We start from the raw sequence: 255,463 nt of genomic DNA, 5'->3' as shown, positions 1-255,463 counted from the left end.
ATATAAAAGCACCCCATCCTCAAACTCTTCCCTCTAGGAAAATTCTTTAACAAAACTCAACAGACCCCATCCACGAGGCATACAGAACCACGCAAGAACCTCACAGCTAGAACAAGAACGCAGGTCAATATGTCCTACTCAGGCTCCCGCTACCGCCCCTCCAGGCGCCAGGTAGCTGCGCCCAATGATTCCCGGTCAAGACGTAAGCCTTCCCACCCTATCTACCCTCATCTTCCAGACCTCTGCGAGTAACCCGCTGACCCAGCCAACTATCAAGATTCAGCGTCGTCACGCTACGATACCCCCAGCAGAACCCCCCAGCCCGCCGGCGGCGGCGGCCCCAGTCACGGTGGCGATAGTAGGGCCCGCTCCTTCCCCGCAGATGAGTACCTCGCCTACAGTTCCGACGACGACGACGACGACTACGACGGCGACTTCTACCGCCGCTCATCCGGCAGAGCCCCTGGTAGAGCCCCTGGCGGTGGCAGTAGCCGTGGCTACGACTACGATAGCTACGACGATGGCTACGACGGTGACTCCGACCGCGGTTACAGCCAAGGCGGTGGTAGATCTCACTCATCCCGTGCTTCCGTTGCTCCCCGAGATGATCGCCACCACGGTCACGGCGGCTCTCCTCCTTCTTCTTCTTCTTCCCACCGGGACGAACAACGCTACTACGCTCCCGGCGGCTTAAGCAGCTCTGACCGACACCGCCCCCATGACCGTGACTATGGCCACGATTCAGGACCAAGTCCTTCTTCGCGCCACCGTGACGACGACATGCTCAGAGGAGACCCGAGAGCGCCGATGGAGCGTGGCATGTCAGGTCACGAGAGTCGGCGCGAGATACCCTTTCGCTATGTGAGCCCTTTTGATCTGGGTTTCGCCGGCGGATCGAGAGAGCGTGGTGGTGGTGGTGTTGGCAGGAGTCACCAAGACTCTTTTGGGGAAAATTGGAACATTCCGTCGCATTCCCGTCATGGGCGTTCGAGCGCGAGGGATGATGCATGGTTTTCTGATGGAGAGTCCGATTGGAGTGATGGGTTCTGGTGAGGAGACGGGGCAGATGGGCACAATGTGTGGCATGGCTAGGATACCTGCCTCTAGGTAAGGAAGAAAGGGAAATTTCGGGAGAAGAACAGAAAAAGGAATCATAGTGGGAAGGGGGACACATTTTAGACAATAAATGGAATGAGATTGATGCTTTGAGTGATCCAGTTCTTTGAGGGGAACGATTATCGCTTCTTATATTATCCAGGGACACTACTGATTACTATTGAATGCCCATACCATCGACTATTTGATGGTGATATGCTGGACCGCGGTAAGCCACTTTTGCTCGTCCGTCCTGTAAAAGCAAGTTGTAAGTATCGTCAGGACCGGGTATCGACACAAGACAGGAAAGGTAACTTACTTGTCAAAATTCAACAACTTGCCCAATACTGGCACCAGCTGTGCCCGTAACCTGTTATCCTTCTGCTCCAGAAACTGCAGCAAGATGGTCTTCAGGTACATGGCATCGGGCGTGGCGTTCGCAGACACGATCGAGTTTGACCTCGCCGAGTCCACGGAGCCCCTGCTTCCACTACCTGCCAAACTGGTCATGCTTGCCAGCTTGGTCTGTACCGTCTTGAGTTCCTTCTGCACCTTGTCGTATCTGAGCCGGTAATCATCCACGGATCTTCTGAGCTCAGCGTTTTTCTTCTCCGTTTCCCGGACAAGGAGTTCGCTAGCGTCGAGGGTACTCCTAAGGTTCGACACCGTTTGCCGCATCTCCTCGACTTCAGCATTGGATCTCTCTTCGACGCTCTCCAGCTCATCCCTGCGCTTCTTCCACTCCTTCTCCCTATGTTCGAGTTCGTCCTTCTCGCTTGCTAAGCTCTTGACCTCTCTCTCAAGATCACGTACCTTTTGCTTGAGCTCCTCCGTCTCTCGAGACTTGCGGCGAGCCAGCGCGCTGGTCTCCTCCTCAATACGATCTCTCTCTTCCACCGCTGCCTCCATCTTGGCGCGCATGTCACGGACCTTGCTGTCCGCACGCTCATCCACGTCCTGAAGAAGACGACGCATCGTTTCGGCCTCGCGAGTGCGCTCGCTGAGCATCTTCCTCGTCTCGGCCAGTTCCTCATCTAAGCTCTCGCATTGATCCTGTGCCTCCTTCAACTGGATGCTCAGCTCGGCTGTCTGGTCGCGCATGCTGCCGAGCAGGTTCTGGGCGCTAGTGTATTGGCTGCTCTTGAGTTGAACTTCCTCCCGCATCATGTCACCTTCCTTCCTAAGACGATTGACCTCTTCCTCCAGCTCGCGGATGCGCGGGCGAAGCTTGTTAGCTTCCTCTTGCACGCGCTGCAGTTCTCGGGCGGTCTTCTCTTCACGTGCGGCAATCTCAATCTTCTCTGCCTCAGATCTGCGAAGGTCCCGACCAAGAACCCGCTTCTCATCCTCGAGCTTGAGACGCGCGTTTGTCTCCTGGCCAACCTTGTCGTGGAGAGCCTTGATCTCACCATCACGGTCAGCGGCGAGACGCTGGGCACAGACAAGATCAGCCTTCAAGTCTTTCTCGCGCTTCTCGAGATTACGAAGGTCCGCGTTCCGCGCCGCAAGTTCCTCGCGCACCGTCTTGAGCGCGGCAGCCTCCTGCCGAAGCGACTTCAGCTCAGGTTGAGCCTTTTGCAGAACCTCGCGCAGGTCAGTGAGATCCTTGTACCTGCTTTGGGCGAGCTGCTGGGCGGCGGCAAGGTCAGACTGGAGAGTCTGCGACTTCTGCTTGAGGTCGTCAAATTCTTGACGGAGCGATTCGTGCTCTGACTGAAGCTTGATATTGGTTTGAGCGGTTGAAGCGGCTGCCTCCACTTCCTTTTCAAGTTCATCAATCCGGGCCTTCAGCTCCTTCTTCTCCTGCTCCAGCTCCTTCAGACGTTGCTTGGTTTCGACATGCTCGAAACCGATCTCCTTGAGACTGTCTTGCAAGTTCTCAATCTCCTCACGGAGGTCCTCTTCAGTCTTGCGTTGCTTGGCAAGACGCTCGATACGCTGATCCTTGTCAGCGAGCTCTTCTTGCAAGCGGGCAAGCTCTTCCTTCAAGCGGGCCTGCTCGGCCTGGAGCTCTGCCGTGAGCTCTGCCGTCGCAGGACCTTCAGCGGGTGACATGGGTGGCTGATCCTCGGTGGCGGTAGGCTCTGGAGCAGTGGCTGCTGGCGTCACCGAAGCCCCACCCTTCTTCTTCTTTTTGTTGTTCTTCTTCTTGTTTAAGGATGCGGGTTGCGTAGGGGTAGACGGCGTGGGTGGTGCTGTAGTAACGGCGGCAGCAGGGGCAGTAGTGAGCGTAGGGGTGGACTTGATCTTCTTCTCCAACTCATCAATCTTGGCCTCGTCTTCAGCCTTGGCCTTCTTGAGAGTCTCAATCTCCGAAGTCAAGCCTTCGATCTTGGCGTCTAAAGTGGACTTGGCTTCGGTAACCTGTGTAAGTTCAGACTGAAGCTCCTCGGCCTTAGACTCTGAAACAGCAAGCTTGGCAGCCGTTTCCTTCAGTCCCGCAGAGCCTTCTTCCTTCTCCTTCTGCAGTTGGGTCTCAACCTCCTTGAGTTGCGACTGCGTCTTTGTCAGACGCTCCGTCAAGGATTCAATCTCGGCCTTCCGGGCTTCAAGCTGCGTCTCAATCGAAGCCTTGACTGCCGCAGCATCTCTAGCTTCACTGAGTTCGCTACTAGCCCTTTCAAGGCTCTCGGCGAGACCGGCGCTATGGTCTTTGGCCGTCACCAGCTCTTCCTTCAGTGTCTTGACCTCATTCTGCAACTTTTCGACCTCGGCAGTTTTGGTCTTTAGCGCAGTCTGTAGCTCCTGGATTTCCTTATTCTCGTCGCTCTTGACTTCGGGTGCCTCCTGCTTGTCGTCGGTCTTCTCATCCGGAGTCTTCTCGGCACTAGCCTCTGCATCCTTGGCGTCCTTCGCTGCGGCAGCTTCGGCTTGTGCAGCCTTGAGAGCAGCGATCTCCTCTCTCAACGCAGCAGCCTCCTTATCGGCTTCCTCTGCCTTCTTCTTAAAGCTGTCTTTCTCGCCGGATACGCGCTTGAGCTCATCCATAACCATGTCGCCCTTCAGGTTTAGCTGATTTAGGTACTCGATCAATGCTTCGGGATCCTTAATCGAAGTCAAGGGGGTGTTTTCTCTCAGTGCCTTTTCGAATGGTTCGATGGAAGTCGCACGGCCGTGGGCAATCCGGTAAGATCGCAGAAGCTCTGCCATACTGGTTAGCGCATGCGTTCTGCACTGCTGCAGTATCAAAGGAGCACGGACCTGGGTATGTCTTTTCTAGCTTGTCCAACTTCCTCAACCTTACCCGGATCTCTGGCGAGAGCTCAGCGGTGGTAGAAGGCGTGGTTGTCCCCGATCTTGCTGTCTGCCCTGCGGGAGACTTGTTGACGCTTGACCTATCTCCATTCTGTAGCGGGTCCGTCCCTTCTTTGACGGGTTCGGTATTGATGGCCGGCTTTTCAGTATCCTTGCCCTTTCCTTCCTTGTCGGTCGAGACAGGTGTGCCGATGCGGGTTGGGGTGTTGCTCTCGTCTGTATCATCGATCACGAAGGCGGCCTCGAAGACGGCAGGGTCGGAAGTGGTGACGGTTCCATCGGCGGACATGTCTTGGCTTAGATTGTTTGAAGGCCGAGGTCTCCTGGACGCTTGTGTTCCGGCAGCACTCGAGGTCCGCGATAACGAGCTCGAGTTTCGTACGTGAGAACTGCCAGGAGCACCGCCTTCGAGGGCTGCTCTCGCCCTAGCCTGCTCTTCCGCAATGGTGCGGTCGATGGCACCCTTGATTCTCTGTGAAAACCACGGCATGCTTAGAACCTGTCGAGGCCATACCAATGGTGTAGCTAGTCAAGAAGGGAGGTGATACGCGTACCTGCAACATGGTGCCTCTGTTCTATCCCAAATCGCAAAGCCACGAGGCTAGGCGCAGCTGCCGTAGGAATCGATCCGTGTCAAGCTCAAATTGGATTACTAGGTAAGGAGGCGCGGAGGCGCACTGACACGATACTGGCAATCAATCTTCGCGGATGTCTGCTTCGTGGCAGGTCAAAGCGTGAGGAGGGGATATGGAAGACTTCAGGAGCTGCCAATGTGCACTTGCAAACAAGTGACGGCAGTTTAAATGGACAGTAAAGACACAAGTACCTGAGGGCAGACTGTTTGGGTGTCAGAATGCGCCCGAGAGCATTGGGCTACAGCTCTGTGTGTAACGGTAATAAAGAAGATGATAAGGGGTTAGGTATGATGGTGGTCAGAGTTTGGGTCAGGTCGGCATGTTAGTACCTGGACTGTACCATGATGTTCCGGAACAAAGTCGTTTGGGTTCAAGGACAAGAAGTCGAAATGGACTGGGTGTGTGGCCTGTGATGCCACTGTAGCGAGAAGTGTACTTTAGTGTAGCAACCCCCGGTTTAAGGCGATCGCCAAGCCGTCCCTCCCCTCCTGTCAGGGGAAGCTCAAGGCAGCGGCAGGCAAGCCGCGGGCAGTCCGTCATCGAGAGCTCGGGCCGTGGGCATTCAGGTGCAGGTCTTGGCAGCTGGGTCCGCTTCATTCTAAATGGCTTGGCAGCCCAGATGCTTTGACTGGGCCCCCCCTGTAGCGGACGGTGCCTGTTAAAGACGGAAGATCGGAACAACGGGGGTTTTGCTTTTTTGGAATCCCCAAAATAGCTGGGGGGATCAACCGGAGATCAGGCCAAGTTGCAATGACTTGCATTTATCGAGCATCACATTGGATATGATGAGATGGTGTTGTTATTTGACGATAACACTGGCTGTTGAATTGGCTACCGTTGGCTATCGTTGTCCACAGATGGCCATCCTTTATTCCTCAAGGAAGAGTCGAAAGGCTGTTGGAGGCTGCCTGTTTGTAAACAAAGAAGAAGAAATCGCACGTGCCACGTCTCCAACGGTCCATCATCTTGGGGATGGGGGTCAGGCACTGGGTGAGTGAATTTGATGACCGATCAGCATCCCACAATGATAAACCAAAGACAGCAACGTCTGCTTAAATTCTTCGCCCAAAGGCCCAACACGAACCACATGGCTTGAGTTTCATGATGAGTTGTGCCCAAAGTCGAGCAGGGCTGCCGAGTACCGAACGTTTCAAGAGGTCGCATTGTGCACTCCACTAACACAATACGACAGCCCAAGCAGTGATCGCTACGTATCTAGGTAGCCAGCACTAACGTTGTAAGCGTGTCCGCAGCAGACGTCACCGTGCACGCGACCCTTCCTCCACCCTGCCTAGGCCCTACGTAGCTCTGGCCATCTCCAGCTGTCCATGGCGGGCAGAGTGTCGACGTCTCCGTTGTCCACGATCCACGATTTGTCCACAACATCCATCTTGATGACGGTGGCTCTGGGACGCTGCTACGAACAGGCCACCGAGGCCATATCCAAACCTTGATATCTTCCATTCTCAACCTTCTTTTTCTCCTATTGACTTTCACCATCTTTTGCCCTTCGCCATCCCTGGCCAATCTTCATTCGGGGAGCTACCCGTAATTAACTGCAGCGAGCTCTTCCTCCATCAAACAACCCTACTGGGTAGCGATCCTCTCTGCGACAGATCCGAGCCCTTCTTTATCTTGACCACCCCTCGTCCCCCTTCTTGGAAAATCACGATATCGCCGCGACAACAGACGGCGACCTGATTAGTCCGCCAAAGCATCATACCTCAGCAAGCCATCAACATGGTTTCCCTATGGCCATGGAAGGTATGCCGCCCGACTCACCCAGCCTGCAAGAGGGGTAAAGGTTCATGCCCAGGCCCAGCTGACACCAAGGTCAACAGAAGGAGGACTCCTCTCCAGCTTCGTTCGAAAAGGCACTTTCGGCCCTCTCAGGAAGGATCACAGTCACGCAGACCAGACTCGATAATGTCCGATCGACCGCGCGACGAGTAAAGGGCCTTGCGACCCTTTATCTCGGTTTCGCCTACCTCGTCTACGCCATCGTTGCACTTCTTGTCATCGGATGGAAAAACATGGGTCCCCAGGAATGGACAGGAATGGCCGGCGGCCCCGTGATCATCTACCTCGTTCGCACTCTATCGACCATGTTCTTCGACTACCGGATCAACGGCCTCAATGCGAAACTTGAGTACCTCCAGACCGAGCGAGCCAAGACCATTCAGAAACTCAAGGACGCGACACGGTACGACTCCACCCTCGAACTGCTCGAGAAGTACGGCGGACCGGAGAACAAGATCAGGAGGCGTGCCAGTAAGAAGGGTGGCGACGATGACAACGACGAGGATGGCGCCCAAAGGTCCAAGAAGTCTCAGGGCAGACACGCAAACCGCATCCACATCGCGCCGCCTCCTACTGCCAACATCCAGCGCCCCGGCGCCGTCGGTCCCAACATGCCGCAACCCGGTGCTCCTCCCCGTGGCCAACAATTAGCTCCCTCGCCTATGCCTCCTCACGGCCCGGAGCCGTCCGCCGAGTTCGCCCCGAACGCTTTTGAAACCAACCCTCGCGCGTCCCCCGCTCCACCGCACGCCCAATACCCACTCGCCGCGGCCGCCATGGCGGCGCCCACGGAATCACACTGGTACGACCGCATTCTCGACACGCTCATCGGCGAGGACGAGACCGCGGCCAAGAACAGGATTGTCCTCATCTGCAAGAAGTGCCGGCTGGTCAACGGACAGGCCCCTCCCGGGACGAAGAGCCTGTCTGAGATTGGCAAGTGGAAGTGTATGTCCTGCGGGGCTGTCAACGGCGAGATGGACGAGGGAAAGAGGATCGTGAGGGAAGTGATTGGTGGAGGTAGAAGTGAAGAATCTCTTGTCCACTCTCAGTCCGGTGACGATGCGACTAGCTTGGGCAGTTTCGGAGAGGAGTTTGCTGATGAGGAGTTGGTGGATCGTAGCGAGGCTGCGGAGAGCGACAAGGTGCAGGAGCGTCCGGAAAAGAGGCTCAAGACGGAGGGCAGCAAGTGAAAGGTTACATATCGTGTAGGAGGACTGCCGCGCTGCACACTTTTCTTTTGTGTCATTTTGGTTTCCGTTCATCCATCGCTGGGCGGTATGATTGGGTTGTAAGCTGTGTTTTTAGCAGGTGTTGCGTTGGTACCGCGCCATCTGGTATTCGTTCCGTAAAAGCATCTGGGGCTGGAGTCTAACAGGGAATCGAAACTGCTTTACAATTGGCATGGGTTTGGGGCTTGCCTTCCTTCCCTTTCTCGTTCATAAACTCTATTCTTGGGACCAAAAGAAAATGGATGCCTTTGGATGTCCGAAGTCCAAGTGACGCCGTTGCCTTTGTCTGCACAAAATCTACAAGTTCAACACCGCGAATAGAATGGAAGTTACTCGCTACCTATTGGTAGTTTGTGAATAGTTCTGACGCGAGACTTGTCACATATGAATCGGTGTGACCAGAGATTTTTTTTGGTTATAATGAGCTTCTTTGATATGCAGCCACATCCAGCCTGTGCTTTACACACTTGTTGTCACTGGAGAATTTCGCGAGGATTCTGGTCCTTAACTCGTCTATCCCAGCCCATTCCTTAGATTAGAATGTTTCCATATGTATGGAGTCAAAAGATACTCGCCTGTCACTTGAGACATAGAAAACACGAGGAGGGTTGGTTTTCACAAAGCCTAATTACTTACCTATTTAAAAGTCCACACTCTCGCAACCCACTTGTTGATGATCCAGCACATTCATCTTTTTAATTTACACAAGTCTCATCGGCAAAGTGAGGCCACTGACCTAACCTCTTTTCGACCTCTCTTCAACCTCTCTTCAACTTCATACCAAGTCTCTCACCCACCATCTCATCTCCATGCAAAAAGCCCACGTCAACAACCCACACCGCAACCATGACACCCTTCCCCCAAGACATCACAAATCCTTCCTCACTCTCTACCTTCACCTTCCCCTTACGTCCCCGTCCCAATGGGGGTAGTTCCAGTAGTGGTGGCTGTAGTGGTGGTGGGCATTATCACACTATCATCCAACAATTCTCCGGCCTCACAATCGGCGAGTACCAAACTCCACACGGAGACCGCCATGTGGAAACCCGCCATCAAGAGCAGCAAGTTGTCCAAACTACCACAACGACCACAACGACCACATCGAGAACGACAGCCACGGGGCCCAGACACGAGAACATGGACAGGGACAGGGACAGGGACATACTTCTTAACCCTGTTTCTTCTTCTTCTGCCGTCATGGGCCCGCAATCCCCTATTCACAACTGCAGTTCCAGTTCCAGTTCCTGTTCGGACTTTTCCACTGTGGCGTCCAAGACAGCGACGAGGGCGAGGACGAGCCGTCATTCGCAACCTGCGTCATCGATCAGTATATCGGAGGTATCCTCTGAGTCGGGGGCGACTGGAGGAGGACCTTCTCCGAATCTGAAGAAATATTTGAGAACAAGAAGGGGCGCGATTTCGGGGCCTAGTTGCCCTGGTCCCGCTCCCGGTCCTAGTCCTTTGAGTTTGGCTCTGAGTCCTCCAAGTCCGGCTTTGAGTTCAAGATCATCGTGGCGTTCGAGTAGTTCTAGACCTAGTCGTTCCAGAGCGTATGGTGGGGAGCGGCTGTTGCTGCCTGCGCCTTCAATGAGTTCTGGTTCTTTTACTTCCAGTGGTCTCGGTTCTGAGATGAGTAGTGGTACTACCGGTAGCAGAGCTGGTGGCAGAACTGGTAACACTACTGGAGTTACTACTACCCGGTTGAGCGAAGCTCGACTTTTCCCTTTCTCTCTCAGGGGCTGGCCAGACCACAACCGTAACGGCTCCCAAATCATCACTGATCCCACTGCATTTTCCGACTCATCATCAGCTGTCTCCAATGAAAGCAGTAGCAGTGTAAACACCGTCCATCTGTTGGACTTGCACACATCGCCGCCGCCGCCGCCGCCGTCGGCATCCTTACGAACCAGTGCTAGTAGGCTATCGCAAAACCCTCGTATCAGGACCGGAGAGATCACGCCGGAGGATTCTATCTCCCAGATTGGATCATCTGCCTCTGCCTCCGCCTTACCCTCAACAATACGGAGAAATAGAGGACAACGATCGTCGCTAAGCCTTCCGATCCGGAACTTACCTCTACGGGGTGTCCGGTGCGTTTCTGCTACTGAGGTTGAATTATTGCCGCATATTCGTCTAGAAGAAGAGGACCGCTGGATTTTACCATCGAGTACACCTGGGAGGTTTGGGCCTCCGCCGCTTTCTGCATTTGGATCTGGGTCGTCGAGGGATTCCTCTCTGAGGGGTTATCGCCAAGTCGTTATAGGAAGTAGCAGGTGTCCGTCTACCTAGGGTAGTGGGTGCATGGCCCCTGGCGGGAAGTAATATAAGTTGTGCATAGTCGGGGAAAGGGTTGAAGGTATTTTGGGGATCAACGATCACATAGCTTGTAGCTGTCAACTGGGTCGGGTTCGAGACTTTTGCAGCTGTGCCGTAATGTTTCTCGGCCATGGTAGGACGACAATAATTGAAGATAGTACTTGGTAATCATACAAAATTCGTGAGTATGGAGCTCTCCGCGGATATGGTCAGGTGAATAAGCGGACGACAGGCATTCTTTCGTGAGCTGAGGCTTATCGTCACATCCATGGTTGATGGTGAGAGGAGAAAACGTTGGCTGACGTCGGCAAATGTTGCGCTGGGTACTATCAAGTACTAACATAGATAGCGGGTTGTGCCACACTATTTGAGTTAAGATCCGATATACCCTGTTTGGAAAGATGCAGCTGCATGAAGCCCCCCCACACTAAACTCTTTTTCAAACATGATGCGACTGTGCGAGACGCCGAGAGGTTATCATCACGTTGGTTGATGAGCCTCCTATCTTGGACGGAACGAGTTAGCCAAGGTGGTAAGAGGGGTTCCTGAAAGCGGGGAGTGATGATGCCGCATGACCTTTGGGTCATTCCCTTTGAATTCTTCACTGTCAACAAGTCTCGAGAATCGCGGCAATTGCCCCCCTCGCTCAATTTGTCGGATGATGACCTCAATCCAACAACCGATTTGACAATATTCAGGGCCGCGAAGGAATCGCTGCTTTGCTCTGGACGCTCGATCAACAACGTCGACCCTGGATCAGCACATGCACTGTACCGCGACTCCGCATGCCGTGTTGTTTCCTTTGCAGCTCTGCTTTTTTGATTCAGACTGGCCCTATCTTTTCAAAGGTTATCTTTGGGCCTCAGAGAAAACGAAGAAGAAAAGGACCCGATCCGATCCACGTAGAAACAGGTCCCACGCATGGCACCTCCGAACAGGTACTTGCAGTTGAGAAGGAGGGAGGGGGCTTTGTTTACATTGGACATCGGTTGGAGGAGGGGGCACAGAGGGGTCGATCTGGCTCGCTTCATTGCATGTTGGAGCTGGAAAGCGGGAGTAGCTGACCTGTCGCAAGCTGCCGCTCTGTCATTACCTGAAACCAGAAACTTTGACCACTTTGTGAGGGCGTCACTGGGCCTGTGTCGTTTCACCACGTCAGCCAGGGCAGTTCCACGGTTCTGCAAAACTTCCCATCCCGATTCCTTCCCAACTGCGACTTGAACGGTACCGCGGTACTTCCCTTGTTACCTAAGCTTGCATGCCGAAGGAAAACGCGAATCAGAAGCGTCCCCTCCATTCCTTCCAACCAACATGGAGCAGGTCCCCGTCCTGAATGGCACCTGCCATCTGCATTCCCAATTCGATATCATCACAAGGAAGGAGCAGCAGTGGACAATACCCAAAGCTGGAAGCTACCCCTGCCTCCCGTCTCCTTGCCTTCCAGGTTTTGCCTCAAGCTCCCCGAGCTTCCTCCCTCTTTCTTCTTCAAGTGCCTTCATCCAAATTGTCCTCCTTAGTTCTCGTCACCGTCGGCACTCACTCATGCAACACAACCTCGCTACTTCTTGCCTGGGGCTCCTTCTCTTCCTCCAACACTCTCTTCAAGTTGTAAGACTTCCTTGCTAGTAGTCTACCTCCAGTCTCCAGTGGTGTTGCTGTTTCCATTGTCGTACAACTCCCTTGTTTCTGCTCCTCCCATTCTTCGCTAGACTATCTTCACTTTGAGCCGCCAGCTACTTAGCGCCATGATATCCACAGCTGTCTGACTGATTGCCATTCAGGCGTCGACAGCACTCACGACTTAACATCCTCTCGAAATCTTCTTCGTTACCTCGGGTATGTCGAACACAGCTCTGGCTTATATATATATCCCGAACATTCAGCTCACTCGTCATTAGTAGCCTTAACCACACAGGAAGGTCAACATGGACAGATACGCAGAGACCACTGTCACTACCGAGTACGATTCTGTGGATAGCGATGTCAGCTATCCCACCAATGACCTTGAGTACCATGCGCATGATCGTCATGGTAGCCATAGGAGGCGTCCCGAGGTAGCGAGAAGTGGAAGAAAGGCTTTCAAGGAGCCAAGTCCCCACAGAAGGAGGTCACCAAGGAGTAAGCTTCGTGGCAGAATGCATTGTGGCTGCGGTGCTGAAGCCGTGGTGGAACTGTCTGTCGACGACACTCTGGATTCTGAGACCGATTACGGCATGGGATTTAACCACGGGGACAGACACTCACGCTCTTATGCATGTCATCACACGCCACAGGCCTCCACAACCACGGAAAGGCCAAGAAGATCAAGATCAAGAGAGGCGGAACCCCAAGTCAACAAAAAGGGTAGAGCCCCCAAGCGGACGGTGGATCCATACATCGAAGAGTACCCGGATGAGCCAAACCAACCAGTGACACCTGTACGGGATTACAAGGCCCGCGATCGACGGTTTTCGACAACTGACTCCAAGAGGTCTTCTCGGGACATGGAAAAGCCATCATCAACAATTTCCGCTCGTTCACGGGCTAGAACCATCACCGACTCAACGAGGTTGTCACGAGAGATGGAAGAACATGTGGTACCTGTTTCAACTAGTCATCATCGTGGCCCTTCAATCTCCGAAATAAGAAGACTTACCCGAGATATGGAAGGACGCCCGCGTTCCCATTCGAGGCATCCTCAGCGCGGGACCTCAAGATCGGACACACTGAGAATATCACGGGAACTGGAGGACCGTGGCGGCTCAACCGTGTCTAGTCGCTCCCGAGGCGGCTCTCTAATGTCTGATACAACAAGGTTCTCTCGAGATTTCGAAGATCGTGTGTCATCTGTCTCGAGTCGTTACCAAACAGGTACCCCCGTTACCGAGAAGCGCCGACCAGAAGGCGGTTCATCCGTGTCGTCCAGACGTTCGAGACAAAGTGCGATGTCAACTGCCATGCCTCAGGATCATCCGAGAAGGTATTCTGAACTTGCTGAGCCACGCCACTTCGTCGGTAAGCCGGAATAGTTGCATAAGTCGGTGTCTTTTATTTGGCCGGGCTAACCGACGCATCAATGTAGATCATCTTTCGGATTCTGAGCAGGAAAGCACAATGTCGAGGCGTACTGAATCCACCATAGGCCGCTCGCGATACGAATCGTCAGCGAGAGATGTACCCAAAAGTATGGCTCGAAGGGGCTCAACGAGAGCTGGGCAGCGACCTTCACTCCAGTACTCGTCAACCTGGCCCATGCGGGCACCAGCACTTCAACCAGATGGCGACCAGTCCTCTCGTGGACGTAACTACGACAGCACGGAAGATAGCGACTATGACTTCATCAACGACCCACGATTTGATCCCGTCACCCACCGGATCATTCGACCAAGCCCTCCACGTGCGCCTTCACCACCTCGCGCCCCTACCCCTCCTAATCTAAGCTCTGACGCTGAGCCCGAGGTTGATGAGTACCCAAGATCACGGAAGTCTCGGGAGCCTAAGGAGTCCAGAGGCCCAAGGGTGAAGACAGTCCTCAGCAAGGCCAGCCTCAACGCCTTGAACAATGAAGCTCGAACGTCCACTGCTACTGATCTCTGTGAAGTATGGAGAGCTCGTCCGGAGGACTGGGAGTCCCCTTATTCTTCCCTCCACCTTGGAAGTGCGGGTGATGTCAAACCAGAATCTAACAACGAGCCGATGATGTTGGAACTCGAAAATGTCGAGGGTGAAAAGCCTGGTATGGCACTTGAACTTGCTTCGAAATTTCCTCTAGCGAAAGAGGCTGAAACTGCCGGACGCGAGCCCGACTATTCGCGTGGCTCATCTCCCGTGTACGGCAGCCAAGAACCGCGGCCCATGGCAGATACGATCAACGCAGATCTGATGGCTTTGAATTTATCTCCTACTACGCCTACGCATTCTGGTCCACCTTCCAGACCGCCATCGAGGTGGAGCACCACAGGAGCTTACGAGTTCCCGTTGACTCCACCTTCGAGAAGCATGTCGCCATTGTTCCACACTTGGAGGAACAGGGATCGGTTGCCTTCCAAGCTCGACGAGAACGTGACATCTGATTATGAGGGTTGGGGCAGCAGTAGGGAGCCGAGGAGTATGTTGACTGCAGATTATCAAAGCAGTGTAGTCAGTGGGTGGTAGAAGGTTTTGACGCATATATCGGCGCGTCGCCAAGACTACGATCTTCATGAATGAGCTTTCCCTAGGAGTTTCATCTGCATTTGGATATCTATTGCTGGTCCAATCTGAAATGTCAAACAGTCGTTGATGGACGTTCGGTTGCAGAGGCACCGTACGTTACCTGCTCTGCATTTCTATTTGAAGTCGGTTACTCATCGATGAGACTGAATGTTCTTGGTTTATCATCTCTCAGTATGCTGTTAAGTTTTCGATTGATGCGTGTTTACAGAGGAAGTACTTGCGAGATTATATTATATAACGACGTTCCTTCTTTCTGTTGTCCTTTTTCTCTTTTATTTTTTATTCCCCCCTAGTCACCCCCTCTCTTTTCCTTTGGTCTTCCGAGTTCTTTGACTTGCTCTTTTCAAATTGCCGTGGCCTCTGTGACAAGTATCTTGTTCAGGGACTGGGTGTCTGCAAAGTTCCACGAGGAAAGGTCGGATTGGCAGTGAATCATCGCTCCATCGTCGTTCAGTTGCTCTGACACAACTCCCATGCGACGTCTTGCTTCACAATGTCGATCCCATAATCAGACAGCGCTGTTAGTGGGCGAAAATAGGAAAGCTCCTGTTCGTCAAAACTTACTCCCGAATAGCGCGATTACGAGACCAGGACAACCGCTCAACCAGCACCTTCTCTGAATCCGAACTTCGGCCGCAATTCGACGTCGAAAGTCCCAGGATGCACCAAATACTGTTCTCCCAGAAGCTACAGTATCTCATCAACCCCTTCCTTTCGCCCTTTTATCCTCAAAATATCTCACATCTTCCTATTTCAAGCCCTTCCACGGCAGCTCTTCTTCCTCGCCAACCCGGTGTCGAGCAGGTTTTCTGCCGCTTAACTGATCCCCTCCCAAATGTGCTCTCAAGTTGGAATTTGCTAACGTTGTAGTAAGCATAATTATAATCAGAAAACCGAGGATATCGACGGGCCAGTACCAATCATTGTGGGTTGTGCCGTCGGGTCTGGTACGTATTATGGACATGTAGCGGATTATTGAGCAAGAGAGGGCGCATGATGGGAGGAGTGACAGGGTGAGGAGGAAGGTGAGAGGGGCGAGGGGCGAGTGTAGACGCATGCTGCGGTTCTTGTGGTGAGTGTGGTTCCGTGGTTTTGATGGGTTTGGTGACTTGCCTGGTGTCGCTGTTTTGTTATGTTTTGTAGCAAAAGTTGGTTTAAACTTCACATCGACTACAGCACGAAAGATCTTGGTCGAGGCTACTATGGTAAGGATAGTAGTGTAGGCAACAGAATTTACAGGGTAAACAGATGTCATGATAATCTAATTGATTTGGATTTCATTCCGCAGCAACACCAATGACAAGGCGACGCAGATGGAAATAATACGCCTTGAAGCAATGAAACGCCAGCAGTGCTGAGGATGATAGTCACCTACCTATCTGATGAATGAATAGTAAGGGGTTTCAGGGGTTTGTTTATGTTTCCGTCTGACCAGGACTTGAGACGTCATCGCTTGCATCCCAAGCAACGCCAACGAGGTTGGAGGGATCCACATCCATCTTTGAGTGGGTACAAGAGGAAGATGGACGTTGTAATCACCAGCGGCAGGCAACGGTAAGACCTAATAGCGCAAGGAACGGCACGGGCGCACGCCACGCACACGCCGCACACAACTTGAGCCTCGGGACTCGCCCGTCCGATATCCCCTTGTTCCTTCTTAGGTTGCTTATCATGGAAAACCGGCAATGAGTTGGGATGAATTTTGACTTTCCGAGATCCGAGGGCTGTCAAATACATATGTCAATGGGTTTGTGATGTCATTTTGGGTTTGATCAGCCGGGCAAGAAGTGTCTTTTGGTATTTCCACCAAGCAACAACGATTTAGAACGCATTTGAAGCCGAACTACTAGAGAGGGTCGCCAAGTTCTAAACGGATTTGACCATATCACCAGCTTGCCAAGTTCAGCTTGTGTCGTCGCATTGTCTGTTCGTTTTATTCTGTTGACTTTGCGCCCTTTTCCATTTTTTCCCCCCATTTCGAAGGATTCTAGATCCTGTTGAGTCTGGTTGACCATTCTCAGACGGGTTGTTAGCTTTTGCTGCGCACTGCGGTTACGCGGTAGGGTTTTACAGGCTTTTCACAAAGCCGTCTGTTTTTTTTTTTTTTTTTTTTTTTTTTTTTTTTTTTTTTTTCATTCCCATGCGGCCTTTTCCCTCTTTTCCTAGACCGACCGACCACTTTTCCGCCTCCGCTCTTATCTACACGTGTACTATGTAGGCCAGCAGGACCTCCCAGCACTCGGAAGCCAATGCCGGGGCCCTGTCGTCACTCACTCGCCGCCAGCCCCAAAAGAAAACTCAATTAAACTCGACGGCCTCCATCCACTCCTGTAAAACCTAGTGGGCGTACAAAACAGAGGTAGTCCCGTGATTTTCATTTGGCTGCCTAGCGCCACCGACTTCTTCCTTCCAGCACAACATTTCAGAAAAGCCCGGGCTCCGAAGTGCCCACTGTAGAACCGCAACGGTCGTAACCTGAAGGCGCCGAAAGAAAAACGAAACCCAGCCGTAAAGATGCCCATCGGGTGCTGTATTTAAGGAATTGGGATCTGAAGAAGAAAAAAGACCGGGCTAGGCTTCAAACCTTTGGCACAAGCTACAAGCATGTTCCTGGATACTCTATCCATGTCACTGTTCGTGTTCAAAAAGTCCAGTGAACTCCAGACTCCGGCCGACGGTAGGCGGAAAGCGGAGATCGCACTCTGACCAGATACTGACTCAGTGACTCTTCAGTTTTGGTTAGTGGTATGAACTTTACCGCTATAAAGGTAATTCGCAGTGGAGAGGAGGAGAGGGTGTTCATCCCCACAACGGGCATAATATTGTGTCTGAAGATTTTAGACAACATGCAGACGAGCTAGAGCATGGATAAGTAGGGTACAGGTACACAAGCGACACAGAAGTTTGGGACAGGAGCAAGGAAGAGAAAGGGCTGAACGATTCCCTTTGCGAAACGCACTGCACCGCACCGCATCTCAGTACCTACGTACATGTACCTACCTTGCTGTACGTGTTATGCAGCAGTGCTGTGGGATATCACCGTCGCACTCCAGTTTCCAGTGTTTGAAGAACCTCGCTCGCTGATGGATGGAAATGTCATTCAGCTCGGCACTCTCCCCCTCTCTTCCTCAGCGAGGTTTGATATGATACAAGATAGTATCGGAACAGGCCGTAGACCGCCAGCAAAACCTCAGTATCGGGAATCTCCTCTGGCCGGCTGGCGAATATGAGATATGAGATATAAAATAAACCTCCCGCTGCCAGTGAACCGTGTTTTGAGATATGAAAATGGTTCCTGATAGGCTGACTTGGTGCTGCAGGCTACGTCAATTAGAGATCGACCTCTCGTCGTCGCCTGGGGCCGTGCTGAAGAAGGCCGGCATTCGCCTCATTGCGACACGCTGTGGCCGCTGTCTCCAACCAACTCTATCAGTTTAATCATGGAGTGCTTCTTTCGCTTATCGATCCCGTCTTGGTGTTTTGGTGGGTTCGTCCCGTTGATTTCTCCTTCAGTAAACCGGCAAGGGCCGCCGTTGAAAGCCATTTTCAGAAGCTGATGCTCAGTTTTACTGTATGTAACCCCCACGGGCCAAACACGCACTAGCAATCCTGCCGCGAGTGTGGTATCTTTGGACGCTTTGGTCTGATAGTGGCCACCCAGCTGTGTGACGGGAGACTGTACCGTATTCAACCCCCCTCTGAATTCAATTCTGCACCAGATATTCGTGAGGGCCTTATTGTTCCCCGCAGAGGGAGTCGTTTAACGTGCTAATTGGGAAAAGCTGTCGTTGCCAGATCCAGACCACAGAACCGTGCGCGACATGTCGTCGAATTCCATCCCACATGGCGTCTGCATGCAGGCTTGCATAGTTGCATCACCACTTCAGCCATGTCAGCCTTGGCAAAAGATAGGCGGCCCCTCCTCTCTTCTTCGAACCCTGAAAGGGCCGGACGGACGACGAGCGGTGTTTCATAACCCACGGAGTGACGATCTCAAGTCAGGAAAACGTGCAATGGACCGAACTGTTATGATCGTCCAAGGCTAAAATAGGCTAAGCCTCACCATGTAGCGCTGCTTGTGCTTGTTGGAGTGCAAGCTTTCGGGAGCTTTCACCAATGCAGGCTGTTCTTCCTATCTCGAGCGAAATCTCATATCGGGGTCGGTCGCTGCGAGGACCTAATCCCTGCTAGTCGCCGGTTACATGACCTATCGTGGGGATTCCAGGGTCCCCTAGTGCGCTCTTACATGATATCAAAAGTCAGCTCAATACAATTAGCGCATAAAACAGATTTGGCGTGTACTAGTACATAGCAGATCGAGGCATATCAAAACCGCAATTTCCAACCTGTGAAGGTTGAAGTTGTTGGAGATGAGCAGCCAAACCCTACGTTCAGTCAAGGCTCCCCTCATACGAGCCGAGCTCTTGGCTTCCCGTCCTACCTCGAGATGGCAGTGTACCTAGTACAGAGTGAATGCTTTTGAAGAAGGCGTGGCGTGAGAGATCTGTGACGCAAAAGACCGGAAAAACCAATGTAACACTCAGCCGAGGGTCAAAAAGATTAGCGTGATACTTTTCGCTTGCATAGTAGTGTACCATAGTAGATACACACAGTACAGAAAACCAGGGTTTCTCGCCCGACTAAGTGCGATTTCTTTTGTAGACCTTTGACTCTCGCCACCGAGCTGACGAACGCCTTCACAAGATTCTTGTTTTCCAATCCCACTGTAGCAGAGGGTAAACAAGATGTGCCTTCCTCGAGTATGTTCCAAATAGAAACCGGCCGCTACACCGACCCGCTGGCGGCGAGCCAGGGACTTGAAGAGAGGGCACTGGACGGGTTTAAGAGGCGACTTTTGTGGCCCGTCTTGTCCCCGTCGAGCCGTCTTGCCCTCGCTGCGTGACATTATGGCAGCCAGAACGACAAGGTCATTCCTGTCATCTTGTCTTATGAGCCTGCAAGGTCCGACAGATTCGGGCCAATGCCGTCCATGCAATTCCACTTCTTGAACATCGCCGGTTCCCACATCGCCAAGGATCGCAACCCACCATCTCCACGCGAAGCTGGGCCCCGGGTGGCCAGCCATCCCATCTCTTCCCTTCTTGGGACGACTTGTCCGCCGCCGGTCGGGAGATAAGAAATTTTTTATCGGTTTTTTTAGCCGTTCCTTTGGGATTTTCGGCTTCCCACACGCGCGGACTGGTCCCCGGTCGGGCTAGCATGCGCCTAGGGTTCCCCATCTGGTAACGTACACTAGATATGTACCTCACAATCTTTTGCTCTTCTGATTTATAAAGATGGGCCGCCTACCTCTAGGCCTCGGTCGACTCTTAAGGATTTCTCCTTCCTTCACCAATGCTCTTGCGTCCCTCGCTAGGGTTTGGTGAAAGCTTCGGCAACCGCTCAATGCAAACGTGCTTTGCGCGCCGTCAATAACAACATCGAACAAACCTTTCACGTCGACCGTCCTCCACTCAACACAACGATCTTCAGTCAGTCAAGGGATCCGACCAAGATAATCCCCTCTCCGCCAACTCGGTCACTCATTGGTCCAAGCTACAAACACTCACGAATCGTCCGTGCTCTCTCTCGGTTGATCGTCTCCCATCGTCCCGTCGACCTTCAGCATCACCCGATTTTCGAGATTCCGCGGCTCGCTGCACCGCATTGCAAAAATGGGGAAAGTGGGTGATTGGGTTGACACTGTCAACCGCAAGGTTGCCGCCAGCAAGGTTGGATATTGGTTCAAGCTGGATGGCTCTGGACATGTGAGCGCCGTTTTTGGGAAATGAGTGGCCGCCTGCCTCTTTGCTAAAACGTCGCCAACAGCCCAAAGAAAGGAAGGGGTCCTACTTCTTTACCGAGATGCGTGCTGGTCTCGCGACCTTCTTCGCCATGTCGTATGTTTGAACTACCACCTCACACACATTATATATATATACATATATATGTATCTGTATATGTATATATATTCCGGTCGATCTGGGTGCGGTTGTTAACGCTTGTGGCAGGTACATCATTGCCGTCAATTCAAGCGTCGTTTCTGACACTGGAGGAACCTGCGTATGCACGGCAGATCCTAACGTGGATAGGTGGTGTATCGATGACCCGACCTATGCTATCTGCAAGGCCGAGGTCAAGAGAGATCTCATCACCGCCACCGCTGCCATTGCTGCTTTCGCTACTTTCTTCATGGGTCTTCTTGCCAACTTGTAAGTTCATGATTCTTTTGATCAGTTTCCGTCTTGGCTTGCTGACAATGAAACAGGCCTATCGGCCTTGCGCCTGGCATGGGTTTGAACGCCTACTTTGCCTACACCGTCGTCGGCTTTCACGGCCAGGGTCTTGTGCCCTACCAGGTTGCCGTTACTGCCATCTTCGTCGAAGGCTGGGTCTTCTTCGGTCTTGCGCTGCTTGGTATGCGTCAGTGGCTAGCTCGGGTTATTCCCCGGTCCATCAAGCTGGCGACCAGCGTCGGTATCGGTTTCTTCCTGACCCTTATTGGTATGACCTACTCTGAGGGTATTGGTCTTGTGGTTGGCGATACCTCGGTGCCCCTCGACCTTGCTGGTTGCCATCCCTCCTCTCGCGACAGTGTCACAGGTGCCTGCCCTGACAGCGACAAGATGCGCAACCCTACCATGTGGATCGGCATCTTCTGCGGCGGTGTTCTCACAACCGTGCTCATGATGTACCGCGTCAAGGGTGCCATTATCGCCGGTATCATTCTCATTTCCATTATCTCGTGGCCCCGCACCACCGAGGTCACCTATTTCCCCTACACCGCTGTTGGCGACGATGCTTTCGATTTCTTCAAAAAGGTTGTCGACTTCCATCAGATCAAGCACGTCCTCAACGTTCAGCAGTGGGACATTTCGGGACACGGCGGACAGTTCGGTTTGGCACTCATCACCTTCCTCTACGTCGACATTCTCGATACCACCGGTACCATGTATGCCATGGCTCGCTATGCCAGCCTTGTTGATGAGGAGACTGGTGACTTTGAGGGTTCCACCATTGCGTATGTTCTAACTGTCTTTTTTGTATCTTGTTCGTCGATTGCTAACACTGTTTGTGTCTGTAGTTACATGGTCGACTCCGTTAGTATTGCCATTGGTGCTATTCTGGGTACTCCCCCCGTCACTGCCTTCGTCGAGTCCGGTGCCGGTATCGGTGAGGGTGGCAAGACGGGCCTCACAGCCATGGCGACTGGCGTGTGCTTCTTCATCGCCATCTTCTTCGCCCCCATCTTCGCTTCGATTCCCCCGTGGGCCACCGGCTGCGTCCTTATCTTGGTCGGCTCCATGATGGTCCGTGCTGTGACGGATATCAACTGGAAGTACATGGGCGACGCCATTCCAGCCTTTGTTTGCATTGCCCTGATGGCCTTCACCTACTCCATCGCCAACGGCCTGATTGGCGGTATCTGCTTGTACATGCTCTTGAACGTCCTCGTCTGGATCATTGAGAAGGTGTCTGGTGGTCGCATTGTGCCCCAGAACAAGGAGTTCAAGGACCCATGGGTGCCCGACTTTGGCAGCATTATCCCCATGTGGATGGTCAACGTTGCCAAGGGCAGGGCTCCCTGGAAGATGGATGAGCCGGTCAGATCGATCGAAGGAACCACTGGGCCGGAGCCGGTGCTGGTTGGAGAGAAGGGCGAGAAGGGTGACAGCTCTGCCGGATCGAGGCCAGATTCCGCGACTGAGGTCCCAGCTGAGCTCGTCAACGAAAAGGGCGCCCATCATTGATGATGAATAACATGAAAACATGAATGATTTGGATTGTTTTTTAAAAAAATTATGGGATACATTCAGGATATGAAGGGTCGTGATGAGGGCGGGCGTTTGTAATAGTTCATAGATAAGGAGTTGTAAGATAATGGCTGGCGGAAAATGATGCACCATGACTGTATGGTTGAAGATACCAAAGATACCTAATAAACAATTCAATAAACACCTGGGTCTTGAGTTCCTTACAGTGCTTTAATGGGATTGATCTCATCCGCCAGAACCCCTTTCATTAGATCAAAACACCAGTTTCGCCAGATAGTTCACTGCCGTCTGCGATTAGGAATCCTGCCGCCTGGCATCTGGCTCCAAAGTTCAGTGCTGGGCTTTTGCGCTGACTTGTGATGTTCATTCGATTTCGTTGTTGAAGGTAGTCCAGACACCAATACCTTCCCTTGTGGTTTCCTCAACATGTACGAATCCTCCCCTTGAATCTGAAGAGATGTTTGTCCCACTTGCGGAGCCACAGTGTTTTATCACGCTGAGAAGGCGAAGAATGTGATTGATGTCAGTTTGTTGATCTATTTGGTGATGAATTGAGATAGGGAGCCATGGTGGATCATTGGTTGAAGTGGGGGTCGAGGAGAGTGTCATATGCTGAAGGGGTGAAAGGGGGGGCGGGATGGCCGATTGGGCGGAGAGGTAACGAGAGGAGGTTTGACCCCTACCTATCCAACATATGAAGCTCGGCTTCCTCCTCCTTCTCTTTCAACTTTAATATCTTGTGACGTTCGTCAAATCTTTGGTGCGCCAGCCCTCTGTGTAGATAAGCTGTGACAGGAGGAAGGTGAGTTGATGGAAACATGGTTGGCCAGGAATTGCAGTACATGATTTGATTAGACACTACTTACTATGCTATGTGCTTTGCAAACGTCCGTCAGCGCGTAGTCCCGTTTCCCTTACAGCTCGTTTCCCTCCTGAATACCTTTTCTAGTTTACAAGTTCATACAGATAATCCCTCGATGACCCATGCTTCGGCGAACCTCCCTCAATTCTGATGGTGGCAGTAAACACCCCCTTGTATTCGCTTTCAAACCAAACACTCATCGCTCACGGTCCGGATAACCCAGCTTCGCAGTAAGTAAACAACAAACAAAATCACACCGGCTTACAATAATTCGCCGGAAAATTGCCCCGCTTCCCATTCAACTCCCCAACCCACCAATCCTGATCAGTATTCGTCTTCTTGATAATCTTGATCTTGTCGCCCTCGTTAAACGCAAGATCTCCTGCGCCCTGCCCCGCAAACGTATACTGCGCAACCACGTACTCAACCAGTTGCTGCTGGCTTGTGATCCGTTTCGGCGGCGGTGGTGGAGGGGGTCGCTTCTTAGCTACCGCAAGAGCAAAGTAATCGTTTCCATTTCCGTTTCCGTTCCCATTTGCACTGCCAGCATTCCGAGTAGCCTGGGGGCTATGGACCCTGTTGATCGACGGAGCGGTCGTGGAAGGAGACCTCGGAAAGGGCCTGTTATTCTCAATCGTGCCGCGGTCTACCGAGCCTCGGTCGCCCAGGGCAGTAGCCGCGGTGAAGTCGGTAGGCGCTAGGTAATCGGGTCTCCTTTGTTGGTTCTGGCTGCCAGAGTAACCAGAGTAAGAGGAGGCCGGTGGGCTGGAGGCGTAAGAAGATCGATCGGATGCCGCGGGTGACGGGGCGCGGGAGGGGTAACCACCTGCAGAAGGGATACGCAGATTGTTGCGTCCGGGTTGACTTGCCCCGCTGCTGTAGGTTGACGCCGCACCGGACGTAGACGGCATTGGTGAAGTAACGCGACGCATGTCGTTTCTCCCGGGTATTATGGCGGAAATCCGGCGGCCTGGGCCCTCAGGGGCCTGTAGAGCCATGGGTGAATGGGCAGCTTTGCCGCGGGCTACGATGCTGACGGACTCGAAATCATCCCGCGCGGGAACGAAAGCAGCTTCCCATGCCGCCACCACATCGGACATGGGAGGCGGAGGCGAGGGGAACCCAGACTCCATGCAGTAGCCGTGAATGGTCGTATAGTATAGCCCCAGGAGGCGATTCTGGATGAGAACCAAGGCTGCAACCAGAGAAGGTACCAGGCTGAAGGAAGCGTTTATGATGGGGGGCAGGGTCGACTGGAGGTGTTCGTCTGCGATGGCGAACTCCTATGTGCATAGTTAGTATGGCTGATAATCAATCAAGTGGACTGCCTGTGGCTAGAGTAGACTTACATCACCTGCCTGGGCCATCTCCACCTCGGCCTTGGCCAACGAAGCTTCCTCCTTTGGAGTCCTTGTGTGCTTTTTGTGAAGCTTGCTGACTTTGTCCTGGGCCCTTTCGTAATCCAGCCTCTTGTTCTCTCGTTTCTTGATCGTCTTGCGAATTGGGGCGATACAATCCCGTGCTTCCACAGCCGGTCGAATCACCCGGTCTTCAATTGTGCCAATTTCCTCTGCCAGCTCCGACTTGAGTTCGCCAAAGGCCTGTTTCAACCTGTATGTCCGCTCGAGTTGTAGCCGGGGTGTAGGAACTGATTCGCGTCCATGGCCGTCGGAGGCGCCAACAATCGGGTCGTAGAGGCCTTCGAGCTCAACGACAAACTGCAGCTGGTGGTGAACGATTGAGGCCCAGGCATCCTTCCAAGCTCTCGAGTTTTCGAGGAGCTGCACCACGAATCCAAGTCAGCACCAGTACAAAGGGTGGCCGGTTGAGCGGGGATGAACAGCAATGCTGAGCTTACCCTTGCGAGGAGCTGGTCCGCGTCCTCGTACTCCTTCAGTAGAACAGAGACCGCAGCATTGTTACCGGGGCCTTTGCTTCGAAGCTTTGTGAATTGGCGCTGCACAGACTGCATCGTGTCCTGTTGGGCAGTGCGAAAGTAGGTGGGCGACTGGGACACCTTTTGTTGTGTACCTCGATTGCCTGCTGTCTAAGTCGGGATCGATTGGAGGCTAGATAGCCAGAGACAAGACACCCCTGAAAAGATACAAGGCGAAGCCAATGCTGATCCGCCGATCAATGGGTGATAGATCGAAGCTCTTTGGAGAAGCGGTTTTCGATGCAGATGTCCTTGTCGGAGGATGAAGTGGATTTGCGATGATGACGGGCATAAGAAAGAGGTCCTGTCGTGAAAAATGTTGTTCGCGACAACCCCAGGGTGTCGCAGAAAGGCAGGACTAGGGAGCTTGAATTAAGCAATGACACCACCGTAACGCTTGGCCAGAAAAGTCGGTTGATGACTGTATGTCTCAAGGTAGTATCGTAGAGCTAAAGAAGGTAAAATCAAGTGCTGAATTGGGTCGAAAAGCTGACCCTTCGCCCAAAGGATAGCTCGGAGCAGGTAAATTAATAACGAAATTGGACATAGGTAGGATAAAGAGGAAGTGGAAATTAGAGGTGACCACCTGTGAGCAGTCAGTTGTTTATGGAGACTCTACCTAGACTCCTAGGTAGCATGGAGTAACGGCTATAGACGAGGGGATAGTCATGGATGGGTACCTAGGTACCTATATACGAGCATCTATGAATGCGTCGTCATCCTGTCCTTTTGACATTTGATGACTGGTATGGCCCAACACGAGCTGGCTGAGGAGGAAAGAGGAATCTGAAAGTCATAATGATGCCGGCCGACGGACCGTGGAAATGAGGGGGCGCCGCCATGCAGTTGCATCGATGCGCTGCAGAAACAGAGGTGGATGTGTTGAACTTCAACTTTCCGAGGCCTTGAAGACATCTGCCTTGATGCAGTGCTACCGACGATTGCATATACACAGCCTACTAAGTATGTAGGTCTGCTCCTCGGTAACACTCACAAGAATAACTTGAACGACAGAAGATCTGGTGAACTTTTTGACAGCGCCACCCAAACTGGGCCTCCAGAAGTGGAATGGGAGGAACACAAATGACAAAGGGCTGCTGCTAGTAGCTGCTAGCGTAGCGTCACTGCCATGGCGCGAAACAGGGGGATGCCAGACTTGTTCTTGGCAACGCGGGCGGGTGATTGCAGCACTGCCCTGCCTACTTCACCAAACACATTGTGGTCACCTGACTGCGCGCTTGAACGCGCCTTCCTTTGCTGAAGCTACCTATCCGTCGTCGCGTCCACCTGGCTGCGTTGCCCGCCCTTGTGGAAATTTAGAATACCTCTGCCAGAGGATAGTGTAGACGACGTCTGCCTCCAGGGTCCCGAACAGGACCTGATTATCCTGCGCTTCGTCCGACGAATGCATTTTTGCAAGTCAACAACTTCGAGCTTGACAGTCGGGCTATCCGCCACCACATTGACGACTGCCAAACACGGGCAGTCGATAGCGGGACAATAAGACGGCCGTTCCCTTGCGACATGCCCACCGTCAGCCACCATGGCATCGGTCGTGTCCTCCGGGCGCTCGGATGCTGGGGCTAACGAGACAAGCAGCACTGCCGAGGTGCTTGAGTTCCTCTGCCTTTTCACTCACGACTTGAAAAGGAAGCAAAAGAGGTGGCAGGACGGCCGCCTCAAGTACCACACCTTCAACAGGCGCGTCATGGTCTACGATGACCGCGGAAATTATGTTGGTGATATGCACTGGCGCCGTGACTGGGACTTCGACGAGGGGGAAGAAATTGAGCTGGAACGGGGCGGCGTCATCGTCCAAGTTGCCGAATGTGTGGCACGTCAGCAACAAGATCTCTCGGAATTGATAGACAAACGGGCGAAAGAGAAGGAGCAACGCCAGGCGCTGATAGCATCGCGGCCAGCCCGTCCTACTCCCGCACATACACCCCTCCGAGTCACACCGAGGAACAATGCTCAACAGGATCACTTCCAACTTCGACACCGGCCTCTAAACCAGCTTCTTGGCACCCCGACAGGCCACCACGGTCGCGCCCTCGTACCAGACGAATCACCTTTCGAACAACGACACGACGTCGGTGCATCCAATGATGGGGCTGACAGCTCTAGGCCGTCAAAGAGGAGACGCTATGAAGACACACCTCCCAGCAAGATGGGCTATGCACAGAGTCTGTTCGGCGCGTCCCTGACATTGTCCGGGGCACCTGCGAGCTCGGCACCATTGCGGCGCCCTGTGGTAGCCAAAGTACAGACTAGACGGGAACCTTCTCCACCAGGGGAGGCTGGCCCTCGGCAGCAAGATGAGAGTCACGCGCCCACTCGAACGACTCAGACCATGCGTCCTAACCGCATGACGGCTCTCAGGTTTGATAACATGTCACGACCGAGGCCAGCACCAGCGGCACCACCTGAAGAGGGTTTGTTCGTGTCACAAGAGGACCACAGTGATCCTGTCTGTGAGACGTCGTCAAATCGGGACGACCAGAGACATCACACAGAGGACAGCAATACCCGCCCTTATGGACGTTCGAGTTTCGTTACTGGACCCATTACGAGTGAAGCAGCATACAGTTCCAAGTCCCTGCAAATTACCAAAGGAAAGGGTACATTGACATCGAGCATCGGAAAGGGCTCTGAATTGCTAAACAACAACAAGAATGCAATTTCTGTTCGCCCTCGTTTGACATATTCGAAAAAGGACAAACAGACCATCATCCTGGACGGCGACGACGACGGCGGCGGCGGCGGCGATGAAAATGAAGATGGCCGTAAGCAGCGCAGTGATGCCTCTCCACCTCCCAGATCAGTTATTGGGGGTAGCTCGAAACGTGCCGCTCCTGTTGCAGAGGAGATACATGACAACAAACGCAAAAAGACTACGTCCGTGAAGAAGTCCGTTACCGGCAAGGGCGCTCGACAAAAACCACAGAATGAACCAGACCCGGTGATCACTCAAGATGAACCAATGGCGGAGCTAAAGATCAAATCACGACAGAAGCGTGGTTTATTAGTACTGTCAGAGAAACCGAAGAGAGCCCGACGTCCAGCTAAAAGCCCCAGTAACCAGGTTGCAGTCGAGCCCATGGAGACGCGTACAACAAACGACAAATCTGCGGTTTATCAACAGAGTGTCCCCGACGACTCAGACGATGACCCCTTCGCTTGCCCGATGCCTGTCATCGACACCACTTTGCCACGAAAAAACAAATCGCGAGATAGTGGACGACCTGGAATCCTCTCGGAGTCTCACAGGGACCGACCCGTCGCAAACCAAGATCAAGGCGAGTCAGTCGCTGTCGCCGCTACGAATTCACAGGCAAGCCCAGCAAAGAATAGGATTCAGCAAGAAGGCCAAAGTTTAGTGAGCGACTCCGACTACACTTTGAGATCCCACCACTCTCGCGCTGCCCAGAGCAAAGAGAATGCTCAGCCAGAGGAAGTCAAAGCCAAAAGGAGCTTTGAACCTCCTGAACCCAAGGGGAAAGCACACATCGAAGTGGACAGCGGAAAAGAAGACGAAGAGATATCAAGATACCCACGAAGGCGTAGAACCACACGAATACCAACCGAGCCCGTGTCTAGTGACGAGAGCAAAACCGACGAGCCTGAATCGGCTGCAGAAAGTGCTGACGAGGAGCTACCCCAAGTTCCTGTTGGCCCACGCTTAGCCAAGCTCGCCAGGAAAAGCATCAAGAGCAGAGAGGTGATTGGGTTCGTTCCTTCTAGCTCTCCAGTCATCAACATACACAAACAAGCCGAACCAGTCCCTGGTCATATCCCAGGAGAGTCTCGTTTAGTGGCTGAGGAAAGCTCAACTTTGCATAGCAGCAACACGAAAGATGATATTACGCCCCAGAGCCCAAAGGTAACAGTGGCAGAAGATCACACAGGACGCACTGAGAAGCCCGAATTGATGTTACCACTCTCTGATTTAAAAGAAGTGGTTGATCCTGCTTCCCTTCAACAACCCAACGGGGTTTCTGAGAAGACCTCTCTTGTAGTTACGAGTAGTGACAGCAACGATGTCACTCCTGGAGACGGCCTCTCGGCACTATTCACGGATAAACAAGCGCCTGGCAATATACTAACCGGCCACACCTCAAAGGTTGCCAACAAAACAAGTGGCAACGTTCCGGCCGATAATGCGGCATCGGCCACAGTCCGCAAACACAAACTACAGTTGGCGCAACAGATCAAGGAACCTCCATTGCCTATGCCAAATCAGGCAGGCTGTGATGATGGATCAGAAACTAAGGAATTCCGAGCAAAGGGCGAAACCGCAATGTCACCTTCACACGATAGTCGTGTGAAGGACAAACGCCAAACTGACATTGCCGTCAATGTTCCGGTTCCACTAGATGGTTCTGTAAAGATAATGTCGCCCGTTGACAATTCATCCACCTCTGTTGCTACAGCGCGGATCGTAAATCCAGCTACAAGAGGTCGCAAGGCAGCACTAAAGTCTCATGCAGCAGGCCAGGTACCGCAATCCATTCTTCCTGCTGAGCCCGCTCCAGAGCGTGTAGTTCCACGAAACCGTGAACTATCACGGCATGGGACCACAGGATCCGGTGCTGAAGAACGGCCAAAACGGAAGATGACCTTTCCCGGCTTCACTTCTGCTCGAGCAGGCGGCCCGTGGAGCCGAGAGGCACATGACCTATTGGAAACGGGGCGACCGGTTTGAAAAGACAATTGCCGCCATTACCTCTGGCGTGAAGCTAGCATCAAGCAAAGCTCCATTGTACCAAGCCGCACCACCATAATTTAAGCTCTCTACATGCTTCCACCCTTCAAGACGCAGAAAGCCCAGTTGGTCGACGTCAACTGTGCCTAGGAATGGATCATTATTGCCGATTGGCACAGCAGTATCATTTCAACAGTGAGGAAGAAGGACCTGCCCGCTGCAATATTGATTTTTCTTGTCCCTTGTTATTGATGTGGCTTCCCTCGAAAATCGTGCAAAGTCACAAGACACAAGATATGCATCCCAGTTGACCTTTTCATTATGCGTCAAAAGGTGCTCGAGATTGTAGTTAGGGCCTCTATAGTTGGTCGCCGGTACCTGAACTGGCACTCCTATAATAACTAAGCAATGCACCCGACGACGCATGTCCTACCCCAGAAAAAGGGCACCTATGCGAGCAATACGAGGACCAGTCAACTATCTAGACTATGTAGCGAAGATGGACACAACTTCACCGACGTGAAAAGCATCATTGTGTAGGTTGTGCCCAAGCTTGCCAATGACGCGTTTCCATCTCCAGGTACCCGGAAGGATCCGGTAGTCAGGAACAGGGCTCACGACATCACCAAGACGTCCAGGTGACACCCTATTGTAACCTCTTGGCAGAGGGTAATTGAGAGTCGATTGGAACGTGGGGCGAGCTTACTTCTCTCGACCTTCTCCTGCCTCACGCTCTGGTATCCGCATATTCAACGCACAAAGGCGGCGATGGTGTTCATCTGACAATACTAAAGACCAACGGCAAACATACCCGTACCTACTCCTCGAGCCCGGGTACGACGACAGCTTGACCATCGAAAAGGAGCCGGACGACCCCCACAGCTGAGCTTGGAGTCAAAGTATTTCCTTGCTACCTTGCCGACTCCCGCCGCATACACCTCGTGGCGATTTGCACGTCAAGCCGACTTATTCCATGAACGATCGGAAATATCTCACTGAAAGGCCTGGTTTACCCGACGGATATTTGCTTGACATGAGGGACCAAGGGACGTCTATCTTGTAGGGCTCAGCCGGTCAACGCTATAAGGCATACAACGGGGGCAATTATTTTATGAGGGGTAAATACGAACAGCCACGAAACTGTTACATGCTCAGCTTGCCCGGCATTTGAGCCTAAGTGCAATCCAGGTATGGACTTGTCAAATTCTGTCGTTGTACCAGACAAAATTGCCCAGAGTTGGAAATTGTCCTTTGGTCTCACTTGCGGGATGTTCACTGACCTCTGCATGACAAACTCGATGAGATCTTGGGGCCACAGCCTTCGCGGCGGCTTATTTCCACGACCATTCGGCCAAGGCCTCAACAATCTTGTCAGGCACGAGCTGGCCTCATTTGGTGCGCGCTTTACTGACCATCGAAGACAAATATGGATAGTAAAGCCTCTTGCCAAGTGGAAAGAGGCGCAGGAGACCATTATGCGCCAATTGGAAGGGCGGCCCATATCCCAAAGGGGCAGAATGAGGCTCGAAGCTGCACACGAATCGAGGTATCGACGAACGACTATAATATGAATGGACGCTGTCCCATGACGAGAATTCAAAGCAAGCGTCTCTTCCACACTTCCTATTCCCCAACCTTCCATTGCTAGGAATCATCTTTGATCAATTCACTTGTGTTTGTCGCAGTCGCGCGCACTTTCGACAGACAAGAGGCTGCTAATGTCTGCCTGAGGGTGTGCCTAGCCCCCTGGTTGTTTTCGTGTACCGTACGCATCTCACCGGAAAGGGTTCCCCCAAAAAATTGAAGAGGCACATACTTATCCTTCTGTTGATATATTCTTCCTCAACCTTTCTTTTTGTCTACTTTTTTCACTGAAAAAGACCCTCCCTATTTTTCTTTATCGTTGGATCGGTCTTGAAACCCTATTCTCTTTTCCCCGTGGCTTGTTGCCTTCAAGTCTGTTCCCCTCTACTCTGTACACGAACAGCACCAGGCGTAGGACACTTGCGTGTCGCAGCCTTGTACACTCACATCTCCTTCATCTCCCCACCTATCTATATCAAGTCTTCGCCCCTCCGCTCAGCAAACCGATTTTATTGTCAGACCCTGTTCTCACCATTTCTATCTCAACCTGTCTCAGCAGCTGTTAAGAAATTACCTCTAAGCTATAACCCATCAGCGTCATGTTCAGGGGCGGATTAACCAAGCCTGATCAGGGCGCTGAGGGATCACGAAAACCACGCCAGAGCCCACAAGCGCAAAGGGCCTACAACCAGATGCGGGATGTCGAGGAAGAATTCAAACGTCCAGGGCACTTCAGAGAGGCCCTGCAGCAGCGCGAACGGGGTAGGCAGAACGGCATCAGTTACAGTCCCTACCTCGAGATCCCATCATCCCATATTAGACGACATAGATCTCGTACTGGTTCAATCGGCAGTACTGGCCCAGCGTCAACACAAGGCTCGGATGGAGGAGTCGAGGACAGTGGGCGCAAGAGGCGTGGCCATCGTACCAAACCTTTGGAAGAACCCCAAAGACTTAGAACGGCATTTATTCGGACGTACGTTGGTGCTTGCAGAGAATGTCGCACACGTAAAGTCAAAGTATGTTGTCCACTCCACTAAACAAGCCCGTAGGTGATAGCATAGAATGGCTGACTCTTGTTTGTGAAACCGTCAGTGTACACATTTTGATGACACCGAGCTCGAGGCGAACTACCAGGCATCCAAACAGTCAAGACATCCATTAGCCCCAATGTCACCAAGTCGCCAGGTTCTCATCAGTTCGCCGGAACCATATTCCCCAATTCAATGTCCAAACGAACTTTTCGGAGTTGGCAGCCACACCTCTGGTTGTCCTAACCAGCCGATCGTTAATCACCACGACCATCTACCCGACGACATCGTGCTCGAAAGCCCATCAACGCTGGTCAACACTTCCAGGGAGCGTTTATTCCTTTCACGCGAAGACACCCAGATCAGCGACAATCCAGCCTATAGCCCAACCTATAGCCCAACATACTCTGTCCCTCTTGGCTTTGATGATTTATACACACCATTCCTCAATTCTCATCCCGTTTCTCCGATGCTGTCCTCCTCAGCTTCTTCGGTTGGAGATGTTGACAAACCTCTTGGCTTACTCATCAGCAACTCAGTCACCAACGACCTCATCTGGGAATGCAAACGAGGAGCCGTCGATCCATGGGCAGTGGCGCCCACCGATAGCGAATCGTTTCCATGCCACGCACGCTTTCCAAACCACAATTCGTTTCTGGAACATTACAGGACTCAGCACGAGCCCTTCGTCAACGAGAAGATAGTACGTAGGTGTACATGCTGCGGCTATTTCGAAGGGCCTTTCGTTCCGAGATGCACAAAATGCCAAAAGGAAATTTGCTTCTATTGCGATGCCTCTGGCCTGTTGGACACATGGTATTACGGTACCATGATGTCCCCTGCTCCCAGTTTGACGGCTGGCACATTGACGGTAACCACAGGGCAAGGCTTCGGAAACGGACTGCTGGGCCCTCCATCGTTTGTCGGATCCAACTCTTCCGGACCTAACTCTCATGTATCCAACTCTTACGGATCCAACTCTTACGGTTTCTACGGCAACAGCTATGCCGGCTCTATGAATAATCGGACTTCTGGAACGGCACCAATACCACGGTCTGAACACGCCTCTGCTCACCAAGCCCACCATGCAACCCCAAAACTCGATCTCGCTCGTGCCCACCACAATAAGAACTCGATCTCTCCCACAAAGGAGGACCACCCAACTATACCTCTCATCGACGACCACCACCACCACCACCACTACTTTCCCAAAAAGCCATTCTCATTCGCGAAATGCCGCGCCTTCCCAACGGCCGTTTTCCTAATCTCTAGATCAGCAGAAATTTCGTTGGGTCTCACCAATCCAAAGCTCAACTTCTGCCTTGCATTGGTGCACTTTCTCATCCTGCTGCTTCTACTTCCTTTGGGCTTTTCAGACATGAATACCACCACCACAACCTCCTCTTCATCGTCTACCATCAAGCGAATTGCGGAAGGGACCTTGCGATATGTTGGGTTAATGGGGCGGCATGGGCACATACCGTTCGTGCCGGTTGTGTGTATTGCCGTTGGGGTGTTGGGGATGTGGATTGTAAAATCTGGATCCCAATTTGTCCAAGAGGTTGTTGCGGGGGAGAGAGTGACAAGTTTGCTACCGATGTATTTGATTGCGTTATGAGTGGTCAAAGGCGGAGCCTCTTCTCTTCTCCCGACTCAAGACCCTGATCCTTTTCTTCCCCCCCCCTTTTTGCCTCTTCGATGCGGTTCACCGTTTGGTTCTATCGCGGTTGTGTTTCCAATTGTCGATGTCTCGCTGCATCATTAATCATTCCGATTTTGCCACTGGTCTTTCAACTTCTTAGTTTACATAACGAGCCATTTGTTTGGGCAACCGAGCTTACGCTGAGTCTGATAACATGATGAGGATGGTTTCGAAGGGAACATAGAATTTTATATACTGTCCAGGCAGGACATGAAGGAATTAGATAATCCAGCTAGCCTATACTATTCTACATCCTAGCTAGAGACCATTGGCTAGCCCCGCGTGTTCGCTCTTCGTTTCCAAGTTTCAACTATGAATGGGACTAACAGCCTCACGGGCGATGTTGTCCCGATAGGGCAGTAAGTGCCACTATTCCCACACACATCTACATGGGAGGTGGACGATACTGGACACCAAGCGAACAAGGCTGTTAGTTGTAAGGTGATGGTCGGTAGTTAGCAGTAGTTGCTAGTTCGCTGTTATCAATTGATGGTTACGAGCCCCCTCCCCCCCCTCGAGGTTTTCTCGTTCCTTGCTGCGTTGGGGTGTTGAAGAGTCACACACAGCCACCACCAGCAATCGCGAATGGGGGTCAGACACAGCCCACTTCCCGATTCCAATATCCCACGGGGCCGCATTGATGCGATTTGCAGACAGCGGCAATGGGCGGGAATGATGCAGAGTCATCGATTCAAGCTTTCTGTTTCGTCTAACTAACCGTACCCGAGCGAATGGACGAGCAATTGTTGTCACCGTTGATGTTTGAAGAAGCGAAAGAGGAAGGATGCTCACGGCCTCACGCTGCAGTGCTCTGGGAGACCCTTGCCCGAAAAGAACCCAGCATGTGCAAGCTTGGGTAAATGGCCAATCAACGAAGCGCAATGAAAGAAGACTTGGAGCAAAGCCTGGCTTGGCGCCCGCTCCCCACCTTACCCATTTTCGGACCAGCCGACCGATGAATTGGCTTCCCTGTGCGGGTTTCGGGCTGTCAAAAGTGTGATGGAAACGAAGGCTTGTCAACAGGCACGACATTTTGGGAAGAAAAAGGCAGCCAGGACATCACTTCTCTGTGTTGCGTCCGCTACATACCTAGTACCTGCCACTTGGAATCAAGGGTTCAATTGACTCATACGCATATGCCTATCTCGTTGCACCCATATGATCTAGGCACACATACATACCTCGAGGCCGACAGGCTGCCGTGTGCTACAACACACGCACTGACGAATGCGACGAACAAGAAACGCCAATGCCGGAAGTCTGCAAGGCGCCGAGTTCCTTGCCAGCCCTCTCCAACTTTTGAAGGGTTGCTTCGAGTGGAGCAAGCAAGCGGTCGCACCCACCTAGAATCGCTCGCCGTGTCCGACCATGCAGGCTGGGTCGCTGAAACACTGGCTGCTGGAATATTTTGTAGGCATGCCCCTGGTGTGGCCGGACTCAATTGATTGACATTGAGGTTCAACATACAACCAGCAGTCCATCACCAAGTACCAGATCCAAGTGGCACATACTCGGAGACATGCTCTAGATAGTGAGCCTTTTCTCGAACTTCAAGAGCCCTCGCTCCAAAACTTTTCAACGGGCGAGAACCGTTCTCTCACACAGGTGTTCTCTAATGCCTCTCTCCGTTTGCTTCAAGACCATCAAGATTGGAAGATAGGTAGTAGGCCTTTAGAACTAGCTACTAACAAGGTTGGGTCGTATGTTGAACGCAGCTGCGATGCGGGTCAGACTCACAAAAAAAGAAGACCAAGAAGTAGCTGGCCAAACTGTACTAAGACCAAAGAGGCACGCCGGATGGCCTTGCAGTGATTGGCTAGTTTTGTTATGCAAGCTCCCACTGTCTTCGCTGCGCCCGCTCGCATGTCTAATGAACCACTGGTCAAAGATCCCGTCCGCTGCTTTGCGCATTGTTGAAATATCGGGGATGACTCCCATCGGCCGACTCTTTTTTGCTCTTCTCTTTTCCTCCTTTTTCCATCGAATTGAGATCACACAGTCACTCCGGCTTCCCAATCACAGGTGCCCCTGACGGACATTCCCCCTTCGTCCTTCGACACTCAACAAGTGTCCAAGCAAGCCGTGTCAACCACCTTGGTGGACCAACCACGAGGCAGTCGTCGCAGCAGTCGAGGAGCATCCCCCGTCGTCGTCAAGCAACACGGAGATCATCCTACTGCCCTGCCGGTACCCCACCAATCTCAAGTTACCACACCCACGACAAGCAAGCAAACCTATCGGTATCGCTTAGCCAACAACAACCTTGTTTCAGCCGCAGCATTCGAACTTCCCAGAAGCTCCGGCACATATTCTCACTATAGAACCATCACCAAGAGATAGCCAATTGATCTGGCCCACCCAGGCGCAGTCACGAGACTTTGCTTATCTCAACTTCGACACTTTGTCTCCAACAATTTATCCCCGAGACCCCTGAGATTCTGGCTCAAATGGCTGGCATATCTCCAACCAATTCGGCCAACGCCTTCATGGAGGGCTTCTCGGTCTGCCAGGCCAACCTCGGCGAGGCCCTCACCTGGCTCCCTGCCATGGGCACTCCTGAGCTCGATGACATGATCAACGCCTTCATCCCGGGTCCTGCATCCATCAAGGACAAGCGTGCCCACATCTCCATGGACTTCCTCAGCTACTCGCAGCGCACCGGGTTCAACTTCAAGTTCTACCCCGTCCCCTCGACCTCCTTTACCCCCGCCAGCATCGCTTCTTCAGCCAGCTCTTCGCAGTTTGTTGATTCTGGCTACGCATCTAGCTTCAACGTCTCCCCGGTCATTTCCGACTCGAGCGCATGGACCCAGTCTCCGGCCTCTTTCACTTCCCCAGCCGCCTTCGACGACGCTACCAGGATAGCAAAGGCCCGCTCTTCGACCTCCACTACCAAGAAGTCGACTTCTCCTAGTAGTCGACATCAGGTCGTCGACTTTGCCAACCATCCCGGCATGCGGATCATGACCAAGGATGGCCGGGATGTTACCAACTCTGCCTCCCGGGGATGCAAGACCAAGGAGCAGAGGGACCATGCTCACCTCATGCGCATCATCAAGGCCTGTGATGCATGCCGGAAGAGGAAGGTCCGTTGTGATCCCAGCCACAAGAAGCGGGCTGCCTCGCACACATCTCCCGCTGCGACCGAGTCGAAGCCCACCAAGAAGCAAAGGAAAGAGACAGCAGAAGCACCGCCGCCTGCTCCAGTTGTTGTTGAGACCACCCCCGAGTTGCTCGACGTCAACCACTTGGAGAACTTCGATGCTGCCACATTCGTCATGCCCTCTGTTGAAGGAATCGAGACGGTCGATGATAACTTTTGGAACCGGTACTTCAACTTCGACCAGGATGTCTTTCCCGACTTTACTCCTGGCACCTTCGATCAGTTCACTCCTTCCCAGGAGCTCTTCTACCAGAGCACCAGCTCCTCATCCGCCGCCTCTCCGTCGCAGGTATTCACTCCAGAGACCCCGGTACACAGTCGCCCTTCACCGGCAATTGCCAACGAACCAGTGGTTGCGACGGCCGCTCCGGCTCTGCCCTACCTAAACCCGGGCGTTCCGCATGGCACCGAGTTTGTTGACTTCAATCTCTACTCACCACCTGCCGACTTCTCTCTCGACGAGGAGCTCCTCGGCCTTGGCCAGCAACAGTCCCATGCACCTTTCGACTTTGGATACGCCGATCAGCAATACTTTGGCGATGCCAGCGTCGTTGCCCACAGGGCTGAGTCACGATCCAGTCCATCTTCACCATCCGTATCCGGAGTGATACCAAGTCACCAACGACTGCCACTTGAGGTATACGGCGGACTCCCCGGAAGCGAAGACCTACCGACCTTGAGCAACGTATCGCCAGCTGTACAAGCCCCCGGTCAACTGGCCGTGCAGCAACAACAAGAACAACAGCGCTATCGCCAACTTGCATCAGGTAATGAGAGCAGGGTAATCCCACAAAGTTCTGTGCAGCAATCTGTAACAATTGGCTCAGGAATGCTGCATAGTCCAGCTTCTCCTGCCTCCAACGTTGCAAGCAGCTCGTTGACGGCGCTGAATGTTCGACATGCACCTCATAACATCGACAGATCTGTGATGAACGTCGGCCGAACGGATCTACACCGGCGTTCACCGATTGCCTTGCAGTTTGTGAATGCTGGTGAATCGGTGAACGCCGGTGCTGCCACCCAACACGCATCGTCTGTTGAACAACAATCTCGCGCCGCGACGGTGGAGACGTCTGCAAGGTTGAAGTCACCAGTTAAATACAACAGCTCTGTCCATCAAGGACAGAAGCAAGGATTTGCTGGTCTGCCGGTAAACCTCTCGACAACATCCCGAGATGTCAGCAGTGGCATTTGCCACAGTTCTGCCTCCAACTCGACCCGCCTGGGGACAACAACGACGGCCACAACAACGACAGCCTCGTCACAGTCTTCCACCACCACCACCATCTTGCCAGGCCGACGAGAAAGCGGCGACGGAGAAGGATTCGCAAAGATTGGAGCAAAGCTTTCGAGCTACACTACCTCCGCATCATCTTCCTCTCAATCCTCCTCCTTCCCGCTAGTCGTGCTTGGTCTCGTCTCTTGTCTCGTGGTAGCTGCTTTGCGGACATGCTGCAGCCACATCAACGACAACTGGGGCGGTCATTTCGACCCCCTTAACACTCTGTTCATTGCGAGCTTGTCCTTATTCTCACTTTGGCTACAATCATCATTCCGATGGTCAGTCGATCCCGACACCCACACCACAAGTCATGCCTCCGTCCAAGGACTCTTCGGCTCCTCAGTTTCCCGACAAGCCAAAGCGCTTGTTGCGAGCAATTCGCCCTTTGTCCGGATGGTGTCTAGATCACGATCAATCATGATCTAAATCACCCCGGCTAAGGCTGGAGTTGGAGAAAAAGACTGGTGTGATCCCATCTGATTTGATTGTTGACAATTGTCGAGTTCCTTTCATGGCATGCAAAGCATATGATTCAGTTTGTTTTTCAGTTGTTTAGCGGTGTGCAGCGTTTGCGAATTTACCACGATACCCCAGAAAGTCCTTTTTTTTTTCTGAGCTTGAGACATGTTGTCGTTCTCTTTTCTTTCTTTCGTTGACAGAGAGAGAGAACGATGATGCTTTTTCATGACGGCTTGCGAAGCGAGTTGACTTGGATTGATGATGTTGGACTGGTGATGAGACAGCAACCGAGAGAGGGCGGGATGAGAGGGGAAAAGGACTTGCTAGGTAGAGATAGTTCGGGCTCTATTTTCATGGGTTTATGTCGCAGAGGTATTGGGCAGTGGCAGTGTTGGCTCTTACTCTCCTCGATCTGGGGTGACTTGCTCAGTCATCGGTCGATTCATCAATACACAAGTCGGTCTCCTTTGGAGGCCGTCGTAAATTATACTATGCTGTTCCCTTCGTATGGTGAAGTGTGGAATATGGTTTTGATTAACTTCACATGGTTGTAGGTGTTTGGATCTGTTGTCTTGTTTGTGACATCGAACTTGCTGTGGCTTGTCCACAACAAAATAACTGCGACAGTGCCGTAAACACCAAGATGGATTCACGTATTCGCCTTTCTTTTTCTTCCTTTCGACTGTCCTTATAGTCATCCAATGTCCTCAAAAGGTGTTCACACACCTACTAACTCGTGGGTGTCTTGTTTTTTGGCCGTTGACATCGTGCTCTGGAGTCTACGTTTATGTGTTTGTCCCGACTTTGTTTGGCCAGCTGGTAGTCGACGATAAGCTGATAAGGATTGGGTTTCAATGAAATTGTTAGTGCAAAGCGCCGCACAGACATGCAATTATGCAAAACATTACACCAGACGAAAGTGGAGCCAGTTCGCCCTTCCATTCAAGGTCTAGCCCAACAAAAGTCTGCAGCACATGCAAAGTCGCAAAGAAGGTACAACATGGATAACGGCAACACAAGTTTGATGTTGGCCCCGTCGTGGCCACTTTCCGCTTGAACTTGTGTCTGTTTTGGTTTCAAAACGTTCTTTTTATACTTTTCTCTGCCGCTATCAATATCCATCTATTGTTATTTGACAGCGTTTTTGTGGCGTATAAGCGCGGCAACGTCTACCGATATTTACGAGCTGTACCAGATCGACCCTTTCTGAGCGAGGTCGAGACGGAAATTGAAGTCAATGTATGTCCCCATTTGTTCGCTTTTGTTGTGCTCCTTCTCTTCGCTTTCCGTCCTCAAGTTTAAATTCAGCAGTAGACGTGTTCCTACAGTGAGCATTGAAGATAGTTTTCTTTGGATGGAGTAAGAGTGAGCAGAGATAGAGGTTAGATACACCCACATCCGGTCAGAGTGGGCCTTTTTTTCTTTCTCGAAACTCGAAAAGCTCTCACTCACCAATCCTTGTCCGCTCCGTTCCCTGTCACTCTATTTTTGTTCATTTTTTTTTCTCTTCATGAATGAGCGCACAACAAAACTAACAACACTAAACGCTTGCGGAGTGTTATTGGCGACACCTCACAACTGCTGAACGGAGCTGTCCTGTTCTGTTCTGTTCTGTTGGTGGCCGCAGTTCGCCGTTTACATACATACTAGAAAGACATACACTTCCGCAACGGGACGGAAAGAGAAAGTCAGTCGTCCAAAGTTCCCATCGTTGGCCTCACACACAAACCCAAGACGGGCCACAGACACACAGCAGCGTAACAGAGTGCGGACCCGGAACCGCGATATTGGATTGGGGTTGACCGACAGGAATTGGAGAGTTTGAAAGGGTTTTGCTCCCGAGAATCCTCAAGGTGTTCATTCGTTCATCCAGGATTCGAGGTCGCTCCTTCCGACCGCTGCGCCAGCATTATCACCAACAACCAGTAACGCGCCCAAGCAACACCGATTAAGCAAGTTGCTCCATTTCCAACAAGAGCATCCATTCACTGATCCTCAAGCACAACCGTCAGAGCAGGCTGGTAGCTTGTCATTTGTGCAAAGAGGCAGTTCGATTTGTGCTGCTGTTGAGGCAAACTTGTCGTTCTTTGTGCATCAAGTTTGTCTGAGTGTCACCAGCTCGTTGGCGTCACTTGGTATTCAACAAATTTGCGTGCCCCTTTATCCTTAACGCTTAACCATCAATATCACGGAGGGGAAAGAATAGAAGGTGTGGTGGAAATTATATCGAGAGGAAAGTCTGAAAGGCGTGCAAGAAACTGCAGTGTCAGCAAGTGGCGGACTTTGGAAAAGACAAAAAGGAAGGAAGGAAAGCAGGAAGGAAAGACTGAAGGAAACTGCGCGTGTCAATACTGTTGGAAGGGTTCAGGTTGAAAAGAAAGAAGCAAGCAGCTTGCACCTTGGTTTTTTCTGGTCAAGCCATCGTCGTCGAGAAAGTGGTTTGCTACAGAAACCTCACTGCAAGGCATAGAAACGGAAAGAAAGGTTGATTGCGACTGCAGCTGCTGTTCTGTCTAGCGATTGCTGCTTCCACCTTTCAGGATGGCATATACTTTCCTGGACGCGGTCGCGGCCACTGGCCAGCGCATTTCCGCTTTCTTTCAGACCGTCACCATTTTTCTTCTCGACCATACCCTCCGACCGGCCTTTAGTTTGTTCTCAAGCAACTTTAACATCCCTCTGCTTGAGGGGCCCCCACCTCAGCAAACTGCCGCCGGTGAAGAGCAACAAGAACACCCGCGTCCCGAGCTTAGGCAATTTCAACAACAACAGCAACAACCTTCACATCAGCTTGACATCCAAGATCAGGATTCTGTCACTGCCACTCCCGCAACCACATCTCAATCGCAATTCAAGAATCAATCTGAAGACGCCTCTGCTACCAATCTTAACGCTCTTCCGCAAGTGTCCTTCTTGTCGCTTACGCCCGAACAAGCAAACAGCTCACAGCTGCCCGACACGGAACCCGACATGGCCCGCACTTCATCGGCCACGGCCACGCTGGCACCAGAACAGCAGCCGCTTAAAAAGATCCCCGTTCCCAACATCCTTCCCGCCTTGCCCCTAGTTGCCCCTGCAAAGGAGAATGCGGCCCCTGTCAAGGCCGGCTCTACCGTCGCCGCCTCTGTCGATTCTGAGAACAACCTCACCGGAGATTTGGGACGTCTAAGCATTGCGACTGACGCCGCTGCTGTCGCTGCAACCGGTGTCGTCGGTTCCGGCGATCGGGTTTTGGCAACTCAGCAGCCCTTGGATAACACCACACCTGCCGCAGCCGCCGATGGTGCCAATGATGCCGAACCTCGGCAACACCTCACGACCAACGTCTTTCATGGCCATGGCCCTAGCACTAGTGTCGGTTGGAATATTGTCGACTCGCTTCCCAGGGCCCCGGTTGTCCGCTCCCCCGCTGTCCCTATCAACCATGAGCTCTCGCAGACTAGTCAGCTGAAGGAGGGCTTTACTGATAGCGCAGCCCAACTCGAGGCCGAACTTGAGACGCCTGAGGAGGCTGCTGAAAGAGCGATGCACGCTGGCTTCATGAGGGAGGCTTTGGATATGGTATGTCTCCATGCTGCTTGACTGCTCTCATGCTTGTGTCATCGGTTGCTAACTGGTTTCGATTGTAGGCCCGACTTGCCCTCAAGACCAACGAGACGCCTGTCGGCTGCGTACTTGTGTACAAGGACCGAGTAATCGCCAGGGGCATGAACGCAACCAACGTCAGCCGCAACGGCACTCGACATGCCGAGCTCATGGCTATTTGTGCTCTGCTGTCCTACTCTGGTGACGCTGATCTTGAGCCTAAGAATGTGCAACCCCAGTGCAACCACGATGAGCCTAGCGTTTGGGGCGACGTTGACCCCCGCGACGGCCACCTCTTCCCCTACGGCCAAAAACTTCACCCTGCTCCTCGCGTCGACCGATCGGTTATCTCTGAGTGCACCCTTTACGTTACGGTCGAGCCTTGCGTCATGTGCGCCTCGCTTCTTCGCCAGCTCCGTATCAAGAAGGTTTACTTCGGTGCTGTCAACGACAAGTTTGGCGGAACTGGAGGTGTTTTCCGCATTCATAAGAACTCCCCTTTCTCAATGGCTTCAGCCCCTCCGTCGCCTGCGCCCCAGAACGGCAAGGGTATCGCGAGACCCGCTTTGGAGCGTCGCCCCGTTTCGGCTCTGAACATCGGTACTGGTGGAGTTGAAGGTCAGGAGCCTGAACCTGCCGGTGATGACACCGACGAGTCTAAGCAGAATGAGACTGTGGGCGAGCAACCTGGCCGAAACACCACATCTCTCTTCGAGCCTGAACTGCATGGCGATGGTGGCAATGTGGAGCCAGGCTATGAGGTAGAGGGTGGCTGGGGACGCGATGAGGCCGTCACCTTGCTCAGGCAGTTCTATGTCCAAGAGAACGGACGGGCTCCCGTTCCCAGGAAGAAGGAAGGTAGAGCGGCCCGCTTGGCGGCTATGATGGAGCGCGATGGCCATGCTGGTGGGCCGATGGCCGATGCCCCTGCAGTTGCCAAGCCAGAGGAGAATGGCACTTCCGTTGATGGGGATGCTGCGGCGCAGGAAGATGAGGAGGATACGGAAAAGACGGAGGATGAGAACTCCGGTAACAGCTCGGATGCGTGAATCGAATGATTGCATGAAGCTACTGTCTTGGTTTCTAGCAGTCTGGCATGCAGAACCTGTGCTCTGGAGAAGAAGTATTCAGGTTATTGATATGTGGAGGTATGTTTCCCTTCACCTTCTTTTTCCTTCTACATGCCATATACCGTATACTAACTGTTGATCCGTAGGTTATATCTTCGAGCATCAAGGAGTGACGGAGACCATAGCGTCCTCAAAAACCACTGCATGCATAAGAGCACAAGGCATGGAATGGAGTAGCACGAGTTATGGCGGGGAGGCTTTTGTGTTTTTGCATCGATTTTCTTGATGGGTAGTGTTTGAGCATTGGTTTGCATGTAGATGATCAGTATCACGAGACTGTGGGCTTCAGGTTATGGAAAAGCTATGGGTATGTGTGGAGACAAGGAAGTGGAAAAGAGAAGAGAAGAAATTATGCCTCACGGCTTTACGAAGTCTAAGAAGTTTACACATGTCGACCAGGAAGGTATATCGCGGGCTTGACGTAAATGCTAGCTGGAGGCCTTTCTAATCCAAGTGGATGAGGGCTTGTCACGGTTTGTGATCATGATGGGTGTCAATCAGAGGTTGCGGGTTGAATAACTTCCACACGCTCTGTTGGGCTTTTCTGATGCCCATATGTCTGATATGTATGTACTAAACGTATAAATTCGATGTCTATTGATCATCTGAGATCGAGTCTCGAGCAACGATCCCATCTTCTCACACTTGGACTTCTCCAGAGGCCTCCGCCCTACAGCGAAAGCCATTCCTCTTCTCCAGCACAGTCCTCATATAGAGCTCCTTTACTTCCACTACCTCCCCCTGCTCTTCATCTACGGTAGACCTCCTCAACAACCTCCGCATTCCGCTTCCAATCAACCAACCCCTGCTCCTCCCCCTCCTCCACATCAACAATCATAACCTCCCTAATCCTCTCCACTTCCTCCTTGGTAACTCCCAACCTCTCAATCACATACTTCTCCGCCCCTCCATACTCCTCATCGATGTACTGCAACGTAGCCAACATCGACTCCTTCCGGCTGGAGACCATTCGTTCGGCCGCTGCCCGGTCCCCGTCAAAGGCTGGGTCCAGCATCACGTGGTCGACAATGGCGGGCTTGCGGTGCGCCAGGCCGAGGTCGGTCAAGGAGTATTCATGGGCGATGACGGTGGGGGGTAGGTGCAGGAGGGAGAGGAGGAGGGCGACAAAGAGGCCGGTGCGATCTTTGCCGGCGCTGCAGTGGACTAGGAGGGGACTGGGGGATGTGGAAGAGGAAGAGGAAGAGGAAGAGGCGAGTTGCTGGAAGATGGTCCGGTAAGGGGCGTAGGTGTTGTGGGGGTCTGCGGCGCCGGCAAGGATAGTTGAGTAGGCGCGGACGAAACCCTGCGTTTTTTAATAAAAGAATGTTAGAGGTGGTACTTTGAGGAGCAACGGGGGGAGGGGGAAGGGAAGAAAGGAAGAACAGGAAGAGTAAAAGGAAAGAAAGAGAGCAGAAAGATAATCAACAAGACAGAAGAAACAAAAACAAGATAAAAGACGAAAAAAGAGAGGGAGGGAAGAAGAAAAGGGGAGCTGTATCGGCCTCGTAGGGCGTTTGTGCAAAAACGACTGTGCATCATCCAAGATGACATGCGAGAAGAAACTAAAGGTTCATCGAAGAATATGCCGTATATCCATCAAAGTTCTTGAAGCAAAGTCGTACATTGTGTCTTGCTTGCTGTTGCATAGCCGTATTTGCAAACAGAGCGAACATGAAAAAGTGATATGATGCAACTTGAAGGGGAGGGCGTGATGGTCAGGCGACGAAGGATGAGACGCAACACGCGCCAGCACAGCGGTTGATCCGTGATATGTGCTTCACAGAAGCTTTCATCATGGCTTCATGACAGGTTCGTGTCATCTACGAGTTCCCTGTGCCCTCTTGCCTTGGGTCTAGAAACCGCGTTTCCACACGCTTTGGTACAAGCCTCAACGGGGACGAGTAGTGCAAGCACCGTTTCAAGTGACCCCGACTCCCGCCTAGAAATAATAGATAACCCAAGATGGCATCATCTACCCCCTTTCTGTACTCTCTCAACACACTCCTCTCCCCCGAGATCCCTTCGCGTCCAGAGACGAAGGAAGAAGGAAAAGGACAAAAAAAAAAAAAAAGGGGGGGGAGATACAGAAGGAAAAAAGGGAGTGACACAGAAAGAGACTCACCGCCGGCCCATCGGTATAATCTCTAAACCTAGAATTCCTCAATTGGAAGCGAACCGCCAACGCCTCCGGAGACATATCCACGTCGGGAAACACGGGCACATGGCACCTCTGCGCGCCCGCCCACTCTTTGGGTTCCGTCTCGGGTGTCTTGCCAAACTCCAGCTTGGACCGGAAGTCGTACACGTGCGTGATTCCCAGCTTTTGCATCACGGCTACGCCTTCGTCTGTGAGCTGGGTGGGGTCAGCGGAGCGGAAGACTACACCCTTCCGAACCATCTTTTTGCGGTGGCCAGAGGTGGTGGATGGGATCTCGTAGCCACCAATGTCGCGGAGGTTGATGAGCCCAGGTGCGGAGATGAAGGGTGGAGAGGGGAGGAGGAAACTGCGGACGGCCGAGGAGGATGGGGTTGGGCCGGGAAGCTGGCTTGGGTGAGGAGACCTGGAATCGGGGCCGGAGCCGGAGCCGGGCCCGGCGGTGGCGGCGGCGGCGACGGCGGCGGCGGGGGCTTGGACACTCATCTTGTCGGCTGTGATGATATTAAGATCCTTGGAATTTGAGTTTCGGAGGAGCGGTAGCCGTGTGTAGCGTATGACTTATGTATGACTTGTAGAATCGAGAGATATGGCGTATGAGTGGGTGTGTGGAAAGTGAGGCCTCTTCTTTTGTGTGTGCCAAGCCGTGATGTTGAAGCTGCACTGGATGCTCTTTCCGTAACTATCTTTCTCTGCGATCTTGGTGATCCTGTACAATATAGGGTCAGTTCTTGGACTATCGAAGCCCCAGTGCCTTTTTCGAAATCTGAGATCCTCGATTCTGCTCGTCAACACGACGGTTGTTTGGTGGTGCGTCGTTGTACCTAGTAACGTCTGCACGGGGCTGCCCGGATGAATGGACCCGCCGCGCCTTTACGCCGCTGAGTTACCTATCGGAATTCCATATTGCCAGCTGCTATTCCAGCGCATGACAGGGGCAGCTCCACCGAACCCGCGCTCGATCACACCCTACCTGCCGAGTGGCACTTTCCAGTTTCCAGTCGACCAGACACACTAACAACCTTGCTAACATGTTGCTGCCAGCGCAGATAGTGCAAAGAAGTTGAGGAGGCTCAGCAATCAGATGGCCCCCAACTGCCATCTCTGGAACCGTCACTTTGATCTTACCGGCACCATCATCAATACCATTGGAAGCCTTGTCGGGTCCAATTACCGTCTCCAATTCTCAAGCAGAACAGCGGTGAGTGGAAAATTGCGAATTGCTGGCCATGATGGTTGAGGTGGTTAATTCTTTGTCGTCAATGGGGGAAGATGGTCCGCGGACTACCTACCCATCCTTCTTTTCTGGCCCTGCTTCTGCTGTTATGTGGATTATTCTCACTTCCAGGATAATTGATACCCTAAAGACTAGGCCTTAGGTGTTCTTTAGCGGACTTTTCAACTAGATTGGCCTATGCCCTGGTCTCCCTTCTTCGGCACTTCAGTGCACTGCCCTCGGTACGTACCACCTTGAGGCTCCAAACGGAATTTTGCTGGTGGCATGTACACCCACCTCGTCTTCTCTTTTCCGTCCATTTTTTTTTATTTCTTCCATTTTTTGTTGTTTCCCTGTTCATCTCAGCCTCTCCAGTCGTTCCTATTTTCAGTCAAACATGAAGCACTTCGAGCACCAAAAGCCATCATGCATACATACTGGGCGATTTTTTTTTGATTCTGTCAGCCTGTCCCTCCATCTTTACCCTAAATTTTCCGGCCCTTTTGTCTCGACTTCACTCGGAATGGTGTAGCTTCTTCCACTCCAAGGTATGACAAACCTCAGAAATCGGTGAATACAGGGGGGCGTCATATGTTTGCCTTTGGGTGCCTTGGGCCTCTTGGGGGCGATTACGTCTACTTGCTGGCTCCAAGCCGCTCCGATGCCCCCTCCGAAAATTGTTGCTTGGCTGAGTGCGTTAAGTCCTTGCTGTGTAAAGTTAAGTGGAATGACGTCCGACCCACGCACTCTTAAAGCTGCAGTCATGTCTTTGAATTCTGCCCTTGCGATTTGTTTGTTCCTGTTTATCCCATCGATCAGCCCGTTAAGCCCAGAGACTTGCCTCGAGATCGCCTTCTAAGAGTCAACCAATGGGTAATGTGAAAGCGTGGTTGCCTTATCTGTTCTGACCGGTAAACCCCTTGTCACTTGTGGTTGTGTATGACCATTCGCAGCTCTTCCCGATGAGTTGGTCCTCCCCCTTTTGAGGCTGATCATATCCTACTACTGTGCCTAATAGTTAACCTTGGGTATCAAGTCCAGTGTGGGGAAAAGGACATGCTTAGAGGGCGGGGGTTGAGGGATGGGAGGATGGCCAGCCCATGTAATACAAATAATGATTGTCGACTCCCTGCCCGCCATAGACCGGGCCTCCTCCCTAGAGGACTTGGTGTATGACTATTTTTCATTCAAAGGCCCCTGACATGGTGAATTGAATAAGTGTTGCCATTTTCTAAGCTCTTTGGCACCGGAATTAGCGAGTGTCGCAAAAGCTAGTGGTTTTTGGACCATTTAGGTTGGTGAAATTTGGTATCTCCAACCCCCGCGGCGCCTGAATGTGGCTTGCCATCGCAGAGTATGTCGCATTTGGCTAACAGTTATCTTGGTGAACACTCAGATATGTTTCAAGTGCTGTGTGACTGGTGGCTCAAGGAATTCTTCTGTCGAGAATAGTCTGAATAACAATGGGTCAGGCTTTAAATATTTTGGCCCCGAACTTAACCACAACCAGAATCTGAACAAATATGAACCGTAAGTTCAGTTAGAAAGCGCAGCATTAAGAAAGATGCAAAGACCAGAAACGGAGAGAGAACAGATGACGAAGAGAAGCAAGAACTAAACTTTGGGACTCGAATTCGGGAGATCAGGTGCGACATTGAGACAGATGAGTTTCTTACTCTTGGAAAAAAAAAAAGCAAATCAACAGATACGAGAAAGGCAGTGGAAGACGGGAACAAATACTAGGTTTGGATTGCTGAGCAACCTCACCGCCGTAGTCTCAAACTTGTGATCCGACAAACTAAAACAAAAAGAACGCAAACCCGAGCAGCAAGATGTCGCCAAAATAAAAATCAGGTATATTAAACTCCTAGCTTATCAGTCTGCTTTTCCCCCTTGCCAGAACACCGATTTCGGAGAACTCCAGACCTGAATGTGAGCGCCGTCGTAATATCGATGGTTGACGTGAGTCGAAAAAAGATCTAAGGATAGGAGACCTCCATGGCTCGGAATGTGTAAAGATGACTGATGTGATGGGAGCTCCAGAGGGTGCTGAGTGAAGTATTGAAAGCGTTATGTGAGATTAGAGCCGAATCTCTTTAAAGAGCCATGATGTTGAGGTGCCGCATGAGTTACTCGTAAATCGAAAAAGGCATCTCCATTCTTCTAGGCTTAGCGCCTTGTTGAGGAAGATGAGCAGGAAGGGGATGTCGTATCGCGGACAATCTGGTTGTCCTTCTTGCAACTCGTGCACTGGACGTGCTGGCAGCTGGGCTCGTAGCATTTCGAAACCCAGGACGAGTTGAGAGCACCACACGAGCAGCAAAACCAATGCTTGTACTCCCCATAATTGGATGACCCCTAAAGCTGTTTAGTGTTTGGTATATCAGTGTGTTCGGGAAGGCCAAATCCTACCTTGCTGCTGTTGCTGCTAACGTTAGGCATCTTAAGGATAAGGAATTTATGTATGAGGTGAATGGTGATGAACGGTAGAACGGAGAACAATAGACAGACAAGGTCGAGTGGTCTTCATTCCCATCAGCATCCTGCTTTTTGCTCATTTATGCAAAAGCTCAAGTCGCCCAAGGGGAAGCCTATACGATGGCTTCCTGTTCACGCGACAAGCCAGGCTCCCTCTCTGTCCTCCTTCAAGCTCAAGGCGAGCCGCATGGCCACGGTGAACGCCTTGATGGCTCATGGAATTTTGTCTGAATCTCCTGGAATAGGCGTGGAAAAAGCTTCAAGCCGAGTGGATCATGGCGAAGGGCGTACTGGATAGCGCAGTTTGTGGGAAAAGGCCAGCGTATGGACCCCAGAGTAAAATGAGCTGTTCGGTGAAGCTCAGATGTCCCCTTGACTAAACGTTGTGTTGCAAAAATCGTCAACTTGTTCGTGGACGACGGCATCAAAGCCAGCCAAGCCTCCCTTTACCGACCGAGAATAGGACACTGGTGAGCTGATTGAGACTAATCGACCGGTTCTTGAATGTGAGTGACGCATCGATACTTTTCTCTCCTTTCGATCGCACTGTAGATGTGAGGGCATGACCGTACGCTAATGATGACCTCTCGCCTTGAATCCAAGCCCCCTTTTCTGTACCACGTCTGTCTCTATCGCCATGATCCATGGCTAGACTGCGGATGTTAGGCACGTTGGATCGAAGCCAAGATGCGCATAGTTGAAGCGCATGGTAACAAGCTCTGGCTGAACTTGTATTTCCATGGAGTTTTTCTACCATCCAATGAGAGTTAGTCAGTACAAGTGGCTCTAAAGCAAAAGCGCACCAAACATGGAACACAACAGAAGCAAACTTACCATATATGGGAGTCCTACTACCATTTCGGACAGACGACTATTGAGATTCTGTGGATTGTAAACTCATTTTTGTGGTTAGGTATTGAAGTAGGGTGCCGTTAATTGAAACTAATCATAGACCACAATGTCCACACAACCAACGCAGGACCAACTAAGCCAGAGTGTATGCAACTACTCAGATGGAAGGACTTCTTTGATCGCGGTGAGGATCGTGTTGCGCCATTCTCTTCAGACCTCTCTCAATCACAACATGAACAATGCTGGTCAATCGATCTCATTGGGCTGCTTTGAGAGTAATCATTCGCCATCTGTGTACATGTGTATCGACAGGCGTTTGTATGTTGAATCAGGTAGCATAAGTCGTCCAAGGAAAACTGTTCGTAACGGCTATTGAAAATCGTTCGGCGTATGTTGTCCATTCTCGATTTCTCGGACCATGACATTGAATCTGCGGTCTGGTTAGAACAGTAATGCGACATCTGGAGGAGAACAGTTTTTCCATACATCCCGGAAGTGCTCATGGAACCTTCTTCGATACCCTAGCAACACTACTCCTCAGACACCCTTTAACGTGAACAAAGTCCTTCGTTGACACCATCATAGGGCGTTAAGCTCTGTCGGCTGGAGCATCACAGTTGAGGACCAAAACTTGACCGCTAGGTCTATACTATACTGCATGGCAAGACCAAAATCCTTCAGCGAGGTGATCTCCCATTATATAAGACGCCAGGTCGCCAGTTTGAACCAGCCGTCATGTTAGCAGCCCGCAGAGCCTCACCCCACCATCGGAGGGTTTGGGGAGTCTAGTCTGCAACTGCAATTTCGGATGCAGTCAATATCGTCCCGCGGGACTTTGCCCGGAAAGGCAGTTTGTCTGCCAAACACAGCAGTAGGTCAACCAGGCCGTTGATACTGGGGAAAGAGCCTAACCGGCATATTCAGCGATACCCCCCGAGTGTCCCACATGAGACAGCTAGCAGTCCTTGCGATTGCGCGTGCAAGTCTGCTCACCTTGAAAGTGTGACTTCCATGTTCTCATGTTGTTGCTATCGCCAAGAAGGAAACGCGGCGAGCCGAGGCTCCAAATGCAACACTTGATTCGAGGCGGATTCTTGAGGTCTAAAGTCAGTAGTGAACTAGAATAGTAGACAGCACGAGTTCAGAAAACCGCGCGCATCCAAATTGATCTCGTGTCCCGATAGGGAACACGAAAGTTAAGAAGCTATTGACGGATGGCTTGCAGTTGGAATAAGGTTGCCCTGGTCACGGCCAACCCCAACCCAGGAAGAATGGTCATCGAAACGTCAAAACGTCAATGATGGGATTGGATGATGAGACCATGCTGAAAGACTACGCGAGATGCATACAGATGATCACAGATGAAGAGTTTCGGAATCTCGCGTTGTAGGTAGAGACATCATCCCACAAGTCCGACGCAAGCACTGAAACAACATGTTGCAGAAGAGCGCCTGCATTCCAGACGAGGATCTTTTTGTTAGTGGGCATTTGCGTTGTGTGAACAAGAGCAGGGCAGGCACAGTCAGGGTGCACTTTGCCGTGCGCAGGGTAGGTAGCGCTTGCCAGTCCGCTAAAATGCAGCAAAATCCGGTAAATGCCCTCTACGTCATCGCTGGTAAAGGGAGGAAAAGAAAGAGACAAAAGCTCTTTCCGCGCCCTACCAGACCTGATGATTGTGGTCTTGCATCGATGTTAGTACTCCCAGCATCATCATCTCTCAACTAACACGCACACCAATCGCCCTAAAAAGTTGACCATCACCAACTAGAACAATCCACAATCAACCGCCGACTCACCAGATTCTCGCATCACCAGCACTGCGAGCTGCTCGACTGTGTCATACCATCTTGGCCTTGCGCTCTTACCTACATAAAGCGTTCTCGATCACTGTCCAACTGAAGGCTCACCTGGACAAAAACACTTTGCATCGACCTCCAACGAAAACACAACAACAAACAAACACTGGGTTCACAGGCGATTAGCAGCGCCGTGTCACTGATATCTCCACCCAAAATGGCGTTCGGAGCCGGCTTAACGTCGAGCAAAAGCTACCTCTTTTTCTCGACCCTGCACTTTCTAGCCTTTGCTTTGGCTTTGACTGTTTGTGGTCTCTATGGCGTCGAGTTGGATCGTGCAAGGAAGGCGGAAAAGTACGCAGATTCGAAATGGGTATGTCAATCTCAAGGGTACCCCCCCAACAAGTTCGACTCCCATGCTAACAGGAGACATTGCAGGTATTTGCGGTCGTTGTTGGCGGCCTGTCAGCTTTGACCTCCATTCTGTTCTGCGTCCCGTTCATCCTCCGGTTTGCCTTCAAATGGGTGTGGGATTTTGTCCTCTTTATTCTTTGGGTCGCCGTCTTCGGCGTCTTCGCGGACGTATGTTTACCCTCTAAAATTTTACCATGCAAACGTAGCCTAGAGGCTAATCGATACCTCAGATGTACATCCATGAGAAGCCTGAGGGCAACAACGATATTCGTCGGATGAAGCATGCCGTCTGGGTGGACCTCGTCAACATGCTTCTCTGGCTCGTCATCGCCGTTTCTGCATTGGCCTACTGGTTCAAGCACCGGGAGACTCGAAGTCTGTTTACTTCTCGCGCCATTGTCTAGAAAGATAGCTTGACGGTGGGTTTGAAGGACGGGAATTAAAGTTGGGACAGCAGGTATTGGAAGGATACTTAATCAGGTTGATACCCAAGGGATAAGCCACATGGCGTTATGGCACCACATGATTTTGCTACGGGACTTGTATTCATGAAACTGGGTTCGCGCAGTGTGTGGTCTCTGTCGCTCGCATGTAGACATTTATTTCCACCCCCCAGTTCATTTGATCTCAAGGTTCTTCCTGGGGTTCGTCACATGCATCATTTTCCAAGTCGGTAGAGATAGCAATCAGCTTTAACAGCAGCCATTACACCTCCCTCCTATCACCGCCCAAAGCTCAACAAACTTCCACTTTTCCCCATCCAGGGGTTCGTCTCAAAACAAATCCATCTTTGTGGATCGCATAAGCAGGACGCAGATCTGCTCATGAGCACAAGTACAATTGTACATTATACAGCGAATCTCAAAGGCCTAATACATAGAAGGTATTTATTTCATCGCGGTTTTCGCAGAACGAAGCCATGCTAATGACGTCATGCCCTATCGGTAATTGAGACGTTCCCCGCTCCTCAAACGCATTCGGGAATGCTGCCCGTAGGCGCCACGGGCAAGGGCGACTTCTGGGTGAGGGACCACTAGGGTCAAACCCAGGAGCACCCGGACCCTGCAGCGTTCAAGGGAAAATAAAAAGAACCAAATCCAAATCCCAGCAGCCAGGCTCCAGGGGGGAGAAAAACGAAAGTCTCACAAAGATGTGCGTTTGCTATGCAACCAATCGTTCAGAAGGATGGATCTCCATCCAGCTCCCGTCTACCGCTTCAAGTCGTCGCTCTTTCAAAAGCCGGAAGGAAAGTGGAAATCAGGCTTCAACTAACCATGAGGTGCAATTCCCGCTTTGCTCTCATTTGCTGTATTGCTGAGGATCGTCTGTGGTCCACGGAAATAGAACGAATCTAGAGGTACCCAACGATGGCCTCCATATTGAGTCGAGCGAGTTCAATGTCTGAGATTAGCGGTCCTACAGTTATCTCAGATGCGAGATACGCGCTTCCGAGAAAAAAGATCGACCAGGACTTGGGCCCCACCTCCCCGATCGCCTATCTCCTTTGTCGATATCAGCTTCTCGTTGTTATTCCCATAGGGGTCTGGAGGGTTTTTCCATTCTTTATTCTTCCCTTTTTTTGTTGCTGTTTTTCCAACGCGGTAATGGGCTGGCACACTACTGCAGTGCGCTCGACACAAAGCAGCCACAGTTACCACGCCCCGCAGTAGGCACGCACGCACGCACGCACGCACGTTCGGCATGGTCTAATGCCAAGCTGGAACAGAAAGAAAGAAAGAGGATCAGCGGAAGATCGGCAACCCAACTCCTGCCGGCCTCTCGCCGTTCCATCCGGGGAGGGGCACCAACAAGTTAGGGGTTGTGTCCTTGGAAAAACACGCCTGACGGCCTCCGATCCCAGTGAGGCGATTCGCTGGTTGCAATGGTTGGCGTCGGCGATGCAAGCTTGGCAGGGATGGAAACCTGGGGTTGGAGGCTTGGAGCTAAATGCCCTGAAGTGACACAACGCTACGCTGTGGTGTAGGGCGGCCTGGCATCACAACGACAATGACTTCGCAGTTCATGCTAGACATACATACTCGATTTCGGCACAATCGGCGTGAACCCGGAACAATAATGGTATCATATTCACTGCCGTGCTTGAGCAATGCAAACGTTGGAAACTGGACAATCACCGCTAAACATGATGTTTTGACATTGCGAAATACATGGGCGCTACTCGCAACAAATTTGTACAGACTATGAACAAAACTAGTAATCGCTACCCAGCGGATGCTGCCGCTGTGGACCACAGCGACAGAAGAACATCAAGACACTGTACACATTGTGGACACTGCAGTGACTGGCTGACTGTCCTACCTACTACACAACGAGACAACCTTCACGCGGCGAGCTCATTGACGGCGGCTGCCTTTCTAAGGTTGGGAATGAGAGACAATGAGCACGAGACGACATCAGCAGCATTCCTTTCTTCTCTCGTATTCATGACCCGTGAGTACGTGCCCAGACTACCCACTGTCAAGGAGGGATAGAAGCGACGACGAACAGATATGATAACTTCAGGAAGTACGGCAAGGAATTTTTATATAGCGTACATATTACTGCGAGCCTCATTCAGACGGCGTCCCCTGCAGTAAATCATGAGAATGCCGCTGTCCCTGTGAGCCGTGCAACTACAACCTTCTCAGGCCTCACACTACCTAGATCCGGCTGTTTCTGGCTGTTCTTCTCCCCCGCTCCAGAGTTTTGCTGAAGCCGGGTACCCGTTGTCATGGTTTTGAATATACTTGTCATGTACGCGATCATACAGTCCATGCAGACAACACAAACGGCCTGGTAGAGCATAAATGATGAGATAAATCAATAGGTGTCAAAATGGACACACACTTTACGACTCACGACTGCTCGATGCTGTTGCGGCTTCTTTCTGCAAACTTGTCACAAATCGGAAGTAGTGGTGGTGGTTCCCCACAGCCAGTCGTACGAGACTTGCAGCGATCAGCATGGTTGGGAGCAGGCAGAAGGGGGAGGAGGGGGAGAGAGCGGGAGGAACTGATTGTGTTCCATTTCCACTTGGCAGAGCGTCATGGTGAGTGGTGTACAAGAATTGGATAACTCTCAAATGGGACCCCGGAAGTCTGAGAAGTCCTTTCTCATCCTTCAAGTTCCAAGTGGTGGTGGTGGCAGAACTAACTATCACCATCGGATTAGTAGCCGTTTTCCATGATTCACCTTGAACCAAATTCCCTTGCAGTTAACAGACAGCACCTGCGAACTCTTTGGTCAACAAAACGTTAGCTTACGCGTTCAACAAATCTGAGCCAAGTTTGCAGATGAAGACGTGTTTTTGAAGACTCGGTGTCTCGGAGATCGGTTCCCGAACGTCAGCGGGCTCTTTGTTTCTCGACTCGTTTCCACGCGGGCAGGCGGGCAGGCGAGCAGGTTGAATGACTTGTGAGGAGGACCAACGGGAGTTCATAAGCATCACTGAGGTCTTGGTCAGGCACTCAAAAGTGCTTATGGTCAACAATCCCAGTCATCAGATCAGACCCCTTTTTCTCGCCCATCTGAGATAAGAAGCAGACCCTGGCCAGAGAAGGTTTGCAGACAAGGGACTGTGTGATAATCCAGAGAAGTTGGAAATCCAGGGTTCAGAATGAAGGGAAACTTCGAGTAGCGGTTGTTACAGGTGTATCATCTTGGATTCGAGCGGATCGTTCCCGCTTAATGAGGGACATCGATATTGCCATTCTCGGTTCAGTTCGTGAGATTCGCACTCTTTTTGTCCACTCAGAACGCCAAGTCGTCCAGTTCAGTGGAGATGCCCCCTTCTCTCCTTCCTTGCGGTGACTCTCAAAGAAGATCGAACCTCAAAGTAACAGGATGAAAAAACGGGCAATCAGTCCGCAAGGATTAGGGAGGTTCCAATTCCACATGATTGACATTGACCAGTGGACGTATATCGGTTGGTGGGCTGTCCTCACTCAGGTGGAAGTTATCAGGGTGATCCTCCCAAAAGTTCAGTGTTTGTCATCCCGCCTCCACCGATTTGGATCTTTTACAAGAACAACACAAAAACCTCCACCGTCTCGTCTGGCTGCCCAAAGGCATTCGCCTTCTTTCTCCTCTTCGCTTTGACCTGCGACAGACAATAAATCGTTCAAACAACACGATCGCATCACTTTTGTTGTCGCCTCCGCAAACCAAATCATCGATCGGCCTGTTCTCGTCTTCTCACAGGGCATGCAGCAACCTTCATCTGCGCTATCTGAAAGGCCCTGGTGGTGGCTGTCAGGCCTGTGGTGGCAGCTTCGTACAGTTGACGAGCTCTGATTCCAGCGAAGGCTACGCAGTTCACGATACCCTCTAGCACGCCGAGGGACATTTCCAGCGACCTGTTCTCACTGGCTTCACAATACCTGTCAGCGCTCAAGACACCCCCCTGAAACCCAAGTTCGCCATTCCGTCTTTGCCGGACCTTCTTTTGCAGCTGCCGCGCAGGTTACAAAGGAAGCATCAACTGGTAACCGCCCCGACAGAGAGAAGGAAAACAACCCTCAAAACAATAGTACACCAAGCACTGCAACCCGTGCAGATTTTAAGCGCTGGGATTTCGCCATTACGCCTAACTTCTGTCGATCAACAGTTACAGGACAGTTGACGCAAGAAAAAAAGAGATCAGCTGGCAAACGGAAAGCTTACACCTGACTGCCTTATCTCGACCTTCTTCGCCATAGCGCCGAGACTTGCAAACACCACATTGCGCAACAGCTGGTCCAAGCTTGCAGTACCTCGCGACCTTACTCCGTTGTGGCATACAAGATACTGGCGGCCGTTATCTTGCCATCCTCCTACAAAGCCTTTCGCAGGCCTTGCTGGCTTATTCAGCTGTCATTGTATGCGCTGTTTGATGACTGGTACGTTTGCATAACCCTAACATTGGCTTCAGCGATATTTCGTCATCTAGAGGAACCGAGGTGGTATCCAAGAGAGATAAGTTGCTATCTTGATGCTATCATCCATAGGTGCAGCTTTTATGATGTTCAACACGTATGCCCGATCAGGCCAAAAGAGCCCTAGCATTATCTGCCAGCTGGATCACTGGCCCTACCATATATCTTTCAACATTTCTGACCAGTCTACTGACATACTAGAATAAGATAAGGTATCTAGTCCATCTTATACAAAAACACGACAAGTAAACAACAAGGTCCACGAATATTTCCAGCACGACATCTCAAGATTCCCATACAATTGATTCCTGGACACCTTCGTCGTGCCGAGCGAAATATCTTTGCAACATCCAATCGGCATAACGCACACGAGCTGCCACAAGCCAACTCCCAACCTCGAATACATTTCTTACACCCAAACAGCGCCATAATCGCTGTTTTACCGCAATGTCAACTCTTGGGAGCTCGTTGAAACGTTCATTCACCCCGTCACAAATAATGCGGCCCAACATGCCTCGGAGAACGTTGTCTGGTTCCTCCCACGGTTCCTGCCCGTCTCCTAGCCCCTTGTCAGACGAGCAGTTCGCCTTCTCAGCGGGTAACACGCCCGTGCGGGAAATCCCGCCCTCGTATGTGGCGTCTGCTGGTTACAATTCGATGACAGGGACACCCAGAGATGCCCTTCTTTTCGGTACCAGAGGTAAGTTCGTTTTGTTCTGGAATTTTTCCATCATTCCCTCCGATCCCTCCATGCATTTTCCCGAGGTTAGCGACGAAAAATCCAATGATGTTGCGAGAGTTCCACTCCATGCCTTGTTTTCCACTGGTCAGGTGGGCTGTTTTAGGGTCCTGAATCATGTCGTCACGGTGCGTTTAGGCTTCATGTTCAGCGCTGGCTCGACGTCCCTAGTGGGATCGACATGGGGGTGTCAGCTGGGAATCTGAAATCTTCCATGTTCCTCAAGTTCACGATGCCCGCGACACTGCAAGGCCATTGGGCGCGAACGTTAGCAGCTCTTCTGCCCTGGAAGTCCCTGCATGACCCTCGCTTTAGCAAGTGCCCTGGCATCAGCGCACGACTCACAAATGTTTGGTTATTTCCCAATGCGGAAACATGGTGCGATGGAATAAGTGCGATTGTGCTCGACACATGCACTGTTAAGCCATGTAATTTTTGCGTCATAGCGGAGGTCGTGAGAATGCGTGCCGAGATGGTCCATGTCATTAGGGTTCATTGAGCTAACATAATCTCTTCCCTAGAAGTCAACAGTAAATCTCAAACCACCACCTTTGTGTCAGAATCCAAGAATGCATCCAAGGTCATAACTCGAAGCAAACCTATCGCAATTGAACTACCATCCACCAGGAGACTTAGTACCGCTCCTGTTGAAACACCGCCGTCACCCCTCTCTGCTCGAGGGGACATCCAAGGGTATGTCTGTCTTGTCAAGACGCCTCAGTTTTCTTTCCGCTGCACTTCGCACATCGCAAATACGTGCTGACACCACTGTAGGGGGTACTTCCCTCACCACGAGGACCCAGCTACCCGAGTTCATCGACCTCACCCATTCTTCACTCTTGATCCAAGCAAGGCACGCCATCAAGCCTTACACAAGGCGGCCGAAACTACACACTTTTCTGTTCCCCTCACTGATTCTCGAGTACGGACGATGGCAAACGATCTGTCTCACTCTCACTTGGGCTCCTCAGTTGGTACCACTGGGTCAGCTGGCCTGCATACGCCGGTGTCTTCCTATATGCCGTCTGGTGTACACGACAACATTGCGCTCCCGATGGGAAAGTACTACCCGACGAACTACGAAAACCGGATGGCCAGCAACTCGAACCAGTACAAGAGGCCCTCAGCAAGAGCGGATGCCGCAGGAGTTGCTCACTCTGAACCCCAGCTGAAATACCGCCGAGAGAACAGCCGCCTACGCACAGGTTCCGATGCTAAGCGCCTAGTTGAACAGTATCAGAGAGATATGGTGGCCCAGGCATCAATGGCGCTTTTCTCCAACGCCTCCAGTATGTCACCGTCGACTAGGATATCTGACAACGCGGCGTTGAAGAACATCCAACTAGGGGCTACAATGCTCAAGACGCACAAGCCCCTGTCTCCCAGACTTGTGCCGCTAGGAAGCCCTGGACCTGTTACGCCGATGGAGTTGGACGGCAACGGAGACGGCTACTTAAGCAGGGGACGAGCCGCTGTGGGGTTGGATGCCGGATCACAGAACGCGGACATCGCCAGGGTCATCAGAGTGGAGGAGAGACAACGAATAGAGGTCCAGTCGCCTGGCAGGGACATGAAGTCATCATTTTGAGGTGGACTGTGGCTGATGATGGGCTTAGCTGGGTCATCAGTTGGTGGATCGTCAGGTTGGATGCACTCGTGGGCAGTGAAGCGGTTATGTTCAGGAAATTGGTTTTCTTTTGTTTCCATCACCCACGTTATCCAAATGGTGCATGAACATGGCATGGAAAGGAAGGCTCAGGCTACAGGCTATAGGCTGCATCATCCCTCCCTTTGTCGGTTAGAGGACATGTGTTATTGATACCCCGTTCAATTTTTTTCGAATTAAAAGCGTATGCACACACTTGGTAAACTGGGGAATCTTATAGAGGAGGAATTTGAGGCCCACAGCACAAAAGGGAGTGGTTCGTTTGAAAAAGGGTAAGGTTTCAACCCAGCGTCGAGTGTATATTTCTTTTCCTTTTTCTTTGTCCTGAGTTTTTGGATTCGAATTGCAACTTGTAACAGGTTTTGAACGGGGTACGGGAGGACTTGTATACAGCAATCGAAATTGTTCTTGAATTTCCTTATCAGTTGGTACATCATTGATCAAGTGTTTACACCAAAAAAAAAAAAGCACCCGGGGTTGGAATGTGCGGCGGATATTGTGCGCGATATAAGAGACGCAGGAGCGGCATATACTTACATCCCACATAAGCGAATTGAACGTTGCTCTCGTCTGGTCTGGCTGGGCTGGGAGCCTGGGACCAGCAGTTACTCAATAGAGATGGAGGAGTATGTCGGATAAACACAACGCACATATATAGACAAATGGCTATGGTTGGGCATACAGCGGCAACTGGTTGTTAGGTCTATGACTTGGGATGGCAGAAGGAGATTATTTGTTCAAGGGATGTGATCCAGTTTAAATTGGGAGCATGGCATTACTTACTTATACTGATAATGAGGCTGGCCACACAGCGCGAAAGTGGGATTCGACTATGGTGCTTGTTTTGCTTTGCCGAGTATTTTTTTTCTTTTTTTTTTTTTCGGACGCTTTACTTTGTGTCACATCCATGTCTCTGATAAAAAAGGAAACCCCTCGAGGTTTCTTCGATCGGGCAAGCCCATGTGCTGGATTTCTCGTTCGCTAGGTAGGTATGTAATCGAGATATGTTCTCCGAGACCCCCCCTCCTGCCCCTTTGGTTAGTATGTAGTGAACGTTGATTTTGTGAAAGTTCGAATAAGTAGAGGTAGGAATGTAAAGAGACACCGACCGGCTTCCAAGGAGGTTTGTATACAGAGAGGTTTAGTTCTCGGACAAGAATATCTCTCAAACCATTTATTTCCCTTCGCTAACACGTTACAGTAGGTAGGTAGCTATCCTTCATGATGTAGTAGTTGGTGTTCATTGTATCAACGGCGTTTTGAACTCTCGCGGCCAACCCTTCCTTGGTTTTTCAGACTCTCAGTCTGGCGGACAACCTATATATATCATTGATCTCGGATCAAGGCGAGAGAAGCAGAAGACCAGCAACCACTCGAGACAGCACGGCAAGATGGGTTCTAGTTTTTTGTTTTTGGGATCATATTTCTCGCCGCCTAGTTCGTTTCCCACATGACTAATTATTTTTGAAGGAAAATGAAAAAGCATAAAGCATAAAGCAACTGGCTGGCTTGGTATAATGATACAATAAATAGGTCCACACTGCTAAAGACGTCGGTGGCCTTGTGACAGCAATAAGTTTACATGGGAACGAAACATAGCACAGACATGACGACCAGTGGACGCTGTGTTTCTCCACCTCAAAATGTCTCTGTCTTTTGTGTGTGCGTGCATGTCGATCAACCCTCATCGACTTCCCATCATTCATTCGGTTTCTCAACGCCCGCGCACCAAGCCTCCCCGTGTCATCACACATCAAACCATACTCGGTGAAGAGTTCCAATGTTGAGCCATCAAAGGCCTGTCGTGAATGAACGGGTAACGGAAAACCCCTCATCACCATCACTCATTCGTCCCACTACTCGAGCCAACATCCACAAAAACCAAGAGATCTTACTCCACCTTGGTAGGGATCTTGATTTGGGACCGCTTGCGGTCGGGGAAGGGAACACCGTACCTCCAACCAACAGCGTTACGGTCCCTGCCGTCGTGGCCGACATTCTCTGCGTTGAACTCCTGGAAGCGGAACTCGAACCTATCCGTCTTGACACGCGTGATTGCATCCTCGACCGCCTGGCGACGCTTAGCTTCGCGCTCGGCGATCTTGGCCTCGCTCGCCGCCGTCGCGTTGAGGAACTTGCGGTTCGCCTCTTGCAGGGGCACCTCCTTCAGCAAGTCCTTCTGGAACTCGATGAGCTCGGGAACGCGCAGCTTCTTGTCCACGGGCAGGATGTGGTCGCCAAAGGCCTTGGCGGCGTCCTCGCGCGTGAACTCGCGCGATTCCGAAACGGGCACGAACAGCTGCTGAGTTGTGTAGCTGTGCACGTGCACGTCGTTGATAGACTCGTGGGGCTTCTGGTCCGGGCCGCCAAGGACGGTTTGGGGTAGCATCTTCATCACGGCGCGGGCATACGGGCGAGCCAGGGGCTTATACTATTTGAGTGAAAAACACGGACCGGATTAGCCAAACATGTTTTGTGACCAAACGATGAATTTATTGATGTTGAGGTAAGAGGGGTTGCTTCGCTCAGTTGAAAAAAGGCTTTGTAACCATGAGGTATGTCTTCAAGACTAATCGAATTTTCTTGTAGTTCATCATATGAAGCAAGGTCGTCGCCGCCGCCGGCCGGTTGGCCAATCGAGAGGGGACGGAGACCGGACGCGGTGTAATATCGTAGCAGTAAGAGGGAAATGATGATGAGCTTACCTCCTTGATCCAGCGCTTCTCGATCTCCTTCAACCTGATCACCGCCGCGACCCTGCGCACGTCGACGTTGTACTTAGCCGACACGGCCTTGATAGGCAGACCTTTCTCCATGACATCCTGGTAGATGATCTCGCGTGAGCCCTCGGAAAGGACGGGCTGACTCTTGAAGTAAGGGTTGTTCGGAAAGGGCACGGCAAGACCATCTTTGCCTTGGCCGCCAAGGAGGTTTGGTCCCTGCCTGGTGTGCTCCTTGTATGCGCTTCCCTTCTTATCCAACCAAGAGAACATCTTCTGGCGACGGACGGACTGGACGTGCGCCGGCGCGGTCGTGGAGAACGACGAGCATTGCTGCTGATGTGTTGTTGGTTGGGAGGACTGAGGGGAGCTAGATGAGCACGAGGAGGCCCATGTCGGCAACCTGGAAGCTGTACACCTGCTGCTGCTACCGCTGCAGGCGCTGCTCTGGAGGAGGAGAGAGGAGGGAGCGTTGGGTATCCGCGGTGGCATATTGGAGAATGTGTGGGAGGTGAGGAGGGTTGGGTGGGAGGAAACAAGAGGTTTGTTGTCCCCAGTGAGGGAAAGCGGGAAATTTTTCGGCAAAGGTGGATTCAATTGCGCTGGACTCATCCCATTCGGTCGATGGCAAGCTCCGGCAGAGCCTGGCCCACCCCATCCCCTCTCTGAGCTTGACCAGCCAATGGGTCGGCGCAATTCCTGGTTCCATCCGATGCTTTGCGGGTCTTGCGCGATTCACGCTTACTGCTCTCACCCTGAGCTTGCCTAGGGTTAGGGTCACTGCCTCGGATGTCCCTTCGTCAGTTGTCTTGAGAATCAACGTCAGATGCGGCTTCATCAATACTCGTCACGACAACATACTATCATGTAAACGTTGAAGACTGCGCCTCCTTGTAGAAGGACTGGAGGCAATATTAGATCTGGTATCGGCGATTTGCTCACACAGAGTACTTTTGGTTGCAACTCAAGTTTATGTCTTTACTCTCAACTGTTCTCTTCCATTTTCGACCATGTTGTTTCTGCTCCAATCCTGAGCTACGCAGAAAAAACGTCCGCTCACTTAATAGGCAGCTGACATATGTAGCTTTTGAGTCTGTGTACATTACTTCTTCTTTTGTTCATATCGCCAACAAAAAGAACTAGTGGTGTTTGGTGACCAACAGGATGGTCCCGGTGTAGAAGAGGGGAAAAGAAATATTGCAAAAAAAAAGCCAACACTAGGTAACTTCGCGAACCTGATCCGCTGTGACGCCTCGTATGCATGCCTCGTGTACTTCACGCTAACCCCCTAATTTTGAAAACAAAAGTAAACAGGACAGGTAAAGATCAGGAGATGTGGACCACGGTACGGTCCTAAATCTGTGCGATTGCTGAACTGGGACTTCCATCTCCTCACTGGTTCTTTACTTGATCCCTTCTTGCATCTCAACCAAGAACCGATGGTCCGAATGATCTGGCCACCAGTCCCTTGTTCAAAATGACCGATCAAGAACGAGTATTATCGTCATGTTGCATCGTTGTGTACCAGCCATTAATAAAGCCCGGGCGCTCATCATCGTCCATTTTGAGATCGAAGTCGTTTCCCTCCAAAAATTCCATCTTGTAGAACGGAACAATAATACAGAAGAGAAGATAAGAGACCGCCAGGTGCAGGGTATATGATACGACCAACCAAAGCTAAAATGCAGAGTGATGAACGCCAGTCAGAGTCAGCGCCGAACACCTCACTTATCGTCGCTCGAAGTCTGACTCGTCTGGGTGGTATGTGACACCTCTGAAGGCGGCGCCGCTTGTGCTGGGTGATGTGGGCTTGTGACCTCCTTTTGCATAGTCGGTTTCCTCTTGGGTCTGGTGACGGCTTTCTTGGAGGCCATCCCGCTGCTGTCCTTGACCGCAGACGCATTGTCCTTCTTGTCCTCGCCATTGCTCGACCCAAAATCTTTCCATTTCCGCCAACCGTCAAAGTCGATAAGGGCTTGCATGCAGCCCCATTCCATGACTTTGCGTTCCAGCCAAATGTAGGTAATGGGCTGTATCACGCCATCCATCAGCAACTGTTTGACACTCTCTGTGGCAAAATAGATAAATGGCCAACGTGTTCAAGGGAAGACTTACCTTGGTCAAGAAATCATTGCAACCCGCTGCCAGGGCCTCGTGCCTGTCACTCTGCAGCGAACTGGCCGTGAGAGCTACGATGATGACGGGACTCTTGAACAGCTCTATATTTTCAAGTTTGTCTTCCTCGGGCATCACGTCAGGATCGCCGCCAGATTCGCCGCCATTGGTCCCTCCATTGCTGTTGCTGTTGGAAAACACACCAATCGAGTTCATGCGTTCGAGCCTTCGAATCTCCCTAGTCGCTTCCAGGCCACTCATGATGGGCAGCTGAATATCCATCAACACCAAGTGAAAGCCTCCCTTGCGCCATTTGTTGACAGCTTCTCGGCCGTTCATAGCGGTCTGCCACCGGACCTTTAGTCGCTTGACGAAAGCCTCAAGGAGTTTGAGATTAATGATATTGTCTTCCACAATCAAGACATTGATTGGTGGAACGGCACTACTGAGCATTACCGCTGGCAGAGGTGTGTGGTCTGGCGTGGCTTTCTTTTTCTTGGTTCTTGTTGCCATTGCTGTTGGAGGCCGAGGGGAGGCCACTCTTGCTGGGGGAGTAGTGACCGGATGCTGTGTTGGGATAGCCGGGACAGGCTCTTGCGCAGCAGGTGGCGGAGTAGGCAAGGGCGGTGCCGAAGGGACATGAGGGGCATGCGGAGCTGACGCCGGGGGACCGGGAACGGCACCGGTCGTGGATTGTTCTGACGAGGCAATGGAATGAGTCCTTGATCGTTGAACCTTGGAAACGGAGGATTGCTGCATACCATGATTTGCGGAAGACACTGCGATCGTAGCGGCGTGACCTCCGGCTCCAACTACGTTGAGAATCGTGGGCGATGATGTATGTTGCCTACCCAGGCGAGGACGATCCGGCCGTTCGCGGTACTGACGGGGCCGTGTTCCTCCCGGGGAGGGTAGCTGGGGGATGTGTCCTGGTCCCAAATTGGACATGGTATGAGGATGTGACTGCGGGGGGCCATTAACAGGGGCAGTCATGACAGGGCCACCACCGATGCCGGGGGCTAGATGAGCGAGAGCGCCAGGGCCAAAATAATCGGTACCTCCTTCCGACGGTCTATGTGTCTCTTCGTAATACGTCGGCAAGCCGTGAGGAACATGCGGGGGGCCGGTCCTGGGTGATTCCTTTGGTGTGCGACGGGGCGGGATGTCGATGACAAGGGCTTCATCCACTGTCTGGCCTCCGGGGAAATATGCATCCAAGGTCCGGGCCATTGGCTCCTCTGGGCCCAAGACCCGCTCCTGTCTTTGCGACTCCCTGGGGGCTATCCGCAGGATCAAATCGGGGGAGTCAAATTGACGACCTAGGGAGTTGGCGTATTTTCTGAGGATCAAATCCCGCACATCATCGACCAAGTCCTCTTCATTGATCGTGACCAGGGTCGCGGAGCCACCCGGCCGCTTGACCCAGATCTTGCGTATCACCATGGTGGCGCTTATAGGAAGGAGGTGGTCGTTGGTGTTAGCGCCGGTGTCGAGTTCATCGGTCTGGTTCGCGTCGAGGAGCGTTCGAATGAGAGTCGTCTGGCGACTGGGCAAAAGACTCTGACGTCTCGGTGGAACCGAGGGTCGCGTGAGAGCGGTCGACGTGGAGAGCGCGGTGGTGGTAGGACTACCCGGGGTGGCAGTGGGATCTGTAGACGGCGGATTGAGATTAAGATTGGCAGGAGTCGAGGTCGAAAAGGGCAAGGGCGCGATTGATGGAGTTTCTGCACTTGGGCTAAGGGGTACGGTACCAGTCGGCGAAAGAGGCGCGACGGAATTGAACGAGACAATGGACGGCGATGCAGCGGCAGATGTAGCGAGTGGTGCAGGCGTCGGAGGCTGAGAGGACGACGAATTTACAGCCGAATCAATCAGACGAACCCTGCGCACGATATCGGGAGCGGCGGTGGTAGGGGTGGCAGATTGAGCAGCGGCGTCAGCGAGCTGTCGATGATGGGAATTTTCAAAGGGATTTGGATTGGGGTTGGTTGGGGTGGTGGCATCAAGGGTGGCAGCAGCATCAATTGTTGTGGCAAGTGTGGATGTTGTTGGAGGCGGTAGAGGTTCGTCACCGGCAGCGGTATGCGCAAGGTCATCATCCTCGTGGATGCTGGCAAGGCTGGAAACTCTTGCGCTGCTAATTGAGACCCGCCGCAGATCGCTAGCGGGTGTCCAGTCGGAGCCAGCACCAGGGGCAGCGCGATTCGTTACGGAGCTTGCGGGTGGCTGGCCGCTGGCAGATTTAGCGCTGGTTGCATTGGTTGCAGCACCTCCTGCCGCGGCAGGCGCAGCATTGACGCCATGCTGCTGGGCACTTTTCGAGTTGGGGCTTCCCGTGTCGCACTTGCTGGTGTAATTGTCAGTGCCAGCACGAGCGCTGCTGCTGTTGCCAACGTGCCCAGACCCAGCACCAGCACCGGCAGGATCCGCAACCGCAGGGGGAACGAGTTGGAGATCCGCATTTTCGTCTTTGTCGCCGCTGCCGCCTGTGCTAAGACAGTCACCATTAATGTCGTCGGTGTTCGACCCGTACTGTTTCAGTCTGCCGTCCTCTCCCGGCTGGCCGGTTATAGCACCTGGGGTCTCGCTTGTTTGCCGGGCGTCGTCAACGCTCCGAATGCTTTGCGCAGCGTGTTTCGGAAAGGTGGCTTGTCGCGATCCTGTCCTTGCGCTGTGGCTCGCCCCGATCAAGAGAGCAAGAAACCCCGATGCCTTTTCCTTGTGTTCTCCGGGTGCAGCATTTGCGGCTCCAGCTCCCGCTCCCGTTCCCGCACCGCCAGCTGCTTCTTCTCCGCCTCCTACCCGCTTTTGCTCCCGGCCTCCTCTTCCGCCTGCGTCGGTGATGGCATCAGCGGATACTGACGACGTTGGTCGCACGCTCTCCAAGTCAAGGTTTTTGTCGCTCCTGGCGTCGTCGTTAGGGCTGTGGATGCTGCCATGGTTGCCGGTGCCGCTGTAGCTCTTGCTGGACGTGAGCAAGGATATGCCGGAATTCCTCCTGGAAAGCCTGGCTCGTAGCTTGGATTTGAGATCGACCATTCCGCCGTGCAGACGCGTGTGTGAAAGCGCAAGGACCCAACGCACAGCTGCAGTCCGTCGAGGCCGCCGAGCTGCAGCAACGCAGTGGGTTTGTGGTGAGGCCGTGGTTTTGAGGAGGGCTGTTCCAACTGGACAGCACAGCACAGCTCCGCACGCAAAAGTCGGTAAGACTGGAGCGAGGGAACGACAGAGAGAAAGGGGGAGGAGAGAGGCGAAAACGGGAGGAATGAACAGACGGCTGTGTATAATATGCTTCTGTCTAAACCTGGCGGATGAGGTGCCCTTGTGCCCAACTTCCGTCGTCTGATTCAACAAGCTGCTAAGCAAGACTAAGCTGCAAGGTGTGAAGCATGTGCGGAGAGGATGCGAGTATGTAGCTAGAGGTAGGCGCGGCTGTAGGGACGTAGTAGTTACCAGCCAAGTAGCTACGGGGCGCGAATAGATAGGATAGAAACTTGGAATTCAATTCTATACGGATCGCTCGCAAGCTCGCAAGGTCGCAATCGGCATCCCTAGGGGAGGGGGGGGGGGGTTGCTGTTGGTTCCCGACGTCCCGCTCCCTCTTGTGCAAATCGATAAGGAGTGGAAATGCTTGGCAACAGTTCGATCGTCGTGGAATCCCCAGATCCAGAACAGTCTGCAACTGCTGTCCAGCCCGTCTGGGCTGCGTGCATTTTTTTTCACGGCGGGGGGTTTCTAAATCAATGGCACTAATAGTCGGGACCCATGCTGCCCGGCCAGGATTGACATGTTTGCAATCCGCACAGGGTGGAAGTTGCGGTTCGTTAGGTAGCTTACGACTTGCAACAGACAAGGTCAGTGAAATTGGTGTGTGTTCCGTTGTTAGTACGACTGGTGAGCAGTGTGTAAGCCGTTTCCATAGGCCGGTAGTGGCTGGTAGCATATCTCATCATATCTTGTCCTCAGTCAGTTGTCTGACGCGCCAACGAAATGCCATGAAATGACGGCGGAAATGGAGGATGCATTGGGAAATGCACGTACTAGCGCGGTCCGGGCTAGCTACAGGCAAGATGTGCATCCCCGCAGCATATGGCAGCATCCCAATTGCCATGCCATCCGTTGCCCGCCGTCCGCCTTTCATTCGCTGGAAGCCTGAAACCCATGGTCGTGATCTGGCAAAAAACCTGAACAGCAGCGGATGATCGGAGTGGAGCATGAAATATAGTACTAGTAACTCCGCCTATGATCATGTCCCGAACGACCCCCTCAGCTACTCAGATAGGTAGTCACGGCAGACTCGACCTGGGGTACTACAAAGCCCCAGCCTTGCCGTCACGACGTCGTTGTCTGTCATACCGCTGATAGGTAATGAGAATGCGAAGAATGTACCGCGCGTTGATTTCCGTGGCTATTGGCTTTCTTTCGCCCATTCTTCGATGGTCCTCCTCAGAGATGCGGCCAGCCGGAGGTCTCCTGTCGGGTTGTTTGTTGCCCGATTTCACCACAAATGACTGATGGCTCAAATGTCTCATTTCCCCCCCACCGGGCCTCTCATGTGCGTCCGGCCTAGGGCCAAGACGGCCTCAACCGGTGACGACACTTTGGCACGGAGCGGCCGGGGACTAGCGTTGCAGATTTCGATAGACTGCCTGTATAGTGTAGTGAGCAAAATTAGCCTCGGGCCCTTGGGTCACACCGCAGGTTTGGGCAGACAGGTAATTGATAGTACGGATACCGACGAGATCCCAGCCCAGGGATTTGCTTTTTGTGATGTTCGTTCTTTCAGAAAAACAGCGTCTCGTTTGCTGTGTTTTTTTTTTTTTTTTTTTTTTTTTTTTCCTTCGAAAAAAGCCGGTAGTCCTGAGACGGTGATCAGCATGAAAGAGAAAAAGGGGCAACAAGAAACTTGCATGTCCGGCATGGAGATCTGTGAGCAACGACCCGTACCCGCTCGCTCGCCCGATTCAGCCCTGTTTGCAGTGTGCAAGGAACCAGACGACAACGTCCCGCTACATGGGATGGATGGTTTGTACAACACAGAAAACGGTGCCAAAACTGGACCACAGCAGCATGCTGAGCTGAAATGTATTCTGTTCCATTATTTTTTTCTGAATGCCTTCACAGAGCGATATGCGGTTTGGTTAATCTGCACCGTTCAATGACATTACATACCTACTTTAGGAAGGTGTACTCATTGCTGCCTGGGACACCCAACGTTGGGTCTGCAAATTCTGCCGCGCTTCACCATCCCACAATTGCTCCCACTTGCCCCACAGCGTCCTCGCAGGCAACACCAAAATCCAATTCTGTTTGTTGATGTGGGTTCCCTTCTTCTCTGGCTGCGTACATTTTAACCGTCCTTCTCATGCGCTGTTCGTTCAAGTCGTCTTTCACTCACCCGCGGCCTCACTTTTGTCAATTTAGGCGTCTTTTGAAATCTTCACGGCTATAAGAACCGGGATCGCGGTCGTCGATCATCAAGATGGTTTTCAAACCGCCTCCAGCTCAGGCGCAACCCTCCAGGTTGACATCTCCGCCAGGCACAGGCTCCATTCCTTACGCCCCCTCTGCTCATCAGGAAGTTTCGTTTAGTGGCCAACCTGTGAACTCGTTCGTATCTTTCCAGCACATTTCCGTTTCACCACCTTACCAGAAGTACTCTGCAGACGAACTCAGACTGGCAGATTATCAAGCAAATAGAAGATACACTGGGTCTCTGAGTGGTACGAAAGTTTTCAATCCATCTACTTTGGGATCAAGCACAATTGGGGCCGTCAACGGTACGGCAGCTGTCTCAACGCCGAAGGAGACCACTGGAAGCCTATTCGGAACCAGCAGCACTGGTGGTGGAAGTTTATTTGGAGCCAGAGCTCCCGCCAGTCTCTTCGGCAACAACAGTGGCGTCAACCCTAACGCAACTAGGAGTGTCCAGATAAGCGATAGACCTAGCATCACCTTTGAGAGCAATAGCACTGGTGGTGGAAGTTTGTTTGGAGCTCCCGTCAGTCTCTTCGGCAACAACAGTGGCGTCAACCCTAACGCAACTAGGAGTGTCCAGATAAGCGATAGACCTAGCATCACCTTTGAGAGCAATAGCACTGGTGGTGGAAGTTTGTTTGGAGCTCCCGTCAGTCTCTTCGGCAACAACAGTGGCGTCAACTCTAAAGCAACTAGGAGTGTGCAGATAAGCGATACACCTAGCCTCACCTCTGGGGGTAATAGCACTGGTGGTGGAATTTTGTTTGGGACTCCAGATCCCATCAGTCTCTTCGGCAACAACAGTGTCGTTCACAGTGGTGCAACTAGCATCTTCAAAGCTAACAACACTACTGGTGGCGCCTTTGGAGGTAATACTGCTCAGGTCAGGTTGTCTTCGCAGCCCTCCACGCCTACGCCTTCTGCAAATACTTCTACTTCTACCACAAATCAGTCTTCATTTGGCATATTCAGTCTGCCCATGGCGACTACATCTACCCAACAGAGCGCTTCTCATACGTTGTTGAGCCCCGGTACCGCCTCGACCAAGCAACAACCTACTTCCCATCCTGTCTCAGCCATGCTCTCTAGCACCATGACACCTAACAGAGACCGCCGTTCAACATCGGCGACCGGATCGGAATCCAAGAGTGCTAGTACGGACCAGGAAAGTAGTAGTAAGGAGGAAAGCGATGCCACCAGCGATTACGAATCGACAAGTGAGTACGGAAACCTTATCCCAAAGGCACATTTGCGTCTCCTTGAGCATCGCTTGGACTTGGATGAACTCAATGAGATTTCGACCACCCCGCTTTTCACAGAGCCAGTCCGCAAGTACGCCAACGCAATCGCCAAATCTGCCGGTGGTCAGAAACCGTTTACTCAACACGGCTTGCTTGGTGGAGATATTGGCTCCCTTGAATCGGAAGAGCCAGCCAACCGGGATCCGCGCGTGTTCTGGAATATCGCAGCGCCTTCCAGCTTCTTCATTTGTGGCAGTCAAGGCTCCGGCAAGAGCCACACGCTCTCCTGTCTGCTAGAGAATGCGATGACGCCATGCGAGGCAAACGTTCTTCCGCATCCACTGACTGGAATTGTGTTTCATTATGACACTTTCATATCCGACACCGGTGGATCCCCCTGCGAAGTGGCCTGGTTGTCTTCTAATCCAAAGATCCAGGTGCGCGTGCTATGCCCACCGACAAATATCCGGACAATGCGCAAGCTATATGGCAGATTCCCCAACATCATGATCGAGGAGCTTCGCCTCAACCAGTCGGATCTGGACACCAGGCGTATGCTTGACCTGATGGCAGTCAGCTCCGGTACCTCCATGCCGCTGTACCTCCATGTGCTCAACCGTGTGCTACGTGACTTGCGCATTGAGCAGCAAGAAAGGGACGGCGCCTTCGACTATACCGCCTTTAAGCACAACATGTTTCGTCAAGAGCTTACGGATCAACAGCTCGCTCCGCTAAAACAGCGGCTTGACACTCTGGAAAGCTTTATGGTTGAGCAACATGCCAAGGCATATGAACATGGCCGTGAACCAAAATCCAACAGATCGACCAAGGCAAGCAGAGGCAACGACTGGACCCCTCGTCCTGGTATGCTTACTATTGTCGATCTTTCCTGTCCCTGCGTAACCGCAGAGATGGCCTGTTCATTGTTCAACATTTGCTTGTCTCTCTTTCTGGAACAGGACTGCAACAGCATCGGGCGTGTTATTGCGCTTGATGAGGCTCACAAATACATGAGCTCGGACACTGGTTCGGCTGAGTGTCGTACCTTAACAGACCGTCTGCTTGAGACCATCCGCCTCCAGCGTCATCTTGGAGCTCGAGTCATCATCTCTACCCAGGAGCCCACCATCTCACCAAAACTCCTCGATCTATGCAGCGTCACAATCGTGCATCGGTTTACCAGTCCCGACTGGTTGAGGGCCCTGTCTAAACACTTGGCGGGTGTGAGCAAGGGCGGGAAGATGTTGGAAAAGGCTTTGGCGATGAACCAGAACATGGCTGATGATGCGTGTATCGAGAATACTGGCGTTAACTCGTTGGCTCTGGACTATAGCGATCCTGCCATGGAGCTTTTCTCCAGAATTGTAGCTTTGCGAGTTGGTGAAGCATTAGTATTTGCACCGAGTGCAATTATAGGAGTGCAGAAGGCTATTCCTCGACCTCCGTCTACATCGACACCTGCACCCAAGCCTGTTGCTGGATCTGGCCCTATTCCTCATGCACAAAACCAACCCAACAACGCCGTCGAGCGGCCTACCGCTGAAATGACAGATAATGACGCTTCGCAAGTCCAGCCCGGGTCAGTGAAATTAGGCCAGCAATCTGCTAGCGACAAGCAACACCAGAAGACCGTAACCTCTGCCATCGCCACCTTGAGTGGAACCGAGAAACTCGCCTCTCCCACTTCGGCGGTGTCACCTGCGACGGTTAAGCGGCTGGCCCACGGCGTGCTCAAAGTGCGTATCCGCAATAGGACTACCGCCGACGGAGGCCGGAGCATTATGGCTGCCTAGACTTTGGAGGTTTGTTCGATGTCGCTGTCAGTTTGTGTCGAGCATTGCCAGTGTTCGTTTTATTTTCCTTGAGCTGGTTAGTCCGTTCTCCTTTTGTCTTTTTTTTTTCTTATTTCTCTTCTTTCAACTGTTTTGTTTTGTTCATTTTTCGGCTGCGCTTGAATCGATTGCAGGCTCCATACGATGTTGAATGCATCCGTGGTGCTGGTAAAATTTCTCCTGAGAAATTCATAGCTGTCTAGGGGTTGACTTTTTCTATTCATGGGAAATATCAGCCCAAAAGTGGGCTTAAAACATGTCTTGGAATAGTAGATCGATAGATTGAACCTCCTTTGACAAAAAGCAGTTTGGGATGGGTAAACTGGCCAAGCAGCCAGGCGAACCTCCTGGACATGGAATAGCGTCCTACGAGCAGTAAGTTGGCCTCAGTTGTCAACTGACCTTCGAGCGCATGAAATAAGCTTTGTATGAGTAAGTGGCCCTCGTGGTTAGCTGAACACACAAGCGTTGAATCGGGTTCACGGAGGCTGGTTATCCACTCCCGAATCACAGATGGCCCTCTGGTATCAAGGCAATGACACTTTAGGAAGGACCGTTTTCACCCTCGGCATGCCTTCAATGGACCTTGTCGACGTTTTCATGTTTTATGATGATGAGTTTACGGCTAGCATATCCGCGTTTGTGGGCATTCTATGTTCCGCACTTATGCATGATGATACCCCGCAGCGTTGTTCGATCACAGCGTTGTTTGGACTTGATGGTGGAATTCGAGATGTCGGATGGAACGAGAATAAGATGGCTAAGCCTTGACTTGGTGGAATGAATTTCGTTTCTGGTGGTGTGTGTAGTGCTCAAAGGAAGACAGTGGAATGGGAGGCGAAGGACCAATAAGATGGATGGATTTCTGTTCGACAAGCGTATGATCCTGCGAATGTTTTCTCGGGGTGTGGTGGAACGGAGATTGCGTGCGCAGGGGCTTACTGAGCGAGAGAGATGGAGGAGCCGTGACCGCGAGCGAGCTAAACATAAAAGGGTTAAGAATTGCAGTGACCGGGAAGTTTTTAAGACGGCGAAGGCCATGCACATTGTGCCATGGAAATGGTTTCATCATGTCTGGATCTGTAAATGATGTTAGGGATGTGAATGCGAGTGAGAGCCGGCATCATGTGGTTAATGAGTGATAGAGATTTCAACCCACTGCACAGTAGTCATCCAAATCAAACATCATGATGCCGCCGCAAATAATTATTCAATGACCACCACGGTATAAGAGGAATTATTCTTTGCAAAACGAGACACAATCGCTATTTTCCATCTAATGACTTCGTGTAGTGTACGCCCTCTTTGGTGATAAACAGGACCCGACTCCACCACCGTTCGGCCCCACAGCGACGGGCCCCTCCCGGGCGACGTCACTGAAAAGGCAAGTTACAAGCGTACCATAATAGCTCTTCACATCTAAAATAACCCATCCTCAAGTTGCGGAAAATTCAATTGGCCAACATAATATAATCTCCATCAACTACGCAATAAATTTTCACTCTCAGCAAACCTTCACTGTTGACTTATGTCACCTAGCTTCGACTCCCCGTCGCCGGCCGGCTCGATAGGACGTCCAGACACCACCGATAATGATTCTCTCTTCGCACAACCCCGCCCACGGCCGGCCAGGTCTTCGGCGCAAACTCAGGAGATACGAACGCGAAACCGGCGGAGGGAGTACCTAGAACGGCATCCAGGCTACTTCAAGTCTACGGAACATGAACTCGCTGGTACGAATTTTTTTCGGCGTTTTCTCCCGGCTTGGGAAACGGCCACGGAAAAAAAAGGCGATTCCCATATGCCGCTGACTCAGAGGCTGCATCTCTGATGTCCTTCTGATGGTCAATTCTGAGCCATTTCAAGCTCTAGGATACAATCTCATAGCATCACTGATGACTGACTGACACTGTTACCGTACTTAGATCCAATTCTATACGACTCTCTCATTCGGCGGTTCCAAACGCCTGCCGAGCGAGAAGCAGAGGGTAAGGAGAAGGGATATGCTCGCGTATTGGAAGGCTCTTTGCTACGGGGGGAGGAGAAGCTCGCAAGGCTGGCGGTGGCGACAGCAACGGGTGGTAATTCTGGCACTGAAGGCGGTGAGGAATCACTGGCGCCTACGGTAATCGAGGGGCAAATGGACCGGCAAAGCCAGACGACGAGAACCGTCAGACAGCCTCCAAGTCAGACAATACCGACATTAGACGAACCAACATCAGCCTCTATGAACACCACCTCCGCAATGTTCGCCACTTTCACCACACCAGTCCAGCAACCGCTTCCTCGCTTCGGGGTTTTGAGCGAGCCTTCTTCTTCGTCATCTACCACCAACGCCAACACCAACCAAACCACACAGTCTCCTCCTCTTCCAGCGGCAACGACGACGGTAACTACTACGGGCCTATCAAGCACACTTCCAGTCTTAACAGGCACCGACACCCCCGCCCAGAGCCGTGAAGAAGGCCTAGACCAATGGACCGCCTTCCTTCGCGAGCGGTTCGTCCGCGGTGAAGATGAGGATTTTGATTACAGGATCGTAGACTGCGATGACGAGCTTGATACCCTGGAGAGAAGAGAGGAAGAAGAGGCGTGGTTTGATGAGGAGGAACCTGATTGGGCTAGCGACGGTAGTGATGGGGAGGAGAAGGCTGAGAAAGTGCTGGAGGGAGAGACAGGGGTGCAGGATTTTTGAGAGGCTTGTGGAGTTGGAGGTGTGACGGGGGGGTTGCTGAGGAAATTGGGGCGAGGATAGTGTGGTGATGGGCGGGCTGGCTGACTGATGGTGAAGATTTTGAGGGAAGGGCGGTTGTGGATGGGGGTATGTGTCCAGTTTTGGGCACCCTCAGGCTCGAATCTGATGGTTGGTATTGGAGTTTGGTTCCTCTTGGGATACAGGATGATATATTCTTTTGCGAGACATCTGGCTGGGTTGGGTCTTCGCGACAGCTTATCATTTCACGGATCGACGATTAAGCGGCGGGCCTTCAATTTCTCTCGTGTGTCAATGTGGAGAGCTAATCATGGGATGTGATTCACGGATCTATGGGACGTTATTGGGGAAATGGGGGCTTCCATGGGCTGGCTGGCTGGCGGTGAGGGCGTCGGGGCAATGATGGATGTGATTATACCCAGTCTTGAGTATCCCCGAGGCCCAAGTATTGGTGGTTGACTGGAGTCTGGATCCTCTGGATGAACAGGACGTGCTTCCCGTCTTTTTTTTTCTTCTTTTTTTTTTTTACGCACATCTCCATTGGCTTTCAGACGTCCTAAGCGATGGAGCTTGGGAACTTTTGTAATGTCCCGTCGTGGAATGGGGGAAGAAGATGGGCGTCACCAACATTCCATTGGGTTGCTACTGGCCTATCGCTGATGTTGCCACGGTTCACAGACTTTTCACCATCGATGAAAGATGTCAATCCTAGTCATTTATGTGAAAATGATATGTGTTGACTCCGGCTGAAACAAGCCGTTGGGGACCGGGGAATGGCAGTTAAGCTCGAAGCAGGCTCAAGGCGCAAAGCCTGATCGTCAGACCACTCAATCACGTTCACCGTCCTCACTCAAGATTACTGCATGGGACATTCAGCTCGATTGATGATGTTTGAATCCATGACTGGCAGAAGAGATGTCTTCTCATTTTGCTGACATATGTCGTCCCGGGCGAACCGAAATGCCGAATCTGATCTTGACCAAATGGATGGTTACTCGAAACAGTTGTGTTTCAGTTCCCCTTTTTCTTATCCAATAGCCTTAGAGTTTAGCAGCACAGCTGTTCGCCGACCTAGCTGTACAGACGGCCAGCTAGCTTGGGCGACGATTTTTTTTTAGCCTATTCAAGGAAAAGCTTAGGAGGGAAGTGTCTTGAAAGCCTTATCAACTGCCCTGGCTAGCTCTTGCATTAGGTTTGCAGCTCTAGTGCCCTACGCCATGGATGACCACACTTGTCGAAAGACAGGACCGCGCTTTCCTTGCTCATGTCCAATGTTTTGTCATAAGCGTAAGAAACAGAGCGGCTGGCGGCGGTCACTCAGAATAATCTTGTGATTACCAACAGGTTTGCGTGGCGGCTTGAGTGTGGGAAAGGACGGCGGGAAACGTCCGGTTCGGTTACTGCGCTATTCGTGATACAGTTTCGCCGATACTATCTCATGGCTTATGTTGGCGAGCTGACAAGCAGTGTCAGAATTGAAATGGAGAAGGCGGATCAGCTCTCAGCGGACAACAGCCATCAGCTGAGTTGGAGTCGTTCGTATCTTGCATACCTAGCAATCTTGTCATAAATTTCAAATGAGGTCAGGGTCCAGTTGTCGTGGTACTTCCCTCAATGTTGTCAAATGCCCCTAGCTACCTCTACGCCAGGAAAGCCACATCGGTGTTCTTCGGTTTCGGTTGAAATTACTGGATGATTTCGTCAACATTCTTACCCTTCTCTCCTTATTGGAGGACGTCTCGTGTTCCTTGCGCGTCTAACTAACAGAAGCATTAGTGAGGGAACATTGCATTGAGGCTGAGCAAATTCGCTAACCACACTCCCACACCATCGCCACATATGAATGGCACACTTCGGGGAGCTACGTTTCTCCAAGCATACATATGGCGTGATAGTGGACCAATGAATATTGCCCTTTGGGCTGGGAAGCCTCGTCATCCTCCGCTGAAGTTCAGACATTGCGTTGAGTAATTGTTGAGAAGAAGAATGGAAAAGAATGTGATTACTGGGCGATGAGAGGTCAAGGGAGGAAGATATCTATCTGCAAACGAAAAATGACAACCTTAGAACTGGACATGTCAAGGTAGTGATCAACAGACATGTGACATATCAAAGAAGAAATGGGATACATGACGAGATGTGTGAATAAAGCAGCAAAACGCATGATTAAGAAAAGACAGGCAACCAAAACAAGGACACGGAAAACAGAAAGAGGAGAACTGCCGTGCTAGCTATCTGCCCCCCTCTGAAGTTGTGAACACATGTCCGAAGCAATCCAACTAAAACTCCATGTCGTGGTGAAGGAAAAACCCAACCGTAAGTTGCAAAGACAAAGAGACGAGTGGGAGTTGTAATAGAAACAGCGACCATAAAGTCTTGTAGAAATTAAATCAGCCAAGGACACCAGAAATTCACTAACGGACCGATTTCGACATCAAGTCCCATTAGCCTGCACTTGCTTCACCGGCTCCTTGAAGCATGCTTCATAGTAGTACTCATCCAGCTTCCCGTGAAAATCCGGATGCACCCTCCCAATCTTCATAACCTTCAAATCATCCTCCACCGTAAACACCCTACTACAATCCAGCCTCGCCAACGGGCTGATATTCTGTTTCCCTTCCTCCAAAATAACCGCGAGTGGCCCAAACACGATGCCCTCCTCCTTGTCCGGCTCCGCTGGCGGCACACTAGTAGAGTACAGCACGGCCAGGTGCTCGCCTCTGGCTCGGTTCTTGGCCATGGATTTTACCCCTCCGTTAACGATGGCAAAGCACAGCGAGTGGTGCAGCTGCTTGCGAAGTACCACGAACCACCGGAAATGCTCGTAGGGCTTTTCCTTGTTGTAATTGGGGCAACTCTCGGGGCAGGCGAGCGCGGCGGGTCGGGCGCAAAGGGAGGCGGAGTAATCGCCAAAGGGCTCGAACCAGACAGTCTTGAAGATACGGCCCTTGGTAAAGAATCTTCGGGGTTTGTCGATTTTGAGGTACTCTGGTGATGATGAAGATGCGTCAGCTTACTTGAATAATGTATGTATGAGGTGGAGTTAGAAGATAAAAAAGGGGGTAAGACGACTTACGTGGTATCGGGACAGTGAGCGCTGCTGCCTGGTCGTTTGTGGTGACGCCTGTTAAGGACATGGGGGGATCGATCTTAGTGTCTTTCTTTTGATACTGTGAGTATCGAAGCACTATCCCGTCAACAGGGACGTTCTCGCCGTGTATGCCCAATTCACATTGTTCACAATTGATCGGGTCTTTTCGATGAACATAGTCCTTGATGCTAGAGTCTCTCTCCCACCTTATGCGGACATAGTCCGTGGTGGGCTTCTTGTGTTTGACTGCTTTGGGCTGAACGGTTGATTGTGTTATACAACATGATGATGGCTCCTTGGGAACATTATCATCACCAGGCGCACTCGTGCCTGGGGTTGTCAACACCGCTGATAGTAATGTCTTTTCAGACGAAGTTCTGTCCGTGACATCTGCTACATCTCTTGTTGGTTCTTCTATCATCTCGTTAGCTGTAAACCCTCATATGCAACATAAAATTCATGGGAATGAGGACCTTTGGGCAACGTATGTTCGGACATCGTCATGGGGATGTTTGTTGCAGTCCTTGCAACAGACATATCGGAGCCTCTGAAACTTGATGATGTACGAGTCCTGGCTGTGGAACCTAGCTCTGACCCGTCGAAACCTGATGGTAAGCTGGTCCTAGCTGGAATATTCATCTCTTCTGAGCCTTCGAGACTTGGTTGATCTATAGGTCTTTTACTTTGCATATAAATACCTGGATGAGGCGAGCTGTTAGAGTCCATCTTAACAGAGTGTTCGATTAGAAGCATAGGCGTGGATAGAGAATGATGACAAGGATGGTTTCTAAACCAGTAATAGATGTTTCTAGACATTCCAAAATCTGGGAACGAGACGATTTTCGGCATTCAAGCGATATGTGTCAAAGATCGGCCTCATCCTCGCGCTTGGAATGAAAGCGATGGAATGAACGAACCAAGTACAATCTGTCCCGAAAGCAACTATCTTAGTTGATGTGTCCTGTTGAGGAACTCAATAAAACCCCCATGATGGAGTAGCTTGGCGCCTGAAGATGATATGGATGAAGATAGATATCTTCCGTTTTTCAATGTCTCAGGAAATTTGGGAGCTAAGATGACTCAAGAACAATCAGAGAAAAGAGGGATGACTTTCAATGTGTTCCATGATTTTTCATGTTTTTTTTTATCGTGAAGGAGGCGCAGGTTCTGTACGAGGTACAGTACCTGGTAGGAATTATCGCATGTATTTACGAGGTGCCTGCAGAGAACGGGCTGATAATGTGGCTTGGCAATACGAGATGATAGTGTAGAATTGACAGACATCTAGCTGAAATTTTCAGCGAAACTGTTCACAGCTCGCATCATTCCAAGACTTTCAGCTTCCAGTACCTACGCTATGAATGTCGCAGACGCTGAGATTGAATCTGTTGATCAGTACTAACTTCCACATAACTGCCAACAGCTCGTGGGTTGCAGAGCAAATCAAGCTGCGAGGGAATTATCATGTCTTCAGTTCTTCTAAAAATTGGCCATCGACCCCTCCTCCGTGAATCATGGAGGTACTTTCAGTCGTCAACTCGTGTAACGGTACTTCTCAAAATTCTCAATATCCTCCTCAGCTTCCAACATAAATCATCGGCTTACCTAACGTTCAAACCATCACCCGGCCCAATGGTGGCAAAGTTAGTACAGCTCAAGAATGCAGCCAGGCTAGTGGTTAGTCGTTTTGCAAGTTGACCAACAAACGCGCGTGCCAACAGTATCTTCAAACTCGTCCAAACGGATATGATTCCGTTGCGTATGATGTATACTCTTCACATGTCAAATCTCTGAGTCTGACAACAAAACAGTTCTCGAGAGGAATTTGATCAGTCAGGGCTGAGTTCACAGTTGGCGGTTATCGGACCCCATTATTACAATCCATCGCTTTCGAATTATGGCGAGCGGTCGTCTCATAACTGAGTTGCCACATAACCTTCGATGGAAGCCTCCCCGGTTATCCCATCTACGTTTCGAGGCAAAAAAAAAAAGACAAAAAAACGCAAAAACTGGTGTGAAACGCAGCCACGCTATTTCATCACTCGAGCCTTCGGATAGTTTGTACCCAAAGCCAACTGTATTCAAAACCCGGCCTCCCCGGCGTGCGGCGATGCATGCGGGTTCCCAGTAACCCGGTTAGCGGGCTGTGCCGGTCACGACCCTCCAGCCAGCCATCCAGCCAAATGATACTTGTGACTCAGCCTCAACACATAACTTTAAAGTCGTCTTTCAAGTCTGAAGCCTTCGCTTGATAGTTGGTCAGAGACGTCCACTATCAAGTCTTGTTCAGTCACCGCCAAATCTCCTCCTTCGGCCACAACAAGTGAACACGGCCAGGAAATAATCTGCTGAAAACCTCTGTACACTGATACAGATTGTCTGAAGTCCTACCTAGCCATGAGCATTTGTCCAATTGACGCCAAGGTGTAAGCCTTGAATAGCGGCACTAAGAACCTGAGATCGTTGGCCGCCTCGGCCAGTGATAACTTCCCTTTCTCCTTTAAAAAAAGCCTTACACCATGATCCAGCCACGGCACACAATCCCGCGCTGCAGCATCCATGGGCCGTATCCGCCACCTCTAAACAAGTGGAACTTGAAGAGATGATGTGCATCCGTCCAGCCTTATACGCAGAAGAAATATTTTTTTTCATAGGGTAAGATGCCCTGGTTTCGAGATAGTGATTTGTTTTGCGAACAGAACTACTACGTTCAAACTGTTGGTGGTGCGACGAAGGGGGGCCATTGTGCGCCTTACTCCGTTGAAATGAAATGGCAGCTTTTCCTCACCGAATGAAGCCTTTTTCTGGATGTCTGGTAACATAGTTTTGGGGTCAAGGCTGGGTTACTTTTTCATCTAGTCGTACAGGTACGAATGGCGCTCCGGTGTTAAGACGTCTCATGGGGGTTTTCTTAAACTCCGTCAACCAACCGTGAAGACTCAAACTTGGTATTATACATCGTGTTGACCGTACATAGGTTATATCTTTTAGCGTCCAACTTGAAAACATGAAAGTTCAAGATGAGGTTATCCACAATTACCAGCCATCCTGATGGACTTTTGTCCCTCATATTCTTTACCGTGGAAGAAACAACGAAACCATGTGTGGTAAATATGTGGTAGACTAGAGGTACAAAGGGCAATTTTCTCAATACAGCAACTTGGTGAAAAGCGATATCAACCTCAACCTACTTCTCCCCTGACCCTCCCTCACCCCAAACCCGGCACTCCACCTAGAACTCCCTATACTCAGGAGGCGGCTCATGATCTCCCTCAATCTCAAGCCCATACCCGCTCCCGTTTCCACCAGGAACAGCAACTGAGTTTCCTTCAAGTCCAGTCGGGTGGGATCGCCGTTGCTGCTGGTCTCCAGGGAGAAATGAAGAACACCCTGCTGTACCCGACCCACCACCCGCAGATTGCAAAGCCTCTTCTTTTGTCTCACGTTCAGGCTTTCCACCTTTAGAATCAATACCTCCACCTTCAACTGCATGCGCACCATAGGGATTTCCGTCTTGATTGATGGGAGGAAGTTTCGACCTAGTGGATGAAATGGGCGGCAGGGTCGATAATCCAGCGGCTGCGGCGGCCGAGCTTACGCGGGGTGGAATGTGGACTGAGAGGGGCAAACCGGGCGTGAAGTCTGAATTTATACCGTTGCTGCGCCCATGCGTGCCAACATTCTGGAAGCCGAATGACTGCTGGAGCTGTCGAAGATACTGAGCTTGTTGAGCGGCATCTCCGCTATTTTTGGTACCAGCGGCGGCCACGTGATCCAATGCTGTCGGTTTTCCGTTTTGTCCAAACGTGTCGAGTTCTTGTGGGGGGAATTGGAATAACTGTTCATCGGAGCCGTGGTGGCCGTCCCATATACCAGGGTAGTTGTCGTTGTCAGCTTGTTGCGCGGCTCTTCTTAATCTCGCTATCTTCCGCTTTCTCCGCCGTAGCCAGAACCAGATGATGGCTGCGAGAGCCGTGCTAATTGTGATGCTAATACCAAGGGCAATACCAATGTAACTACCGATAGAAAGGGTTTTCGGGTTGTCGACGGGATAGTGGCGAGAGAAAACTACGTTGTTGACGGCGGACGTAGGCAGTGAATCAATGTCATCAGGATCATCATTACCACCATCACCATCACTACCAGTAACGCTGACGTTCGTGGCTCTCGAATTATATGCAGCCGCGACATGGGTTATGGGTGGAATGCTGGCTGTGCTACCGAGAGGGCTCCAGCAAGGTGTTTGGCCACCGATGGCGGACGTGAAGAAAAAGAATCCGCTGTTCATCTTGTTAGAAATTGGAAGAAGAATGCAGGTAGACAAGGGATACCTACGCAGGGCAGCAACCACCCGAGACAGAATAGTAGTCATCCGGGCACTGTTTCAGTTTCGCCGAATAACCACGAGCAGGTTGGGGATAATTGTCGCCACGCTTGTGTTCGATCTCAATTTCGGGCTCTACCTCTACGTTGACAGTGGCAGAAAATGAGTTCGTTGCAGAATTCGCAGCGACTGGCCATGGGCAACACTGAGGTCGATCGTCGTTACAGCCTTGGAAGCCGGCATAGTACATGGTGTAACCCTCGTTCGCGCCTACAAGAGTGAAATCCGTCGATGTACACTCGCCGGAAAGAAGAGAACCCGATCCTGTATAAATCGGGTCATTGACTCGAGTAAGAAGGGCGTGATCCTCACCACTGACCGCATATACAACATCAGGCTTGCTATTTCCACGAGATATCAGTAACTTCTCTGTTTTAGTTGGTTAGTTCAGGGGGTCGCTTGAACTTACGTGAAGCTTACGTCAACGGTCCGTCTAATAATCTGGTTAGCAGAAAGAAAGAACCCTCGGCATAACAAAAAGTTCATGAAGAAAAACAGAGAAAAGTAAATCAGGAGGTGAACAGGGAAAGAAGACACCTAAGAGAAACAGTAAGATTGGAAGGATAGCTTACGGCTGTGACATCTCGGCCATCACGGACGGGGGAGGAGTGTCTCCGCACCAGTTTTGATACCAATTCAGTTGCCAATCTGGACGACTGATATTAGCTCACATTTCGCGGCCAAAGTGTCTTAAAACTACTCACTGTCGCCGCCATATCCATCATTCCAACAATTGGGGTCATCATTCTCAGCTTGGGACATGCACTTGAAAAACTTCTTTGCATGTTCGCAGAAGCAACCCCAACCCGCCGTCATTCCCCAGGTGTTGACGCCATTGTTGTTTTGGCAAGTTTGATCCCCGCGCATGTAGGGGCCAGCGCAAGAATAGAATTGATTAGCCTAGAGGGAGTTAGAAAGGCTGTCCCGCGGCATAGAAGAAGACATTCACATACATGACACGGCCTAGATGTCGCGCCCCAACCTCGTCCTGGCCAACGATCAGGGGGGAACTTTTCTGGCCAAAAGTCTGCTGGCCAAAAGTCTGTTTGGCGAGGCTTCAAAGCGGCTTCATAGTGGTTGCCCGGCAGAGCTGACGTTGCCGTTGCCGTTGACAATGCTGGCGGTATAGGTGAAGCTGCGGGCAGCAACGTGGTGGCAGATGTAGCTAACATGGCATGAGCGTTAAGACCTAGATGGGAAGAAAAGACATATTAGAATGGAGATGTCTGGCGTCGTCAAGCTTTTGTAGCATTACCGGCTTGCGAGTTTGTCAACCCCGTGAAGAAAGCACATTGTTCAGTTTCGGTTTGGGAGCATCCGAACTACTCGAAACTCAAGTGGTGTGGCTGAGGCAATCTAGATATCGAATGTCAAGCACATCAAACCTGGCACCCAAAAGGCAATGCATTGCTGTCGCGGAGTTGGCACGTTGCAGTAGACGCGAGGCTGCTGCAGAGGTCAAAATCTTGCACCCTTTACTTTGTCGTGATGAAAGGAGGCCTCGATATCCATATCAAGCATGGGATAGAAGCTGAGTTGTTCAAAGGCATGGTTGGTGTAGAGTGGAGGCGCACTGAAGACACAGGCATCTGTTAGCCATACTTGGAGCCTTTGTATCTGTGAAGAGAACGAGTGGCTCTTTATCGGAGCCCTGGCCTGGACAGATCTTGGCTTGATGTGACCGACAAGAGAGGTCAAATTCACGAGCTGAACTTGAAAGTAGACGTCTGACATTTGATGGGCTGTGTTAACTGGAGAGTTTTGATTGCCTGATGCGTGGACTAACTTACTGTCCAGGTGACAATCAGCACCGCAGTGCTTCTGCAAACCAATCGGCCGGTCGTCATAGCTCTATCGCAAAGTATCGCGAAACGGCTAGATATGTGCAGTCTCTTGCAGAAATAGCCTGCTCCAGATGAGAAACCGAGGGATTCAAGATGTCATCATGAGGCCATGATCCCAGGTGAGGTGTCTTGGGGTTCGGGTTCGGGTCCGGGTTCGAGAAGATACTCTTTATGCACACCAGGAATGTGTTTCGCGAGATGGTGTTTGTAAACATGAAGTCATGTAGAGAGAGACGAGAGAGTTCAGCAGCGGGCGGGAGACCTTGTGGTCTCCTGATAAAATGCCTAGAGGTACCCGCACCTGTGCACTCAATATGCAGTTGCGGGCCGTACCTTACCTACTTGAAAACTTGACACCGAGCGGGGTCCGAATCGTTCATCTCCATGTCAGTTGCTCATTCCCCTTCACAAACAGCCAGGAGAAGAAAAGGGTAGTCTTCAGAAACCTCCACCGGCAAGCAATCAATTGCACCCTCTTATTACCAGGACATCAGCCTCCAATGGCCGAAATCGTCATGTCAGCCCGAAACCCTTCGAGCATGCGCTCATGGATTGACAAGCTTGGGTATGTCCAGAAAGAAACCATGATACAGAAGGATAGTCTGACTACCTACCTACTAATAATTCGCCCATACCCATCCATGCCCATCCCCATGATACTTTACTTCCCAGCCGGCTGCTTTTCCCCACAAATCTTCCCCTCTTCATCAAAGAAGATCTCCTTAACCTTCACGCTTCTCAAATGATCCACTCCCTTGCTCAGTTCACAATCATGATGGAACAACCACCACCTATCACTCTTCTCCGGGAACTCCACAATCGAGTGATGCGTCGTCCATCCCAGCACCGGCTCCAGAATCCTTCCACCATAGGTAAACGGTCCATAAGGCGAGTCGCCCACGGCATAGCACAGAAAATGCGTGTCGCCCGTCGAGTACGAAAAGTAGTACTTGCCATTCCGCTTATGCATCCACGCGGCCTCGAAGAAGCGACGCTCATGATCGTCCGCGTCCAGCGGCTCGCCCGTTTCGGGAGCCAGGATGGTCACCTCGCGCACACCCTGTTCGTCCGCAAACTCCAGCATGTTCTGCGTCAACCTGCCTACACGAGCTCCCAAGGACTTGACGCCCTTGCCCGTAGGTTCCTTGGGCCCCTGCCACTCGGCGTCAAACACGTTGTTTCCCTTTTGGTAGCACTGCAGCTGTCCGCCCCACAGTCCACCGAAATACAAGTACGCCTCGCCATCATCATCAACAAACGTGGCGGGATCGATCGAGTAAGATCCCTTGATGGGCTCCGGCTGGGGAGTGAATGGGCCCTCGGGCTTGTCACCAACGGCGACGCCGATGCGGAAGATGCCCTGCTTGTCACGAGCGGGGAAGTAGAGGTAGTATTTGCCGTTCTTGCAGGCGGCGTCGGGAGCCCAGAGCTGCTTGGATACCCATGGAACGTCTTCGGTCTTGAGGACGACGCCGTGGTCGGTTACGGGACCCTGAGGGTCCAGGGAGGGGGTGGAGAAGACGTGGTAGTCAGCCATGTCGTACTGGTCGCCATTGTCGTTGAACTGGATGTCGGTCTCGCGGTCGTGCGAGGGGTAGATGTACACGCGCCCGTTAAAGACGTGAGCGGAGGGGTCGGCGGTGTACATGTGTGTAATTAGGGGCGCCATATTTTCTTTTGTTGGTTTGTTTTGGTTGTGATCTTCGCCCGTGTAAGAGGGTGGGGTAAACAAACGGTTTTTGGTGGGGGAGGGTACGGGGGGAAAAGTTGGGGTAACTTCCACTTCTGTGTGGGGTAAGGAAATGCGGGGGAGAACCGCTGGGGTAAAAGTTTGGATGAGATGAATGAGGCAAAGGCTGGCTGGAGGAGAGAGAAAGAACCACAGGACGGATTAATCTGCAGGAACAAGATCCGTTAAATATTATGACTTGACCCAGGGATTTGGGTAGTCTTCTCCATCATCACCACCACCACCAGGTTAAATCGAACGGAACATGAAGCCGAATGATAAGACATGTGGGGATGCAGGTTCCATGTGGAGGGTTACTTTTTCCCTATTTATCCCCATTTAACCGTGACGCCAGTAACCCGGACAAGAGCCGGTTCGCCGTGCGCTAGGCGCGCCGAGGAAGCCCCCTCATTCGCGAACTTGCCGCTCCAAGGCGAAATCCCACATGGTCCATCCTCACCCTCCCCCCCCCCTCTTCGCGGTTTGAGTGGTCTGTTCAGTTAGGAAAAGTCGAAAGAAGCTAGAACGTTCTGGATGAGTTGTGGGTGATTTTGAGGGGAAAGGTAGTCGAGATTGATTCGAGAGCTGGAGCTCAGCTGGGATGGAGAAAACTCCATCTCTGGATTTTTTTTATGGATGTCTAGGATTAACAAAACCCTGTTGAAGCAGCGAAACCCATGTTCCGTTCAACGCCCTCAAGCACATATATTAGATTCATCCTCTGTTTTTTCCCGTTTATTCAGGTTATACTAGACAAGGTGAGTAATCGATGTGTTTCGTCTCATTCAACAGTCGCTATATACACAAACAAACATATCTCCCAAAAATCATCAAGTCATATGTATCCCTCCCTCTCATCCCACCCATCTCATCCCCCTCAAACCCCCTCCTCTCCAGGAAAAAATAAGAAAAAAATCACGCAGCATCCATAACCCCTGCCCTCAGTTTATTCAACGCATCCTCATACTTCCCGGGGCTATGATCCGTCAACATGCTCGTCCCAAACCTGACCTCCCTAAACCTGTGCTCCACGTCCCTTATATACTTGAGTACTATTCTCTGCGCTGGCCTCCCCAAATGGCCTTCCTGTCCATCCAACAAGAACGCATCCCTTCTTAGGACTCTAGTACTCTCCACCACAAACACCTCCCCTGGGGGAAGAAGCTTATGGCTCATCATACTTGCCCTCAACACTTTCAGAGCAGCGTAAGCCCATTGGTCGTCGTCCGAGAACTCGGGTCCTCTATCGCCACCGCTCCCTGGAGGAGGAGGAGAAGAAGAAGAAGAAGATGATGATGGATCACCTGCGCCGCCATGACCTGCGGTCCCAGGATCATACTGCGACGACTGATTCCCTCCATACCACTTGTCCGCAATCCCTGTCTGAAAAGCCTCCCAAATCCGCTGACGCACCTCTACCTTGGCCTCGTTGTTATCCGTCTTAAACGCCAGCGCAACCGCCTGGAAATCATGCAGCACACCTAATGACAGATACGGAACCATGTCGTTTCCATTGACGATGCTCGTAATCAATCCTCTTGTGGCCTTGCACAGCGATGCAGACATGGTACTAGGCGGACCGTACGCGTACACGTGGACCGGTCTACCGGAGGGTAAGCAGACGTGTCGAGGCGGCTGGGCAGTTGCGAACCCGTTGACCAAAAAGTCGCCCAAGACGTGCGTGTGCGGATCGGCTGACGTGACGAAAGATGTGGAATTGTAACCCGGGGCGGGTTCGGAAAGCATGACGCCCAATAGGGCCGTGACGCCGCCGCCGAGAGAGTGGCCGGTGAGCACGAGGCCATAGTCAGGGAATTCTTCCAGGGCTTGTTTCAGGGTGTACAGGACGCGGCCGTCGCCGCCATACAGCAACCGCTTAGCGCTCGCGTGAATCCCCTTGTGTACTTTGTAAGCCTTGCCACGCCAGACGAGGTCGTCGTAGTCACATGTCATGTCGGCCAGGACGTCTTCGAATCCGAGCGTGCCGCGACAGGCGAGCACTACCGCTTTGGAGTCATGGTCGAGTGAGATGTAGTGCACCAGGGGCACGCCCGTGTTGGTTGAGCCCGTGCCGTCCGACCCGCCTTGCGGGTCGACGAAGGAGGAGAGAAGGATGCTGCCGGCGTCGGATTCGGTGTGGTGTGCAAAGGAGCGTAATTCATGGTGGGTCTCGGTGTCTAAGGCGCGCAGGATCGGCATTTCTTTGGCGATGCCGAGCATTTTGAGGAAGTTGGAACCATAAGAGGCGGAGGCGAAACGCATGAAGCGCGTAATGTTTCGCAGAAGATGGAATTTGGGGAACATGCCGTCTACCATGCCAGCTTGTCGCAGTCCTCGCAGCGCTTCCGTGTTGCTGAATGCGCTTTTTTGAGGATCTCTGTAGGGAATGAGAGATGATGTGGATTCGTGTGGCAGGGTATAGATGCTCGGTGTGTATCTTGACTTTACCCGTCTTAAGTTTTGGTATGATGGGAGACCGTACGAGTGGGAGAGGGCAGGGTCGGATGATCGAGGGGTAGCCACAGAGCCGGCGTCTTCGTTGTCAGTCTCGATTGCACACGGCGAAGGAGGCCTGGAGTGTCGAAAATCGTCGGCGGCGGAAATAGAATATGATTCGGTCTGTGAGTATACTGAGTCGCGGCGCCTCTCGTGAACAGAGATATAACTCGCACGCGATGGAGGCCGCATGTATTGAGACCTCTCTCCGTTTTTTCTCCCGAGGCTACTTGAGCTGCTCTTCGGAGAGACACCAGGTTCCTCTATCCTAGGAATCGAAGCGGAAGACTGGCGGGTAGCTGGGCGTGAAGAAGAAGGACGATGAGGAGCCAAAACCCGGACAGGGCTAGGTAAAGCAGACTTGTACTTTGGTGAAGTCTCAGGCTTGGTTAACCTTGTACTTCCCGAGCTTTGACTTTCTTTCTTCTTACGCGATGGGGTGTCCGACACAAAGACATCTCTACTAAAGAACTTTCGAAACCCGCTCTTTTTCTCAATTGGTTTCCTCTTTAACTCGGCATCATCTCTACTTCTGGACGAGAGGGAACGATTGCCAGATGCTCGCGATATGGTCGTTTCCTGACGCTTGGTTGACGAGGAGGCTGTGGGTGGTATTCGAGGTCGCTTCTGGTTTGCTGCGTTCTCACTCCGCTTTTTTGGCATTTGAAGTGACGGGATGCGACTCTTGGAAGAGCTGGAGGCAGCTGACGCAGAAGAGCCAGGACGAGGAGTGGCAGAATCTGGTAGGTGCTCTAGCGACCTGGTCGGTACTGGAGGGAGGGCATCGACTGTCGGCAATGAGCGTTCCGACATAGTCACAATATCGTCGTCCAACTGCTCGACGTATCCGGTTACTTGGCTGATATCCCCATCCTCCTTGGTTATGGAATACCTTCTCTCCTGGTTGCGATTCAGCCGGTACACAACACGGCAGGCGTGGGGGGTGTGGTCCGCCGCAGCCTGTGTCTGTGAGGAGCCTTGACGGGGGTTCCTACTCTCCTCAATGAGTTCCACTCCAGGTGGCGGGGAGACCGGTATGTCGTGTATCGGTCCTTGAATATCGACGGTGATTGTTTTTGTGGTGTTTATCTTGGTGGTGATGGAAACCTTGGCATTGTCGCCGAGAGACCGTATTATTTGGTTCCTGATCCTTTCTTCTGCGTCTTCCTCGCTGTCGTGTGCATCGCTGCCGCTGGTGGGAGTCAGATCCTCTGTGAACTCACCGTCGTGCACACCATAAATGCTTTCCTCGTGGACGTCGACCCGCATACCGTCACTGAGAACTATGACATCCCAGACGACCTCTTCGATCTGATGCGCCCGTGTCTCCTCCTCAAGCGATCGCCGACACCATCTCTGCAAATAGGCCATACCGCAAAGTCCAAGCATCAAATCCATAACTCCCACTTGTTCGCCTTGTGCGCCAGTAGCTGGGTTTTGGAACTCCCTTCGTATAAGCGTGATGATGCTGGCCATGGCACGAGAAGAGTCAGTCGAGCCGAAGAACTGATCCAAGGTGGAAAGAAGAAGCTGTGAGGTCTCGGACAACATGGCGATTGTTGTTCCAGTCACATGGAAGCCTGTTGTTGTCCAAAAGAGAATCTGACTCATGGTCCGATGTAGGTTTTCCAAGCTTTTCTCCAACATATTCTCAGCCTCCTTTCTCCCATGTTCCGAAGAAGAACGAGCGATTGCGTCTCTGCCCGCCCTGCCGAGGATTCCTTCGAGGACAAAGCGACCCATTTCCAAGCTGGACAAGGTTGTCATCTTGGCAGCGTCGAAGCCATAGCCGGTCAAGAGGGTGCCCACCCGGAGGGCAAGACCAGTTGATCTGGTTGCAAAGCTGACGGCTCGGGCCACGGGGGAAGGCAGAAGAGTCCTTCCGGGATTCGAAGGGGCAAGTTCCTGGAGCTGGGACGTGATGGAGTCGTCCGGGACGACAGCCAACCGCGCTCCCTCATAATCTTCGATATCTTCAACATCAAGCGCCGAGAATTCCATCGTACGCCGAGAGTGTGGAGGAGAGACTTTTTGGCGGGGTGTTATGGTGTGTGTGTGGAAATCGTGTCCGAGTTCTGTTACCGAGGTATATCGGACTCTCAACAATCTTGGCCGTCATCCGCCCAAAGGAGTTAACAAACAAATAAAATGATGGTCAAACAGAAGCAACAGACGAAGGGCGTCAAAACTTTGCAAGAACAAGAGGGAAACGTGCAGCTAACAACAATAAACGACTAAACTCGAGGTATATGTGAGCAAGATAGGCTGAATCAAACAGATGTTCGGGCACAAGGAGAGATGACCTGTCAACTCCAAACCTAGGAAACATGCCGTCGAAGGTGGGCAACGGCAAAGTACCTAGACATCGCCAGAAAACTACGAGTCGAAGGCACCTGCCATCCAAATCCCACCCCGGTGGCCCCAGGGCCCCATTGTACGAGATGGTGGCGGCATGGACGAAGAGTTTGATAGGTGGTGAAGCTTGGGCCTGGACTTAATACTAACAATTATTAAGTCATGAATCAGTCCAATGGATGACGGTGATGAAGATGAAGATGCGGGTACAGGGGAGACTAACAGACGGGAGTGCAGGTTCTAGCATCGACGTGATGCACAGATGGCGGTCATCTGCCCGTGGATAGCATCAGAGGGCAAGCGCTTTTTCGACCTTGATCCCTCCCCCCAACCCGTTCCCCTAACCAGTAGTAAGGCAGCTGCAACTGTCCAGGAAGGCCTAACCCCGCGCTGCACGACATCAGAGTAACCTGTTCCTGGTAAGTTGGGCAGCCCTCGATATTGGATCATGTTAGTCATTGTTACAGTAGGGTTGTCATGTCTCGGGCGAGCATGCGACTGAGGACCCCTGGCTGGTCGATTATGGATGTTTTGTTACATATTTAAATTCCCAGCCCGACTTAGGTGTCGAAGAGCGAGCAAGTCTGCGGACAGACCAGCAAGATGGAAGCAGCTAGAGAGTGGGAGAAAAAGCAATCGATCGATGAAAGCTAGGGCCTTTTCTGTTGTTTTGGCGCCCCTTTTGCCCCTCAATCCTTTCCCAACAGTTTAGCTGTCAGCCCACTTTGCAACGCTCCAAGTTGTGACGTTGATGTTCAGCGTTCGAGAGGGAGAATGACGGGAGTTCGAGATAAGAGACACCGCTCATCTGCACTCTGCAACCGACTGGTATGGGATGAAAGTATGCATGCAGTCCCGCGCTGATCCAGTCACAGGTCTTGACATTTCGTCCGCATGGCCGATCCGTAGAGGTGCCCTCAGTGACAGTTTTAACTCAGGGTTGAGAAAAGAGGTTATAAAGCGTCAATAGGCCGCAATTGGGGGAATTTCGCTCAGTCCAGGTCCAATGCGCAAAGGTGGCGGCGGCAATGTCTCGTATCCTTTATCGTATTCCTTCTCCGGACGCCGTAGCCTCGATAGATGAGCCGACTGCGTCTTCCGGGAAGAGGCATAATGACATGTGATGGCTTACGTTCCTTTTTATTCGTTCCCCTCCACTGTTGATATTTGATGGTCATGTCGACTGGAAAAAAAGTATTGCCATTGATGCGCAAACTATGGGTAGCATGATCCAGCCCAGGGCTGAAGTATGCCCCCTCGATAATGGAGATGGCGGGGCAGCTCAGCTCCTGTACAGCTGCTGGGCTGCATTGGCATGCGGTGAGAAAATGAAACTTCAAGATCTCGCCCGTTGCGCCGCCGGCTCAATTCTTTTGTCGGCGCTTGCAAAATACTTGGTTTAGACTGTAGTTACCTTTCAGTCATCCACACGACAACTCCAAAGATTAGGTAGTGTCCGAATTGTAACAATTGCAGGTGACAATCCTTTGGCTCGTGCTGGCCGTTCCTCACCTGTTGTTGAGTCCCCTAGGTAGGTACTGCCGCTGCCTGCTTCGGCTATTCCCGCCCGCTGAACATCTTCAGCGGAATAAGCGAATAGCGAGAGGACAAGTCAACAATCCGCCGCCTGGTCTCTCTCTCAACGAGCTCCCAATCGTTTCGCCAACCCAACAACACAGCGAAGCGACGACATCCAAACGAAACGTTTCCCATATACCCTCATACCTCCGCAATGGCCGCCCCGAAAGAACTGTTCTCCGCCGATCTCCTCTCCCCCGAGGTGCAATCAGCCCTCCCCGAAGGCTACAAGTTACGCGCGCTTCGCCCAACTGATTATGACACTGGCTTCCTCGACTGCCTCCGCGTCCTGACCACGGTAGGCGACATTACCAAGGAGCAGTTCCAGGACCGTTACAACTGGATCTCGCGACAGGACGGTGGCTACTTCATTCTCGTCATTGAGGACACCAACAGCAGCCCACCCAGAGTAGTCGGCACCGGCGCTGTGTTGGTTGAGCGCAAGTTGTAAGTTGGCTTGTCTTTGGACTTTTCTGCCTGCCAGAACAATGAGCGGCGCATCATCCATCCCATCTCCCTTTGACTGACATGTCTTTCCCTTTTCCCCCTTCGGAAAAAAACAGCATCCACAATCTCGGGTCAGTCGGACACATCGAGGACATCGCAATCGCCAAGGACCAGCAGGGCAAGAAGTTGGGTCTCCGTATGATCCAGGCGCTGGACTTTATCGCCGAGAGGACGGGCTGCTACAAGACCATTCTCGACTGCAGCGAAGCCAACGAGGGCTTCTACGTCAAGTGCGGTTTCAAGAGGGCGGGTCTGGAAATGGCACATTACTATCAGAACACAAAGAGCAAAGCTTAGAAAGCTGTTAAATTCTACAATAATCATGTTCTTTGCTTTTCTCGACTCGGTATGGAATGGAAATGCTGACTGACCTCTTTGGCTGCATCGGATGCGGCTTGGAGGGTGATTCGTTCGTGGCCGCCGCCTGTGTCGGAGCTTCTTCAGCTGTACTCGGATCCGGCACAAACGATGCTGATTGATGACGCTATCCGAGACATGATTGAATCATGGCTATCGTGATCTTGATGATGACATACAAGTAGGTAGTAGCTCTGGAAATCGCGAAGGGAACCGCATCACGTCTACGTAACCTCCGGTAACCCTCCTTTACGTAAATGGTACCTTTGGTATACGGCGTACACCGATGGATGAAGTTGGGGCATTCCGTCCGTTGGCCATGGTGGCAGCAGTTGAACAGTTAATCGAGCATCCGTCGATCGGACATATCAGCAGCAGTTAACAGTTTCCGGATATCGCGACTTGCAAACAACAGTAATAAGCCCCTCTGCATTCCCTCTTGGGATTGGACATTAAATCCCCCTTTTATTGTTCCTTCATTTCGCATGTGACCCTGGTTTGCAGGCGGTGTTCCTGGATTCCCGGTCCCAAAAGACGGCTTCATCCAGGGAATGTGATCCGGCTGGTCAGTGCACCAACCAAGCTTGCATGGACTGGGTCAGCAGACCAGGATCGGGTGGAGGCACCTCTTTCAGTGGACCATCGAGGGACTTTTCGCCCTTCCACTGGATGTTCTGTGTTCGAAGCATGTCTTGGCAAATACCCCTTGATTCGGCATCTGACATGTGATTCTCGGAACCGACCACGTCAGGACCGGACACACGCCAATCACCAGTGGTGTAGTGGCTGCTAATAAACTCGAGACCGATATTGGATCTTGAATGTCTCTTAAGTTCTCCATCGTTGCCCCCAAAACAGGCTTGTCAAAATCCACTCGCTTCTCCCCGCGCTAGAAGCCTCGATTTTGGAGGGCCATCAGACAAGACATGAATCACTGCCATCTGGCTGCTCTGCAAGTCGACTGCTGTGCGATGCTCGCTCAGATATTCATCATCTTGCATCTCTCTGAGCCCGGGAAACGACAACAACAACAATAACAACAACGACATGTCGGCTTTGTCAGCTGCTGTGTCTCAATTGAGGCATTACGAGGCTTACCACATAACGAGATGGTGTGTGCATTGTTTCGGCATCCGGGAGACGCCTGCTTTTGTTTGCTGATGGATCTATCCGGGCCCTGTACCAGGAAGGGGAAAACGGGATCTCCCCGATGGACCATCTCATTAGACTAGGGATGTCCCATTCAGCATTGTAGGGTATGTAGTGAACATACACCAATGTACCCCACGAGGGAGGGAGACACACGTCCACCACGGGACCACCTCCCTGCTTTGGCTGTCATGGGTGAGCCGATCCCGTCACCGTCTTTGGTAATATGTCGAGCCATGCTAGTGTCTCGTTTCTTTTTCCCCACACCGGGCTTCCAGAATCCGGTATAATAACTCTGGTCCCCTCGAGTGTCTGGTCGGCTGACTAGACCTTCTTTTTTTCTGAATCTTCTTCCATCTCATAATCATTCGTATAACTCGCAAAGCATCGCTCAAGTAACGGTCATATACCATTCACCAATTCTCGTTCCATCCGAGCTCATACATACCCGACCGGCATTTGACACCTGCCAGCACATTTGTCACGTCTGTATAAAGCACATCGGATATCCCCAACTGTCCGTCCACACGCCCACACGCAGCAACTGCAAGCGGGTGTCTCAACCTTGGTCGAAGCGACAGCACCATCCATACTTATAAAAGAAGCACATTCCGTCAGTCAAAATGGGCGAAGATCTTCACGCCTCCATCACTCGTGTGCGCCTTGCTCTTCTGCAATCTCAGTTAGTTTAGCCCATCCACATCTAACGACCATCTTGTGTTCCTCTCATCTTACACCAAATCACTTAGAGTTCGCGAGCACCCTGGCACTTCGCCCGTTCGCCGCCGCAGAAGAAGCATCTCGACGGCTGTGGCATACGCCGGATCCAAGGACGGAGTTCCTCTTTTCGCCAAGCAGAGGGTCGTTCGCGTTGCTCTCTGAGGAAGGCTTCATTTCTTTGATCACCTCATCTCTCGGCACTACTTTCTCTTTTTTTACAGCCTCTGTGGCCTTGGATTACCACCTTTTTTTTTTTGGTCTGGCTCATATCATTGGTCCTCATCCACCATGTCTCCTCATCAGGTCAACAATGATCAGCAACAGGAGCAGAAGCAGGGTTCTTCGGCGGGAGGCGGCGGGATTTCATCAAAGGCTCCGCTTGGTTATGGTGGGTTGGGCGGATTAGGCAAAAGTCCCAAACACTGGCTCATGGGCGACGAGGCGTTTGAGGCGAGAATGCCTCATCATGATGGAGTACAGGCACTGTGGGAGACCAAGTGGAAGTTCCCAGTAAGTTTCCTCTGTGCCATCGGTTTTTGGCTTTCGTCATTTTTTTTTTCTCCCTGTTTTACTACTCAGGTTTTTTTCTGGCTTCATGGGAGCAAAAAGGGATCATCATAGCAAGGGAGAAGTGTTTTGGGGAAACAAAACAGTACCATCATCACCTCGAGTCAATTCAATCTGGGTTTCATCCATCACCTTAACTGCTTGTTTTGTCCATTTTGCAATCACAATGATTTGGCCTTTTTTTCCATCTTTTGTCATTTCCAAAGCGAGCGACGCAGCCAAGAAATCTTCCCAACCCATGCAAATACAATGTTAAAACTTACTCACCTTCCAACTAGTGCTCCAAATCTCTCTACCCCTTCCACGACGGTCTCTATGCCGACTTCGCTCCCTCCTTCGACGCCCTCATCAAGGCTAACCACAACGACATGACCTCCCCCGCCTGGACCACTACCTTTCTCTCCACGGGCGTAGCCGAGCAGCTCGTCGAGCAGGGTGACAAACTCGTGGCTGAGCTCAATAACATTAAACCCCCGGGATGTCTTCAGCCAGAGCAGCAGCAGCAGCAGCAGCAGCAGAGACGCAGACAACTCCGCGAGCAAGCCTCCTCGCTCTACCTCCGAGCCTGCTGCCTTTACCGCATCGCCCGCTTCCCCTACATCACTTCCTTCCCCAAGGTGAACGACCAGACCAAGTGGGATGCCTGGGAGAAGCAGAAGGAGATATATTCAAAGGCTGGCCAACTGTGGGAGGAAAGCCCCGTGGAGGAAGTCAAAGTGGCCTTTCTCGACAGACAGACGCAACAAGGCGAAGGGCAGTGGATCCCCGTTTACGTGAGGGTCCCTCCTGCTGGTACTTCCTCCCAACCCTCTACCGGTAGTGGCTACCCAACCGTCATCCTCATGACCGGCTTGGACGGGTACCGTCCGGACAACACCGTCCGCTGCAACGAGTTTCTCGCCCGCGGATGGGCGGTGGTGGTGGTGGAGATCCCGGGAACGGCGGATTGTCCTGCTGACCCGGCGGACCCGGAGAGCCCTGACAGGCTGTGGGAGAGCTTGTTGCAGTGGATGGGCACCTACCAGTATCGCGGAAAGAGGACGTTTGATATGAAGAGGGTCATGGTCTGGGGGTTGAGCGCTGGTGGGTATTATGCGGTGAGGATTGCGCACACGCATAGTCACAGACTGGCGGGTGTGGTGGCGCAGGGGGCGGGTGTTCATTACTTTTACGATAAGAAGTGGATGGAGAAGGTGGATGGGCATGAGTATCCTGCTCAGTGAGTCCTTTTTTTTCCCCCTTTCCCGGAATGAGATCAATTGGCAATGGCTAATGACGCGTGTACGTATGACAGACTGACGCCTGCTTTTGCTATGAAGCATGGGTACAGCTCCGTTGATGAGTTCAAGGCTGGAGTGCAGAAGAAGTTCTCCTTGTTGGAGAATGGGATTCTGGCTAAGCCTTCGACAAGGCTTTTGTTGGTCAATGTGGGTTTTCCATTCTGCCACGTTTTACTCTGAAAATGTTCTGTATCAGCATATTGACGGTTACAATGCAGGGTACCCAAGACGGTTTGATGCCCATCGAAGATTCCATGGTGCTGCTTGAATACGGCTCGCCCAAAGAGGCTCGCTTTTTCACTGGTGCTTTACACATGGGATATCCCCTAGCGAACTCGGCTGTCTACCCTTGGATGGAAAGTGTCATGGCTTCCATCAGAGAGTAGTCTCTGCTGCAAGAACGACAGTTTAGCTGTGACGGTATACACTCCCTCGGAATATGTCAGAAAGAAATATCAATGAGGCCGAATGTTTTGATCTTGCAAGCAAACCGAACAACGCAACATTTTAGTTAGTCGCTTTTAAGAAGGCAACAAAATATCATCATGCTATTTTCCTATCCGTCCCATCATTATTGATTACAGTCTCTTCTCACTTACCGTCCCATCCACCCACCATCAACAACCAGCACATGTCCGCTCACGTAACCACTCGCCTTACTGGCCAGATACACAGCCGTTCCCTTGAAATCTTCCGGACTTCCCCACTACAATACCAAATTGGCCAGAGCCATCACGTTAGCCATGAACGTCTGCAAATTGACAAACAAGAAAATAAAAAACCGAATGACTTACCCTCCCAGCCGGAATCCTCGCACTAATACTCTTCAACCTCTCCTCATCTTTCAACAACGCCTCGTTCATCTCCGTCTCAATATACCCCGGCGCAATCGCATTCACCGTCACGCCTTTACTCGTCCATTCATTCGCAAAGCTCTTGGTCAGTTGCCCAACGGCTCCCTTACTCGCCGCATACGCCGGCACCGTTAACCCCCCTTGGAACGTCAACAAGCTGGCAAAGTTGATCACGGACCCCTTGCGTCTGGTGACGGGGTGGGGGTCGAGACCCAGCATGTGCGCGCCCACGTCCCGACATAGAGTGAAGACGGCGTTGAGGTTGACTTGCATCACTTCGGCAAAGTCGGAGTCGGGAAACAGGTGGGAAGGGTGTCGACGTTGGATGCCGGCGCAGTTGACCAGGATGCGGATGGTGTGCCCGTCGGAGAGGATGCGTGGCACTAAAGAAGAGACGTCGGTGGGGGAGGAGAGGTCGGCTTTGTAGATTTGCGCGTGGCGGCCGAGGGATTGGATGGCTTGGAGGGTGGTGGTGGAGGTTTCGTCTCGCTGTGACGGGTGGTTTTTAGAAACGGGTCTTTCTTTTGGAACGGATAGGTACCGGTCTTGAGGGAGCTAGAAGGCGACGGATGGACAGACCTGGACGAGAAGAATATCGGCGCCGGCCTCGGCAAGGGCAATGGCCACGGCTTGACCAATGCCTCGCGTGGCTCCGGTGATGAGGGCAGTGTGGCCCTCGAGGGAGAACATGTTCTGGACGCTAGTGGTTGACGTCATCTTGTTTGGTTGTTGTGAAAGGGATGGAAGGTCAGGGTAGTCCATGGGAGTGATTCAAGCCTGAATCCGAGGATATCTGGTGAAGTTATACAAAGTCAATTGGGCTTTGTGGACCTTGATGGCCCATACCTAATTCTGTGGTGTCATGGTAAGTAGGTACGTACCAATTTGTTCCCACCCTCCCACGTCCCACGCCTACCAGATTCAGTTGTCCCCCACGTAAAGCAGCCCATCATCCCACGCTCACTCTTCGAAGTTTTGTTTGAATACTTGTTCTTCAACCCTTCCCTGCTTTGGGCTAGCCCTGATCGGGATGGACAAAATCCTTGATCAGCTCGACGAGAAGAAGAAGAAGACGGAGTAGAAGAAACATCCATGATCTCTCAACATCCAATCCAGGTTTTCTCGGTTGATTCCATGTGGATGTGGATGCTCCCCTGAAGACGAACAAGTGGAGATCGCCCTTCTCGCTAACACAAGAGCACCGAACGGGAAGTGCGGGGAAATTCCTCCTCTCTTGCTCTCTTCCCCACATTTCCCCGCTTTCCCCACGGAGTGTAAACCAGGCGGTGTTGGTCTGGTTGTTACCGTCGGGACAATTTATTGACGACACTTGCAGTTATTCGCTAAAAGTAAGGCCGTTGTCCGGAGCACGGCAGCCGAGTCATACGAGGTTCTCACGTCTGGTGATCTTTTTGTTTTTCGTAATTTGTTTTGGTGTCATTTGGGATTTTACGAATGGGTGAGCAACCTGCGGTGTGATGGGACTATTTTGGTAAGTTTCGTTTCGTCGAATTGACTGACCATCGAACGTGAAACCAAGAGACGTGCTATGGACATGGCCTCTTTTTGTCCACCAGGTTCAGTTTCCCCCGGGCTTACTTCACTCCACCAATGTTGCATGGCCGAGTGGATAGCCGCAACTAGTTGAAGTGTTCAAGCTAGGGGCTATGGGGTAAGTTTTCGATCGAGGTTGAACTAGGGTTCTATAATAAGTACCACGTCTGGTGTACATTTGTTTCTCTGTATGCTTGATCAATATCGGTCTCACTATGTAAATAAACACCAACCCCAGGGACCACCACTGCAACCACCATCCGTACCTCTACACACCGTCACTCTGTATCATCTGTGTACGAGGATTCACCTTGGGTCATTGTCCTCATACCATCCAAGCAAACAAAATGGCAACAACAATCAAAGCCTCCGTCCTCCACGGTGCCCGCGATCTTAGCGTGGTAAGCGAGACACTCTCCTATTACCCATCTTCCCGTCCCCCCATACGTAACACCTCCAAAGACAACACCAAACCCAAAGTTGAACCCCCAAAAAAAAAACTAACACCTCCACTTCCAAAACAGGAATCCCGCCCCCTTCCCACCCTCTCGCCAACCGACGTCCTAATCTCCATCAAGTCCACCGGCCTCTGCGGCTCTGACCTGCATTACTACACGCACTTTCGCAACGGGGACATCCAAGTCCACGAGCCTTTAACCCTTGGTCACGAGTCCTCGGGCATCATCACCGCCATCGGCAGCCCCTCCGTCTCCTCCGAGTATGGCCTGAATGTAGGCGACCGCGTCGCGCTGGAGGTGGGACAGCCATGCGAGGCTTGTGAACTTTGTTGCCCCCCAGGTACCGGTCCTATTGGAAACTATTCGGGGGGACACGGGGAGGAGAGCGGTGGAAAGGGTGGAGAGAGTACAACTACTACCTCTAGATACAACATCTGTCGCGCCATGCGCTTCCGCTCTTCAGCCAAGGGATGGCCGCAATTTCCCCACGCTCAGGGAACCCTGCAGGAGGTTGTTGCCCATCCGGCAAAGTGGTGCCACAAGTTGCCGGAGAGTGTGGATTACACGCTGGGAGCGCTGGCGGAGCCGCTGGCTGTTGCTATGCATGCGGCTGGGCGGGCGGGAATTCCCTCTTGCGTCCCTCACTCCTCTTCATCCATGACATCGTCTCGGGGGGCGGCCAGAGTGAAAGTTCTGGTATTCGGTGCCGGTGCCGTCGGGCTACTCTGTGCTGCGGTTTGCAAGTCCATCACCAAGGGGGACGCGATAGTGGTGATTGCGGATATCCAGGCTGATAGGGTGAAGTTTGCGGTGGAGAACGGGTTTGCTGATGCGGCGGTTGTAGTGCCGATTTCAGACAAGAGGCCGGAGACGATAGAGGAGAAGCTGGAGTATGCAAAGAGTGTGGCCGAAAGGGTTAAGGGGGCTGAACTAGTCAAGGGACTGGGAGGACAGGTGGGTGAGGTTAATGTTACTTTTGAGTGTACGGGGGTGGAGAGTTGTTTACAAAGTTCGATATATGTGAGTACTGACATTCCCAAACTCTTTTCTATCCATAACTTCATTTGCACCATTTTGAAATGGGCCGCTGATTTGATGGAGTCATAGGCGACGGCACCAGGTGGCAAGATTATGATCATTGGCATGGGTAATCCCATCCAGACGCTACCCATCTCTGCCGCTTCGCTGAAGGAAGTTGACCTCCTTGGCGTGTTTCGGTACGCAAATGCCTATCCAAAGGTGATTGAGCTGTTGGCTAGAGGGGATCCGCATCTCCCTGACCTTTCTAAGCTGGTGACGCAGCGGTATAGTGGTTTGGAAAGTATTCCCATGGCATTTGACATGGCGGCTAGGGTGAAGGACAATGAGGGGAATTTGGTGTTGAAGGTTATGATTGATATGTAGAATGTCGATGCAGTGAAAATGCTGTAGAAAAAGAGAGATATGGATGGATGAAATACACAAAGATACTATCAAAGAGATCAGTCGAAGTTACGGTTCGCAGAGACGTAGTTGACCTAGTAGACATTGTAGACATGGCCAGTAGCATAAGAAATGTCTCTTTATGTCCATCACATGTTATTCTTAAAGGTTTATTCACTCTAGTCAAGATATTACCTCACCAACCTGTACCTGGAACAATCTACGACTTATCGGGAAACCCAAAATCCACGCCAAACGGCGGATACACGTAGCGCTGCACCTTACCCTCCTTGACCAACCCCTCCGAATAATCATTCAGTAGCTTTTGATCCTCAGCATCCAACTCGATCAGCTTGGCGTTAGCCTCGATACGCTCCGGGTTTGTTGACTTGGGCAGAACGGTGCTTCCACGGTAAACTGTGGATTTGCAGTAAAGTCTTGTCAGCACTTCTGTTCCCTTTGTGTGTAGTTCCCCAAGCAACGCCACTCTCTCGGAACCCAGGATAATGACAGGGAATAAACCTACGGTGATAACTCAACAACACAGTAGTAGGCTTGACCCCATGCTTCTCAGCAATCTTAATTACCGGCTCGGCGCTGGTCACGGGGCTACCGGTGCTGCCAAAGGGCGAGTACGCCATGATGTGAATGCCCTTCTCTTTGCAAAAGTCGACAATTTCTTGCTGAGGCAGTTGCGGGTGGTTCTCGATTTGGTTGACGGCTGGAACGATCTTGGCGTGGGGGAGGAGCTCTTCGAGATAGCGCTTGCTATACTGTTTGTATTGTAAGGGGCTTAGGTTAACGGCCGCCATCACGAAGTAAGAGGTAACGAAGAAGGGACGGGATGGCTAAAGGCTGAGCAGGGTTGGGCAAGGAAGGTCATGAGAATAGAAACGCATACGTTGGAAACACCAATAGCCTTGGTCCTGCCGGACCCTACCAGCTTCTCCATGTTCTTCCAGATCTGGACGTGGCTGTAGTCGCGGAGAATGTCGCGCTCGCCGTTGGGAAGCTTGGGGAATCTGTCATCGTTGCCTATGTGTTGTAGTCGGTTCGTCAGTCCACTAAGCAGCGACCTTGGTCTTTTTTTCTTTCTTTTTTCTTTTTGTTCTCTCTCTTCTTCTTTTTTCGTATGCCCACTCAACGAACTCACCTTCAGGATTCATCAAAAGCGGCCAATGCTGTTATAGCCCAAGTCGCCATTCGTTAGCACCTTCCTCAACACCTTTCTCTTTAAATTCCACCCCCACTTTGACACAACCCCCTAACCCCCCCAAGCAAAGCAGCTCACAATAGCGAGAGGAAAAACTGAAGACTGAGACAACATACCACCAAAAACAAATCAACATACTCCAAACCCAGATTCCTCAAACTCTTTTCTAGCCCCTCCTCCGCACGGCTCGTGTACGTCGCCCATAGCTTAGTTACGACAAACACATCCTCGCGCTTGACGATACCCTGATCAAACGCCTCTTTCAGGCCGGCACCGACATGCTCCTCGTTGCCGTAGCAGTAAGCCGTGTCGATGAGGCGGTATCCAGATTTGAGGGCAGCGACGACGGCGTCTTTTACCTGGGTGGATTCGCCTTGCCAGGTGCCTATTGAAGGAGGGGGAGGGGATGGGTTAGCTGCGTGCGAGGGGTGGAAGGGGGGTGTTGTGTGTTTAAGAGGGGAAGGGGACCTGAACTGGTGACAATGGAGAACAAACGGGAAACTCACCAAGTCCCAGCGCGGGAATGTTAGCTCCGGTGTTGAGCTTGAAGGTTTTGGTGGCCATGATGGTTTTTTGATGGTGGTGCTGGTGGTGAGGTATCTGGTTTTGTTTCCAACTACGAAAGATTCTGATGTTGCTGCTGTTGGCAAGCTTCAAAGAAGGAGTATGGGGAGTGAACAAGACAAGAAACGGCTGATTTTACACGGAGAATCCAGCTTTTGGGGTCGACTAGAAGCTATGATATCAAGATTGAGAGTGGAAAGGAAAGACAGAGGAGGATTGACCAGTTATATCAAGTTACGTTCGAGGAGAAGGTTGTCCAGGGTTTGAGCCACACTGGACATTCGGCTAAATGGCAATCGGCGTTAGAGCGTGGGGGATAGTTATGGTGTTATCGATTCCGAGAAAGCTACATGTTTGTAATGATTCTTTTTCTTCATGTTGTCTGTACCTGACTAGGTAATCATGAGACCTGAAATTCCGACTGTAATTATTCATGGACAGCGTGGATGGAAGTAACAACGGAACATCGACACGCCATTGTGTAACTCGAACATCGTGAACTTGGGTTTGAGGCGTCCAGAAATACGGCACTCGGGGCTTCTGTCTTTTCGTGTTTAGTCAGTACTCGATGGCATTCGGCGTTTCGTTAAGATATCAGACAGTACTTCGAAGGTGGGATATCGACAACCTCGCCAAAGATAGCCCCAGCAACAAACATCCGGTCAATGGAACGGATGGCATCCTCTCACCTTACCCCGCGAAACTTGGCTGAATCTAACAAGGGCCTCGGCGGAACGATTGCCCCTCTGTCGGAATGAGACCTTGCTGTGGTGTCGGTCCGCTCTACTATAGATAGTGGTAACAGTGAGTGGCCGAGTGGATCCGTCGTGTTCGCTTGCTCTGGGTTTCTTTCTGGGGCTCGAGCGGAGAGCATTAGTTCCAGGTACCGAAGCTGAGTGGAACTGAAATGATTACAGTTGCAGGAACTGGGGGCGTGGAGTGCTTAGTCTAAACCTGTTCCTCTATTGGTGGCATTTAGCGTAAGCGAATTCCGTCGGTTAAGTATTTGTTGACCTTAGATGAACCGAGAGCGAACTTTGAGTCTTGATCCCTATGCTGAAGCCAACTTCCTCGGCAAGTAGGTATAAATAATCAAATGCCCCCACCGACCATCCAGAGGTATACCTGAGCTCTATCAGCCTTGCAAGAGGTTATGTTGTGGAACAGTGAAAGGACATGGAAGAGCGCATGCAAAAAAAGAACCGCATCTTCATGAGGAAGAGAAATTGTATAATTAATGCATAAAGTCTACAAGAGACGCCTCTGCATGCATTATAAAGAAGAAGTATAATATTACTGAAACGCCGCCACAACTGCCGTCTACCCGGCAATTAATACCCAGAGAAGGAAGAAAATCATCTACAAAGTCGCACAGCGTTAGAGTTTTATGCAGGGCATAGGTAACAGAGCAGGAATACTGGGCTTACCAAAACACCAAACATCTTGGCTAAGAGCCATCTATTACTTGAAACACGGCTCCAATATTTGAGCAGTTCTTTTTGCGCGCCTTCGACGTTCTCTACCACGTCCTCTCTGCATGGTGTGTTAGTACAGTGCTGGTGTGTCGAGCGTCTCGAGACAAACCTACGTGTTGGCATCAATTCTTTGTATCATCTCAGATTGTTCGCTGACCATGGCCGCGAGCTGCCCAAAAATGGAACCCAGCTCATTGATAGTCGACTCGATGGCCTCGATCGCTTGCCCTCGTTGTTGGACGTAGGTGTTTTGGCCTTCCTCCAACATCTGGAGCTGCATCTGCTGATCTCCCATCGGGTTCAGCGAGATCAGATCTTGCTGCCCTGGTGCTGGCGTTCCCCTACTAGGCGTGCCGTACAGAGGTGACGCAGATTGTTGCAAGGAAGCATGTGCGTGCTGACCTACTGACGAGACAAAGTTCTCGGTCCTCGACCGCGACGCCTGAATGTTCTTGGTTCTGATTTCGAGCACGTCCTTGAAATTAGCACCAACATCTCCCAGCTTGCCCTGTAGGAGCAGGAGAATGTTTTTGTTGTTCTCCCCTTCTTGGTCGGGCTTCGGGTGCAGACGTCTAGAGAGATCTTGCAGGTTCCTGATCTTCTCGTTCAACGAAGACAGGTCTTGCTTGATGACAAAGGTCAACTAACATAATGGTTAGCCAGCCAGTTATGGAGTCGAGGCGCGCAAAGATCAAGCGCATGACCCAGCTTACCTCGTTGATTTCGACCGGCCTGTCATCGAAAAGAGTCTTCTTCTTGGCCAGCTGTGCTAGCTTTTCCAGCTTGGCCATTGTCGCAGAGATACCCCTTCCAATCTCTGCAGCCCCCCTCGCAAACTCAGACCTTCTGGGCTGGGCATCGCTGCTGGCAGCATGTTGTTGAGCGGTGTCCAGAAGTCGCTGCTTTCCTGGCTTTGTGGCCTGCCTACGCTGGGCAGCCGCAACAATCTGTCGGAACTCTTCCGTTCGGTCGTTGATGGCAAAGACAGCCATAATTAGAGGTGTATCGGTATATGCTGAGGCGGTAGTCCGTCCGTTTCCAACAGCTAATCGCGGGGAATGGGTCGTAGAGGGGCGCGTGTACCCCTGAGCAACCGGCACGCGGTTAAGTCGTAATCAATAACACGTCGGAGTTCGTAAGTCAGGAATCGAGACGTCGTCAACTTTGTCAATCGTGACCGGGGGCGAATGCGACTCGTAGGCTGCGAGTTTGCGGAGGAGATTATGGATTGGCAAAGTGGAAATGGGCGGATCCGGGGGATGCGGCGGGAGCGAGGCTAATTCGCGACTGGCGAGGAGGTCGGCGGCTGGTCGTGGGTGTGTTGATTGAAGGTCGTATTTATGAAAGGCGCTACACGATGGACTCGCGATGACGTATGAATGAGTGGCGGTGTTATAAGTTCGTCGTCGTGGTCGTGGTCGTCGCCGTCGTCGAGTCAAATGGTTGGTGTCGTGGTCGTCGAGGTTGAACAAGCTCCTCCGTTGTTGTCATCAGCGACGGGAGTTCGATAAAGGGAAAACGTGGTTACTTTACTTACATAGTTTCAGGAGGGCCCGTGACGCTGCAGTGTGTGGCTCGGCCCCTGCAGTTGAGTAAGAAAAGCTCACAGTGCAAAAATCCAAAGCTGACTGACCAAGACACTGTTGTTAAGCATTCAGTTAAGCTAGACTCGCTAGTAGTACATTTGATTGGACATCAGCCCAGTCTTTTTAAAGAATCAACTTCCCGATCAACCTTGAAGTCGATAACACCTCGGCACTGCAACTCAATGTTCTTTCACATTGTATTTTTTTGCCACTCTTTGGAATAGTATGGTTGCCCCCACACTCAGACCCAAAAGCCCAAGAATGGGAGATGAATTTCTGGTTATCCGAGCCAAAGGTGTGAGATGTGACTAGAGGTATGTCATTTTTACATGATGGGGTCACGTCTGTCAGAATGGGAAGACGCTTCGTTGAATGCCCCTGGCCTCTGGGTTACTGCGTTTCTGACCCACTGCGGCCCATGGATTTGGGGTACTACCTCTAGTACATGAATGAACGTCAGGCCGGGCGCTTGGAGCTGAGCGGTACCAGAAACTCAAGGCCTGTCACTGCAGCGCCAGCAAGGGTGGAACGCCATTAGCATCGATCGAGGCGCAACCAAAGTAGGTAGCTAAGAATTACCTCTAAGTAGATACTCTAAAAACGGATGAAATCCGGGGTATCATTTCTAGAGCCATTGTGACTGCCTTTGAACTAGGGCTTCACAAAACCAAACAACTTGCAGCACTTCTAATTCTCATTCAAATGGGATTTTCCCCCCTTTCCTGGCGAGTTATGTGGTTTGCTGAGGCCTGAATGCCCCGTAGAAGCGTCGCCGTGAAGGCCTCTCTCTCCAGATACCTATACTTGACTAAAGAATTGAATGCAAATTATCAGTACTTTCCCCTTGTGTAGTGAGTTCGTAAACCTAAAAGAAGCTTCCCTTCGGCTTCACCTCACCTACCTCTACCCAAGAGGTCTACGAATACCTTACATATTCCGAAAATGTAGAGCCACAGGTTTCTCTAACTGCATCCGCGGCCGAGTGCGGTGGCATTCAGTTAGTGCCTTACAGAGTGGAGAGTCTAATAGCCTGTCTCATTAAAGCTCGCCCCACGTCCGCCTGACGTTCCAATGCTGCCCTGGGCTGCTGATCCCTGCCGCGGTCCCGGACCATAATCTTCAACAACGAGAGGAAAGAGCAGGGAGCATGAATGGATGCAGTGTCATCTGGTCAACTGCCAGCGCAAGTCCAACATTTCAGTTTCACGTCCCAATGTCCGTCTTCGCGATTTCAGTCTCCCTTCTAATCCTTCCTCCATCCTCGTATCCAACCGTTTCCCGCCCTCGAACTTTCTTTGGCGACTCTTCCGTCACACATTTACGCATCCATTTTCCCTTCTGGTTACCAGTATATTGCGCTACTTTCAACTAATTAATCGGCCCGCCAACCGACCAGACATTCACTACCACCAACCTAATCTTCGCCATTTGCCTTGCCTTTTTCTCCGCGTTCCTTCAGTCATACTTTCACATCGGACAGGCCGTAGACACCTTCGACGCCACGGATACACATCTTCGGAATTGCTTATCGGATACTCAGAATCTGGCCCGCAATACATTACGGGATACTCCAGGCTGCAGAAGGCTACCCTTACTTGAGAATTGTCTGACATCCGATTTCGGTTCTATTTCCTTCATTCGACTCGACAGCGCTACTCTGTCGCCTGCTTGTACATATCGGCGCATGCCACAACGACGCTCATCGCCATAAACACTAACGGTCAATGCAATGGACGGGACATACGGGAATATCTACCCGACAAACAACAACCCACTGTCAGTTGCCCTGCTTCTAGCCTCCCCCTTTCCGTAATGCCCGAGCAGGTCGCTTCTCAGCCCGCAGTCGCTAAAGGCCGTCCGACACCACACACAGAAACCCCCGCGCTCCGGATTCGAACAACAAATACCAAATCAACGTCAACCGCTCAAAGACGCGAAAATGGGCCAACTTCAAGCCACAGAACTACGACGGCGATGATTGGGGAAGCGAGGAATATGACGATGTTGACTCGGAACGTCCACCAGCCCCTCCGCAGCCCGCCAAGCAGTACCAGCCATATACACCAGCATTGCATCTACAAACTCAGCAAACGCCAGCTGCTCCCTCGGGCCGTATCGCTCAGATGGTAGCGGCCTCTTCCACGCCGACGACACCGAATGCCCTGGAACGAACAGGCACCTTTGGACAGCCTCAACCCGATGCGCCACGGACTAGTTCACCCGTTGTTGGAGGTAAACAGGTTCTTCCGTCTATGATGCGCGTAGCTACGATGCCCCAGAATGTTGGCCCGCCGGCCTCTACGCAATTCCCCCCTCGCAAGAGCAGTATGGGTCCTCGCGACATCCCAAACATGACTGACCCGACCCGCCAACCCAGGTCTACCACTTGGGCCGTCCCAACGCAAAGACCGTGGTCAGACGCTCGATCAGCTTCCCCCAACTTCAGCTCTCCGGTATCGTCCAACAAGCCGCTGCCCCTCCCCCGACCTACTGATGTATATCGACGGATGGGAGACGACAATAGCGCGGAGCTGCAATCTTCGAGACGAGGAAAACAGGGAGAGCCGGATAACGTGGCTCCCACTGCGGGCGTAAACCCGGGACTCAGTCGTCAGGAGCGTCGAGGTAGTGCAGCGGGGAATGAAGGTGGTGATAATTCGTGGGGTCGGAGGCCGAGTCTAGCTCCAGTGATGGAGCAAAATAGCGAGTACGGGGCCGAAGGACCGCTCACCGGACCTGCGTCGAGTGACTTTGTTGTCAAACCTGCTGCTTTTGGGGAAGAGGAGGACAAACTACGGCGGTTCTCAACAAGTCCCACACTGCCAAATCTTACGCGCTTGTCAGGGTTCGGAGAAGATCTGTTTTCTGCTCGGTTTTCAGTTTTGGCGCCTCAACTGGCTTCCATCTCAGACATATCGAACCCTTCCAGTCCAGCAAAGACTCTTGAACCAGATGGGATCTCCGGAGATGAACGTACCGACAAGGGTGGTAACTCAGAAAACGGTGTCGTTACACTAGCAAATCCCAGTGTGGCGCCTATCTCACTGCCAGTCGCCGAACCTATGTCTGCCGCACAAGCGCCATCACCTTCGATGGGGGGTGCCGCGGTGTCTGACGCAATACCGCAGTTGGCACAGAAAGCAATTCGCTCTGGATCACCGCCTAACGAGTCTATTGGGCTGCGGTACAGCCACGACAATGCTAATCAATCCCATGCAGTTGTTAACGCTCCTCAACAACTGCCATCTACAACGAAAATTCCACAGGAAAATAATCTATCTGATATGGACAAACAACCTGTCCGCCCGCGCCTGCCAGGTGGCTGGGTAACCGAAACATTATCCACGCCGAGCGAAACTCCCCCGCCGGCTCGTAACGATACTTTTTCGAGCATGACGAGCAACTTTCCCCAGCCTCCAAGTGCGTCACTCGTCGCCAGATCCCATGCTGATGCTGAACGTGCGTCAACTGGCGATCAATCTCAACAGCACGACTCAAGCGGAACGAGTGAAGCAGTTATCGAATCCTTTCATTCGACATCTGACGGGGAAGCTGCTCAGACAACACCCACCTCAGTTAAAGACATCCACGCAAGTCTTGCACCGACAATGGAACCTTCAAAACACCGGGACATCACTCCGACTGCACCGTTGAACTTTAATCGTGGTTTGCTAGGGATTAACTCTGCCGAGCCATTGCACGTGCTACCTTCGCCAAATATGGGTGGTGGCTCGACCTTGACTACGCCCGGCGATTCCCCAGTCAAGGAAAGTGATCTGCTCAGGGATGAGATAACCAAGTTTTTAGGTGACCCTGAGATATCTGGCAGCTTTCTGGATATCAGCCGGTCATCGACAACACCAAACCATCCAGTTGCAGATGCTACCCGAGAGAGCAGCTATTTCGGAGATGTCTACGATGACTATTTTGCTGCGAGCGAGGACAACCAAAGTCAAACCAAATCGGGGGCTACCACGCAACCGTCTGCAACAGAAAAACCTACACGTTTGGCGGCTGGCACGTCAAAGGGTGGTGATGTAGCGCCTCTCTCTGTTGCTACCTCTACAAGTTCTGGATCTGGTGCCGCTGCTTCGGTCTTCAGGCAAGATGCAACTAAGGAATCGGTTGGGGCGATTGAGTTGCGGCGTCGTTTTTCCTGGGAAAGACCCTCCGAGCAGGATTCCTCAGACGCTCCTGAAGTGGATACCACTTACCAGGTAGAGCAAAAATCCCGGAGCTCTGGCCCTGATGGCGTTTCCTTCACTCCGACGACGCCGGCTGCGGAAAAGATTGGGGAGACAATGGCACTCACGCGGTCGAATACCAACGAAATCCTTTCTATTTCAACCGAAACTGCAAGTACGCCGGGGATTTCTCATGCCGTCACAGAAGTCAATATGCTTCCATCACGGTCAATGGTGGACCTGGCTTCTCCCATGTCTGCTGGCTCAGATGAGGATTTAGAATCCCGCCGTCGAGCCTTGTCCATGGGTCAAGATAAGATTCTTGCTCAACCTTCAGAGCACCATTCGGCCTTTGAGGACAATGCTTCCAGCCGCTCCGGCTCATTGGAGCCCAAAAGCCCGGTCAATATCTTATCATTTCGGCAAATCATGGATATGCCTTCATCATCGGATCGACTCAAACACTATAACGAAACCCGACTGCAGTTTGCCGTTATTGATACAGGATTGGACGAGTGGCTCATGGCTATGAGATCCAAATACCCCGAACACTCGAACGCTACGTCCTCTTTCAAAGACTCATTGGCAATCCCTGTTACGTCAATGGATATGCAGCAAAGCGGAGAGGCTGTGGCACTCAGTCCCGGTTATTCTCAGCAAGGCGGACGTCCAGGAACTAATATGCCAATGCCGCCATCCTTGCCCTATGGGCACTCGGGTTTTGCACATTCAAGCCAGCAGGTTGGGACCAAAGGCAAAGAACTCCTTTTCGCAGCTGGTAAGGCTGGAAAGGGTCTGCTCAGCAAAGGAAAGAGCAAGTTGAGGGGAACTAGCGATAAGGTATTTTTCTAGGCGTCCGTCTTGTCATCGTCGGCACGTGGTTCTGCTTCGATTTAGTCTGGATATGGCTTTTAGCATTACCGGGACTGTTCACCGATTGAATGAACTCTTTTGGGCATGGCCTACTGGGTTGTGAATTCTGACAGAGCTCGCAATGTTGGTCGCAGACGTTCTATACATCTGACAGCAATGTAATATCATATTGAGGCGGTTTGATATGTAACGTGGAGCTCCATGGAGATGTTGAGGCTCTTTATTCACAACACGGTTTGCGTGTGAAAAGAGAACGTATTGGGAGAAAGCATTTGTGGGCCCGTTGAGAAATTGATGTCAAAGAGGGTCACAAATTACAAAGGATTATAGTGGAAAATCTTTGCTTTGGTGAGCCACTGCATGCCTCGTATTCCACGATGTCACGGTCGATCTTTAGCAGCCCCAGCCGTCGACTTCGGTTCCCCTTCCGTTATTCCAAGTCGTCGGTGGGAAACGATGAACAGCATGGCGTGCCATATTCCAGTTGCACAATGACATCCATCGTCTACAGAACCGAATTCTTCAGATTCCAGAGATCTGCTTGGCGGCGGCACTGTCTCTTGCCGCCCGCCATTGTTGGCTGTCGTTTGCTCCTTCACACTGTTGATCTGTAGGGCCGAGACTGACAGATTTTCCGTAGCCCAGCATGGCAGCCCAGCGTTGTGTTCCCCCAGCTTCCCTAGACCACGTTCCTATCAGAATGTCCATTGACTACAACGGTGCGTTCCAGCTCGTGCAGGGCACTTCGATTGTCACACACTGGCCTGCCCACTTCGGCTATGACCAATGACCCGCTTTGCTTGCCCTCTTTTGAAGCTGTCATCAGCTCGCTAACTGACTACAGTGTTCATTTAGAACGCCCGATTCTTACCACGTCAAATTGTAGCGGATCTTGTATTATCACCAGAGTTGCGAGGCCATGGAGTTTTTCGAATACATTGGAAAGAAGTCATAGTGGACGGTGACTGTGGAAGTCCATGGGAGTCTCATCCGCCATGAGCTTATCGCTGGACCGAAGGGATGGATCGCCCATCTCAGCCCAGCAAGCCCAGAGAATCTTTCAGGCCCCTGTCGACGACCCTAACAGGCCCTGCACGGCGTGTTGGGTGCTTCGGTTCCTGGACCCCTGCCGGAAAGAGACGCTGGAGTGGACTTTGACCAGGGTGTCCGGCTCCCGCAATTTCAGCACCTGCAGCAGCGTCTCCAGAAAGGGAATCTTCAGGCCGACGCCAGGTTTGCTTCGAAGGTTGTCTCTCACCTTTCCCGCATCAGCAGTTCCTGACCTTGACGCGCAATCATCTTTTTATTTCTACGTCCATCTCTCACTTTGCTGGTGCCTACCAAAGACACATCTCGGCAAAACAAGCTCAACTTCAAAAACGAGGGCCTTGACGGATTCCAAAGGTCTATTGCTTCGACATCACAGCGAACCTGAGCCGGGTCGCTTGTATCGGAAACTCTCTCTAGGCCAACATACAACCACACCATAGAGGTATGAGTCGGAGCTCAGCAACAGCATTGACACCAGATCAACCGACAATCAAGACGGTCCGTCTTATTCTTTCACCAAAGACTTAGCACAAATTCAAAGCTCGAATTGGCCATCTAAGACAAAGCTATTCCCCGCGCGAGTACAGCTCCACCGAAATCATCATCTCCAGGCCTAAGCTCCTCGGTTGCTGTTGCCGTTGACCAGGAACGGATCGAGAGTGGGAACCGCGTGCCGGGGGGAACAACGTCCGAAAAAGTAATTGCGGGAGAAGACGTGAATGGAAAGACTGGTGATAGTCTGAACATCGAGAAGTAAGGGGATAGTGACAGTGACACGTCCTGCGTTGTCGTCTCACAGCGATCTCTTACTCGGATTCCACCGCTGTTTGTGCTCATCCATAGCTTGGAGAGCTTTGCTGACTTTGTACTGACCAAGAAGTCACTTTGTCATCACCACCTTCAGGCGCCAGGTCGTCGGCCTCACCTCTCACATGGAAGCTCACGCGCAAGCCGCCCACAACGGCCAATACTATTCGCAGTCGGCTAGAACCGAACCGCAACAGGTCTACTCCCACCCACACCAACCGCGATATCAGCAGCACCAGCACCAGCAACAGAGCTACGCCCCGCAGTTGCATTTCCAGTCGCAGTCAACCTCTCGGCCGCAGCCACAGCCTGATGGTGCCAATTTGCCGAATAGACATCCGTCGTTTATAGGGTTGCCTCCAATTTCTCGCACATCTACCTTTTCATCTCTACTGGGACCCTTTCAAGTCGAAGGTTCTGCCGACGACAATAATAGCACGTACAGTGACGCCGACATTACCCCGCGAAACTTAATCCACTATCAACAAGGGCAACAAGGTGGACAACAAACCGTTGTGACAACCCCGCAAACTGTGTCTGAAAGCATATCCATGGCTGCGAACCAGACTGGCGATGGTGTACCACCGCATGGCCAGGTTATGCCCCAAACACCTCCACCAGGGCAGATCATCCCAAATATGTATCGCCCAACTCAAGGCCCGGCACAAGGTCAAATGCAAATCCAAGGACAACCATTGCCCAATGGTTTTCCATCACCTCCTGGTGCTGGATCCGTGCCTGGTCAATCGCCGGTCCAGGCCCAGTCAGGTGAACCCGGTCCACCAGGCAACGCCCAGGGGCAACCCGCATCGGCCCTGGCGGGACCACCCGGGGCTCCCCTCTCTGTCATGAACGGTGGAACTCCGCCCGCGGCTCCACAGTTTACGCCAGCCAACGGCCGGCCCGTCATGATACCTCCTCCGCACTTGGCAGGACGGTTTCCGCAAGGGAACTGGAACTTGCAGGAGTCTCATCTGTCAGAGCCACTACAGCCTACGAATCGGCACCGTCACTCGTCTAGCAATGCATCACAGCAACCCTTCTACGGTTTCGACAAGGAAACGGGCGTTCCGGCATCGCCACGGAGCCAGAGGGCGCCAGACACAGAGCAGCAACCACATATGCAGCCGGTGGATCAGAACAGCCAAGGCCCGCAACTCAATGGCCAGGAGAACCCCAGGAATCCCATCGAGCAGCGTCCAGGCGGAAATTCATCACAAACGAACACGGACGTGGACGACCTACCAGCCCCCCGTCCGATCCCGGCTGCTGATGGAAACAAGACAAGGCGAAACTCGGGTATCTTCTCGAGCCTCCGAAACCGGGTTGGGGCAGGCACTCCGGTCACCAGTGATGCAGTTTCCGATGCCAGTGTCATGACGGATGAAACAGGAGGACAGCAGCAGAGACGCACTCAAATGATCAGTGCGCTAGGTGCCGGAGCCGCAACGGAGGCCCCTCAAAGTAAAGAGAGCATCATGGCTCATGGCAGCACTACGCCCGTGAATGGCGGATTGCAATCACCCCCTCCGCAGCACCAGCAACAACAGCCGAAGAAGAGTCGAATGGGTCTTAAGGCCATGTTCAGTCGGTCATCGCAGCAGGATGGTTCCCGACCGTCCGGAAGCGCGCAACCGGCTAGGCCTACAACCCAGGGCCAAGTTCAAAGTCAACATCACGTACAGCAACCCGTTGCTGCGAGTGGCGCCAACCCAATGTATCCGCTGCGGCCAAAGACTTCTGGCCAGGTCCTCCCCCAGCAACATCAAACTCTTGCCTCGATTTCTGAAAGCGAAAAGGCTAGGAAACCTTCCGGTGGAATATTCGGCATGTTTAAAAACAAGGACACAAAGCCGGGGTCAGGTACAGGGGCTGGCCAGCCGCTCATGGACCCCAGGCAGACGCTACAAGGTATGGGACGAGGACAAATGCCGATGCCGCCCCCGGGGCAAGGACAATTCTCTCAGCAGCAGTATCGTCAACAGTTCCCAGTTGGCCCAGATGGCAAGTTGGTAATTTTCCCTGGTCAGCTTCCTCCTCAGCATCAGCAGTTCATGCAACAAGGCCATCCGGGCATGTATCAGCCGCAGCAGATCCAGATGCAATGGCAAATACCAGAGCAGGACCGACCCCACGTCAACATGCAGCAGTCTCGGCCTTCGGTGCAGGGTCAAAATGGAGGTCCACAGGATCAGCCCCAACAACAGCATCAGCAGCAACTCGACGCTCGTAAAGGTCAAAGTAATGGCCAAAATGCGGTCTCTGTCGTTCCTGTAAGCCCACCAGTTGCTTCTCCGGTGCCTTCAGACAGTCAATCCGCGACACATCAGTCTCGTCCCCAGCAAAATACACCTCCTGCCACTAATGGACAGGCGCCTCCGGCGGCAACGAACGGAGGCCACGCCCGGACACTCTCTCAAGGTAGTAACTTACCCAATATGTATACTCTCGGCATGAACGGTATTCAGCCAGATCAGTTGCCTGCGCGAAAGCCAGTAGGTTCTAGGGTTGTCTCAGCCCAGATCCCTTCCAGTCTTCTGCCACAGCAACAACGTCAAAGAGGAGCTTCGGTCTCCTCAACTCCACCTCCTCAACCCCAGAGTTTACCGAGCACACAATTCCCGTCAAGCTTGGGAACCCAACGCCCTGTGGACTCCCAGCACACATTGGCATCCCAGGGTGGAATGTCTCTTCCCGATGTTCCCGCCTTCAACCAGCGGGCGGACGAAGAAAGGTTCGGTACGCAAGACCAGCAAAACCAAGGACTAGGTCGCCAGCAAAAACCGCAACATATGCCCGCGGGCTTGCAGGGCTCGCAAAGCCTTGTTCAAGGCACTTTGAACCAAAACATCCCTTTCGCTGGCCATTCACTATCTCACGAAGCAACCACGGGGCCTGGCTTTCCGGTCCAACAAGAGCAACAACCACCTCAGAGACTGCCGCCACCTAGCCCCGGTTTCCCCCCCAGAAACGTCATGACTATAGCCCCTCCGCCCAAGGAGAAGGAGCAGAGCACTATTTCCAAGCTTTTCAGAGGCACTAAACAACAGACGTCGCCAACAACCTCTCAGGAAAAAGGAAAGTCGTCTTTCATGAGCGCCCTGAAACGGGGCGGCAATAGCAAGCAAGGAGATGCCCAACCAAGGTCCCCTGCTCAGTCACCTCAAGTCAACCAAGGACAGTTTCAGCCAAACCAAGCTCAGATACGAGAACAAGCACAAAGGCCGCAAGGTTTACAACCTCCTCAAACCCAATTTCCGGGACAGCCGCAACAACAACCGCAACAAAAGTCACCGTCGGGACTGAGAGAACGACGGCCGAGCCCGCATCTGCAGTATCAAAATGAGAGGCAGGACCCGTCCAAAGCTCCTAGCCCACCGGTGCAAGTAGATCTGGCCATGCGTCTACCTGCCCAGCAGCCATCACAGCAGCCTACGCGTCCATCTGCTACATCCGCTCCTGGCGTTCCAGATAAGCCAAGACCTGCGCCCCAGATGTTCGAGCAACAGACGCAGCAACCTTTGACGCACGGAGAGCCAAATCCAGCCCCTGGTTTGGTTCAAGGGCAGAGACCGCCGATACCGGGACAGCCTTTGCATCCCAGCCAGATGGCAGGTCAAGCTCAAGCTCAAGCCTTTGCAGAGCAGCAGTTTTTCCAAGCACAAGCTCAGGTCCATGCGCATGCTCAGATGTTTCAAAGGTTTCAACAACAACAACATCAACAACAACAACAACAGGCCCAGTTTGCTGCTCAAGTCTCACGCCCAGATCAACCTCCAATTCAAGGCCAAGGTCAAGGCCAGAACCCACCGACATCTGCTCCTCCGGGTCAAGAGCCTTGGTATGCCCAGATGCCCATTCCAGCTGGCTATTTCCCTGTGCACCAAGGGATGGCCCAAACCTCTTCGCCTATGGGCATGCCGATGTCATACTTCATCAATGTTCCTGGCCAGCCACCGCAAGGTTATTTTATGCCGATGCCAGGGCAAGTGGTTCCTCCAGGGATGCCTGGAATGCCGCATATGTTGCCTCCTGGGTTTGTTCCCGGTCAACCTTTTGTGTACGCGCCTCATCCCGGTGGGCCTATGCCTCCTCGTGCACCTCCTGGAAGCGTACCCGCCACTACGCCTCCTTCCACGGGTGGCACCCCTTTCTTTACCCCACCGGCTTCTCATGGAGGACCTCAACAGATGTTCCATGTTCCCGTACACCCATCATCACCTCCGCCGGGCAGTGAGCACTCCGTACAGCATCCTCCAAGCATCTCGCCTACTCCTCCTCCGTTCATCGGAACATCAAGACAGGCTAGCGACCTTTCTCCTCAGCCTCAGATGCAGTTCCAGCAACCAACGCAGCCATCCCCGTCTCCGCCAAAATGTCCCCTTCCAAACACGCCTTTCTCGCCGGTGAACCCGGACGCCGTTAATGTTCCGAACCCGCCGCTTCCGCCAAGCGAAACACAGGTGCAGCAACCGCAGCAACAGCCTAACCCGGGCCTCATTCCCCAACGACAAGTCAGCCAAGTCAGCGCCATGTCCATGCAGCCCAGCAACGGATCGCCATCAACGAATGTGATTTCACCCATCTCGGCCGACAGCGGAGTGACGCAGGTTCCCGAGGGAGGAGGACAGGAGCAACTTTCTCGATCTGGATCCGCGGCTCTTCCTCGGGATTCCAAGACCATCGTCCCGGAACCAGTCAATGTAGCCCAGAAGTTTCTTGATCCAGGAATTGACGAGGATTGTAATGGAGATAAGAACAGCAAGAAGGGTGAGAACGACGACCATCATTCGTGGAACGGAATCACCACGGACGGTGACTCTAGGGCTGTTAGTCCGGAACCGCTGCTGTATGAACATGGGCCTATGACACCGCCGCCTACCACGGTTAGCTTCATCCGCGCGCAGGCACAGGAAGTTCATGTGCACCGGTCGCCGGACAGGCATGTGGGTGATGGCAATATTTATGATGCGACGCCGAGGCAGTCGATCAAGTCACCGGTGTTGTTGCCCAGGCGCGATTCCATGGAAGAGGAGAATGAGACTGATCTCCAAAAGACTGAGGATGAAACTTTCACTGCAAGTGAGAAGAGGGTTGATGGTTTAGGTAATATTCGTGATGAATCGCCTGCAAACGGGAACAGCCATTTCATCGTCGCTCCTGTCAGTGGTGGTGGCAATGAAATCAACAAATTAGCCGAACCAACTCCAGCTCATCAAGCGCCCTACGAAGCCAGAGATGTTGACCACGGAAAAGCTGTTGGAGTGGAGGATAACGAGAAGGAGGAACCAGTTATTCCCGGCCATGTCGAGCATAATGAGCCACAGCAGCAATCCCATATCGCCGACGTCACGATTGTCCCTGCCGACGAGACTGCCCAGTCTCCCGAGCCGACGAAGGATGCGGTTGATCAGCAGCAGCCGCAGCAACATCAGCCGCTTCAACCTCAACCTCAACAAGGAGCCGCTTTACCATCAGCGTCACCACCAGCACCAGCACCAGTACCGGCACCGGCACCGGCACCACAACAACAGTCCATCATCATCATTTCCCCCGAGCCTTCTCCCTCCCAAAGCCCCGAGCCAAGCAAACCACAACTCCATCAACCCCAGTCCACCGAGAACGGTGCCATCACTACCGCCTCCGGCTTCCTCATTTCCTCCTACCCCTCCTCCAACCATACCGATCCCTCCAATCCCAAAGGAATCCTAAAACCCCTCACTGACCGCTCCATCTTCGAAGAAGCCAAGCGGAAACAACTTCTTCGCGAGCAAGAGGAGAAGATCCCTGTGTTTTCGGATGATGATGATTATATGATGAAGCAGAACAATGGAACGGTGGGAGCGGCGGGAACGGGAAACAAAAAGAAGGAAGATGAAGATGCTGTGCCGATGATGAGCGCTACGAGTTATCCCGGGCAGGAGTGGAATCCGTATGAGCTTGGGATGGGGGGAGATGGCGGGGAGGGGTGGGAGGATTGAGGTCGGTTATTGGGATTTTCAAGAGTTGAGTGCACTTTGTTGGGAAGGAAGGAAGGAAGGAAGGAAGGGGGTGGTGGATGATGGGGACAGGACATGGGAATAAAAGAAGGAGGGAAGAAGGGAGGGAAAGAGGGTTAGCGGGTGATGACCTACGCAAGGGGAGGAAAGGGAAAAGAAAAATAATCGCCGAGCCGAGAGAGGAGGAGGGAAAAACACTCTCTGTCTAGTTCGTGCCATGAAGGGTGGCATGGCTATTAAACTATTTCTGTTTCGTTTAATTCCCCTTCCTACTTTGATTCGCCCTCTTCCGGGTTCGATCTTCAAGCATAATCGTTTACTATTACCCAGACATCAACATCGATACATTTTTTTTTCGATTCCCCAGTTTCATCGGCTATGGTGCCTAATTACTGTGGCCGGTTTTCAAAATGTTTAGAAACACTTCTTTTAGTACGTACCATCTATTTACGTCGTTAGCAAAGTACTTGGTTGGGTAGGTCAACCCTTGTTGGAGTGAGTAAGACACTCAGCTATTCAAGTCAAGCAGAGTGGAGCCTCAACTAGTTCGTGCCTGACTAGTTCTAGCATTTGGAACCACCAAGAACAAAAGCAAAAAAAGGGGTTGGGTTGTTGAGGTGAACTGGCGGGCAGGCAGGCCACGCGACGTCGTGACAGGGGAGTGAATGATGGGGAAAAGAAAAAAGGGGTCCGCGCGTGTGTGTGCACGATCTTTTTGTTGAAGCTGGTTCTGAGTCGGTGAGCGGGACAATTTCCGGCAAGACCGCAAGTCGTCCGGCGCGGTCGTGTCCGATTCATGTGTGTTTGGAAGGAAAATGAATCATGTATGCAAAATTCATATGAGAGAACATTTGTTCATTCTGAACCGCATACGTTTGTTATTCCAGGAGGGCTTATGCATTATGCTAAAGGATGTACAACTAGCTAGCTGGTCTGCGTGTGCTTTCTCGGATCCTTCGAAGTTCATATCAGCACATGTGCTTAGCTAGTTCCCCGGACGACCAACTAACTCTCTTCTCCTGTCATTATCCCTCTTCCCTCCTAATAAACCCAAAGTGAGTATAAGTAACGACATACTGAATAGGTGAAAGTACATGCAAGAAACGAGCGTGTGTGGCTGTTGAATAGGCCCGATTAAGTTAGTATATAGCCATCCTTCTTTCCCTCCTGGCGTAAGTGTGGAAGCAGCTCCACCCCCTGGCTTTTTATCCTTTTGTTGAGGTGGTTTGTATAATCAAATCCCCCGTTTTCTCCTTGTGTATACTGGGGGGTTGTGAGAGAAAACGGTGCCCCATGCGGCTTCGGTATCATATAATACAGTTATGCTAAATATAAAAAAGGGCAAGACAAAACAAAGTAAATACGATTAGCCTGAACCAAAACGCCCGATATTTTCAATGTTGCGCCTCCCAAAAGTGTATGAACCAAAAACAGCTTAATAAAAACAGAAGCGAAGAAAAAGGTGATGATCAAAGCAAAAGGGAAGCCCAGTTTTGCGTTTTGCCATCGAATAAATCGTAATAATTCAAGCTGGGAAAGCCCCGGATATCGTCACAGCAAGTTCCTTTGGTTCCTCAGTTGCTGGCTCAACCTCGGAGGCGACAGGCTGCTTGGGGGTATCTTCGGTGGATGGCGGGCATTGGGTGATTTCCGCTTCGAGGAACTCGAACTTGTTAGCGGGGGTCTTGGGCTCCTCCCAAACTAGCTTGGTCTCTTCGGTAGGTCCCTCCATGTCGTCTGTCGGAGCCTCGACCTTTTGTTCGATGATTTCAACCTGCTCTTCAGACACCTCGCTGATCGCAATAGGTACCACAACCTCTTCCACGGGCGCTTCGTCCTTCTGTGTGATCTCGGGTTGGTCGACAGGCTCCGTGGCAATATTGGAAGTGAGTTGCTCAAGCACCTCGGGAATTTCCGTTTCCGAGCTCTCCTGCTGGATCGCATCTGCCACCTCCGCCACGGATACCGCCAATTGTTCAACTTCACCAGCAGCAGGCGTTTCATCTCCATCCTTGTCAGTCTCGAGACTCGTCCTGGAGCTCTTGTCACCCCGAAGACTCGGGGCTCGACTGGGTGCCCGACTATGGCTTGTGTGGAAATGGGTAATCGGGAGCACACCGCCACCGATACGGCTCCAAAACATCTGCTCCCGTAACCGTACGCTTTCGGCCCATGCCGCCTTCTCAGCATCCTCGTCATCCGCTCGCCAGTGACCGTCCTTGACTATGCGAAGAAATCCTAAGAAATCGCATGTTGATCGGACTCGAGACAGGCAATACCTGCATAATGCATATCCAGTTTGCGCGGAACCAGTTTCGCTGATCCGAAATCGATGTTTCCGAAGAAATTCCTCCTCTGGCCTGGACTCCCCGCAGAGAGAGCACGGGCTCAACTCGGGCCTCGAAACCCTGCCGAACCTGCTAGTTGTTGTTGTGGCAGCTGGGACTGGCTCTACGACAAGCGAGCCGTCAGTCATCGCTGTAAGGACACTCCTCCGGGCAAGCCAAGAAAGCCCCGGAGCGATATCGAGCCGTAGTGTTGGTTCAATATCCTCGGTCAGGACCCTCTTGTAAAACCTGGTATCCTTCAAGGCCGGCAGGGGGATGGCAGCGGCGCCAGGGCTGGCGGTAACGGCCGTTGTGGGTGTAGTGGAGGTTTGGGAGAAGGTCGATTGTGCAGTTGCGATGGTCGAAAGAGACGTGCTGGAGGCATTGGCGAGCGCAAGATGAGCACCTACCGATCCTAAGCCCAGGCCGAGAGACGTCAGTGCAGAGCCGGTAGATGGTGTGGGTACGCGTTGCTGGGCAGAGATCCTCTTGGATGTGCGAATGAGATCTTTGAAGTCGTTATACGATGCTAGGTCGGTACGAAGTACGGGCTTCAAGAGATAAGTAAAACTGGTAGGGTACGAAGGAGACATGGACTCGGCCACGCTAAGTTGGCGGTCGTGATGCCCATGGTGTAAGCGATCGGAAAGGCCTTCCTCATTTTGCAGCTCAAACTTGCTGAAACCTGGAGAAGAAGGCGCCGTGGGAGGTATCTGCTCGTGCTTCTCGGCGCTCATGTCCTCCATAAGGTGCTTTAGCTCGGCTAGTTGCTCCTGTTGTGATTTGAGTAGTCCCTCGGTATCCACGAGTTGTGCCCTAAGTTGGTCGTTCTTCCGCTGCAGTATCTCCTGTTCGATCCTGGCCTCTTCCTTGGCAGAGATGACCATTTTGTTGGCTTCCTCGAATAGGGCGGCTGTCAGGTTCTCCAACTCCTGTTCAATTTTCTTCTTTTGCTGTTCCACATCCAAACGAGCCTGCTTCTCTTCGGCAATGACTCCCAACAGAGTTGTCTTTTCCGCCTCGACGGTTTTCCTCCGTACCCAAACATCACCAGCCAGCATCTCCCTTTGCTCCTCCACTGTCCGTTCAAGTTGCCTGATCTTGTCGCGTGCCTGCTCTAGCTCCATTTTTGTTTGCGATAGGTTATCATCCAAGGTGGTCTGGTGGTTGATCGCATTGATCAGTTTCGTGCTGAGGGTGGCCACCTCCTGATCGAGGTCGGGATGGTGATGACCGGTCATGGAAACTCCGCTTGCGGGGCTCATAGCCCGGCTTCGGGGATCGGGGAGGGTCGTCAATTCATTCTCATCATCTATGGGCTGCGGGGAGAAAGGTCGTCTAAGGCGAGGGGTCGACGGCGCTGCGTTGGCAGAGGCTGGCTCGCTAACGGATGGTAGTTCGGGTGTTGCATCGGAAATCGAGGCCCTCGAGGCGCTGTTTCGGCTGAGGATGCTGGAGAGAGATCGGGTGTGGCTTTTGGAGAGGCGTCCGTTGGCCGGTATCGGTATCTGGTGCGAGGACCAGCCCGTCACAGTGACAAAGCTTTGCCATAATCCGTTAGTGGTGGAGACGGCAGCCATGTGAGAGCTTGTAGGGATAGATGTCATCGAGGTGAGCCTCAAGGGTAAGTGAGTGTATCAGGAGTGGTAGCTCCTGGAGGATCCCAGGAAGGGATAATCCAGAACTAGTACCCCAACTTTGGGGGACCATGGATGCCCGGATTGGGCAGGTCACTTCAGCGCACGAGACACTCGGCCGTACAACCCAAGAAGAGCCTGCGGACAAACTTGAGGGTGTAACAAGAAGGGTTTCCAGGCACGCATAGCGGGATGGAAAGTCTAGAAGAGGGCCAGGGACTTACGAATCCAGCTTGTCGGCGTTGGTAAGGACCACACCAGGGACTGGCGGGTCCTGTAAAGGAGAAGCTGGAGCGACAGGGAAGGGCCTAGGCGGCGGCGTTGTGCTTTCCGACTCTATCGTGGCGTGCAATGGGCGCACCGGGCTTGTGTCGGTCGAGAAATGCTGAAAAGCTCTGGGAAGCAAACGGGAGTGTCGCAAGGATGGGAAGTCGCGTGGTGCGCTGAATGGGGTCGATACGGGAAATTGACTGTCTAGTGGTTGGTGTGGTTGGGGGCTTGTATAACGTCGTTCGGTAGAAACAAGTCGCTTAATGGCAAGCCGAGTATGGGCAATCTGTAAGACGGAATGGAAGCGAAAATTATAGTTGGAATAGGCAGTTGGGATCCGGCTTGCGGGTGTGTGTGGTATGGACAGGACAAGGAGCGAAGAACTGCAGCGAAAAAGGACGGACGACAGGCTCCAAGAGAGAGCAGATGGCAGATGAGCGACAGATGACAGATGATGATGGATGTGTGTGGCAGCAGATCGGGGCGAAAGCAAGTCCAAGTGGAAAGTGGAAAGTTTGTCGGGGATATGCGCGTGGATAACGTTATGGCGCAGAACAGCACTGCAGCCAGCTTCCACTTTGCAATCTCGAACCCACCGGGCTGTATCGGTACTAGTACGGAGTAGGTACGGATCCGTGGTCTGCGACTTCCAGGTAGTGGCCGGGGCTAGCGATTGTCGTTAATTTATCACTGCGTTGGTACCAAGACAATTGTCATTGGCGCCTCCCGTGTTTCCCAGTTGGTCCTGCACTCCCGCCTGGCAGCACTGCATGCGCTGCTTATCCACGGGCGAATGGCGTCAAACTACCAAGTTGCTACTGTAAAGCGTCGGTGCTGAGAGTTCAGCTTCGATTCCTTTTTCTCTTTTCTGTCTTCTTCTTCAATCGTCTTTGTGGACTCGCAGCTCCCGTTCCGGAGTCCATATTTGTAGTGTAGCCACGAGCTCCTGAACGGGGGGATCTCGCCCATTCCACCATGGCCTGAACGGGTTAGCCCCAGATCCTGACTGGGGGCTTTCCGGTGGGGATCTCGGCCTCCCCTGGCGCTGGCGGGCACTGCGATGGGTCCTGACAAGACCCACTCAATCATAGAGTGCCGTACCGCGGTGATGCGTGGTCTCGTCTCGAGCTCCCGCCCGTAACCATAAATGGCTTCGCTGTTTCCCAACAACCTCGCACAGCCATGTCAATCGATGCTTGGACCCAACGAACGAGATGATCGCTGTACCTGACCCTTTGACTTTTTGCTGCCGGTTTATCGTGCAGTGAAGTGCAGTGCAGTGCAGTGCAGTGCGGTGCAGTTTTGTTGCCCGTCCTTTAATCCCCTTACACAGTACGTCACGTTACGCTGTTGCGGGGAAATGAGACGCACAACATAGTAAGCCTCGCTGATGCTGACTAGCCTGGTTACATACATACACTACATGCAGCGACCAGCGAGCAACCGACCTAAGTGTAATCAGTGGGCTATTGGGGCCCTGGACAGGCGGCTTATCCGTTCGCTGGGCATGGAATTTCCTCACGTCGCCCGAGATCACTTCCTTGGCTCTTGGATCTGCGCCTTTGTCCAGGATCACGATATTTTTGCGATTTTGGGATCCCACTGATCCTCTTTGCCACTGGATCTCCACGCTCCCACGGCATCCATGAGGCGTCATGACGACCAGGGTGTCTCAACTTCCAAGGCGGTGCAGTTGCAAACGAGGCACTCGTCACATCTTCAGGGCCTTCACAGTTGGCCTGTGATCACATCACACGGTCCAACTATGGGCGTTGCTGCACACACATTCAGGCACCTTTCCCATCATCCGTCAATTGTCATGTTCGTGGATTGGGGACATTAAAATCGCTAGAGATACTATGAGGTTTGAAGGAATAGCAAAACAAGTGGCTCACAGCCCGACCAAACCTCTAGTTGCAGTAATCTTAGCCTATTCGCAAATAATTGATGCCATGTTCTGATAAGTAAACATCCACATGAGATACTTGAACACGAGCTACAGCACAAATCCTGCCTGGGGTCTTGGCTTCCCGAGGTTCCATCACGGCTTGACTTGGCAGCGGCCCAACCTGAAAGTCTGGATAGGTATGATGGCAATCACGAAGATCCGGTGCGCCCAAAATAGCAAGAGAAACCACAAAAGTGAGGTGCTTAGTGCCACTTTAGTAGAGCGCTATCATGATTCGGTACAACGCTTATCCCCCTCAATTCGTCCCCTTCGCTTCGTTTCGTTTGACGTTACAGGACATGTCGAAAACGAACCCCAAGTTGGACGGCCAACACGGTCAACACCATCGCTCAAGAGGAAGGCCAGTTAACAAGAATCCACGCGTTACAAGGCTCATAATGCGTGGGATTGCTTGAATGACAAGCTGATGACATTTGCTCGAAAGTTTCAACAATTACCTACCAACCTACCTAAACACTAGACCCTATTGTCTCAGGGAGTAGATGAATCAGATGCAACCAGACAAATGTTCCATTAATGTGTCTCGGTCACGCGATAATTGATCACGCTCAGCGCCATTCGGGTCCCAGGGACCATTGTCTCAGACAAATGGTCCAGCAGTATTTTTTGGGAGTGTTGTTACGAACAAATCAGCTAACGCCCGGACGTCAAACTCCCAGTCCGACTTCGAGTCGGGATGCAAGCCGGGTGCGGCTGATACACAAAGGAAACAAACCGGCAGAGGGTTTCAGTAAGACACATTGGTAAACCGAGTACGCTAGATGTACATCATTGATTAACAATAAAGAAACAGTAGCAAGTCAAGCTATGTGTGCGTGTATGAAGGAAGGGTGAACCATAGAGTTACCCATTACTCCCCCCCATCTGTTTATCTAGATCTCTCTTTATTATCATTCTTCGCCCCTTGCCTTATTCTCATCTCCCTATCTGGCTGAACCAACCGTCTCTATGCCTTTATTTTGGTTCTTGATCAAATAATATCGATTTTCCCAGGTGTCTGTCGCACATAGATTGGATTTGGTTAAAAAATGGAAACGGAGAGATGCCTATGGCTTCAAATGGTCACCACAATGATCTAGAGCTCATCCTTCGCCTCGGTCTTCGCCTCAGCCTTCTCCCCAACCTCCTCGGCCATCTCCTTGACCTGGTCGATCTTCTCCAAGACCACTTCTTGGGCCTTCTCTCCAGCTTCTTGAGCCTTCTCCTGAACCTGTTCCGCCTTCTCGGTCACCTCCTCTTTGACGTTGTCAGCCACACTCTCAATCTTCTCCTTTGATTGCTCAGTGGCTTCCTCGACCTTCTCGGCGAGCTTCTCGGCAGCCTCCTCAGCCTTCTCCTTGGCTGGTTCAGCGACCTCCTGCACCTTTTCCACAACCTGCTCAGCCTTCTCCTTGGCTGGTTCAGCGACCTCCTGCACCTTTTCCACAACCTGCTCAGCCTTCTCCTTGGCTGGCTCAGCGACCTCCTGCACCTTTTCCACAACCTGCTCCGCCTTCTCCTCGACTGGTTCAGCGACCTCTTGCACCTTTTCCACGGCCTGCTCGGCCTTCTCCTCGACCTGATCGACCTTATCGCCAGCCTTCTCCGCGACGTTATTCTTCAGGTTATCGACATTGTTGGCCACTTTCTGGATACGCTCGACCATCTTCTGGATCTTCTCCTGAGCGGCCCTGACGTCGTCACTTTGCTCGATGTCCTGCGAAACGGTGGCTTCGTTGCTCTCGCTGGCCGGCTTAGCGACCTTCTCCTCGGCTTCCTTCTCGCCGTCGACGCTCATTTCCGCTTGGGGAACGACCTCTTCGGCGGCAGGAATTTTAGGAGTCTCTTGGTCAACGCCTGAAGTATTGACGTTAGTATTTAGACACCCAAGGTATCAGCATATGGCGGTAAATTGACGTACCCTGAACATCCGGATGCGGGGGCGCAACGGGCTGAGAAGCTTTGGGAGCACGAACAACCTTAGGCATGCCGCTTCCACCAAGCTGGATTTCGTTGCCATTTGCATCGATAACGCGTGTTCTCGTTTCATACTTAGTCTTGAACTCGACCTTGCCCTTGAGCGCTTCGACTTGCTCCGCGTTGAGAAGGTTACCATCCTGGTCGCGATACTCAATCTTCTCCTGCCGAGAGATGACGCGCTGGCCCACCGGGTTGGCACTAGGCTCCTGCTTGGCGGCTTGTTGCTCCTGGTTCACAATGGGCTTTTGAGCCTGAGGAGGCGCGTTAGCCACAGCAGGCCTCTCAAGCGTGCCCTGAACTGGGGTCTGGGAAGGCGTCTGGCTTGTTGGTGTAATTCCGTAGTAATTGTCGTACTAATCATCAAGTGAGGAGTGTTAGTATCCAAGGACATGCCGTTGCTATTTCAGCTAAATCTTTCGATTGCGGTAACTTGTCGCTTGCTGCTCGAACTCTAACTGGCAGTTCAAGATATCCATCGTGTCTTCATCCGCCAATGTATAAAACACCCACTGACTCCCACTATCATCTCTTTACCCCCTCTCGGGCACATGTCTTGGGGGTATGGTTTGATGGGGGATAGAACTTACACTATCCAGGAAGGTATTGCAGTCAAAATCCCAAGTGCTGAAAAGCTTGACCCGGTTGCATTCAGCCTTGGTCCAGGGGTTACCGTAGGCCAGAGGAGAGAACAACCAGAAGACGACCATCGACAAGGTAAGAAACAAAACGGCGCCGAGTCTGTTGAAAATAACCTTGTCCTTGACGAGAGAAATCCTAGCAGTCACAAAGTCAAAGACTTGGCAGAAGGCAATGATGGCGAAGTACAAGGCCGGGAAGTAATGATGCAGGAAGAGTTGACGCTGCATAAGGTAGAAGGGGAAATAATGAAGAGCCCATCCGAGGACAGAGGTTCCAACTTCGTAATCGAAGCGTTTGAAGATGGGATTGGCGTAATCATTGCAGCTGCGCTGCCATCGGAGAATAGCAATGCCCTTGAAAAGAACATAGATAACAACAGCAGCGGTAGCGCTCCACCAAATGATGGGGTTGCCCATCAAGTAAACCTGGCGATGTTGCCTGCCCCAGAAGTTGATACCACGGCGGAGGATAGGCCAAGCCTCGGGGCGAGAATCCCAGGCATGAGACTCAACAAGGCCAGCATTCGTCTTCCACATGACCTTCTGAAGCTCCCAGAACTTGCCGAAGAAGCCAGGGTTGCGATAGTTGACTTTCTCGGCGTCAGCTCCGAGCTGCGGATGGTCGTTGAACTCGATATACCAAAGACTGTTGGGAAGGGAACCGCCCTTGGCGCATGTGACCTCCTGTTGCTCCGAGGCCCATGTAGGAAGTTTAACCTTGTGGGAGAAAAGAACACAGCCCGTCATGATGTGCACCAGCTTGAACTTGGTGTCAATGGTACGAAGACGTTCCTGAGCAACGCCGCTCTTGGACTTCTTCTTGACAATTTCGACACGGAAAAAGTCGTTGGCATCTCCATCGAAGCCCTCATAACCATAAGCTGACACCTCGTTCTGCCAGTCAGCCTCAGTCACGGGGGGCCGAACGTCATGCGAATGGAGACGACGGTGGGTAGGCAGATGATAGAGACGGAGAATTGCGCCATCCTTGATATAGGGAGTTTCGGGGAGGTGGTCCCACGCGCCAGTTCCGTTAATGGGCTGACCATCAATACCGAGAGGCTGGGTCTGGTTCTCAAGGAGCCAGATGTTGTTGTCATCCTTGTGGGGATAGAGAGTGATCTGCTGCTGCTTTGAGCCGGTGGGGTACATCAAGGGGTGCGAATGCAGATAGCCACCCTGGGTGTTGACGTGCCTGATGGTAACACGGCTACCCATAAGAACGTCAGCCGGAACATCCTGCATGCCCTTCGAGTTCAGAGTCGACTGGAACTCGGAGCTCATGAAGCCGTCACCGTCGCCAGGGTTGGTAAGGCACATGAAGTGGATTCCGAACATGGCCATGTAGAAAGTAAGAGGGATGACAATAAGGCAGAAAGCGCGGGCCATGAAGTGCTTGGCGAATGCGCGAGGGGAAACGTGCTTGTGATCGCCAAGCACAACCCATAGCTGAATCAAAGTCAAGCTGCCAACCCACGCAATGGTGAACAAACCAACCCACTTGATACTAGCGGTAATTCCTAGACCAAGACCGGTGACAACCAGCCAGAACCACCAGCTCGGTGTGAAGGCCTTACCAGGTCCCAGTTCTTGTTGGTTGGTGAAGGCAGTGAAGCCGAGCGCAGTAAGGGCGGTTCCAATCATCAGGGGCGAGTCAAGCAAGATAAGCCGGGCCTGGGTGAGAAGGCCGTTCTCTGTAGAGAACAGGCTCGTTAGTCGTGTGAACTGTCCGATTGTTCTTCTTTCTTTCAGACGTACCGAATATGATAAGACAAGCTCCCATGAAGGCAGTGGTGCTACGGCATCCAGCTGCCTTAAGAGTGAGGAACATGGTAGGAGCCAAAAGGATACCGCAGATAGCCGGGAACATGCGCATGGCGACATAAGGAACGCCGGGCTCAACGTAGTCCTTGCCAATCTCCTTGAAATCAAAGCTACCGTCGAACCCAGCGAGCCAGCCGAAGAGGGTAATCATGAGCTTTGCGAGGGGTGGGTGGACGTCCATGAAGAACTTGCCCTTGATGTACTTGGAAGCGAAGCCGCCGAAGCTGTTGCAGACATTGAATCAGTACCTATTCTTCCAAGCGAGCAACTATATCCTCCAATGGGTGGGTTACATACTGGACTTCGTCAAACACAACACTGTCAGGCTGGTAAATGCGGAATAGGCGAACGACGGCAGACAACATCGTGATGATAGTGAGGAGCACGAAGTCGGATCCGGGGAGCAAGAACGGGTCATTGTCCTGGACACCTTCGGACGCGTAGTCGTCCTTGACCTTGGCGGACTTGTTTTTGTTGTTTTTGTTTTTGGACACGACCGCGGAGGTCGGCACGGCCTCGTAGGCGGGCGGCGGGGCATAGGCCGGGGCATAGGCCGGCGGCGGCGCCGGCGATTTCTTGCCGGAGCGAGCCATGTTGGCGAAAGTATCGGTAGGACAGCAGTTGGTTGCGGATCGAGAGGGAACTTCTGGGAGGTTTCGGAGGCCTCGTAGGGAGGTCACTGATCGGTGGGATCGTAAACTAAAGATTAACGAGAGTCGAAGAAGGTTAAACGATCATTGGGACAGGGCTGCCCGTGTCATGGATAGTTCCGACGAAACGGAATGGGAACCTTCCGGGGCCGATCGGAAACTGGCCGTGGGGAAGAAGAGTAAGTATAATGGCAGTCAAGAGAATAGAATTGAATGGAAAGAGGAAAGGGAAGACAAGTGCAAAGACGACTTCGCCCTGATGGAATCCGTCCTGGCCTTAGACCTTTGTTGAGGCAGTGGAAAACTAGAGAAGGGAAGTGGACGAAGAGGAAAAAAAAAGGGTATGTCTAGCTTATGAAAGGGGCACAAACCTAGGATGTGGTCTGAAGTGAGCGAGTGATGCTCGCAACTTGAAATGGACCCGCGGAATATGATCTCGTGGCTCTGGCTCTGCTGAAGCTGAGGTGGACAGTGGCCTGGTCGGCCCAAGAGAAGACGTGGAAGGGTGGCAGGGTCAATGATGGAGCTTAAGTGGCCTCAATATCAGCCCCTGTCCCGGGCCTTGGCACCCCTCCCCCCGTCGTGCGTCAAAGTTCATTTGAGCTCCACCAAGCGAAGCCATTGGCCAGCCCGCCGTTTACATACATATACGGCGCCCCAAGCAAGGCCGAGCTCCCCAGTTTCTGGACGCCATTGACAGCTCACTACATGTAACTGGTCCAACACTTGCATTCGAGTTGAACTGCAGTTTGACGGTTCGGTTCCGCGCTCCCGACAATGTCACAGTTCTCTTTCTTTTTACTCTTGTATACTCTTTCGCCGACGCATGTGAGCGGCCGTTGGCCTGCCGTGTGCACCATTGCTAACCCCCAAGCCACTACACAACTTCTCCTCATCGTAGACGAAGCGTGATGGCGGGAATGAACATGTCTAGTGGGTAAAGACATTGAAGATTGAAGACTGGGACGGGATAGACCACCTCGTCAGTGAGTGACATGTGCATCACAAACAGCTGGCCAGAGCGACCAAGACGTAGCATCCAAAGTGAGGAGGAACCTGCCTCTACGCAGCTTATGCAGACAAAAATCCCAGAGAAGAGAATAGTAGTCCTGCGAACGACAGAGAGTTTTCAATGGGCATTTCCTCGAGGGTATTGGTTCCATATGGTCTTAGAGTAGCCAAGTATCTCACTGAACCCTTTCTGCATACTCATAGTACATGTGTATGTGATCTTCCCTGCAACATGTCTTCCTAGTATACAACAGTGTCTCGATAGGTATGCAACAGCAACCACGAAATGGCTGTCCCACCAGCCGCTAACAGCCTTGTCCCGGTCACAGTACAATTGTACAGTAAGGCTTTGGCCGGGCGGCGCTGGCTGGCCTGGGCCAGGACTAATCGGGGTGGATATAGACGCGCACGGGCCAATCATACTACAGTTTGGTCAAACCGCCCTACAAGGTGCAAAGCCATCTGGAGAAAAACAACATCATCCCATCTAACCCAAAGTCGACATCAACTGCATATCGCCGTCTTCCAAATTACCGGCGATCTATTGACATAATGGCCGCGACCACGAATGGCGACCCTTCCGCAGCGGCGGCTTCACTTGACAATATCAAGCCGCCGCCTGGAGTTATCATCCCGCCACCAGGCGAGATTCGCGAGGCGATCGAGAAAACGGCCGGATATGTTATGCGTGGTGGACTAGGACTCGAACAGCGCATTCGCGAGAACCATGGCAAGAATCCGAAATTCAGCTTCTTGATGACCTCGAGCGATCCGTACAATGCGTACTACGAATGGCGAAAATCAGAAATCAAGGCCGGACGCGGCACCGCCATTGCCGCTGGTCGCGTCGGCGAGGCTGCCCCAGCCCCAGCCAAGGAAGAGCCAAAGGGCCCTCCCAAGCCGCCTGACTTCCAGTTCTCAGCGCGTATGCCTCGTATGAGCCAAAAAGACCTGGAAGTTGTGCGAATAACAGCCCTGTTCGTCGCAAAGAATGGCCGCCCATTCATGACACAGCTCTCCCAGCGTGAGGCCAGCAACCCGCAGTTCCAGTTCCTGATACCCAACCACACCTTCCACAACTTCTTCCAGAGCATGGTCGATCAATATTCCATCCTCTTGCGCGAAAGCGATAGCAACGGAAAAGGCAACCAGGCACTACAAGAACGCATTGCCGAAATTAAGCGGAACATTGACGATAAGTACCACGTGCTGGCGCGTGCGAAACAGAGGGCCGAGTATGCGATTTGGCAGGAGGCTGAAAAGGCAAAGAAGGAGGAGGAGGAAGAAAAGAAGAAGATCGAGTTCGCTCGTATCGATTGGAATGACTTCGTCGTCGTCGAGACCATTGTCTTTTCGGAATCCGACGACCAGGCTAACTTGCCGCCTCCCACAACGCTCAACGACCTCCAGTATGCTTCGCTAGAAGAGAAAAACAAAATATCGATTAGCTCCAATCTCCGGATCGAAGAGGCCTTCCCATTCGAAGACACCAGCTATAACGCCTACCCCCCGCAACAGTACGGAGTCCAAGCGGCACCTTCTCAGCCAGCCCAGCAACAGCAATACCAATCCCCGAATACTCCCAATGCCCCGCAGGCATACGGCACCCCTCTTCCCGTTGGAAGCCACCCAAGACCAGAAGAGGAGGAAGCGGCGCAGAGAGTTCGGGCGGAACAGGAGGCTAGGACACCGGTGCAGCCAACCGGTGGACTGGCGCCGATGAAGATCAAGGATAACTATGTTCCTCGAGCAGCGCAGCGCGCGGCCAACAAGTTTGGTTCACAAATGGCTTTGTGCCCTAACTGCAAACAGCAAATTCCACTGAACGAACTGGATGAGCATATGAGAAGTAAGCAAGCCCCGCCGTGTCCCAATTCGTGCCCATGCAATGTTTTACTGACAGCTTGGTTAGTTGAACTCCTTGATCCACGGTGGAAGGAACAGAAGGCCAAGGCGGACGCGAGATTTGCTACAACTAATCTCTCTACTGTGGATGTTGCCAACAACCTCAAGCGACTGGCTAGCGCACGTACCGATGTTTTCGATGCAGTAACTGGTCAGCCCATATCCGAGGAAGAGCAAGCTCGAAGGAAGAAGGTGGCCATGCATAGCTACGACGGAAATCCCGAGGGCAGGAGCCAGGCACACATCAACCAGTTGCAGACCTTCAATCTCGACGAGCAGATCAAGGCCATCCACCAAAAGTTTGCCGACAAGAAGTGAAGTGCCTCACCGATTGAACGTTCCCTAGATCGTTTTGTCGAGCGGTTGGCGGTTAAACCCAATTGGGCATTTTTCTTCAGACTAAGGCGTACCGAGGAATTCCTGCTGGATGAGAAGATGGGCGTTTCCTAGCGGACCAAACCAAGACATCAATCCTTACATGCAGGGTCTTGGGTATCAACTGTGAGTTTCTTTGAGATCGGGACCGTAGGTGAGGAATTCATCGTTTCGTCGACCAATATCTCTACTTCTTCGTCTTGCCAAGCTTATGCCAACCTTGTTGCACTTATACAGCTTGCCAGGCGGCTCCAGAGACTCACAACGAGGGAGAAGAAAAACAAAAAAGGAAGCATCATTATCCTCTCGCACCTGTGAGTATAAATACACCGGTAAATTAGAGAGATGTATGGGAGAAGAGTTCGCGACTGCGATACTGGCCGAGGCTTATCTGGAGCTTCGAAGCATGCTCTACACACGTATAGTGAGCGGTCGTATAGATAATCAATTGGTCAAAATGGTTAAGCCATCGCTGTGGACATAATATACCGACATCAACCGTGTTTTCTGGATCCCAATTTTGTTCGTGATACTAACAGATAACATGAAGCAGGCCTTCCTCGATGCTGTCGCTCTACTACACAGTAGATGCAGAAACAACAAGAGTGCGAACTATCGGCAACCGTTCTCTGGTACGCGGGTAATGTAACGTGTAACGAATTTTACGGTAATGTATCCCTACCTCCAGCATGGATCGTCATCGAGCGCACTAGAACCGGGATTTGGGTCGAATACATTCCACTTCGGGTCCCCCATTTAGCCTGTCCCCCTCATAGCGTGTGGTTACGGCTTCGTGGGCTCGTATTTCCAGCTGTAGCTTCCCCTCGTAACGTCGTTTTCCTCCAACTTCAATCGACAACCCCCACCTTCGTCTCTCCAAGTTGCATCATGTAAGTTCATCCACTTTCATCGACGCACGACGGCCAGATCCGTTGCGCCCAGGCTATCTTGCTTCCTCGTCCATCAAGACTATCAGCTACGCTGTCACACAAGCTCTATTCTGACAAAGCAACAACTCCAGCGCCAACTACAGCAAGGGGATTCGAGCTGCTTCCCGTCATCTCAACCGGGAAACCAGCTCTTTGCGTCCAATAATAACCAATTAACCAACGTCCTTTCCAAACCGCGAAAACGGCGTCCTCCAGCGACTTGGGGTCCGCGGCCGGTGGTGCGCGCGCTACCTCTCCCACCTCGCCAACGTCGCCCACTAGCCCGGTCAGCCCAACGGGGTCTCAGTCAGATAAAGCAAAGGCGGCGGCGGCGGCGGCTGCCCGTCTGCACCGGCCCATCATGCAGTCTCTACCGGACACGCGACAACAGTCGTTTGATGAGATTTACGGTCCGCCCGAGAACTTCTTGGAAATCGAGGTTAGTCTTCACCCCGTTGCCCGTGGGCTGGCTCTGTCACAGAGCCCGCCTGGTCACCCTAGTCGGAGTCGGATGTCCATCCCGACGACTATCCCCAATGCCCCGGAGACCTGACCTCACTGACATGTTCACCCACGAATAGGTCCGCAACCCCCGAACCCACGGCATCGGCCGCCACATGTACACCGACTACGAGATTGTATGTCGCACCAACATCCCCGCCTTCAAGCTGCGGCAGTCGACAGTGCGCCGCCGCTATTCGGACTTTGAGTACTTCCGCGACATCCTTGAGCGGGAGAGCGCCCGCGTGACCATTCCCCCGCTTCCCGGCAAGGTGTTCACCAACCGGTTTAGCGACGATGTGATCGAGGGCCGCAGGGCGGGTTTGGAGAAGTTCCTCAAGATCGTCGTGGGGCACCCGCTGTTGCAAACAGGGAGTAAAGTGCTAGCTGCTTTTGTGCAGGGTGAGTTTTTGTTGCCTTCTTCCCGTTTCTTTCTTCTCCAGACTGATCGATCGCGAACCTGACTAACACCGAAACCTCTCCCTTCTATCACAAAATAACAGACCCCAACTGGGATCGTAACGCATGGTGACTCCTCTTCCGCGAAAGCTGGGGCGTAGGAACCCCGCGCCTGCGCTTGGGCAGCGCCCCTTCGTCTATATCGTCCACCTCCACATCAACCTTGTCTTCTGCCTTTTCTTCTTCGTTAGCCAGTAATAACCATAGCGTTGTTGTCCTCCACAATACCAATACTAGTAACTATACCACACCATCGTCATCATCATCGCCGCAACAATCGCAACGGGGCCACCAGTCACAATCGACGATGCGAACGCCGAGAAAACTGCGCAAACGTCCTCCGCGGGGTTATGCCGAGACGCAAGCTTTGTATAAGCTGGCGGTGGGTGATGGTGGCGAGGAGTCGTGATTATGGCGATGGATGACAGTTTGCCGAAGTTTGCCCGGAAGCGAAAAAGGTTGAAATGAAGGGCGTTTTCCGTGTTTGTGTTTGTGAGTAACATGAGCTGGGCGGACAGGAAGTATGGGCGGGCCATCGATGGAGAGAGATGTTCAAAAGTTTGTCTGTCGAATGACTGTTTGAGAGTATACATGGATTGTAGGTCAGCGACATTATGGAAGGTGTTGATCATGTCAGCCGTCGCGAATAAATATCCTCGGTTCTATTTCAGTGCCTTGAATGGAAGTATAAGGTACAGCCTGATTACAAAACCCGGCCGAACATGAAAAGGATGATGATCGAAATATCCCTGGTTCAAGTCACTTTATGTCTATTCCCTACAATGCCTGGTAGTTTTCGCTGTTCCTTTTGTTTTCCCTCAAATATCCGCACCGAGTGAAGCCCTTGGTATGTACCATCACGTAGCCCACCTCAGGCTCCTAATAGCTGAGATTCCTTGCTTGCACCTTCCCCTTCTTGCTCGCTTGATCCTCGACCGATTGACCGGAACAAAAACCTCCAAGCCAGCACTGATCATTGCGCTCCTCTCCGTTTCACTTTCCGCTCAAACACTATCGTACACTGGAAATTCGTTCCTCCGCTGCTGATCTCTCTCCCCTGCTGATGATGCCTGACTGCTTTGCTGTTTGTTGGAATGAAAAGAAAAATCATGAAGAAAAAAGAAACAAGGAGTGGGGGGGTTTATATTAGGAACCGCGGATAAAAACCCGGCATCCGTGTATGAAACCCACACACAGCACCTGCTGCTTCTAAACAATGGCTGAGAAAGCAAGCAAGTAGGTTAAGGGTGTCTTGGGAAGGTTCATTCACCCATGGCTGTTTCTTGTGTTGTAGTTGTTGTGATTGCTGGGCACAAGCAGGAAGCGGGTAGAGGAGATGGTTCGTCGTTGCGGACGCTTACACCTTGAAGCGCCCTTGTGAAAGGTAAAATAATCATACGTGGCTGGCCAAGGTCTGAGGAGTTGAGATGGATGTACCTCGTGTTCGTTCTCTGTCCAAATGTTGGGGATAAGTATAAAGGGTGGGACAGAGGGTAAAAGGGGGGTCTGTTTCCCTATTTGTCTTGGTTCGGTAATGTCCGTCCGGCCGTCTCAATCCGGGATTGAATTGTTGTGATCCCGCATAATCGTTGGGTTTTTTCATGACGGGGTACCAAGAAGCCTGAGGATGGCTTCGTACATGCCAAACATGATGGCGGCGCTGGGCACCGTCCGGAGCATATGCGGCGTCATACCACCATACAGACCGGCCATGCCCTCCTCCTTGAACACGAGCTTGAAGCACTGGATCAGGCCCGTATATTTGGGCTTGCCGCCGTCCATGGGTGCCTGTCGTAGACGGGTGCGGGCGACCTCATGAGGGTATGTGAGGACGGCCGCGACAAGCTTCGCGCCGCCCGCAGCGCCCGCATTGCCCGTCCAGTTGACCGCGTGGTCCCACCAAGTCTTTTGGCGCCCGCTCTGCACAATCTTCTCCTCCCGCAACGCCAGCGCCGTCTTCATGCGCTCGTATAGCACCCACTGCAGCGTCGACTCGGCCACGCCCAAGTAGCTCGCGCTCATGCCCTTGTACAGGCCTCGGAGCCCTTCGTTGCGCAGGATTTGCCGGATGCAGTCGTAGCTGTTCTGGTACTGCCGCCTCGTCACGCCTCCGCTCTCAGCCGCCACGTTTTTGTCCAGCTGCAGCCGCGTCTTGACCATCCATATCGGGTTCGTCGCGGTGCTGGTCACGATGCCCGCCAGCACGCCCGCGCTGAGGTGCACCCATGTGCCTTCCTGTCCGTTGTTGAAGTACTTGGCGATCAGCCGCTTGCCGTTGCCGTAGGTGAAGAAGTTGATGGAGCGCGCGGGCACGACGCCGACGAGATTGGGGCCGAGGCCCTTGAACAGGGCGCGGGGGCCTTCTTGCCGGTACACAGCCGACAGAATCTGGCCGGTCTCGCTAAAGTGGTACCAGGCGGCGCGAATCGGGTTGAGGGGCACTCCTACGTGCGATTGTCGCGAGGCTCGGAGCTGTGCTTGGTAGAAGTCGGACTGGAGTCGCGTCTTGAGAACGTCTAACGGGGCGGTTAAGGCTGCGGCTGTCATACCACCGATTCTGTTATGTGCGCGAGAGCGCGAAAGTGTTAAAGCTCAGCGCTCTTCTTGGCTGACGGGGGCGCAAGTGGCTTCCCGTCCGTGGGAGGAATTGTTCTTGCTTACCCTCCTGCAACAAAGTGCGCCCATGATTTTGCAAAGGGGGTTGCTTCGATCTTGTCTGGCCGTACTAACGGATCGGCTTGGTGTGACTCTGGTACGATATCGCCTGTTTCGCGGGATACGACGAGCGGAATGTGGTCGCCCTTGTAATGCTGGTCGGAGGGAACGGGTACCCTCCTTGTGGCCGGCAGTGACTCCATTGTGAAGTAATTCTTCTTGACGACGTCCTCTCCTCTCTGTCAAAGGATTCAGTAATCACCCAGAGCAAGTCTGGCGATCGGAGTGCGGATTGGGGGGGTGTTGTGTACGTTTGTCCGAAGTGGCTCGACTTTGGCCGTAAAGGTAGCAAAATCCTTATCAGCGATAATCGTTCGCTCGACTTTTTTTTTTTTTTTGCCAGTCGGGTGCCATTCACAGGCAGGTAGTCCCACATCATCCCTGTGCGGTTAAAATCCGGCCCTGACCTGACTAGTGCCAGGGATCAGCGGGTGTCGTCATCATCCCAATCGGCAGGCCCACCAGTTTCCTTATTAGGCAATCACAAAACAGCAAGGGGTAAAAAGGGGTTTGTTTGCTTTCCAGACCTCTACAGTCCGATGCTGGTTTGTTTGTTAGCTTGGTACACTAGGTAGGTACTTCTGGTGGTGTATACTAGACGAAATCAATCCCGAGTAGTCAAACATCTAATGAGGATAAGTTAAAATGGCTGAGTACGATTTATGAAAGGATAAACAGGAATTGACATGACATATTGAACATCAGGAATGGCGTTTCCAAGGTAATAACATGCGTTACAGCTATGAAGACGCATAGGAAAATTTATACGAGGTCTCGAGCTAACAAACAGACCATTATACGTTGTACATACTTTACGCTCATGATATAATTGTTTGCGGGCTCACAGACATAGGAACACACAATTTTGACGTACCATTTTCTATCTGACTTGTTAAAATACAAACCAACTCTCTCTGGCGACCTAACCATTGACAACGCTGTGCAGTAAACTCACAGTGATGTGCAGCTGTACCCTCGAACGAGCAACAGAAATAATGGTGGTAAAGAAGGGAATAAGAACGGAATGATGCGCATATCGCCATAGCGATGTTGGGTATCTCAATGCTCATTGACGGAAATCGAATGGGGAACAAAAGACCCAATGACAGGTACGCCAGTGATCCCAATGCAGATGTGCAAGTATGAAGCCCAATAAAATAGTTTCCCTTCATGTCCACCGATATTCCGTGTGACTTCATCCTGGTATGAATATCTGATTAATGGTGGCATTACTGATAATGGTGGTAAAGTCGGTGATGCTGCAATCCTCTCGATGTTGAACGTGGCTGAAAATAGGTTGCGGAACAATGATCGGGGATGGTACCAACAAACACTCCTCATCACTAGCTCTTTGGCCCGACCACGAAAGCCTAAGCAGCCATAAGCTTCTTGACCCTGCCGTGGTCTGCGTGTTGATAGCCATAACCAAGGGCGCGTTTGAGGCACTTCTCGATGGCTTCCAATTCCATCCCCATTGCCTGCTTTAGAGTCATGTGATCGTACTCATCACCAGTAGGGAAGCCGATCTCGTGCCAAAGAAAGCCAAAGTAGCTGTTGCTGTTCATCCTGGTGGCCTTGCTCAGAATCTCAGATCTCTCACTGACAGGCTTGAGATTGACAAAGCGAGTGGTCTCCTCGCGGATGATGGCAATGTACCATTCGAGAACATCCAACGGGACTCCTGGCCTGGGGCAAATTGACAGCTGATGGGTCCAGAGATTGGGGAACCTAGGTTGGTTGAACTCTCGCTGCTTCATCTCATCCATGCCGGCGGTGAAGGCGATGTTATCCTTTTGAAGGACGCTGAAGCCAGGGCATAGCATGGCTGTGTTGACCAGACGCTTGAGAAGAAGTTGGTTGAGAGCGATGTGGCTATCGTGGTCGCGGCGCTGGATGGTGTTGCGAAGCAGCTCGATGAGACGAATCGTGGCGCTGTATACGGCCCAGCGTTGGTGAATCGTGATGCAGTCTGACTTTTGCCAGGGCAGCTTCCTGATCGTAGAGATCATGCACTCGTAAGGACGCTGGGGGCAGCTTTTAGTATACTGAGCACGCTGTGGCATTTCAACAAGCTTGACCAGCATAGCCATCTCCTCGATCATGATAAAGCCTTTAAAGGTCTTCCAGGGCTTTCCCTCAACTGGAGATTCAATTATCGGTTCTGCGCCTCTCCAGGTGACTCCGGAAGCCAAAGGAAAGAGGTCCTTCATCATACTGGCCTGGCCCGACAACTCCACATCAACGGGGCGATCAGCAATACGAGAAGGACGGTTTGTCCGTACAGCAGCTTGGTTCAAGCGTTGGACAGCTCTGATAGCATCATCTTGACTGCAAAACTCAATGTATGCGTCCTGAGTCTTGCCATTGATTCGCTCCATGATGACGTGCACGGATTCTTCAGTCAGTAGTTTGGCGTTCCGACCAAGGAGTGCCTTGATCTCTTGATGAGTGGTCGTGTAAGGAAGATTGGTGATCTTAACAACTCCGGCATCCGAGGCTGAAGCTTGCGAACAGCTCTCAATGAAAGGAAAGTTGTCGGGATGCAAAGCTACCTCCGCGGTAGGGAGACCATACGGACCAAGGACGGTGAGCCTGTTCAGCTGCTCTGAGCGTACAGCTCGCACTTCTGGAGGGGGAGGCTCAGAAATGGGCATATGTGACATGACCGCATAGTTCTCGTTCGGGGTTTCATACCCTGAATGGTGGTTAGGAACTCTGACAATGGCACGCTCATCGTTGCCCGCCGAAGAGAACGGATCAATCCCGGAGCCGGTGACAATACCAGCTTGAGTACCGTGGGTGTTCAGGGCATGAGCAGTATCGATCATGAACGGAGGCGGTGGTTGAGAAGGAAGTGAACCTGCGCGGGGAGCAAAGTTTCGAGGTTCGGTTTGATTAAAAATCTCCTTCGTGTGCGAAGGGGTCTTTGTAGCCTGAGACTGGCCCAGCTCGGTCTGCGGGTCATTTACAGTCTGGTTGTGTTCAGTCCTGGAAGCATCGCCGGTCTGCTGGCTGCCCTGAGGCTGCATATTGGAGCCTGGACCTCCAAACATTGGGCCGTAGGCGTAGTAGAGCTGGCCAGGTGCCAACCGAGTGACACCCGCGACTGGCTGGGCATTAGGCGATTGCGCGAAGGCTAGAGGACCATCAGACCCATTAGTTGGAATGTATGAAGGATGGGAAAGGGGTGTCAGACCATTAGGATCGGTGATTGGGGCCATCTGGTGTTGAGGATAAGGGAGGCCCATGGGCGCATATCCAGTCTGACCAGCGGGTGAACTAATACCGGGGTGGCCGCCAGGCCTGTTAGGCACGAAGCCCTGACCATTCTGGAGTTGAGAGATACCCATGTGCTGGTAAATGATGCCTGCCTGCTGATTATTGATGCCATGGTTGTTTGATGACGGCCAAACAGGTTGACCTCCTGTCATTACCTCGTTCGTTGGATTGAGTGATATGTCATTGCTCAGGGCTGGGCTAGGTTGACCTTGTTGAAAAGATTGCGTTGCTTGAGGATACTGAACCATGTAGACCATCGAAGCTTGATGGTCAAAAGGGGCAACTCCAGCAGTAGTAGAAGTTCCTTGTTGACAGCTTTGGGTGTGGCTTTGGGTAGACCCGTTCTGCTCGCGTCCGTGGTTTCCATTGTTGCCATTTTGATCGAACGTACCAGTACGCTTGTGATGGAAGTTAGTGAAACTGATCAGACAGGCATACACCAAGATGTTTCTTTTTGATCCATACCTTCTTATCCTTCCTGCGCAAACCTTTAGGGAAAGTCGTGCTGGGAGCATTCCCGTTCTTCTTTTGCACAACGCTTGCCTTGGGGGTAGCATCGATATCTTGAGCCATGACAGCATTCGGAGACTGGACAGGCTGAACGGGGAAATCCTCTTGCGAGTCGTCATCCAACAGTGACACGCCACCATGGCCCTCGTGGTCCTCGGAATCAACAGACTGGATCGACGAGTTCACCATATTGTGGCGGCCCTTTTCAAGCATTTTGGAAACTGCATTTCGGGCCATGCTCGACGGCCTGGGCATCATGCGTTTGATGTCCGCCATCGTGTAATTCACTTGGCCGTGTCGCTAAGACCTATGTGGCAGGATGGTTGGTTAGCGGTCAGGAAGGAGGATGGCATATAAGGAACGTCTGAAGCGCATTTGATACGGAGGTTAACTGATGCACATACCAGTAGCGGTACCTCTAGGCGCACACGAAGCGACAGCAAGTCTCCTAAATATCTGTTATGGCAGGTGACGGATGGTGGTTGCGATGATAGAAAGTTGGCTGCTCAACTGTGCTCAGTTTCGGTGCGCGGGGTTGATCAAGGTATGCAAGAGGGTGGAATGCCTGGCGAAATGATATGGTCGATATGAGCAAACGAACTTGTAGGGTCCAATATCCAGCGCAAGTTATTTGGTCGGAGTAAGACAGTTACAACTTCCAGTATTGCGCCCAGTGTCTATGCTGATAAATATGTATCGCTCTCCAGAAGTGGAACAGGGCAGTCGAGAAAAGGTTGAACGCAGAAGCCTTGCGCAGATCTACCACTGCCTGCCAGCTGCGTTTGCTATCGCCCGTCACCAGGAGTTCAGACGAAGACCCTAGGTGTGGATGTGTCGAGGTTAGATACCAAGCCTTGTCTGTAAACCTGGAAATCTAACGAAATCCAAGGCGGTCTTGCCTTCACTTCCGGTGGCAGAACCCAGATCCACAGAAGGCTAGGTGATGACAGGAAGTAGAAAGTTCTCCAAGGGTCAGTGAATCTCGTTGGTCGTCGACGAAGGACCTGCCGCGGGTGTTAGATGGAAGTTAGAAAAAAATCAGGCCCCTAGGATGGAACTTTAGCAGAGAGGTCGCCGAAAGATTTCAGAAAATTGAATATGGTGGGCCTTGGCTATGTCAAGTGAAGGGGAAGTGACATGTGTCTGCCTATTGTCTTGCTTGTCAATTCATGTCACGTTGGGGTTTGAAGTGGATAACTGACAATAAGCTGGAACTAGGTTGATTTCTTGTTTCGATCTGGTCCATCAGCCGACTTCTGTTCAGTTGTTATTGTCCAAGGGCGCCATCAATTACCATACTACCGCCTTTTTTTTCTCCCAGGATAAGGTTGGGTGAGCCATCACAAGAACTCCCCATTCAACAAAAGGCCCTTGTCAGCAGCCAACCGTCAGAACAACTAGTAGCTTATGATCACTTGCGCAGCTCACTCCTCACGCGCTCCCTACCGGTGCGTCTTCCGGATGCCCTTGAGGGACGGTGAACTTGACTGTCTTTGTGACAGCTTGAACCGGTTGATTGCCCATTTCCTTTGCGTGCCATGAACGAGTGTTTGGAGAGTGTAGACACATATTATGATGTCCCAACCGCAAAGATATTGCCGCAATTCGATATCCGCAATCCAGTTGCCTTCATGCATTCCCAGCATAGGGCTATCAACAACTGTCTTTCACCCAAAGCAGAGGGGCAAGAGCAAATGACGTAAGGGGAGATTTGTCATGAACATGTGGAAGATGTCCACGATGCCAAACTGGAGGTGAATGCACCCAGCATATACCGAGGCAAATTGACCGAGAAAGTCAACCGGCACTTGAAAGGGTGGACCGAAGAGGGAATCGCGAGAGATGTGTGGTAGCGAGAATGAATTTTGAAAACTGTGCCCGCGTGGACGAATCTGATCATGCACAAGTTGGCAATTCGGCCCGTAGAGGTGTATCGGTAGAGGATTATTATTTGGTACCATGGCATCTGGGTGCACTCGTAATCTCATTGTGTTTCTCTTTGCCTCCCAAAAGCGCCATCCACATGCGTGCAACATGATCTCACGTCGGGAAAATCCCGGAAACAGCAAACGCAACACCAGTGATCTCCAGAATACTCGCTTAGTCGAACTGTTGGGGCGAGGTTTGTTAGCATAGCCAGCCATTGTGAGGGCTGGTTTTCCAGGGCTTACTGGTGTCAGGAAGGACTCGGCAACGAAACGCGCCCGCGCATTTAGCTAAGGAAAGTGTCAGTTCTGTGAGCTCATAACTGTGGCAGACATGATCGACATACAAAGAGCTTCATTTCAGAAATCTCCTTGTCAACCTCCTCCATAAACTGGATGATGAAGTCCACCAGCTTATGCTTGAGCATCTCCTCGGTATGGAAGTTGGTGATCAGGAAGGAGATGTCGTAGCCCTATAAGCACGAACGCACAGTTATCAGTTCCACGTAGTCCCGAGCATCATGGTGGCTCGTTCGTAGATCCCGGGGCATCGCGCACCTTGATGGGCTTTCTTCTAAGAATGAAGAAGGACTCGGCTCTCTGTGTCAAGAACCGGGTGAACTTGTGTACCAGGATGTGCTCGATCTCGTCGGCCTGCTTGATCTTGATGCTAATGCGTATACTGTTGATACTGGGCTCGATGAGGACTCGCTCGTTCTCGTTACGCGCAATCGTCAGGGGTGTAAGCAGCACTTCAGGGGAAGTTCGGGCTTCGACCTCGGGGACATTGTGCCGTTCGGCGGTCTGGGAAGCAAAGTTGGAGAGACAGAGGGCGGCCGTCAGACTGCTCCGGACAGCCTGGAGGTAGGGACGTAGTGATTGCGACTGTGGGTTGGGCGTGTGTGAGCAGATAGACTAATAACGTGGGAACAGCCGGGGCAGCGGTCAAGTCAGCGTCGATGCGCGCGGGCGCTACATGCTCACCATTGTGCTTTTCCGAGCTGCGCGACCAGTTCCCTCCGGTGATGGTTGATGTCCGGCCAGTTAGAGCAATGATATACAGGTGGTCCGTTTCGTAGAGGTGTGTTGTGGTGGTAAAGCTCGTCGCCGTTGTCGCCGGCGTTGGTTTGGATGTCGGGTGGTGCACCAGTCTGGTATGGTCCCGTCTCGAGGTTCCCGCAAGGTGACGCCTGACATGGCCCGCCCAAATGGAGCTAAGAAGTGCTCCCGTGCGGTACCTGTACACTACGTAGGTACCTGTAGGCTGTAGCTGCTTCCGGGCCACTTCAGGGCAGGGGCAGGTCTTGCATCGCTCAGCTCCAGCCTGGAGACGGGGCTTGGTGGGTAGGTGAGGTGGTCCGTAGGGGAAAGCCAGGTGGATACCTCTAGTGTGGGTAAGGTGGGGTGTATTCAGACCATCTGAGTGGGCCGCATCACAGCTGTCCACTCAGGCCCGATGCCAACGGGCATCCTGAGGTGGCTTGTTGCATTTTCTGCGTTAGATGCATAAGCTAGGTACCTGTAAGCTCGTCCAGGCACGGCCAGCTACGCAATCCCGCCCCTGCGCCAGCCCCGCGCTGTCCCGTCTTCTGTCACCTTCGACAACTTTCAAATCACCAAGCTTGTGGAAGTTGCCTCCGGATCTGCCTTCCAATACATCAGAATCAAAGTCGCCGACGAGGAGGCCCTTAACCTTTTCCCGTTTTACCGTTTGTCCACATCTGCTCTTTTTAAACTACAGCTTCCACAAGCACCACGCTCCATCTAAGATTCAGGACAACAATAACAACAACACAAACATGTCGACAATCAACGGTATGCTTCTTACCCTTTCGACCTTTCACTGTACAAGCAGCGACTTTCCTTCGAGCTGTATGACTAACTATATCTAGTGGTGGTGAAACACCAAGGAAAGAAATACGACGTGGATGTCGATACCTCCGCGACCGGCGAAGTCTTCAAGTACCAGCTTTACAGCCTGACTGGTGTTGAACCCGACCGGCAAAAAGTGCTCCTAAAGGGCAGCCAACTCAAAGATGATACCGATATGAGCAAGGTGGGCCTGAAGCCCGGCCAGATGATCATGATGATGGGAACGCCAGGTGAGGGTGGAGGCGCAATCGTCCGACCAACCGAGAAGGTCAAGTTCGTCGAGGACATGACGGAGGCCGAAGCAGCACAACAAGCGGGAGCGACTCCGGCCGGTCTTCAAAATTTCGGCAACACCTGCTACCTCAACTCGACGCTTCAAGTTCTCCGCTCCATTCCTGAGCTTAACGACGCTCTCAAGTCCTACAAGGGTGAACAATCAATGCTGGACCCTACGTCGCAGCTCCGGAATCTTTACGATATGATGTCGAAAACACAGGAGGGCATTCCTCCGCTCGCATTTTTGAATGCTCTTCGTGTCGCCTTCCCCCAGTTTGCTGAGAGGGAAAGAGACGGCCACGGTTATGCCCAGCAGGATGCGGAAGAAGCTTGGTCGCAAATCCTAACCCAACTCAAGCAAAAGCTCAAGATTTCTGAGGGTGACGCCGCCAGAGACGCATCCTTCATCGACAAGTACATGGGACTCGAACTTACCAGCGTCCTCGAGTGTGACGAACCCGGCGCCAAGGAAGCCGGAGAGGAGCCAAAGACCTCGAAGGAGCGTCTTCTCAAGCTCAACTGCCACATCGATGGTCAGACCAATCATCTCAGGGATGGAATTGTCAACGGTTTGGTGGAAAAGCTTGAGAAGAAGTCAGAGGTTCTGGACAGGGAAGCGACGTACACTAAGCGTTCTCAGATCTCCCGGCTACCCAAGTACCTGACCGTGCACTTCATGCGATTCTTCTGGAAACGTGAGGTTCAGAAGAAGGCCAAGATTATGCGCAAGGTCACATTTCCCCACGAGCTTGATGTGGTCGAGTTCTGCACGGATGAGCTTAGGAAGGCTCTCATTCCTGTCAGGGACAAGGTCCGCGAGGTGCGCAAGGAGGAGCATGATATTGAAAGAGCCCGCAAGCGCAGAAAGATGAACCCCATTGACGGCGAAAACGCTCAAGGATCCCAACCTTCGACATCAAAGGACAAGAAGAAGGACGAGAAGAAGCCTGCTGGCGGTGACGTGGAGATGACCACAGAGGAGACCTTCAAGACAGACGCCGAGTTCGAGGCCGAGAAGGAAGCTGAAGTACTGGCTGCCAAGAAGGAGCTTTACACTTTGATTAACCAAGATCTTCTCAAGGACGAAGGTGCCAACCAGTCCGGACTGTATGAGCTTCGCGGTGTGATCACCCATCAGGGCGCCAGCGCCGACAGCGGTCATTATACGGCCTACGTCAAGAAGACAGGGATTAAGGATCCTGTCACTGGCAAGGTCGGTGAGGAGGACGGCAAGTGGTGGTGGTTCAATGATGACAAAGTCTCTGAGGTGGAGGCGGAAAAGATCACTGCCCTGGCTGGCGGTGGAGAGTCACACTCGGCCCTGATCTTGCTCTACCGCGCGATTCCCCTTCCCAGTGCCGACGGAACCCAGTAGGGCATATCACAGCCTTTGCCGATTCGGTGCGAGGAAACTTGGGATCAGGTTTTCATGCTAGCGAGACGGAGTTGCAGTAATGATATCTAGGTAGAATAAGCTTTGGCCATTGCTTCATGAGCGTGATGCATATCAGTTTTCATTTGTTGATATTATAGTTATTGTCCGCGCGCGAGAAATGTAAGACTGGTTTGTGCTTGCCCTTATCTCCACGGGGATCAGAATTTCCCGTGCTTGTGCACAGCCAAACTTGAATTACAGGGGAAAATGTCTATCGCTGCGCATTAGGCTCGGGTCGGTGCTATGTTTCCCTCGTTGAGCTTCTTCGTTCCGTTCCAGCCGTCGTATCTATATCCAACTCCCCACGACAACCAACTTTGAATCAGGGACTTACCTCGTGATGCGGACACCGACGCCTTATCGCGCCGGTTCCTTTACATGATTCGGGCATCAACACATAGGTAAGACTATGGTAACTAGGACCGGCCCTTCCTTCCCACGATACTGGCTCGTTCGTGGATCAAGCAGGCCCCCGAGATGCCGTGGCGAATGAGAAGGGTTCAAGAGGGACACTCATATCCCTCCATATCCTCTCGGTCGTGTCGCCCCGTCCAACTCGCCCCCCATGCCGGCAATTTCATTGCCATCCCCCCTTTCAACGCCGACATAAAGCCCCACTCGACCAGATTTCGGGACGCCGAGGACGAGAGGGGTGATCCCCTCAACTTCCACGTAAACCCAACAAGCTTCACGTCCCCTCCCATGTACACCACACCCACTGTACTTCTGCTTTTGCTCTCTTTCTCACTTGTCGTTATTGGAGTTGTCTAAAACAGCGGACGTTATCTCCTCGGCGTCGCCACCGCACCGCTCTTCACTTTCTCCTCCTTCTCCTTCTCCAGTCTCATGCGCTCCCTCACATCGGCCAGCTTCTGCTCAATCTCAATCTTGGTTTTGAACAGCTGGGCGCGGCGGTTTACAAGCATTTCAATTTTATCATCGGCGGTGGCTTCTTGAATTTTTTGCTTTTCCTTGTTGTTTGTTTTCCTGGGGTTAGTTTATTGGTCGTCGTTGATTGAAACGGGAAGAAGTCAAGAATAAAAAGAAAAAAAATACCTGATTCCATTCCTTCTGCGTCTTAAGACCTGCGCCGTAAATGGTTCCAGTTACAGTCACCGCCGTAAAGGCTACTGTCCAGACGGCGGCCTTCCATTTGGGGAAGGGACGAGATTGTTGATGTGGCGCTTCTTCTTGTCCTTTTCCTGGTTGTTGTCCTCTTCCTGCTCCACCTCCTCCTGATCCTCCCGGTGGTGATGGTGCTCCTCCTGATGAACCCCGCTCTGTCAATTCCGTTGTTGGGGAGAGTGGGGATGATGATGATGATGACGATGCTGGAGTCGTTGTGATCGCTGGCGGAGGCGATTGTGATAGCGGGTTCGAAGTTTTGACTCCTGTTGGCTTCGCTGCTACTGTTGGCGATGCCGGCGCTGATCGAAGTGGTGAGTGCTTCGAAGCGGTCGCTTTTGCTATTTTTGCGGTCGTGTTGAGCGCTGAAGCGGCGACTCTTTTTACTGGTCCGGTGGCCATGGTGGGTGATGTGTTGTTTCCGAGTGTTTAGAATGCTAGCTGCTGTCTTGCCTCCGATCTCGTGGGTTGAACTGAGGTCGTCGAAAGGTGAAAATAGGTGGAATGTTACATAGCTTGCTCTAGCTTGTCTAGCTCGTCTGTTCGGCCCAAGAACCGACCTCGGTTCAACCTACCCCGCCTACCCGGTACTTCAAGCTTGACTAAACGATCGAATATCGTCTTACGAGACGACTTTTGCACGCCACGAACGTCACGATTCTGCTTCAGCTAATGGAAGTGATAACTTTCGGATATTGTGTAAGTGATGATACACACAAAGGATTCCACTTATCATTCCAACAGCAATTGGGGTAACCCTTGTCAGGTACAGAACTCCAGACAGATCCCGTACTGTAGACCACAGTACTGCATAGAACGGGCCTTGCCAGCAGTTGCCGCTGGGACCAGCTGTCATAGGTTGCCCTGACTGTAGGCTTGTGTCGTGCACATCCAGCGCGACCTTAGGTACCTACCTCTTTTCATAGGCGATGGAGCTCTGATAGTGCGTTATCTTCCAGCATCTTGTTCCGTCTTCCCACCACCAGCCCAGGCAACGACCCCGCTTGCCCACCTTGCACCTATCTCTGCCTCACAACCATACCTATAATCACAAAAACCACAGTTCTTCCTGTTCAATTCATTGGGCGTGTTTCATGTCTCGATTGGTGATACAGGTTTTGAGCCCTTTTTCCAATGCTGTGAACATACAACCATTTTTTTTTTTTTTGCAGCAAAACCCATCACCCCAGCATTGGATCGCGTTCAGTCGCGCGCCTCTGCAATCCTGTCGGCATCACCGCCTACAATAACCGACGTTAGCACGCTATCTTAGTAGAAGCTTAAGTGGCCGGGGTCAGCGCAAACCTTCCTCAGTACAATATCCACGCAGTAGCAATGTCAGCTACCGCTCCCAAGATCATCACGATAGGGTATGCCCACGAAGCCCTGGACAGGTTTGTAGAACAAAAGGTCAACAAAATCGGGAGGAACCTGGAAATTCTGCGGAAGGAACCTGCAAGTACCATACAACCTCCCGACCTGAGCTTCTCTTCCATGCTCGAATGCTAACGCTCTTTCTTCAGCCTGTCAGAAACATCAATCTTCGCAAAGACATCGGGTCGGTAAACTTGGCGGTGGGCGGGAACCTAGAAGCCGTGTTTGTACAGCTCAATGGTAAACAGGCTACAGCGGAATGTGACGTGTGCAAGAAGAGTCTAGGACCATTTGTCGGTTGTGTTCAACACCCGAGTGTTGGCGATGGTTCATGTGCAAATTGCCTGTATAGGCGTCAGGGACTCAAATGTACACATCGTGTTTCGATGGACATCGACAGTGACGACCTCCCGCTCATTCAAAGTCGCAAGACGCAGGACCCCAATGTACACCCGCCACCTTGCACCAAGAAGAATGTCAAAAAGCAAAGAAGGACCATCGAAACTGAGACGGCTAGTCATACTGAGGCAGAGCCGCCAATTCATGGCCCCGGCACAGCGCTTGGTTCGGCTGCAGACCACTGGCTAAAAAGTCTAGCCTTCAGCAAGTACGCTTCCCCAGCTCCCACTCAAGGAGAAAAAGCGAACAACGACTATGCGCCTAACCCGGGACACTTCGAAAACGGGAACTATACGTCTAGCTCTGGACTCCTCGAGAACAACAACTACACTCTGAGCCAAGCACCTGCGGTCATGGGAGGCAACGACTACGCCCCCAGCCCGATGCCGTTCAAAGGAACCATGAATGACATTCTCGACCACGATGCCAGCAAGCCGATGCTTGCGTACCTGCCCAAAAATGTTTCCCCCGAGGTGTTGCGCTCCATAGCTCAATACCACCAGGACCTTGCGGACGACCTCCGCATGGAAGCCAAGAGGCTTGAGAAGGAGATGCGACAAGAGCGCGAGCGTGAGCGTGAGCGTGAGTGGGGAGCACGGGCTGTCAGACAAGCGCAATATGAATGAATGAGTGTTCCGATCCGCCGGTCGATCCTCGTCATCCAGGAGTTCGAAGAAGTCTCCCGTTTTCTTTGATTATTCGCTTTTCTTTTTTTCCCTCTTACTGGCTGGTTTGCATTAGCGGGCGTGAATGAGGTATACCCCATGGCGGCCTTGAAGGAAGGCAATGGTTTTGACATCTGGAAGGCGTTATGAAAGACTGATGTAGGACAACATGTAGACGATGAGAAAAGCCCGTCTTGGTTTTGGGAAGGTTCTAGAAAGTCGGAAACTGTCCCGTGGCTCCATAGGTCCATAGTAGGCATGGTGGTAGCACTCCAGGACATTTTGTCAACTGTGATATCTACAAAAAAGAACCAAGAGATCTGATTATCTGTCTTGTCACTCGAACTGACCGAATAATGCTGTGACTGATTCGTGGACGTCATTGCTCACTTCCTATCAAGCCGCGTCCATTCTAGATCCTGCGGATCAGGGCTACAAATTTGTTTCGCTCTCACATTCTACTCAATCGAGTTTCCTTCTTTAATTAGGTTTGTCGTACTATGTTCTAAATTGTACGTTCGTTTCTAAGGACCTTTATAACAAAGCCTAAAGAGTGTGGTTCGACTTTCTTCTCTTGTGAAGCGACCAGAATATGGCAAAACCATGCACCACCTGAACACAAACCCCGACTACCAACCCAAGTTTACGTTTTTATATAACAGTCTTCCAGACCGTGTGAGAGAGCATTTGGTTTCAGTGCGCGGCACTCCTCCTCTTCCTCTAAAAGTCCCCAAACCTTTCCAGCTTAGCAATTCTGCCACTAAGCATACCCATCTCCAACACCCCACAAGCTTTATGCCATACAAATGGCATATGTTAATGGCTTCAGACGATGAAAATTTCGTGGACGCTACTATTTGGAATAGTGGCTTGAATGTCCCGCGCATAGAAATTTTGGCAGACGAAATCGCTGGATTTGTGTCAGCCCGCCGGCCCGCTAAGAGGAAGCGTGACAAAATGGATATCCAAGACAATCTCCAGGATCCCTCACAGACCTCCACGAAAGAAAACCACGATGATAACGCCAAGTTTTCAAGGGACTGGAAGCCACCACAGGGGATCATCACAGACAAGGACCTCGAAGAGATTTATGCAAGCCTTGGTTCAAGCAATACGAAGATTAAGGAACTGAGAAAACGCAAGGTAAGAGAAGCCAGCGGACGAAGGTAATGAGCGATCCCGGAGCCAAGTGAACTGACGATCAAAACAGGCAGTGCGCGAGATCGCTTTACGGAAAAGCGTTGACACAATAGACCTTACCGAAAAGCACCAGCTCCGAGCAGCTTATCTTCAGCTTACGGGTCAACAAGCTCAGAATCCCTGTAAGGAATGCAAAGCTGGCAAAGGGCGCTTCGAGGTTTGCGTCTACGGTGATGGCAACAGATGTGGCAACTGCTGTCACCGCGGCAGCGGCAACGCTCGCTGCTCTTTTCAGATAACCGGGAAAGAAAATACTGAAGCTACCAATGAATCCCCACATCACGCAGACGTAGATGCGCCGGTACCGAATACCAAATCAGTGCCGGACTTGCTCTCTGAACCTGGAATCGGGACAGGGCTTGAACATCATCCAGAGCCGGAGCCGGAACCCCAGAAGGGCGGACGAGAACTAAGACCACGGCCGCCACAGCCACCACGGCCGCCACGGCGCAATAGAAAACTGCCACAAAGAGATCAGGATACTAGAGTGACAGAAACTGCCACAGTTGGCCGAAATCAAGAACCTGACACACCCCTCGGCCCTCCACCCGCAACAACAGAGACAACAACGACAGCAGCAGCAGCAGCAGCAGCAGCAGCAGCAGCAGCAGCAGCAGCAACACCAAGGCAAGAACTACCATCAGATGTTCACGAAGCACAACTCCCTGCTGCCGTAGGATCAGTGGGTAACGTACAAACTTCCCGCGAACGATGCGAATGCAGGCCGAGAGACACCCGCCCCGAAAGACAGGAGGAAACCGATGACACCACGGGCCTACAGGGTACCAAAACCCAAGACAGGTACGAACACACTGCATACGATGAAAGGGACAGAACCGAGTCCAGAGCAAGGGAGACGGATACCGGCAGAGATAGGTACAGGGAGAGGGAGAGGGGGAGGACGCGAATCGCCAACGACCGCTCTTACCCTATCGGTAGTCCTAGCCCCGGCCCTCCCAATTCTATCCTTGCCTGCCTTCCCCCCAACACTCCAGTGGAGATCATGCGTTGCCTAGTGCAACATCACCAAAATCAAGCGGATGAACTGCGGCTTGAGCATATGCGCCTTTCAAGGAACAGGTCGGCGATGGCATTGTGGCAAGGTGAAGAGCGACAGGACACTGGCAAGGACAAAGATACAAGAGCGTTTGGCAGGGCTGCCGTTAGTGAAGATGATGCGGGCCCTTCTTCCATTCTCGCATGTCTCGGAGATTCTCCTATGGAGACGCTGCGGCGCCTAGGACTGCATTATCAGGTTCAGGCGGATGAGTTGAGGCTGGAGTGCATGAGGATTGATCGGGAGGAGAGAACGAGGAGACAAAAGGAGCGCGAGAGGGAGTGGGAGCGGGAAAGAGGAGGAAGAGAAGATGGCGGCTGGACTGACAAGTAAAGCGGTGTTGCTCGTCGCGACACTGATCTGTTAGTATCTACAGGATGGTTGAAGGAGTGGGAGTACACTACGATATACGAGTGGTTAAGGAACGGACGGAAGTTACCTACTTGCCTATTTGACGGGAATCGAATGGACGTTACGAGCACGCAGTCCAATGCTGGTTTGTTTGCCAGCCAGATAATGTGTTATCGAAGAATTCGATACACTTGAAGTACTATCGCGACGTTCAGGATGGGTGATCATGTGTCTTACTCAGAATACAGAACTAATACACAACCCAACATTGGACTGTATTGTAAAATTCAAGATCTCTCAAAGTATCCGTGCAGCCCCATGCTTGACCGAGACATAGCCGAGAACAGTTTTACGTGCTCCGTACGCGACGGTGTGCGTAGCGAAGACCCGTGTATTGTTACATTTTACCCATCCATGCACGCTGCGTATTGTAACGAATATCCTACACTGGGAAAACTTACGTACCGAGCGTTCGTCCCGCTTCCACGGGCGTGGCGTTCATGGAGCGGGCCGCGCTTTTACTTCCCGTCATGTTTTAGCGTCCTTGAGGTTTCTGTCCGACAAGGGCGGCCGGTGGGACGGGGGGACTGGACTGCGTCCGTGCCTTTGTGAAAAGTTCCCGTTACTTTCAGTTCCGTTTACGTAACTTGCAATTCTTCTGCCGAGTGGACCACAACTTCTTTTCTCCCCTTTGCCCTGTCAACTTCACCTCCTTGTACTCGTTTCGATTTTGATTGTTAAGAAATGATGATGACCTTATCAATCAATCCACAGGCTGAAAAGTTCTGGTGCGCACTGGCGTAGTGCTGCTCGGGATGATTCCCATTCGTCGAATTACCTGGCTATTGAGAAATCGTCAGATCGGCAAAGATACCGAGGGTGCAATGTCATTGGTAGAAATTATGGCGTAATCATGGCGTTCCATTTCCGGCTGGGGAACACAATAGCGGATGATGTCACGAAAGCGAAGAGAGAGATCGCTTCTTGGAAGTGTCCTGTGGTCGAAATTTAGTAGCTACCTCAGGGTACTCTGCCTCGTCTGTTAAAGTGAAAACTCCCTTTACCCCGGCTGTTCCGGCAGTTTCATTGTTGAGCAACGTTTCACTACCTCTATCAATTGTTTACTTCACCCTTCCGCCACTCCTCACGTTATTCCCATCAAGGCCAAGCAACCCAGGTCAAATTCAAGTTCCACCTTCGACAACTCAGCGCTCGGAAGTAGCAAGGATGTCAACACCCCGGGTATTCATTATCAGACATGGCGAGACCGCATGGTCTATTGATGGCCGTCACACTGGCTCGACCGACATTCCGTTGACAGCGAATGGCGAGAAGCGCGTCAAGGCGACGGGAAAAGCGCTCATAGGTGATGACCGCCTGATTGTTCCCAAGAAGCTGGCCCATATGTGAGTGAACTTGCAAATTGCCCATTCGGTTTGGTTCCCCTTTAAAAAAAAGACGAAAAAGGGATAGGAAAGACAACACCCAGTGTATACATAGCCAAGATATGTTAATGAACGATGGTATAACCAGCCAGTCTGCGGTCGGTACTGATCAGCTGACTTTGGCCTGCGGCGGTGTTCAAATACCACGTTTTTGGAGCCAACAATGACCAGCACACTAAGTAACACTACCTACTATGTATACAGATACGTATCTCCCCGAAAAAGAGCCCAGCGTACCTTTGAGCTTCTAAACCTCGGTATCAAAGGTCCGCTGCCATGGCAACGTCATGGCGAGTGCGAATCCAAGCCAGTTCCATGCGATGCCGAGGTTGAAGTCACCGAGGACATCCGCGAGTGGGATTATGGTGAATACGAAGGTATCACTAGTCCGCAAATTAGGGAGAAGAGGAAGCAACAAGGTCTTGATCCCAACTGGGATATTTGGAGGGATGGATGCCCTGGAGGAGAGTGAGTTGTCAACACTGTTCCCATGCTTCAGCTTGTATCTCGTTCTTTGTTCTTTAGAATCCGGTTGCTGATCACAGGAAAAATCTCGTCTGCAGGAGTCCCGCAGATGTCAACGAGCGCTGCGATCGTCTCATCAAAGATATTCGGGAGAGGTTTCACGCTCCCGCGCTCAATAAGCCAAAGGGAGATCCTGATGCGGAACGCGCCGATGTGTTGATTGTTGCCCATGGACACATCCTTCGTGCGTTTGCACAGCGATGGACTGGGCTGTCTCTGCACGAGGGACCTTCGTTTTTGCTGGAAGCTGGCGGTGTTGGTACCTTAAGGTGAGTGCAATCGGCGTTGTATTCATCCATGCCTTGTCACAATTGGAGGAAGCTGACAGGATCGGTGCTAAAGCTATGAGCATCACAATATCAATGAGCCTGCTATTATTTTGGGCAGTGCTTTCCATGTTGATCTTGAGGGTAAGTCTATTTTGCCAGAATTGGACGTGTGGTTGAAGGCTGCGTTACCGCAACATCCTTTTCTTTTAATTCATCACGAAACAACCTGTTTTCTGTACTGACAGCAGATCTAGATGATGCGAAGTTGGATAAGCTGGAGAAGATGTAAATCTTAAACTTTAGGAACGGTAACGAGGGATGGATGTTGAGATGTTCTCGGTAGAGGTGAACGGATCCATTGTGATTGGATACATAAGGCTCTGTTGAAAGTCCGCCACCAACAATCAGCTACGGTGGATGTCCACATCCACGAGTCTTCCGTAGTATAGTGGTCAGTATGTGAGCTTGTCAAGTTTGAACATCAGCCTCGATTCGCTCGAGACCCGGGTTCAATTCCCGGCGGGAGAGACCTTCGTTTGTTGCCTTTTTTTTTGTGAGGTTTCTCGAAACTGAGATTCGTCTTCTATCATAGATGAGTTAGCGTTTGCATTTGTGATGTTCTCTTTATTCTTTGTTCCTAACTTTCTTTTCCTTTTCCTTTCTCCGTAGCGTATATTTTGGCTACTTTGGCTGCTTTCGATGACAGCTTCGGCGTGGTAACTGAGTTTACCAACAATCCTCCCGATGTCACTGTATATCTGCGTGCACGTCGCTACACACTGTTCAAGAAGTTTTCCATATCATCAAAGTTCCACTGATAACTAGTGACATCATGCAAATCACTTCATTGAAGCTTTAACCTCAACCATACCTATCTTATCATAAATGGCGTTACCAAATAGAGCCCTCCCTGCTCTTATTCTTTGGTACCACGCGCAAGGAAGACCTGTCTACGGACCTCCTCAGGCCTGTTTTCCGTGGCCTTGTTAAAGGCAATTCCGATTGTCTCCAACGCGAAGTCCTTTCCGGCGCCAGCATCTTGGAAGATCTTCTTGACCTGTTCCTCGGAGAAGCCATGGTGCGTGATGGTATGCGAAGCAGCATGGCCGTCCTGTAATGTGGGTGACAGTGGGTCACATGGATCAGTATCTCATCGTACTTGGAACAGTCCATTTTAAATGCGTCTGTAGCCCCAGCTTCGACGATAACCTCAGGGAAGTCGAAGAAAAATAGACGTACATCAGCAACCTTGCCATGAGGCAAGAAGTCCAAGATCAATAGAACACCGCCGGGCCGGAGCCGCTCGACCAGCCTCTGTGCCGCAAGAGCGGGGTCGTCAAAATGGTGGAAGCCTAGCCCGACAACGGCGATATCGAAGTGGTGAAAATCGAAGCCGGAAAACTCCCGGGGATCAGGATCGTTGGGGTCTAGAAGGTTGCCTTGGTAGGCATACATTTCGTCGCGAGCAAGGCCCTATCGGTACTCGAAAGTTAGTTCTCCGTTACGTACATACATCATCAGAGGGAGAGGGGAAAGGTGATTCACCTGGTTCTCAGCTCTAGCATTGTACTGAGCGACCATGTTCTCTGAGAGATCAATACCGACGCATTGTGTGGTGTAAGGAGCTAGAGCCTAGAGAAGTTGTTAGACCTCAATCTGGGATCATCTTGATGGGGCGTAGATGTAATGACTGCATGTCGAAACTTTGAACGGGAAGGAGAGAGGAACTGCCTATCGGGAACTCGGTCTTCATAAAGCAAATCTCTGCGCTTTTCAACCGTGTTGAGCGGACTGAAGTAGGATGACTTACTCTAGACACTACAATAATGCGTCTGGTTAGCGATGCTGCACAGAGAACGAGAAGACAAAAGCAGCAAGCCGGGCATAGACAGCCAACAGCAAGCCACTGGAGCAAGTTTTCAGACGTAACTACCTGCTCAGAGGCTTTCAAGATATTCAGTCCACACATGTGCATTGAACTTTCCAGGCCTCTAAGCCCCTCAAATCTTGCTAAGATCTCCTTACCCCGACACTGCAAGAAACTAGCACTTTGCCACCAAGGATACACTCACCAACTCCAGTGCCACAGGCGTAATCCAGAAGCCTCACGCTTCCAGAATCGGCGTCCTCATCTACCCACTCGACTCCAATGAAATCAAGCCTGGCCCGGATTTCCTCGACAATCCTGTCCAAGGTTTTTGCGTGCTTAGCATCGTATGCTGCAGCTTCGTTGCTGTTGTAAGGAAGATGGTGTTAGCGTCTGTTGACCCAGCAAACAGGCCCCTCGGCTATCTTACTTGAAGTATTCCTTATTCTGTTCTGAAGCCATGGTAGGCAAAGTAGCCTCGTCGATAGTCTGGTTTATGCCGATGTGGTTGACAGTATCGTAGCTACAGTAGCCTCCTAGCGTTGAAGGCCGGGATATGATGTCTAATAAAGCCGTCCGAGAATCACGAAAAGCGTGCCCGGGCCCGTTGGATTCGGGCGGGTTTTGCCGCCGACCCGCTGCCGTAAGGGTCACGTATCGAATGTAAGCTTACGCCAAATTACGAATAGATGACAGTAATTAAAAAAGGCCTCTAGGGGTAACTAACGTTTGTCGTCTTTACTAGTACCGCATTACATCCTGCTTCGTACGCTACACGGAGTGGCATGCCTGCCGGACCTTTGCGGCTTCGGCTTCCAAAACGAGCCGACTCCGTCCGGAGCACATACTACACTACTATTTGGTGAACGTGATCAGCTTCCCTACTATGATTATACCACTCGAGCGTCTAGTTTGCAATCCCATTAGCGACCAACAAACACTCGTCAGCTTTCGCACACTTCTTTCTAATTTCCCCGTCAAACTACAGATGGGCGCCTGACAGTGGTTGAACGCATGGCATCGTCCACCTATGACATTTCGATGTTCTCAACTCCTTTCAATGCCGTGCCGTGGCGGTACAGCGTGCCATGCTATAATACCAAATGACAGAGGCCATTGGCAAACAGCTGCAAACCTTCATGGCTCATGCGCATATTGCAGATTGCCCATCACACCAACCCCCGGACTGAAGGTCTCCTGTCAAGGGCTTGCTGACGGGTCGACGATGACAGAGTTCAGCAGGCTCAGCGTTGATCGGTCCTGGCCCACCCAAAACCAACGACCAACGTTTTCTTGCGCGATGTCCCGTAATATGTGGTGAGTCACCTTATCCGTAGACACTTCTACGGTTAGAGTAGCCGCTTCGGATCTTATTGGCCGCGAGAAAGGGGCACCCGGGGAGTGTCAATGCGTATAACACCGGGTTGGCAATTCAAGCGAGGATGAAGAATGGTAAGCAATTTGTGATGTAGGCAGGCAATAACCGCTAGAGCACCAATGTTCTTCAACCATTATCCAGGAAAGATCTTAGAAGCAGAACGTGATGAACTTGGTTACTTGTAGGCTGCAGCCACCATCAGGACTTTGGCTGGTTGAAGTTGAAGCGGTGCCAAAAAAAAAAAAAAAAAAAAAGACCACTAGGTCGGGCTGACCAACGTCTTTTCCGAGATCAAATTCCGACGTGCCTTCCTAGGCAGTAATCTAAGGTCAGATTTCTGACCTAGCGCTAACAAGCATTCCAGGGTTCCCAATTCCTCAAAGCGAAACGGTTGTACGGACATAGTCTCTCCATCACATCCACAATTTATACCGTTTTCCGTGTCCACCAGCGACGTGATTGACTTTGGAAAAAAGGGACCAAGGTCGACAATCATCGCGAGCTGAAGGAAACGTGTACCGGAGCTGTGAACCGAATCCGTCACTTGATCTTTGGGTTAAGTCTTACCTACAGCAATGGGATCCCCCACCCCCGCCCGACCCGAATGATCAGATATTACAGAGCCCATTTCTTTTTTTTTTTTTGAAGAAAAATAAAACACAATCACTGCAGTACATAGTGTGTCATAGGAGGAGGGGGAGCCAGAAACAGTTTCGGATTGACCAGCATAACCGGAGACGGCACTCGCGCCTATCCTATGGTCGTGTAGGCTTCATCTTGCTGTTGAGGAGAAAAGCCGTCATCTGGCTTTACGATCCCGCTTCACTCCACTATCTGGGAGAAGCGGAAGCGGCAAGCTGTGGAGATTCGGGGAGCTAAAAGGGATGAACTTTCCGGGGAGAATGAAAAGGGAAAACCCGACAGTACACCATATAAATGTGAGCTAATATAGTCGGGTGGGGAGTCAGCCCAGGTCTGTCAGCTCATTTTTCCAGTAGTGAACCAGGTGGTGCGCACACCACCATTATTTTGGACGGCCGCGAGACAAAACCTCTGGCCATCTTCGACCGCTTCAAGCGGGTTGATAACCGTGAACACTAGCTTGACTAGCGTGGTCTCAACACGGTGGCACAGTAGTATTGACTCCCGTCCGTCCGTCCGTCCGCCCGCCCGCCCGCCCGCCGCACCCGGTTTTGTCCAAAATGCTGGCTGACCTGCGGTGCCCGCTGACGACGTGACCGGCCGTTGGGGTGCGTTCGATCCTCCAGGATCGAAAAGGGCTCCCAGCCAGTCGTATCACAAGCGAGGTTTTAGGGAGAAAGCGAGAGGGCCGCAGAGAAACTCGAGGTTTCAACTTTGCAAACGAGATGTAATGTAGGGTCGGTAAGATCAAAGTGCAACTTCAGGCGCACGTGTCCGATGACTTTGAACCGTCACATTTTGACAAGACTTGTTTATTGAGGGTTGAGTAGTATTTTAATTCCTGGGCACTGCAAAGTAATCCAAATTTGTAAATACACCGATCGTTGCGGAACATGGCGAGACTGGCAAGCTAATTAGCATTGATTCATCATGAAAAGAGGCTCGAGAGGGAGTCGATCAGACATGATATCCAAATCCCAACTGATGGCTGTGCATAGGCGCCATTGTAGCGCTCACGTCGGTTGCTTACAAGTAGTAACTGATGGAGGCAACGCCAGATCGAGCCGATGAGCTTTGGCAAAGACATGCTCCATAGGTACTCCGTAGTTTACACTTCTTGAGCACTTCAAGCGCAGAAATGACTGGCAATCCAGGGGGGAAGGACCACCGCATAACAAAAGTGTATGACGGTATTTCTCTTTACCAGTGAAGGAATGGCATCCTCTCAGCACATATGACTTTTAGGGAATACGGTACCTATGATCCGATCTATGCAGCATACTAGAATAGGCCGTACTTGTGTGGAGTACAGTAGAGCCGGGGCAGTTCGTAAAAACGGAGAAAGCTACGAATCGAGCTAGGGAAGGGAGGGTGTTGGTTTCTCGGTAACCTATTAAAACTTGTGATCCACCCAATAAGAGGTCAGATGGAAGAGAAGCCGAAGGAGAAAAAAGGAAAGAGGAAAAAAAACGAAGAGGACGTTTCTTCCCGGCGCCGGGAGCAGCAATGAAACCAGTACCATCAACAAATGAGATTCGTTAGCATGCCCAGACTAGTAGTCAGCTAGATCCATGCAAGTCGCAGTACATTATGCGTCCAGATACTACCCCTATTTGTGAAATGGAAATACCAGCAGCACATAATGGACCGGGACCTAGACAAGGAACATTAGTGCTTCACCCCAAAAGGGCAACATTTATTTCATGATCCTGCCCCGCCGCGCTGCGCACTCGAATTGCTTTGCTATGTAGCCTGGTCAAGTTCGTTGGTGAGGTAGGAGGGTTGGTGGTAACATGTACAGGTTAGCTCGACGGCAACATGTGTGTGAGCGATTGTCAACTGCTTTGCCAACTTCGGCAGCCCGCCGCGATGTACCACGAGTAGAATGTATTTTGTGCCACCGTGTTAGCACATTGAACAAGAGGATATGGGCTTGGTCAACTTCCGGTTTCAAGGAGCCAAGAAGGGTGCTGTGAACCGATGTGATGGGTTGTGAACGCCGACATCTCGCATACAGCAACCATGACATATCAGGTGGTCTTGCCTGTCAGAACACGGCGATTCCAGCAATTTGGGAACTGCGGTACTGCCCGCCGGATGAGTTCTCGGGTACCGTGCAGAAAGCGAAGGCGTTTTGAGTAGAAAAACTGTAAAATAACCGTCGTACGATACCTGTTGATGTGCGTACTTACGTATACCACAATACGATGTCGCATCGTTTCCGTTACGAAGCGTGGTATTACGAAGCGGGTCGCAAGTCAGCTGGGCTCCAACGAAGAAACGGAGCGGAGCGAAGCGAACGAAGCCAAGAAAGGCCACCTGCCAAGAAGGGATTGAGTGATCGATGGGGACGACTGAATGGAAGAGGATTGTTCGGTCCCCACTAGCTGCATCGCATGGACCCTCGCGTCGGTCCGTAGAAGCCTAGGACCGACTCCTTGGGTCTTGCTTTTGTCTTGATTGGGTGCACATGGAATCCGGCCCAGCAGCCCCTGATGCTCCTTGCGATAGGACTTACGCTGTTCTCCAGTTGATCTCGGTACCTTAATCCTGGCTCGGGGCCAGGCTCCCGGTATGGTAGGGCGCCTCTTATACAGTGACGGCAACCCGACGGACGTGTCGGACGAAGTGAAGTTGGGGAGCTTTTGTGAGCGAACAAAAGCATTCGCTATAAGGGACGTACGTTCTTTCCCCGTCTTAGCAAGACGTGTTCTGTTCCGAGTCCCAATCCGTCATCCGGTTTTCTCTGTTTCTGCACTTCTGGCAAGCCTTGGTAATGGCACAGAGAGCATCACGCACAACGCAATGTATGAATATGACCCTGGCACTGGACGCGCAGAACCGCAGAAGCGTGCCGTACTTCAACAGTGGTACACTACAGCTCGCTCCAGTTAGTATAGTCGGTCTAAGTAGACTGCATCCTGAGCTATTCACCCACGCCTATTTTTCCTGTACACTGCTGTGTAACACCTGCAGGAAGAGAATTAAACAGTAGACGGGGAACCGAGCAGTGGCCCTTTTTGGATGTCCGCAAAGTGCCGTTCTCCTTGTCGTACCCAATAGCATGGCCATGACTGCAGCATGTTAGCCATTAACGGAGACCATGATGGGCAGGCCTCACAAGTGGATGGTTAGGTCGTGATAGGTAGCTAAACAGTCAGTGACCTTGCTTCCATTGCGTTTAGGCCTCACTGCTTGTGTACCTGCTACTACATACCAACTGCTGCAGAGCGCTGGCCGTCTGTACACCTGCCGAAATAGATCCATTGATGTGGTAATGCGTCACTATGCCACTTGTATGCAAATGCGCTGAAGGGATACACGCGGTTGATTGCCTTGGGCGAGCGAGCGATTAAGGCAGAAGACCAGATTCAGGAGGCCGGGATCCGTTTCTAACATGCGGTCTCCCTGCCGCAGAGTCAGGCGGAAAGCGCAAGACGCTCGTTTCCAGTGTTTCCTCCTCTTCGTCGTCTCGAGCCGAGCCGCCGAACCTTTTCCCAACGCCAGCAACCTTTCCGCACTCACCGAGGTCTATATTGTGCCAGTGAGTGGTGTGGAACTCTGGGTAGCACGGTTTTGCGCGGACGCCTGCAGTGTTGTCCTTCCACACTCTCACAGTTTCGGTTGGGCTTCACCAGAAATTTGATGGAGGGTACCTAATCGATTAGTCCGTTAAACATCAGACTCATCCTTCCCATTTCGACCTTGTGTGCTTCCCAGGCTGGCGAACTGGTCTTATGCTGACAAATTTGGTATACCACGAGAGAAGGAAGTAGCCATGTATGCTATTTTCCCGCGTGCGCCCACTCCGGACGGCTCAGCGGGAGCCGTCAGATTTCACATTTCGGGCCTGCCGCTCGCTTGCCTTGGTTGAGTGACAGGTCTGAGGATGGCACCCGAGATGCCCCATAGCGCATCGGTAGGTGCCAAACTCCTGCTGTGACAAGAATACCGCATTAAGCCATGTCTCCCTTCAGTGCAACCACAGGCGACCTCCGGGTAGGCGGGTACCCAGCTTCAGCCAGACGATAGTGGTGGGAAACAGGCGGGCGGGTGGGCGGCTTGCGATGGGAATTTTTTCCCTTTGGGCTTCATGAGCAGTGAGATGACTGGGCTCCCCATGCGTCGAAAACTCGCTCATGCGAGTGAGAGTCCAGGATCCCCATTGTTTGAGATCTGCCCCATCACCTCTCATGACCCCTCTTGCCGAGGATGTCAGTAGAAAGTCTTTGCTCTGGCCACCTCTAAGAAATAGTCAGCAACATGCACTAGGTAGACTGCATGCGCTCACTGCACCTGGGATCCTCCCGTTCATTCGGTTCCTCGCACAGCCGTAGTCACCTATTTTTCTCCCTTTCCGCTATGGTATCGGATATCAATTCAAAGGTTCGATTGCGGAACTTCTGATGGCAAGCGCCGGAAACAAAACAAAAAAAAATAACAAAAAAACTACATGGATGCTGGGTGATGGACAGGCGGAGATGACGGAAGCTCACCGCCGTTTGCCTGCGACTCTTTCCGTCTCTTGCCCTAGGAGCCTAGGTACCAATCGATGAAACTGTCCTCCTCACACTAGTCCATGGTCACAGTTCACTAACCCGTCCGGTCCGCTCAGGATGGGGATAGAAGGTGCATTGCATCCTCCGATAGGTCCTGGTCGTTTTGCCTCGCAAGTCCGAGCGCTTCCTGGTTGCCTCTGATGTACTGCCGTGGCATGCGCATCAAGTGGTACCGTACCATTTTGCCAGTTTCATGCTTTCTTTCCTATCCATCGCTAGACGACCTCAGTCAGGTGGGCTAGAGAACTGGCGTCTTCTCTCCACCTTTCAGCTCGAGTTGAGCATCAGCCAGGCAAACGAGCGCCAATCCCCGTACAACTGTACAGTCCAACGTTCGCTCTCTGCTACCTTGATCGGTTGCAAATCTGGAAAAACGAGGCCAGAAGGACAGCGGCTGGCCTGTGACTCGTCGACCTGGACTGAGTGACGGCTCTTATTGCTCAAATATCGAACTGCGACAAGAAAACCTGCGTGAAGCCGAAGGTTGTTGGACATGACATTCATTAAAGGTGATCAAGTGGTGCTGACGGTTTTCCGTCACATCTGGCGCTCTGGTATCCGTCGCATGGGGTTTGAGTGTCAGAAGGGTGTACCGCACGGCGTAGCGCAGCTTGAATGCATGACGACTACCGTGTAAAGAGGCGGGGACCAGAAAAATCTTTTCAGGGACTACCATCCCCGAGACTCGGCGATACACACTCCCCCATATGCATGGGCTCGCATCTTGCCCGCGTCACTTGAACGGCGGGCGAACCCGCCCGTTTTTCTTACCCGTCCGTCCTACCGCACGTCCCAACGCGTTCTCCCTGCAGTGGTCTTCACCAGAAGCTCCTCGCTGAACCAGGAATTTGATAACGCTTATTACCGGGTGTTCCAATCACATCTCTTGCAGGGTGCTGACGTTTTGACGGGTTGCAGTAGTGTGCGACACAGCCCCACGAAGGGTGGCATCATCCCGGTCGCAGCTGAGGTTCTCGGGCTTCTGCGAGGAATAGCGAAATCGGGCCTTTCTCGCTAGTGTCGTCAAGGCCATTGTACTGTACGCAGTACAGTATCGCTCCGCATGGGGCGCGTGGAGACAGTCTTCTGACCACTGATCACGGCCGGTGTAATGTTCTCTGGATCGCAAAGATACCTGTTTTGTGAGCATGAGCAGAGAATGGCCTGGATAGCCCGTCTGCTGTATGTTTCCGGGCGTGCGAGAAGGAATGGTAGTGGTGACGGTCGTACAGGAGCCACGCGGCGTGCTACGGTACAGTGCTGCCCGGGCGCGGGCTTACAAGCCACCCAAGGCCGCTTTACGAAGTACATTCACTTGACACGATTTACGTTACCCGTAAATACGATACCGTAGTTTCCTTTCCGCCTGTACATCATCAATCTTGGGAGAAGTCTCCATCTCCATTTCGGCCGAGACACACAGTTTTCTTTCCTCTCCGTGCGAGGACGAAAAACTGCAGCGAAGAGGCAATGACGGACATGCAGCACGCCCGGGAAGAAGCGGAACGGGAAGGTACAGTTGTGGCCCCCAATGCAACGTGGCCCAACAGGGCACTCCAACGTTTCTGCTACCTTGTGGTGCTCGATCATCCGCGCCAGCGTGGGCCGCACAAAAGGTCGTGGAGGTCACAGCGCCCTGAGCGCCAACTCGGACTCGAAGTTGGCTCGGTCAGGTAACGTGCTAGGGGCAATGGCTTGTCGTGTCTTGGCTGAGCTTCGTTGCAATTCCCGGCGGTGGTCGGTACGGCGTTGGAACGTCAACCAGAAGACGCCATAAGTTGGTGGCTTGTTGCTCACGCAGAAAATGATTTCCAGTCTGTTGGTGCGCTGTGTGCGTTCTCGGGCCTTTGTGTCGACTAAGTAGTGTACGTACTATATCTGGCAGCTTTTCACCAATCAGTATCTGTTTCATCACACAGTGCCGCATGCACTTACCGGGCAGAACTCCGACTCGACATACGACACAGACCAACTTTAGGCGAAGAGATGCTCTCAATACGGAGAGGAAGACGGAGATGGAGCCTGACGAGCACCCACGCGTGGCCCGACGGGCCGTGACGGGACCTGGGGCTCGCCCTGGACGTGAAAGCTCCAGTCAGATGAAGTGGATCAACGCAAATAGCGGAACGCTTTCGCCTGAACGCCTCGAACACGCCCAGCCAGCCCCGGGTAGAAGGAACGAGGTCTGACAGGCTGACCCCAGATACCGGGATAGCAGATGGGCCATGGTCATCTCCAGAAAAGGAGAGATTGGAAACAAGAAACAAAGAAAATTGACGCCACGCCCTCTCCTAACCGATGCTCGCGGCACATAGGGAGACAGGGTGTCGTGACGAAGTGGGTGCACTAACGACGGAGCAATGACACATTCTTTTTCGGTGTTCCCGCCAGGCCCGCCAAATTGAGCGGAAAGAATGGTGGAGTACAGGACTGTTTCTGCACGTGACTGCCAAGAAGCGCGCTAGTAGCCAGGAGCCAGGCCTCTCTAGTGTAGTTTCTTTCCAACTGCATCATGATCACCCTCTGTCTCTAACCCTCCCTCCAGAGATGTGATGTCCATCAACGTGACTGTTTAACGGCGACCTAAGTATAACCTTTTGTCAACACATAAAGGAATCTCACTCTCGAGAGTCGCGATCCTCCGCAAACCTACCAGGGACTTGAGCTTCGATAGGTTGCTACCTAGCTGGGTCAGTTTGAGCCGGTTGCAGACATGCAGACCGCCTTCTCCAGCCGCCAGACATTCAGACAAGCGCCGTGATGGGGAACAAGAGAGCAACTTGGTCTCGCGCCCACAGCCAAACTGGGCAGGCCTTGCTTTAGTCTGTGCCGCTTACTTGCAGGTGTTGGCCCTCCGCAATCACTACGAGCAGGATTGACCAAGATGATGTTTGCGCGTGTGTCCGCGACGCTAACCACGTTTGGTCTCTTTCTTTGCTTGGTGGCCGTCATCTAACCATCGAGAGGTAAGAAATTAGTAGCTACATGTCAAGTCTTGCTGAGAATTGTAATGAAACATGCTAATCTAATGATACGAATGTAAGATCTGTGCAAGTGCTCACCTTCGTCGGTCGTCAACTCACTATTTCGATATTCTTCTTCTTTTAATCAACTTTCCCAACTATAGCATATAGCATGTGTGGTCTGCTTCGTCACTGTGCTCACCAACGCCCCCGAGACACAAAGAAAAGACATTCAGAGATGACACAATATCACGAGTGCGGCCCCAACACAAGGCACAACAGTACATATGTGCCACTTGAGATTCAGGAACAAGAAATCGGTTAGGGAAAAACAGTACAGAGCAACGAGGAACGGGAGAGATGAATCATCCCGGACGCCACCCTGCCTTTGTTTTTATCAGAAGGGCTTACTGCCATTCCGGCCACGTACACATGCTGTTTGCATGTACACAATGTCATAACCGCAATGGAGATCTGTAAGAGCAGCCGTACCCACGCGATAAAAGTTTTCTTTCGTTTTCACAGTGAAAGCAACGGTAAAAGAATGCTTGTCGTCTAACGGAGGAATAGATGGGGTGGTAGGTAAATTCAAAATCCGATTGTGGAGGAGGTTGGGTGGTTGTTAAACACGGCGGTGGTCATCTGCAACCGGAGCATCTCCCTACTTCGTAATCCATCTTTCTAGTGTTCGAAGAGGCCACACTTGGTTGCAGCGCAATATACTTGACGTATGTGAGGAGCTACCTTGAACCTGGCACATTCTGTAGCTTTGTTCAAGTTATGCTTCTCAGGCGCTCGGTGTAAGGCGCATTTGACATTTCTTGTTTCCTTACTTAAATGTAGTTAAATCAGGAGCCATACCTAACTACCGTCCACACCCACAATCGGCAGCTTGGGTGATGTATCATAGCATCGGGAAGTGTGTAGAATGAACAAACAAATCCCCCAAAAAAAAGTTGTCCTTCGCTGAGGGTATCAACGTACACTTATATCTCCTAGAACGCACCAATATACTGTGATCGATATGGCAGTTCCGGGAGGTCGGTAAAGGCATCCATAAGCTGTTCGACGTAACTCTGCGATAAATCCATGGTCAAAAAAGACTCATGGACTGTGAGAAGGTACACCAGGAGCACAGTCAAGATATCTTGGAACATACAAGCGATCAACACGCCAAATTGAAATGCGCAAACCGAAATTTTTTCGACAAGTATACAGTACATGTGAAATTTTGGGCACACAGTACATACCCTTGCCATGGGCCTGGCGCCTTGCTGGTTGCTTTCAACTCACCAATTCGCAGTGTCCTGCCGGGTGAAAATCTGCCTCCCGTCCCGTCTCACTTTGGACTTGTCGCGGTATGGGATCGCAAGCAAACACAGCCCGGTGCATGCGCCCAGCCGCCGGGGTGTCGTTACACCAATACCCAAGAGTTCCGTTTCTAGGCGCCGCCAGGGTTCAGTCTGATCCTGCGAGCACACCGCGCTGTAGACGTAATTGATGACGGAGAAACCAAGAGTTATCATGGCTACAGAACGGTAAGCGGGTGTCTGACAAGCTGTGACCAACCTAGAATCTCCCGCCAGCGCCGCCACCCAGTGGACGCTCTGCACCTAATGATGCGCTTGAAAGTAAAAAATCCGCATGGGCCATCAACCCAACCCAACATTGCTACCTCTCCGCACACGGACCTCCGACTTCCTGTAAGAGCTATCAAAATTGCAACAAGGTGCAGAGGAAGATGACAACAGCGGAATGAGTCTAGAAGGAGGCCGGGGAATAGAAGAAAAAGGCCCAACGGTTGCCAATCGTAGACGTTTCGTCTTAGTGCATACCTTAGATATGAGCATTGTTTCTACCTCTGTTCGCAATAATGATGAAAGCAGCCCCCCCTTTTTCCACAGGCCCGGTTGTTGGCGGCTGCACAGCATTCCACCTTGCCATTTGAATTCACTGCAAGATAATTCGCAGATATTATCGTCGATGTAGATATGGGAACCAAGGTCAGCCAAACGAGTCAGGAGCTATGTACCAGTACTGCCTACAACGACCGGCCTGGAACCCGTCCCTATGGATCCAGCAGACGGGCCAACAACGGGAACGGGAAGGGAGGCATGACATTAGCAGGGAGTGTAAGTAGTGTAAGCACTGCGTGTCCACTTTCTTGGGGAGGGTCTGCCCGAACCGATGGCGGCGGGAACCAAGTTGTCAAAATCTGGTAGTGCAATCTTGCGCCATTCCTGGGTGGCTCCCTCCATCCTTGGGGCCCTGGAAGCGTTGCAGCATGTAGACTACCTAATGAGTGCATTGCCTCGGAGGCATCGAGCGGCGGCAACCGTCCTGGGCCGCGATTCCATTATGGCGGGGAATCTGGAGGCGGCGACGAGACCACATATGGCTTGGATAGTTCAGGGAGGCAGCCTCTGATGTTGACATATCGTCGGTATTCTCGAGGGGAGAGGAACACCTAAGGGAAAAAAAAGGAAAAAAAAAAGGGGGAGGGGGTGGTCCAAGATCTCTCACACCTTGTCTCGAGAGACCAGGTGGCATAAAGTCGACGCACACACGGCCCCGTATCGAAAATAGTCTGGAACTTGCATTTTTGTGGTCCCCCTTTTGTGATTGTGGAGATCCGAAGCGGCTTGTTGGGACGCTCTGACAAGGATGCTTTCACTATGTTCTGAATCTGGGGCTAGTGGACGTCAGCATCCTGGGGCATGACTCTTCGGATATGCGACGGGGAAATGTTGCAGAGGGAGGATCTGAGAAAGACAATCAGGATATTTCGCCAAATAACGGGTTCTCAACGTCAGGATATACGCAGTATATGTTGAGCGAAGGTATCTTGTAGCCTACGTTAGAGTAGGAGTGTGGAGGATAATGTCTCGTTGGCTCGTAATTACCATCGTTTGGCTAGGCCGTTGCCGCTGAGGCGTTCCAGTGCGCTGAAAACCAGTGTGAAAGGCCGGAGCAAGAGGCATCCGATTGTGTTGGGATTCTGAAGAACGTCGCTATCTTCAAATCCTCTGCAGCGTTTTTCGACATGCGGAAGTGCGAGTGAGGCAAGTTTACCATTTTGCTGTTGTACTGCTGTGGCTGCTGTAAAATGCCAGCTGCCCTGACTTTGAGCAGCTGGTAGGCTTTGCCGTTGCGTTGGTGTTAATTCGAACCCAGCAAATCTTGTTGGTTTCGTTGGACCTATCAAAACCCAGTTGAATCACCCGTTGAACGATAGGTATTCCCGTCTTTTACCTTGGATTGTATCTTGTGGATACAGTGATAGAAAATGGAAATGTTGCTCGGCGCAACCGTTACCATGAAATACATCAGTGTGAGGAATGGCAGGTACTTCGGGGTGTGTGGCAAAGCTGCACCTGGGATATTGATATGCTAGGAAGGAGCTATGGTTCAGAAATCGAGTGCTGGTGCAGTACGTCTACCTCTAGGACTACCAAATGGAAACGAACAGAAGAGGATGTCATGATCCGAGGGGTTTAATGCCTTTGTAATCTCGCTTTCAGCTGTCATATTAGCATCTTATTCATTAGACCCTTCACTACGATCTCCGGAGAGACACTCGAGGCGGACTGGCAGAGTGGACTTCACCGATTAAAAGACAAGAGTAAGCAACACTCGCGGTGAACAGGGTGTTTGTGCTGCTAGTGACGCCCAATGAAGGGGTTCGAGCTTGGTAACTGTGTAGCAAGGGACGCGACCACCGTTTTTGAGTTGGTTACTTTTGCTCGATCAAACAGGATTGCGACCGTGCCGTGCGGAGGCGCCTCCCTTCAGTTGACAGGACGGCATGACAGACGGACGGGTGAACCCGGTGCACTATAGTCACGGGAAACGGGAGTTCGCGAACTGGAGGACATCGAGTTACTGTCGTTGGACAAGGCATGCTCAAGATTATGTCGGCTGCATTGCACATTGTGAGATCATTCACTTGCTTGTCGGCCACACTTCCATGACTGGGTTCCATCTCTGGGCCGCCACGCATTCAGCGTCAGGCTCCATGATACCTCTGTACAGGAGGCGGATGCACTGGCAAGGACAACCCGGTCAGATTGCTCTGAGGATCACAGAGCCATATCTAAAGGGGCATTTACCCCTATTTAGCCTATCCAAGTCCGCGCCCGTCTACCACCCAACTTTAGGATGTCCAGCGCCGTCCGGTCTTCAGTCATCGAGATTGAGACCGACTGATAACATAGAGCCTTCGGGGACTGCTCGAGCGGTTGCGATCGTCAAAGGCTTGGAATTGATAGCGGTTGTGACATTGGCATGGCTCAAAGCTGTTCGCTATGCTGCTGAGACAGTGCCCCTCTGGGCGTAATATTTCAGGCCCTTTGCTCGCAACATCTTCATCTCCAAGGGCAATGGGTCGCACACCTTGGTGTGAACTACCTTTATGACGACCCAACCACACCCCTAAAAGACGGAGGAGAGCGAGCAACCAGCCCACCGAAGCCACTGTCCCGAGAAGATGCATACCCCACGGTGTTGAATGTGGATTGTACCTCTCATGTCCTGGCCGCTTCCCATCTGGCGTTGTCTCTCGCAGAGATGGGACAAGCAAAAGGAGACTTGTCTCGAGGCTACACCGCATGACGCTGTACATGGCAATGTTTGGAGGGCCGGTCTTCCTTTGTACATCAGGCCTTATGAAGACAGTGAAGTAGTTGTGCGTCTGATAGTCCGTTTGCGCCTCTGTACGCCGTTTCTCAGCAACACTGGGCCGGGAGTGGACGTGTGTTTCTGATGAGAATGGCCAAGAGGATTGCGAAAGTGCCTCCATGTTTCGGGCCACGACAGTGAAATTCCCGAGACTGTTGATGCCAGTGTCTGACGTTCCGATGCATATTCCGAATCGGACTACCAGTCAGCTAACACCTAGTCTAATCTTCCCTGCCTCAAGTTCGCAAACTTTTTTTTTTCGAGGAAACAATGAATGGAGGATATCGCGCTAAGGCAAATGGCCACTAAAAGTTTGGGTATGCTATTGATCGTTTGCATGGACTTGAATTCTGCTCCCCTGCTCACAACACAAAGGTTAGTTTGGAACACATGGAACCCTGATCCTGGAAAGGCATGAGGGGAGGGATGTAGCGACGCATTGTGCTTGGCTTAGTCAAAATTCAATCAGCTGATATCAAACGATCATGATCACCACGCCGCATGAAGGGCTGTACAGGTAAGATTGACCTTGGAAAGGTATATCAGCTTTCTGTTGGTGCTAAATATGGGCCGGAATACCGGTTGATCGACGGCGATTTAACGGGCCGAGTTCTGAGGTCTGAAATACCGTTGTACATAAATGATCCAATTCTTGGAACATGGAAAACAGAACGGTGCTGCTCCCTGCTAGACCTTGGCAGACACATTTACCCACATGGAAGGTAGAGGTACCTAGATATACGAGCTGTACTGCCGCCCTTCTCAGATGCAGTATATCATTCAAGAATCCTTGGAAGCGCGGGTCCAAGTCTGTCGTCATGTTATCTCTCGCGCACTGCCGTCAATGGGTATTTCGAGTAACTTCTTGCTTCGCGGCCTAAGGTAATTGCGTGCTGGGTATCGGCTTTAGTAAGTGTGGAAAGAGGATAACTCGATTTTTTTTTGGCAAAAGCGACTAAGCGAGGAAGCTGCGGCCCCATCTGCAACCACCTCAGCTACTAACCGCAAATCTTTGCCTTGCGATCAGTCATGCCTATAATAACTACACTGGGCTGCTGCCGTTCAAGTGGACTGAAAACAAGGATGGGAGTGAGTGGAGGGAGAACCTGTTAGGCATAATCTTTGTTATGCAATTGTTGTTGCTTTCAGCTTGCTAATGATGGGCGGGTATGGCGGGCGGCCATCTAAAACCTACCCATGAGTCAAGACTGGTTGGTGGTGGTGGCCAATCTTGTCCATAATACAGTACAATCACGAGGTACCATCAGGAGTATCAGAAAGGTGTCAGAGATATAATCCAATTCTATAATTGTATATGTTTATAACTAATGTGGAACCTTGAGTACAAGTTTCGGAGATCTCATGTACTATATTACATCTTGCCAGAAATCATTTTATTTTATTTTACAAATTTGGTTTTTCAAAACAGTCTATGCATAACATTTTGTCAACATAGGCAGACGCAATACGTTAGCCTTCCCTTATTCTTTGGACGCCTACGGCCCAAGCCGCTTCGTGAATGGCATTCACGACCTTGGCCATTTTGCTGTGTACTGGTGGGTATCTCGGATTAGCACGTTGCCCCCAGGACAACACGATACCGCCCGGTCCCCGTGTCGTTGTCCGATGTGACTCGGAATGACCCGCGACGGGCATCGGACCGCCTGGGCGTCCCCATTCGAAACGGGCAGTCCCGGCGCGCAGCACCCGCCCCGCCTTCAGATATTTGACGGCTTGCAAAGCGAGTCTTCAACCCTTTCCCATAATCCGGTGTTATGCTAGATGTCCAGAACCTTCCCTTCCGTCTCAGTCTTCCACTCTTTAGACGACTCTCAGACTGATCTTTCAAAGGGCGCCCGTATCTTGCTGCTCGCCTTCCGCCGAGTTTCGTTATCTCCCAGGACTTCATCCTAGCTTGTACCTTTTTTGCTCGCTTGATTTTGAAACTGATCTCTTTGTTTCGATGATATCCCAATACTACCCAAGTAGGATCTAAAGAAAGGACAGGTGTCATGTGTGATAACTGAAGGTGGAGTTTGTTACGAGAACTGTATATAGTCGTAATCGTATCCTCTACACAGTACAACTTGGATGAAATGGCTGCAAGTCGAGGTAGCTGTTCCAAGAAAGCACCCCCCCCCCCCCCCCCCCCGGTTCCAAGGTCAGTGCTAGGCAGAGCAGTACGTACCTCCCCGCTCCCTGGCATCGTGACAGAACCTTGGAGATACTGCATGGATACGGAAACTTACATACAGGTATGACTGCACACACCGTATCTGCTGCCGTATGTGCGCTGCAGTGTTACTTACCTTCCCTGGCTACCATACGGTAACGTCCACCTAAACGGTCCGGCTTACCTGCCCCATCGCATGCAACGCAGGCAGCCTGCACGCTAAAGCTCACTAGCGGGCACTAAGCACCCAGTCCACCGTCGGTCGGGTTGGAATGGAAGCTGCCGTGGCACTGGCCGTGGTTTGAGCCTGTGACCCAACGCAGCGGGCAACCTTGCCAATCCGTCAAAAGCCGGGCGAGTCCTTTTGAAATAATAAGTAATCAGCTCGCTTCTTCCATCATCCCTCCGCAATCCAACCTCTTAAAATTTCCCTCTCCAACCCGCGCGCAACTCCCACTTAGCAGAAACCTAACAACTCAGAGACACTGGTCGCCGGCCGCGCTTGGCTGCCTTTTTCCTTGCGTCGTATCTTTCTCTTCTCTTTCGCTACCATTTGTGTCGCAACGAACCATCGGCGAGTGCAGAATAGCCATTCTGACAAGCCTTTAATTCGACTGTGATACTGAGTTGGGACCTCGGCACATCGTCATCGGTCACGGCCACGGCCTGTCCCTGCCTGCATCTGTGTTTTACGCCTGCGCTGGGGCGAGAGGAAAAACAACGAAAGAGTCGGACTGAAAAAACACTCGATTGAAGACAGAACGATTCTTCTATCAGGAGTTGTACCTCCCAGGTCATCACGCCTGGTCACGCAAAGTCAGTTCACCCAAGGTATTTTTTTTTCTCTCTGCCAACGAAAGCATTTCAACTTCCTGCGCCACATAAGCGCGATGGCCGATATGCTGTCCTTGACGGCTTGACAGCTTCATTTGCTACTTATCACCACATGCCACTTGGGTGACGGGGTTGCAGGTCCAACACCCAACTTGCTTCTACCTTCACCACCAACCACGTCGCACAACACGCTCTTCAACGTGCCTAGCACGACCCCATCCCTCGCAGCTACTAACACAGTCGTTAGTAGCCTCTAACAAGAGTTGTTTCGACACGGAAGCTCTCGAAAAGCGGACATTGGTCCGAAAAGCCAGCACTGACCTAGCTCATGATGGCGGGTAGAGGTTATCCCTCGAGAGACGGACCTGAGCAGTCCAACTATCCTTCGCCTCCGGGTGACGACGAAGAGAGGCGATCACAGTATCCCTTGCCGCCATTAACGACCACCAACATGGCGATGCACCCATCGGCCCCGGCCCCAGCTCCGGCCAACGGCTATCCCCACGATCAGCGCTACCCAGATCAAAGATTCGCGGCCGGACAGAGGTACCCCCAAGATCCAAGAGGGGATCCCAGAGGCGACCCCAGAGGCGCCTGGACAGATGCACGGGCTCAAACGAATAATGGATACGGCTCGCCAAATCCACCGCCTCCCGGCAGCTATCCCTCGATGTCTGCGACTCACCCCCCCGGGTACGCCCCGCCGAATTTGAATCCGCCCGCGAGTGGATATGCTCCCCCGACTTCGCAGTACCAACTGCCGCCAGTTCAAGCCGCACAAGATCAAAGGCCGTATGACGACAGAAGGCCTTATGATGAGAGGGGACAGTACCCAGACAGAGGCATGCCGTCGGATCCGTACTACCAGCAGGGTCCGCCACACCAGGGACGCGGCGGCGGGTATGGTGCAGACGTATATCAGTATCGTTATCCTCCGTCGCCCAACTACCCATACGGACCCGGTGCTCCTGCGGCCCCGCCTCCGCAGCCGCAGCAAGCTGCTCCGCGTCAACGGACCTCGATCGCGTGCAAGTATTGCCGGAAAAGGAAGGCAAGTATAAGACGTCGTGTTTCAACTGCCTCTCTTTCCACAAGCCTTTTGCTAACTCCTCGCCTCAACAGATCCGATGCAGTGGGTATCAGAATACGACGAATGGCAAGTGTTCCAACTGCGACAAACTGCGTATCGACTGCATCTTTCAACCTGTTAGCAGCAATCCATCGACGGCATTTGTTCCCGTAGCAGCGGTGGCAGGCGGTGTTCCTCCTGGAACACCTTTGTATGGAGCATATGGTCAGCCTCTGCCTTCTTCTGCGCAGCCACAGCCGCAACCGCCGCCGCCTCGTGGCTATCCGCACTCGGCATCAGAGTACCCTCCTCCACCTCAAGTTCAGTCACCCAGTCTCCATTACCCGCCATTCGATGACAGAGACGCCAGTCGCCGGAGACCTCGCCCACAAGATGAGGAACATGCGATGCGGCTACCTCCCCCGAACAACGCTCGCGACGATGATCCCCGGCGCAGGTCCCCAGCTTCTATCCACAGCAATGGAACACCGCCGATCTATCCGCAACAATATCCCCAGGGTGCCTATGAACCAGATAGGTCGCCCACTCCTCACAGGAATAGCCCCGGTAACCCCGCGCCGACTATTCCGTCACAGCCAAGCGCGCGTCCTGGAATTCTTCCTCCCAACGCCCCGAACCCGATGAGCTTGGATCGGTTTTTAGAGAATGACTCCCACAGAGACACGAATAGGATTGACCGCGATATGCTCGGCAGGCTCAACAGGCGCAGCTAAGAGCGGCTCCTTTTCGATGCTTAAGGGGGGCTTGGGCCAGTCTTTTGGTGTGGCTTGAAAAGACGCTGGGTGTCCATGTTTCCGCATGACTATCGCCCCGCTGAGCGGGAGCGAGAGGGGAAAGTTGATGATCTAATCTCATTGTGTTATTTTGTGTTTAAGGTCTGCCGCAGGTTGCTTTTTTTGTATGGCTCTGGTTTGCTTTATCTTCACGCACGACTCGGGAACGAAGAGCCATAAGCAGAGGGCGGGTGGATTTGTACTTGAAAAGATCCGGCTGCCTCAAGGCTAAAATGGGTGTTGGGTGGCTCTCGTCGTTTGTCTGGTATGTTACATGTTACTCGCTTCTCTTTTATAATGGCGCGCAACGGGTACACCATTTGTGGTCAGCGGCATGCTTTTCGGTGGGAGGCTATTTTATCAGTTATTTATGTACTGCAATCGCATCAGCTCTTTTGAGCCATGATCTGTAGTTCTAAACTCTAGCGTTGAAGGTGCGTCGTCTACTCTTGCCTCGTGAGTCGGTCATGTATTGTAGACCTTTAAATGGCGAGCCCATGTGAAACTTGGCTCACGTTATACATTTCCGGGCCATCGTCAGCACCACTTTCAAGTCGTCGAAATGTACCTAGCATAGGCTTATCACGCAAAAAGCTTTCTTGCGAGCCAACATCCGGTACACCAGCTCACCAGTAACTCTAACCAAACTATACATGTGGCGACCAATGGGCCGCACTTGTTCCTCGTATTACTATAAACGCATGCGAGCAACCGTATGTGTCCGTTTCGGTACTGTCTGTCTTAGACATCGAACAGGCAAGCTGCTAGGTGCGTTGAGTGCCAACCACTATACCCAAGAAAGGGTCTCCTCTGACTAGTGCCTCCAGCCACATGAGAACCGGAAATATGGTGATAACACTCTTTCCACTCCTCTGATCCCGGCCTCTTCAAAGAGAGGAAGGAATGCCTTATTTGAGATTCTGCTCTTGCGTACGATACATGACACGACAAGTATGTGGTGCACTCCGTGGAGGACATCATGTTGTGCATCCGTCGTTCTCGTCTTGTCAATCAAATTGCTGTGCTTCACTTCCACCGCACTTCAGATATGCTTCCTACCAATCTAGGCAAATTCCACCATCAAGGTAATGTAATGCAACTTCTCACGATTCTCTGAGTGTCTATTCATTGCAATTGTTTATGCACCCCAGTCTTCCCCCCCCCCCCCCCCTTGGTGTCCCCTGCTCGTATCTCCAGCCTCCTTTTCTTCCCTCTCTGTATGATACCTGGATGGATAGACAAACTTTCCTCAGGATATGTAGCCGTCCACCTGCCCAGTACCGGGTAACGACACACACGCAACAGTCTCTATCGTATACGTAACCCGGGACCCCTAGATCTAATACGGTAAGCGGTTAACCCTTACATATAGATCCTGCACACTAGCACGGGCCCATACCGTCTGTAGAAGAAATGACGGATACCTGCCTCTTACCCCCTTGGGCCACTTCTGCACCTCCGCGAGTAAGTGGCGGTCAGATCAACAGGTCGATTTGGTGTGACGAAACGGGGTAACTATTTAGTAATACGTGAGCAGGATGATAAGTGACAACATCGTGTATGTGCTGGGTCAAGATTCAAAATTGTAGGGAAGTGTTTTGATCTGTATATCGTCGTTAATGTTCGCTACCTTATTAGCAGCTTGGCAGCTTAACATTACGCAGTTGGACGTTCTCAAGATCACCACAGTTAGTCCGCCCTACCCGTTTCCGCAAATAGGCGACAAGATGTTTGTCCGATTGCAGTGCCATCTTCAGCTACAGATCAAGTTCCTAGAGACATGCGCGGACTGAATCCCGTCTGCCTGGCGCGGCTCGGTCCCGTGGTCCCTCCCGTAGATGGGTGTACAACAACGGCCGAGAGTTCCCTTCCGCTTCTTTCCCTCCCTTCCCGTCTGCCCGCGACGTATGTACATAGACGGGAGCATCCGATGTAAAACTCACTGTGTGCCCACCTTATTGAAAGCGTTGCTCGGTCAATGTTCTTTTCTATCTATCCACCCCCATCACCGTACGGGAAGGACGTGGTCCAGCAAGCTCCCAATCGAAAGATTGAGGCCCCTAGACGTTCAAGGCCGCTCTAATTAATTCAAGTCCAGTCAAATGACTGTTGAACATAAGAAAGGTCTAATAATGCAAATGTCTGAATGTTTTGTACTGTTAATTAACTGTCCGATGCTAGTCTAGAGGTCCCAAGACCTTTTAACCTCCCAACAAAGAAAAAATGAAGAAGGACAAAAAAAAAAAAAAATAGAGAAAAACCGCCAACGCTTATCAGTGGTCATCGATCCAAATCCTATCCGTAAAATATCGAACGTTCAATAGACGCTTTGATGGACCCCCTTTTCTCCGTACGGCATCCTCGTTACTTGGCAGCAGGATAGGGCCTTCAGCTGGAACTGAGGGGAAAGCTAAAAGTTAAGAAAACAAAGACGTAAAGTAACCCAGTCGTGGGTCCATCAACATGGGATGGTTCGATGCAAGGAAAAGGGTTTGAAGAAGTGGAACAAAGAAGCCTTGTTCTCTTTATGCGCTCATGATATACAATTCGGTAATTTGCTCATTGTGCCTTGAGGTTGGTACTTGGGCGCCAAGGGAAGCAATGGAAGGGAGTGTACCGTGCAGTACATTGGCCCTTTGGAATCCAGTGGCTGCGAGAGTGTGCCGGATGCGTCGGCGACCGTTACCTGCTATGTATAAGCTGTGGAAAAGAATCCACTCTTCTTTCTGAAAACTTACAGACATTCGGAGTCGTAAGATAGGAAAGAACTGTGACTGGTATCACCCATCTTTGTCGCTTGTTTGGTCAGAAGCAACTTGTAGCCAGTGAGGTCGGTACTGTAATTATTGAAAATGTTGCAAACATGAAATGGAATCGTCGCATTCTGTAAATTACATGAGTCTAATGTGTACGGAAAGTTAACAATCTCCGTAATCGGTGGGCCAGATCGAAGTGACTGCAGTGGACTTGGGGTGTGCGATCGTCCCAGAAAGAGGGGACGTTCCATGCTATCGCAATCCGGATTGTGCTCGATCGGCTCCGTAAGAGAGCAAGCAAAGAACTTGGGCGGGGCCGCTCGGCTTGTCTTTTTGACCATTCAAATTTCTTCACGACCTTTGTCAGCCTATCAGGAGTAGGCGCGGGGGTGGTTACACCAAGCTTTCAGTTAGCGTGAATCTAGGATAAAACATAAAGTACGTAACGCTGAGCTCCCCGTTCTCGGGGCGGAAGGGCGGATGTACCCGTTGCATGGCAAAGAACTTTCCAGTCTCCACATCTGATACTCACGGAATCACCACAGGAAACGTCACGGTACGCGGGACGTAAGGGAAATTACTGAAGTACAGTGTCATTGATTATTGAGACTGTATACATGCAACAGGTTGCTGATAATACCGAGACGGATAATGTTTGATTTTCAACGACAAAACCACACTTGACTTCTTCCACCTCAAGAGACACGCCAGCATACTAATGAGAACGCCGCTATTTCACTTGAACTTTATCTGCAATCTACACTGACTGACAAAGTTGTTTTGGAATGATCGAGAGACGTCCACCATCCTGCCCAATGATAAAGAGAGCTGAGAATTGACAGAGCAAGTAAGACTATGTCGCAGACGGTTCAAAAATGCTCTGATGGCTCGCAATAACGCATCTATCTACTTGTCACAGTCACCACTTATGGTAAATCCTGCTACTTCAGGAACTTCGAAGTGAGGTTCTTACAACCCCAACCCACGAACACAAGCAACCAGTGACTATGTACCCAGGCACTCAAGACGCCTCCAGACAGTTTCGGCTTCCCAACCACGAGCAAGAACTTTTGATTTCACTTGACTCTTACATCATACATCTTTAAATCTTTCTCTTGGGATACGGAAGCCCGCTGACAAGACCATAGACTATATGTACCGACACTTGACTTCACAAAAGACCGAACATCACCAGATACCTGTCCCTTGGATGCCCAAGACAACCCCTACAACCACCCCAACATGTGAATCAACTCAAAAGAAAACGTTTGATTTCGATTCGCCGGTCATGTTGTCGCGCACATCCACTTCTCTACTCGGTGGCCCGTTTGGTGGACGGTGGTCGGTGGAGCTATTCCCACACCTCCCCTTGTCTAGACCGGAAGTCCGTAGGGCAAGGGCACGTCACGCGCTGGCGCAGGACTAATATCTCAGGACCCCCTGCGCGCTTGGTCACATCGGCATGTGAAGATCGTACGTACTGGGTAGGGGTCTTTGTGGACTCAGTGGAACTCGGGACTGGGGGGATTGGGGGAATCTCTCACGGGTAGGGAAACTTAGGGAACTAGGGAACATTTACGGGTGCGCTGGTCTGGTGGACTGGTGGCCATAAAAACGGGCCCTTTTCGTCTTCGCAATGATTCCGTTCACCCCTCTGTAGCTACGGTCTGGCTTCCTTGACAGCTCACACTTATCAGCGTGCTGTTAAACAGTTAACTACAACGGCAGGGTTCTAGACTACCACACAGAATACGTCCAAGAGACTTGAAAGATTCCTGACTGGTATTGCGGAGGACCCTGTAAAGAGGAAGACAGCACGTACCGTTCACACGGATTTCATAATCTTTGCCCTGGTGCAGGCACCTTGTTTGTAGCAATGTGTCGCATCACACAGTCTCATACCAACGTCCAACGATGGCACTCTTTAACATAAAGGCACTAAGAAGATATATATAGAAAGCCGGGCTATGTTCGTCTTACTGGATATCGCAACCATATTTGAACATGAGAATCTGAAGTTTTCGTAGATTTGTGGTCCCTTGAACACCTGTCTCACGCACTTCAGCTTTGTTATGCGACAAACGTCAAGGACCTACAGTGCCAAAGGAGTCCTGGACAACATTCCAAGTAGAATGGAACTTGGTTCAGCACAACCACCAAGAAAAGAAAAAAAAGAAGGTCGATCCACGCCGTACGACAGACAACCCGAGCTACATGCATATGACCTGGTTGCCTCAGTGTCTCGATTCCAGAGCCGTATGCGAAGAAAGAAAACTATCAGTGACATAAGAAAGCATTATTGTGTGTTCAAAACTCCAGAATAATTTGATGTACTCGCACAAGTCTTGCTCGGTTTTGGAGGGAGGCAACAAAGGAGATCTCGGGGAAAGGGAAAGGCATTGGGAACCTCGTGGCTTGTTTTCTTTTGGAAGGAATGAGAATCATATATGTACACTTATCGCTTGTCCTCTTCAACTTTAGTTTGGGGCACAAAACTTCTCCCGGTCCTAAGGTTACCATGGAAGTGAGTCAAACCCTCATCCTTGGGTGGCAATTCTTCGTAAATCAGGTCCTCCTGGCCAGATGCTGACTCTTCCAAGACGAAATATCGCTGAGAAACACATGCTCCGTAGTAGGTGTAGGTCTTGCTATGACCTATCCTAGGTTTTCTGCCCGCCCGATGATTCACAACCCTTTCTCGCCAACCACCCACATTGATCACGACGCGTTGCCATTTGGTTGGTCCCGGTCGTTGCCTGACAAGTAACGTGAAACAGTCATAGGCCCTCGTGAGATCCGGGTCTTGGCCAGGACGGTGACTAGAATCGGGCTGGATAACTGTCTGTGTATGTAGGACGAGACTGTGCAGACGGGGAAACTGGCAGAGGGCCAAGAGACATGTCTCCGGAAAGGCTCTATGATCAATGTCTATCTCAAGTGATTCTAGCGAAGTCTGAGACTTTGAAAGAATAGTAAGCTGTTCGGCATTCAAGACGGGGCGATGTTGGCGCAGATTGTTGGAGATATGGTGATTCCGAAAGACCAAGCTGGTTAAAGACTGGGCATGAACCAGAAGTGCGTCGATATGAAAGAGTTCAATGAAGCAAGTGAGGTTCAAGGTCTGCAATGCCCTAATATCTTCTTTGATGAGGGCGTATAACTTCTCGGTTGCACGCCTTGAATTCTCATGTTCGATGGCCTCGCTGTAATCCTCGACATGGAGGTGTTGTAGTTGAGCAAGATCGGAAAAGGGAACCGATTCGAGGAACTTGTAGACAGGTATCATAAGAAGTGCGAGAGACCTAATTCGAGAAAAGTCCCAGTGCAGTTTGACGTCCCCTGCGTCATGCTTCCAGTCATAATTTTTCAACATGAGGTCCCCAAATGGTGGCAAGCGCTGATTTTCTTCAAAGATAAACTGTCGTCCTGGAACTCGCGGAGCTCGACTGCCCATGTAGTGGAATGTTTCCAGTATCGGGGCTCTCAGAAGAAGCTTCTTCAAGATGTCCAAAGCCGATTCAGAATGAAGCACCTGTGTAGAGCCCATCTTGAGAGAGACCAAGGACTTGCCGAAGTCAGTTGTCGGTGGAAAATCTCCAATTTTCCAAGCTTCATCGATTGGATTCGTCAGGGTGAAGTTGTCAATGTAGAGCTTTGCATTGCCCTCCCTCAGGTGGACTTCCATATCGTAGACTTGTTTCCAGGGGCATATAGGTTCCACGCTACGACCAGGCGAATAGGTGTACTTCACTGACTGAAGCTCTTTTGTGTTGGCCAGGAAACGCTTGATGTCATCCTGCTTGATGTCGCCTCCGATGAAAAGTTGTCGAGTATATGTGAAGGCCTTTCCTTGGCGACGGGACAATATCTCTTCCGGATGTTGTTCGTCAAGGAGGAGGTCCAATGGGACTGTATGATAAATCATGGGCGTTATAATTTCGTTGAACCTTCGACAGACGCACGCAAGTGTTGATAGGCCCGCGGGATGAAGCTGTAACGACAAGATTAGATAAGCCCCATGCCAAGTCATCATACCTAGGCTTGAGAGTAAACTTACGTTTTCAAAGACAAGTAACAACACATCAGTGCAGAGATTATCGAGCCTCAGAGAGGTGTTGTAACAAGGGAGGCCAGGTAAGGCGAGAGTACTGCACGGTTCCTCCATCTAGAAAAGTGTATCGACAGCAGCGATGAAGAAGACGGATGATCCTCGGACGTGAGTCGCTATTAGGAAGCAAAGGTTGTCTTCCCAGGAAGAGATACAAAGGGGTCTACAATAGAGACTCTGACTGACTCCATTCTTACTAGAGACCGAATATATGACGGGGATGGCCCGACATTATACATCTCAACCGTTGGGCTATCCTGCCAGTTTCCGACAAGAAAAGAAGAAAGCAAGTTGAACAATGATGAAAGCCGACACCCAGCACACGTCAATCTACAATGCAAACGCTTGTCTGTGAACCCTGTAGTTAGCCCAAGCCACGTATGGAGATGAGATTCATTAGAAAATTGGGTACCAAGTCCAGATTAGGCAGATTTGGGTAACTCAAACACGGAAATGTAGGTCTAGTACTACTGCCGTGGTGGTGAAGAAGCCAGGTGTATATCACAATGTTTGTGGAAAAGGAATGGCTATGAGAGACAAGAGTGTCAAGCGAGTGGTCGACATCGGAGCTGCCCCTGGTTTGGGGTAACATGAAATGTAGAGATGGACCACCAAAACGTTGTGATCGGCGAGTCCCGAACTGTGGTTACCGTACACTGAGTGATACTGACAAAAAAGGAAGTGGCCGGTCGGGGTCTAGGGTTTTGGCTTGCCTGTTAGGGACGAGGACAGCGGCTAGATGCGATTGGGAAGGACTGGAGACCGGGGGAAGCAAGTATCTCTACCGTGACAGACTTGAAACCCACTCAGTGTGTTCAAGTTTGACAGGATGAGGTGACTTCCGACAACTGGAACCTAGTCCTCTAGACTGACAACACGTCACTGCACCTCGGAAGAGACAGCATGTCTCTCGTCGGCCGTCACATCGGCTAGGTTTCTTCGCCCCTCTGCTTTCTTTCCATCATATCATTACATATTGTAGAACTTCAACGCCTGACTTGGCAAAGATCCATGAGTCTGGTCATTCGACAACCCCGGGTCCACGACCCACCCTACGCCAGGCACGGCTGATGCTCGCTATCTTTTCTTCCTCCACTGAGCCAAAGAGGAGATAGTGTACACTACCATGTATGTTCCACTCCTCACATACGCTTCACGTTGCTGACCTGTTACCTGCGGGCGCGATACATCGAAGCCGAGACCCAAACTGTCGGTTCTACCCTGACCGGATGTTAGCTCAACCTTCCCGTATCTCCGCAATACCCACTGGTCCGTCAGTTTCTGACGATACAGCGTATTTTGGATGCGCCTATATTGGACGAGACCCCATTTCACACCCTCTGTTCCCCGGCTTTGGCCGTCCCTCTACGACTTGGGGTGAAGCTGGTCTGGCTCTTGACCATTCCCGACTCCCCTTCCCATAGTTGTACCGCGGCTTTCCATATACGGACCATGCGACAGGTACATTGGTGATATGCGAGCGACCCCGAAGATCCAAGAGCACATCTGTCGAAAGAAGCTAGTCACAAAATCTCGCAATCTGCATGTCAAAGCATTCCATCATGTCTAGGATGCGATCTTCCAGACTTACGAACCCAGTCATAACAAGACAAGCCTCCTTCCTCGGCGTCCGGTATCGTAGCGTTGCGGGCATCGTCACTTTCCATACGTGTCGCCTAGCGGATGGGTTCGGGCGGCTGAGAGCCCAGGGGGGGACGAAGTACTCCCCAAAGATCACCCCAAGGGGTAACCTGCTGTCTCGCTGTTTGACAGGCATGACCTATCACGTTGCTCAAATCTTCCTTGTTGACAGGTATCGCAACACATCGAATTCCTCGCGGAGCGATATAAAGTATATGCGGTGAAGAACCAAAGTGTTTGATCCATGAAACATGCAACCTGCAACGGGGCTCTTATCGAGATCGCCCCTTCGACTACTGCAAAACCAGGATCCTTTGGTTATCGCTCAATTTGACCTAGTACGACGCTATTGCTATGGCGGAGGCGCTTGTGGTTCGTCCGATCCTCGAAGAACTCTCTGATGTATGATGATCGAAGCTAGGATAGATCGATTTGATGGAACCCAGGTAGGTAGACACACTCGGCACACTTACGTACAGTGCAGCATTCTCACCTAGCCCCCCACACCAGGCTGAATACGTGGTCGATGAAAGCTCTTCGGGGACTTCATCACAGTTTCACATCACTTTCGTGGTCCTCTCCGCGCTTGTTCAGAGAGCTCGTGATTGAAGCATGTGGACGCGGTACCTGACCAGGCTTACTGGACCAGAATAAGGCCGTCTTCCGTGTTTCGCAGTGGTGTGAAGTGTCTTAGGATCTCCTTACTTCGTCTGCGCCCAAATTGTTGGTCCCCCGATATTCTACCGTTCCGTCAAATGGCTCAGCTTCTGCAGGCCTCCCAAGCGATATTACTACGGTGATTAGACGATATATCAGATGGAAGGACAACACTTGAGGAAGGCGTCAAGTCACCAAGGACAAATGCAGTGGCGCTCGTGGAAGCATCAAGCCATTCACGGGAAACAAAGTTACGGGGCTTCGAAACATGTCGACAGGGGAGATGTGCCGAACTGGGCTGCGCTTGGAAAAAAAGACACTCCGTGAGGATGAGGATGGGACAGCGGACGATCACATTGCACATGCCCAATCCTTGGATGGAAACTCGCATCCCGCTCCTTAGACGCAGCTGAATTTGACTTGAATATACATTCGTACCTGTAAGAGGCAAACATCTCCCTGCTAGGACAGGGTATAAAGGTAAACTTCAGAAGTCAGAGCGCTAACAAGCAAACTAGGGGTGCTGTGGTATCACCGAATATCTTGATCGACCGACTCATGTACTCGTTAGACCAGGTACGTGTGATGAAAAGGGATGAGTGTTTCAGCGAGACCACTTGATGTGACGTGTGGCTGCCTCTGTCTGCCTGCAAGATACAAGATAAAAAGCCAGAGGGTAGAGGACGGGATTGGAGAAAACAACTGGAGAAAACCGAAAATGGGAAATTGAAAGAGACAAGGAAAGCAAACAAGCGCAGTCTCTGCCATATCCTCGCCCACAGGTAACCACGTGAAAATATACCGACCACATTTGATCATCGACTTTTCCTCCCTACGTACCACAAATGCGCCGAGAAAGGGGGTCCCGTCCTCGCTCGGCCATTCGGCAACTATATCGACCGCCCAACGGACAAACACGATGCGCTCATGCAAGAACAACAATATTGGGTTGCTAACACCTTGTCGGCAAATCCCAGCGCTCTTGCTGTTCTGATTCCTGCTGCCCCGCAGCAGAGGAGCAGCTTCAAGCGTCATGCTGTCGTGGACCCAGCAAACACTTGACACAACTCAACTCTGCCCAAGTTTTAGGGTTCAAGACCCGGGAGGATCGATGCCGATGATCTGAAACTTGCACTCGGGTCCCAATAGTCAGGCAATCCTTGGCAGTAGTTGAAACCAGATCGGCAGAATGGAGCAAGACACGATGAAGGATATGAGCTGAGAATGCGAGGGTGTAAATGTAGCGAGAGACGAAGAGGGCAGCAAATACGAATCCTCGTGAAGACTGGTTGATTGAACCGATTTGAATAAGTGGAATTTAACCCAGCTCATCACCTCGTTCGTCGTTCTGGTGCTCTCCTCCCGGAGCCGCGTCCTGTTCCAAATCGTCGTAGCTTTCCCCCCCAATATCCCAACCTATCGACGACGGCTGAAGGAAAGGGTGGCTATCGTCATCTATTCATTCGCCGGCCCAAGTACCGTTAAACCTCATCTTTGGACCCCGGTCGAGCGATGCACATCCCCGCTACCGTACAACCCATCGTCGCTAACTGGCGTGACAGGCTCTGGTATCGAGTTGCTCGCTTTCCCGGCACCAGCGCCTGTACCCGAACCTCCTCCAACCCCCATGTAATCGTATGCCGACGATGAGTTGTAACTGTAGTTGTCATTGATGCTTTTCCTGTCGCTCGTGCTATTGTTGTGACCACTACCGTCAAATCCAGGGTGATATGGCTCGAATGACAATCTTTCATCATTATTCCCCACATTCGTCGTGTTCAACGTTGACGGTTGTACTCGCCGCATCGAAGACGCTGAAGAATCAGGCTGGATCGGATCCCTGAACGGGTCCTCTTCGTCACGATATGGCGTTTCCGCGTGAGACCTCGAAGGCCCCGCAGCGGCGGCGGAGAAAGAACCACCAGCTATAGACCTGGAAGAGATGGATTCGTACTTGGAGTCGCTCAAGCCCCAGTTATCATCAGACGAGGTAGCTGCCGCCTTGCCTTTCCCCCTACTGCTGCTGCTGGCGCCAACGCCGGCGCCCCGACCACTTCCGCTGCCGCTTCCACTCCCACTTCCACCTGCAGCCGCGCTACTACTTGCCAACCAGTCCTGGACGCCTTCATTTCTAGAATTACTCGTGCCCGACGCCGCCGGAGGTGGCCGGCTTTGCTCGTTCACTACAGGCGCCACCGAGCCTGGCCTGCTCATGCTCTCGGAGCCGGGGGAGCCCAAGCCTAGCTGCTTCTTGGCGTTCAGTACCGCGCGCTGGTGATGGTTCAGCGACTGCTGCAGTTGCTCGTTGGTGTCGATCAGGCTCTCCATCGTGTCGTTGTCGGGGGCGGGGTCCGTGGCGGACATGTACTCCTGGATACTGCGCGAGGCACTCGTGCACCGGTCCGCGAACTCTTTGATCAGGTCGTTGGAAAGGATTTCATGGGGTGGCGTGCAGGCGACTACTTGCTCGAGAAGTTTGGCGGAGGTGCGGGCTTCCTCAAGGCGGTTGGCGAGTTCGACGGGGTCTGGAAGCCGGGAGGTGTGCTGGGCGCGTTGGAAATATTCCTGCTGGTTCGGGAGCGACTGATGGTGTGATAAGTAGGGACTGTACTGTTGGGGTGGGGGTGGTGAAATGTGGTGCTTAGACGGTGTGGTTGAGTTAGTAGCCGAGTCGTGGTATCACTTTGAGCCTGCTACCGGATGTCCGTGGATGGAGGACAACTTACGCCGTAGACCCTGTATGCCTTTTCCTTCTCCCTTTTCCACATCTCGATAAGAAATTGCAGGTTCTCATCGTAGCCCTTTGTGTTTTCGAAGGCATCCAATGTCTCCATGAGCATCTGTCGAACATTGCCGTCCTTCCCTGACCTGAGCAGCTCTTTGGTGGTATCGGCAAACTTCTTATCCATGTTTCGCGTGAAGGTCGCACCCGGATTATCGGCAAGGATTCGTATGAGCATGATGGCGTTGTATTGCAATGAGGGTTTAGTCCAGTAGTCACGATGTAAGTATTTTCGAATCAGGCGGGCGCATTCTGCGGCGGCGGCCGGCGACGACTCGGCTGCCTCGACGATCGATGGTAGGAAAGCGACTTCGTCTCCCTGCTTCAAATCAGAAGTTGACCCTTGACATGTGCGGCTGTATATGTGCGCGTAGGAGCCTGGACCGGGGGCAGATCGGATTTGTTGTTCTCGAAGCCCCTGATCCTCTCTTCCCAGCCGGACATGCAGTTGGATTTGCGACTGACGGTGCGACTAGAAAAAACATACCGAATTGCCGCTATCAGACATGCAGAATTGTTTCTATCAGTGTAAACGGCCCATGTCAGCGGCTTGAGCTTTCCGGGAGACAGGCGTGTTTCAAAGAGGGGGGGGTTGAGGGAGCAGCCTACCACATAACGGGTTGCCGTTGCCTCGGGACCATCACCAGTCGGATCGGATGTCGTGTCGTCGCCATTTCCATTTCCACTTCCACTTCCTGCTATACAAGCAAAGGGAGGTCAGCTTCAGAACATAAGATAAGCGGAAAGGTCAAGTTGCGTTTGCTACCGCACCGATAATCGCAAACCGATCCCAAAAACGGTGGCTTGGTCGCGGAGCCAGCTTTCTGACCAGCGCTTACCATTGGAGAATGTTGGCTTCTTCTTGATGCTGTTTAGCATCTTATTCATGCTGAAGTTCTTCATCTTGCTTGTCATAATCGCGCCCAAGCTCGGGCGGTGTCTCGAGTGTAGAGGGAGGGCGTGGACGTTGAGGATTGTCTTAAACCGCGGTAATGTCTGCCTGATGTCTGGGCACGTAACGTGGCGGGCGCACAGGCGAAGAGTTGTGTTGTTGCCTGCTTGGTCGCGAAATTCATCAATTCGTCGAGAAATACGTGTACGGGAAAATGAGAGCTCTGACGGACGCGCAACTGAATGAATTTCGTGGTGAACTATCGAAGCAGATGATGCAATTGCTGGGTTCCCCGCGAGGCAGGTGAGTAAGAGAAGGCAGAGGATTATTGACGACTAACAGAGAGCGGGAGTCGAGGGGAAGGCAGGTAAGGAACAGTGCAGTGCCTCCACGCGGTAACAAGGGTCCAGGAAACGAGATCGGGGTTTACAAAGACAACAACGCGCGGCACTACATGCATGTAGGAGGGGTCCAGGGTCCAGTGATAGGTAGCTTGGGACATCTTAGGCTGTGAGTAGACCGTAGAGGAGTTCAATAACGGCCCGCTCCTGTCATCACCTACGCTACGTGTTTTCGGATCCATCCAGAAGTGGATGATAGGTATGTCGGCGTTTGAAACCAGCCATCGATGATGCCTGCCGTGCCTATTAAACCACGCTCTGGTAGCCTTCATCGTCCCCGAAGCCATTCGGGTAGTATTCGCTATATATGCAGTTGTAGTATCAATGGAGAATGTCGTTTCAGTGAGCTGCGCAATCTATGGTCGATCCAGAATGATGGGCGAGCTACTCAGTAGAGGTACTTATAACAGCCTCTTTAATCGCCCATCCAAGAGGTACTAGTACAAGCGGCTGCCCACCTTTCTGATGGAGACAGGGAGTGTCCTTTGATCTTGGCTGCTTGTGATTCAAGACTGTTTGGACCTTACCTCAAAGTGCGTACTTGGGGGGTGATCAACCAGAAAACAACAAGGCTCAGCACACTCGCCTGCCTCGAATACGTTGTAGTATAATAATCCAGGCTTTAAAATACTATCCAGCCTTGGACCACATCACATAAGAGCACACTGTCCTTCAGCCATGGGAAGTCAGACAGTGGATTTCACATATAAAAGCCTTCACACTGTAACCGAATGTCCAACCCCCTTACACTACACAACGATGAGGCGTCAGGCTACCTTTAATCACTCTGTCTTACAATGCCTCGCCAACAACGATGCCGCAAGCTCTGAGTCCCAACCAAGCGGCCGTCATTCCTCCTCTTCCTCATCAACAAGATCCTCCACGATCAAGTTGCCTCCCCTGCCCATTTTTTGAGCGATAGTAACTGACGCGGTAGGTTCAAAAACCTCCCTTGGCATCACGGACGCAATTCGGAACGCGTACTTGTGCTCATAATTTTCAGGCTTATCTGTGCTCTCTTCCACATCTCCCTTCTCCTCTTCGTCCTCAGGGTAGAGCAAGTCATAGCATTCGACAAATGCATAGACATCCTCCAGTGACGCGTCAGGGGCAAACTTCCGCGTGACTCTCCCCCTTCCGGACGACTGCGACATATTAAGCGCCAGACGGACCGCATCCTTTACCGAGACATCAGGCTCAGCGGCAATAGTCGTAGCACGCCATCTCCTCCACTGCTGGCGTAGCTTTTCCTTTCGCTCCGCTGCCTCAGCCTCTTCTCGTGCGCGCCTCTCCGCCTCGGCAGCAGCTGCTGCTGCCTCTCGCCGTTGCCGTGCTCGTTCTCTGTCAATAGCAAGCGACCGTTCATAAGCCGAATCCTGCTCAGATCGCAAGTTACGGGCCATATCCTGTGCCGCGCGCTCGGCGCGAACACTGTCAAGATCAGGCGCGTACTTTTCAATCGCTCCCCGGATCCCAGCAATGAAGACGGACGGAGAGACAGGCCCTGCAATACGCTTCACGATTCCCATCCGTGTGCTTCCCTCTTTCGGCGTGAGGCACACCAAGCATGAAAACGGAAACTTGGTGCACGTGTACTCCATGGAAACTTGATAAGCTTCAGAGTCCAGTACATTTCCTCCCCAGATTATGATGTTGTTGGCGGGATCGTTGATGAAGGCCACGACCTCGGGGTCGAGAAGCGTATCTTTGATGAATGAGTCGGTGTCATCGTGTTCTGGTGAAATCAGTATCGTCAACAAGAACTTGAGATCTTTCTTTGCGGTGTCCAAAGCTTGGGCATGTCCGCCGTCAAAGAAGACCAGATCATGCGTGCCATAATACTCCTCAAATTCCCGTTTAAATCGCCCAGCCGTCTCTTTGGGAAGCAAGCTCCGCCGAGATTTTCGGAATGATGCTGTTAAAGCATGGGGCCGCAGAGACTGCGGAATAAAGGACAGTATGTAGAGTATAGGCCGAAACAGACTGGCAAAGACTCGTAAAACCATCCGGAAAGGCGACAAGAGGAATGAAATCAGTGATGGGGCTTGGTATGTAACGGGCCTCGGGGGCACCACACGCGGGGCGGGCGGTGTTCGGTTCGCGCGGTGTAGCCCATGCTGGTGCGCGATATCCGACCAGACGGTTTCGTGTAATGTCTCATGCCTACCGGCAACCCTAGGAACTTGGTTCTGTGCTGCTTGGGCTTCGGCAACCAGGTCGGGCCCTTCGCCGTCGAAGAACTTGGCTATTGCTATCTGCGCCAGACGTCAGTCCCAGCACGTGCATGCAGGCATCGAAAAGCCGGGGGGCCTCTAGCCGACAATTACCTGAACATTCCACTGCGACCGTTCAAGGAACGGAATAGCATCCGTGATCTCCTGCCCTGTAACATCTGTATATTGCTGCAAGGCCTGCTGTTGTTCCGGGGACAGCTGACCGATGTCCACCGCATTGTCGCCTGACATTGTATGCAGTTCGGCGGTCGCGTGGATAGCTGGAGTATGAGTAGAATATCAAACCGTCACTTGCTGAATCGTGGACGGAAGGGGTCACTTGAAGAAAGGCTGGTTGCTCGACCGCGCATCAAACGGGGCAGATTTCAAACAAGCTGGCCTCGGTATGCTCGCGATGCTTGGTTGTCGAAAAAGCGACTTGACACATATAGCTCTGATCGTGATCGCGACTGGAAATTGAGTGAATCACGATGGAGGATTAGAGAAGAGAGAGAGAGAAAGAAAGAAAGAAAGAGAAGGGAAGAAGAAGCGGGATGTAGACCAAGGAGGAAGAGGTCGAATGGTGAACCTTGATGGTGTACAGTACCGGGCTGTAGCGACCTACAAGTACATACATATGTCAAATGTCTGCGCGTTGAAGCTGAAGCGTGAAGATACCACGTCACTTAGATGAGGTCAGCGGCCTCGGTTATGTGCCTAACGCAGGTCCCTGGGCAGCGATGCACAAATCTGATAGTCGCATATCGGCAGCTGTCCGCGGTGGAACCTTCTCCCAGAGGTCGTAGGTAGGTCCCGTCGGGAATGGAGGAGCCGGGTGGAACTGAGGGCGGGCAACCGGGCACCTACTGCTACGACTTGGTGGAAGTGGAAACAGGGTCGCCAAGATGGTGGGAGTGGTGGGGTGGGAGCGATGGCACACTCGTCGATGCGACCGGGTGCGAGTTCCCTTCCTGTGTGGTGTCTGCCCTGGACTCCCGCCCGGCACGCAGCTGTGCCCTGTCCGCAGCCCAGCCCGCCGCCGCGTCGCAGTTCCTCAGCTTTCTTTCCCGTCCGTCGCTGACACTGGAGAAAGTGAGTGGGCACTCGTGGGCAGTAGCTACCGCTAAGGTTCCCGTCGTCACGGTCACGCATCGCCGTTTTTGCTCCGCAAAGTGCTGTAGCGAATTGTGCTCGCAAAACCATCCGAATCTGACCCCCCCTTGGACTCGATTCGTCAAGTCAGCGCAGCCAACAGGACCTCCATCACCCTCAAAGCAGCCCCAGGATTGCATACGACATCTGCCAACCACCAGTCCCCTTTGTCCCTCCGCGAGTGGCGCATTGGATCTCCAACTGGTCCATCGCGTGCCATCCGATCCGATCATATACGTCCCTCCTGTCCATCGCCAACCTCGTCAGCGTATCGTCGACGTATAACCCGAAATCTCGAGCTTTCCGCTGCTACCGCTTGCTGCCACGCAACTCTGCGCCGGCGCCTTCGCCGTTCCCTATGGGTGTCGGCTTGTCCGAAATATGGGAGAGATCCGTGAGGGTGAAGAAGTATATCCACCTCTCCGTGCTCGCTAGATGTGCTTTTGCTAAGCTGCTCTGCTGCAGGCGTTGTAAAATCGGCCTCGGGCTCGTTCATCCCATTTGCTAGTCCAATACAATAATTCACCCGTCTACAACACCATGGCCGCAACGCGATATAATTCGGGCGATCTCCGAAGGCAAGTCGGGTCGCCGCGTGCAAAGAACCGCGGTATGTCCTCAACGTAGCCCGGATCTCGATCTTCGTTCTATTGCAGCCCGTCCGGCGTGTCCCGCTAACTGGTTTGCTCCCGAAGACACCAAGGAAACACTCTGCCGCAATGTTGTTATCTACGGACATTGCCGATGGGAGGACTCTGGATGTACCTTCAACCATGACCAGAACAAGGCATCCGTCTCACAGACCGACCTGTAAGTTTTATCCTAACTCTGTTTACATCCGCGTGCTGTGTCAGCGGGGAGTTATGCTCCTGGGTTTTGGAATGGGATTGCAACGTCATGGCGAGAATATGCTTGTCTGGTGTTTTTTATTTTATTTCATTTTCCGTTGTGTCGGTATGTCTTGTCTATTTCTGACTTTGGTTATAGCAACTCAAATCGAAGAGTCTTCAATGTCGAATCCCCATCCTTTACGCCAGCTAACCAGCAGCAATCAGCTGGAAAGAAGTCCACCTTTTCCTCCCAAGCTGCGAGTGCTGCCCCATTCACCCCAAGGGGAGTTGGCAGTAAGTGTCCCAGGGCGGTTCTGAGACCTATATGGATGTTCAGGCAATGTTTAACTCAACCATAGCATCCACGCCGACTCTACAGCAAGCAAATGATTCGACCATATTCAACCCAGCGGCTATTAGGGAATTTACCCCGCAAAACTACGATGTTGGCAACACGGTAAGTCATATGTGGAAGGCTGGCAGATGGCCTTTGCTCACAGTCGTCGGCAGATATCGCAGAATGGGGCACAACACGTCACTCAGGACGGTGGTCTTTACAGCGACCCTTTTTCGATAAGTTCACTGGGTCAAACAATGCCGCCGCAAGGCCAATACAACCCATACGCAAACGACCCAAACAATCTGGCCGGTGCTGGGGCAGGATTATATCAGCCCGCGGGTTTTGGCAATGGGCTGGTCCATCCACCCAACTACCATCTCTACCAACCACCATCGGAGCTGTATCGTCCAAGCCTTCAACCTTATCAGCGAACCACGTACGACTTCTTCATCCCAAAGGATAGGCGAGAGAACTTGCAGAAGAAACTGTTCCATATGCAGCAATTACTACCAAGTGAGTCCATAGCTTCTTCAGTGGAGATCGGTCGCTAACCGCAGCAGATTCCGGGCTTCCTAATCTTGATCGCTGGCACTCGCTCTTCCCACTCGATACAAAGGCTACGAGGAACTCCACTTGCTTTGGCTATCCTAGTTGGATGTACAAAGCACAGAACAACAAGAATGGGAGACACTTCGCCTTGAGACGTATCGAAGGTAATGACATGCCTAGTTTCTGGCTTTGAGAATATAAGTTCACTAACTCGGCTCTGGCAGGTTACCGGTTGACCAACGAAAAGGCCATTCTCAACGTCACTAAGGAGTGGAAAAAGATCATCAACGCAAACATTGTCACCGTACACGAAGCATTTACCACCGAATTCTTTGGCGACAGTTCTCTGATCTTCGTGTATGACTTTCACCCTCTTTCCGAAACACTCTACGACCATCATTTTCCACCAAACAACAGCCACAACAGATTACGGAATACGAACAAGATTCCCGAGAACCTTTTATGGAGCTATGTGTGCCAAATAGCGAACGCGCTGTTGGCCATCCACAATGCCAAGCTGGCCGCCCGCTGTCTGGAGTTGAGCAAGATCATCTGGGAAAACAACCGCATTCGGCTTGCGGCGTGCTCAATCCTCGATGTACTACATCATGACAGCCCCAATCGCAAAACTATTGAGGAGCTGCAACAAGAGGATTTTGTCAAGTTTGGCAGAATTATTCTGGCTCTGGCCACGAACACCCCGACGCTCAATTTCAACAACATTGACGCTGCTCTGGCTACCATTGTGCCGCGCTATTCGACACAGTTGAGGGGAGTATTGGAATGGCTCATTAAGCCTTCTGCTCCAGGGGAAACCAAGACGGTTGAGACCCTACTTGGCGGAATCACAACACACCTCGCCAATTTTGCCAATTTTGTCATGCAGGAGTCCGATGAGAAAGAGTTCCATCTTATGAGGGAATTGGAGAATGGCAGGATTGCCCGTCTCATGTTCAAACTGTCCGTTGTTAACGAGCGGGGCGATTCTTGTGGGGTGCACAACTGGTCGGAAACTGGAGAGCGCCTCCTCCTAAAACTATTCAGGGATTATGTCTTCCACCAAGTGGATGCCGATGGAAAGGCTCGGCTCGACACGAATCACTACCTCAATTGCTTGAGTAAGCTCGACGCCAGCTCCGAAGAACAGATCTTGCTCACCAGTCGCGACAATGCCACGGTTTTCGTCGTCAGCTACAGGAGTATACGACAGATGCTGGACCGTGCGTATGGCGAGCTTGGAAAGGAAAGTAAACCGAGCGCGACGGGGGCTACCATCTGAATATAGAGTCTTTCGACTTGCGCTTTCAGCCAATGGCTCCACATGTTCGGTGACGGCCTTTGCCATGGCGAGGATATGGATCGCAGCTCAAATGAAGGCTGAACGACAATAATGGACGTAGCAGCCCGACCAAAGCGAGCTTGACCTACCAGGAAAGCGAAGAGGGGGGATTGAGAAGAAGAAATGTGGACTAAGTGGTGGAAAGTGGTTAACAGCGATGAGCAGATCATGTTAGATAGCGAACTAGAAAACAGACTCAGAACACGTGCCCAATTCCGTCCCAGAGCAGGATGTGGGCTGAAAACAACTGGCATATGTATGCGGTGAGCCGAACTATTCGTTATCTTCCCAAGCGTTCTCATTCCACTAGGAGATACTGAATGAGAAAACTTGCCGCTGCTCGAGAGTTCATGGAGCCAAGGGACGTTCTTGAACAGGCATATGTTGCCTTCTGGCTTGATTTCCAGTTAGATTCCCCCACTCGTCAATAACGGCGTTGGCTGGACGTTTACCATAACTCAGGGCAACCAGCTGCATGTGTGTTTCTTCTCGATGTAGCCAACCCCTGTTCTTACAGTCCCTCTGGTGGGTATCGTTGGTAGCTGGGGCCGACTTGTGTTCCTTCATGCTCGACACTGGGTGTTTGCTCACCCAACTCAGCAATGTTTCCCTTGTTGCACCGTCCTATCCTTGAGTGGGGCGGATATCATAACATATTGTTAGACTTCTCTCAACCTTTCAGGTTTCTGTCCTGGTGTTCCTTCTCACTGTCCTGCCCCGTTTTCCTTCGTCAAAATTGTCGTCTCGTCCAATTGCGGTATCGCTCGGTTTACGAGCATGACGGGATGGCGTTCAGATCCCCAAGTTGGTATAATGTTTCGAAAATGATGCAGTTTTACTTTGTCCAGACGAGCATTCCCTTCTGCTCAAGCTTCTTCCTCCTGCTGAGCGAAGGGGTTCGCAATCACCTCGCTTCCGTCGACGGGGCTGATCACAACGAGGAGCGTACCGCGCGCAACAACAAGTCCTAGAGGACGGGTGGTTTCGTTGCCTTCTTCGTCTATTATAGGTGCGTGGGTTAGGACCAACTGGGGCCAAAGAGAGCGAGGTGCACTGGGCAGAGAAAGGCAAGGGAGGCAACAGCTTACCTCTCACAGCTTCCTGCACATCATCCAAAACCAAGTTCATAAGCGCATCATATCCCTTGAGCGTACCGGTAACTGTTGTGTCGAAGACAAGAGAAGGGTTTGTGTCAGCTTTGTAGGGAGCTTTGTGGGGAGCTTTAAGGGAGCTCGTTGAGGGGACTCGGGAAACAGCCATGTCACGACGTACCTTCACGTCCACCGTTGAACTTGACAGTGATGCGCTGGTCCATATACTTCTTGAGGTCGAGGATGTTTTCCTTCTTAGGGCGCTCACCGCGGTCACCGCCCTGAGCACCACCGCCTCCCTGACCTCCACCGGCGCCGGAGCCAGAACCACCTGCTCCTCCACGGTTACCTCCGCGACCGCCCCGGTAGCCGCCACCACGGCCTCCCCTATTTCCTCTATCGGCCATTGTTCTGTTTCTTTGTGAAGTTGATTGAGTATGCGCCGTGTATTGCGCTGGTGGGTATGGAAGAAGAGAGGAAGTCGTCGAAACCGAACCGATTGGCGATTGTCGAGTGTTGATTTGTGGTGTTGGTAATGTCGTTCGGTGCTGCGATTGTTGTCGTCAGGCTGGCTGGCGCTATGGGTTGCGATGGATGTCGTGGGGTTGGTCAGTCGTCCCGTCTGGGTCAGTCGCGTTTTTGGCGTCTGCATCCGCTGGCGGGAGTGACGCCTAGCTGAGTTTCTTCCACAGCTGTGCTTTGCCAAGCACCCCGCTGTGGGGCTGCCATCCGGCTGTAAGTGCGGGTAGTGTGGATCCTTGAGGTCCAGGTAGCATTCCCCAGACTGGCTGACGACAGGAGCCGTGAATCGCTACACTACACTTCGTAGATTGAGTGGCCCAAGCTTTCTTTTTTAGCTTCTCAACTTCCCTTCCCTTCTCTTCCAGTCCAACCACAACCGGCTTGATCGAAACCTCGAAGTTTCTTAATCCTGCCTTCGTTCCTCAGACTCTTCTTCGTGACGTCCAGCAGTGTAAAACAATGCGTGTCATGAGTACCAATTTGATGTGCTGGACGGCTCACAGACACGGCCCGCCAGCTCATCCACTACACTACACTTTTGTTCCATGAAAGGTCGCCCTGGTATGTTTATTTCTTTCTCTTCGACTTCCCACCATGTCCGTCAACTCTGCAGTGCCGTAGGGTTTTCATGTCGTGTGATGAGCTTGTCAATATCCCAACACATTAATCATCTGCTACGACCTTTTAACATGGTCGGACGGCTGAGGAGGGAATACTTCGCCTGGCCATCGTTCAAGTTCTGTCTTTGGTTCTGAGCAACGGGAACAACTGCCAAACTACCTAGTAGCGAAAACATGGTGCGTTGCAGCAGCCGCCTACCATCTTGGCTCTCAATGCAGCGGCGAAGAAACTTGTGTCCAAGACTGTCAGGCATGTGTGCCAAGAATCAAGAAGCGCCGTCTTTGAAATTCAGGTGCTTGACAAGAACTCAATTTCTCTCGGCAACATCCGAGAGCCATTGAACCAAGACGCACGCTCACCGGGCCAAGAGTATCCGATCGAGTTGGGTTCCATGTGACGAGGTGCGATTGGGAGTTCACAAGTAGGTCCTACCAAACTCCAAGCTTGCCCAAGGAGCAAAACGGGCCTTAGTTTCCAGCCGCTCGAAAATCGGTGTTACTACCTACATATTCCATTGACGGATGCCTACACTACTTAACGACTCGACCCCTCTATCCACTGGCTAGAAGTGTCCCTGACTCGTTGCCCCGGCTGTTATCAAACTTCGAGCAAGGGAAGCATATCCTCATTGACCTCACAATTTGCTCTCGACTATCAGACCTCCAGCTATCCCACTGCCAAACGGTTACGGCAAGTTTGGGTTCCTAATACAGGTACAGGTCGCATCGCGCATGGTTCTGTACGCGCCTACCTATATTGGGCTTCCCTCACCGGCTTGAATCGGCACCACTATACTACAGCAGTTCACCGCAGGCTCGCCCTGTTGATGCGGGACAGTCTCCTCGAGTCGCCTACCCTGCCACGGCCAGGCTAACATCTGTAAAGTCGATACGAATAGTCCTCGAATAGAGACAAAACCCGGCCAAGATATAGAATATCAGGGAGTGACCCAACCCCATAGTGTCCACTCGGAGCAGTTTCTCCTTTGCTTGGTTCTGTTGTGACGCCGCAAGATGCCGGCAGGCGTACACAACGGGAAATCGGGGGATGGTTCCCCTGGGCCCGGCCCCTCTAAGCGCAAGAGAGACCTAGACGACAATGGCATCCCCGGCCTTACCCGCCCTGACCGCATACCCCAACCACGGCCGCCACAGTCAGGTATGTTACAACGTGAAGAGGACAAATTCCCATTGAGCCAATACTTGACGGGGTTGCGCCATGACTTGGGCTCTTGCACTCTCAATGAAGTCCCCGTTGTCTTACTGATTATCGCTAGGTAACACTACACCTATCAACTATCTTTCCGCTTCCGGAATCAAGACATCAAGCCTCGAACTTCTTCGTGGGGATAACTGCGCTTTCAACAAGGTCATATCCCTTATAAGCGACTATGAAGGTATGAAGAGTACTCTGTAGTACAGGCTCCAGAGCTAAAGTTATTCAAGGAGTTCTCAGTCGACATGAAAGCCTGGCTGCAAACTTAGGGGCCAAGCTCACCGCACCTCGTTTACTACGAGCTATGGAGAGTCTTTTCGAAGGTGAAATTACTGTTTATGCCAAGACTTCTTCCGGAATGGATCAGCCATATAAGCCTAGCTGGCTGGACATCCTCGATTTTGCGGCTGCTAACCCTAGCGAGTTCAATCTCACCACAATAACCAGTCGTGGCCGGGTCTGTCGCTTCTCCATGAAAAACGTCGACGTCGAAATCACCGAGGATGACTGGCGGCTTATCAGGTCCGGTGCTTTGGACCGTTTTAGCCTAGTTCCGCCCAAACCGTTGGAAGAGGATGACGGAATCGAGTTGGTCACGCTAGATATAGTTGAGGACCGAGTTCACAGGATCATTCAGAAGGCAGACGAGATAGCTGCCAAAGCACGGCAACTGAACTATCACCTGAGCGGCCGCAAGGCTGCCATTGGGGCTCGCTATACGTTCCAGCACTCTTCAGAACTGAACCATTACCCGAAACGCCACAGCGAGCTGAAGCCCGATCCTGATCTCCAGGCTTACTTACTGCGGCAGTTTCTATCTCGAGCTGCCCAGCACGCCGAGACTTCTAATTTAGGAAAATCTGGCTCAAGTCCCTCTTTTGCATCCTCTAATCATTCGCAGCTGCATTTACGGCAGGCTGGTATTGTCCGGTCACCACCAATGCCGACATCATCTGGAACATTGGCTCCCCTTCAGCAACTTGCTGGTTCGATCCACATGGAGAACTCGGTACTGCAAGATCCAGCGCATCGATTGTCCTGGGGATCCGGTGCTTTGGAACGCCACACCGCTGCCAGCCGATCCGGCACACGAGCTATAGAAAGACTTGAGCGTGCAGCATCGACAAGCCCCCCTTGTGACCGCTGCCGGAGGCTACAGATACCCTGTGTCGAATATATGGGCAGCGGTTGTCAAGGGTGTGCCGACAACCGCGAACGATGTGACTGGCAAGCAACGACGCATAATGAGATTTTTGCATTGCTCGGGACAAATACGCCCCAAGAGGGCAGGCCTGGAATAGCAGCGGAGGCGGTAGCTGACCAGGAAGTGTCAAAATGCTCTTCCACGAGAGCGGAAAATTCGAATGGGCTTGGTACTGCTCATCGTTCGAACATCAAGGATGGTGAGCAAACACATGGTGAGGATACGGATGGGAGAGCAGATGCGGCAGAGGATAGTAGGGAAGGAATCGGACGGCGTCCCGGTTAAGGTCTTTTTGTAGGAGGGAAAGGTCAAAGGACCGCGAGTACGTCACTAAACTACGCCTGGAAGCGACGGGCCGACAAAGTCGAGCAAATGAGCCGCAGCAGCAGCAGGGTAAGCAGAAGTCGCTAGCGCACTGGCAAGCTCAGATCGGGGTACCAACGAGAGCGCCTCATGTAGTTCACAAACGAATTCACGAAGAATGACAGTAGGATATCATACAAGAGGGGACAAGCTATACAAAGACATGTGTGCATGTTGTATTATTACTCGATGGTGGCAACAACATAAACATATTGCGAGACTGTCCACGCTAGGTTGCTTTTCTCTCCCTTTAGTACCTCTCTGATTTGCTAATTTCTTTTCTTTTCTTCTTTCTTTCTTCTTGTTGTTGCTGCCTTTCATCTTCCCCTGAACTGCCGACAGAAGCCCAAGATTGCGATCTTTGCTTGATACGTACCCCGTCCAATACACCCAACCTACATAAAGTTGATCCAGTTATGTTCCCCGTATATTCATCCCCTTCCAGCTCCTTTGGCTGCTAGACAGGTAGCCAAAGACGGTGTGTCCCTTCTTTCCGTTCCTTCGTAGGCTTGACTCAAGCCAAGAGTCCAAATATTTCCCTCGAGTTGTTATCCAAGTCAAGATCACTTTATCCGCAAGTTGAACAATTTTCCAAAATACCTAGAGGTAGGTACGCCATAAAATAACATCCACACCCTCCTAACCTCCCTCCTGAAACACGCAGTCATGAATTCACCTTCAGTTCACATCTTTCTCTCTCTCACTTCCCTTTCTATCCATTTTCCCTTTCCCTTTCCCTTTCCCTTTCTATCCCTTTTCCCTTTCCCTTTCCCTTTCCCTTCTCCCTTTTCCGTTCCCTTCTCCCTCTTCGTCCGCCTTCGCTTCTCTATCTCTTTTCATTCCCTCCCCCTCCCATACACCCTCTTTCCCCTCTCGTTTCAGTAATTCTCACGGGAGTTCATTGTAAACGACCCCAATACCGAGCAGCTTGGACCTGAAACCGATCCTCCATGTCCAGACACCGCGTCAGAATGGCGATGCGGATTTGCTCGTCCCGCTCGTTGTCCGAGGGTGTGTAGAGCGTCGAAGAGCGGGAGCGGGTAATGAACTCGTTTAGCGCGGTTTTACCATTGTTGCTGGGGTTGGAACGAGCTTGTGCTGCTGCTGCTGCTGCTGATGGTGGTGGTGCTGATGGCGGTGATGGTGGTGATGGTGGTGATGGTGGTGATGTTGGACGCTGGTGTTGTTTGTGGAGCGGTTGTTGCTGCTGGGGTTGGGATTGTTCTTGTTGTTCTGGGTTTTGTCCCGGTTCTATACTTTGGACCTGGACCTTTTGTTGATCTTCTTGTTGGGATGGTTGGTGGAGGGAAGACGGATGAGGAGGGGATCGGGAAAAGGAACAGGACGTAGAGTGGTGAACATGATGATCATGGTGATCATGAGGAGGAGGAGGAGGATGATGATTACAATGTTGGCATGATTGTTGCTTCCCCTTTCCAACTGCATCCTCAGAGTGTTGGGATGGGGGAGTCATGGTCGAATTCGATTCGAGCGAAGTCAGTGATATGCTCGTCATGGTCCCGGCAGTGGTGGTATCGACGAGAGAGTTGAATGTCTTTGCACTCAAAGTTTCGTCGGAGCTTGGAGAAGGCATCTTGGAGTGGGAAGGTTTCAGGTAATGCAGGATGTAGCGGTGCGGTAGGTAGGTGGCTGGTCTGCTGGCAGCTGGTGCCCCTCTATCTGTATGTCAGGGAGTCGTGTATCTGAATGGCGGAAAACCATGCATATGGTCGTTTTTAATGGCTTGATGTTGACTTGAGGTTATCATTGCAGTTGTTTCGCAAGTTAGTTGCGAATTTCCATTGGTGTTGTAGGATTTCTTGTGGTTGTCCGCCCATCAGTGACCAGTGTCTCTTCGGGTGGTCCGACCGTTCTGGACTTTGACCTCTTATCTCGAGACTTCACTACATTTTCTCGTCATTCAAGAAAAGCGGCAATGTCAATGAATCTTCCAGTGCCTGACTGGCACTTTGACATGTGCAAACACACGCGTGTAGTGTAAGCATGATTCCAAAGGCTCGTATATTGTGCACCGAAATTCAGATGTTGATGAAATCGGCATATGTCCGCCAAGGTTTCCGAAATGGATTTTTCACCTCGTCCTTTGCCTACCTGGTGAGTGATGAACGTTTTCCGCACTTTGCTTTAAGATTATGAACTTTGAATGTAGCGTCATACATACACCAATTGTGATGGTAAGTAGGATGATAGCGTCGTAGGGCCGGATTCTGGCAATGGAGTTCATGACATATCCCCAACCAAACCTTGCGAGCGACGCGAGATCCTGTCAGAAATCATGATTGGAATCAAAACACTACGGTGAAAATGCTATCAATGTATATTTCTCTTTCGTGGTCTATTGAGTGCGAATCTTGGTATCATCGCCCGGCATCAGGAGTCCATGGGTTCGGCAGCCCGAACTCGCAACCAGCCAAGCCGATGAGCTAATGACCCAAGGAATCCTTTCGCTCTTTTTCCTTATTGAGTTTCTTTTCCCATTTTGAAAACACTCCGTCGTACTTGTTGAAACCGTATCGTAGCTAACAGTGTGAACCACTTCTCTACTTCGTGTTTGTCTAGGTACCTTTCCCTCTGATTCCCATCGAGAGAGGCATCAGAGGGCGAGATGGGGCGTGATTGCCACAAGCTGCACAGGAAAGTAGGACACGACACCAATCAGCACACGATGGTCAAAACTCACAAACTAGGACACTACGACGTGGGGCTCCGGATCCTTCAAGTAATGCCGATATCATAGTCCCTTGGGATAAGGCGTATCAGTAGTTGGCTCGGCGCAAAGGTTGGGCCGTTGGGGCTGAGGCTTGCATCTAGCCACCTTTGATATCTCGGCCTTCGAATCTGGGACTGACACTGGCGAATATGACGTTCGCCCTGTCTCCTGCTCTAGCAATGCCATATAGCCAGGGTGTTACTTAACGAAGGGGACAGCAGTGAGGCATAATGCACGATCGACGTGGCGTGTGTGGGCGAGGAGTGAACATCAGTAGGCCCGAGGATCATGTAATCCTCGGGTGGCACCAAAATGCGTGCAGTCGAGTATACCGGCAGTCAGTTCAGCCCTGTGGTAGGAAGCTGTGGTATTCACAAAGCAGGCAAGGGGTGAATATGGCTGTGGACTTGGCCGTGAATGACGACGAGGCAATGGTCGCTTTGCGGGATGGCGGGCTTTCAAGTGATGACTACGAGCCGGTCTGGATGATGACCCGTGAGATGCTCCAAGGCTCCGAACCTCGGTCTGTCGTAACGGCAGGTGCATCAAGCCATCTCTTGTTCTCACGAAAAAGGTGGAAAGGAGTGTTGGGAGTACTGTGCATGGTTTGGAGCGGGCCGTTGTCCAAACACTCGCTCATAGCTTACTACAGCTTGGGGTTAAGAGCCCCCAGCCCAGCATCCCCAGTCTCGAATAAATATCTTTTGTCGGTCCCAACCAACGTCCCCTTTCCCTCTCGCAACCCGTGCAACCGCCATTTCCACTCCCTCACGCCATCACACATTCTCGGTGCGCACACAACCACTCGACCACATCGGTCCATCCGTCGACCAGAGTCCAGCCAGGTCTCAATCCAGGCACGCCCAGAGTATCAAGGAATACCCATCTGCATCGCTGCTGTCTGCTTCCGCATTTGCCCGCGGCCCCCTTTCGAGTGTCTTGTCAGCTATCTGGCTGGAACCTGGACTTTGCAGCTATCTGGTGAGTGACCAACTACCTACCCCTGGCCTTCCCAGGCTCTCACACGTTCCCAATCCTTCCTCTTTCTCCTCCTCCACTCGACTTGCCTTTTTCGCGCTCGCTACCACTCTGGGCCTCGCTCCGCGTGTCCGTTCGCGCCTCATCCTTTCACTCAGCCTTTTCACCCCTTCACTTGATTCATTCCGTCTCCGTCAACCCCCCTCCTTGCCTTTTCTGCCGGTTGGGAATGCAATTGTCAATAACATAACCTATCAAGCGACATCTATATACTCTGCACCACTTACTTCAGTTGCATCCACACACCCCCGAGCACTATCGAGAGATCTACCTACCATTTACACTGCAGCTTTTTTCCATGCCCCATTGCCGTCTTCAAATTTTCCCACGTCAACACCAACAACAACCGGCAACACGACCGCTAACCGCCATTGCATCCTTGGCTTAACCCGCAGATCTTTCTTCAGCGACACATCACATTTCTCGGTTCTTCTGTCCATCCGAACCTACCTATGCACCAGTTGGACCGCTCGTTTCTCTTGCCCGTCTGTTGCTTGTCTTTCGAAACCGCCTCCCTCCGAAACCCACAGTGAAAAAGACAGCCATTGCACCGCGTCGGCTTGTGATCCTGCATCTGCGCCAGTTGGGTGACCTTTTGCTTGCGTGGGCCTCCCTCGCCGTTGGGCCAAGCAATCTCACCGTGGAGCCGGTCGAGTTTGCCACGCGCCCGCCGCGCTCCGCATCTCCAACCACTACCACTTCCGGAAAACAGTAGCGTCGGGTAACTTTTTCTGTTACTATCTAACCCGGCAGCCCAAGGCTCACTCACCTGGCGCGTTGGTCGCCTCGCGAAACCGCGGCAATGGCGGCAATTGTGGCAATCGCTGAGCTGGCTCGGGGGCTTCTCAGTTCAGACTCGAGCTTTGTGAGCGCCGTGAGCGCGCCTACCGATGCGTCCATCGATGCGTCTTCAAATGCGCCGGCGTCGTTGACCTCGACACCGCCAACCACGGTCTCGCCGGATAACATGTCGCAGATCTCTGATGCAGATGTTAGTGGCAAACCAGATATCGTTTCCGTACCCAGTCTAGAGAGTGCCATCCCTTTGCTAGAGAACGAACAGCAAAACCAAGCTCGCCAACAGTTGCAACAAGAACAACAAGGGGCTGGCCAGGGGATAACAGAGCCCCAACCAGACGCCATTGTTGTGGTTCCCCAACCGCCTGCGGACCCCTCATTGCCCGCTCAAGAGCCTGTCCCCGACACAACAGGTCGATTTCCGCGCCGTGCACGAGGCAACAACGCCCCAGTATACAACCTCGCGAGATTGACCGGCACCTATGTGCATGGCAAACGCGCCTCGAAAGGTGACATTGTCCTCCAGAAGAAGCGGAAACCGAAAGGTAGAAAACTACAGGCTCTACTGGCCCAACAGGCTCTCGAAGCTGAGCAGGCCGCTCAACTGGCCGCTCAGGGCGGAACTCCAGCAAACCCTGCCGCGGACGTACCATCCATTCAACCAGCAACCCAGGAAACCGACAAGCCCGATTCGAACGCGCCCGCCGACACGCTCACCATCCCGCCCGTCCACGCGCCCGCAGCCCCCGAGCCCACATTTCCCGAATCCGCAGCTAGTCCCGACAAAAATGGCGCCGCTGAAGCAGCCGACGCCCCAGCCGAGGAAAATCGCGTGGATCATGAGAGTCTCGACGCGTCGGTGCATGAAGCGCCGCTTGAACTTTCCACAAACACGGCCGAACTGAGCTCGACGACAAAAGCCGATACCGCACAAGACATAAACCTCGACCCCTGCGGCGCGCTGATTCCCGCCCTGCCAGTCGATGTTCCCGACCATATCCCCGCGATCGCACCGAGCGCAACCAGAAAGCCTGACACAAGGGGAGCCAAGGCAACCGAGAAGGACGTAGTCAAGAGGCCCGTCGGGAGACCCAAGAAACACACGGTGACAAACATAGGCAAAGCAGCCAGGACAGCCCTCGTCGAAACAGCCGAGCCGGCCACTGCCGAAAAAGTTGGGACGAACACTATCGGTGAAGCCGTAACAAGCTCCCCCAAGGAAGCCGTACCCAATGTCGAGAAGGAAGCTGAACGCGGCATCGAAAAAGAAGCGGAACCAAGCGGCACCGAAGATATACAAACAGGTGCATGGGAAGATGTTCCAGCAGAAACAACTGGGGATGTACACACGAGCACAGCCAGCCAAGTAAAAGCAGTCAAAGCGAAGGGTACCAAAACAACGAGAGGCAAGGCAACGAAAGCTGAAACGATCAAAGCTTCGGCTGTAGTCCCTGCTACGCGCAGAGCGACGCGTCATTCGGGCGTGCCCGTTGAAGACCCTATCTTGCCATTGATCACACCGGCATCGGGCAAGAAAGCCAAGACAGCTGAGCCTGCTCTATCTCGTGTCCCACGCGAACTAAAACGCTTGCGAGATACTAACGAATTCGTTGGTATCGACACGCGTCCTATTCGATACTCTGTATGGAGCAACGGAAAGTATGTCAACGTAACTGAGGAGAAGGAGCCCACTGCACCAGCAAAGAAGAAGGCCAAGGTCGACAGCAGCACAGCTACAGTGCGCGAAGATAGGAAGGATAAGACGGTGGAACCAGAGGCTCCGACGAACACCGACTCTTCTCGTCCAGCTGTCAAGCAAAAGCGCGTCAAGAAGTGGCTTAACAAGGGTCTCTACGCTGGCCAGCAAGCGCCCGAGGACGTTACCAAAAGCCTCACTACGCAGGAGAGGAAGAGGCTCTTGAATATCCCAGAACTCGCGAAGAGTGGCCCACCGAACAAAGTCCTTCCACTGCCAATCTTCAATGGATTGCGGCTGCTCATCGCAGGTCGTGATTTCAAGCTGCCGTTTGATGTCTGCCACCCATTGCCTCCCGGACAGCCCAAGCCCGCCGCATACCGCACCATGACAAAAAGTGAGTATATCATGAGACGGGAACATCTGATTGCGATTTGAGTGTCTGATAGCTAACCTATCTGTGTCATTTTCTAGACCGTTTTATTGGCCAGGCCGCGGCGATATGGAAGAAGACCCCTCACTTCGAGGATTTTGCGTCCAAGTGTGTATGTACGCCTGAAGACGGATGCGCACAAGACTGCCAGAATCGTGTTATGCTGTACGAGTGCGATGATACCAACTGCAACGTCGGCAAGGAGTTCTGCCAGAACCGGGCTTTCCAGATGCTCACGGAAAGAACCAAGAAAGGAGGTCGTTACCGCATAGGTGTTGAGGTCTTCAAGACCGAAGACAGAGGATATGGTGTGCGTAGCAACCGCTGCTTTGAACCCCATCAGATCATTATGGAGTACACGGGCGAGATCATCACCGACGAGGAGTGTGAACGTCGAATGAATGAGGAGTACAAGAACAACGAGGTGTGTTTTCCCCGGGATTGTTCTGTCATTGCCCCGCAAAGCTCTTATCACTAACATTCATCATAGTGTTACTATCTCATGTCATTCGACCAAAACATGATTATTGACGCAACCACCGGTAGTATCGCGCGGTTCGTCAATCATTCATGCTCCCCTAATTGTCGCATGATCAAATGGATCGTCTCTGGGCAGCCGAGAATGGCGCTTTTTGCGGGTGACCGCCCCATTCAAACCGGCGAGGAGCTAACGTACGACTACAACTTTGACCCCTTCTCCGCTAAGAACGTGCAGAAGTGTTTGTGCGGTGCGCCCAACTGTCGAGGTGTCCTTGGGCCCAAACCTAAGGAAGTGAAGCCGCCCAAGCCTCCGAAGGCAGAGGTCAAGGGCAAGAAAAAGGTTGGTAAAAGGAAGCTCCAAGAGCTCCTAGCCAACGGGATAGAGAATGTTGTAGAGGGCGAGGGGAGGTCACCCAAGAAATTGAAGGTGGGTAACGCCCAAGCCGGCAAAGCGACCGAAGATACAGCAAAGGGAGCTCCAACATTCGTGTCGCGAAAGGTTTCCAAGGTGTCTGTCAGCGCCAAGTCCAAGGTCGCTTCGGCGAAGACCACCAAGACGTTCACTCGGAAAGTCAGCATTGCGACGACGAGAGTTGTCAAATCTTATTCCAAGAAGGGCGCCGCCGCGAAGAGCAAGACGATCACGCTGAAAGCTCCGTCAAAGGGTTCCAGCTTGACCATAGTCGCAGCTGATGCAGCCGGCTCTATCACAGCGGCAGAAACGGCGGGGGCTGAAGAGGAGGCAGGAAACAAAGCTTCCAAGACAGCCAGGGTAACTCCCAAGAATACGCCCAGGGCAAAGAAGATGGCGGACGCTGTCCAAAACACTCCTACTATTGCAGAGGGAGACGACGGCTCGATTTTTGATGTACCATCATCTTCTTCTGCAAGGAAACGCGCCCCCTCTTGGAAAGTGCGGGACTCGGGCGTAAAAAACGTATCATCCCTCTTCAGAAAAGCCAGGAAATCACCTGTCAAGATCAAGGATACTGCCGATCCGGCGGCCAAGTCTACGGCAGCCACCACCAAGATCGTGAAACCGCGCAAGGCTTTCACGAAGGGGAAGGTCACAAGACCGGGCAAGGCGATGCCAAAGCTGACCGTTGCTAAGAAGACGGGCAAGTCCGTGGCTAAGCCTGCGATATCAAAGTCTGGCAAGGGATCTGTCAGCACTAAGGGTGCGACCAAGATTCGCCTCGTTAATAAGGCGGCTGATGGCCAGGATGAAAATGCCGCTCCGGAATTGGTCGTGTAAAGGGAATTAGGCTGGGCGGTTCGTATACTGTTCTTTGATCGGGATGTGTTGTAACGGGCACTCGGTGTCATTGGAGGACAGCGTGTAAGATTCAGAGACATTTCAGGCTTTGGGGAGTGTGGCTAAAGATACAGGAGTTGTGAGTTTGGCTTGGTTACTTGGCTCTGATGTCCTTTTTGTGGTATCTTGAGGACGTGTGGTGTCTTTTCGTCCTTGTAGTCATAAAACGGGCGTTTGGCTTTTACATGATTCGTTCATCTTTTCTTCCCCTTCTCCTCCTGGCGTCACTTGGTTGCTTGTAGTTTCTAGCTCCCTCATTCAGGCTGAGAGGTGTTGGTTTGCATCTTGAAAATACAATGAGCTGGAATTCACGCTGGCTGGGAAGGAAGAAGCGGGCTCATTATTGGTTCGAGAATTCTTACAACAACCTAGCATGAGGAACCAACTCAGGCAGAAATCAACAGTGGGTTCTCTTGATGCCAAGGACGTTCCGCCAGTCTGCCTTTCTTTGGAAAATGATGATCATGTTGTACCTACACTTGTGCTGTTCAAAGGGTATGGTACGTGCCATGACGTCGATCTCCCGCACCTCTCATTATCAATTCCGCGGCCACCTTAGGCGCAGTTCAGTACTGCGAGCTCCCGATACATCAAATAGTATAGTGTTCCCGTAACATACTCGGAGAGTCTAACGTGGTCAATGGTACAAAATACCACTTAGTCCGTAAGCCTTGCGTACCTCGCAAGGTCAACGGGCAGTTTAGGGGAGACTACCAAAGAATGTAGATTACAAAGTCCGGTATCAGTATTCAACATGCAGATCGTGAGAATTCACCTTTTCCATCAAAGATTATGATAATCGGCCGGGAAGAAGTGGGATTTTTTGTGGCTTGATATCGTCTGCTTTCAAAGCCTGCTCTTTTCAATCATGGAAATTTCGAATCATACTAGGTAATTTTGCTGTATAGAACCTCAACAGATCCTACAGCGCTACTGGCTGCGGTTTGCGCTACACTAATCATTACACAAAAATACCGGGCTTCGGTGAGTGTGAATTGTCAGGGCCCGATGGCCACTAAAACGGCAGCGTAAACTTTCCACACCTACTCCTTTTTTTCGATTCTTCTGTGGAAGTGGAAATTCGGAACCTCACCGACGCTGAAGTGGGGCTCTCGCTTCTGCCCGCGACCCCACCTGGTTCAAGCAACCAATAGACGGTGGGATTAAGGAACAGCAAGGTGGGAATAGACCAAAACCACCCAGTGTCCGCTCGGCTCTTCATCAGGTCCTGATCCCGTCACGGTCAAGACGGGACGGGTACGTCTCCACAAGAATGATCATTGACTCCGCTGTACACGTGTGCCCGCTTTCCCATCTTGATATCCTGCGTCTGCCATCGTCGAGACGGATGGCATGGTTCAGTTTTCCCCTTTGCAACATCGTCTCCTTCGTCATGGCACTTTGGCGATGTCGCGGCCAATAACCTCACATGTCCGGACATGGCCGAATTCATCAGGCACGTTGGCACGTTGGTCCTGTCAAGGTAGCTACCAGCCTCAGCTTGACAACCTGTGCTGAATCGATTTCTTTTCCATGAAATTGCCCCGTATCTCTCCGCTCAGCCAACGGGCAAGAATGTGATTGGACACCCCCGATCCTATCAAGTATCAAGCACCACCTTCAGCTCATCCTCCCCTCCCTTTCCTTTCCTTTCCTTCCCTTCCCCGCAGACTCTCCCAACCCCGCGGAGAAAGACGTGACAAGGCTTAAGCAAGGCTACTAATCAAATCCCACAGCACCTCCCCAGGGACTCCAACCCTCGCGCCTAACCCCCCCCCCCCCACACCTTCTCAGAATCAGGATCTCACCTCCAAATATGTAAACGCGACAGGATCAGCTTTCCGCTTTGGCGGTTCCTGGGGGAACATCATCTTCCTTGGCGTCAGAGTACGCTATGCTAGGCATCGTCATCCAAGCAGGGGTAGACATACCTCGGCGCCGCCGAAAACCGTAATTCCGGGACAGGGACAGAAATATCGATAACCTCAATTGGTGTCGGGTAGACGACCGACTACCCTACTATGTGTCACTGGCTTTAACCAGCCTCACGCACTGGCAGGTCAATCAGTCAGTTTCTATCTCAACTGGTCGGTTTCGTCGTTGTCGTCTTCGGCGTCGAAGGGTGTCAGCAGTTCAACACCCGACCCGTCCGACGGTCACCGCCACGCAGCAGCCATCGCCGCGCCTGTCACTATCACCAGCAAGGCTCGCCGGCATGAAGCCGGTGCCAAGAGATCAACAGACCCTTCCCTTACTGCTGCGCTACCCCAAAAAGTTGCCCAAGAACAGCAAGTTTGCACGAAGCAACAAAGCATCATGATTTATCTTGTCCACTCCCATACCCCACCATGCACATTTAACTCAAATCGGAAACCGAGAGAGTGGATGCGAGGAAGGCTGGAAAGAGGGAGCGTGAGGTGCTGCAGCGTAGGAATAGCCTCATCATACCGCACCTCAACAAGTGCCGTGAGGCTGGCGGCGTCGCCCGCGCGGAACGCGGCAACGCGCCTAGTATTAATCCAAAAGCGGCTGTTATGGAGTAAGAAGAACCAAAAGCACATTTTTGACATTGCCAGTCTTGGCAACATGCTCAACCCAACCCATTTAATCCATGTTGAGCTGGAACTGGATCAATGAGATGTGTGATTCGCATCGGTGGCAGCAGCGGTCCAGAAAATCAAGATCAACACGAGAAGAAATGGCTAGAGAGAGTAAAGTATCAACATACGTACCTACCGACGTGTTTGGATAGTAGGTCAGTCACCCCTCTCAGACACAACAACAATAACGACAACAGCAAAAGAATTGACGGTACGGTACCTCTAGGTGGGGCCGTTGGGGGAGGTGAAAAACGTGTCTCATGCGCTCAGGAAACAAGCGCGGGGAGAGAGAGAGAGGGTGGTATGCTGCGCCGCTATTCCATGTAACGGTGGGTTGTTAAAGTGAATTAGGCACGTCACCACTTACCTATCCAAGGGAACGAATAACATAGGGCCGACTCCCTCTCTCTCTCTTCAGGTATGCCTACCTATTCAAAGTTCCAGCCCTTGAGAGATGTCTTTCGGATAAGGTGTTGCGTACCTCCAAGGGTCCAAGATCACTGACATAACGACCAGTAGTAATCTGCAGCCAAAATGCAATGTCCTGCATGCAGGTGTGATACCCCAAGCAACATGGCATGGCAGCGATGATGTGCTTGTAACACTTCTAACTATAGTGTGGATTGGCGCGCTAGCCAGTAGACAGACGTAGGTCGGAAAGGTAGGTGCTTCATGTGCAGTTCACACACACGGCATGAGTGTTGGTGATGCCCGTGGTGGTGGGTTGCAGCGACACTGTGACACATTTGTGCAGCAGTCCCTACCTAATGTGACATTCTGGGTGAGCCGCGATGCACAACAGCAAAGTATGCATATCATGTAAAGGGTTGTTTCAGTTGCTTTGCAGGATGGAGATCCCGTAGGAATGTAGTTCTATACTATAGAGGGGGCTTACACTTGGATGCGGGGATGTAGCCAAGTTTCGAACTATCTGTCTGAACTCGGTAAACAAGTTGAGAGGAAACTAACGTTGATGCCTGTTCCTTTTCTTTTATTCGTTATGATTTTTAAAGGGGCAGAAGAAGGGGGGTGGAGGGAGGGGGGAAGCTCCACAGGTCGAGGAAATCCAAGTGACCTAGATCTCTGGGACTCTGATAATTGTAGGGACTGCTAACCAGGGAGCATGCAATACTAGGGCTGCAAAGTTGAGTTTAACCTAGAAGATATCACTGGGCTTCAGGGAGCTTTTAATGAGGGGTGTAGGTCACAATGCATGTATAGTAACTTCAACCATCAGCGACGCTGTATTTACATTTGTATGACAGACTGAGTTAAACCATTGTTGATCAGCAAAAGGCAGAATAGGCAGTTCCAACTCCTCGCTCTGAACTCGCTTTTCCGTGGGCCTGAGCCACCGTTTATCCATCCTTTTCCAGCATTGGTACTGTGATCCGGACCATCAAACTTCCTGGTAATCGTCCTCAGAGTCTCGCTCTGAGCTGTGCAAGAGAAAAAAGAAAATGAAAGGACAAAACCCAGATTCTAGCAGGTGATGTGAAAGAGTGTTGCAACAGAAACCCGTATCGTCGTGTGAACCTTTCTTCATATGACCTGTGACTATTTGTACATAACACAAGTCATGCGCTACTGAGCATCAGATTCTCATCTGCCGGGGTTATATTCGATGGTGGTGACCGTGCAAGATGAGCAACGTCTATGTTGGCAGTCGGGGCAATATTCATCGATTTTAATGTTAAGAGGCCCAAAGTTACAAGAGCTCTATATGAACAAGTTATTAAAAGCCGGCGCTTCACAGACGGGCGTATCAGGGACCACCACTTACGCAATACCACACGGTTTTGGTCTTTGAGCCAGATCCTGGAGCACCACTGTGCTTGCCTCCAGAGGAGCTGGAGGTCTTGCTGGAAGAAGAAGTCGAGTGTCTGCCCATCTTGTCGACGTGTGATTGTTGAAGGGGGAAGCCAGTGTCTTGAAGGGTGTGGAGGTGAGAGGATCAGAATCTTGGAAAGACCACAGCGTGGACTGGCTTTGAACTTGGTAGAAGAGTCCTTGAATGTCTTGAGGATTCACAGAGAGAACACTGAAGGGTGAGGGTGATGATGATGAAACCTATATGAGAATGGTGACTCGATAAAGGGAAGCCATGATGGATATTATATTCATCAATTGCCCACAAGAGTCGCACATGGACGGGCGTAAACACTCATGTCAAAATCCCAAACGCCTTCTTCTAACCTAAGCCATGGAATCCATTCAACCTCAGAGGCTTCAGGACCAGTCAACAAGTGACACTGGTACGCCTTGCGCTGGGGAATTTCCATGACGGCAATTACCCACAGGACGATTGGGTGTTTGAGGACCAGATCTGGGAGCATAGTGCTCCCAGATGGTACAAAGACGACACCGACGGTCGTTGGCAGTGTAGTCCCGGTGAAGTGTCTCCACTCCTGGGCTCTGCCACTTGCTCAAGGCAAGGACTCATACTAACGAGCGGCCTATCCGTCATTCCATGGAAAACGGTTTGTTCGAATCCACCAGATTGGACAACCATTGGTGATCGTTGAGCCGTCGTTAGGCTTGCATGGAACGGTTCTCGGTCAGTATACGGAAATCCCAGGCGAAGCAAGGAAAGCAAAGTAGGGACGATTGTGTGCCGGCGTAGAACCCGTACACAACGAGCAACTGTAACAAATCCCGGTGGTAAGGTAGGAGATGCCGAGCCGACTTGCCCCAAAAAGTAAGGTATATTGGTAACTTCCAGGGCCAGACTGCCGGTCTCGAGCGGAAATCCCTTCACGCCCGGATTCAGGTTCACTGAAAAGTAGGTAGACACCCTTTTGTCCTCAATATTCCTGCCGGCTCACTTGTCGGTGTTGCCGGCGTAGGGTCGGATTGACGTCGGCGGAAGTGATGTGATGAAGTTCTTGGCTTTGTAGTCGAAACAAAAGAATTAAAACCTGGTTTTACTCAGTCAAGATCGTTAATTAACTTTTCTTGTCTGAGGTGGGTAAGGGAAGCCTCGGAGATGCAGACCTCTACCCCCACCCCCGTGACCGTGAGCGAACGGCATGCGGCTCTGCATACCGACACGTGGGAAAGTACACTCGCACTGCATGTGTAGGTACATACCATTTAGTTGCAGCGTACTTCTTCTACTGCATTCAGCTTAGGTCTAAACCTTGCATACATGTGAATAATACCTCCCGTCTATTTCAGAAACAGACTGAATACAATGCGGGACGTTACATACCTTGCTCAGCTGTGTCCAAAGTTTCGTGCGGCCTTCCGTCATCCAGTCAAGGGCGCAAAGGCCCTGGCGGTACCATGACATCTCGTTCGCTCTTTCTGCCTAAGTGAGTGCAGAATCTGCACTTTTCTCCTAGACTCTTCAACACTGCCACGACCTCCTGGAGCTTCCCATCGCCCGCCATCATCATTCTATACGTCCGAGTCGTCCATCCTCACCGACCAAATCTCCCGATTTCATCATAACCCTGCTGTGCCACCGGCATATCACTCCTAACGCGAGCGCGTCAACTCCGCGAATTGCTCCTTTCGCTTTTCCTTCGTTGGCAGATGACCGCCTGCAATACCCAACCCGCGCATGTAACCAGAGGGCAGTGCTGGCCGGACCTACTACCTGCCCAAGCAGTGAGCCCGGCTCCAACCGCAACCAGACTCCTTCCTGCTAATACCAGCCACAACCGCACACTTCTGCCTTACTTGAACGTTACTTCCCCCTCTCCCGCCCCTCACCCTTCAACCAGGGCTGCATTCCGCCGACTCCATTGTGAGCGAGCAGAGGTACAAGTTGCGGCTCCGCGGGTAACTATGTGACTCTCCGGCTCAGTGACGGCGGAGGTTCAGTTGTTGGAGGATCAATCGACCGTAAAGAACATACCGGGATCGAAGAATGGCTACTGTAGCACCGACAAACGACACCCCATATCTTCGGATGACTTTCAACTGCCTCATGGGAGCCCTGCGGGCTGCCCATCATTTGAGCAAAAGAGGCACACATCCCCTCGCACTACCATGGAAGAACTGTCTTCTGTGACATTCTCGACAAACATTGTGGATAAGGCATGTGCCGGCTAGGGCCTTGCCCTCAAATCGGATACCTCTTGTGTCATGGTCGAACTGGAATTGCGACAAGGAAAGATCAAGTGACCATAACGGCCATCGGCCTCGACACTTCGCCTCGATTGAACAGGTCAGCTCGTGGTGATCGAACGCATGTCGATGGTACCTATTCGTTGGTTGTGGGACTTCACCACATGTCTCATACTCTAGGCTTGTTAGCGGAAGGACACTTGATGAGAAAATAGTCTGCGAAGAGAAGAAGGCAAACAAATGGTGAGTTTTCTGCGACAAAGACGGGAGAAACTGACCACAACAGATAAATGGTTTCGTTTACCTATTCGGTTGGTCCATACACGCTGCTTCGGGTCGTGGCCACAGATGATGAGTGATTTCAATGACAGGCCCTGGTTGAGGGCAAGAAGCTACCCCGATGAGAGAGCAGTTGTGGAAGGAAATGAGGAAGAGACGACAAGTAGTTGAGTTTCATACTTGCATCCCAATAATCCCTTAACCACGACTTGAGACGGAAATTCAGCGCACGCATAATTCCTTATCATAGTGAACCGCTTCATGGACCAACTTACGTGTCGTCTTGACGAACAGATCGACCGCACATTCAGGCCTGAAGTAAGATGACGGTATGATCAACGGGAGGCAAGAATACCAGCTCGGACTGGCTTCAGGTAAGCTATTTGCTTCCGACTTTTCGGTTTTTTTTTTTTTTTTTCTTTTTTTTTTTTTTCTTTTTCCGGCAAGAAGACCCTGTTTGAGCCCCGAATGTGGCTATCAAGTCTATTTAGCAGATTGTTCTCAATGGCAAGGTGAACAACTTACCTTGGAAGGTACAGTAAGAGTCGAAAAACACTGTCACCCCTTGCTCTATCAAATGTGTGGCGGTGGGTGACTGTAGAATTTTTTTTTCATATCATGAGTTTAGTTCCTTTCCAGTAGTCGAGATTCTGCTGTCCCAAAGTTCACCGTTGATAATGACCCCAGCTTTCATTTTATACGTTATGAGGCTCTTTCTTACTTTGAGGCTCTGCGGAAAGTGCCTGATTTCCATGTTGCCTCAGGCATAAGATCTCATGTTTTCTCTCATGATCTGAAGACAATCATATGGAGCCACTTACAAAACAGCCTAGAGCCGCAACTACTGCCCCCCCTTCAACACATGTTACCCTATTCGGTAGCGCGGCGACCAAAGAGGATGTTGTACACTGAAACATGTCGAAGACATGGCGCTCACCTAAACCTCAATGAGGGCCATGAAGAAAATATATGGCCGTTCTATACAACATCAGAACCGATACTCAAAGGAATACCGAAATCTCGACAGGTAATGGGTAAGGCATCAGCTCAAAGACCATATGGACTTCATCATGCCACAGGACTCTCGATAACCACTGGCTGGATGCTACCTTGACGAGTATACATTCGACGAATTTCACGGCTGGGTTGTAATGACTTTCAGCAGATTCCCTGGTGAATTCGGTAATAAAACGGAGCCGCGCGTCTCGCGGGGAACTAATGATTACATGATAAACAGAAGCCTTGACACCCTGTCCAGACTGCCCAGTGCAGTAATGTTGGATTGGCCTTTCAAGACGAACGGATGGTCCGTGTTCTCACGTTTCCTCCTGTTGGTCATCAGAACTAATCCGAGTTTTGCCAAAATGTTTGGTTAAGAAGCTGCTGACTCTCTTCATCACTTTAGCCGAGTTACTCTTCCCAATGAATGATTACAAACTACTACTCTTGCCAAGCCGAGCCCGAACTCATTGAGTGGATTCGGGATGTTGGCTAAACTTGGTCATCTTCGACCATTAGGGCCAAACGCATTGTTACCTTCAAAGGTCTTGAATAGAGCTTCAACTTTACAAGCCGTCTAAACACCAACTCAACATCTGTAGCCACCTATGTCGAGGATTTGGGTTGCTGTTGTGAGCCAACCTCCTAAATTGCTTTCAACCTAAGACATACATAGTACCACCCGTAACAGTTGGTGTCTGCCTACGCTAAGGCCCTGGCAGAACCAACAGCCACAATGCCTTGTAGATGCCAATTTTGCAACTGGGCCATGGCAGCTCTTTACTCCCATTATTTGGTGCGTTGATATTGGCTGAAATGCGTGACTGTAAACGGCACTTCAGTTGTTGTTCCATGAGCATGCCGGGCGTTGTTACGCTAGTCACCACCGTTATCCCTTGGACTCACTCGATGGATCAGTGCACATTAAGAACTGAATCCGGATTTGTGACTCTGTGAATCTCAAGAGTATTTCCTATCTGTTTTCTCCAACATGAAGTAAACCTACCTAGATATGTTGTATAGTGTACGTACTTATGTAGGTGATGGTGCTGAAGATGGGTAGAGGTAAGTACTTGTAGTACTGCCCGTACCTTACGCTAACTTACCATTTCCGGTTTGGGCCCCAGTGCCCTCAACTTGCGGCCAACGGTGTGGGTCCCCGGCTCTTGCGCAGGCACTGGACGCGCCCCTACGGGGCTGATCTCCCCGCTGCGGCCAGGGGCCAGGGCAGGTTTCCAAACCGGTTCCAACAGCCCAGATGTGCGTTGAAAGACTGGATGATCCAATGTCTTGCATTGTCGAACCGAAGCAAACCTCCGATCTAAATTATGGCATTTCATCTTTGAGCGCATCCTTGGACGCCGGCGCAAGAACTGTCCAGACCAACGGCAGCGACCAACATACGGCGTCGCAACTAAACGCTGCGGTCCCCTCCGAACGACGGCGATTCTCATATGAGCAGGCGGTATTCCACTTGCCTCCTGAAATCTCGCCCTCCGTCCGCTTTTTGTCATCCCGCCGCGCCAACTCCTCCTGCCGACCGACCATTGCGATTGACACCTTTCATCCCACAACATCGACAGCCTGATGCACTAGCCTGCGTACAAGCGAATAAACGCCCCAACCCGTACCTCGTTCGTCCGAAGCGCCACCGACGACCCTGATCGCTGACTTTCGACGCGTATATCCCATTGCGCTACGACAACACCACATTCCATGCCTTGAGGGTTGGGGACGAAATGAGTTCCGTTCGAGCGCGCCGGTCCGAGACGAGATGGGTGACGCGATTTATGCCTGTTTTCCTAGCTGTGTGTTTCGGTCTGACAACATACACCACGGCCAAGAGAGTCTGCGGTATGTCCCTGGTTGTTTTCCCCAATCTCCAACTTCCACTTCAATAACTGCTCTCTGTCCCCGGGTGATGTCACCCAGCATGTTCCCTCCCCGACAGATGTGGAGCTCCTGCAAGTCCGTCTGACGCGGAGCTTTTCCACTGACCGGAACCCTCTTACAGTGGATCACTTCCTCCATAGGCGTCAAGAACCCAGCGCTGCGATCGCATTCCTCGTCTTCTACCTCGTCACTTTCACGTTCATGCTCTTGACCTATATACGACTATTCCTGGTTATTCAACTAAATCCCGGCGTTGTTCCCCTCGGGCAGCGAGCGATATGGCGGTTGGAAAAAGAAGAAAAAGAGAAACCAAGTTGGCGACGGCACAAGCATAAACAGACCGGCGATATAGAGGCCAACGCCTACAGTAATGTCGGACCAGACGATGACCCTGATAGCCCTGGGCTCGAGTCCTTTTACAGCAAAGACGTTTTTATCTGCGAATCAGACGGAAAGCCGCGATGGTGTCACAGTTGTTGCACCTGGAAGCCAGACAGGGCGCATCACTGCAGTGAAATCGATCGATGCGTCAAGAAGATGGATCACTATTGCCCGTGGGTTGGGGGAATCGTGGGTGAGACGTGTAAGTGGAAAGAAATAATCGATACATCTGATGGCGGACTCGGCTAATCCTGGTGCGCAGCGTTTAAGTACTTCATCCAGTTCACGTTTTACGCATCGCTTTGCTCCATAGTAGTTATCACTGCTTGCGCTGTTTGCACGAGGCAACGACTTCATACCGGTCACGGCCTTGATGGTTTTGTGGTCGCCATATTGGCTTTATCCGGCCTTCTGGGATTTTTTGCCGTAACCATGTTCATCACATCCGCGCGATATGCGCTGCAGAACATGACAAATATCGACTACCTCAAGTCCAAAAACTTCGTGCATAACCTGGCCATTCGGGTCCCGAGAGGCATCCAATCCTGTGAAAAGTACAAGGTCGTCACATATCCGATATCGAAATCCGGAGACTTGGGCACTCCGTTACCTGGAGACGTCGGTGCAAGAGGCGTGGCCAATATGAGGGATATGCTCGCAACGCGCACCTTTGCTGTCGTGAAAACCGAGCTGGGCGAGAACCCGTGGGATCTAGGCTTCTATCGAAACTGGAAATCCGTCATGGGCAACAGCATCATTGACTGGCTACTGCCCCTCAAGGACTCACCTTGCGCAACGTACGAGAACAACGAGAGCTTTTACGAAATGGGCCCCATATATCTGCGAGTGCGAGAAAGGTTTAGGCTTCCGCACCTAACCGACGACGAGAAGGGGTTTACCACATCGAAGAAGGAGTTGTCGTCGAAATCACAGGCCAAAGAGAGGAAACAAAAGAAGCAGGAGCAGGAATCACAGGACCGGGCCCATGGGTCGGCGAACTTGTGATCAACTTCAACTTATTAATCTAGATACCCCCTTCCATTTGTCTATGTCCTCTGTTTACCATACTATTTTGGTTTCTAGACTTTTGCCGGCGCTCAGCGAAGGGCCCGGCGGTCATGTTTCTTTTACTCTTGATTAGATACTTTAATGCTGGCTTACGGTCGGCACTCATGTATGGTGTCGAACTGCTATTTCTCCGGGTATGAGCAGGTAGTGTTTCGAGGCTCTTTCTTCCTTTCACCAACGAAGTCAGGTACTATTTCTATACAACTTCCCAGCATGTTCCCCTTTGTGGTAACCTCTTCAGTGACTTTACCCTCTCCATCCACACGAAACTTTTTTTTCGAGCCGGCCGAGCACAGTCCTTGTTACTACCCATATCCTGAAAAAGTGGAAGTTCGATAGCGTTGAACGTAAAGGTCAGAAGCATGGCGCTTGTTGCAATTGCAATCATGCAGTGCCGCTGCTTGATTCCTACCTAACCGACTCCAATATGGTAAGCCCTGCGTACTTGATCTCAATAGCGTGACGCAACTCCAGTGGAACTCTGAGAGACCAACATGGACTGACAGGATGTGGACGGAACCGAAGGAAATCCGAGTGCAATCTGAAGGACGAGTGATAACCGATGATAACAGAAAATGATGCATCGTGCGAACTGGTAGTATCGTAGGGTTCATTGCATCGTATAACCCCCACGTGTGGAACATATGGTAACTCAGTATGTATGCAGGTGGTGAGTTGTCATTTGGGTTCAAGTTCCCGATTCTCAGGTTGCGTAGAGAGTATCGGAGGAGACCATTTGGCTGTAGTATCTCGTTCGTTCTTTCTCCAGGGCAGGACTAAAGTCGCTCGTCGAACGTGTGATGGACCATGCGCATTTGCTTGTAGACGATTGTATGTTCAAAGCACATACTTCTAGCCGCGACTTCGGCACAATATAACTGGTTGAGAACCCTGTCGTCGTGATGCCGTGAGGTGGTGTTGATATGTGATGGTAGCCCAGGACTTCGAGTTTTCCAAGACTAGAGCAGTCGGCAAGGTGCCTAGGTATCCCCGCGCGCAAGTCCCTACACTACATTAGATATCTCGAACGCAACATCGATAGCATCCGTTCATGTAACCCCCCTTCCCCCCTGCCCCCGCCCGCGCCTTACTAGGCGATGTAGGCATTGGCGTGTTTGGGCAGAATACGGGCTGTATTGTGGACCGTTCGTTCTGCCACATCAACTTCAGGTCAGGTGTACATGTCTAGCGTATCTCGCATATGCGGGAAGGGGCCCTTTTGGACTGAAGGGTTAGGCTAAAACGCGGGATGACTTCGCGGCTCTGCATTTCAGTTCGATGATGATTTACCGCCTCCAGAGGTACATAGCTATGTAACTGGAGTTGGCACAGCAGAGTCGTGACCTGCAGGGTGGGACTCCCGCACGTGGGGATCTCATCACTGATAGGCGCGGATGTATCTATCGAGTTACCCGCTGTGGGGGACCTCCCGGCTCGAACTTCCTCCGATCCTGTCAGCTTCCAAACAGTTTCCACAGGGCAGTCTGGACACTGGACTACGCGGCAGTTCCCACCTTACCTTAGCGCGCTTTTGCTCCGTTCGACGTGACTTCGGCACTCTCACAACCACCCGTCGCGACGCCGTCTTCATGCGCCTCCGTCACCGATGAACGTCTCTCGGCCATCCGCGATCACCACGACTCTGATTGCCGTAGCCGGCCCGTCTTCATAGCCCGCCCGACCGAATGAAAATGACGACACCCTTGGCTTTAGATTCCGCCCATACGCTGCCATGTCGTCACCGCCCCATATGCAGTCCTTTCGCGACTTGTCTCCCGCGGGCGCTCCCGGCATGAAGCGTTCACGGTTCACGTATCGTCACATCCAGCAACTCGCTGCCTCGAGTACTTCGTGTCCGCTCAGGGTCATTGCTCACCTGGATCTCGATTGCTTCTACGCTCAGGTAGAAATGGTGCGACTAGGGATACCAGACGACAAGCCCGTTGCCGTTCAGCAATGGTAAACCCAGTCTCCAAATGTGCCTATTGGGCATTCTCTGACGTCAAACTGACCTTGTATAGGCAGGGATTGATTGCAGTCAACTATCCTGCTCGTAGCTTTGGCATCGGCCGGCATTGCAACGTGTCGGAAGCAAAAAAGCTCTGCCCGGATCTTATACATCAACACGTTGCAACATGGAGAGAAGGCGATGCCAAGTGGGATTACCACCCGGATGCCGCGGCCAACATGGCGACGCACAAAGTGTCCTTAGACCCTTACCGACTTGAATCCCGTAAGATTCTGGCTATCATCAAAGAAGAACTCCCACCTCATCTTCAAAAGGTGGAGAAAGCGAGCATCGATGAGGTGTTTATGGACCTCTCGGCACAAGTGCACACTATCCTGCTCGAACGTTTTCCCGAGCTTGCCAACCCTCCCCCATACGATGACCCGACCGAGATGCTACCCATGCCATCCATCACCGCTCTCGACTGGCAGGCTGATGCGCTGGTAGACCTGCCAGACGAAAACGCTGAACTTGAGGATCCGGACTGGGACGACGTGGCTATTCTTATAGGCTCAGAAATTGTGCGCAAGGTGCGGATAGCCATCAAAGATAAGCTTGGATACACGTGCTCCGCAGGTGTAGCCTGTAATAAGCTGTTGAGCAAGTTGGGCTCGGCTTACCGAAAGCCCAACCAACAGACGGTGCTTCGGAATCGTTCAATTCAGCATTTTCTGTCCGACTTCAAGTTCACAAAGATGCGGAACCTTGGCGGCAAGCTGGGCGAACAAATCAGTCAGATGTTTCACACAGACACGGTCAAAGACTTGCTCAGCGCTTCGGTGGAGCAGCTAAAATCGAAGCTAGGCGATGACACAGGCGTCTGGGTCTACAACACCGTGCGTGGGATCGATACCAGCGAGGTAAACCCGCGCGTCCAAATCAAGTCGATGCTGTCGGCCAAGTCCTTTCGTCCTAGTATAACCTCCTTCGAGCAGGCTGTCAGATGGCTGCGCATTTTTGCCGCTGACATTTTTTCCCGGTTGGTCGAAGAAGGTGTTTTGGAAAATAAGCGGAGGCCTAAGACCATCAATCTCCATCACCGTCACGGCACTCAAACCCGGTCACGTCAGGGTCCTATCCCTCAAGGCCGTAAGCTCGACGAAGAGAGTTTGCTAGAGCTGGCCAGGAACTTGTTAAGCCAGATTGTTTCCGAGGGTCAGGTTTGGCCATGTTCCAACCTCAGCCTTAGCGTTGGAGGATTTGAGGATGGTGTCACTGGAAACATGGGCATTGGCGCTTTCTTGTTGAAGGGCGAGGAGGCTCAGGCAAGCAAGACGGGGTCAGGGACAGCGACGGTTGACTCTGAAACCGAGATCCGCCCGGCAGAGAAGCGAAGGCGCCTGGATAACGGCGGGATAGAACGATTTTTCGCAAAGAGAGAGTTATCCCACGGTGCTAATCCTGGGTTGGGCTCCGACGATACGGCCATCAGTGGTCAAAGCGGTCAAAGGTTGGGCACCCTGAAAGAGGAGGTCATGTCAGGTGAGCCGGCCGGTTCAGAGGGGGTGGGCAAAGGCGATGAGGTATATAACGGGAAGTCTGAATCAGAACCCGGCCCAATCATCACATTGACGTGCTCGCGATGCAACGCCAGCCTCGATAGCCCCGAGGAACTGCAAAGCCATCAGGACTGGCATTTTGCCAAAGAGCTCCAAGAACAAGAACGTGTCAGCCAGACATTCGTCAATCAGCCATCAGCGTCTAGCTCGCGTGCCGGCAATCAAAAATCCACAAGCACGATGCCGAAGCGACAAGGTAGACCTAAGAAGGTCGAGCGCGGGCAAAGCAAACTCAAGTTCGGTTGAACAGGCTATCGCGATTTTCATGACACGATGCCCTGAAAACGGCAAAGTGACATGAGCGCACAGGTGGAGAATTCAATGCATGAATCCACAACACGACGCTTGATATCAAAAGGTGCCTCTGACCAAGCTATTCAAGATTGCACATGCAGTCTTTGTGGAGGACGGTTTGCTCTTCAGATTCGCTGCAGGTGTTCGTCTTCAGCTGCGCGACGGGATTGACTACGGCATCTCACCAAAGTCTGCGTTCTGGCGGTGACCGAGAATCCAGGGACAAACCAATCAATGCTTGGACAGATCCACGATGCCCTTCTGGCATTTAATGGGTGGTAACGGGTCGGCAGTCTCACTTCCGAAAATCTCGTGAAGCACATTTTGCTACATGGCAGCCGAATCTATGGGGAGGCTATCAAGCTCCTATACTTGTTGGAACGCCCTCTGGAAGATAAAACTTCAATCTGCGCGCAATGAGTTGAGCTCGTGAGAGTTGCTGCTCGATTTCCTCACAGGTCACTGAGAGACTCGTAAGTTTAAGGGACTTCCACGAAAGCATCGGGAGACTGTTATGGCAAACATGGACCATGACGGAAGCAAGAAAGCTCCAGACAAACGGACAAAAAGTGTCGTCAATGTCTGTGTCTGATTTGGCGTCCAGATACTCGTCATGATCGGGGCCCTGTATGACAAACTGGCGGAGACGGCATGTGCCCCTTTGGTTGGTACACCAGAATAAAAATACGACGCAGGAGCATGTTCTGCACTAGGGTTACTTGCCGATGTGGGAAGAAAGGATCAATTCGGCCATGATCACTAGGGGCAGTGAGCGTGCTCAGAGCCAAACGGCCGCCTTGTTGTCGAGCTTACACCCTCACCAACCGAAGCATCGGACAAAGCTGATTGGCTGCGAGGAGACCCCATCTCATGCGGCAGCTTGCGGCGTTGCAGAAAGGTTGGGCTTCCAGACTTCCAGACGCATTGATACCCGATTGTTGCCAGAACCCGCCCGTTCCCAGATCCATTGCTTCCCCATTGCGTCTCCATCACGAAGCCCACTAGAAAGTATCTTCACACAGCCTTTCGCTAGCCCAATTTGTCTTAAATGCATTTCAACCCGCGTGGAAGAAGCTACGGCATGGGCATATAGGTCATAATTCCACACACGACGTCGGCGACCCATTGGTATGTGGAAACCATGTCGGATGCTCGAAATGATTTCTTGAATTCTTGTCCTCACACATGTCACGGCGACGAAGCGACTCTTTCATCCATGTGCCACCTTCAGCCTGTCAGCCAGCACTGTCTGGCGTCTGGCCCCGACCCTTCAGCTTTCGATATGTAATCACATTGGTTGTCCATCTCTTCCCAACCATCACCATAGGCTTGCCGCCTAAATATTGAGTGCTATATGACAGTGACTCTGCGAAGACCGCCTTGATTCTACGCAAGACATCCAGACCCGTCGGTAGACGACCTCATGGCACCACACAGTAGTAGACATTTGAGGTCGTTTTGTTCCTTATGTATAAATCCGAAATGTCTTCTATTGACATCAACTTTTGTGGTATGATTTTCTCAACGAATGGCTTTATTGATTCCGTCTGAAGTCAGGCCTTCATTGTCCCCACATTCAGTTTATCTTTGCGCACCCGGTCGAGCTCATGTTTTGCGCCCTTGACGCCCAAACGGGTCACCGAATACCCACTACCAAAACAGCGGCCTTCCTTGCGTTCACCTTGACGCTGGAAAATCTTTTACAGTATGTATGGCGTTGGCAGCGCTCTGTGTCCATTTCTTTCTTGACTGGTACGAGTTACCACCGAGGGTTGACGCCTGCGGTTGATTAATTGGCACCCACACCTCCGCGTGCGATTGTGGCGTTTCCACAACAACCCACACAGCCAATAGAATCCTCAGAATGGAAGTCAAAAAACAACGCCAGCCTCATCACCAGGTTTGACTTCTGACTGTTTGCACTACTTGGCAATTGGCACTGGAGTCTCCAGTCTGGCAGGCCGATTGTTGACACCTATAATCCCTAAAGGCGTAAAGCGCACTCTGGCAGGTGACGGCGTCTAGCAAGGTCGCTCCTAGGTACCAAGTGCACCTTTTCCGCCAATGTATAGTGTAGCAAGCAGGTTAACGACTCCATTATCACCTGTCGACAATGGGCAAAAGTTGACTTTCGACCTGAAGCGATTTCAAGCTTGCCTTCCACTCCACAGACTTACAGCCCAACGCTTGCCAATCTTCACACCGCATTTTTTTTTTTTTAATCTCTCCTGAGCCTGTACGCCTTTGTGTCTTCCATCAGCACTGGCATCGTCCATTGCTCCATCCGCCCCCGTCCTTGGGCTATCTCGAGTCGTTTTTCAGTGGTTGGCAGGACTGCCTCTTTCGCTTGCTGCAGCCCCTAAAGGCAGTAGCCCACATCGGGTCCCCTAGAGCCAACCAATGTCTCCCACGCCTCTCTTCCGAGGCCGTCCTGGCCGGTGAAGAAAAGGAGAAAGAAAGAAAAAGGGAGGGAGGGTACGGTTGTATAAGATAAGCTGTTTGTCATATCGTTTCACTGGCTGTCCATGTGCACAAACTGCTTTTCCTATCAAGCCTCACTTTGACGTCGTGGTTTGCTATGCTCGGCTGTGCTTGGCCACATTTGTTAAAGTTGACTCGGCCGCCCTGTTGGCCAAGTATGGCTGCCATCTATCCAAGCCATCATTCACCATTGAGCATTCGTACTGTCGTCGTCGTTTTAGGCCGCGCTGCTGTGGCGACTATAAGTTCAACGATACATTAGCGTAACGCGCTCCCATTGGCAGACACCGGGTCCCTACCGCCATGTATCCAGAAAACCAACCCTGGGTGGGACCTCCTGGTGCTGCCTCCCGACCTTCTCAAGCCCCTCACTCTATCCTTGAAGTTGCTGTCAACCCCCATCCCATCTGCAAGGCATTCCGTATTCTGGCCGATCTGGTTGCTGTCAGTCAGCTTCTCGTCCGCTCTTTTTGGCTCCTGTTCCTGCTGCTTGTGCTCGTTGTCAGCAGATGCCCCTGCTGCCCTGCCGATGCCCTGCGGATTCCGTGCCCCATTCTCCATCAGAGTTCGGCCTAGTGTCACCCACAATTCTCCATTCCCCATTCTCCATTCCGAATCTGTTCTCGCTGTTGACGAGCGAGACGCCGAGAGACGCAGGAGAGGACCCGATACCTAGGTTCGCATCGCATTTGCACCAGGAAGCAGCAAGCACAAAACTCGGGTACAGACCGCGGAGCAGCAGTGTCCTTACAGAAAGGTTTCTCGTGTGCTCGCCAGGTCTGGCTGGCTGGGTAGTGTAGCTTCCCCTTAGGTATTAGCCTTGTCTAACTGCCTGCCCAACGTGTTACATACATAGGACGAGGTGACGGGGGTGCGGACACACTCTCTCCAGCGTACGGCACACATATAGACTACGTAGTGTACAAGAGCCAGACCAGCAGAGAGTCACTCGTGTTGCCCTTGTAGGCCCGCTGTGGTCAAGCTCAGCGCGGATTTGCAGTGTAAGCCGGCCAATCTAGTCACCTCCACTCACCCATTTTTCCTGTCTTTTTCCCGCCTGTCCACGGGTTGTTCGCTCCGGTTACCTCTTGACATACATACAGCCCAGGGTTGAGGATACCTGCTAGACGTACCGCTCTGCCAGGCCCAGCCAAGTTGCCAGGAGTGCCTCACAAGTTCTTCCATCCCACCCACGCAACCACGACGGCCCACTTTGGCACAACCTAAACTCAGCCAGGCGTCCATTTCTTCCCGGCCTCCCCTCTTTCTCGTTCATCCCTTCTTCCCAAAATTCGGTCTCTTTCTCCCCTGCCTGCTGTCCCATCATCGGCCCGCACTTGCAACGTCCTTTTTCTCACCTCACGTCCATAGCTCTTATACGCAACGCCGTTTCGATCGCCGATTTTTGATCTCTTTGGACCTACATCATCCTCTTGTCTTGCTCTTCGGACCACCACGCCCTATCCGCAATCACCATGGCGGCAAGACCGGGCAACAGGCCAGCTCAGGCCCCTCAGCCCTCGACTGCGCGCCAGAACGAATACTTCGTGCCCCGCGACGGTATCGACCGCGAAGTCATCACCTCCGACATTTGCAGGTACCTCGGAAACGATGCACTTGTACGCCCTGGAACTTACGAGGTACGCCCCTTCGACCGAGAATTTCTTTCCTCTTCGGCCTCACGCATTTGAGCGTAATATTGTGAGGAACTGTCACTTACAGCTGCTCGCCTCATAGTCACCAGACGGCCGTGTGACCCAAGGCTACTTCATCACCGCCTATCGCAATCTGACATCGGTGAGTCCTCGCAGCCAGCTCACGCACAAGCTTGCGCGTTGGCAAAGACTTGAAGCTGAACAAGGTGGCTCTGCAGGCGATGATTCAAGACCTAAAGGCCGACTCTGCTCGATGGGAGCAAGAGAGACGTGCTGCGTCCAGGTCAGGTGGTGGCACTGGAGGTACAATACACTCTAGCCAGCACAATGGCTCAACGTTTGTGAGAAGCTCTAACTCGCCCACAGGCCAGCGCGAGCAGAACCGTGGGTCCTCTGATTACAGCACATGGAAAAACCGCCAACGGGAACAAGAACACTACGATGCCTACGCCAGGGACAATGCCATGGATGTTGACTATCCCCCACAGCCTAGCGCCCCCAAAAACCCGGTTTATCCTCCGCCGAATGCGTACCCAGGGCCGCCACAGCCAGGTCCTCCTACTTATCCGCCCGTTTCGTATACTCCCCAGGCTGCTGGCATTCCAGCACAATATCCTCCCCAGGCGTACCCTCCTTACCCGACCAATCCTCCCGCTCCGCAGTACTCGCCCGGACCCCCCAATACCGGAGATAGATACCCTGGCATGGCGGCCCCTCCTCCTATGCCGGCTGGCGGCTATGGACAAGTTGGACAGGAAGCTTCCTACGTGATGGGCTCAGATTACCGGACACAGCCGAATTATGTGACGTCGGAGCCTCCAAGGATGCCGCCTCACCCTGCGATCTCTTCTGCTGCCCCTGTTAGGCCAATGTATGCTCCCACCAATGGCGCCCCTGGTTATCCACCAGCCCCGGATCAGTACTATGGTGCGCCGATTCCTGGAAGTTCGGCCACTCAGGCTTACTCAGCCGATCCTCTGTATGGCCGTGGTGGTGCGTATAATGTGGCAACAACGAACCCAGCGCAGGCTTCATCTGATAATCTAGGCTCCCCCGCAGGTCCAACGCCAACACGGCAAGGGTACGGTCACATCCCAGAGCCCCCGTTTGATAACCATCAGCCTCCTGTGCTCTCACAGGTCCCCACGTCAAACAGTAGTACACCAGCCCAAATGGCAAACAGCGGGCCGTCACCTGCCCCACGCCGGAGTCCCGGTCGCGACTCGGAGCCCAGGGAACGAGAACGGGAACAACACCGCAATCGCCGCCCGGAGCAGGAACGTGACGACAGAGATCGTGCCAGGCACCGGCAAATCCGCTAATTGCTAGCGACACGCAGGTCTTTTTGACTTTGACGGCCCTAGACCTGCCCGTCGCAAGACGTTGGAGGTCTTATGGGCTGTTATTAATGCTTTGCTAATACCTCGGAACCCGGAGTTCTCTATTATTTCTGTTTCATTGTCTCATACCAGGATCCCGGTTACTTTTCGGCCTGATAATGATCTGATCCACGGATAGACCTAGGAGAAAAAAGAGGTGCGCGGAAACCTCGAGAGCTGCAAGTTGCATCTCTGGAAGTTTGGATCTTGACTCTGCTCCGGCGGCTCGACTTTGATACAGCAACACCATTCCCACGGTACTTGCATCCCTGGATTATCGGCATTTCTGTCCTTGGTTTTACCAGAACACGGATTCTCTGGTGCCTACCAAACATCTGGACTATGGCACCTTGCAGACAGCTGCCGCATTGGACGGTGGTGCTGTCGCTCGAGTTTACTCTTCGATTAATGTTACGGGTTGTGTGATTTCTTTTTTTCTTTTCTTTTTTTTCTCTTTTTTTTTTTTCCTAATTTCCTTTTCTGTTCTCGCTTCGAGGACGATATGGAGAGATGCATTATACCACGGACCGGGAAACTTCACTGGATTTGGGAAAAAAATGAAGAGCGGCTCGAGGTTCTGGCGTCTTTGTGTGTAGTGGATATCGGCCTCTCCTTGCTGTCCGGAATGGCTCTCGGGATAACGTCCACGTCCTCCGCTCGAGGCGTTTGCGTTTATACCTTGAAGCCATTCCTCCCCGGGATTAGGAGTCTTCCTCGCTAACAATCTCCCGAGTCCTGAAAACGGATTCGCCTCTTCACTGACCGGAAGATTCAAGCCATGGACGGACAGCAAGGTGAGTAAGCCTCTGGAAGAGTGTATATATCAATTGACCCCTCGGACCGAAATACGGTACTCCAATTTCTGCCCACGGCTTGCACTCTGATTTGGACAGCCTCATGTTCCGTTTCCAAGATAACTAACTGGACACAGCTTGAATCAAGGAAACATTGTTCTTCTTTTTTCATCTTTCTTGTCTTGGAACTTCCACTCGGATCAACCAGAATTGGCCGCATACACTGGATTTTCCGGGTTTTCATTCGAGTCATGGCGACCAAGCCCGCCCCGGAATCGCCACTGGTTTGATTTGGAACGGTGTTGCTGGTTTTGGCCCGACTGTTTTCGTGGACCTTCTGGATTGCTTTTCGCTTTTGGCTTGCTAGAACGGTCTGGCTCATATTCTAACGCGTCTTGACTCGTCCCTGGAATCATGAGCTGTCTAATGAGACGCTTATTTACGGATATACAAGAGGTATGTCGACAAAACACCACCAGAACCGCGGATGGCCCATCAATGGAATTGTGGCAACAACAACAACCGCCAATGACAATGGACCGACCATGCCACGATATAGCGTTTCTCAACTCGACTGCCTAGATGGAGTTCGCTATCTCCGCCAATACCAGTTCAATGATGGCTATTCTCTCTTCATTCCTGTTGACTCACTGGGAAACGGCATTCAACCTTGTGCGCTGCATAAACTGCGAAAATGGCATCGAACATCAGTCGGCAGGCTTCACAAAGCTTCCTGGACCAGGAACACGATGATGTCCGTCTTGCAGCGCTCGACAGCTCTCTAGTTTGTTGCATTTCTTCGGTACCACGGTAATTGCCCATGTCTTCAGGAGCCTTCGCGGGAAAATGTGGTATGGAATCAGAGACGTAATCCCGGGTTGCATCTAGGTCCTTCGTTCACTGCCAGCTGGGTAGCCGGTTTGCATTGTTACCACCACTGCACCATCATAAGAACATTCAGCAGCCAGTCCCGACTGGTGCCGATGGTCATTTTTCGAAGCAACAAATTGTGGTCAACCATCACCAGTGCTCGCACACGTGAGATGAGCATCTCTAAGGGACGGTCATCTGTTAGTCAAGCTTTTTCCTCTCGGCGTCATCCCACCCACTCTCTTGCCTCTATTCGTCCGATGGGTACTGGTTCGGGTCCATTCGGAAGGTGAGCCTAAGCTGACAAGCCCACACAGAGATTGGGTTGAAAGATTTCTTCTCACATCATACCTCTTGTGTTTGGCATATAGTTCGGGCGTACTGGTCTCATATCTGTCATCTGAGGTCAATGGTCATATGTATCTGCTGTATAATCTAGCCGTTTGCGGTTCGGCATTGGGAGGAAAGACTGAATGAGGGCCGCACGACTTTGATTATCGAGTCTCAGGTATAGTTTTGGAGCTTATATTGAGAGGTAGAATCAATGACGGGATTCTCAATTGTCTTTTGGGAAACACGTTTTACAGGCAGGTTCTAAGAGGTTCCCCTTTGAAATGTAAACATGGTCCTATGTAATAGAAAGCAGGGAGTCCGCTCGTGTCCGTGCTGCCCTCCTCGCCGATCTCTGGCCCTGGAAACCTGGCTGGTGGGCTTTCCTGCAAAACAGAGGCGGTTGGGGAGACGCAGGGGAAAATGAAAACGTGCAAATCGGCATGTGGTTTTTCTTTTGCTTATTGCTGGGGGTTTGCATGGAGCAATTCAGGCGCAGGCGCCAGGCACACAACATATTGTGGCGTACTGTAGAGGTAGTTATGAAGTAGTGTAATGCTTTTTTTTTTTTTTTTTTTTTTTTTTTTTTTTTTTTTTTTTCAAATTGAGCCACTCAATCTACCTGGACTGCCCTGTTCTGCTGTTCAAACTGTACGAGGATCCGATGCCGGCACTTTTGTAAGCATGATTCAAAGACCACAATCATACATATGCTACTAAAGAGGATCAGCTTGTAAGGGCACCAATTAAGTCCAAGCGACGTGGAAAAGGGAGGAAGAAGAAGTGCGATGAGATGATGGGGTGGCTGGTGAATGGGTCGGTTAATTACGGCCAGTGGTGACCGCTTTTGCGGCATGGCTTTTGCTGCTTTGCAGCGGCAATAAACGTGCCATAATCAACCCATAGCAGTGTTGTGTTCTTGTCGATATCAGATGTCTACCGTAGGTAGTGCAGGAAGCGGCACTGGCATGGAACGCCGGTCTTTGCATGCTGGGCGGATGGCCCCGGTGCAGCCGCCGACGGGAACGTTCAGTGCCCCTCAGTCATCAAGATGATTGATGGCCGACCGACCTGCTCAGCAGAAGAGATTTGGTGTCTCTTTCCCGGTCTCTTTCACAACACGAAACAAAGCTCACACAAGGAGCATACACCTGAGCCCTAGTAGGTTCGTTAGCGTGGTACATACAGGGGTTTCGACAGGGGAGGCGACAGGGAATAAAACCAATAAAATCACGTTGACGAGGCCCACACAGGAAGAACAGAGACAATAAAGCTACGGTAATCCAGTTAATTTGCTATACTAAATCCAGGGATTCCCAAATACTACAATTATAGCCGTAACTTCAACCAAGTCAATAGTCGGTATACCCACTATTTGCTTTAATAACCGCCTAAAGCCTTTTAGGTATCGAGTATACTAAACGAAGAAGGTAATCCTTTAGTACGGCCTCCTATACCTTCTCAATAACTAATTTAAAGTTATTTTTAATCGGTCTAATTGGGTATTTATACTCAATTTAATATTTTATATAGTTCTAAACGTTTTTAATAGGGTTAAGATTAAGGGAGTAGGGTAGTTAATTTATAATAGTAACGCTAGTAAAGGTATCCTTTATAAATACCTTTGTCGATTTCGAATTATAGTACGGTATATTATCCTATATAATGATAAAAAACGAATTTTTGAATTAAAATTATTGTAAAAAAGGGAGGATATATTTCTAGTAAGTATTGTTAGTAATTGTACCCTATTCTTTATAATTCTAGAAGACGAAGGTGCCCTTTTTCTTATTTGTAAAGTAAGTTTAAAATATCTACCCTCGAGCCTTTAATTTAATTTTAGTAAAGTTATTGATTTTTTTATTTTTAAAGAGGGTAATAAAATAATGATCTTAAGTAATACTATTTACCTATATTTTATTGGATTAAATCTAGGACTCCTATTCGAATAGGGTAAAGTTAGTATATTGTAAAGCGAATTTAAGGCGGAGACGACGGGTTTTATTGGATAGAGGAAAGTAGGTTGGTTATTTTACGTAATGTACACCTTGAGACTCTATAGCGGTTTGGATAGATTAATAATAGTATTTATTGAGTTTAGGTATATGCCTCCTTAATTCTATTTATAATAGGAACCTCTTCGATTTTGTAAGTATATTTATATACTTAATAAGAATATCGATGAAGTGAGGTGGAATAGTAAGCGGCCTGCCCCCGAAATAGTAATAAAGGATAGTTTTAGTGAGATAGGTATATTGTACTTATTTAATAGTAAAATTAAGGGTGGTAGTAATATCCTTATACTCTATCTTTGTATACGTACGAAGAGCTTTATAAATAATATACTCTTTATATATAATTAGGGTAATCTTTTATTTAGTAGGGGTATATTGAGAGAAAGATAGTTTAGCCGGATTAATTATTAAGGTAAATTAGTCGGCTAGTAGTAGCGAAGATAGCGCCTCCTATAATAGTAGGGAGATTACTTACAATTAAAGCGGGGTAGGACTTTCGAAATTAAGTATAAATAATTATAAGGGAGGTGCTGGAGATAATAATTAATAATAAATAATGTATAAGAGTAATTTAAGAGGTAAGGTACTAACTAAGTATATTAGTATTAGTAAGGTAAGTAGCGTAACGGAAGGGAATATGCAATAGGATTTATACGTTATATAGTAAGTTTATTATACTATTGTCGTCGGTAGTGTAATTACTATAACTATAATCCAAATTACCGGCGTAAATAAAGCTCTCCTTATCGTTAGTAAATAAATTGTTATTTTAATTTTAGTATTAAATATTATTATTTTAAAGGGGAGGGTTAAAAATCTAAGGGAATTAACGAGGTACTAGGATTAATAATAGTTAGTAATATAGGTAAAAAGTAAGTATGAGGGTGAAAGAGTATAGGTTAGAGAGGGTTGTATATAAAAGAGTAGATTTGAAAGAGTATAAGTAAGAGAGGGTTGTGTGTAATTAATTATTTATTTATTCTATTTTAACGTATACGGACTAGATGGTAGTACGTACTATGAGTAAATAATATTGGATTTCGTTGAAATTCTAGTCGAAATTTAGTATTTATACTACTTTTTGAATCTATTTGAGTGATCTGGGTGATTTGTGTGATTTTAGTCAAAATTGTGATTTTTTGAAAAATCGTTCATTTACTAGTATTTTTAGTAAGTAATCCTAAAATTTAATTAGTTAAATACGTTGGAGTACCCTATAAATGCGTTATAACTTTCCTATTATAGAGGGTAATGAGGTGGTGGTTCTGGTGATTCTAGTGATTCTGAGCCAGTATGAGCCAGTATAAAGAAGGGGGTTTGTGTGTGGCAGCTTGAATCCTAGATTCTCACCTGAAGATTAGGTGATTTTAGCCAATCAGAACGCGTAGATAGACTGGTCCCGCCGTGTATTTACCCCTGTTACCCCCTTGTAGAAAAATATGGGGTTTGAACCACGCTAACAAACCTACAAGGGCTGATATGTACACTACTAGTAAGTGATAAAAGCTTCAAGTTGGGATTCGAGACACAATGTGGGTTCATCAGTACTGTGTGGGTTCCCTGGTGGGGCGTCAAAATATCGTAGCGTGCAAACCATAAGAGGTCAACCCGTTTGGCGATGTGAATGCCCATGATGGCTTCACTCTTAGAGGCCCGACTTTCCCTCTACCTAGAAAGAAAGGCTGTAAAGGTCACCAAACCACGGCGATGACAGTGCAAGGTTCTGTTCAGGCCCCGTTACTTGGGGCCAACAATCAGCAATGACAAACAGATGCTTTCATCATTCTGAACAGGCAGACTTCAAGGAGGAACCCAAAGCCCGACTGAGCAACGAGGACCCTCCTGGTCTGCCAACCAGTATAAAACTTGTGAACCAGATAGGCTCCTGTTAGCGTCCAAACTACTGGAAAAGACCAAGCTGACGGCCCTCCCTTCCATCCCGTTTTAGTATGGAGATTGTTCCTGAGCCGGGGGGTCCCTCCACCGCACCAGTTGACAAACCCGTGATTGTGACGGCCCGCACAGACAACTAAACGAACCTTCACTGGCTGGTCGAGCGAGAGATGCCCGTGCTCTGGTTGTTTGCCTAGGTAGAGGTAGAGATTGCAGCTTAGCCGACGTGATGCCCTTTCGCCCCTCATGCTTCAGTTTCAATGCGTCTGGTAGAGGCGTGCGTTTTCTGTAGTGTAGAGGCGATATGTTCACGGCATTAACCCCGACACCTATAACCCGAACGGCGTGCTGACAAGGCCCCGCCCAGCAGCGATTTTCACGGCAGCCGATTCGTCGTCTCCCGCACCCAAGCCAAAAAGGTATCAGGTTCAAAGCGTTTCCAGGAGCAGCGATGCCACGAGGGACCAGCTTGTGGCCCAAATATTTTTTTTTACGCTAGCGGGTTGGCAAGACTGTGCACGCCCCTCAACCGCAACAACTTCAACCCCGTCTCCGGCTTTTTGTTTTGGGAATTTGTTGCCTGCCACCACACCCCCCCATCTACGCACTCGCCCTCCCCGGATAGGTGTGTCCGTGTTGATGCGAGAGTCCGCCAGAATTTGACCGTCAACGAAGTCACCTCAAGATGGATGCGAACGCCATTCGAAGTTGCATCGTCGCGACCCTCGACGCCGATGCCGACGTTCGTCGGAGGGCTGAACTCCAGCTCAAGCAGGTGCGTGTGTAGCCGTCCATCATCATCATCTTCATCGTCGTCAACCGCCGTCCTCCCACCACCTCGGCCGAGACTCCGGCCCTTCAGCGCAAACAGCGCTAGTCCAACTACGAGCCCGAGATTGTTGTTCCATGGCCGCGTGCCTCGCACACAACAACCTCATCCCAGATAGCAACGTCCCGTGGCCGTGGCCGTCGCCGTGTGCTTTTCCCGCCCGGCCGTCCGCGCTTGCTATCCATATCACCAGCACACCCTCGACTTCCGTTCACCACCCCGCCCGCTTCCGGGTGGACATGAAACTACGGACAACAGGAGCGCCGCTGACATCAAGTCTTCTCTGTAGGCCGAGCAACAAGTCGGTTTCACCGATGTCCTCTTGGACCTCCTCCAGACAGAGCAGGATGTGAACCTGAAACTTTCAAGTATGCCTTGCCAGTTCGATTCCCTTCGCGGGCTTCCATAACCCACTCAACCCTTTGCCTCATTCCTTTCACGCTTGGTGCAAGCGCTCACCCCTTTCTAGCCGTTATCTACCTCAAGAACCGAGTCAACCGCGCCTGGCAGCGCTCCGACGACTACCCGCAAGAGGCGGTTTTGGACGAAGACGCCAAGGCACGCTTCCGTGACCGGTTACTGCCCATTCTCGCCAGCTCCGAGACTCTGGTCCGCCACCAGCTGGTCCCTATTTTACAGCGCGTCTTGCACCACGACTTTCCCGAAAAATGGCCGACCTTCATGGATTACACAGTTCAGTTGCTCAACACCAACAACGCCCCCTCTGTCCTGGCTGGCCTTCAATGTTTGCTCGCTATCTGCCGTTCGTTCCGCTATAAGATGAGCGATACCGATCACCGTGCGCAATTCGAAAAGATTGTCGAAGTCAGCTTCCCGAGACTGTTGGCCGTCTGCGATGAGTTGGTAAACCAGGATAGTGAGGAGGCTGGCGAGATGTTACACATTGCTCTCAAGGCGTACAAGCATACTGCCTGGGTGAGTTTCTATATCTACCGGAAGCACGGTAATGGGATGATTAGCTGACTGAGCCACTATAGCTTGAACTCCCCGCCTGCCTCCGCGAGCAGTCCGTCAATCTCGGATGGTGCACCATCTTCCTTCGTACCGTATCGAAGCCAATTCCTGTGAGCGCTATGCAGGACGACCCGTTGGGACGTGAACGCCATCATTGGTGGAAGGCAAAGAAGTGGGCATACTTCAACCTAAACAGGCTATATATTAGGTAAGTGGTTATGGTGTCGCATCTCCCTCTACCGGGTGCGCAACTCCGAGGCTGACGCCGCCATAGATACGGTAACCCTCACAACATCATGGAAAAGGGAGCCGATGGTCAGTTGCTCCAATTCGCCAAGAACTTTATCGCCCAAGTCGCTCCCGAAATCCTCAAGCACTACCTTGCCGAGATCGAGAAGTGGGTAGCCAAGACCGTCTGGCTGAGCCGGCCGTGCTTGTCGTACACTCTTGTCTTCCTGGACGAGTGCATTCGTCCCAAGGAGATGTGGACACATTTGAAGCCTCACCTTACTAATTTGGTCACTCATTTCATCTTCCCTGTTCTCTGCCTTTCGGAAGAGGACGTGGAAAACTTCGAGGAGGAACCGGAGGAATACCTTCACCGCAAACTTAACTTTTTTGAGGAAGTCTCCGCGCCCGACGTTGCCGCTGTCAACTTTTTGGTGAGCCTCACGAAGGCCCGTAGAAAGCAGACCTTCGAGATCCTCAAGTTCGTCAATGAAGTCGTCAATCAATACGAGCAGGCGCCAGAGGACCAGAAGAACCACCTGGCGAAGGAGGGTGCGCTACGCATGATCGGAACTCTTGCTCCGGTTATCCTGGGCAAGAAGTCCCCTATCGCTGATCAGGTGGAATACTTCTTGGTTCGGTACGTTTTCCCGGATTTCACGAACCCGCAAGGCTTCCTCAGAGCCCGCGCGTGCGACACCATTGAAAAGTTTGAGCAGCTCGACTTTAAGGACCAGCAGAACCTCCTTACTGTCTACCGCCACATTCTCGACTGCATGGCCGACCCCAAGTTGCCTGTCCGTGTGACTGCTGCTTTGGCCCTACAGCCTATGATCAGACATGAGATCATTCGCACTAGCATGCAGCAGAACATCCCGACGGTTATGCAGCAGCTTCTCAAGCTTGCCAACGAAGCCGATATTGACGCCCTCGCCAACGTGATGGAGGACTTCGTGGAGGTTTTCGCTACTGAGCTTACACCGTTTGCCGTGGCTCTTAGCGAGCAGCTGCGCGATACCTACCTGCGCATCGTCAGAGAGCTTCTCGAAAACAACGAGAGACGTGATGGTGCCGAGGATGAGTTTGGCGATTACCTCGACGACAAGAGTATAACTGCGCTTGGTGTGTTGCAAACAATCGGTACTCTCATCCTCACTCTTGAAAGTACCCCAGAGGTTCTTCTTCACATTGAGAGCGTCCTGATGCCTGTCATCCAGATTACCTTGGAGAACAAGCTTTACGATCTCTACAACGAAGTCTTTGAAATCATCGACAGCTGCACTTTTGCCGCCAAGCAGATCTCTCCCAACATGTGGCAGGCCTTTGAGCTTATCCATACGACATTCAAGTCGGGCGCCGAGCTGTATCTGGAGGATATGCTTCCTGCGTTGGACAACTTTGTGCAGTACGGCGCGCCCCAGCTTGTCCAGAAGCCTGAATACATTCAGGCGCTGTTTGAGATGGTTCAGGACATGTTCAACGACACCAAGGTTGGCGGCTGCGATAGAATCTGCGCGTGCAAGCTTTCTGAAGCCATGATGCTTAGTCTGCGTGGCCATATTGATCAGTGCGTACAAGGCTTCATCGGCTTGGCCATGAACGTGCTCACTTCTCAGGATGTTAAGGTTAAGAGCTACAAGATCCACTTGATGGAAATGGTCATCAACGCCGTCTACTACAACCCTCTTCTAACCCTGCAGATTCTCGAATCTCAAGGCTGGACGAACAAGTTTTTCAGCCTTTGGTTCAGCAGCATGGACTCTTTCTCTCGCGTGCATGACAAGAAGCTTTGCATTGTAGCCATTGTGGCCTTGATCAGCATTCCTGCTGACCAGATCCCCCCTACTGTTGCCGTTGGTTGGCCAAGGCTTCTCCAGGGCATCACCTCTCTGTTCGGCAGCCTGCCGACGGCTCTCAAAAACCGTGAGGAAGCGCTCAAGGACGACTATCACCTTGATGGAGGCGTCTACGACGAAAATGAGGAATGGGACGACGATGAAAACAACTGGGATGCCGGTGAAGAGGGCGAGGAGGAGGATCTTGGAGATGTCAAGGGCGAGAGTGAAGCATACCTGGAGTTTCTCAACGAGGAGGTAAGTTCTCCAGAAGACATCCATTTCAACAGTCGGTATTGATGACTCTAGATTCGCGATCTTGCTGACACTCACCTTGCTCAGGCGCAGAAGTTCTCCGGTACCGATCTCGAGTATAGTGACGACGAGCTCGGCGAAGATGGCGTTCTTCTCGAATCCCCTCTCGACAAGCTTGACCCCTACTCCATCTTCAAGACGTCTCTGTTGAGTTAGTATTCCCCTTCATCGGTGTGCTTGTGAAGAAGCCTGATCAGAGCTAACGTATTCGCAGAACTTCAAGCAGAGCAGCCCCAGTACTATGCTGGCCTGGTACAACATTTGAGCATGGAGGAGCAGAGTGTTATTTCGGCTGTCTTGCAGCAGGCAGACACACAAGAGGCTGCCGCTCAACAGGCTGCCGCGGCTGCTAACGGAACCAGTTAAATGGTGTTTATACCCCCTATACCACGTCATACACCAAGCTATTTTCTGTTAGTCGAGGCGCTGTTAGGAACGCATGCCGCAAACTTTGTGCTGTGGCGCCGATACCACCCGTTGCTCGAACAAAAGTCCTGAGCTCGCAAGGCTACCATAATTGACGCATCATGGCAAGGCCGATGGCTTTGGGGCCGCTCCGTTCTGCAAACAGGGCACTCGGGTTTGCGCTTTAGTGGCATGGCTATCGATATCATTTTTGGCTGAAACTCATGGAATGCGAGTCTGTTGTTTCCGGTTTTGATACACCATACATTGCTCTTTGGGTTAATGATTACTGGATCAAGCGCTTTCCGTGATTAGTCAGCTATTCGTGGAAGATGGTAAGGCATGTTGGTTTCTATCCTGTCTTGCATGTCCATTCTACGGCAGCTCACAGTTTCCGAAGCCCCTTAGAGAAGAGGAGAGGGATGTGTGTGATTGAGTAGCCGGTGAATTAGGTACTAAGTGAAGACGGACAAGTTGCCCGAGAGGGAGAACAGTCCTACCGACATGGCTGCTAATTGACAGGTTGCTGTAGGTAGGGAAGGATGAGAAGGTGAATCTAGAGTTTTTTTTTTCGAAGAAAGCAAAAAGTTGGTCAATACAGGCAGATTAGTTAGACAAATATAGCTTCTTTCAGACTAGTAAACCAAATGTAGACATTACGTTAATGTCATGTTACTGGCGTTCCCCCGAACATACCTCTACCTCGCATAACCCTCTCACGGCCATCTTGTTGAATTACCACTCCACTCACCTCTTTCACCTCCAACAGCCCTTCACAGGCTAGTCACACTGTACTTACCTAGCTACCCTAGGTACTTACGGTCAGATGAGTATTCCCAAGAGCTCGATTCTGCGCACGTGGTGATACTTTTCCTTCCATAGCTGAGTGAGATGTGATATGTGACCTATCGAAACTACCCGTGTTGCTGGTTGCCCGTTGAAGAACTAACACAACACTCGACTTCCAAGTCTGCCTTCCATTGATAACAACCGAGGAGACTGAAAGCGTTGGATGCTTTGATTCTCCAAGAGGTAAGTAGGATTCTGAACGAAGGCAAACCGCGAAACAGACGGAGTGTTTAGACGGCATTGTATCATCTGAGTGTAGGTATTCTGCGTGAGTGACAAGTGGTCATCATATGCTCACTCGTTTACCACCCTCCTATCCAAGGTCAGACTGAATCGATGAATGAGTGCCTGAAGCAAAGACTCGTGATGCAGCGGTGCTTCGACCATCCTTCTGGAAGACACCCCCCCCCCCCCCCCCCCCCAAGAAAGGGAGCTGTCACTGCAGTGCATCGAATTGGAATGGTTGCGACTTCCCAACCGTAATCGATAGATAAGGTACTGTAGTACTAGGTAGCTCAATAATCGCCCGGCAACCAAAGCCTCAAGTCCAGTAACAACCAAACCTGCAGTGATCCTTCCTCTGCCGCCTGCGGTAGTGCACTTGTTCCTTCCTCAGTTCTGATCGCAGGGCTTGAGAATTTTCACGAACTGAACTGGAATCATGATCAGCAAGTGGAAGGAGCGAAGATGGACAAGGAAGGGCCGGGGCAGATGTACCTCTGTTAGTGAGGTTCGACCTTGACTATGTAGAATTTCATCGCTCTACTACCCCTCATAACAAATTCTCCGCCCGTGTACCTTTCATGGAAGGGTTCCTGCCAAATGGCTAGAACTACCTCTACTCCAGGTAGAGGTACTTATTCTTGGTGACCGGGGATCGAGGAGGGCCGGACCTTGTGGTTTTTCTCTCAGCGAGTGAGACTCGGAAACCATGGTGACCTGTCACCCGCGCGTGGTGCAACCGTACCTACATAATCCCCCAGCCACGGTTATGCGTTTGTCGTTAACGGTAACCGAAGACGCTGCCTACACCTTACCCACCTACCTCTAGAGGTAGAGGTAGTCTAGAGGTGATAGTATTAGGCAGTGTCCAATTGCAGTGCTCTAGAGCCTTTTTGATAGCAGCGAGTGGTGAAGTCAAGATCATGATCAAGCCGAAGTTTGTGTAACGAACTGAAGCCCAGGGTTCGTTTCTGATCAAGTTGTCCAACCCGGATTCAGTGCCAAAAAAAGAGCCGAGTACCTACACAAGTAATTGAAACTCACACAAACAGTCAGCTTTCAATGACAGCTTTTAATTGGCACTTTAAAAGCAGGCGACCGGGCTTCGGACTGAGAGATTAGACCGACAACTAAACTTCCAGTACCTCGATCTTGCTCTTTTCGCGTCCATGGTCAGAGTGCCAGCAGTGCAGTGCAGTGCAGTGCAATACAGTGCACTCAGTAAAAGTATCCCATACCCGAACTCGCCCACACATTCAAGACGTTCCAGAATAGCCCATTCTTTCGGGTTCGAGTTGTTCGGTTCAATTGCTTCTCCAGACTTGGTTCTGGTTTTGCACATGGTTCCTGACAAACCTAGGTACCTAACACTGTGGTGGAATGGGGGTGGTTCTGCCAAGATTGTAATGGTGTGTGGGATGACATTTGCATGAAAGGCCGGCTTCAGGGAAGGAAAACGCCGAACGGATTTGGGAGTTCAGTTCGTTGGTGGAGGGGGGCCGTTGTCGGAACTGAGGGTGATGACGGCTGGGCGGACGGGCGGAGGGAAGAATGACAATGACGATTTTTGGGCGGGCGGGTTGTCAGCCATGGCATACTATGAGGCCGTGGATGCCGGGCTGGGTAAATAACATGTCAGATCAGCAGGTACAGACGGCGGGGTGCAAAGGGTAAATGGTAATGGATACCTCTACACTAGAAAATCGTCTGTTGTGAGGGGAGCTTGAGGACTGGCGTCACCGGTTGCAAAGTCGTCATGGCCAAGCAATGCCAACCGCTGAGAAGTTGACTACGTTATGGACGGGAGGCATCGACGATGAAAGCGGAAGACCAACACTTGACTGTCTCCAAGCTACCATCAACGACACTGCAAAAAGCCAAACGATTCCAGGCTGCAAAAGGAAGTTCAGTCTTGGTGCCAGCGATCGCATTCGACCTTCAGTTCCCTGAGCGTTCAAGTTGTTTGCTTGGCTTTCTCGAGTCCAGTAGGTTAGGTACCTCTAGGCAATATCTATGATCCGACTTGAATCCAAGACAACGCCATGTGAAGTGGCTACAGGCACTGGTTTTCTGAAAAGGCCAGATCATGATTGATGCGGCTGGATGGGTAGGTATTTCAGGTTTGTGTCATGCATACCTATACCTCTATATAAGTACCTCTAGGCATGAACAACTGAGTTGAACATGCAGCACACCTAGAGGTAATCTCCGCATGAATGTCTCCGTCATCCAAGCACGCCAGAAACCTCCACACCTACCAAGCACCCTGCCTGGCGCCTCAAATCGGATAGAAGCTGACGGATAAAGTGGCAAGCAAGCGAAAAAGGATGCACACAACTCTGTGAGGGGCGTTCAACTTTGAAGGTGATTATATTAGTGGGTACACTAGCAATAAAGACACAATCGTACTGAATGGATAGATAAAAGGCGAGCAAAACTCCACGTGAATAGTTGCATCTTGTGTCCTATCTTGGACATCATAAACGATCGGTAGCCGGGCCAATGACCAGTGTCACACATCGCGAGAAGCCATCAGCATCATAACAATGTCCGAAAGGTTCCAAGTTCCTGCCCGCCCCCCCCCCCCCCCCCCCAACGTTTTCTCTCCTCCCTCTTTCAGTGACTAACACCAAGTGCCCTGACATTCGATGTTGCTTTGCCTTTTCCCGCGTTGAGACCCTTCATAGCTGACCTGTCGATGAATGCCACTACTGTGAACGAATAGAGTCTGTAGCAGCCGACAGGTACTATCACTGCACCGTCCATCACGAACGTTTCACGTCATCCCAAGGGGTCCCATACATGAATTCAAAGGGGGAGGTTCCGGGTGTGGCATGATGTAGTCAATGAGTGGCTAATTGAAGGAAAGCAACATAGGGTGACTCGATGACCATGACGTTCATAGGGGAAATGCAGAGTATGTATTGATATCTGATCTTTTTTTTTCTTCCCTCCCACCGGGTTGCCTGATCGCGGCTCAAGGACTTATCCATGGCAAACGACGCTCAACACAATCAAAGATTTGTTTCTCCCCGCTTCCTCATATCTGGATCTTGCTCTCTACTTGCTGTCTCATGAGAACCCGCCTGGACCGTTATCGACTCCAAGATGCACCGCGCAAACCCCTTTCTCTATCGCTCTTCCAAATCGGCAAGACAAGAAAAAACCGCCATGCTCAAAAAACCAAAACCCATGATACCAAACCACCCCACTAACAGCACAATGACTGATTTGACACCCACAAACGCCCTTGTATAGAACTTCTCCGACCCAAATCAAGAATGCGCAGGAAATTCCTCCTCTATCAAATATTGAGAGCGCCCAATCGTCGAGCTCAACTCAACTCCGGTGGGAGCAATGTGAAATGGACACAAAAGAGCCCGCATTGCGTATCTGCTGTGATTGTTCCCATGGTGTCAACGAAGGTAAAGAAATTAGTCGTGATAATATTATCCCGAGCCACTAGAGTAGTGATCATTCAGGTTCTGCCAATGACAGCGGCAACATGATGTGCCTTGGGGGGTAAGTGGTTGTGGCAGAAAATCTTCTGCGGTGCACCTTTTCCGAAGCATCCCTTCTTCGAGGCATCAATCGTCTTGGATGGATCCTCGTAACTTTCGAGTTGGCAGCACTCGACATTTTTGACGAATCTGCTATTGAAGACGTCGGTGATCGAAATGCGCTTATCGGGATTCGGGTTAAGCATCTGGAGCAGGAGGCGACGGAGTCCGTTGTGAGTAATGGCAAAGTCCATGAACTTTGCGCGGGGCATGTCGGTGTCCGCAGGGACTGGATTAGTCTGACCAGCGTGTCTTGCGTTCCACTTTCTCCAGCCTTCCGCTAGTTGGACGTAGCAAACATCCGGCTTGGAGCCGTCAGAGGGAGTTAGAGTCGCCTGGTTCCAGATGGAGCCGCCAAATGTCATGGCGATCATGCAGACTGCAACGCCCCAAACGTCAACGGCGCGCGGATCGTAGTCGCTGACCTTCTCAAGAATCTCCGGAGGCACATATGGCAAGCTGCCCAGATAGCCCCCGGCACAGCGACGCACCTCTCCCATATCCTGGCCACACTGACCACCGGCTTCCCTCTCGCCAGGGTGTCTGCCGCTAAAAACTTCCGAGACGCCGAAATCGGCAAGCTTGAGCTTGCTGTCGGAAGTAATCAGAATATTTTCGAGTTTAATGTCGCGGTGCGCGATTCCGTTCGAGTGAAGGTAGTTGACAGCTTGTACTAGCTGTTTGAAGAGACACAGACGGTCCTTCTCCCTATCTTCTGACATGAGATACTTCTTCTGGACCAAGGAAAAGAGATCACCCTCGGAGCAGTACTCCATCACGTGGCTATATAGACCATGGTGGGTACAAAGGCGTATTGTCTCGACGATGTTTGGGTGGTGAAGGCTCTTTGAAACGGTATATTCGGACAGAATCTTCTTGCGGTATTCTTCCACTGTTTCTGAACTCGACTTCGCTCGAAACTGCTTGACAGCATAAATTTCGTCCGGTTGCCCTTTCCGTGATACGAGGGTAACCTTGGCTGATCCGCCCTTTCCGATCGTGGCGTGGCGTCGTAGGAGTTTGTTGTGGTACTCGAATTCAGACAAAAGATCGACAACATCGACGGTAAAGTCGTCGGGTAGGCTCAAGCTTAGACGCCTGGCCTTCAAGCCGGTGCCAGTCGGGGCGGGAATTTCCCAAGGCGCTCTTGACATCTCAACCTGCGGGTGGGCAGCGCCGGATTTTGCCGACTTTTCACGTTTTGAGGTATCGAAGCTGCTGGCACGGCGACGGAGGGGCCGGCGGAGATGCTTTGCCTCGTCATGCGAAGCATTGTTGGTAATGAAGTTGATGGCGCGTGATCGGAGGCCCAAGCCTGTCGTCGCCCTCTTCTTCTTGTCGAGAAAGGCGTCAGGACTTGGGACCGTCGGGCTTGAAGCTTGTTCCTTGGACATGATGCTCATCTCTAGCGGTGAGCCGGGCGATGGAGGCGTGTTTGACCGCGTAGTGTTGGAACTCCTGGCCAAGGAGAAGCGGCGGCCGGGAATATCTCGTGGCTGAGTCATGTCGTGAGGATGGGGGTCTAGAACCGCACTATCTCCGTGATGATCCATTAGGCCGGGTACAGATCTCTCCAGCGTGGAGGCCGTGCGCCTGAAGATGCCGGACATGGCGCGTTTGAAAGTGTTGGAACGGCGGCCGGTGGTGGTGGCAGTCGACTCGGCAATTGAGTTCTTTCGGGGGGCGGGATTATAATGGGCGTTAAGGTTAAGTGTGCTTTTTGTGCTAACCGCAGAGGCGGCCGAGAAGGAGGGGCGAGGCTTGCCGGATGCAACAATCGATCCGTAGAGAACGTCGTCGTCGTCGCTTGGATGAGCGTCGGGGGCGACGAGGGATTCATGGAAGTCCTGGGACTGGCGGCCGCTCACAGGCGTGACAGGTTCATTGGTAGCGTCACTTTCGGTCTCATCGCCTTCTTCGGGGATCGAGCTGGCAAGGTCGGTAGGATATTGATGCGGCGAAGGCGCAGGCCCGGAGGAGTTGGGCTCGGAGTGCGAGGTGTGAGGATGATCTGGGCACAAAGACGTTGAGTATACTGTTCGACGGATAAAGCTAGGCGGCGAGGATACTGCTTGGCAAAATCTGGCAGGTACTGAAAGGGACGAACAAGAACTTGAGGGAGAGGAAGAGCAGGAAGGGCTGCATCAAGTGAAAGAAAGAAAGGGTAGCCTTTCAAGGAAGCTATGTGCACAATTCAAGTGGGAGGAGACGATACCTTCTTGAGAAGTCTGCGTGGCCGCAGAAGCAAGCACCGTGGCTGCCATGGTGGAAGGAAGCTTTGGGGGCTTTCTTCCAGAAGGTGTGGGAGGGTGCAGCGTCCAGCAGGGCAGGCGGCACAGGCAACCTGGAAGAATGGCGTGGCCCGCGGGGTTGGCTGGGAACCGGAATGAAATACGTCAAGGTCTCCTTTTGGTGCGTGATGGAAAGGGGGTTCTGGCTGATGGCCGCTGATGATATGAGTGGCCACCTACGCAGTGCAGCACACCACACTGACGGAATCAGAAGCAGGTGCCGGTCCAAAACGGATGCAAGAGTAACCCCCCCAAAAAAAAAATTGAGACAGGAGCCGAGAACCCGAAGCCCCGAGCGAGTGACCCCAACAAGGAACGAACCCTGAGGCTAGACTGGTGAAAGAAGCGACGCCGCTGCGGTCCCAACCAGCTGGGCGCCTGTTTTTCACTTTTGAGCGGATCGGTGTTACCGATCACCAATCCCGAACCCCTTTGACAGCAAGCTTTGTGCTGCTTCGCTAGGGACACCCACACAAACCTTGCTCTGCAGTGTTCGAGAATCGTCTCCGTTACCGGGACGGCCTGTCCGCGAAGTTGGTGCTTGAATCGGCCGGCTGCTGCTGTTGCAAATCTGGTTCGGGAAGAGGAGGAGCGAACTTGAAGCGTGCCGGATGCTCTTATACGTACGCGGGACTTGATGGTTGTTTGTCCGGTAGAAAGTTGCCGTGTATGAGTTGTCTCAGTGGACCAAAGCTGTCGTTCCCCGCCAAGACCATACAGGTGCGAGTGCTCTGCTGAAAGGCGAGATTTGTGTCGCCCTGGGCGATGAGCGTGGCGCGGGTGGTTGAAGGTACAAAAACGGCCGAGATCTACAGCTTTGAAATGCTGGTTGGCCTGCACGCTTCTTGGCGGCCCCAGAGTTGAAATAGCAATCGGATGGGCAGTGTTGGGTGTTCCTAAACGTATATGGCAAGGAAGCTAAACCGATGTCGTGGTTGTTGTGGCCTGTACACTAGGACTTGTGGGCGGATTACAGCAGCGTAATCTAGTCGTACCTCTGGTGTTGATGTTCCGTAGTCGTTGTCCTGGAAAAGTGTCGGTAGGTTCTTGTCTCTGTTGGTCTTAAGAAAGAGCGAATGCGTGGGGGAGGGAGGAAGAAGAGAAAAGGAGGAAAAAGAGACAGCTCAAGGGAATGGATCAAAAGCAGCCGGCTGAATATTGGGTGAGGGCCTTGAGGGCTTTTGGGTATTCTCGGGCCCTCGACCCTGGGCCTAAGACCGGGGGGAGGGGGGGACGGCCTGCGCAACATTGCAGTGGGAAGCTGTCAGGGAATCCGGTTGCCGCTGCGGGAATACGGAAAAGCGCAATCAACAAATGCTTCCAGCTCGCATTGGAGAAGACCATTGGAAGTCAAGGCGGGGCTTTCGACGCAGCCTGGACTCCACGACGATGGTGGGCTGGCTGCCACGGGAATTGATGAAATGATGCTTTTCAGGACGTACCCAGCAAGTACAGCACCTGTAATGCTACCTTGAATTACCTACCTATTTGCCTCATTTTGGCAAGGCAACTGATGCCTGGTTTCGCCTGAAATTCGGTTGTCTCGAATCGCACACATTGCACAATGGAAGTTACTTAGCTATACTCCGGTTAGCGGGCTAAAACTGGACGAGGTACGTGTAATTTTCCTATGAGGCTCCTTGGCTTAGACGTAGTCAAAACCTTCAGTTTACCAGTTTACTTTGTATACTGGGTTGTCTATCAATGGCTTGCGCAGGCCATGTGCGGCAGGCAATGGAGACAGTTCAGTACACTGGGGCTCTCATTCTTTTCCTTCTGGCCCGGTTGTCCACACTTGACCACTGGATGCAGAGCGGCAATCGGCGTTTGGGAAATAAGCAAAGTCCCCCAACTATCCCAACGAGTACAGGTATACTATGCAGTACAGCGAAGTACGCCATTCTTGAATACATATGCGGTAGCGGGCTTATTCGAACGAACAAGTTCATCCCATCTTTGCAATCCCAGCTGGATGGGCAGACGCCAAGGGTCCCCCGCCAACAGGAGCTTCAGAAGTGGAGGGCGTTTGATTCGGTAACCTCGATATGCAAGACCACATGCGAGCAAAGCAGTCAAGCACTACACTACTGGATGTCGAAAGAACGAACCTTTCGAGGATTGCAATGGGTCGGTTATGCCATGAAACCAACCATCCGCCCGTAACCCCGGAGCAGCTGCCGCCTCAAGAGAAAGCATCATCTTCGTGAAGTACGCAGGGATTTAGGCCACAGTCAAAGTGCGGACGTGATTTCGTAGATGGATGTCCCTTGAGCCAACTGATGGGATTCACGTCTAAGGCTTGGCAGTACATAGTGAAGAAAGCTGATAATCATTGTGTGTCCGATTGTGTCAGAGACTGCCAGGTCCAACCAAGTTGTGCTGAAGCAGTGACATAAAGTATGTGGAAGTCTTGAAAGTCAAAACTTGTAGTGTAGGACCTGACTGAAGAGCCACAGACTTCCCCACCAAGCCGAGGAATCAGTAATTTTCGACAAAGCGGATTGGTCTTGAGCGGATGTGTAGAGCTGCCTTCTAGAAAACCACGTCGTTTTCCATCTCGGTGCCCAGTTCTGGCCTTTCAACCACAAGCGCCATGCTCTGCCATGCGGGCCAATCGTACTCTTGCGTTCAATTTCTGACTAAAACCAATTTTTCAACCATGATAAATGGGAATAAATGACTGAACAATGAATGCATTGTCGAGGTCTCTTCTATGTCCTATGCAGGAGACATTTCGGCCGGAGCATTTTCCTAGTCCGTGACAGAGTAATATTAGCACGTATGCAAAGACATCTATCTTCATCGTGAGGGTGAAATAATAACGTATGAGACTTGTCTTGCTCCTCTCATCGCCAAGAGGCTTTTGGAATTACCAAGACCGCCCAGACGTCTGCTGCAATATCAGGCCCACGTCGGCTCTTGAATCGGCCGTGATGGCTGGATATGTCATATCAATCGCACAACATCCAAAACAAACAAGCCGTACCATACTCGTCTGGGCCAGAAACGCCTCTCAGACCCATTGCGCAAGGGGTGTGACAGGCGATTCGAATCCAGACGAGTAGTACTTACCTCTAGGCAATGGAGGGGGGAAAAGAAAGACGAGACAAGGCCAGGCTTGAGTCTTTCGCGACTAGTGTAGAAAGGCAAGTGTAAGTGTCTCTGTGGACACAAATTTCCGTCCGCCGCATTGCGTTACCTACTTGGGCGTCGCTTCCATTTGTCTCCTCCTGTATTCAGGTGTTGATTTGCCTGTGTGCAGTACCTGTTTCGCTCTTGCCGGCGGCACAGTTAAGGAACATGAGTTCACGGCGGTCGAAGCTGGGCTGAGGCTATCCTCGAATCGGCATGCAACAAGTTTTATCGAAAGTCAAAATCAGTGATCCATCAAGTGATCAATCATCACTTGCCCGCCATCACCACGAGAGCTACCACAAAGGGCGACCTGGCTGCTGCCGACTTCCGTTCCATGCGGGGTTTCTATTCCCCCACACTCTAGGGCTTATCCATCCACGAATCAAATGGCGCACCACAATCACCGATCCCCCGACCTCCCAGTCTCGAGAACCCATTCGACTGGACCCAGGGACATTCAACCCCACAAGACCCCCATCCCAGCACCAGTGGACACCACCACCAGCGCACCACCGAGAGAAAAGGAGAAATCTCCATCGCATCACTTCGTTCAGTTGGATGGAGGTGCGGGAATTGCAAAGCAGTGCGCACCTGGCATGGACTGTCACTGTGTACTCCATGGAGGTACGAGCTAGTATTGCACGTGCGATGATAATTGGATGAGGTCAAACCGGCACGTCCAGAGCTCCAGAAGGAAAGAAGAGAGAGGGAGGGTTGCTGATGCAGCAGAGTGGTTCCTGAGGTGGTTTTTGAAAACTGATAAGGCGCGGGAGCCCTAGGCGTCTAGTGCAGGTGGGTATAGCCTTTTTTCTGCGTGTGATCCCTGCCAAGCCCTTCGACAGCGCGAACTGCGTCATTGCTGCCGTACTCGCTCATCAATGGGGCGGTGTCTCCACGATTTCTTGCATTTCCCGCTCTTGTCGATGGGCAGCTCGTCTCTGTTCAGCAGGCTTGCAGAGTGCTACGGTTCCGTTGGAGCATCATGATCGCATAAAGGTCTTAGCTGGTTGATATATGTATACTGTACCCGCGCGTGGGGGGGAAAATCAGGAACTCCCTTTGGCTCCAGGGACACCATTGCATCATGTCCGAAACTGGACCACAAAAAGAGCCGAAAACCCGTTGTTGATCATCTCACCTTGCTGCCCTCATTCAGGGTTGGCACATGATGAGGACGATGGCGTTTCCCAGATATCTGCAACAACCGCGAGTGCACACCTACAAGGGCCATTCCCACGCTGGGGTTGACACTTGACACTAGTGTTGGTAGGACAAAGCACATTGGCATCTATCGAGCTAAGGGGTTTCTTCAAGACGTCCTGGGGAAGTGGGTGGGGAGGATGATCCAAACTGTCAGATCGAATTTTCTACACCACAACCGCCGTATACGCGTATACCCGGCCCTATATGGGTAGGTCCACCGACATCAATGGGTTGGTTGGCCAGCTGCCCAGCCGTGAGGATCGAGTTCAGCCCCCCATTTCGCGTTGGACAAGTTTGGTATCATGACGACTGTGGTCACGGCGCCTGTGCGTGCCTACCATTGCGTTGTGGATGCCTTCCACGGGTGGTATGTCGAGACCGGTGACATCTCGTGGTTGATGTTACATTTGCTTCGTCAACACACGATGTGTTATCCTCTGTCTTCCGAGGACAGTCTCGCTGCCACTTCCCCCTGCGTCGTCTTGTGCCTATCACTTCGAACCGGATGATCGCACTGGGCCGGAGACAAAAACGATTCTGTTAGGGGTTTTCGGTGTCGGATTTTTACAAGGCGAGGCTTCTTGACCCGCTTGATCAGCCTCGGCCGCCTCCTGACTTACGCAGTACGGACCATGTATAGCATTGTCTCCCCTCGTTCTTTTTCATCGGCAGAAAGCAGAGCTGTAACCTCAACAGCTCCTTGGCCAGTCTCGGCACGGTCAAGCAATGAAGCACAGCCAAGAACTTGCCAGTCATTTCTCTGGTCCAGGTAACTTTTGGACGATGGACAATTCCTTGGCGCCAGTCAATCTGGTCGATTTCGCCCAGCTGTGTCGCCTTCACACACGATACGCAGTAAGGAACCTGGTGACGATCTGGATGGCTTGTCTTGGTAATGTAAGGTACTGAGGCAGAATCCCGTCGCCAAGAGCTCGGCCTGCTTCATCTGAACGGCAGCTTATGGCTGTCGGCCTCCTGCGTGTCACGATACCTCTACCTGTAAGACGCGGCAGTTGGCTGTTCTGGTTCAGCGACCGATCATCCCTTTCGGCCCTTTCCTCACCATCTCGTTCCATGTCCCACGGGGATAGTCCAAACTTCTTTACCTACTACTCCTCCGAGAGGAGGCTCTTATCCATACAAGCTCTCTAGGGCATGGTATACTTTCTAAGCCAAGGTCACATTGGATGAACAATTCGGCTGAACTGCAAGATATCATCGTCTCCAAGTGTCTCGTGCCGCCCCCGCATACAACAAAACGATCGAGATATGTGATGGGTAAAAGAATGGCTTATCGCTTACCACCAGCTTTTCTGCAGCAAACCCGAAGTTGTCATTACTCTCAGTGACTTCATGAACGGTCGAATTCATACGGTTCATAGAGACATAGTCCTTAAAGGGCAACAACAAATTGGTGTGACGGTGCCAGCACTCTCTAGCATACTTTGTGGCATGTGTTAAAAGCTCGCAAGCATTGACATTTCTGCTAATCCTCAACATCCTAGCTAGCCTTCACCGAGCCAGTTTCCGACCTCTTGTCGCTGCGATGCCTTTGCACTCCATCATCGTTGTACGGCATCAAAGATTGCCTCCTCAGACCCATCGTTGTAGTGAGCTATCAACATATGGCTCAGTCCAGGCTACTTATGGCTTCTCAACTTAATTCAGGACTATAAATGCGAGATTAAGATGATCGCCGTCCCGGTACCGATGTCAACTGGTCCTATGAGATTTGGTCACCAATTCCAATCAGTCACCAGGCAACGGGATCCAGCCATGGCCGTGGTTGTCACTAATACAGCAGGTAGTGTCCCACGACATAAACTGAATGCAAGTGTGAAACTAGTTGCCAACCACAAGTTGGCGGCCTGTTACACTAA

At 51.7% G+C, this 255,463-nt stretch overlaps 62 protein-coding genes and 5 non-coding genes across 77 annotated transcripts; 37 read left to right on the top strand and 30 right to left on the bottom strand.

The window, feature by feature from the left end:
• Positions 1 to 129: 129 nt before the first annotated feature.
• NCU01877 (hypothetical protein) lies at positions 130 to 1,053 on the top strand (the record flags this gene model as incomplete). Its single annotated transcript, XM_960415.1, has 2 exons — positions 130 to 202; positions 284 to 1,053. The coding sequence occupies 2 exons, from the start codon at positions 130 to 132 to the stop codon at positions 1,051 to 1,053; spliced, it is 843 nt and encodes a 280-aa protein (XP_965508.1).
• A 149-nt stretch (positions 1,054 to 1,202) lies between these two features.
• Positions 1,203 to 5,396, bottom strand: NCU01878 (vesicle-mediated transporter). Its single transcript, XM_960416.2, has 4 exons — positions 4,905 to 5,396; positions 4,297 to 4,822; positions 1,415 to 4,238; positions 1,203 to 1,348 (listed from the first exon to the last, which is right to left on the bottom strand). Exons 1-4 carry the CDS (start codon positions 4,911 to 4,913, stop codon positions 1,297 to 1,299), a joined length of 3,411 nt encoding a protein of 1,136 aa, XP_965509.2. The 5' UTR covers positions 4,914 to 5,396; the 3' UTR covers positions 1,203 to 1,296.
• A 620-nt stretch (positions 5,397 to 6,016) lies between these two features.
• NCU01879 (hypothetical protein) lies at positions 6,017 to 8,453 on the top strand. Its single transcript, XM_960417.2, has 2 exons — positions 6,017 to 6,749; positions 6,827 to 8,453. Exons 1-2 carry the CDS (start codon positions 6,726 to 6,728, stop codon positions 7,976 to 7,978), a joined length of 1,176 nt encoding a protein of 391 aa, XP_965510.1. The 5' UTR covers positions 6,017 to 6,725; the 3' UTR covers positions 7,979 to 8,453.
• A 410-nt stretch (positions 8,454 to 8,863) lies between these two features.
• On the top strand, positions 8,864 to 10,306 carry NCU01880 (hypothetical protein; the record flags this gene model as incomplete). The annotated part of the gene is made up of 1 exon (XM_960418.1): positions 8,864 to 10,306. One exon carries the CDS (start codon positions 8,864 to 8,866, stop codon positions 10,304 to 10,306), a length of 1,443 nt encoding a protein of 480 aa, XP_965511.1.
• A 448-nt stretch (positions 10,307 to 10,754) lies between these two features.
• Positions 10,755 to 14,824, top strand: NCU01881. 2 transcript variants are annotated; one of them, XM_011394583.1, is made up of 4 exons: positions 11,810 to 11,941; positions 12,115 to 12,169; positions 12,232 to 13,327; positions 13,395 to 14,786. In XM_011394583.1, the coding sequence occupies exons 3-4, from the start codon at positions 12,259 to 12,261 to the stop codon at positions 14,465 to 14,467; spliced, it is 2,142 nt and encodes a 713-aa protein (XP_011392885.1). In that variant the 5' UTR covers positions 11,810 to 11,941; positions 12,115 to 12,169; positions 12,232 to 12,258; the 3' UTR covers positions 14,468 to 14,786. The 2 variants fall into 2 exon arrangements, with proteins under 2 accessions (XP_011392886.1, XP_011392885.1); XM_011394584.1 differs by having other exon boundaries at positions 10,755 to 12,169; positions 13,395 to 14,824.
• Positions 14,825 to 15,067: 243 nt separating this feature from the next.
• Positions 15,068 to 15,812, bottom strand: NCU16349 (hypothetical protein). The gene has a single exon (XM_011395050.1). It carries the CDS (start codon positions 15,780 to 15,782, stop codon positions 15,276 to 15,278), a length of 507 nt encoding a protein of 168 aa, XP_011393352.1. The 5' UTR covers positions 15,783 to 15,812; the 3' UTR covers positions 15,068 to 15,275.
• Positions 15,813 to 19,402: 3,590 nt separating this feature from the next.
• Positions 19,403 to 22,498, top strand: NCU01882. 2 transcript variants are annotated; one of them, XM_011394586.1, is made up of 5 exons: positions 19,403 to 20,295; positions 20,357 to 20,427; positions 20,539 to 20,739; positions 20,796 to 21,548; positions 21,612 to 22,498. In XM_011394586.1, exons 1-5 carry the CDS (start codon positions 20,203 to 20,205, stop codon positions 22,276 to 22,278), a joined length of 1,785 nt encoding a protein of 594 aa, XP_011392888.1. In that variant the 5' UTR covers positions 19,403 to 20,202; the 3' UTR covers positions 22,279 to 22,498. The 2 variants fall into 2 exon arrangements, with proteins under 2 accessions (XP_011392888.1, XP_011392887.1); XM_011394585.1 differs by having other exon boundaries at positions 19,403 to 20,427.
• Positions 22,499 to 23,113: 615 nt separating this feature from the next.
• NCU01883 (SH3 domain signaling protein) lies at positions 23,114 to 26,008 on the bottom strand. Its single transcript, XM_960421.2, has 3 exons — positions 25,023 to 26,008; positions 24,514 to 24,945; positions 23,114 to 24,447 (listed from the first exon to the last, which is right to left on the bottom strand). Exons 1-3 carry the CDS (start codon positions 25,134 to 25,136, stop codon positions 23,416 to 23,418), a joined length of 1,578 nt encoding a protein of 525 aa, XP_965514.1. The 5' UTR covers positions 25,137 to 26,008; the 3' UTR covers positions 23,114 to 23,415.
• Positions 26,009 to 26,386: 378 nt separating this feature from the next.
• NCU01884 (hypothetical protein) lies at positions 26,387 to 30,134 on the top strand. Its single transcript, XM_960422.2, has one exon. It carries the CDS (start codon positions 26,644 to 26,646, stop codon positions 29,803 to 29,805), a length of 3,162 nt encoding a protein of 1,053 aa, XP_965515.1. The 5' UTR covers positions 26,387 to 26,643; the 3' UTR covers positions 29,806 to 30,134.
• Positions 30,135 to 31,729: 1,595 nt separating this feature from the next.
• On the top strand, positions 31,730 to 33,439 carry NCU10570 (hypothetical protein; the record flags this gene model as incomplete). The annotated part of the gene is made up of 4 exons (XM_001728497.2): positions 31,730 to 32,408; positions 32,485 to 32,537; positions 32,952 to 33,123; positions 33,302 to 33,439. The coding sequence occupies exons 1-4, from the start codon at positions 31,989 to 31,991 to the stop codon at positions 33,437 to 33,439; spliced, it is 783 nt and encodes a 260-aa protein (XP_001728549.2). The 5' UTR covers positions 31,730 to 31,988.
• A 2,591-nt stretch (positions 33,440 to 36,030) lies between these two features.
• Positions 36,031 to 40,078, top strand: NCU01886 (hypothetical protein). The gene has a single exon (XM_960424.3). The coding sequence runs from the start codon at positions 36,570 to 36,572 to the stop codon at positions 38,991 to 38,993; it is 2,424 nt and encodes an 807-aa protein (XP_965517.1). The 5' UTR covers positions 36,031 to 36,569; the 3' UTR covers positions 38,994 to 40,078.
• On the top strand, positions 40,073 to 44,149 carry NCU01888. 2 transcript variants are annotated; one of them, XM_011394588.1, is made up of 4 exons: positions 40,073 to 40,265; positions 40,583 to 42,587; positions 42,656 to 43,759; positions 43,828 to 44,149. In XM_011394588.1, the coding sequence occupies exons 2-3, from the start codon at positions 41,568 to 41,570 to the stop codon at positions 43,658 to 43,660; spliced, it is 2,025 nt and encodes a 674-aa protein (XP_011392890.1). In that variant the 5' UTR covers positions 40,073 to 40,265; positions 40,583 to 41,567; the 3' UTR covers positions 43,661 to 43,759; positions 43,828 to 44,149. The 2 variants fall into 2 exon arrangements, with proteins under 2 accessions (XP_011392890.1, XP_011392889.1); XM_011394587.1 differs by lacking the exon at positions 43,828 to 44,149 and having other exon boundaries at positions 40,242 to 40,265; positions 42,656 to 43,797.
• Positions 44,150 to 44,227: 78 nt separating this feature from the next.
• Positions 44,228 to 46,734, bottom strand: NCU01889 (hypothetical protein). The gene is made up of 2 exons (XM_960427.2): positions 45,864 to 46,734; positions 44,228 to 45,044 (listed from the first exon to the last, which is right to left on the bottom strand). The coding sequence occupies exons 1-2, from the start codon at positions 46,380 to 46,382 to the stop codon at positions 44,490 to 44,492; spliced, it is 1,074 nt and encodes a 357-aa protein (XP_965520.1). The 5' UTR covers positions 46,383 to 46,734; the 3' UTR covers positions 44,228 to 44,489.
• Positions 46,735 to 48,565: 1,831 nt separating this feature from the next.
• On the bottom strand, positions 48,566 to 49,570 carry NCU14013. The gene is made up of 2 exons (XR_897765.1): positions 49,525 to 49,570; positions 48,566 to 49,470 (listed from the first exon to the last, which is right to left on the bottom strand). It is a non-coding gene; the product is annotated as a ncrg96 (non-coding RNA).
• A 2,559-nt stretch (positions 49,571 to 52,129) lies between these two features.
• On the top strand, positions 52,130 to 53,427 carry NCU01891 (hypothetical protein). Its single transcript, XM_960429.3, has 3 exons — positions 52,130 to 52,611; positions 52,677 to 52,820; positions 52,883 to 53,427. The coding sequence occupies exons 1-3, from the start codon at positions 52,456 to 52,458 to the stop codon at positions 53,054 to 53,056; spliced, it is 474 nt and encodes a 157-aa protein (XP_965522.2). The 5' UTR covers positions 52,130 to 52,455; the 3' UTR covers positions 53,057 to 53,427.
• A 3,211-nt stretch (positions 53,428 to 56,638) lies between these two features.
• Positions 56,639 to 60,446, top strand: NCU01893 (hypothetical protein). The gene is made up of 4 exons (XM_960431.2): positions 56,639 to 57,529; positions 57,773 to 58,265; positions 58,826 to 58,997; positions 59,079 to 60,446. Exons 2-4 carry the CDS (start codon positions 58,013 to 58,015, stop codon positions 59,890 to 59,892), a joined length of 1,239 nt encoding a protein of 412 aa, XP_965524.2. The 5' UTR covers positions 56,639 to 57,529; positions 57,773 to 58,012; the 3' UTR covers positions 59,893 to 60,446.
• An 897-nt stretch (positions 60,447 to 61,343) lies between these two features.
• Positions 61,344 to 63,271, bottom strand: NCU01894 (hypothetical protein). The gene is made up of 2 exons (XM_960432.3): positions 62,676 to 63,271; positions 61,344 to 62,401 (listed from the first exon to the last, which is right to left on the bottom strand). The coding sequence occupies exons 1-2, from the start codon at positions 63,180 to 63,182 to the stop codon at positions 61,862 to 61,864; spliced, it is 1,047 nt and encodes a 348-aa protein (XP_965525.1). The 5' UTR covers positions 63,183 to 63,271; the 3' UTR covers positions 61,344 to 61,861.
• A 377-nt stretch (positions 63,272 to 63,648) lies between these two features.
• rrg-1 (response regulator-1) lies at positions 63,649 to 68,346 on the bottom strand. 2 transcript variants are annotated; one of them, XM_011394589.1, is made up of 3 exons: positions 65,567 to 68,346; positions 64,806 to 65,503; positions 63,649 to 64,720 (listed from the first exon to the last, which is right to left on the bottom strand). In XM_011394589.1, exons 1-3 carry the CDS (start codon positions 67,842 to 67,844, stop codon positions 64,415 to 64,417), a joined length of 3,282 nt encoding a protein of 1,093 aa, XP_011392891.1. In that variant the 5' UTR covers positions 67,845 to 68,346; the 3' UTR covers positions 63,649 to 64,414. The 2 variants fall into 2 exon arrangements, with proteins under 2 accessions (XP_011392891.1, XP_011392892.1); XM_011394590.1 differs by having other exon boundaries at positions 64,806 to 68,346.
• A 1,300-nt stretch (positions 68,347 to 69,646) lies between these two features.
• On the top strand, positions 69,647 to 73,364 carry NCU01896 (hypothetical protein). The gene has a single exon (XM_960434.2). The coding sequence runs from the start codon at positions 70,288 to 70,290 to the stop codon at positions 73,315 to 73,317; it is 3,030 nt and encodes a 1,009-aa protein (XP_965527.2). The 5' UTR covers positions 69,647 to 70,287; the 3' UTR covers positions 73,318 to 73,364.
• A 1,441-nt stretch (positions 73,365 to 74,805) lies between these two features.
• NCU01897 (hypothetical protein) lies at positions 74,806 to 76,854 on the top strand. The gene is made up of 2 exons (XM_960435.2): positions 74,806 to 75,089; positions 75,282 to 76,854. The coding sequence occupies exons 1-2, from the start codon at positions 74,885 to 74,887 to the stop codon at positions 76,049 to 76,051; spliced, it is 975 nt and encodes a 324-aa protein (XP_965528.2). The 5' UTR covers positions 74,806 to 74,884; the 3' UTR covers positions 76,052 to 76,854.
• A 1,059-nt stretch (positions 76,855 to 77,913) lies between these two features.
• On the bottom strand, positions 77,914 to 80,308 carry NCU01898. 2 transcript variants are annotated; one of them, XM_011394591.1, is made up of 4 exons: positions 80,078 to 80,235; positions 79,634 to 79,858; positions 79,146 to 79,574; positions 78,046 to 79,057 (listed from the first exon to the last, which is right to left on the bottom strand). In XM_011394591.1, the coding sequence occupies exons 2-4, from the start codon at positions 79,848 to 79,850 to the stop codon at positions 78,504 to 78,506; spliced, it is 1,200 nt and encodes a 399-aa protein (XP_011392893.1). In that variant the 5' UTR covers positions 79,851 to 79,858; positions 80,078 to 80,235; the 3' UTR covers positions 78,046 to 78,503. The 2 variants fall into 2 exon arrangements, with proteins under 2 accessions (XP_011392894.1, XP_011392893.1); XM_011394592.1 differs by having other exon boundaries at positions 77,914 to 79,057; positions 79,634 to 80,308.
• Positions 80,309 to 81,427: 1,119 nt separating this feature from the next.
• NCU16348 (hypothetical protein) lies at positions 81,428 to 82,189 on the bottom strand. Its single transcript, XM_011395049.1, has one exon. The coding sequence runs from the start codon at positions 81,810 to 81,812 to the stop codon at positions 81,552 to 81,554; it is 261 nt and encodes an 86-aa protein (XP_011393351.1). The 5' UTR covers positions 81,813 to 82,189; the 3' UTR covers positions 81,428 to 81,551.
• A 35-nt stretch (positions 82,190 to 82,224) lies between these two features.
• Positions 82,225 to 85,622, bottom strand: NCU01899 (hypothetical protein). Its single transcript, XM_960437.2, has 8 exons — positions 85,335 to 85,622; positions 84,800 to 85,271; positions 84,498 to 84,733; positions 84,249 to 84,444; positions 84,117 to 84,192; positions 83,954 to 83,977; positions 83,496 to 83,885; positions 82,225 to 83,440 (listed from the first exon to the last, which is right to left on the bottom strand). Exons 3-8 carry the CDS (start codon positions 84,714 to 84,716, stop codon positions 82,393 to 82,395), a joined length of 1,953 nt encoding a protein of 650 aa, XP_965530.2. The 5' UTR covers positions 84,717 to 84,733; positions 84,800 to 85,271; positions 85,335 to 85,622; the 3' UTR covers positions 82,225 to 82,392.
• A 214-nt stretch (positions 85,623 to 85,836) lies between these two features.
• NCU01900 (xylosidase/arabinosidase) lies at positions 85,837 to 87,082 on the bottom strand. Its single transcript, XM_960438.3, has one exon. It carries the CDS (start codon positions 87,055 to 87,057, stop codon positions 86,050 to 86,052), a length of 1,008 nt encoding a protein of 335 aa, XP_965531.3. The 5' UTR covers positions 87,058 to 87,082; the 3' UTR covers positions 85,837 to 86,049.
• Positions 87,083 to 87,801: 719 nt separating this feature from the next.
• Positions 87,802 to 92,582, bottom strand: NCU01901 (hypothetical protein). The gene is made up of 2 exons (XM_960439.3): positions 92,192 to 92,582; positions 87,802 to 92,113 (listed from the first exon to the last, which is right to left on the bottom strand). Exon 2 carries the CDS (start codon positions 91,612 to 91,614, stop codon positions 88,033 to 88,035), a length of 3,582 nt encoding a protein of 1,193 aa, XP_965532.1. The 5' UTR covers positions 91,615 to 92,113; positions 92,192 to 92,582; the 3' UTR covers positions 87,802 to 88,032.
• Positions 92,583 to 93,306: 724 nt separating this feature from the next.
• On the top strand, positions 93,307 to 94,420 carry NCU01902 (glucosamine 6-phosphate N-acetyltransferase). The gene is made up of 2 exons (XM_960440.2): positions 93,307 to 93,993; positions 94,110 to 94,420. Exons 1-2 carry the CDS (start codon positions 93,701 to 93,703, stop codon positions 94,348 to 94,350), a joined length of 534 nt encoding a protein of 177 aa, XP_965533.1. The 5' UTR covers positions 93,307 to 93,700; the 3' UTR covers positions 94,351 to 94,420.
• Positions 94,421 to 95,908: 1,488 nt separating this feature from the next.
• Positions 95,909 to 97,106, top strand: NCU16347 (hypothetical protein). The gene is made up of 2 exons (XM_011395048.1): positions 95,909 to 96,241; positions 96,309 to 97,106. The coding sequence occupies exons 1-2, from the start codon at positions 96,183 to 96,185 to the stop codon at positions 96,439 to 96,441; spliced, it is 192 nt and encodes a 63-aa protein (XP_011393350.1). The 5' UTR covers positions 95,909 to 96,182; the 3' UTR covers positions 96,442 to 97,106.
• NCU01903 (pigment biosynthesis protein Ayg1) lies at positions 96,218 to 98,685 on the top strand. The gene is made up of 4 exons (XM_960441.3): positions 96,218 to 96,789; positions 97,125 to 98,065; positions 98,141 to 98,273; positions 98,345 to 98,685. Exons 1-4 carry the CDS (start codon positions 96,568 to 96,570, stop codon positions 98,510 to 98,512), a joined length of 1,464 nt encoding a protein of 487 aa, XP_965534.3. The 5' UTR covers positions 96,218 to 96,567; the 3' UTR covers positions 98,513 to 98,685.
• On the bottom strand, positions 98,590 to 99,802 carry NCU01904 (2-deoxy-D-gluconate 3-dehydrogenase). Its single transcript, XM_960442.3, has 3 exons — positions 99,560 to 99,802; positions 98,921 to 99,469; positions 98,590 to 98,832 (listed from the first exon to the last, which is right to left on the bottom strand). Exons 1-3 carry the CDS (start codon positions 99,740 to 99,742, stop codon positions 98,722 to 98,724), a joined length of 843 nt encoding a protein of 280 aa, XP_965535.3. The 5' UTR covers positions 99,743 to 99,802; the 3' UTR covers positions 98,590 to 98,721.
• Positions 99,803 to 100,562: 760 nt separating this feature from the next.
• Positions 100,563 to 102,495, top strand: NCU01905 (sorbitol dehydrogenase). Its single transcript, XM_960443.3, has 3 exons — positions 100,563 to 100,935; positions 101,059 to 102,012; positions 102,100 to 102,495. The coding sequence occupies exons 1-3, from the start codon at positions 100,882 to 100,884 to the stop codon at positions 102,394 to 102,396; spliced, it is 1,305 nt and encodes a 434-aa protein (XP_965536.3). The 5' UTR covers positions 100,563 to 100,881; the 3' UTR covers positions 102,397 to 102,495.
• A 35-nt stretch (positions 102,496 to 102,530) lies between these two features.
• Positions 102,531 to 104,460, bottom strand: NCU01906 (GCY protein). Its single transcript, XM_960444.3, has 6 exons — positions 104,134 to 104,460; positions 103,744 to 104,012; positions 103,568 to 103,595; positions 103,316 to 103,449; positions 102,941 to 103,187; positions 102,531 to 102,831 (listed from the first exon to the last, which is right to left on the bottom strand). Exons 1-6 carry the CDS (start codon positions 104,189 to 104,191, stop codon positions 102,635 to 102,637), a joined length of 933 nt encoding a protein of 310 aa, XP_965537.2. The 5' UTR covers positions 104,192 to 104,460; the 3' UTR covers positions 102,531 to 102,634.
• A 12-nt stretch (positions 104,461 to 104,472) lies between these two features.
• On the bottom strand, positions 104,473 to 107,189 carry NCU01907 (syntaxin 5). Its single transcript, XM_960445.3, has 5 exons — positions 106,380 to 107,189; positions 105,780 to 106,309; positions 105,619 to 105,724; positions 104,881 to 105,550; positions 104,473 to 104,735 (listed from the first exon to the last, which is right to left on the bottom strand). Exons 1-4 carry the CDS (start codon positions 106,656 to 106,658, stop codon positions 105,512 to 105,514), a joined length of 954 nt encoding a protein of 317 aa, XP_965538.3. The 5' UTR covers positions 106,659 to 107,189; the 3' UTR covers positions 104,473 to 104,735; positions 104,881 to 105,511.
• A 1,160-nt stretch (positions 107,190 to 108,349) lies between these two features.
• NCU01908 (hypothetical protein) lies at positions 108,350 to 112,700 on the top strand. Its single transcript, XM_960446.2, has 2 exons — positions 108,350 to 109,028; positions 109,126 to 112,700. The coding sequence occupies exons 1-2, from the start codon at positions 108,982 to 108,984 to the stop codon at positions 112,286 to 112,288; spliced, it is 3,210 nt and encodes a 1,069-aa protein (XP_965539.1). The 5' UTR covers positions 108,350 to 108,981; the 3' UTR covers positions 112,289 to 112,700.
• An 892-nt stretch (positions 112,701 to 113,592) lies between these two features.
• On the top strand, positions 113,593 to 120,756 carry NCU01910 (hypothetical protein). Its single transcript, XM_960448.2, has 2 exons — positions 113,593 to 120,640; positions 120,733 to 120,756. The coding sequence occupies exon 1, from the start codon at positions 114,292 to 114,294 to the stop codon at positions 120,145 to 120,147; it is 5,856 nt and encodes a 1,951-aa protein (XP_965541.2). The 5' UTR covers positions 113,593 to 114,291; the 3' UTR covers positions 120,148 to 120,640; positions 120,733 to 120,756.
• Positions 120,757 to 120,968: 212 nt separating this feature from the next.
• NCU01911 (GDP/GTP exchange factor Sec2p) lies at positions 120,969 to 125,271 on the bottom strand. The gene is made up of 2 exons (XM_960449.3): positions 124,354 to 125,271; positions 120,969 to 124,034 (listed from the first exon to the last, which is right to left on the bottom strand). Exon 2 carries the CDS (start codon positions 123,755 to 123,757, stop codon positions 121,691 to 121,693), a length of 2,067 nt encoding a protein of 688 aa, XP_965542.3. The 5' UTR covers positions 123,758 to 124,034; positions 124,354 to 125,271; the 3' UTR covers positions 120,969 to 121,690.
• Positions 125,272 to 126,937: 1,666 nt separating this feature from the next.
• Positions 126,938 to 131,949, bottom strand: NCU01912. 2 transcript variants are annotated; one of them, XM_011394594.1, is made up of 6 exons: positions 131,811 to 131,949; positions 131,087 to 131,599; positions 130,724 to 131,013; positions 128,915 to 130,659; positions 128,269 to 128,680; positions 126,938 to 128,204 (listed from the first exon to the last, which is right to left on the bottom strand). In XM_011394594.1, exons 2-6 carry the CDS (start codon positions 131,380 to 131,382, stop codon positions 127,444 to 127,446), a joined length of 3,504 nt encoding a protein of 1,167 aa, XP_011392896.1. In that variant the 5' UTR covers positions 131,383 to 131,599; positions 131,811 to 131,949; the 3' UTR covers positions 126,938 to 127,443. The 2 variants fall into 2 exon arrangements, with proteins under 2 accessions (XP_011392896.1, XP_011392895.1); XM_011394593.1 differs by having other exon boundaries at positions 126,938 to 127,743; positions 127,852 to 128,204; positions 131,087 to 131,824.
• Positions 131,950 to 132,917: 968 nt separating this feature from the next.
• NCU01913 (pre-mRNA splicing factor) lies at positions 132,918 to 135,233 on the top strand. The gene is made up of 2 exons (XM_960451.2): positions 132,918 to 134,299; positions 134,363 to 135,233. Exons 1-2 carry the CDS (start codon positions 133,003 to 133,005, stop codon positions 134,671 to 134,673), a joined length of 1,608 nt encoding a protein of 535 aa, XP_965544.1. The 5' UTR covers positions 132,918 to 133,002; the 3' UTR covers positions 134,674 to 135,233.
• A 47-nt stretch (positions 135,234 to 135,280) lies between these two features.
• On the top strand, positions 135,281 to 137,398 carry NCU01914 (sorting nexin-3). The gene is made up of 4 exons (XM_960452.3): positions 135,281 to 135,620; positions 135,752 to 136,098; positions 136,241 to 136,562; positions 136,664 to 137,398. The coding sequence occupies exons 2-4, from the start codon at positions 136,021 to 136,023 to the stop codon at positions 136,690 to 136,692; spliced, it is 429 nt and encodes a 142-aa protein (XP_965545.1). The 5' UTR covers positions 135,281 to 135,620; positions 135,752 to 136,020; the 3' UTR covers positions 136,693 to 137,398.
• On the bottom strand, positions 137,251 to 139,646 carry NCU01916 (mitochondrial carrier protein RIM2). The gene is made up of 2 exons (XM_960454.2): positions 139,281 to 139,646; positions 137,251 to 139,176 (listed from the first exon to the last, which is right to left on the bottom strand). The coding sequence occupies exons 1-2, from the start codon at positions 139,475 to 139,477 to the stop codon at positions 138,219 to 138,221; spliced, it is 1,155 nt and encodes a 384-aa protein (XP_965547.1). The 5' UTR covers positions 139,478 to 139,646; the 3' UTR covers positions 137,251 to 138,218.
• Positions 139,647 to 140,143: 497 nt separating this feature from the next.
• On the bottom strand, positions 140,144 to 143,399 carry NCU01917 (hypothetical protein; the record flags this gene model as incomplete). The annotated part of the gene is made up of 2 exons (XM_960455.2): positions 140,144 to 143,011; positions 143,079 to 143,399. 2 exons carry the CDS (start codon positions 143,397 to 143,399, stop codon positions 140,705 to 140,707), a joined length of 2,628 nt encoding a protein of 875 aa, XP_965548.1. The 3' UTR covers positions 140,144 to 140,704.
• An 834-nt stretch (positions 143,400 to 144,233) lies between these two features.
• On the bottom strand, positions 144,234 to 146,376 carry NCU01918 (ARP2/3 complex 20 kDa subunit). Its single transcript, XM_960456.2, has 6 exons — positions 146,033 to 146,376; positions 145,607 to 145,933; positions 145,396 to 145,521; positions 145,295 to 145,339; positions 144,326 to 145,232; positions 144,234 to 144,270 (listed from the first exon to the last, which is right to left on the bottom strand). Exons 1-5 carry the CDS (start codon positions 146,033 to 146,035, stop codon positions 145,224 to 145,226), a joined length of 510 nt encoding a protein of 169 aa, XP_965549.1. The 5' UTR covers positions 146,036 to 146,376; the 3' UTR covers positions 144,234 to 144,270; positions 144,326 to 145,223.
• A 239-nt stretch (positions 146,377 to 146,615) lies between these two features.
• Positions 146,616 to 148,934, top strand: NCU01919 (ubiquitin C-terminal hydrolase). Its single transcript, XM_960457.2, has 2 exons — positions 146,616 to 146,863; positions 146,941 to 148,934. The coding sequence occupies exons 1-2, from the start codon at positions 146,848 to 146,850 to the stop codon at positions 148,569 to 148,571; spliced, it is 1,647 nt and encodes a 548-aa protein (XP_965550.1). The 5' UTR covers positions 146,616 to 146,847; the 3' UTR covers positions 148,572 to 148,934.
• NCU01920 (hypothetical protein) lies at positions 148,644 to 150,255 on the bottom strand. Its single transcript, XM_960458.2, has 2 exons — positions 149,688 to 150,255; positions 148,644 to 149,602 (listed from the first exon to the last, which is right to left on the bottom strand). Exons 1-2 carry the CDS (start codon positions 150,156 to 150,158, stop codon positions 149,414 to 149,416), a joined length of 660 nt encoding a protein of 219 aa, XP_965551.2. The 5' UTR covers positions 150,159 to 150,255; the 3' UTR covers positions 148,644 to 149,413.
• An 836-nt stretch (positions 150,256 to 151,091) lies between these two features.
• NCU11200 (hypothetical protein) lies at positions 151,092 to 152,540 on the top strand (the record flags this gene model as incomplete). Its single annotated transcript, XM_001728498.2, has 2 exons — positions 151,092 to 151,211; positions 151,280 to 152,540. The coding sequence occupies 2 exons, from the start codon at positions 151,092 to 151,094 to the stop codon at positions 152,153 to 152,155; spliced, it is 996 nt and encodes a 331-aa protein (XP_001728550.2). The 3' UTR covers positions 152,156 to 152,540.
• Positions 152,541 to 152,797: 257 nt separating this feature from the next.
• On the top strand, positions 152,798 to 154,784 carry NCU16346 (hypothetical protein; the record flags this gene model as incomplete). Its single annotated transcript, XM_011395047.1, has 4 exons — positions 152,798 to 153,337; positions 153,405 to 153,551; positions 153,901 to 154,067; positions 154,118 to 154,784. The coding sequence occupies 4 exons, from the start codon at positions 152,798 to 152,800 to the stop codon at positions 154,782 to 154,784; spliced, it is 1,521 nt and encodes a 506-aa protein (XP_011393349.1).
• Positions 154,785 to 155,814: 1,030 nt separating this feature from the next.
• NCU11201 (phosphoglycerate mutase) lies at positions 155,815 to 157,630 on the top strand. Its single transcript, XM_001728499.2, has 5 exons — positions 155,815 to 156,208; positions 156,452 to 156,715; positions 156,811 to 157,041; positions 157,115 to 157,182; positions 157,296 to 157,630. The coding sequence occupies exons 1-5, from the start codon at positions 156,030 to 156,032 to the stop codon at positions 157,328 to 157,330; spliced, it is 777 nt and encodes a 258-aa protein (XP_001728551.2). The 5' UTR covers positions 155,815 to 156,029; the 3' UTR covers positions 157,331 to 157,630.
• Positions 157,476 to 157,569, top strand: NCU15017. Its single transcript has one exon. It is a non-coding gene; the product is annotated as a tRNA-Asp (tRNA).
• A 132-nt stretch (positions 157,631 to 157,762) lies between the features above and the next one.
• NCU01922 (hypothetical protein) lies at positions 157,763 to 159,453 on the bottom strand. The gene is made up of 6 exons (XM_960460.3): positions 159,339 to 159,453; positions 159,114 to 159,274; positions 158,852 to 158,859; positions 158,587 to 158,673; positions 158,281 to 158,514; positions 157,763 to 158,152 (listed from the first exon to the last, which is right to left on the bottom strand). Exons 1-6 carry the CDS (start codon positions 159,368 to 159,370, stop codon positions 157,958 to 157,960), a joined length of 717 nt encoding a protein of 238 aa, XP_965553.3. The 5' UTR covers positions 159,371 to 159,453; the 3' UTR covers positions 157,763 to 157,957.
• A 10,988-nt stretch (positions 159,454 to 170,441) lies between these two features.
• NCU01923 (hypothetical protein) lies at positions 170,442 to 171,511 on the top strand (the record flags this gene model as incomplete). Its single annotated transcript, XM_960461.1, has 2 exons — positions 170,442 to 170,582; positions 171,368 to 171,511. 2 exons carry the CDS (start codon positions 170,442 to 170,444, stop codon positions 171,509 to 171,511), a joined length of 285 nt encoding a protein of 94 aa, XP_965554.1.
• A 4,181-nt stretch (positions 171,512 to 175,692) lies between these two features.
• NCU01924 lies at positions 175,693 to 178,434 on the top strand. 2 transcript variants are annotated; one of them, XM_011394596.1, is made up of 3 exons: positions 175,693 to 176,116; positions 176,385 to 177,185; positions 177,257 to 178,434. In XM_011394596.1, exons 2-3 carry the CDS (start codon positions 176,463 to 176,465, stop codon positions 177,935 to 177,937), a joined length of 1,404 nt encoding a protein of 467 aa, XP_011392898.1. In that variant the 5' UTR covers positions 175,693 to 176,116; positions 176,385 to 176,462; the 3' UTR covers positions 177,938 to 178,434. The 2 variants fall into 2 exon arrangements, with proteins under 2 accessions (XP_011392898.1, XP_011392897.1); XM_011394595.1 differs by having other exon boundaries at positions 175,708 to 176,116; positions 176,382 to 177,185.
• A 4,702-nt stretch (positions 178,435 to 183,136) lies between these two features.
• Positions 183,137 to 185,433, bottom strand: NCU01926. Of its 2 annotated transcripts, XM_011394597.1 has the most exons (3): positions 185,274 to 185,433; positions 184,811 to 185,210; positions 183,137 to 184,744 (listed from the first exon to the last, which is right to left on the bottom strand). In XM_011394597.1, the coding sequence occupies exons 2-3, from the start codon at positions 184,916 to 184,918 to the stop codon at positions 183,209 to 183,211; spliced, it is 1,644 nt and encodes a 547-aa protein (XP_011392899.1). In that variant the 5' UTR covers positions 184,919 to 185,210; positions 185,274 to 185,433; the 3' UTR covers positions 183,137 to 183,208. The 2 variants fall into 2 exon arrangements, with proteins under 2 accessions (XP_011392899.1, XP_011392900.1); XM_011394598.1 differs by having other exon boundaries at positions 184,811 to 185,433.
• A 415-nt stretch (positions 185,434 to 185,848) lies between these two features.
• On the top strand, positions 185,849 to 188,788 carry NCU14012. Its single transcript, XR_897764.1, has 4 exons — positions 185,849 to 185,989; positions 186,057 to 186,948; positions 187,013 to 187,599; positions 187,678 to 188,788. It is a non-coding gene; the product is annotated as a ncrg110 (non-coding RNA).
• Positions 187,537 to 191,214, bottom strand: NCU01927. Of its 2 annotated transcripts, none has more exons than XM_011394599.1 (5): positions 190,713 to 191,214; positions 190,551 to 190,639; positions 190,429 to 190,461; positions 189,886 to 190,260; positions 187,537 to 189,799 (listed from the first exon to the last, which is right to left on the bottom strand). In XM_011394599.1, exons 3-5 carry the CDS (start codon positions 190,447 to 190,449, stop codon positions 188,648 to 188,650), a joined length of 1,548 nt encoding a protein of 515 aa, XP_011392901.1. In that variant the 5' UTR covers positions 190,450 to 190,461; positions 190,551 to 190,639; positions 190,713 to 191,214; the 3' UTR covers positions 187,537 to 188,647. The 2 variants fall into 2 exon arrangements, with proteins under 2 accessions (XP_011392901.1, XP_011392902.1); XM_011394600.1 differs by having other exon boundaries at positions 188,451 to 189,742; positions 190,781 to 191,082.
• Positions 191,215 to 191,744: 530 nt separating this feature from the next.
• Positions 191,745 to 194,099, bottom strand: NCU01928 (UBX domain-containing protein). Its single transcript, XM_959019.3, has 2 exons — positions 193,562 to 194,099; positions 191,745 to 193,489 (listed from the first exon to the last, which is right to left on the bottom strand). Exons 1-2 carry the CDS (start codon positions 193,697 to 193,699, stop codon positions 192,083 to 192,085), a joined length of 1,545 nt encoding a protein of 514 aa, XP_964112.1. The 5' UTR covers positions 193,700 to 194,099; the 3' UTR covers positions 191,745 to 192,082.
• Positions 194,100 to 194,417: 318 nt separating this feature from the next.
• NCU01929 (PAB-dependent poly(A)-specific ribonuclease subunit pan-3) lies at positions 194,418 to 198,101 on the top strand. The gene is made up of 8 exons (XM_959020.3): positions 194,418 to 195,007; positions 195,065 to 195,209; positions 195,295 to 195,409; positions 195,587 to 195,723; positions 195,789 to 195,886; positions 195,940 to 196,282; positions 196,330 to 196,482; positions 196,543 to 198,101. The coding sequence occupies exons 2-8, from the start codon at positions 195,140 to 195,142 to the stop codon at positions 197,595 to 197,597; spliced, it is 1,971 nt and encodes a 656-aa protein (XP_964113.3). The 5' UTR covers positions 194,418 to 195,007; positions 195,065 to 195,139; the 3' UTR covers positions 197,598 to 198,101.
• NCU01930 (U6 snRNP-associated protein Lsm7) lies at positions 197,787 to 199,373 on the bottom strand. The gene is made up of 3 exons (XM_959021.3): positions 198,930 to 199,373; positions 198,746 to 198,817; positions 197,787 to 198,657 (listed from the first exon to the last, which is right to left on the bottom strand). The coding sequence occupies exons 1-3, from the start codon at positions 199,153 to 199,155 to the stop codon at positions 198,524 to 198,526; spliced, it is 432 nt and encodes a 143-aa protein (XP_964114.3). The 5' UTR covers positions 199,156 to 199,373; the 3' UTR covers positions 197,787 to 198,523.
• Positions 199,374 to 200,484: 1,111 nt separating this feature from the next.
• On the top strand, positions 200,485 to 202,818 carry NCU01931 (hypothetical protein). Its single transcript, XM_959022.2, has 3 exons — positions 200,485 to 201,049; positions 201,168 to 201,287; positions 201,337 to 202,818. The coding sequence occupies exons 1-3, from the start codon at positions 200,905 to 200,907 to the stop codon at positions 202,593 to 202,595; spliced, it is 1,524 nt and encodes a 507-aa protein (XP_964115.2). The 5' UTR covers positions 200,485 to 200,904; the 3' UTR covers positions 202,596 to 202,818.
• Positions 202,819 to 203,571: 753 nt separating this feature from the next.
• On the bottom strand, positions 203,572 to 204,267 carry NCU16344 (hypothetical protein; the record flags this gene model as incomplete). Its single annotated transcript, XM_011395046.1, has 1 exon — positions 203,572 to 204,267. One exon carries the CDS (start codon positions 204,265 to 204,267, stop codon positions 203,572 to 203,574), a length of 696 nt encoding a protein of 231 aa, XP_011393348.1.
• Positions 204,268 to 206,141: 1,874 nt separating this feature from the next.
• set-3 (set-domain histone methyltransferase-3) lies at positions 206,142 to 211,690 on the top strand. Its single transcript, XM_959023.3, has 4 exons — positions 206,142 to 206,385; positions 206,838 to 209,333; positions 209,411 to 209,793; positions 209,860 to 211,690. Exons 2-4 carry the CDS (start codon positions 207,245 to 207,247, stop codon positions 211,102 to 211,104), a joined length of 3,717 nt encoding a protein of 1,238 aa, XP_964116.3. The 5' UTR covers positions 206,142 to 206,385; positions 206,838 to 207,244; the 3' UTR covers positions 211,105 to 211,690.
• A 1,064-nt stretch (positions 211,691 to 212,754) lies between these two features.
• NCU14011 lies at positions 212,755 to 213,761 on the bottom strand. The gene has a single exon (XR_897763.1). It is a non-coding gene; the product is annotated as a ncrg109 (non-coding RNA).
• Positions 213,762 to 220,369: 6,608 nt separating this feature from the next.
• NCU01935 (palmitoyltransferase PFA5) lies at positions 220,370 to 222,680 on the top strand. The gene is made up of 3 exons (XM_959026.2): positions 220,370 to 220,970; positions 221,131 to 221,592; positions 221,653 to 222,680. Exons 1-3 carry the CDS (start codon positions 220,856 to 220,858, stop codon positions 222,393 to 222,395), a joined length of 1,320 nt encoding a protein of 439 aa, XP_964119.2. The 5' UTR covers positions 220,370 to 220,855; the 3' UTR covers positions 222,396 to 222,680.
• Positions 222,526 to 223,729, bottom strand: NCU16343 (hypothetical protein). Its single transcript, XM_011395045.1, has one exon. It carries the CDS (start codon positions 223,100 to 223,102, stop codon positions 222,764 to 222,766), a length of 339 nt encoding a protein of 112 aa, XP_011393347.1. The 5' UTR covers positions 223,103 to 223,729; the 3' UTR covers positions 222,526 to 222,763.
• A 215-nt stretch (positions 223,730 to 223,944) lies between these two features.
• polh (DNA polymerase Eta) lies at positions 223,945 to 227,623 on the top strand. Its single transcript, XM_959027.2, has 2 exons — positions 223,945 to 224,417; positions 224,480 to 227,623. Exons 1-2 carry the CDS (start codon positions 224,191 to 224,193, stop codon positions 226,269 to 226,271), a joined length of 2,019 nt encoding a protein of 672 aa, XP_964120.1. The 5' UTR covers positions 223,945 to 224,190; the 3' UTR covers positions 226,272 to 227,623.
• Positions 227,624 to 230,035: 2,412 nt separating this feature from the next.
• On the top strand, positions 230,036 to 234,174 carry NCU01938. Of its 2 annotated transcripts, XM_011394601.1 has the most exons (5): positions 230,036 to 230,440; positions 230,538 to 230,597; positions 230,674 to 230,758; positions 230,822 to 231,448; positions 231,515 to 234,174. In XM_011394601.1, the coding sequence occupies exons 1-5, from the start codon at positions 230,276 to 230,278 to the stop codon at positions 231,775 to 231,777; spliced, it is 1,200 nt and encodes a 399-aa protein (XP_011392903.1). In that variant the 5' UTR covers positions 230,036 to 230,275; the 3' UTR covers positions 231,778 to 234,174. The 2 variants fall into 2 exon arrangements, with proteins under 2 accessions (XP_011392903.1, XP_011392904.1); XM_011394602.1 differs by having other exon boundaries at positions 230,822 to 234,174.
• On the top strand, positions 233,186 to 234,095 carry NCU14010. The gene is made up of 2 exons (XR_897762.1): positions 233,186 to 233,698; positions 233,816 to 234,095. It is a non-coding gene; the product is annotated as a ncrg108 (non-coding RNA).
• Positions 234,175 to 238,162: 3,988 nt separating the features above from the next.
• Positions 238,163 to 242,992, top strand: NCU01939 (nonsense-mediated mRNA decay protein). Its single transcript, XM_959030.2, has 7 exons — positions 238,163 to 238,511; positions 238,855 to 238,933; positions 239,035 to 239,501; positions 239,564 to 239,748; positions 239,815 to 241,861; positions 241,946 to 242,069; positions 242,133 to 242,992. Exons 1-7 carry the CDS (start codon positions 238,422 to 238,424, stop codon positions 242,282 to 242,284), a joined length of 3,144 nt encoding a protein of 1,047 aa, XP_964123.1. The 5' UTR covers positions 238,163 to 238,421; the 3' UTR covers positions 242,285 to 242,992.
• Positions 242,993 to 246,040: 3,048 nt separating this feature from the next.
• ptk-2 (serine/threonine protein kinase) lies at positions 246,041 to 250,397 on the bottom strand. Its single transcript, XM_959131.3, has 2 exons — positions 249,170 to 250,397; positions 246,041 to 248,965 (listed from the first exon to the last, which is right to left on the bottom strand). Exons 1-2 carry the CDS (start codon positions 249,216 to 249,218, stop codon positions 246,873 to 246,875), a joined length of 2,142 nt encoding a protein of 713 aa, XP_964224.1. The 5' UTR covers positions 249,219 to 250,397; the 3' UTR covers positions 246,041 to 246,872.
• Between the last annotated feature and the right edge of the window lie 5,066 nt (positions 250,398 to 255,463).

This window comes from Neurospora crassa, linkage group I (assembly GCF_000182925.2).
Source record: "Neurospora crassa OR74A linkage group I, whole genome shotgun sequence".
Classification (NCBI taxonomy): Eukaryota; Fungi; Ascomycota; class Sordariomycetes; order Sordariales; family Sordariaceae; genus Neurospora; species Neurospora crassa.
This window is presented reverse-complemented; position numbering and strand designations above follow the sequence as displayed.

What these genes read in the sequence shown, in the direction of transcription:
- NCU01922 (XM_960460.3), bottom strand. Translation starts at nt 159,370, where the DNA reads ATGGCTTCAGAACAGAATAAGGAATACTTCAA. An exon ending in CAGAATAAGGAATACTTCAA is followed by an intron (nt 159,275 to 159,338) that starts GTAAGATAGCCG and finishes TCCTTACAACAG; the next exon opens with CAACGAAGCTGCAGCATACG. An exon ending in CTCATGGCAAGGTTGCTGAT is followed by an intron (nt 158,153 to 158,280) that starts GTACGTCTATTT and finishes CCCACATTACAG; the next exon opens with GACGGCCATGCTGCTTCGCA.
- NCU01908 (XM_960446.2), top strand. Translation starts at nt 108,982, where the DNA reads ATGGACGGGACATACGGGAATATCTACCCGACAAACAACAACCCACT. An exon ending in CCGACAAACAACAACCCACT is followed by an intron (nt 109,029 to 109,125) that starts GTCAGTTGCCCT and finishes CACCACACACAG; the next exon opens with AAACCCCCGCGCTCCGGATT.
- NCU01900 (XM_960438.3), bottom strand. Translation starts at nt 87,057, where the DNA reads ATGGCGCCCCTAATTACACACATGTACACCGCCGACCCCTCCGCTCAC.
- NCU01913 (XM_960451.2), top strand. Translation starts at nt 133,003, where the DNA reads ATGGCCGCGACCACGAATGGCGACCCTTCCGCAGCGGCGGCTTCACTT. An exon ending in ACTGGATGAGCATATGAGAA is followed by an intron (nt 134,300 to 134,362) that starts GTAAGCAAGCCC and finishes CAGCTTGGTTAG; the next exon opens with TTGAACTCCTTGATCCACGG.
- NCU01920 (XM_960458.2), bottom strand. Translation starts at nt 150,158, where the DNA reads ATGGCCACCGGACCAGTAAAAAGAGTCGCCGCTTCAGCGCTCAACACG. An exon ending in CGCAGAAGGAATGGAATCAG is followed by an intron (nt 149,603 to 149,687) that starts GTATTTTTTTTC and finishes ACAAACAACAAG; the next exon opens with GAAAAGCAAAAAATTCAAGA.
- NCU01927 (XM_011394600.1), bottom strand. Translation starts at nt 190,856, where the DNA reads ATGACAAGCAAGATGAAGAACTTCAGCATGAATAAGATGCTAAACAGC. An exon ending in CAACGGCAACCCGTTATGTG is followed by an intron (nt 190,462 to 190,550) that starts GTAGGCTGCTCC and finishes TTACACTGATAG; the next exon opens with AAACAATTCTGCATGTCTGA. An exon ending in TGTCTGATAGCGGCAATTCG is followed by an intron (nt 190,261 to 190,428) that starts GTATGTTTTTTC and finishes GATTTGAAGCAG; the next exon opens with GGAGACGAAGTCGCTTTCCT.
- NCU01883 (XM_960421.2), bottom strand. Translation starts at nt 25,136, where the DNA reads ATGCAGTCTGTGCAGCGCCAATTCACAAAGCTTCGAAGCAAAGGCCCC. An exon ending in CGGACCAGCTCCTCGCAAGG is followed by an intron (nt 24,946 to 25,022) that starts GTAAGCTCAGCA and finishes TTCGTGGTGCAG; the next exon opens with CTCCTCGAAAACTCGAGAGC. An exon ending in AGATGGCCCAGGCAGGTGAT is followed by an intron (nt 24,448 to 24,513) that starts GTAAGTCTACTC and finishes CTATGCACATAG; the next exon opens with GAGTTCGCCATCGCAGACGA.
- NCU01897 (XM_960435.2), top strand. Translation starts at nt 74,885, where the DNA reads ATGTCACCTAGCTTCGACTCCCCGTCGCCGGCCGGCTCGATAGGACGT. An exon ending in TACGGAACATGAACTCGCTG is followed by an intron (nt 75,090 to 75,281) that starts GTACGAATTTTT and finishes TACCGTACTTAG; the next exon opens with ATCCAATTCTATACGACTCT.
- NCU01894 (XM_960432.3), bottom strand. Translation starts at nt 63,182, where the DNA reads ATGCCACCGCGGATACCCAACGCTCCCTCCTCTCTCCTCCTCCAGAGC. An exon ending in AGAAGCGCTGGATCAAGGAG is followed by an intron (nt 62,402 to 62,675) that starts GTAAGCTCATCA and finishes TCACTCAAATAG; the next exon opens with TATAAGCCCCTGGCTCGCCC.
- NCU01924 (XM_011394596.1), top strand. Translation starts at nt 176,463, where the DNA reads ATGATGGCGGGTAGAGGTTATCCCTCGAGAGACGGACCTGAGCAGTCC. An exon ending in AGTATTGCCGGAAAAGGAAG is followed by an intron (nt 177,186 to 177,256) that starts GCAAGTATAAGA and finishes TCGCCTCAACAG; the next exon opens with ATCCGATGCAGTGGGTATCA.
- NCU01888 (XM_011394588.1), top strand. Translation starts at nt 41,568, where the DNA reads ATGGCATATACTTTCCTGGACGCGGTCGCGGCCACTGGCCAGCGCATT. An exon ending in TGAGGGAGGCTTTGGATATG is followed by an intron (nt 42,588 to 42,655) that starts GTATGTCTCCAT and finishes TTTCGATTGTAG; the next exon opens with GCCCGACTTGCCCTCAAGAC.
- NCU16348 (XM_011395049.1), bottom strand. Translation starts at nt 81,812, where the DNA reads ATGAAAAAAAATATTTCTTCTGCGTATAAGGCTGGACGGATGCACATC.
- NCU16349 (XM_011395050.1), bottom strand. Translation starts at nt 15,782, where the DNA reads ATGACATCTGTTTACCCTGTAAATTCTGTTGCCTACACTACTATCCTT.
- NCU01896 (XM_960434.2), top strand. Translation starts at nt 70,288, where the DNA reads ATGGTTTTCAAACCGCCTCCAGCTCAGGCGCAACCCTCCAGGTTGACA.
- NCU01902 (XM_960440.2), top strand. Translation starts at nt 93,701, where the DNA reads ATGGCCGCCCCGAAAGAACTGTTCTCCGCCGATCTCCTCTCCCCCGAG. An exon ending in GTGTTGGTTGAGCGCAAGTT is followed by an intron (nt 93,994 to 94,109) that starts GTAAGTTGGCTT and finishes GGAAAAAAACAG; the next exon opens with CATCCACAATCTCGGGTCAG.
- NCU01916 (XM_960454.2), bottom strand. Translation starts at nt 139,477, where the DNA reads ATGGAGTCACTGCCGGCCACAAGGAGGGTACCCGTTCCCTCCGACCAG. An exon ending in GCGCACTTTGTTGCAGGAGG is followed by an intron (nt 139,177 to 139,280) that starts GTAAGCAAGAAC and finishes CGCACATAACAG; the next exon opens with AATCGGTGGTATGACAGCCG.
- NCU01928 (XM_959019.3), bottom strand. Translation starts at nt 193,699, where the DNA reads ATGTCAGGCGACAATGCGGTGGACATCGGTCAGCTGTCCCCGGAACAA. An exon ending in GGTCGCAGTGGAATGTTCAG is followed by an intron (nt 193,490 to 193,561) that starts GTAATTGTCGGC and finishes CGTCTGGCGCAG; the next exon opens with ATAGCAATAGCCAAGTTCTT.
- NCU01911 (XM_960449.3), bottom strand. Translation starts at nt 123,757, where the DNA reads ATGAGCCCCGCAAGCGGAGTTTCCATGACCGGTCATCACCATCCCGAC.
- NCU01878 (XM_960416.2), bottom strand. An exon ending in GCTAGAAAAGACATACCCAG is followed by an intron (nt 4,239 to 4,296) that starts GTCCGTGCTCCT and finishes CCAGTATGGCAG; the next exon opens with AGCTTCTGCGATCTTACCGG. An exon ending in AAGTTGTTGAATTTTGACAA is followed by an intron (nt 1,349 to 1,414) that starts GTAAGTTACCTT and finishes TTGCTTTTACAG; the next exon opens with GACGGACGAGCAAAAGTGGC.
- NCU01938 (XM_011394602.1), top strand. Translation starts at nt 230,276, where the DNA reads ATGGCGGCAAGACCGGGCAACAGGCCAGCTCAGGCCCCTCAGCCCTCG. An exon ending in TACGCCCTGGAACTTACGAG is followed by an intron (nt 230,441 to 230,537) that starts GTACGCCCCTTC and finishes CTCGCCTCATAG; the next exon opens with TCACCAGACGGCCGTGTGAC. An exon ending in CCTATCGCAATCTGACATCG is followed by an intron (nt 230,598 to 230,673) that starts GTGAGTCCTCGC and finishes GTGGCTCTGCAG; the next exon opens with GCGATGATTCAAGACCTAAA.
- NCU01914 (XM_960452.3), top strand. Translation starts at nt 136,021, where the DNA reads ATGCAGTCTCTACCGGACACGCGACAACAGTCGTTTGATGAGATTTAC. An exon ending in AGAACTTCTTGGAAATCGAG is followed by an intron (nt 136,099 to 136,240) that starts GTTAGTCTTCAC and finishes ACCCACGAATAG; the next exon opens with GTCCGCAACCCCCGAACCCA. An exon ending in GCTAGCTGCTTTTGTGCAGG is followed by an intron (nt 136,563 to 136,663) that starts GTGAGTTTTTGT and finishes ACAAAATAACAG; the next exon opens with ACCCCAACTGGGATCGTAAC.
- NCU01939 (XM_959030.2), top strand. Translation starts at nt 238,422, where the DNA reads ATGGATGCGAACGCCATTCGAAGTTGCATCGTCGCGACCCTCGACGCC. An exon ending in CTGAACTCCAGCTCAAGCAG is followed by an intron (nt 238,512 to 238,854) that starts GTGCGTGTGTAG and finishes TCTTCTCTGTAG; the next exon opens with GCCGAGCAACAAGTCGGTTT. An exon ending in TGTGAACCTGAAACTTTCAA is followed by an intron (nt 238,934 to 239,034) that starts GTATGCCTTGCC and finishes ACCCCTTTCTAG; the next exon opens with CCGTTATCTACCTCAAGAAC.
- NCU01912 (XM_011394594.1), bottom strand. Translation starts at nt 131,382, where the DNA reads ATGGCTCGCTCCGGCAAGAAATCGCCGGCGCCGCCGCCGGCCTATGCC. An exon ending in GTTGTGTTTGACGAAGTCCA is followed by an intron (nt 131,014 to 131,086) that starts GTATGTAACCCA and finishes TGTCTGCAACAG; the next exon opens with CTTCGGCGGCTTCGCTTCCA. An exon ending in CCCGCATCCGGATGTTCAGG is followed by an intron (nt 128,205 to 128,268) that starts GTACGTCAATTT and finishes TCAATACTTCAG; the next exon opens with GCGTTGACCAAGAGACTCCT.
- polh (XM_959027.2), top strand. Translation starts at nt 224,191, where the DNA reads ATGTCGTCACCGCCCCATATGCAGTCCTTTCGCGACTTGTCTCCCGCG. An exon ending in CCCGTTGCCGTTCAGCAATG is followed by an intron (nt 224,418 to 224,479) that starts GTAAACCCAGTC and finishes GACCTTGTATAG; the next exon opens with GCAGGGATTGATTGCAGTCA.
- rrg-1 (XM_011394590.1), bottom strand. Translation starts at nt 67,844, where the DNA reads ATGGTCGATCTCAAATCCAAGCTACGAGCCAGGCTTTCCAGGAGGAAT. An exon ending in GCAATGATTTCTTGACCAAG is followed by an intron (nt 64,721 to 64,805) that starts GTAAGTCTTCCC and finishes GGCGTGATACAG; the next exon opens with CCCATTACCTACATTTGGCT.
- NCU01879 (XM_960417.2), top strand. Translation starts at nt 6,726, where the DNA reads ATGGTTTCCCTATGGCCATGGAAG. An exon ending in TTTCCCTATGGCCATGGAAG is followed by an intron (nt 6,750 to 6,826) that starts GTATGCCGCCCG and finishes CAAGGTCAACAG; the next exon opens with AAGGAGGACTCCTCTCCAGC.
- NCU01907 (XM_960445.3), bottom strand. Translation starts at nt 106,658, where the DNA reads ATGGCTGTCTTTGCCATCAACGACCGAACGGAAGAGTTCCGACAGATT. An exon ending in GGCCGGTCGAAATCAACGAG is followed by an intron (nt 106,310 to 106,379) that starts GTAAGCTGGGTC and finishes CCATTATGTTAG; the next exon opens with TTGACCTTTGTCATCAAGCA. An exon ending in CAAAGAATTGATGCCAACAC is followed by an intron (nt 105,725 to 105,779) that starts GTAGGTTTGTCT and finishes CACACCATGCAG; the next exon opens with AGAGGACGTGGTAGAGAACG.
- ptk-2 (XM_959131.3), bottom strand. Translation starts at nt 249,218, where the DNA reads ATGGCAGCCACGGTGCTTGCTTCTGCGGCCACGCAGACTTCTCAAGAA. An exon ending in CACGCAGACTTCTCAAGAAG is followed by an intron (nt 248,966 to 249,169) that starts GTATCGTCTCCT and finishes CTTTGTGCCCAG; the next exon opens with ATCATCCTCACACCTCGCAC.
- NCU01926 (XM_011394598.1), bottom strand. Translation starts at nt 184,918, where the DNA reads ATGGAGGAACCGTGCAGTACTCTCGCCTTACCTGGCCTCCCTTGTTAC. An exon ending in TGTTACTTGTCTTTGAAAAC is followed by an intron (nt 184,745 to 184,810) that starts GTAAGTTTACTC and finishes TTGTCGTTACAG; the next exon opens with CTTCATCCCGCGGGCCTATC.
- NCU01930 (XM_959021.3), bottom strand. Translation starts at nt 199,155, where the DNA reads ATGGCCGATAGAGGAAATAGGGGAGGCCGTGGTGGCGGCTACCGGGGC. An exon ending in GTTCAACGGTGGACGTGAAG is followed by an intron (nt 198,818 to 198,929) that starts GTACGTCGTGAC and finishes TCGACACAACAG; the next exon opens with TTACCGGTACGCTCAAGGGA. An exon ending in TGTGCAGGAAGCTGTGAGAG is followed by an intron (nt 198,658 to 198,745) that starts GTAAGCTGTTGC and finishes CACCTATAATAG; the next exon opens with ACGAAGAAGGCAACGAAACC.
- NCU01886 (XM_960424.3), top strand. Translation starts at nt 36,570, where the DNA reads ATGGCTGGCATATCTCCAACCAATTCGGCCAACGCCTTCATGGAGGGC.
- NCU16343 (XM_011395045.1), bottom strand. Translation starts at nt 223,102, where the DNA reads ATGTTCCACACGTGGGGGTTATACGATGCAATGAACCCTACGATACTA.
- NCU01906 (XM_960444.3), bottom strand. Translation starts at nt 104,191, where the DNA reads ATGGCCACCAAAACCTTCAAGCTCAACACCGGAGCTAACATTCCCGCG. An exon ending in CATTCCCGCGCTGGGACTTG is followed by an intron (nt 104,013 to 104,133) that starts GTGAGTTTCCCG and finishes CTCCTTCAATAG; the next exon opens with GCACCTGGCAAGGCGAATCC. An exon ending in TGTGTTGTTGAGTTATCACC is followed by an intron (nt 102,832 to 102,940) that starts GTAGGTTTATTC and finishes GCAAATCCACAG; the next exon opens with TTTACCGTGGAAGCACCGTT.
- NCU01884 (XM_960422.2), top strand. Translation starts at nt 26,644, where the DNA reads ATGGCATCGGTCGTGTCCTCCGGGCGCTCGGATGCTGGGGCTAACGAG.
- NCU01905 (XM_960443.3), top strand. Translation starts at nt 100,882, where the DNA reads ATGGCAACAACAATCAAAGCCTCCGTCCTCCACGGTGCCCGCGATCTT. An exon ending in GTGCCCGCGATCTTAGCGTG is followed by an intron (nt 100,936 to 101,058) that starts GTAAGCGAGACA and finishes CTTCCAAAACAG; the next exon opens with GAATCCCGCCCCCTTCCCAC. An exon ending in GTTTACAAAGTTCGATATAT is followed by an intron (nt 102,013 to 102,099) that starts GTGAGTACTGAC and finishes ATGGAGTCATAG; the next exon opens with GCGACGGCACCAGGTGGCAA.
- NCU01898 (XM_011394592.1), bottom strand. Translation starts at nt 80,009, where the DNA reads ATGCCGAAAATCGTCTCGTTCCCAGATTTTGGAATGTCTAGAAACATC. An exon ending in CGAACATACGTTGCCCAAAG is followed by an intron (nt 79,575 to 79,633) that starts GTCCTCATTCCC and finishes ACGAGATGATAG; the next exon opens with AAGAACCAACAAGAGATGTA. An exon ending in GCTCACTGTCCCGATACCAC is followed by an intron (nt 79,058 to 79,145) that starts GTAAGTCGTCTT and finishes CATCATCACCAG; the next exon opens with AGTACCTCAAAATCGACAAA.
- NCU01903 (XM_960441.3), top strand. Translation starts at nt 96,568, where the DNA reads ATGTCTCCTCATCAGGTCAACAATGATCAGCAACAGGAGCAGAAGCAG. An exon ending in AGACCAAGTGGAAGTTCCCA is followed by an intron (nt 96,790 to 97,124) that starts GTAAGTTTCCTC and finishes CCTTCCAACTAG; the next exon opens with TGCTCCAAATCTCTCTACCC. An exon ending in GGGCATGAGTATCCTGCTCA is followed by an intron (nt 98,066 to 98,140) that starts GTGAGTCCTTTT and finishes TACGTATGACAG; the next exon opens with ACTGACGCCTGCTTTTGCTA.
- NCU01889 (XM_960427.2), bottom strand. Translation starts at nt 46,382, where the DNA reads ATGAGTGTCCAAGCCCCCGCCGCCGCCGTCGCCGCCGCCGCCACCGCC. An exon ending in ATTATACCGATGGGCCGGCG is followed by an intron (nt 45,045 to 45,863) that starts GTGAGTCTCTTT and finishes TAAAAAACGCAG; the next exon opens with GGTTTCGTCCGCGCCTACTC.
- NCU01935 (XM_959026.2), top strand. Translation starts at nt 220,856, where the DNA reads ATGAGTTCCGTTCGAGCGCGCCGGTCCGAGACGAGATGGGTGACGCGA. An exon ending in CACGGCCAAGAGAGTCTGCG is followed by an intron (nt 220,971 to 221,130) that starts GTATGTCCCTGG and finishes ACCCTCTTACAG; the next exon opens with TGGATCACTTCCTCCATAGG. An exon ending in GGGAATCGTGGGTGAGACGT is followed by an intron (nt 221,593 to 221,652) that starts GTAAGTGGAAAG and finishes CCTGGTGCGCAG; the next exon opens with CGTTTAAGTACTTCATCCAG.
- NCU11201 (XM_001728499.2), top strand. Translation starts at nt 156,030, where the DNA reads ATGTCAACACCCCGGGTATTCATTATCAGACATGGCGAGACCGCATGG. An exon ending in CCCAAGAAGCTGGCCCATAT is followed by an intron (nt 156,209 to 156,451) that starts GTGAGTGAACTT and finishes CTATGTATACAG; the next exon opens with ATACGTATCTCCCCGAAAAA. An exon ending in GATGGATGCCCTGGAGGAGA is followed by an intron (nt 156,716 to 156,810) that starts GTGAGTTGTCAA and finishes TCTCGTCTGCAG; the next exon opens with GAGTCCCGCAGATGTCAACG.
- NCU01929 (XM_959020.3), top strand. Translation starts at nt 195,140, where the DNA reads ATGGCCGCAACGCGATATAATTCGGGCGATCTCCGAAGGCAAGTCGGG. An exon ending in CACCCCAAGGGGAGTTGGCA is followed by an intron (nt 195,724 to 195,788) that starts GTAAGTGTCCCA and finishes ACTCAACCATAG; the next exon opens with CATCCACGCCGACTCTACAG. An exon ending in ACTACGATGTTGGCAACACG is followed by an intron (nt 195,887 to 195,939) that starts GTAAGTCATATG and finishes AGTCGTCGGCAG; the next exon opens with ATATCGCAGAATGGGGCACA.
- NCU01931 (XM_959022.2), top strand. Translation starts at nt 200,905, where the DNA reads ATGCCGGCAGGCGTACACAACGGGAAATCGGGGGATGGTTCCCCTGGG. An exon ending in ACCACGGCCGCCACAGTCAG is followed by an intron (nt 201,050 to 201,167) that starts GTATGTTACAAC and finishes GATTATCGCTAG; the next exon opens with GTAACACTACACCTATCAAC. An exon ending in CCTTATAAGCGACTATGAAG is followed by an intron (nt 201,288 to 201,336) that starts GTATGAAGAGTA and finishes AAGTTATTCAAG; the next exon opens with GAGTTCTCAGTCGACATGAA.
- NCU01901 (XM_960439.3), bottom strand. Translation starts at nt 91,614, where the DNA reads ATGGAATTCTCGGCGCTTGATGTTGAAGATATCGAAGATTATGAGGGA.
- NCU01881 (XM_011394584.1), top strand. Translation starts at nt 12,259, where the DNA reads ATGGACAGATACGCAGAGACCACTGTCACTACCGAGTACGATTCTGTG. An exon ending in TGAGCCACGCCACTTCGTCG is followed by an intron (nt 13,328 to 13,394) that starts GTAAGCCGGAAT and finishes GCATCAATGTAG; the next exon opens with ATCATCTTTCGGATTCTGAG.
- NCU01899 (XM_960437.2), bottom strand. Translation starts at nt 84,716, where the DNA reads ATGTTAGCTACATCTGCCACCACGTTGCTGCCCGCAGCTTCACCTATA. An exon ending in ACCGTTGACGTAAGCTTCAC is followed by an intron (nt 83,886 to 83,953) that starts GTAAGTTCAAGC and finishes TCGTGGAAATAG; the next exon opens with CAAGCCTGATGTTGTATATG. An exon ending in TCGGGTGGTTGCTGCCCTGC is followed by an intron (nt 83,441 to 83,495) that starts GTAGGTATCCCT and finishes CAAGATGAACAG; the next exon opens with CGGATTCTTTTTCTTCACGT.
- set-3 (XM_959023.3), top strand. Translation starts at nt 207,245, where the DNA reads ATGGCGGCAATTGTGGCAATCGCTGAGCTGGCTCGGGGGCTTCTCAGT. An exon ending in ATACCGCACCATGACAAAAA is followed by an intron (nt 209,334 to 209,410) that starts GTGAGTATATCA and finishes GTCATTTTCTAG; the next exon opens with ACCGTTTTATTGGCCAGGCC. An exon ending in AGGAGTACAAGAACAACGAG is followed by an intron (nt 209,794 to 209,859) that starts GTGTGTTTTCCC and finishes CATTCATCATAG; the next exon opens with TGTTACTATCTCATGTCATT.
- NCU01891 (XM_960429.3), top strand. Translation starts at nt 52,456, where the DNA reads ATGGCGTTCGGAGCCGGCTTAACGTCGAGCAAAAGCTACCTCTTTTTC. An exon ending in AGTACGCAGATTCGAAATGG is followed by an intron (nt 52,612 to 52,676) that starts GTATGTCAATCT and finishes GAGACATTGCAG; the next exon opens with GTATTTGCGGTCGTTGTTGG. An exon ending in TCTTCGGCGTCTTCGCGGAC is followed by an intron (nt 52,821 to 52,882) that starts GTATGTTTACCC and finishes TCGATACCTCAG; the next exon opens with ATGTACATCCATGAGAAGCC.
- NCU01904 (XM_960442.3), bottom strand. Translation starts at nt 99,742, where the DNA reads ATGGACTACCCTGACCTTCCATCCCTTTCACAACAACCAAACAAGATG. An exon ending in CCGATATTCTTCTCGTCCAG is followed by an intron (nt 99,470 to 99,559) that starts GTCTGTCCATCC and finishes CACCCGTCACAG; the next exon opens with CGAGACGAAACCTCCACCAC. An exon ending in CGAGGATTCCGGCTGGGAGG is followed by an intron (nt 98,833 to 98,920) that starts GTAAGTCATTCG and finishes TTGGTATTGTAG; the next exon opens with TGGGGAAGTCCGGAAGATTT.
- NCU16347 (XM_011395048.1), top strand. Translation starts at nt 96,183, where the DNA reads ATGGGCGAAGATCTTCACGCCTCCATCACTCGTGTGCGCCTTGCTCTT. An exon ending in CTTGCTCTTCTGCAATCTCA is followed by an intron (nt 96,242 to 96,308) that starts GTTAGTTTAGCC and finishes CAAATCACTTAG; the next exon opens with AGTTCGCGAGCACCCTGGCA.
- NCU01882 (XM_011394586.1), top strand. Translation starts at nt 20,203, where the DNA reads ATGGGGAAAGTGGGTGATTGGGTTGACACTGTCAACCGCAAGGTTGCC. An exon ending in GCGACCTTCTTCGCCATGTC is followed by an intron (nt 20,428 to 20,538) that starts GTATGTTTGAAC and finishes CGCTTGTGGCAG; the next exon opens with GTACATCATTGCCGTCAATT. An exon ending in TTTGAGGGTTCCACCATTGC is followed by an intron (nt 21,549 to 21,611) that starts GTATGTTCTAAC and finishes TTGTGTCTGTAG; the next exon opens with TTACATGGTCGACTCCGTTA.
- NCU01918 (XM_960456.2), bottom strand. An exon ending in TTAGAAGAAAGCCCATCAAG is followed by an intron (nt 145,522 to 145,606) that starts GTGCGCGATGCC and finishes TCGTGCTTATAG; the next exon opens with GGCTACGACATCTCCTTCCT. An exon ending in TTTCTGAAATGAAGCTCTTT is followed by an intron (nt 145,340 to 145,395) that starts GTATGTCGATCA and finishes CACTTTCCTTAG; the next exon opens with CTAAATGCGCGGGCGCGTTT.
- NCU01910 (XM_960448.2), top strand. Translation starts at nt 114,292, where the DNA reads ATGGAAGCTCACGCGCAAGCCGCCCACAACGGCCAATACTATTCGCAG.
- NCU01893 (XM_960431.2), top strand. Translation starts at nt 58,013, where the DNA reads ATGTCAACTCTTGGGAGCTCGTTGAAACGTTCATTCACCCCGTCACAA. An exon ending in CCTTCTTTTCGGTACCAGAG is followed by an intron (nt 58,266 to 58,825) that starts GTAAGTTCGTTT and finishes TCTCTTCCCTAG; the next exon opens with AAGTCAACAGTAAATCTCAA. An exon ending in GCTCGAGGGGACATCCAAGG is followed by an intron (nt 58,998 to 59,078) that starts GTATGTCTGTCT and finishes ACACCACTGTAG; the next exon opens with GGGGTACTTCCCTCACCACG.